General features: G+C 38.6%; 3 protein-coding genes across 9 annotated transcripts in view; all 3 read left to right on the top strand.

Annotated features, from left to right (window-relative positions):
• Window positions 1-16,633: 16,633 nt before the first annotated feature.
• rxfp2b (relaxin family peptide receptor 2b) lies at window positions 16,634-121,325 on the top strand. The gene is given in 19 exon segments (XM_036565254.1): window positions 16,634-16,915; window positions 32,049-32,192; window positions 35,436-35,513; window positions 35,794-35,899; window positions 41,743-41,814; window positions 46,109-46,180; window positions 50,973-51,044; window positions 54,629-54,700; window positions 54,990-55,064; window positions 79,362-79,433; window positions 82,147-82,218; window positions 82,317-82,388; window positions 84,957-85,005; window positions 85,007-85,029; window positions 85,574-85,645; window positions 91,050-91,279; window positions 104,287-104,697; window positions 112,869-113,087; window positions 119,829-121,325. Coding segments are annotated over 19 exon segments (2,286 nt in total). The 5' UTR covers window positions 16,634-16,803; the 3' UTR covers window positions 120,092-121,325.
• Window positions 121,326-125,835: 4,510 nt separating this feature from the next.
• Window positions 125,836-284,061, top strand: frya (furry homolog a (Drosophila)). 7 transcript variants are annotated; one of them, XM_036565238.1, is made up of 62 exons: window positions 125,836-125,949; window positions 165,468-165,658; window positions 177,695-177,748; window positions 180,892-181,031; window positions 183,207-183,297; window positions 185,649-185,728; window positions 185,859-185,939; window positions 189,207-189,375; window positions 191,408-191,500; window positions 192,879-192,977; window positions 193,683-193,784; window positions 195,814-195,917; window positions 199,806-199,914; window positions 200,713-200,799; window positions 201,345-201,516; window positions 203,076-203,208; window positions 204,074-204,181; window positions 208,016-208,271; window positions 209,498-209,680; window positions 210,880-210,963; window positions 212,678-212,937; window positions 214,649-214,838; window positions 215,264-215,388; window positions 218,459-218,516; window positions 219,578-219,669; window positions 221,541-221,713; window positions 223,385-223,545; window positions 226,974-227,084; window positions 228,622-228,776; window positions 230,299-230,398; window positions 231,669-231,840; window positions 233,417-233,676; window positions 234,976-235,122; window positions 236,409-236,622; window positions 236,706-236,796; window positions 237,750-237,832; window positions 238,988-239,138; window positions 242,113-242,216; window positions 243,074-243,259; window positions 245,418-245,619; window positions 247,826-247,947; window positions 249,167-249,354; window positions 250,764-250,858; window positions 250,938-251,551; window positions 252,524-252,621; window positions 252,709-252,879; window positions 254,045-254,185; window positions 256,426-256,614; window positions 257,985-258,155; window positions 261,188-261,262; window positions 261,353-261,523; window positions 262,677-262,685; window positions 265,560-265,763; window positions 267,400-267,543; window positions 269,469-269,632; window positions 271,053-271,308; window positions 272,061-272,210; window positions 274,582-274,680; window positions 274,766-274,849; window positions 278,503-278,613; window positions 279,347-279,552; window positions 280,685-284,061. In XM_036565238.1, the coding sequence occupies exons 2-62, from the start codon at window positions 165,539-165,541 to the stop codon at window positions 280,941-280,943; spliced, it is 9,021 nt and encodes a 3,006-aa protein (XP_036421131.1). In that variant the 5' UTR covers window positions 125,836-125,949; window positions 165,468-165,538; the 3' UTR covers window positions 280,944-284,061. The 7 variants fall into 7 exon arrangements, 6 of the variants coding, with proteins under 6 accessions (XP_036421131.1, XP_036421092.1, XP_036421101.1 ...); XM_036565199.1 differs by lacking the exon at window positions 125,836-125,949 and adding an exon at window positions 137,891-139,141; XM_036565216.1 differs by lacking the exon at window positions 125,836-125,949 and adding an exon at window positions 137,892-139,141 and having other exon boundaries at window positions 236,409-236,577.
• A 2,171-nt stretch (window positions 284,062-286,232) lies between these two features.
• brca2 (BRCA2 DNA repair associated) overlaps window positions 286,233-288,358 on the top strand; it is a 23,763-nt gene continuing 21,637 nt past the window's right edge. Inside the window, 1 exon segment of the mRNA XM_036565187.1 lies at window positions 286,233-286,746. The gene's annotated coding sequence lies outside the window, so the exon portion shown is untranslated.

The following is a 288,358-nucleotide window of genomic DNA, read 5'->3' as shown; positions in this document are numbered from 1 at the left end:
GCTTCCAGTCTATCCTACAAGATATGGTGATGGCCTATGGTGCAGGAGCTGGAACTAGGTATTTCCATCAACGTATAACCGAAAGGTGAACATTCTTGGCCTTAAGATGACTGAATCTCACCAATGACACTGTGTTCAGTTTTGTTTCTGAACCAGCTGAAGTTCCCATTATAAAAGTTTTGTAATGATGACATATAATTACATATAATTACTGCTTTGATTAAGTTTGTATAAGATGGGAAGACACCTTTCTCCTTTGTCCCTTTCTCCTCACTCTCTCTCTCTCTCTCTCTCTTTCTCTCTCTCTCTCTCTCTCTCTCTCTGTTTTTCTTTAGGCTTTTGTTTAATCCATCCTTTTTATTATAATTTTATGTTTCTGTAATTCCAAAATAAACAATTACTTAATAAATGTTATAATCTATTTTACTTTTTAAATTCAATTTGTGGTCTTCCCTTTTTAGTTTTTGGGTTATATTGCATTACAAAAATCATGAATGGATGTTTTCATACATTTCTATATTTTGATCTTAGTCATGCTGTGGTAAACAACCCGACAAAGATTAAAACAAGCACCTTGGGCTCAGGCTTTTGACTGCAGTGCTCTAAACACCCTCTCTCATCTCGTCCTATTTTTAGTAGCGGCTTTTTGGAGTGATCCTGCTTTTGTTGGAGATGTGTCAGCGGTATCTTGGGTATGAGGCCACACCCCTTTTCATGTAGAACACTGTCACTTATGTTCCATTGAAGAAAGTGGTGTATGTTCGGTGCTGAGGTGAGCATGAAACGTGGCTTGAAACATCAGTAGACCTGTTGGAGGCTGCTTACACAACTGGTATCCTTGGAGTCACTGTCAGATTTGATTTGTACTCTGTTTTCTAGAAATTCATCAGCATGCAACAAATTAAGCACGTTTCCTCCAAGAAAAGAAGAGTAAATAATGAACATCAATACATGCTGAATGCGGGGAGCATGAGTAATTGGCAACTGTCAAGCATTACAACAGCTCACTAATTGTCTTTTGTCTATTTTGTTTGTACCTTTTGTACCCAGACATAAAGCTGCAGAGTGTTGATCTGCTTCACTATTGTAAAATCCTCAAAGAAAATTGTTCTAGTTCTTTGGACCAGATGTATTTAACCATCCGCAGCACAAAATGTGCTTTGATGCGACCGCATTACTTGCTCATTTATCTAAACAGCACCTAAACAGCATGCAGCCCTGCCCGCTGACTGCATGCTAACAAGGCGGAGGCTTTAAAAGGCTCTCCAAAATAATTTATGCTCAAGACTCAGGAGAAGCTGAAAGTTCAGTTCAGTTCTATTTATTTATTTAATTTATATTTTTTTATTTATAGTGTTTCACAAATAAATTGAAATCCTAGATAGACATTTTAGGGTATATGTAATATTTCCATTAGTCTATGGCAGGGACCACTAATAAATAACTCATACTGTATACCCACACATAAATTCAAAACATTTTCATCGGAAATTGTGTAGTTTATACTCACATTTTGTAGCAGAGACGTGTAGGTTGCTAGTATTAACATAAATAAAGTTCCTAAGATTCTTTGACATACCAAGGAAAATCTTCCTAACAATTTAAATAAGAATATTGTGTTAGTAAATATTCTTTCACACGGGTCAGATTCTCATGTCTGTGTTTGCTCCACACAAAGAAACATCCACAAAAAACCAGCCTCCACGAGCTGATGAAACTTTAGTAAGTCCAGCAGAATTCTGTGGTGTCAGTGTAGAAAGGAGACACAGGAGAGACCATGATTCTGTTGTGAGTAATGTTCTTTTATTGAAACACTTCCACATACAGAACACTGAACTCCCAGGGGACGTCACCACCATACACTTCACCCCCAAGGTGACCAACAGCCCACACCAACCAAACCCGCTCCCCAACACAGAATAACACAGTAAGCACATACCTTCAACCGACAAACAACACAAATAGTCCCTTTTCTGGACGCCAGCCAGTCGCTACATAGCCCCCCATGAAATATTGACCATCTCCAGCAAACTACCAGCTCGAATTAAGACCGTGGGCAAGCTCATAGTTTCAGGCAGTACAAAAGTTGCGGGGCACTTGCTTCCCTGTGGCGAGAACACCGACTGCTCCGCTGCTCGCCTTGGGACTCCCACACTGAGGCCTTCAACAGTGCCACCTTCATCGGCCCGCCTCTCACCGTTAAGCCTTACCAGGCCATCTTAGCCATGGAGCCTTGCAGTGCGGTCATCACAGTCTTTTGCTGGGGTCTGCCTCTGTTGCAAACTGCTCTTGTAGTGCCATTCTTCACCAGTCTTCTGGTGGGTGCCATCCCATCCCTTACATCAATGTGGCGTTGGCATAGAGTAAGACACAGGGAAGCCCATGATTCCACCATGAGAAGTTCTCTTTAATAAACACTGGGGCAGAAAGGCAAATAAAAAACAATGGGGGCTTCACACTAACAGTGGCACACACATACACACACAAACACGCTAACAACCTACATCCCCGGACACAGAATAACACAACATAAACATACCACATACCTTTACCTGTCAAACCACAATATAAACACACAAAAAGTCCATTTTCTGGAGAGCACGCTGCCCATGATCCTCCTAGCACGGCCATCAGCATGGCCACGCCTGACAAGTGTCTAGAGGCCTGCACCAGCCAGTAGTGGTTCACTACAATATGTAATCAGCTGCACTTCCAACATCTTCACCCGTTTTATGTGCAATCTGCACAAATAACAGAAGCACATTCTGCCTTTATCTGTGCACAAAGCCCCTGTTAATAGGGAGCTGTGGTAACAGCCTGTAGTATTCCAGAAAGGCTTTACACAGGATATTGGAGCATTGCTGTGAGGAGTTCATTGCATTCAGCCACAATAATTACTGATGTTGGATAATTAGTCCTGGACCACAAATGCCACTCAAACACATCCCAAAAGGGGAATTTCATTATTCCACAGCCCAATGCTGGGGGGCTTTATAGCCTAAAGTTGGCATATGGCATGGTGATCTTAGGCTCATGTGCAGCTCCAGAGGGTCCCATTGTTTTGACAATGCTAACGATTATGACCACCTGCCAAAAAAGCTTTTGGTCCTCAATGGGCCACCGACCTGCCGAGGCATGGACTCTGCAAGACCTGTGAATATGCCCTGTGTTTTTTGGCACCAAGATGTAAGCAGTAGATCCTTTAAGTCCTGTAATTTGTGAGGTAGAGCCACTGTGAACCAGAGTTGTTCCAGCACATCATACAGAGGCTGGATCGGACTGAGATCTGGGGAACTTTAAGGCCAGAGCAAACTCCTGTAACACTTAATCACGCTCCTCGAATCATTCCCGAACAATGTGTGCAGTACTATACTGTTTTGTGTCTGTGCTGTTATCCGGTGTCGACCAGAGGAGGATGGGTTCCCCTTTTGCGTCTGGGTGTGCCTGGTCTGCAGCAATGTTGTGATAGGTGGCACATGTCAAATTGACATCCACATGAATGCCTGGACCCAGGATTTCCCAGCAGGACATGACTTGGCTGCCCAAGTGATGGAAAAAAAAAATAAAATGGGAATTTTCTTATTGTAGGCATTGTAGACAGGGCCTACACAGCCCCATACACAACAGGGTGTGATGCTCTGTGTGTTTTGACACATTCTTCAATGAACTCTCTTTAAAAATGTATGTGCCACAGTAGCCCTTCTGTCGATTGACCAATGTGTCTTAGACTTTCAACACCCTGTTGCCAGTTGGTGGTTTGTCCTTCCTCGGATCACTGTCAGTAGGTACTCACCAGAGCTTACCAGAGGCACTCCACAAGCCTTACCGTTTCAGCAATGCTCCGACCCAGACGTCTGGCCATAACGATTTGGCCCTTATCAAAGTCGCTCAGGTCTTCATGCCTGCCCATTTCTCCCACATCCAATGCACCCAATACGAGAACCCACTGTTCACTCACCATCTAAAATACCACAGAACTTGACAACTTGACATTATTATTATTATTATTATTATTATTATTAATTCACAAATTAGAACAGGATGTCTGGATACTTTTGGAAAGGTAATGTTCATGAAACTCTCCAGTTTTTTCAACATGGGACATTTAGGACTTTTGGTTCTGTCTTCTTTGTTTCAAAGGTATTCAACTCATTGGGCGTATCAGTATGAGCTAAATTAAAATATCTAGAGGACAAAGTTTCATGCAGTGCTCAAACACAGCTCATATTTTCTTCAATAAAATAATTCAGCCTCACAAATGCAAATTGCATTTTAAAAAAAAATGACTGCCTCTTGTAACCTAATAGTTCAAACAGTGGTGGTGATTATCACCACATGGTCTGGCTAAGCTTTATGTTGCCAAATGCTTTAGCCCGTTTTAAAAGTAATAAAACATTTGGTTATGTTTTTCTTTTGCAGACCAGGTTAGACTAGAATGTTACCTTACAAAAGTTCATAGGTTTTATTGCAGCTAAAAGCAGATCGATATCATGGGGTGTTTCAAATGAGATTTTAAGAATAAAAACATTGGAATGAAATTGATGGATTAGAGAGAGTTCAGTACCTGTCATACCAGGTAGTCTCTTCGTTTCCAATTCCACCATAAGTCAATATAAAAAAAAGGTTCTCCTCACTTCACCTGATTAATTTCTGTTTCTGCTCCTTATAATCTCCTGTAAAGCTGAACTGGCCCATACCTTTCACAGCATGGAAGTCCAAAATATATTCTGATCGTTTCCGTGAACTCTGTTTAAGGTTATATATATACGTACATACATACATACATACATCATCTATACCACTTATCCTTCTGGGTCGCGGTGGGGTGCTGGAGCCTATCCCAGCTGTCATTGGGCGGAAGGCAGGATACACCCTGGACAGGTCGCCAGTCCATCGCAGTGTTTAAGGTTACAGTGCTCATAAAAATATGGTTTATACATACAGTCTCATGCAAAAGTCTGGGCATCCCATACATTTGTTATTTGTAAGTGAAAATAAGTTAGCACAACATCTACTGGCAACTAGGGCTGTCGGATGTAATCAGAAATTAAATCGAATTTTCCTCCTATTTGTCAAATCTTACAGCAACATCAGAAAGAGAACACTCCCGCGTATTATAAACTGCACTGACATCACCTGATTGACTCGTTGAAGGCAATACTTAAGTCCACTTATAGTTGCCTTTGCATAATAACAGTAAAACAAATACGATAAACTCTTTTAAGAAAATTGTTAGCATAGTGCATAAATTTAGCTATTTAACTGGGGTACAGTTGAATCACAACTATTCATTGTGGTTTAACTGTACTCCTTAGACATTCTCATCTGTTTTTTCCTTTATTTATGCATCTGCAGTAACAAACAATCAAGCATTTGCATTACGCACATATTCATCTGCACAACATAAATAATAATGTAAAATGAAGTTTTCTCGCCACTGTTTACACTACGCTGAGGTAACTGACTTATCATCTAGGCTTCCTCACTCACCTCCCATTTACTATGTGCATGTTGAAGCGCTGTCCATCACTGGTGGGCCCTTCAAAGTTTAGCCCAAAAGTTATGCCGTGACCACCTTAGGCTATCCTAAAGTTCCTTTGAGAATGAAGCACAGGGAAGGTGGCTAGCCAGTCACAGAGCCATCCAAGGTTCAGAAGGCTGTTAAACAGCTGTTGTTAGTAACCTCCATAGAGCTTTGGAAATCAAAGTCAATGTTATGTCTCTTTAACCCACCAGGGGGTGTTCAACATAAATTATCAAGCACACTCTGCCAGATACATAAAACTCAGCGTTAACAGCACTACTTCACGGAAAATACGCTGCACTGTAAGCAAGAGCTATTCATAAAGCCACCATGGCAGTGGTTAGTGCAATAGACGGTGAGTAGTGTAAATGGGCTCATACGTATTAAAGAACCAAGCCAAGTGATGCTCTGGTTGGGTGCCAACAGTAACAAAAACAAAGAAACAAAGAAAGTCAAAATTCTCCAAAACAGATCTACGAACTTTAAGGGGAAAGGAGTTGCAAATAATAGTTAGTTGTTTGGTAAAGATGGTTTTAACTCTAAATCAGATTTCTTATTCAGAACATGTTTTTGCTCTAAATATATATATATATATATATATATATATATATATATATATATATATATATATAAATAAATCACTATCACTATTATTATTATTATTATTATTATTATTATCATCATGATCATCATCATCATCATCAGCTTCTTACCAGGGAAGATTACCCCCAGGATGGTTCAGGCATTATTTGTTGCAGACTGTATCGTGTTCTAAATCTCTACCGCCATATTAAAAATCACCGGCAATCCTTGTTTATGAGCAAATGTGTTATACATTAAATATCCCTAATTTTAATATCCCTTTTTTTCATGTGGCCCACTGAGCAGCACTGGTTTAAACCAGGAATGCTCAGCATGGGCATCAGGACTGCAAGGTGGTCATTAAAAATGTATTCTGATGTATTTTTTAGAAGGACTCATTCATAAAATCCCTGCACCACTGACATCTCACTACAAACTAAAGAGAGTGGATTCACTGAGAGCCTGAGTAAAGTAAAAGTAAGGTTGGCAGGCAGCTGCATGTAGCTGTGTAGCAGATTAATGCACTTAACTACTGTATAAATATTAGGTGATTAATAGCTTACTTGCTTCAAAGAGTCCACATGTAGAGTGTTGGCTTGTGACAAATGTCTGCCATTACAAGCAGATCATTCAGTTACCTCTCACAGTGTATTTCTGCCTTTTAGCGTTATTCAGTTTATGAAGTAAACATGTTACCTCATTCACACTGACTGAACTGTCAGATGCTTAGAAACGCTTAAAGCCAAAATAAATTGCTATTCAACAAATAAATAATTTTTTGCATTCATTTGCAAAATTATTCTTGCAAATTATTATTTAACTTAGTTACTTTTCAAATGATCTGTGCATTTCACTCAAACTTTGTGCATATGATTGTATACAGTACCTGCTGATTGTGGGAACAGCCCCATTTTTCCTGCATGTATTTTAAAGCTCCTAAAAAATAAAGGTGCCAGTCAAGGTTCTTGGAGCAATACCATAGAGGAACCACTTTTGGTTCTCTAAAAAAGCTTTCACAGGCTGGTTCTATAAAGAATCATTTTTTGTAAATGAGTGTGGAGAACCGTTTTCAGTTTTAAGCACCCCTGCATCATGCAAACGTTCCATACCAATCAAATAGTTTTTTTCCCCATAACTGTACAACTAAGTCAAGAACAATTTGGCAACTTCTCTTTGTAGCGCAGTGTAGTTTTAGCTAGAAACCACTGTTCATGCTCATACATAGCCAGGTGGACAGTGTAAAGGTCATCTTAAAAAAGGTAATGAAATACTCTTTTAATAAAAAATATATATATGGGATTCAGTACAGGCACATCACCTACCCTTGCCCAAGGCTGAAGAAAATGATTTACAAGAAAATTGAGTTTTAGATTAAGAGAGGAAGGCCGGTTATGGGAGAATGGCACACACTACGGCTTATCCTTCACACAGTACCCTCTGCAGGAATGACAACCAGAGAATCAGAGAGCATAAGTAATTGGACAAGTGTACAGATTGTAAACTAAAACTGTCTTGAATAAATGTTTAGACCCTAATTGCAAGTTCTCTGCAGATGAGATAACACAGATGAGATTCAGTTTCACGATCATCAGTAAAGTTGAGTCATCCATTGTATGAAAAGCAATTGAGTGATCCAACTCCATCAGCATCAACATCCAGCTCATCATAAATAAAGATGAGTAATTCAGTTTATCATCAGTAATAAAGGGCTAAACCTTTATTTAAGATAGGTTTAGTTTACAATTCTGTTAATTGGTCCGATTACTCCTTCCTCCCCACCACCAGCTGGTTGGGTCCCTGTCTGGTTGTCCAGGGGGTAAGTTTTGCCCCTGCCGTTTCTATCCAGCAGGATCAGTGAGAGTCTCGACGCTCCAAGACCTGGACTGAGGACGGGGCCTACGCCAAAGACTCTTTAATTTCTACTTTTTCTCGCTGATCCTGGATAGAAACGGCAGGGGCAAAACCTACCCCCTGGACAACCAGACAGGGACCCAACTGGTGGCGGTGGGGAGGAAGGAGGGGAACGTCAAACATAGGCACCTGAAAGCAGCAGAATCAGTACTCAAGTCGAGTCATTTTAAAGACAGGTGTAGGCCTGTGATTGGGTCAGAAGTAATGAATTAATTAATGACAAAGCGTTGGAGTCTTCCTGGCTGCACTTTGCTAAAGCTTCCATTTATTCCAGCAATAAAGAGGAGTGATTCAGTTCCTTTGTCAGTAAGGATGAGTGTTCAGTTCCATTATCAGTGAAAACAATTAGGATGAGTAATTCAGTTCTATTGTAAGTAAAACAAGTGATCCACTTCTGCCATCAGCAAAGATGAGATTCAGGCTCATAACATAGTGTTTGCACATGTGAGATGTTGCTTTAGATCATGAGCAGTTCCTTGTCAGATGAACAGACACTTTATGAAATAAGTAGTTGTAGTTGTTAATAAAAAAAAAAAAAAGTGTATATATTGTTCCAGATATATGGATGGAATAACACACTAATGTTTCACTGTAGAAACATTAAAGCACTAACTTCGAGCTGGAGACTGACCTTTCCCAACCACGGGTTGACTTATTATAGAGCTTAATGGCCGCAAGTAGGAATGACCTCACGTAGCACTCTTTAGCTCGGTGAGGATGTATCAGTGTGTTACTAAGAGTGCTCTTCTGTTCATGCAGAGGATGAGGTGAAGTCTTAGTCACACTTTCCTCTTCACATCGCTCTGGTACAATATTGAGCAAGACGTTAATATTGGGGTTTAATCAACATTATGTTCATATATTGCTATCATTATACAGATTTATTGCTTTCATTTTTCAGTGAGTACCTTAAGAAAGTTCATTTCAAATTTTCCATTAAAATTAACTGTGTGGTTTGATCTTAGTTGGTGTGATGTGTTTTTAAAGTCTAGACAGTTGAATGGACCTTATGTTTTTAAGGTTTTTTTTCCAACTTACTTAAATATCTAAAAATCTACTTAATAGGGAATTTCACCAATTTTTGCATGATTCAATAATGGAGACATAACAAAGTCAATTAGAGTGGATTCATGAAAAAATACTGTTGTAGAGAAAGTTACTGACTCTGATTTCTTTACGGTGGTGTTAATAGGAACTGGGTGTTGTGATATCTACAGTACAAATATAACCATTTATTTATTTTTCAAAATGACTAGTCAACCTACAAATGTCATTTGAGTTGTTATTTCTAATGATAATGATATAATAGTATTACATCTGGAACAAAATGTTTTCCTTGCCTTAAAATGCTCTGTATGTACCCCTCTGCCCCTGTATGTACCCCTCTGCCTTGAATGTATTTAAAATGTATGTTTTCAGGAAAAACCGAGTCTAAAAACTATTGTAAAGCAATATCTCACATATTAGGCTGCATATTTGTAACAGTTTTATGAATTAACTGTATGAGGGAGCTTTCAGAGGCATTAAAGCCTTCAGATGTCTGGTTCCTATCACCAACACCAAATAATTCCAAGTGAGTCCAAGTTTCTTTAGAATGGAACATCACAGCAATTTAATTACGTACAAATTCCTGGTGGAATTCCCGATTACTGTGCAAAACATTGCCAACATTTTTTTTTTTTTCCAGTGTAATCTTCACCTTCAGTTAATCTATCCATAGAACTTGGAACTCTACAAGCTTCTAAAGCTCTGCCTACATTCTTGTATTCTTTATCTGTTCTGCAGTTTTCATCATGATTAAAAACATTCTTTGCTTGTTTTTCACAGTCTGGCAACTGCTAAGCTATCCATTGTGTTCTTGCTTGTACAATGTATTAAACAGTTGATTCGGACACATTTAATGGTTTGGCCTGTTTTACCAGCATTGACACTTTGTTGATCCTTATGTTGACAGACAAAAGCAATAGACTCCAGATGCAAATGTCATGTCTAAAATCAACTCGGGACCTTGTGTTCTCTCAGTTGTGCAAGAAATACTGATGCAGTGACACACAGCTAGCCAAAAAAAATAAAAACAACTAAACATCCAGTCGCTTATGGTCCCCAAAAATGGCTGAAGTTCCTCCGCACCCAGTTGAACATATATACAGTCTTTAAGTCAGCAGTATTATTTATTTATTTATTTATTTATTTATTTATTTATTGGCTCTGTACTGCATGTCAGATTTGGTATGACCAATGACTATGACATCAAAGGCTCCAGCAGGAAGTTTGGGCCTCCTGAAAGTTTTGTGCCTTGGCCCCTGGCATCATTTTATTTACCTTAGCAGAACCTGTCACAACATTAGAACAGGCCACAGTTCTTATAACCCTGCACTTTATTTTGTTATAGCTTCATGATTCCAACTCTTAAGGCTGATTTATAGTGAGGGAAGCAAGTATTCAGACTAATACATACTAACTAATACCTCCAGTGCATATATCCACATTTGACTGTGTACTAATAAAAATGAACACACAAGTGTGTATTCATATACATCAAGATACACTGTATGGACAAAAGTATTGGGACACCTACACATTACACCGACAGGAGATTTATGACATCCGATTCTAAATCCATAGATATTAAAATAGAGTTGCTCCCCCCCCCACCTTCTTTGCAGCTGTAATATCCTGAGTTGGAAATTGACAGTCCATCAGAGTGACCCTTTTAAACTTGGGGACTTGGAGAATTTTTGCCTAGAGTAACAGGCAAACCACATAACATAACCACAATGCAGCAATAAGCTTATAACTTCTTACCACAGATGTCTCAAAGCTGTAATTCAAAAAATCAGAAGTGTCTGATTACCTCACTGTATGCTTCAGTAAATATGCACATCTTTGTATCTGCATCTTTGAAACAATAGAAAAACAGGGAAGCAGATATTGATTCTTAGAAAGAGAAAAGACAAATGTGAGACTAGTATTACTTAATGAATAAAGCGTTTTTTTTGAGGCACTTGGAATCATCCTACCCAAAATGCAGATTATCAGATTTAATTTGAGCATATTTACAGCTATATTAGAGGGATTTAGCACCATTGTAGCATTACTATTTCAGAGAAGCTCTTTGTACACATGCCTTAATAATACTGTCAGTCTAGTGGGCTACAAATGAAATTTCGCTCAGCCACCACTGGGTTTGTCATTGTTAAGAGCATCTGTTAGAGCATTCAGCTGTTTGAGTGATCAGCCACTGTCTAAACTATGAGGGCTACAAGCGAGGGAAATAAAAATGGCTTTTTGGAAACATAGTTCACATTAAGACGTATCAACAGATTGTTCATTTCTTTACAGGGTGTGATCGCTAACAGCATTTTATGATGTCTAATACATAGTGTTCTGTGTTACATTTACACAGAGTACAGTTCAGAGACAACTTAGTTATGATGGATTATTTTTTTTTCCCATTTCATGCTGAATAATTCATTACAAGACAAAGCATCCTGTTTGGATATCTCTGCAGAACTTCTCTTCAGAGCAATTCCCAGAATCAAGCACAGTTAAAGTAAACCTCCTTCAAATAAGCATAGATCATCTGGGCCAAAAATACATTAAGCAAGTGTCCAGGAGGGGCTGGAAGATTCCATGTAGTGTAAAGACAAGGATTTGTTTATACATGTAGTGCATATGGATTACATTATGGATTTCCCGGACCTAGATGAAGCCTAGTTCTGGTCTATATTGCAGAGCCAATGGTCATTCCTTTCAGTCTAGACCTAGGCTTAGTTTTGGTCTGGGAAACCTGCCCATTGCCTTTGATAACAATGCACAAGTTGAAGAAACAAACCCAAAACACATCCTGCATGAACAGGATTTACGAAGCACTGGACTAAAGCACACATTATCTCAAGAACATGATCACAAGCTTATGATGTAACTTAGATACAAGGAGAACTTAAACCAATATGCAGTAGACCAGTGTTTCTCTACCACGGTCCTGTGGGCCCACTGCCCTGCACATTTTAATGCTTTTTCTGCTTTAACACAGCCACTTTAACTCAATGATGGGCTGATCAGTTGGATTAGGTGTGTTGAGAGCAGGGAAAACACTAAAAAGTGCAGGACACTGCAGTAGACTACAGGACTGGAGTATTGGGACACCAGTAAAATGTCTGATACTGACCTTTTCTGTTTACTTCTTTGTACTTTGATTATAAGCTCTTTACAGTCCAGTTTTCCAGACCCAGATTAAGCCTAAACCTTGACTAAAAAGAACATCACCATTGGAGCTGCAGTGATTCACCACTGGGGCTGCAATTTAGGCCAAGAGGCTTAATTAGTGTCTGGGAAACTGGTTTTACGATTTTTTCCTATGTCCAAAATTTTCTCTCAAAGCTCAGATCTCCCTAAAGATGATGCTCGAAAAGGACAAATCATTGGATTCCTCTTTCTTATACGGAGCAAAGTGCTCCTGAAGTATTGTACTCGTACCTGATTTCAAGTAATTTAGTCATGTATGGCACTGTGTTTACATGTAGAAATTTCATCAGTACCTCTAAAATATGTAACCACCACATAAAACATTATCCAACACATTTTACACAGCACATTTAAAACCCCAAAGTTTTCAGCCTCTGCTGAGGTGTTTCATAATCTAGCAGTAATGACATCCCTGGCTAAACATAGAAGTGTCTGCTCTTCAGGAGTAAAAAAAAAAATGTAAGAAATGTAGACTACCTTCATCCAGGTGTTTTTTTTCTCCCTCTACTTAAACAAACCCCAATCAGTAGATGGGATGTGAATGTTTTTGAGAATATATTTTTATTAAACATTTAAAAGGCATTGCTTGCAGATATGAATGACAAATCAATTGCACAAGGCAGGAAACAACTAAATGCTCCTAGTGTGAAGATGTGAGAAACTAAGCTCCCTGGACACAAATTAGTCACTTTGTGTTTAAGCTGGTAGGAACTTCAGGCTCCTGCAGATGGCACTGCACCAGGATGATTGGGCTATTAAAACCTGTGGGGCGTGTGACGGGATTCATAGATTGAGAAAAGGTGGTACAGTGCATTGAACGTCTCTTCCAATGTGTGGAAAATGGGTCACAAAGCAGATGTTAATGATTGGCAAAAAGGAGTGATTGCATTTGGGTGTGCCAAAGGCCATAGTGTGAAGGAAGTAGGTGAATTTGCAGGCGTATTGAACTGTATGGTCAGCTTACTTACCATGAAATGGGAACTTCAAGCCAGTCCTAATGCACAATGTGGGAAACTATGCTACTAACTAGCGAAGAGCCCAAGTCAAAAACTACTGGCCAAAACCATAACACAAACAGTTGGAAACTACAAGCCAATCATGAGAAACTTCTAGCCAGTGGTAGTGCATGATGTGAAAATCTACTTATCAATCCTAACTCATTTGGCAAGATCCTAGTAGCCAATCCCAGCACACAAAGAGGGAAACTGCCAGCCCATCTTGGTTCAGGCCATGAGAAACTACGAGACAATTCTACTGTAGATGGCAGAAAACTACTAGCCAATCCTAGTCATGTGACCAATTACACCACTCCAATAATGGTACTGATGTAAAATGAAGACAGCCTATACTCCAGTATGTATTTAATTAAGTAGAAAACATATTAACAGCTTTTATAGAGCTTTACAGACTCAAACCAATAGACCTCTAAAGCCATGCTGGTCTAAGCAGATGTTCTGTTTGAGAGAAATGGCAAGAAGTTACTAAATGAGGTGGCATAAAGATACAGTGATGGAAATGTGCATGTTATCTCTGTTGAGTCATAACATTCTAGCAGGCCCAGCACTTCAGAGCACAATCGATAGTCTGGATTATCTACAGCAAATATGAATCACTGTGTTATCTAACGGGTATATAATCTGTTATCTAATCTCCTCTGAGCATGATCTAAAAGTGGCAGAACAATTTTATTAAAATATCAATAATAGACAATTCACAGTAGGCCTCTAAAGTCAGGCCGAGGTCTAAGCAGATTTTCTCTCTGTTGAAAAAAAAGTCCAAATCTGTACAGATTTTTTTTTTCTCTAAATGTTGCTGGGTTTTCAGAATTATGTGATCATTAAGGGACCAAAATAGGAACATGCAATCTAACCCTGCTGCGCATTGAGCTGTCATTATAGAACTGGAGACCCCACTGAAATACCCTCACACAAACCAGCAGGCTTTGTTAAATGTGCTAGTTAAGTTTCTCTGGCAGTTTGAGTAGCTGGTGTTGTTTTATAATACTGTTAAAGTTAAATCCACCTTATTTTTCATGTTAAATCTGTGTTTTGTGATTATGGCTGAAATATCTAATTAGGGAACAGAAGTGTCATTCATTGCTGCTTTTAGCAAAGTCCAAGAAAGTGCACTCTGAGGCATTCTGGGACAACGTGCTGTTTGTGGTTGTCGGTACAGCTGAGTGAACCTGAAATTAAAGCCAGTACAGCAATGCTACGAGCGTATAAAGCACAGAGCTTCATGTGAATGTGGCTTCATGATGACTGCTTGAAAAAGCCCAGTTGTTTCACGTAAAATCCAACAAGATGACAGACTGCCAGTTGAACATCACTGGTTGCTGTTTACACACCAACTTTAACAGGTTTACACTTTATATTCTTATTATAGCTGCCTGCATACAAGTCATGCAAAGTAGAGAATGTTACTTACATACTTACAAGTGTCCATATTTAAAGATTTTAATTGAGCTGACATTAAAAACCAATACAAAAACCAATTCAGAGCTGACATTAAAAACCAGTATGGTGAGCTTACAAGGAGTTGTAACACACAGATTTCTACATTGCTGCGTAATGTCACTGCTTTATGGTTCTTTGCCTGTATCTGACTCTCAGTGCAAACACAATTAAAACGTTTAAATGAGATGACTTTATTAGCATAAATAATTAATGCAGGCTATAAATAGGATCCTTTGACTAAAGCGGGTCTCAGGTTTCTGTTGAAAGATAAGCTACAAACATCAGCACACAAGCATTAAAGCATCCCAGCAATAAAAATCATTTATATTTATGTTTTATTCCCACGTTTATATTTTATTCTCACATTTCTGTCATGTTAGGATGGATTAAGCATGCAACATATTGTCTGTTTGCCATAAGTCACTCAAAGCACCGTGAGGCACAGGAATAAGATAGATAGTATACTGTTAATTTCACAATACTTAAGTCAAATTTTGCGCAGTAAAATGCTATATTAATCGTTTTATTGTGAAATGAACTGTTTTTAAGATATGTTCTGGAATAACACAGCAAATTACTGTGAGGTTGACGTTGAGCTGTACCATCATCATGAGGTATAAAAAGATATAAAAAGATAAGATAAAAAGATATAAAAAGATAAAATTTCAGTGTTTTTTTTTCTGATGATTTAGATTGAGGTGAAGTTTTATGCTGTTTTTTACTTCATAAATATAGATATTGTCAGAAATTCTAGTCATGTTTGTGTAAATTATAAACAAAGTTTAAATGTCTGTAAAATGTGTATTTGCATTTGCATTTTTGCTTTGTTTTGTTTTTGTTTTGGTTTTTTTTTTACCTTTTTTTCCTAACATATCTATTTGGTCTGGTTCAGTTAAAAGTCATTTTACACGTGAACTTTATATAAATTACTGGCTACTGATTTGCATCTTTTTCACGGTTGTTATGTAAAAATACAGGAAATTCCTGTGTTTTAATTACAGCTTATTTGTGCAAGTGTAAAGCAGAATACAGCTACGGCACAGTGGTCTTGAGGTGCAGGTGACTGTGGAGTCTCAGTATACAGTTGCTGTTTTATTGTTTCATAGTTGCTGTTGTTATTATTGATATACTGTGGTAAATGAGTGAGAAAGTAACCCAACTAGTAGCCATTAATGTATTGTAATTTTACAGTGAAATTTTTCCCGTATAGACTTACTGTCACACAGCATCATTGTAGTGCTCAGGACTGTTAGCTGCTTGTAGCACATATGTAGCGTTATTTATATTTTGATTTTTGATTACAGACTTACCTTGTAATTTAGTAATTGAGAGGATCCTAGGAAACGTACATAGGACACCTAAATATGTGTATATGTACATTTCCTAGAATCTGAATTACTGAATAATTAGTATATATGTATATATACATACATATATATATATATATATATATATATATATATATATATATATATATATATAAAAAATTTTTAAATGCATGTAGTCCTTTTATTTTATATATGAATATATAATATATATATATATATATATATATTATATATATATGTATATATATATATATATATATATACATACATGCTCATATCTCCAAAATGATAACTTTCCCAAGTCATTTTGGGCCGTTTCTTTTGGTCCATTCATCATGAAATTGATATACAATAAAAAAGGACTACATGCATTTTAAAATTATGTCAATAAAATATATATATATATATATATAATATATTATATATATTATATATATGCGCGCATGTATATGTGTGTATGAATAAAATTACATATGTTGAATTAGAGTTAGTACCCACCTCTGCCATTAGCCAATAGCAGCTCAGGTGGGCGTGGCTTCTCGGAATACAGGTAGGCAAAAGTGACGCTTCGCTGATGTGCCGCTTGTCGCAGCTCGCTCTTCGCTCTCGGTGTGGACTGGAAAGGATGCGTTTCGTGGGGAAATACCGAACTCGAGAGGATGGTGCAGGAACGTGACGCGCTTTAGAGAGAGGGAGAGAGGGAAGAGAGGGAGAGAGAGAGAGAGAGAGAGAGAGAAGAAACAAGGCAGTGGCGATGGTGCGCGCTGGAGCCATGAACACCAAGAACTCGGTGCCAAGCGCTGCGACGTGCTTTGGCTTGGTTCTAACAGCCACTTTTCTCCTCGTGTGGATGTGTACAGTCAAAGGTAAGACTCCGGACACTGCTACACCTGTAATGAATGGAGTTATCAATGCTGGAATAATACAGGTGAAGTGGCTGAATGATGTGGTCTCCTTGGTGAGGTAAGTCCATGGGTTTCCATTACCAGCGCTGTGGCTTGAGGACAAGTTTAATGATAAAAACAAAGTTAGTTCCAGAGGGTAAAGTACAGGCTTCAGAGTAGGGAAGCATGACAAATGACTGCACTGTGTTCAGCTGGTTGGAAGGAGATGTTGACCCTGGCGGAGGGTGGAGGTCCAGCACAGTTTGGTGACTTTCCTGCTCAGACACATTTAGTGGGTGTTTTTTGCCAGGTTTTGCCAGGTTTGGTGGTGTTTTTGAGCAGGAGAGCTACCAAACCGTGCTGGACACCAGCCTTCCTGGACCGGAGACTGGAGCTCCCTTGTTGTAGACAGTGAGTGTGAAAGTCAGTGCCTTCAGTTCTCTTTGATGCAGTTCATCTGCTGCACCTGAAGTCTGAAAATGGAAACGTTGCATGACGTGAAATGACATTTATTGTATGTCATTTAATATATAGTGCTAATGGAGTGCTATAGGATTAAATGTTCTATTTAATGATCTGTATGAGATGCTCAGAAAGTATTTAGCCTGATCCTGTCAGGATGGGTCAGTATCCATAAGCTGTTATGCTTTTACTCTACAGTGCTTGCTGAGCCCCACTCAGACCACATAGTTTGGGGCTCATCTTTTGTATTGTTCCCAGTGATAATACAAGACACCAGAAGCTCTTTGTCCATTCTCTTTGCTTCCAGACGTTCCATGCTGTGTCCCGCTGCGTTTCCCTCTTTATAAATATTGATTCTCGTCGCAGCTTGGTTACTGGTGTTTTGTTAAATGGATCAGCCTTGATTCAGAGCTGTCATATCAAGAGCTGAAAACTGATGGAAAGCGAAGTCACTCCAGCAGTGATAATTTGGCATATTAGGGCAGTCTGTGGGGTTCTCTTGGCAGGGAACTGGTTCACACCAGGGTGGTAATTATGTTCTATTTATCTGATAAATAGCATTGTTTAGTTACACGAGTGTCTCCTCTGACAGCACTGTTATTCCTGTAATGACACTACATTTAAATCTACAGTTAGAAATTGAGGTTCTGTGCAGGTACATTTTCGTTCATCACGGCACAAACAATGTTTCCTCAAAGGTACAACAGTGGTTTTAAGGTCCAATCGTGTACCTTAACCTCTTCAGCTCCTTGAGACTACCGGTGGTTCCAAAACGCACTTCGTCATATTCTTCATAACTTTCATATTTCGTAAGATACATTCAAAAGGTGGGTGTCGTATGTGAGCTGTAACTGTCTTCTTTCCAGTCAAATAGATGGGTAATGTAATTTTAAACCCTTATAATATTTGGTCATGTAAATTCAGATGGACAAACCAAAATATGCCCTGGAGAATAAGTTTTTTCCAGATAAAAAGTATGTATTTGTACCTTTTCATAATCTAATGTTTTAAAACAGAACAGTAAAATAAGAAGCCTGGAGGCGAGACGGGGTGTGTGGAGTCAGTACGACTTAGAAAATATTATTTCAATGGATTATGATACAATTATGTACCTGACTAAAGGTACTGAGATGTACCCTTGAGGGTCCCACCCCAGTGACTAGAGGAGTACTGCCCCAGTGACAGTTTAGTACCTTTATTTCTGAGAGTGTAAAAGGGTTACAGAATATAAGCAAAAAAAAAAAAACTTGTAAGGACTTGGGCTGTCATTTGCACTCATTTGTGGGGTTATAATGAAATGCCTTGTTTGTAGTGGCTCATTTTTAAATTGCATATAAATTGCAAAAGTATGTGGACAAAATACATTTCATCAGGATGTTTTGCTACTTTCAGTACTTCAGTATGGTTATTTTATCATTATCATATTGGACATCCAACAGTGCTGCATGTTCTAACCAATAAGTGTGCATATCATACAGTATAGGTCATAAACGGATCACTGATTCTACTGAATTGGTTTAGGGTTCAAATCACATTGTAGACTTTTTACTATATTCTGACTTTAGCCTAAAATCCTTTTGCTCTGAGTGATTCTAAGCCTTAATTGTGTTTATTTTATCAAAATAAATGATTGAACTTTCCATTTTATCACTACCAAACAATCACAGTTTTCAGTTTCAGTAGTGACTATTTCAGTATATTCAATTTTAGCCACACAGCTTTGAACAGCTGTACACCCAATATCATAATATTCGTCATCAAAACACAAAAACGTTTCCTTAATTTTTTAACTGCTGACCATGTGGCCATTAGGGACAGGGATGCAGTCTCACTTCCTGCTCTAAAATGCAGGGGTGTAGCTAAAGAAAGGCTCCATCTAAGGACTAAAGCTCTCTAGTGACATGAAAACATGGGACTTTTTTTAATGTAAAAATTAAACTCACGATAAATCAAAATTCACTTTAACTTCACTTTAAAAGATATCAAAAAGATTAAACACGTTTTTTCACAAGTGTAAATTTAGGGGCTAGTGTTTGGGACAGACACCTCCCAGTAGAAATGAGCTTATAAATGATGATTTTGTATGTATTTAGCTTATTATCTCAATTAATGCATTGGGTTTAAGTAAACCATAACACAATTCTTGTAAATACTTGTGTGTGGAAGATTATATTAAATCTATCCCTAACCCTAAACCTAACCCTAACCTCAAGGCAAACCATAATGTTGTAGATAATCAGCTGAGTATCACCAGAAACTTTGCTCATAATTTAAGTAGCCGTAGATCATCTACAGGGGACCATCCAAATAAAGTGTGACCTTGTTTTTTACTGTGGGTCTGCAGTTGGACGTAATTCATTAGAATATTCCATTTACATTCAATGGTTCTACACCGTGACTGTAGCCTCTCGCTTTCATTCATGCAGCTAGATGTTCACTTTACAGTAACAGCACTTACAGTTGACCAGGGCAGCTCTAACAGGGCAGAAATTTGAACCGTCTTGTAGGAAAGGTGGCAGCGCTGTTGTTGTGCTATTGTTTTTCTGGTGTTGACCAGAGGAGAATGGGTTCATGTTTTGAGTCTTGGTTACTGTCAAGGTCTCTTCCTCTTGCTCGAAGGGATTTTTTCCTTGCCCCTGGCTCGCTGACGAAGGGCTTTGACCTGGATTTCTGCAAAGCTGCTTTGTGACAACACTCCTTGTTGACAGCGCTATAAAAATAAATCAAATTGAATTGACCTGGTATTCTTTGACAGTGCCACGTTCAAAGTCACCTCAGTAAAGCTTGTTCTGTTGCTAGTGTTTATCTGTGGAGATGTGCTTGATTTTATACACCTGTTAGCAGGTGGGTTTAGTTGAAATAACCAAATTGATTGGTCTGGATTGTCCCAGGATAGTGTAAACAAATATTGTCATTGGTTAGAGAGCTCATTTGCACATTGCTGGCTTCTGCATTATCAGTATTGTGAAGGCCAATATTGCAGTACTGATGATCAAAAGGCTACAATATTACTCTTTTTTGAAAAGCTACAATATAACTCTTTTTTTTGACACTTACCAAATGGAAAGTTGCAGTACATTGCTATCTGTTTTTAATGTGTTTCGTGTTTTTATTGTAATTTTGTTGTTAATGAGGTTTAACGAACCTCTGTTTTAGAGATACAGTGTAGAAAGTGGAACAGTAACTGGGCATTAAGGTGTGCAGGAGTGTTTTCTCTGTAGAGTGCTAACTTACTTTCTCTTAGAATATCAACAAAACATCCTTTGATTGGGGTGCCTACATTTTTGCTTAGAACTGTATTTCTAATAGTAGCACGAAAACAGTGTTGCTTTGGACTTTTAGATAAGCTGAAAAGAAAACTATTTCTTATACGTGTGGGCAGTATAACGTACACACTGCAAAAAAATGGTATGTTGTCAAGTAAAAAGATCTTAAATCTAGTCAATATATCTAAAATTTCACATTTTAAGCACTTGTTATGCACTTATTATAAGATTATCTGGCTTATTGTTATCATTATGTACTTATTTTAGGTAATTTTATTAAATCTGCCAATATAGTAAGATACTTTTACTTAATAAAATTATTTAAAACAAGTAAGGAATGTCTAGAAATAAAGAAAATAATCTGCAAATTAAGCTTACAACAATCTCAACAGGATAAATATTAGATTTATTGAATATATTTAAGATAATTTTATTTGACAAGATACCAATTTTGCAGTGCACTGTAAGAAAAGTCAAAGGATCATTATTATTTTTCTTTTTACAGTGAAGTGTCATTTTTATTGTCCTAAATTATGTCTTAAATTACACTTATGTGTATGCATATGGTTGATATTGTCCATATTTGTAAAACTAAACCACTGCATGCATCATAAAAATTACAAACAACAGCAACAACAACCAACTAACTCTGTAAAGCTGATTAAACGCTGAATGTTTTATTCATATTTTGTAGTAATTGTTTGTTTTTTTCCTCTTTCCTCTTAAATAGCTTATTTTTGCAAATGTTGAGTTGAAAACACAGTTACTCCTGGATTTCCATAGCTTTCTCTAAAATTGAGTATCATAACACAGGTCATGTAGAGTAAAAAAGTTAGGTGCGCTGCAAAAAATGGTATCTTGTCAAGTGAAATGATCTGAAATCTAGTTTATGTGTGTAATATTTCCCATTTTGAGATGGTTGTGCACATATTATAGGATAATCTATCTTATTTTTAGACATTATTTACTTGTTTTAAGTGACTTTATTAAGTAAAATGATCTCACTGTACTGGCAGATCATTTTGCTGGTTTCAAGCACATTTCTTAAAATAGGCAAAATTATCTGCCAATATTGTGAGATAATTTTACTAAATAAAAAATTACTTAAAGCAAGTAAAATGTCCAGAAATAAGTTAAACAAGCCTAAATAAGGCTTACAACAATCTCAACTGGAGAAATATTTGATTTATTGACTATATTTAAGATGATTTTACTTGACAAGGTACCATTTGTTGCAGTGTATTATGATATTCTTACCATATTTTACTCTTAAAGGGCACATATCATGAAAAATAAATATAAATACATTACTTGTGATGTGCCGGGCGACCAGGGTCGTTTCTGTGTGGAGTTTGCCTGTTCTCCCCATGTCTGCGTGGGTTTCCTCCCGGCACTCCGGTTTCCTCCCGCAGTCCAAAGACATGCAGCCAGGCCAATTGGACATGCTAAATTGCCCCTAGGTGTGAGTGTGTCTGAATGAATGCCCTGCGATGGACTGGCGACCTGTCCAGGGTGTATCCTGCCTTCTGTCCAGTGACAGCTGGGATAGGCTCCAGCATCCCCCGCAACCCTGAGGGAGAAGCGGCTTAGTGTGTGTGTGTGTGTGTGTTTGTGATGTCACCAAACAAACATACACAGGTATGTTCAACATACAGCAGTTTAGGCCATTCAGACTACATTTATATGGAGTGTTTGTCTGCTTTTTGAGGCACAAAACTGGGTGGCCAATCAGAACAGAGCTCTTATTATTAAAGGCACAGTAACAAAAACAGCCTGTTTAGTTCTAAGGGATAAAAAAGGTTGGGAAATTGTCAGACAAAAATAAATTGGGACTGTATTTGGTACATAAAACTACACAAATGCCATAAGTAAACCTCAGGAGAAAAAAACAAAATACAATTGTTTTGTAGCAATGTAAATGTATGTAGGAGATGGGCCCTTTCATTAAAAAAAAAAACAAAAAACACACACACACACATTTCCGTTGATCTTTATTCCCTGCTTAGCAATTGTGGCCTCTGACGTAAAAGAAGACAGAGACATAGAGAACGGGGTGAGCTGAGGTAAGGGTGGGTTGGATGGTGAGTCAGACACTAGCTTGAAAAAAGCACTAGACATACAGTAAGGTCCATAAGTGCTTGTGTTTGACAATTTTTGTAATTTTGCCTTTGTACACCACCACAATGGATTTGATCAGAAACAACCATTGAAGTGTAGACTTTCATCTTAAATTCAAAGGCTTTAACCAAAATATTGCATTTACTGTTTAAGAGTTACAGCCATTTTTTACAGTCTTCCTATTTTCACAGGCTCAAAAGTAATTGGACAAACTAACATCATTATAAAAAATGCAAGGATTATCCTTTTCAAATCATTTGCAGTCAATGACTGCCTGATGTCTGCAACCCACGGACATCACCACATGCTGAGTTTTGCCAGGCCTTTACTACAGCCACCTTCAGTTGCTGCTTGTTTGTGGGTCTTTCTGTCTTTGATTTTGTCTTAAGAAAGTGAAAAGCGAGCCCAGTTGGGTTGGTTTGCTTTTGCGGTATGTTTCGGGTCACTGTTCATCTGCACTTTGAAGAGTCGTATCAGTTTTGCAGCATTTGACTGAATCTGAGCGGAAAGTAGAGCTCTATAGACTACAGAGTTCATCCTGCTGCTTTTCTCAGCAGTCACATCATCAATAAACACCAGATACTGTGACATATGGAATGCTTTGGATCATGAGCCCTTCCTTTCCTTCTGTCTTCTCTTCCCATCATTCTGGTACAAGTTAATATTGGTTTCATCTGTCCAGAGAATTTTGATCCAGAACTTAGTTTTATGCTTTATTTAGATGTTTTCTAGGAGAGTCTAATCTGGCCTTTCTGTTCTTGAATGTTACCAATGGTTGCATCTTGAGGTAAAACCTCTGTATTTACATTCATGAAGGCGTCTCTTAATTGTAGACTTTGACAACGATACGCCGACCTCCTCTATAATGTCCTTGACATTCTTCTGTGGTCTTCCAGGCCTTTTGGTGTTGTTGAGTTCACCAGTGCATTCCTTCTTTTTAAGAATGTATCAATTATTTTGTCCACTCCGAAAGTTTCAGCTATTACTTTGATGGGTTTGTGTTGTTTGATCAGCCTAATGATGCTCCCCGCACTTGCATCAGCACCTCTTTGTAGTATATCGTCGCTGTCCAATGAAAACCATGTATCTCCAATTTTTGCGATTTTTACTTTTCTACATCATTTGAGCTCAGCATCTGTCCTTTACATTGTGTGAAAATTTCATGATGATTGGACCAATAGAAATGCTCCAGAATTGCTTAGAATAAAACATCTTTCCATTAACATACATTGACAGTAAAGAATGTTTTTGCCCTCTCCTGTAAAGTTACTTATTTGGAGATATCTGTTTTTCTTTGGACAGCGACGATATATTGAGAGTTCTCATGAACAGCTATCAAATGCATATTCAACACTTGGAATTAACTCCAGACCTTTCATCTCCTTAATTTGACATGAAATAATGAGGGAACAGGCCACATCTGGCTATGAATATGCTTATCAATCAGCTATCTGCTTACTTTTGAGCCTGTGAAAATGGAGGGGTTAGGAAAAAATGGCTGTAATTCCTAAACTGTTAATGCAATATTTTAAAAATGTTAAAGCCCCTGAATTAAAGCTGAAAATCTGCAGTGCGTACAGAGGCAACAGCACAAAAATTGTGTCATTGCCCGAATACTTATGGACCTTCCTGTATGTAGAAATGTCGGTTGGACAACTGAACACACATGACCAGCGGATCAGGAGTTTCTGAATATGGGCTATCAGTTCAGAGCTGGAACTCTGCTCTGTGAGATGCTATGATTAACGTCTGGGGTGCTGCTGAGCTAAAGGCTTCACTGCTCTTTAGAGGTGCGAGAGAAGCAAGCGTAAAATGGTGAAAGCCGGCGCTCTGGCTGGCTGACTTTATCAGCACCCTTCACAAACGAGTGCACCCACAGTTTTTCAATTCCAAATTATCATACATTCTGCTCTCAGGACTAGTGGACAGGAAGCAATTTTCTTCTAGTAGCGGGCAGCTGAGTGGAACCTTAATATGAATGGAGAGCCTGAAGGAGAGTCTCACCGTCCACTTTAGGGTCAGTTTTTTACAGTTATTTAAATTTCTGAAAAATGGCATACTCGCTGAGGGGCAGTCAGAGCTTCAGGGAGAAGCAGAAATACTGTCCAATGACCACAGACCATACTTCAAATTATGAGGAGACTATGTGCTTTATATCTGGTGGTTTTAATATTTGTGTTTCTCTTCAGAAGTTTTACTGAATTACTGAGTGTTTGCTGATTTGAATACATTAGGAAACATTAAATGTGGTCTGTGCAAAAGCTTTTATTTTTCCAGTTTGTTAAACTCAGCAAATAAATAGAAATTGTGCACTAAAATTTGCAGAAAGTATTATATTTGTGTGTGTTCTCTGTAGATGTGTTAAATTATTTTCACGTTAAAAAAAATCAACAAAACATCATTTGACCAGGGTGCTCAAATTTTTGCGTATGACTCTATTCACCAAAAGTCATTTGTAGATGCTTTTATTTAGTTTTTCACAAATTCTGTGATTAGAATAAATTATCTAATTATCTAACAATATTAAACAATATAAAAAAATATACTGCAATAATCATTTAATGGTCATTTTTGTCCCATTATAGTCAAATGTAAAAGTTTGGATGCCTCTCTTCAAAGATTTTTTTTTTTTTTTTAATTTTTAAAATGAAAATAAGTTAACACATCTTCTTATGGCACATTTTATGTTAATATCAAACTCAGCAAATAGAAAATGGCCAGAAAATGTCATGTTTGAGTGTGTTCTCTGTAGAGGAAGTGGTAACTTATTTTAGCTTAGAAAATCAACAAAACATGCATAGTACAATCTGCCTAGAGATTTTATCTCTACTTTTGAAGTATGGTGAACTTCAGATATAGTTATACCTTTATTCTCTATGCTATACTGCTTTTTCAGTCATTTTAGAATGACATTTTTGTGCCAGGCACCCATCCCCCGGGCACCAATGACAGCCACGAGGCGCGGTGAGAGGAGGATGTCAGCCACAAGTGGCATAGGGATGGCGCCCGCGTCCTGAACACCACCTCCCAGGACACTAGACTATGCCTCACGTTCGATCCCGGTGGATGAGCCATGGAGCGGAGGCAATGACAGAGAGGCTCTCTTTTACCCTCTTGGCTCAGGTTCTCGTGCTGCCTTTATGAGAGCCAGCTGATCCAGGCTGGGCTTCGGCAGTGTGGACTCCTTCACCTTTAGGACCAGAGAGGGATCAGAGAGAAGATGAGAGGGATGAGCGGCAGCGAGATAAAGGACTGACAAGCTGATAAGCTCGGCTTGGAGAAACGGACTGAAAAGTCTAGAAGCCACGGAGAGGTGGCCGGTTTTGTTTGGTTTTGTTCGATCAGGCACAGGGCATGCTACAGTTTTATTTTTTGGCCTCCTGCTGGCCCAGTAATCATTAAAAGCTGTGAAGTTGCAAAGGAATAGCACTGTGAACACTACAGTCACAAATGAATGAGTAATTAACATCCTTATAAGTAAAGGATTACACGTTGTTTGTTCTTTTGAAGAAAAACTAAGTTATAAATAAGTTGAATTAAAACACTCATTTCATTGTGGGGGAAAGGAGAGAAAGGACCTTACAGAGCAGATTGCTAGAATCTCATTCTTTTTCGGTTTTATTATAAATCATTTTTCAGGTCATTTTGTAGTAGAAAACAACTTAAATCCAGCTCTCAGTAACATCTATTTGATGATATCCTATAGGATATTAGGCTTAGAAATGAAGTACCAAATCATTTCATACACTTGCCTGCAACCCTGTCATTTTTATTGTTATTGAAAGCAGTGATTCCAGACTTCTGAGTGGTAGTTAAAAGTCTGTGAAGAATGTTTAATGCTAAACACTCAGTGTTTCTCTTTATTAAGTCTGTCTATTATGCAGAGACATTTGATTGTTCAAAGTCATGATTGTTCATGCTTTTTTATACTCAGTGTTTTTTTATACTCATTAGTTTGAAGCCTACTGTTGAATCCCAGCTGTGGGACTAAATTGGATGTGTGTTTACAGTGGCACGCTGGCCAGCGATGTTCCGTCCCTGGCTAACAGGACGTTTTCACATAAACTTTTTTCCAGACCTGATGCTGTTCAGCATGTTTGGTCAAGTGTGAAAGTTATTTTTCAGTCCAGGCACAATCTGGAAAATCCATCGAAGGTCCACCAGAAAATGGAAAACGGTTGCATTAAATATGAATGATTTCACTTGTCAAACTTATGTTCTTTTTTGTAGACAGTGACCAAATAAGTTTTTATTTTTTATTATTTTTTATTATTTTTTTTTTTCACAATGCAAAATAAATGAACTACCGTCATGTTTTTCACATAGTAAGTAAATGCAGAGGATCTCAATTAACTGCACTTTTCTTTTATTAAGTGCTCAGAAAGTGAATGTCTCGTGACAGACTACAAACACCCCCATCTGTGACAGCTGTTCATTGCGGCTTGGAGTTGAACAATGAACTAAAACGACAGAAAGGAATAGAAAACAAGCAAACAAATCCCAACAGAGTGTTGGTACCAATGAAACTCAAAAAACAATAGAACCTGCATCGACCCATCACTGTAAAAATAGTTCAACTCAAAAAGTAAAAATACTTCATGTTGTATAGTCGCACATGCTTAAAAATGATGGTTCTTCAAGGGTTCTTTAGTAAAGAAAATGGTTCTCTATAGGACCCGAACATTCAGAGAACCCTTTGGGTCCTTTGAATTGTGAAAGGTTCTTCAGATTGATGGAGAATGTGCTGTAGATGTTTCTAGATAAAACCTTTTTGAAAAGGGTTGTGTATAGCACCAAAAAGTTCTATTGTAACAAGCCTGACATCGTAACAATATTTAGTGCTATATAGATCCTTTTTCAAAAAAGTTCTATATAGAACCATTTTCTTCACTAAAGAACCCTTAAAGAACCATGTTTTACAGGTGTGTCTTCAAAATGTATCACCCCCTGTGAAAGTAATGAACATATCCTCTACAGAGAACACACTTAAATGTGGCTTCCCTTTTTTGAATTTGACATATTGGAAAAAATGAAATACAAAATGTTCCACAACATTTTCACAGGCCACATTATGTTTTGTTTTATTTTTTAGTTTATTTTAAAAATGTTCTCTGTACAGAATATGATATTTATTTTCACTTAGAAAACCAGTATAATCTCATTTGACCAAGGGCGTGCATACTTGCATACGAGTGTATGAACGGTTCAGCTGATTTATGTTATGCATGGAGATCAAAGCAGTAAAATAAATGCTAATAAAGGACAATGAACTAGAAAATAAAATCATAAAGCAATTCTACTCAAATCTTTTTCAGCACCTTAAGTGAGGAAGACCACTGACCTGTAAGATAGTAATCAATCCCTGAGATAACAGGGGTCAGCAGTGATACCTAAGCGTTTTCCAACACTTTGAGTGAGAACGATCGCATACAGTCACGCCTTCCACTGGATGAATGGCAGCCATATGTCAACTTTGTCTGCCAACTTCTAAAAACTTTTTGCACACTGTGAAGTAACATAAGGAACTATGCAGTCAATCCATGGTTTGGAAACTCTCCTGTGTGAAAACAGACCTGCTATAATGATCCTCTCTTCCAAAACAAGGCAAGAATCAGCCCTGCATGCGGAGAACTGCAGTGTTTCCCAACCGCAGTCCTGGAGACACCCTGCCCTGCACATCTTAGTGTTTTCTCAGCTCACAACTGATCCAGCTAATAAGCTCATTTTCAACCCCCTACTGAGCTGAAGTAGGTGTGTTAAGGCAGGGAAAGCACAGTGGAGCTGCAGCACTACGGTTGGGAAACGCTAGACTAATGTACAAAACTGTGAAACTCATAGATCATCCCTTTGTTTATTTATTTCCAGTTAAAATGGCCATTTTTAGAGCAGAAGCCTCGACAACTAAATATATCAGCAACGAGTTCAGTATTTAGTGCATTTTTGTATTTTTCAGAAGAAGATTTAAAGAAATCTGCAGAGATGTTTTTCCACACCTCCAAAGTTCAGTCTTAGAAGTTTATTGAGGTCTGGACTCCGGGGTGGTCAGTCCATTGTTCTGAGAACACCAGCAGCTTCTTCTTCTTCTTCTTTTTTGTCTCCTTTCTTTTCTCAGTGAGAGCTTCTTGTCAGCTACACATCCTTTCAGACTCATAAAAACCACCTGGGTTTTTTCAGATCTGAATCAAGAGTGGAGCTTGATTTTCTGCTCTCTTTTGCAGATAAAAGCTTAAGTGCTGTTTATCTGATGGGGGCAGTTTTGGTGGTCAACCAGCTCTAGCACGATTGTTAGGAATCTCATTTTCTCTGTAGCTTATAAGATCTGTGGTATTAACCATGATACAACACAGACCTTGTAGAGTCTTTTGCTTCCCTTAAAATAGTAGGTCTGTTGCCAGTGAAGGGTCAGTTTACGAGGGTACAGAACACCTGGTGGGACTAATGTAATCCAGGACTGGCACACTTCCTCAGAGCTGAACTGTCACCTAATTTACCGATTTATGCCAGTACCTACCATTTATGATGTTACGTTTAACATCAGAGGTTATAGAACACTGTGAAGCAGACATAGAAGGTGAATGACTCAATAAATATAGTTATATTGACATGAATTGCTCATTTACTCCCAGCTTTCTAGGATGTGTGTGAAATAAAACTGTTGCTAATCTTTTTTTCCCTTACTTTTTCTTTGTGCTTGATTGATGTTCATTACACGCTAAAACTTTCTAATGTCTGCACAAAGAAAGTCTGAATATCCATCAGTATTATAGTTCTTATATTCATAGCGTCCTGATTGGATAACCCTTGAGGTGGTAAAAATGGATCACTACATTGTGATTTATTGTTCTGATGCTGGTGATTCAGCACAGGCTTAGAAAAAAAAGGTATGTAACTGTCACTGGGGTGGGACCCTCAAGGGTACATCTCAGTACCTTTAGTCAGGGAACATAACTGTACCATAGTCCATTGAAATTATATTTTCTAGGTTGTATTGACTCCACACACCCCGTCTCGTCTCCAGGCTTTTTATTTTATTGCTCTGTTTTAAAACATTCGGTTATGAAATGGTACAAATCTGTACTTTTCACCTGGAAAAACTTATTTAAGGTTCAGAATTGGATGTTAATACTACTGTTATTCCTGTGAGGGAACATTTCCATCGTTTGTACATTGATAAATGAAAAATGTACCTGAACAGAATCTTTATTTCTAACAGTGCATCTATTTTCGAATGTTGCAGTCAATTCTAATATAATCAATAATAATCTATTCACATGTAATAGTCTGTAAAGTATGCACATATTTTTGGGCTACTTTAAAAAAAATGTTTACTTATTTTTATTGTCTATATTGTAGTACTGGGTAAATAATTCCTTGTGTCATGGTTGTATATCATCAATATTTGATTATTATTTTTTTGTACCTCATTTAAGGGCAACAGCTGTTGTTTTCACTGTGTGAACACTTCATACTGAAAAGAGAAATATAAATGGTCCAGCATTGCATGAAATAAAATGGGTAACACTTTCTATGAATGTTACCTTTGTAAGCATCTATAAACACATTCATAACATGTTATAATGCATTCATAAGGCATTATAAACATGGCTATAAATATTTATAAAAATGCATTACACGTTATAGCCATGCTTATTATGCATAATGAATCGTTCACATAATACATTATAAGTACTGATGATAACAAATTATGAGCTCATAAGTTGTGTTTGTCCACTCTAAGTAAAGTGAAGTGTACTGTACTAAAGCCTCCTCCAGTGTTGAGAGTGAGGCTACAAGTTTAGGTATTTACTGAAACACTTCAACGTACAAAGTACAGCACATTACAGGCTTCCAATGTCAGATTTTAAACTAGGGCTGCCATCAGTGTTTTACCCAACATGAGAAAGTTAGTGTACACCACCGTTAGCTTGGTATTTGTCTTTATGCTCTCCAAGCTGGGACTGACTTCTTTGGCACTGACAGTATAACATGTTATCAACACTACTTATAATGCATTATATTAACAATTCATAATGTATAATAAACATGGCTATAAAGTGTAATTCATTTTTATAAATGTTTATAATCATGTTTATAATGCCATATGAATGCATTATAACATGTTATAAATGTGTTTATAGATGCTTACAAACATGACCTTCATAGAAAGTGTTACCATCCTATCTTACATTAAAAATTTTGTTAGCACTTTATTGTAACATACACATATTAGGGTTTATTAATCTGTTGTTCTTTGTTCAGCAAAACCCAAATTAATCACTAAATGCCTTATTCACTGTGTAAAAAAGTCACTAATAAGTGACTAATAAGTGACTTTTTTAAGACATTGCTATTCAGATTACTCAGCATGGATTATTTTTCTGCATTTACATCTTGATAGTGTATAATTGGCAACATTTTGTTCCTTTAAGGTTCAGCAACTTTAATTAGAGGCTAAAAGGGTTTAAAGTTTTCAAAAAGTCAGTATGTATTATAAATTCAAAAGCTATTCATGATATTTTGACAGGAAGAAATATGTTGAAATACAAGTTCACAATTCATCTGCATTTGATTGTTAAAATAGATTGAAACTAACATGGAATATTATGGGTTAACTACCAAAGTTCATGAAATTATCTTCACTTGACAATATGGGATGCAAGTTGGCTTGCTAAAATATATTTAGCACTTTTAGCTGCTAATTAGTGATGACTGAAACTCTTCTTTAGTTATTTTTTACTTTTATTAGCTTTAAAACAGCAAGAAAAAAAAGCAAAACTCCAGAAGTCACTACCCACAACCTATAAAAATAAAAGGTTGCCAAATATACACTATTAAGATGTAAGGTTGGGGGATAATTTGTAATCAATAATTTTCATAGCAGTATTTTATGTGCATTATTTTGTATATAATTACAACTATGCAAATCAGTTATTTTCACATAACGGACGTCCAGTCATATAGTAATACAGGTCATAATGAATAAAGCTTTATGCATAGTGAATAAATATACAGAAACATCTAATTTGGGCTTTATTGAACAGAAAAACAAGACCCTACCAAACCCCAAAATGTGTTCCTTGAAATAAAATGTTAACAAAGTTAGGACATGATTGCTTAAAGATTGATTAAAGTTCCCATTTTGGAGATCCAGTGACGATGTTCAGTGAACACATGGCACCATTTTCAAATGACAGCAGTGTGGACACATGTAAAATGATGCAATAGTGGACATGTCTTCATCTGAATGTTCCATTTTGTGTGTTTGTCAGCCGCAGGACTGGACAGCATGCTGTCGATGTCTGTCTGTGCGCTCGGACAGTTTCCATGTGGAAATCTGAGCATCTGTCTGCCTCAGGTACTGCACTGTAATGGCTTGGAGGACTGCCCAAACGGAGCTGATGAGGAGCACTGCGGTCAGTGCACACACACACACATCATTACACCTGCATCACATGGGTTAAACACTGGCTCTTTTTTGTGCTGTGTATGTAGCTGATTCTTAAAAAATGAAAAGAAGTAAAAAACTTTCTGCAAGTCTAAATGCAATTACTTTATATTTGGACACCATACTAACTAACTAACTAACTTAGAACTTACTAACACCCCCTTTTACAGATACCACAGCTTCCAGACTTTTTTGTAGACAGCTAGGAGTCTTTCTGTTCTTGTTTTAGGAATTTTCACCCACTCATTGTTGCTGCACACTTCTAATTTTGCAGTATTCCTGGGCCGTCTGACCTGCACAGGATATTTAATCTGCAGATGTTTAATGATGTTGAAGTGAGAGAACTGGGAGAGCCGTTCCACAACCTTCATCTTGCCGCTCTTGAACTAGTTTATGGTGGATTGTTGTTCTGTTGTAAAAGCCAGAATCTGTTCAGCTTTAGATTCTTGACTGACTGTCACATTTGCTTCCAAAATTTAGAGGAATTCTTCCATCTACCCATACCACTGGCATAATGCATGCACTGTCAGTCTTAACACTTGGCAAGGTGTGCTTTTCATCAAATGCTGCTCATTTTGTCATCCAAACATGTATTTGATGAGACCCAATTTCCAAGTTCCAATCAGTCCACAACACTTGTTTCAAAAACGCCTCTGACTTATCTTTTGTTTAACATACTTTAGATATTGACTGTAGTGATGACATCACAGGTAACATTTCCTTGTGATGACCACATCATCATTGTGTTTGTGCACAGTAGAGAGGTGCACCACCAGCTAAACCTTCCTCAGGCCATTTGCTGTCATATGGGGGTTTTACTTTGCCTTTCGCACAAGCATACGAGCAGTTCTGTCTGAGAGTTTTCTTGGCCTCACAGATATTGCCTTGACTTACACAGTTCCAATTAATTGCCATGTCTTAATGACATTTTGGAGAGTGGAAAATGCTAAATATGATATCTTCCACTGCTTTCTAGGCATCTTTATTTGCAGATCCTCAGCCAGCTGCTTGGAGGAGGCGAAAGGTTGTTGAGTGTTGGCACAAGATTTAGAGAGTCAAAGAATTTATTACACTCTAAAGTTGACAATTTCTAATGACAATTCTTGACCTGCTAACCAGTCTTAATAAGTCAATTAAGGCCTAACAAGTTAATTAGGTTCTGAGACTTTACTAAAAGGTGTCCAAACATTTGCACATGCTCCAATTATTATTTTATATTTTCTACTTTCGAAGTTAACTGGAACATAAAATGATCTCCCAAACCAATATTTAATTAGAAATGATGTACAATTAGTACACTGAAGTATTTTCCATCAAGACTTGTTGTCAGTGTGAAACTTAACCTCTATTCACAGTAGCCATAAAATGCAATTTGCCTTTGTTATAGAGGTCTCTCAGTTGAACTATGTATTTTTTTCCTCTAATATCTATAGAAAATACTTAATTGGAAATGTGTATGGTTTTCAAAACCAGAAGTGAACTGGGGTTTTGTCTGTATAGGTGAGCAAGCAAGTCAACATTTATAAGCAAGGCAACCAGTCAGATAATTCTTTATTAAGTTTTACCTAGGGCTGTTTATGCAATACATTATTATACATTATTAATGCCACTATTGTAGACTTACACATTTTCCTAGAAAAATGCATTGAGCCATTAGTAGTAGCGCAGGCTGAAGCCCACCTACTCTGGCACAGTGTGTAAATATAACTGCATTTGTAGCCCTCTCTTTCAAATACAGCTGTTTGAACAAGAGTGAGAGGCTACAATCACAGAGGAATTGGAACCATTAACTGATTAGCTGATATACGCTCACTGAGCACTTAGGAACACCTGCACACCTACTCACTTATGCAATTATCTAATCAGCCATTTGTGTGGTAGCAGGGCAGTGCATGAAATCATGCAGATTTGGGCCAGCAGCTTCAGGTAATGCTCACATCAACCATCAGGATGCGGAAAAAATGGGGGAAAAGATTTTGACGGTGGCATGATTGTACTGAGTAAAAAAAAGCCCCTAAAATGGAGGGGGTGATGAAAAAATTGGTTCTAATTCCTACTCCATTTTCCTGATTTGGAGGCAAATACCCTCATATTAAAGCTGAAAGTTTTAATTTTAATTGGACATCCAATATAACTTTGTCAATGTATGTATGGACCTAACTATACATTTAGCACTTTTATTAAATGTATATTATTTGTCATTTGCTGTCATGAACCTCTATATTGTCCGCAACCAGTAAGATTTGTACAGTAATCTATACGTTGTGGTAACCGTACTAAATGCAGCACCTCTTATCACTGATCACTCTGCCAGTGAATTGAAAATCATTCTGATATTGTTTTAATTAATATAATCACACAAAATAGTTTTTTTCTCATAAGTTGTAACTGTCTCGTGACTCTGTTCTCTCTCTATGTGTGAAATGTTATTACTCTGTGCTGAGCTGCTAGTGAGCAATAAGGGGGTGAGAACCCCACTGCTTTGAAAACACTTTTCACTCCTCTCCATCTGGAGATAAAACTGTTAGCACATATGCAACTTTATTAATATAAAAAAAATTTGACACAAAAATTCCTTTAAACAAACTTGATTGCTCTCCTATGGCGACGGAAATCTAATTCACTTCTGGTTTTGTAAATTATGCGCATTTCCATAAATCCTATTGAAAGAGAATGCAGTGGTTCAGCTGAGTGTCAAAATGAGATGGAAATTGCACTTCTTGGCTACTGTGAAAAAGGGTTCAAGGGGAAATCCACCTGTTTTCCCCACTAAATTCAGCTGAGATGTAAACAAAGTAATTCAGAGTGGTTTGATGGGAAATAGAGCTTTTAACAGGAACAGTGAGGTTACAGTGTCTACACTATGTTTCATGCACTAAGGTACTGTGAGGGAGCTTTCAGAGGCATTATACGCTTTAGATGTCTGGTTCTTATCTCCACCAATAAGACCAGTGATGACTTGTTGAATGTCTCCAGTATTGTACATTTTACATCAAATTGCACTGAATGACTTTACATCTTATGAAATCAACTGTGCAGAAGTTTTATAAAATCAGTGAAATTCCCCTTTATTAATACACATGTATTGTGTTGAAAAAGCATGCTTAGCTGTTTTTTATTCTGTGTGTGGGTGTAAGTGTGTGGTTTCCTTTGCTTGTACAGTTTGAATTCCCTGCACCTGACTGCTAATCCTCTCTTTGCCCACCCCCAGGCGATAACAGTGGTTGGGCTGACTTTTTTGACAGGACTATTAAGAGATCCTTCCCAGCAGAGCAGTCGACAGACTGCTGTAAGTACACACTAATCTGTTTTACCTAGTGGCAGCAGAGGGAGTGAAGAGCAGCATTAAACTCTTTAGGAAAATGCGAGGGATCAGTTCTGGGTCACCTAATATAGTTGGAAGCTGGAGGCATCTAAGCCTGTATAGAATATGCAATTAAATTGCTGCGTATAATATTGTGGATATGTGAAATTTAAAATTCAGTTTAATCATTCTGTCTTTCCTTCTCTCTCTCTCTCTCTCTCTCTCTCTCTCTCTCTCTCTCTCACTCTCTTTTTATCTCTCTCAGTTCTGCAGTTATACCCAGACGGCTGCCAGTGCACTGAGATGGAGCTCCAATGTGTGCGCATCGGTTTGAGTTCCATCCCACATGTGTCAGCTAATGTTACGTCCCTGTATGTACCCTTCACTGTCACTTAGTGTTAATCTGCATGTAGATGCTGAAACAGCAAGCCTGCCTCCTGACTTTTCCACTTACTGAAGTTGTGATTAGTTTAAACTGAAAGCCTTAATCAGGGATCACGGTAACTTGACAGGCTTCAAAAGCTGTGCACCCACAATGCTGACCATGTTCCCTGACAGTGCTACAATTACAAAACAGCATTTGAAACAGTGTTATTTTTTGAACATATCAGTCCTGTGAAAAAGTCAATCTTTGAATTTCCAGTCAAAATTCATTTCCAGTCATCAACAAATAAATGTAGTATCTTTTTTCCTAGTATTTAGTGTGTCCTTCCATTCTTTTCAGGAGACTTGCTTTCAGTAATTCAAAGAAATCTGCAGGGATATTTTTCCACACCTCAAAAGTTCAGCCTTAGGAATTGATTGCATTTTTGGTTGTCATGATCAAAGTAACATGTTCAGTGATGTTGAGATCTGGACTCTGTTATGGTCAGTCCGTTGTCCTAAGAGCTTCTTTGTTTGACTTGCAAATTTGATTCGCTTCTTTTTTGTCTATTTCCTTTTGTCAGTCAGGGATTCTTAACAGCTAAACATCCTTTCAGACTCATAGTGTTGAGTTGTCTTCTCACAATGGAAGGATGGACAGAAACCAGAGTATGTGAGTGGTGCGGAGTGGGGAGTGGAGCAGCATGATTTTGCCTGAAGCGTGGAGCAACTTTTCAGAAAGTCGGAGTGCCGGTGTTACTTTTCCCTTTTTCCACATTGACTACCTCTGTGTGACATGAGTGATCCAGCACCTTGACTGCTATAGCTTGAATGCTTTGGCCGTTCATACACAGCATCTTCGCAACGGAGCTGTTCAGCAAATTTATATACTGGAAATTCTCACTGATCACAACAGAGTTCTACAGATATTACAGATGTTTAGTCTAGTCTAATCCAGTTTTCTGTGTGAATGATGAAGATGGTGTTAAAAGCATATACACATGTTTACCCTTGGTAATTTTCTGGCTTGTGATTGGACCACTGTTTAAATCATAAAATGAAATGTGTGGTGTCTTATCCATGCATAAAATAAATAACACAAGATTGAATCATTTGGAGCAGACCTGGAGAGGGTTTGTCTGATGTGTGAGCGAGGAGTCAGTGAGGACCGTGAAGCAGAGTTGGAGCAGACAGATTACAGAACGCTTTGAGCGAGAAATGGAAATATCTGCCTCTCCACTCCACTCAAATATTCTGACAGTAACACCTGTGAATCGTTTCAGGCCTAAATCAGGAGTGGAGCTTGATTTTCTCCTCTGTCTCAAAAATGGAAGCTTTAAGTGCTGTTAATCTGATGGGGACAGTTTTGGTTGTCTACCAGGTCTTGAAGGTGGTTTTTAAGAGTCCTGACTGTCTCCTTGACAATGCAAATGGATTATCTTATATCTATTCTCCTCAGAACTTATTTACTTATCTTATTTACACATGAGAAAGAGATGTAAAGGCAGCTAAATTGAGTTTGGATATCTAGTTGCAGGGACGTGGGAAGGTGTTTTAACCCCTTAAATTGCTAGGGCCCACCAGCAGGCCCAAAGTTTTATTACATACTTCTATAATAGCTCAGCCAGTTTGCATTAAAGCCTCTGTAATTACTGTATAATAAGCCTTAGTATGTAATAAGCCTGGGATTTTATACAGGGGTTAAGTGGGGATGCTGAAATTTTAAACAGCCTATATGTGACTTGCCATGACCGATATATTAAACCACTGATGCACATCATCATTCTGCTGTCTCATTCTGGACAAGCTTTATGCAAATGAGTGGCGACAGATCAGATTATTGAAATGTGGTGCGGTAACCGATTATATTACTCCTGAGATTTAACAGTGAAATACACACTGAGAGGGAGATATAACGGTAGATATAAACTTAACGTCTACATGCGATGATTCTTAAAGTTTAAAAACAGTATTAGGCTGCCTTGGGACTCAGCATAGCATAGACTTTCTGTCTTTGCACCTTGATGTGTTTGAGTAACAGTTTTTGGCACACTATAATGAAAATTCACTTAAACAGTGCAGGATTTTGAAAACATAAAACTACAAACTCCAGGTAACACTTTATTGGAGTGGTCCTTTGTGGATGATTAATAAACTCTTAACAGATTATCAGTAACACATCAACAACATCAGTAGTGAAGCATCTCAATACATTCAAGTAAACTCTTATAGATGTATTGTTAATATGTTACTTCCATTAAGCAAAACCTAACCTTGCCCAACCTTACCCAAAGCCTAACCCTAACCCTGGCCCTAATCCTAACCATAACTTTAACCTTACCCAAAACCTAATCCTAACCCTAGCGATTATTATTTTTAACACTTGCAATCCTGAAATCAGGGAGTGCTGTAGCAACCTCAGCACCTCCACTTAATGCTTCAGGGTCTGGTTTTGTGATGATAGTGTCTTTTTGGAGAGGAACATCATGTCACTGATTCCTTTGGGAACAGCTTTTGTTGGGAGGACAGAAAGTGGCAGTAGGAGCACAAAAGAGAAGAGTGGACAAATTCAATACCTATGGATTTGATATGATGCTTAGTGTTGGAGGCGTTTGTGTAATTTACCATTTAAATGATGTTTTCTGCTTTTTTTTTCTGAAAAATGAACAACTAGCCGTTTCGACTGGAAACTGAATCAATGAAAAGGTGGTCCCAGGCTTTTGTGTGTAATTAAAGATTTTGTGTTCATTTTAACATACACAACACATAACTGCTAAGTCACCCTTTAACCGTGAAGGTTGGTGTGCAGACTGCTGGTCACCATAGCAACACAGACAACAATCTTGCCTAGCTAGTAGCTAACGGAAAGGCAAATTTTTAAATATTTATAGACAGACTTATATACAGACAGAATATAAATAGACAGACGTCGATGATTTGAAGACGAACTGACTCATTTGCATTTCTAGCCAGCACTCCAGCTGGTTTCCTGATACGTTTAATCTGCAACAAGGAACTATCAAACACTAAAAAGTCGTAAAAACTGAAGCCAGCTTGTGATTCACCAGATTCTTGATTGACTGTTCCCATTCCACCTTAAATGGTGCAGCAGTTACGTTCTGGCACCTCAGGCACCATTTAAGGTGGAACAGGAAAATCCGATCAAGAAGCTGGCAAATGAGAAGCGACTTCAGCCTCGTAAAAAGTCGAACATTGAGAGACATTTTATAATAAACTATTCTACTTTTGCGGAAAACTTTCCTGGCGGAGATGTGAGAAAAGCGGCTGAGCTAAAGCTTAAAGCAGAGCAAAGTAAGTCTGTGTTTTAGCACATACTGGGACATATTTACAGCCAAGATGATAAAATGGATGTAAAATGTTGTGGCTCTGACGTGGTTTGATTTTTGTGGAAAGGACAAAATGAACCTTCTTATCACTTGGGTTGCTGACCCCTGGGCTAAGGCAAGCATCATCTTGTTTCAGCTGTTGCTGGCTGAGGTGCTGTTTACACCATGTATCTGAAAGTATCCAGACACCCTTTCTAATTAGTGAATTCAGCTACTTTGAGATACACCCATTGCTGAGACAAGTGTTCAGTTGTGCAAGCAGCCTGTATAATCTCCACAGAAAAGCATTTCCAATAGAATGGGAATCTCTGGATCAGCCCCACATGAGCCTAAGGCCTAAAGATAAAGTCCTCTCAACATTGGGCTGTGGAGCAGTGGACCTGCCATCTCTGGAGTGATGGAGCTGATGAACTAACATCACTACCTGACCTTACTAATGCTCTTGTGGCTGAATGCAGTCATAAGTTACGGTGGGTTAGAGCTTCTAAAATCTACCATATGTAGTTTTGGAGATACTGGGCTGGTTTCCCAGATCATTATAAGAGTAAACCTACACAGGGAAAAGATTTTTCAGTGGTGAATGGCCTTTGGCATTGAAATGAAGTCTAAGACTGTGAGTTTGAAACTTATTGAATCTTGCATCCTTAACAGTAAATGTATCAAGGTTCTTTGGAGAGACATCATAGGAAAGCCTTAGTGATTATGTAAATCTTCCCAACCCTGGTCCAGGAGGTTCTTTGACCTGCACATTTTAGTGATTTCCCTGCTCTAACATATGCATTTCAACTCTGGGAGGGTTTGATTAGATGATGAGTTGGAACAGGGATAACACAAATGTGTAAAGGCCTTAATTAATAGGGTTAGCATAATAAGCGCTTTGGAAAAAAATATACATTTGAACAAAATTCTTAATAAATATTAATATTTTTATCATTTAAGACCACAAGTGTTTTACAGCAACATTCATTATATCCAGGACATTTTCCATATTAGTCCAAATTAGGGACCGGCAATTAGGGGGCGACAGTGTCCAATGTCCTTTTACAAAAATCTGACTTTTGGAGTAAACAGCTTTACAAATGAACACTAATGATGTCTTTGACATCAGAGATCAAAACTCCTCTATGAGTAGGTAAAGGACTTTTTTGTCAGAATGGACTGTTACCCAGTGTCTGTGGCTTTGAGCTGAACTGGCTAAAACAAAAATAATAACGCAGTTACTGCTTGTTAAATCCATTTCTTGTTCCTGTTTGTCTTGTTCCTACGATTGTTTATAAAAAAGTGCATCAGAGCTAAATTTTCAGTGCATTAAAAATCACATCTGCTGACTAATTAGTTGAGGAAAGACTTCAAAATGACTAAACATCACACTATAAATAAGAATGAAAAATGCTGTTGTCCCTCACCCGCTCATAGAGAGACTCACTGCTGGGTTTGTAAATGAATTAAAACAAGAACTGGAGTTTTAGACCATGGATCAGAGCGCAGAACACTCCTTGTTGTAAAATGGAAAGAAAAAGATCATGAAGTCTACCTATGGATTTCATGGCCATTATCAATAATTATCAATAAATTGAAAAGTGGTCCCAGTCCTAATGATTAAAGTACTAAAGTTTTATTAGTATTGGTATTATTTAGTTTTATTTTTCTTTTTTCTAAGAAGCAAAAGTCAAAAACTTTCATTTTTAAGAGTGTGGTGATGCCCTCATCACAAACTGACCTCTGCCTACGCCCTACTGTGAGAGAGCCATTAGGGCACTTCTGCAGATTGCAGGCCTTAATATTTTTAGGACTATTTATAGCATATGTCAGGGCTATAATAACATACGATGAAAAGAAGTAACTGCCCTCCTTTATCATATCTCTGACTTAGCTCAGCGGACTTTGCTAATATCCTGCCTCTCGGCTGTAATGGAGATTGATTCTGCCACTGAGTTTAATTCTAGGTCGGTGGCAGTTTAGGGAAGTTGAAGTTTTTTCTATGTAACTAAAATAAAGGAGGCACATCACCCCAGTGCCTTAAAAAGTGATGGGTCAAATGCCCAGTTATACTGACACCTGAAGTCAGAGGTAAAAAGGGTAAATAGGGAGGTGTGCTGGGGGCATGCACAATCATTGACACTCACAATTTTGTCTGACATGCAGCTCTGGAGCCTCACAAAGTAGCCCAACAATATAGAAAAGACCAACCACAAGGACTTCCTGAACATACCTCAGCTTCCTAACTGCAGAAGCTGAAAGTATGAAAAGCTGCTGTTGGTGTGAAACCTTTAAGCAGTCTGGAGCTCGTCATCATTCTTTGCTTGGTTTCTGTCTTCTGATCATTAACTGATATTCAGATTTATGCCACTCATGGTGAGAAGCATGTGAGGACAAAAAGCCACTTTGTTAGTTCTCTCCAAATGAGAAGGCCGAACCGTCCAGTAGAAAAACACTGTGATGTGCTATGAGATAAGCAAGAATGCCCTTTGTGAACGGCTCTTGCTGCTTTTATCTTCACATAGGTCTCTTAAGAGCAACAAGATTCGAGTATTACCTGAAGATGCCTTCATGAAGTACACAGAGCTTCAAAGGTTGTAAGTATCAGCAAGGTTTTAAATTTTTTTTCTTTCGCTGGACCGCCTGGGAGGCTGTTTCTCACTGACTGGCTGACTGACGAACTTTGTTGAAATGCACATGCGGGAGGAGTGTAGCTAGCCCTCAGTAGGTGGCAGTAATGTCTTCTAAGTTAGCCTGCCAACCACCATTCATCCAACAGAAGAAGGTTTGGGTGCCAGCTTCTCATGACACACAGCTTGTGTTTCTTGAAGGCGTGTCCTTGCTTAAAATATTATGCTGTAGGTTGCCGCAAGCTGACAGAAAGTTTAGCACAACCTGGGGGAAGTCTAGTGGCTCCTTGTCAGCCCTTTTTTAGACAAATGAGCATGTTAAATTGGCATTAGCTGAGAGTGAGCTGCAGGAAACGAATGGAAAAAGAACACGTAGCGTAACGTGCAGAGTTTTATGGGCATTTATCATTCTCATGTTCAAATTTGTGAACACAACGTATTTGAAAATCAGTGAGAAAACGTTCTTTATAACTTTTTATCTGCAATGGCACACAAAAAGTTATTCAAACTAAGCACCCCATTATTTGCAATTTAAGTGAACTTTTAACAAATAGTAGTTAATACTTAATTCCCTGTTTAAACGATCACTCCCCCACCCCCCCCAGCGGCCAGCTAATTGCTTTACTTCTCACTTTTTCACACTGGATTTAGCCTATGAGATGGTGAGATGCCTTTTAAATGATGTGAGATTTGCTAATTAAAATTATTTCAGATATTTTATGGGGTTTAGAAAGTAACATAGATGTAAAGTAACGAGAATTGTGAGATAACTTTTCCCTGAAATTAATAGGTAAAGTGATCCCATTACAGTTTGAGAGAAGTAGTAATTTGTGAGGGGCCAGCTTCTTGTTTTGGAGCATAACCATAGTTTTGCATTCTTGGAGCAGATTGAGTGTCTAGCTAAAAACTTTGAAAGGCTTATTGTGGATTATATATGAGCTGGTTAACTTCCCTGTGGGCTATGTTTGTATATCATTGCCCCAAGCACACAAACTGGCTTGATTGTAAAAACAAATGTGGGGTGTGGGGTTTCAGGGGTGTCATCCACTGATAACTGTATCCCCCACACTTTTAAAATTGCTGCTTCACCCTTGGCATTGTTTACCCAAATGTGCAGAGTAGAGATTGTGAGGCCTGGTGGTCCGGCAAAACTAGGCTTGCCTAGTCTTGTTTAAACTTTGGTTTCGGCTGCTTTGAATTAGATGGAGAAAATGCATTTCATCGTAATAATCCATAACCCACTCTCTGAATATGAATATGTAAATATGTGCAGTGAAGGGGATCAGCTGTTTTAAATGCCAAAATGCAAAATCTTTTTCACTTCTAATTAGAAATCTGATATTGACCATTAACTTGAAACATTCTGATGGGTAGAGCTGGCCTGCAGCTCTCTGATACCACATGAGATGCTTCCTTCCAGATTTGCTGCTTCTATGGATTAGAAAAGGTTCTATTATATGCTTGGTTATACATATTTCATTGTACTGGCCCGGGGTAGCTGAAGCATCAATGTGTGGCAAAATCTAATCTAAATCTGGGCCCAAAGTTTTATTACACACATCTATAACCTAAGAACAGCTCAGCAAGCTTGCACTGAAGTCTGGGTAGTTGAATTAAGAGTTTTGGTTTGTGATAAACCTGGGATTTTAAGTGTTTGAAAGTAGAAAAAAAGAGAAAAAAAGTCTGAACTTTAGCAAAACCTCTCAAATGCTAAAAAACAAAGGCCCTAAAATTGAACCCTGTGGGACTCCACAAGGAATGTTCATTTTTTTGATGAATGATTTCCCAGGGGAAGCAAGAGCTGTCCATTTGTTAAATCTGATTTAAACCATTAACTAGTTGCTGAGTACTACATTATTTGTATATTGTGAATTTATCAATGGTTAAAAGATAGTTCAGCCTTAAAGCCAAAAAATTGAAGTCTTTTTGAAATTGTTAATGGCTCTTGTGAAAACATAGCTTTACTTATGTGGGCAAATTGTTCTGGTGCTTGAAATGGGTTTCTCAAAGTCTTAAGTTCGAAAAATTAGTGGAATGTATAGATAAAATCGTAGGTAAACGTTCACCTCATCGCTACTTTCCAAAACCGCTGCAGCAACTTCAGCGACTGCAAATTTTATACACCAATTCACATCTGTGTCAGATGCAACTGAACGAAAAAAGAAAGGTTTACGACATGATGAGTAAGGCCTTAGTGATTTCTTGAGTGTCGATTGGTCAGTTTCAAGCAAAATAGTTACACACAGTGAGCAGCAGATGGAGTGTGTGTCAGCTTGTCTTCATTGGCTCGTAACTCTGGATGTGAGTCATGTACGATCCAGCGATAAGATGGAATCGAAAAGGCAGACGCTACGGATATATTTGAACCGTATTTCTGCGCTGTATTGTCACAGAGACATTAATAGAAACACCAAGAAACATCTAATTTGATATGCCGGCACATGTAAGAATATCTTACAGCCTCTTCTTCTAACAGTTCCCCAGTCAATCAATCAATCGATCAGTGAGCATTTGTCCTGGATGAACATCATAGCTCCCTGGTAATGGTGATGGTTAGTAGCATAGTAGCCCTCTTGTTATAAGAACAGGTTGTTGATTAGCTCCTTAGCCCATGCCAGGCCACTCTCTGCTTCTTTTTAGTGGACAGACTAGACTAATTAACATAATCTCTAGCAGTCTGATCAGCATGGAGCGATCACAAACTTGCACAGGCTTGTTTCATTTTCTAAAACAGCAGGACGCCAATGTCTAGGCAGCATTCTCATACAGTGAGCAAACGTATTGAGGGTCGAAAGCGGTGTGCCTGCAGAGGTCAGCTCATTGTATTGAACATCTTTGAGTAAACAAAAGAAACAACGGAGTAGAAAAGTCAGCAATGGATTAATTTCCTTCTCCATACATAATTAACTTCCTGGTCCTCAGAGTGCAGGGAGATTTATCATGACTATGCTAATGGAGTATTATTCATTTCCCTCCTGGCGTGTAAATCCAGCCTCTCTTTTAAAATGAGATCCTACTTCATTCCAGTGAAAATGCTATTTCTGATCCAGTGCGATACACATATCTGAACTGCACTGAATGACCTCCCGCTGACCTGCCACTAGTTAAAAAGTATAACTAAGGCAGTCAAGACAGTCAGTGCGAACTTCCTACCAATATATTCTATCTGAGTGAGTGCACACGGCCCGCTCTGAGTCATTGCAGAGACTTTTGACTGTCTAGCTGTGGGCTTGTTAAAGAAGCTCCTCAGTGTACACACATACACATATCACTGAAGTCATTCATCCAGTAATCAAGGTTAATTTATGTACATTTTAAGCTCATTAGCCCCTCTAGCCTTGACGTGCTTTACATTTTGCTGCACTTTCAGTGAGCTTATCACTCACATCCATTAGAGCAGCTGTGAAGTTGGGCGCAACTTTGTTAACCCCTGCCGATTCATCAGTTCTTAGCATCCATCAGCATCCAAGCAGCAGACAGTCTGAAGACCTTTAAAGTGGAGTTCCACTGATTTGTCAGTTTCTGCATAATGCATTTGAATTGCACTGAAGAAACACAGACAAAATGACATGTTATCTTCAGAAGTGTAAATATATGCTCTATTACTAGCTTATTACTATCTCAATTAATGCCTTGGGTTTAAATAGATCATAACATAATCCTTTTAAATATCTCAGGTCTGAATGCTTCACTGTTTTTTTTTTTTCAAGTAGTTTTACTGTTTTACAGATTGAAGTAATTCAATAGAGTGGTCCATGTATTCAAATACTGGTTTATATATAAGTTATTCAAGGCTTATAGATGTGTTATGAAATCACTATGCAGGTAGCCTTCAAATACAGAGTTACTGAAAAGACTTAGTATGTGATACTTTCTCGGCATCTGCCTTATACGTTCTATTACTTTGAAATGATGTTTATGACAATGTTATAAACCGAACACATGTCTATTACTTTGGTTTAAGGCCCCTTATGTTGCTGCAGTGTCATTTACTTCATAAACTTTTTGTCGTCTGGCATAAGCTGGTTAAAGTTTTCAAGTATTTGTTTACAAATATGTTATACAATGCTTATGTATGTCTTATGAAGTCTTTATGTAGGTAGCCTCCAAAAAGTGTTACCATTGTTTCTTAATTGAAAAACAATGGAAATCAAACATTCTTCATAAACTTTCAAAAGAAATGTCTTTAAACGTGTTGTGGTTGCATATGAACTCTTGTGTGTAGCTCATGTGTCCTGTTCTCCGTATGTTTGTGTTTCAGGTTTCTTCAGGATAACTGCATAAGCTCTGTGTCTAGCCAGGCTTTTAGTGGACTATTCAAACTGCAGAAACTGTGAGTACATTTTGAACTTCAGAACCACTTGACTGCCTTCCTGGCGCTGAAGGCTGATGCTTTTGAGTGCAGTTTCATAGAGACCTTGAGGATGAGCTGTATTCAGTAATAAAAATATAACTGGCTGTTTTATATCTATAATAAGAATCCAATAAAATGTTCTTAGAAGCTCTTTTATTGATTCTGTGAGCTGCTATTATGTAAAGCCTGATCAGCTCTCAGCTGCCAGAAAAAAGGACTAGATTTTAAATCTCAAAACAGCATATGTTTTGTGCTTCCGCTCAAAGGATTGTGTGGCATATTACTCCACAGAGGACTGCAGTGATTTGAAATTAATATCAGAATTCTTTCAAAAGCTAAGACAGACAAAAAAGAAAAGATGATGCGTCAGTAACCCTTTCTTTCACAGTCCTCAAAGTTCCAGGTTATTTAGCACGTAAGTCTGAGCTACAGTCTTCATAATACTTATAATACCAAGACAGTCAAACTAAATTACACTGAAATGACTAACAGTTCTAGCTGATGAGGTACATAGTAAAATGTCTCACAAATATTTGGAGTAACAAGGTGGTAAGTACAAACACAATGTCACATTGATCTCACAATTAAGCAGCAAGTACATCAGAAATGTCTCCATGTACTGGATAAGTCATATGTAATAGATTGACAGTGCAAAATGCAGAGATTTTCTTTTATAGCCTAGATTCAGTTTCATGAAGTATTTTATTATCTATAGGTAATAAAGAGGTACATACTGTAAAACTATTTGTACTTCATGCATGTACAAATAGTTTTGTGCACTGAGGACATGCATGTATGTCTTTTTATGTCATACTTTTTACCCAAAATAACTACACGGTAACGTGGACATTGTACATACACATACATACTCAGCTAATATTAACAACCTGTTTGCATTTCAGTATAATTTAGTTATACTGCCCTGGAACTTACTCAAGATAATTACCTGCAACTTTGGATTTTATACATCACGCTTATCTGGTTAACAGCTAGAAATTAAGGGACTGTAAAATAATCAATAAAAAAAGAAAAGCTTAAAAAACCATAAATAAATAAATAAATAAAATGACTATTACGGGAATGAAGGTGTAATACTCACTCTACCGCACTACAATATTTTATTTTTATTATTCTTTTACTGGTAGATGTAGATAAACAAATGTAGAGCAGCTCTCTGCTGCTGCCAACTTTTTTCCCATTTGTGCTGACGCAGTAAAGATGCAGCAGGTCCGCTTTTTAAAAAATTGATCAGTTTGGTGCTTTTAAGGCTTTAAATGTACATAAACTCGATTGTGCTCATGCCTTATTAAACTCAGCTCACTAAAAAGCTTCGCTCCGCATGTCAGTGACCTTTTCTCCATTTTTCTTTGTTGACTTGCTGTATTTTCTTTTTTCACACTCTCAGTTTTTATTGGCTGCTGCAGGAATCCATTCAGATTGGGCCGTTGACCAAAATACACTACTAGATTACGCTCAGATCAAAGGTCAAAAAAATCAAACATGTCTGATATACTCCCACTGGTCTGATACACGATCGGGAGACCAAAAATCTGAGTCTGTCCCCCTCATACGCGACTCGACTCTCTCTCCAACTGTCGACTCTGACTGCTCCAAAAATCCACAGACTTGAGCCGACCAGCTCAGACTCAAGCCTTGGGCACACAACATGACTTTTAAAGTCTTAACAGATTATAAAACGACTGGGAATCTCACACTATCTGACTGTTTTTTACTGATTCTTTTGGGCGACTGAAATATTAGGGATCACACACTAAATGACTGGACATCACACACTACTCGACTTTAAAGCTGCTGTTGGTCTAAACGGAGCTCACTGAACTCACGTGAACTCACGCAAACTCTCACGTTACTAGGGGACCCAAATAAACAACTGTGGAGCTGCTCCTGCTGTTTTTACTGCTGTTTGCACTGACACAGTAAAATAGCAGCAGGTCAGCTTTTTAAATTGAGGGTCATGGATTAAAGAATGTGATCAGTGTGGTATTTTTTAGAGTTTTAAATGGACATAATCTCAATTGTGCTTGTGCCTTAAACTCAGCTCACTAAAAGGCTTCGCTCCACATGTGAGTGACTTTTTTGCCATTGTTCTTTGTTTGGTTGCTGTATGTTCTTCTATCGCGCTCTCTGTTTTCATTGGCTGTTGCAGGAATCCGTTCAGATTGAGTCGTTGACCAGTTTACACTAGATTTCACTCAGAGTTGGGTCGAAAAAATCAAACATGTTTGATAAACTCTGACTGGTCTGAAACGCGAGCGGGAAGCCAAAAATCTGAGTCTGCGCGCCTCAAACACTACTCGATTCTCTCTCCAACTGACTCCGACTGACCCAAAAATCTGCAGACTAGAGTCGACGAGCTCAGACCCAGCCAGACTGAGAATTGGGGCTGAATTGCGGTAACGATTGTGTAGTGTGACCCCGGCTTAATGTAGAGATCTACAGTGTTCTCTAGAAATCACAGGTGCGCTGTGGGAGATTGTAGTGTCCTCAAATTCAGTCTGGAATTAGATTTTAATTCCAGACGTGTTCGATGTGTTCAGTAGTTCCCTAAAACTCAGAAGGTGAAGCCATAATGTAGAGGGTGTTGTTTCTACAGAACCATTACTCAGTGAAATGATACAGTTACACAGAAAACATTATTATAGACATTATTTGTGAGGTAGAACACTGCAGTGTGTGTCTGTAATGTTATCGAGTGGGTGTTGGACCTTTATTTTCTTATTATACCTCTTGTAAGCTACTGATCCACTGAGTGCTGTGGAACTCATCTCTGCTGTGATCTGGAGCTGGAGGATTTGTGCCTCTCAAACTCAAATCATGAGCAGTTCATCCCCTCAGGCCTTTCTAACTGAAGGAGGCTGTTCTCCTCTACATCTGTCAGGACCATACGCTCAAATCCACTCATCTGCTCCCGATAGATAAAAGAAAAGAGTGAGAGAGAGAGAGAGAAGTAGAGGGAGGAGAGGAAGAAAAAGAACAAAGATGAGAGACAGAGAAAGAAAGAAGGGGGAAAGAGAGGAGGCAAGAGAAAATACAGAGAAAAAAGAAGGCAAGTGAAAGGGAGAGAAACAGAGAGAGAGAGAGAGAGAGAAAGAGAGAGAGATGGAGAAAGAGGCATAAAGAGAGAAAGAAAGAAAATGAGAGGGTAGTAAGGACAAAGAAAAAGAGGGAAGGAGAGAAAGACAGAGAGAGAGGAAAAGAGAAGAAACAGAGAGAGGTGTGCGAAAGGGCAAGAGACAGATAGACAGAGAGAAAGAGAGAGATAAAGAGAGAAGGAAATAAAACAAGAGGAAAGTAGGAAAGAAAGTGAATAACAGAGATTTACGAAATTTCGGCAGAGAAAAAGCGAATGAAGTGTTTCCATCCGCTAGAGTTACACGAAGGAACTTTAGATGACGTGTTCAGTAATGTTTAGGGGCTGCATCGAAATGAGGAGGATGGAGAGATTTAACTCGATTTGCCATCTTTTATGGCCGTGTTATTTGCAGCGGCCTGCCTAATGAGGGCTGAAGTCTCCATGCCACCCCAACGACATCCACCTTGCATCTGGGAAGGCAATTTTACCAGACCGCTCTCAATACATCATCTTTTATTTGAAAAACCCTTTTCCATCACTCTTTTTCACGTTTCAGCTTCAGAAATATTTGAACTGTTCCACTTTGTCAAAGTGTAAAACTTTTTTTTTGTGTGCATTTTCAAAACACGTTAGAGAGAGAGAGAGAGAGAAAGAGAGAGAGAGAGAGAGAGAGAGAGAGAGAGAGAGAGAGAGAGAGAGAGAGAAAGAAAAGAAAAGAAAAGAAAGAAAGAAAGAAAGAAAGAAAGAAAGAAAGAAAGAAAGAAAATGAGAGGGAAGTATGGACAAATAAAGGGATGTGAAAGAAAGAGAAAGAAAGACAGAGAGAGAAAGAGAGAGAGAGGTAAAGAGAGAAAGAAAGAAAATGAGAGGGAAGTAGAGTCAAGGAAAAAGAAAGAAAGAAAGAAAATAAGAGGGAAGTAGGGACAAAGAGAAAAGATGTGAAAGAAAGAGAAAAAGAGAGAGAGAGAAAGAGAGGTAAAGAGAGAAAGAAAGAAAAATGAGAGGGAAGTAGGTGAAGGAAATAAAGAAAGAATGAAAGAAAAGAAAAGAGAGATAGACAGAGGGAGAGAGAAAGGGCAAGAGACAGACAGAGAGAGACAGAGATTAAGAGAAAAAGAAAAAACGAGAGGGAAGTAGGGACAAAGAAAGAAAGGAAAGGGGAGAAAAAAAGAAAGAGGAAAAGACAGGAAGAGAGAAAGGGCAAGAGGCAGACAGATACAGAGAGAGAGAGAGAGAGAGAGAGAGAGAGAGAGAGAAAGAATGAGAGATGCATAAATAGAAAATCTTACATTTTCAAAATTTTCATTTGAAACTCATGTCATGCCAATAAAGTACTGAATGGAAGTGGAGACAGAGAGAGACAACAGAGAGCGAGAGGGAGCAAAGAAAGAGAGAAGAGAAAAACAAAGAGAGAATAGAGAGAGGAGAGAGAGTTAGCAAAGAGAAACAGAGAGAGAGGAGCTAAAAACAAGAGAAAGAGAAAGTGATGCGGAAAAAGAGAAGAGAGAAAAAAAAGAGAAAAGCAGAAAAAAAGATTGAGAGAGAGAGCCCGAGAAATAGAGAAGGAGGAAGAGAGAGCGGAGTGAGAGAGAGATCTGCATGACTGTATCTGTATGAACAGGGTATAATAGAGTCGTGTTTGTGAAGGTTTGTACTATAGTTTGCCTTCTGTTCCAGATCTCTGAGCCAGAACTGCATCTCTGTGTTAAAACCTGGAGTCTTCGCTGACCTCCACCAACTCAACTGGCTGTGAGTAAAACCTGCTGTATATTTACATTCAGCTTCACCCACAATAGGGCCACTCAGCTCCAGCACCACCATCAGCATTTACTGAAGCTGTTCCAGTGAGCAGTGTTCATGAGGGACCTTTACAAGACCTGGGACTGACCGACAGACACCTACTCATCCCTCATCTCTTCTGAAATTAAGGGTCGTAATAGGGAATTTGTCCCCCTTTGCTGCAGTAACCACCTCTGCTCTTCTGAGAAGGCTTCACACTAGATGTTGGAACATTGCTGTGAGGATTTGAATGTATTCAGCCATAAGTGCATCAGTGAGGTCAGGTACTGATGTTAGATGGTTGGTTCTGAATCACCTCAGTTCATCCCAAAGGTATTGGATGGAGCTCCATAACTCCAGAGAGTGTAGTTCCACTGCTCCACAGTCCAGTGCTGGGGGGCTTTTTACTCTTCTAGCTAAGGTTTTGCATTAGGTGTGGTGAATCATGGGCAGCTGCACCAGAGCATCCGATTCTATTGGTCATTGCTTTAACATAGAGATTATATAAGCTGTGTCAGCAGTAGGTGCACCTTCAAGGAACTGAATTTACTAGAAGTGGGGGTCTGAATACTTTTGTACACACAGTGTATGTCTCAAGGGTCAGTAGGTAGAGTGCAGAAGATGAAGTGAAGAGTAGTTCTATTTTAAAGATGCAAAAGTCTGGGCACCCCTGGTCAATTCCCAAGTTTTGATGATTTTCTATGTGAAAGTAAGTTAGAAAGAAAATGCACATTTTAATGCATATTTACTGTTTATTTTAAGAATTTAACTTATTAGGTGAAAAAAAAACATAAAATGTGGACTGTGCCAAAGTTATGGCACATTTTATATTCTATGATTTATGTTTTTCCAATATGATACATATTTCTGTTTAATCCTTGTAGAGGACATCCACTTATTCACTGCTTTTTGCTGACGAGCAGGTTATTTCCATTAACTGGTCTTTTGGTGATGACAATTTTGTAATGACATCATTTCCCACTAAAAAAACAAGTACCACTTTAGAATAAGACTCCCCTTATTAAGTGTTTATTAATGGTTCAAAATTAGTTTGATTATTTGTTGAGTTGTAAACACTTTAAAAATCATTCATAATCTATAACACAATAATAAAAAAGGGGTAAAGTATTGAATATGAGTATGTGATGAAACAGGTTTAATGCTGACTGACAGAGAAGAAAAAAAGTAAGATCACTAAACATCAAAATCTGAGGTTTAACAGTATAAATGAATGCGGGTTCACTATTTGGCAAACAGGAGGTCACTGTTGCTCTCTTCATTTATGTGTTCTAACTGCTTATTAATGATTTTAGGGTCTTTATGACCTAATTAATAACCAGTCTTATTTTATTTTTAGTCTTATTTTAAAGTGGTGCCAAAAAACATTTTTTTGGTTTATCGATAAAAAAAAGTTTGGCATGTTTACATTTCAAATTTTGGATATGTTTTAACTTCTGTTCCTTTTGGCTTTCCTGACTTCCTCATAACCTGCTAATGAGGATTTGTTATATATTTATGTATTTATTTAAAATAATATTATTTTTTTATTATAGAGCTGGTTGAGCATTTTCCATTTAGAAAGGCTGTATGCTTTTCTGGCAAATCTGGGGGGAAATCTGTAATATGATGCTAAATGTAAGAGTAAATGTTACACTTAATGAAAAAAATGAATGAAGGATTTTGCAGCATTTAAAGTATTGATAAACAATCTTGTATGAACAAAAAGTTTTGTCGACATTCGTGGAATATTGCTGACAATTTCCTTTTCCATAGCCTACATTTAAAAACTTTTTGAAGCAAGAAAAACTTTTGGTAACACTTTCTATGAATGTCACCTTTGTAAGCATCTATAAACACATTCATGACATGTTATAATGCATTCATAAGGCATTATAAACATAGCTATAAATATTTATTAAAATGCATTATACGTTATAGCCATGTTTATTATGCATTATGAATTGTTAACATAATACATCATAAGTACTGATCATAACAAATTATAAGAGCTCATAAGTCGTATTTGTCCGCTCTAAGTAAAGTGAAGCGTACTGTACTAAAGCCTCCACCAGTGTTAAGATTGAGGCTTCAAGTTGAAGTATTTACTGAAGGATTTACTGAAACACTAAAACATACACAATAAAGCTCATTACAGGCTTCAAATGTCAGAGTTTAAACTAGTGATGCCATCAGTGTTTTACCCAATGTGGGAAAGGTAATGTACACCACCGTTAGCTTGGTATTCGTCTTTACTTTACGCTCTTTAAGCTTGGACTGACTTCTTTGGCCCTGACATTATAACATGTTATTAACACTATTTATAATGCATTACATTAGCAATTCATAATGTATAATAAACATGGCTACAAAGTGTAATTCAGTGTAATTCTTTTTTATAAATATTTATAACCATGTTTATAATGCCTTATGAATACATTATAACATGTTCTAAACATGTTTATAGATGCTTACAAATGTGACATTCATAGAAAGTGTTACCAAACTTTTTTTGTAATAAAAATGTTTTGGAACTATAACCACTAAAGATGTAAGTGTCCTGTATGGAATGAGCAGGGAGGCTGGATATAAGTGCAAGCAGACTTTAATAACCAAAACAAACTACAAAATACAAAGTAACTAACTACAAGGCCTAAACAAAGAAACACAAAGAGCAAACAAAACACAAGGTAGGGAAAGAACCACTATATCAGACAAAGTGACGTGTAGATCAGACCAAACACTGACTGAAACAAAGGGCTAGATAAAGGCTACAACAAATGGGGAACACCTGGGAGAGGGAGGAGACAGAGACTACAGAAAGGTGAGGATACTAATAGGGAAGGCGGGGGAAAGGGCGGAGTACAAGAACCAAAACAAAAACACGAGCACATGGCAGAAAACACATGGCTACAAAACAGAGCAAGTAACAGACACAGGAACAGGAACAAAGGGAAACCATGACAGTTGAAATCAAATTTAAAACAGTAAATTGAAATATATAACCGAGGGTCTCTCATTTATCGTCTTCTGTGGAAATCAGTGCTAGTGATCAAATGTTGGTATCTGAATGCGTCCAATCAGAGTAAAGTGCTATGCATGCACCCATGCATAATTATTAATAAATCAATTATACATTATGGTTAAAACGGTTGTGATTTTTTGGGTCAGGCATCATCTGAGCTGAACCCCTCTCTGTAGTACATGATTAGAGCTCTGTAAAATCAAGACTTTTTAACATATAAAATATTGAAAATCAAATTATGTTATATGTTATAAGTGTGTTTTGAATCAGCAGGTTGTCTTTTCTTTTCTAAATACTGGGAAACGTCAACGTTATTGTTTCTGCTCACCGACCGTACGAGGCAGATGGAGCAGAGAGAGAGAGATGAGGCTGAAAAAACGCTGGAATATTCCTTTAAGGAAGCCTGTAAAAGCATCTAAGCCTGCTGATTGACCAAATACTGAGAGCAAGTCATGAATGTCAAGTCAAGAATGTGCCTGTTCCTCCCCTTTTTTGACGCTTTCTGTGAATTATCTTTGTTTTTTATGCTCAGAATTCTAGACGACAATCCTCTGAAAAGCATCACTGTGAACACCTTCACCGGCCTGAAGTCTCTCTTCTTCCTGTACGTATCTGCGTTTTCTCTCTCTGTGTGTGGTACAGTGGGCACTGCAGGGTTGGTTAGGTTTTGCTTTGCAATTGTCTCTACATGCTTTTTGAAGAGAAACCATTCACTGTATTGCCCACTGCATTCTCATTTACTCTGTATCAGAGAAACATTGAGCTTTGCTTAAACTGAAGTAAACATTAGTTTGAAGTTCTCAGTTTGTTCCTAAAGTTCAGAGTGAGAAACTGGAGTAGGCTGCAGGGGATTGTGGTTAATAGTGACAGATATGGGTTGCTGGTGTTTACAGGTCCATGGTGAACACCTCACTGGAGCTGTTACCTTCATCCAGGCTCTGCACTCACATGCCCTCTCTCAACTGGCTGTAAGTGTGATGATCTCTCTCTTTTCATAATCTGTATCCATAAGCTCTTGAGGATATATACAGGCTCCCGTGGTCAACATAAATACAATGTATATGGTACTGTACTTTTTACAATCTGATGGTAATAATTGTAGGGATTTTAATCCAGTATGAATCTGCAGTGTGTGTAGTTTTTACAGTCTGACAGTAATAATTGTGGAGTGATTTTAATACATTGTGAATCTGCAGTGTGTGTAGTTTTTACAGTCTGACAGTAATAATTGTGGAGTGATTTTAATACATTGTGAATCTGCAGTGTGTGTAGTTTTACAGTCTGACGGTAATAATTGTGGAGTGATTTTAATCCAGTATGAATCTGCAGTGTGTGTAGTTTTTACAGTCTGACAGTAATAATTGTGGAGCGATTTTAATCCAGTATGAATCTGCAGTGTGTGTAGTTTTTACAGTCTGACAGTAATAATTGTGGAGTGATTTTAATCCAGTATGAATCTGCAGTGTGTGTAGTTTTTACAGTTTGACAGTAATAATTGTGGAGTGATTTTAATCCAGTATGAATCTGCAGTGTGTGTAGTTTTACAGTCTGACAGTAATAATTGTGGAGCGATTTTAATCCAGTATGAATCTGCAGTGTGTGTAGTTTTTACAGTTTGACAGTAATAATTGTGGAGTGATTTTAATCCAGTATGAATCTGCAGTGTGTGTAGTTTTACAGTCTGACAGTAATAATTGTGGAGCGATTTTAATCCAGTATGAATCTGCAGTGTGTGTCGTTTTTACAGTCTGACAGTAATACTTGTGGAGCGATTTTAATCCAGTGTGAATCTGCAGTGTGTGTAGTTTTTACAGTCTGACAGTAATAATTGTGGAGCGATTTTAATCCAGTGTGAATCTGCAGTGTGTGTAGTTTTTACAGTCTGACAGTAATAATTGTGGAGCGATTTTAATCCAGTGTGAATCTGCAGTGTGTGTAGTTTTTACAGTCTGACAGTAATAATTGTAGAGTAATTTTAATCCAGTATGAATCTGCAGTGTGTGTAGTTTTACAGTCTGACAGTAATAATCGTGGAGTGATTTTAATACATTGTGAATCCGCTGTGTTTGTAGTTTTTACAGTCTGACAGTAATAATTGTGGAGTGATTTTAATCCAGTATGAATCTGCAGTGTGTGTAGTTTTTACAGTCTGACAGTAATAATTGTAGAGTAATTTTAATCCAGTATGAATCTGCAGTGTGTGTCATTTTTACAGTCTGACGGTAATAATTGTAGAGTAATTTTAATCTAGTATGAATCTGCAGTGTGTGTAGTTTTTACAGTCTGACAGTAATAATTGTGGAGTGATTTTAATCCAGTATGAATCTGCAGTGTGTGTAGTTTTTACAGTCTGACAGTAATAATTATGGAGTGATTTTAATACATTGTGAATCCGCTGTGTTTGTAGTTTTTACAGTCTGACAGTAATAATTGTGGAGTGATTTTAATCCAGTATGAATCTGCAGCATGTGTTGTTTTTACTGTCTGAATTATTGTAATAATAGTAATAATTATGGAGTAATAAGCCTGGAGTGACTGATCCTGTGTAACCCAGAGCCGAGTAAAGTCATGTGGTCTTTATTGTCTTTGTGTGTGTGTATATATATATCCCCATATGTATATATATATATATATATATATATATATATATATATATATATATATATATATATATATATATATGCCCATTTCATATAATGTGATCAGTGTTTGATCAGTTTATGGTGGAAGGGTCTAGTTTAGTCCAGGTGGATGTTAGGGAGCATCAGTGCATTCACAGTAATTGGACCACTCAGCTCCCTCAATACACGGTAGAAAAGATCTGTTTAACTTTAAGAGTAAGTATCGTGGCTGCTTTAAGCTTCTATTGAGCTTCTAATAGTAGGTTACAGTTGTATGCAAAAGGTTAAGCACTCCTACCCAGATAACATAATTTATTGTTTTTTTAATAAAAGGAAATGAACCCACCTGCTACAAACTATTAAAAAACAGTTATACTTAATTCCTTTAAAATAAAATATAGTAGCAATGGTAGCATGTGCAAAGGTTTGGACTTCCAGTTGTAAAGATTCCTAACTAAAATAAATTACTAGGCCTAAATTGACTTGTCAGGACTGGTTAGGCAAGTCAAGAATTGTCATTAGGGTAAGAATTATCAGAGCATAATAAATTCTCAAACTCTTTAGACTATTTGCAAATGCATAATGACCATGGGCTTTTTTAAGCATCTGGCTGTGGATCTGAAAATGAAGCTAATTGATGCCTGCAAAGCAGAGGAAGGTTTTAACGCAAGGTGCTTTCACAAGGTCAGGTCACAATTTCCATTGTCTGAAATGTCAGGAGGAAAACTGCTTATGCATGAAACAACAATTCAGAGTATTCAGTCTTCTCGGAGCGAGTGGGCGGGGTTTTGGACTCTGTAGTCTTGCTGGGAGGTTTGAATGCTCGCATTGACAATGAAACCTAGAGAGGGGTGACTGGGAGGAACATCTTGCCTGATTTACACCTGAATGGTGAATTGTTATTGGACTTCTGTGCTAGTCATGGATTGTCCATAAGGAACACCGAGTTCAAACACAAGGATGTTCATAATTGTACAGCCCAATTTCCAAAAAAGTTGAGATGCTGTGCAGAATGCTCATAAAATTTGACTGCAATGATGTGCAAATTATGTAAACCATATTTTTAAAGGAAGATACTACAAAGACAACAAATCAAATGTTGAAACTGAGAAATTTGATTGTTTTTTGAAAAATATATGTATTTATTTTTTGAAAAATATATATATTTTGAATTTGATGCCAAAAACACATTCTAAAGTTGGGACGGGGGCATGTTAACCACTCTTCTTTTAACAACACTCTGTAAGTGTTTGGGAACTGAGAAGACTAATTGCTGTAGTATTGAAAGAGAAATGTTTTTTCTGCTCAACAGTTTGGTATCTCCTTTGTCGTGTTTTTCATTTCATAATGCCCCAAATGTTATCAGTGGTGTCAGGTTTGGACTGTAGGCAGGCCAGTTTTGCACCCAGACTCTTTCAATACAGAGCCATGCTGTTGTTATCCATGCAGAATGTGGTTTGACATTGTCTTGCTGAAACAATCAAGGCCTTCCCTGAAAAAGACGTCATCTGGATGGCAGCATATGTTGCCAAAACATGTATATATTGTTCAACATTAATGGTACCTTCACAGATGTGCACGTCTCCCATGCCATGTGCGCTAATGCACCCCTATACCATCATGAATACTGGCTTTTGAACTGTGCACTGATAACAAACTGAGTGGTCTTTAACCTGGAGTACACAGTGTCCATGATTTCCAACAAGAATTTCAAATTTTGAATCATCGCACTACAGGACATTTTTCCACTTCCCCAGAGTCCATTTTAAATGAGCTCAGGCCCAGAGAAGGTGGCAGCATTTCTGGAACCTGTTTATATGTGGTTTCTTCTTTGTGTTTTAGAGTTTTAACTTGCATTTGTGGATGCAGCGACAAACTGTTTTCACAGACAGTGGTTTTCAGAAGTGTATCTGAGAATCATGTTTGTTTTTAATGCAGTGCCACCTAGGGCCCAAAGATCATGACCAGCAAATACTGTTTTTAGTCCTGGTTCCTTGCATACAGAGATTTCTCCAGATTCTCTGAATCTTTTAATGATATTATGTACTGTAGATGATTTTTAGATGCTTTTTAAAAAGCAATAAAATTTCTCAGTTTCATCATTTGATATGTTGTCTTTGTACTTTTTTCAATGAAATATAGGGTTTAAATGATTGGCATGTCATTACATTTTGTTTTTAATTTACTTTTTGCACAGCGTCCCAACTTTTTTGAAAATGGGATTGTACTTTGTATCAGAATCCCTTGGGTCAAATGTCAATGATCAACTCTGTTACTGTTTCATCTAACTTAAGACTGTATGTTCTGGACACTCGAGTGAAGAGAGGTGCTGAGCTGTCAACCAATCACCATCTGGTTTTGGCTTTGCCCAAGCTGTACACAGCAAAGGCAGAGAAACTTTCACTTTTAATGAGGATTGTCAGTCAGTGGAAGAAGTACTTTGAGGAACTCTTAAAACTGAGAGACATGCCTCATGGGGGTTTCTGGGTCATCAGACTCCATTTCCCTGGTGGAAGTCACTTAGGTAGTTGGCAAGCGGTCGCGGTGGCAAGGCACCAGGAGTGGATGAGATTGAAGGAGTGGATGAGATGGAAATACTTAAGGCCTTGAACGTTGTGGAGCTGTCATGACTGAAATGCCTCTGCAATGTGGATCTTGGGAATGAGCCCTTGGACTGGCAAACTGGGGCAGTGGTCCCTATTTTAAAGAAAGGGGATCGGAGAGTGTGTTCCATTTATCGGGGTATCACACTGCTCAGCCTCCCTGGGAAAGTTTATTCCAAGGTGCTGGAAAGAAGACTCAGACTAATAGTTGAACCCCAGATTGAGGAAGAACAATGCGGATTCCATCCCAGGTCTGGAACAATGGACCAGCTTTTCATACTCACACAGATTGTTCAGGGGGAATGGGAGTTTGCCAAACCAGTCTACATGTGCTTTGTGGACTTGGGGAAGGCTTACAAATGTGTTCCCTGAGATATTCTGTGGGAGCCTGGGGTGAGAGCTCTGTCCAAATACTCGGCATTAAATCAAGCTAGTTCAGTGTGGGTGTTGGAGCCCACCAAGGTTGTGCCTTGCCTCTACTCCTGTTCGTGATATTCATGGACAGGGTGTCAAAGCATAGCCGAGTTCAAGAGGGCATTATGTGTGGAGGCCGTAAGGTGGGAGGACGACACCCCGAAGTCATCCCCGAACCTGCTGGAGGAAGTTGGCCTGGGAGCAGCTCAGGATCCCCCAGAATGAGCCGCTTCTCTGGGCTTCTCTGCTTTCCCTATTGCAACCGTGGCCCTAGCTGGAGCAAGCAATTTAAGGAGATGAGATGAAATGTCATTAAGAAATGGCAGTTTTTGTTTAGAATGTATTGAAAAGATTGAGATTGAATGTAGTATCTAATTTTCAAGGGGGTACTAAAGTCAAGGGATTAAACTTGGGACGTCAAGGCAAGATCTAGAAGAAAACTGTCAGATGGAACTGTTTGTTTGCTGACCGAAAAGCCAAAGCAAACTCCAATATGACAACAATGGACCTTCAGTAATGTTTAGCTTAGTTATCTTACACAAGCTGGGATATTTGCTCAAGCAGGTGTTACTGACTTAGTAGTGTAACTTTTAAAATGCCACAATTACTATTTGATCTCTTTCTTTTTTGAAAGTTCATCAAATATAAAGTAACTGTGTATTTGCTGAACATTTGCTGAAATATTTATTTTTTATTGTTTTCTTCGAGGTTGTGTTTACTACATTTTACTTAAAAAATCATACATAGGTAATTTATTCCAAACTTGTGCATAGAACTATAACAAAATTCACAATGTTGCTTTGTGTGAGATTATTATTAACATTCAATAAAAGAACACTAAAAATAGACATTTACTGTTATTTTTTTAGTTTTGAATCTATTTTTTACATTGTACTAGTAGTTTTCCTATTCACCTCACACTAGCGCTGTGTGTAATTTTCCAAGTATGTCACAGTATCAAAGTATTTAATGATGTTTAAGTTTCCATTAATCAAGGTGATGACTGGATGCTTCCTGAGTGCTGCTACTCTGTGCTAAAATAACAGCTCACAAACCTGACAAAGCTTGTTTTGATTACAGCGTTGTCTTCTGCTTTTCTCTAAATGACACCAAAAGGACTCTTAATATGAACCAGACAGAAAGGAAAATATTTTTTAGTCTAAATATTTTGAAATAACCATAACAAACTGAGACACCTAGCAAATGACATATATTGCAGTTAGTTTTGACATTTTTGTCATACAAACTGTTACAAAACATTTTGCGGGTGAATGTGGGTTCACTAACCCATGTGTTGTAACTGCTTATTGATGATTTTCAAGGTGTTTATGAACTGATTAATAACCATTAATGAATGAATTTTAAGTCATTCATGAGTAGTCTTATTCTAAAGTGGTACCAAAATAATATCCAGACTTCAGTGTTATATGATGGAGACATTGTTCAAAATGTCTATCTTGAGGCAAAAAGACTTGACAAAAAGACACTAAAAGATACTTTTTACCACCTCGTAATGTGATTGATGGAGATACATTCTATGCAGGCCCGGATCATCCAGTGGGTTTTATGTGTGCATGTCCAGGGGCCTGAGCCACAAGGGGGCACCCACGAGCAATTATAACAAAGTCTAAACAGCTGTTTTGACTCATAGTGGGAACTTCACTAGCGCACACCATGTCCTAACAGCACGCAACTCGAGCGAGAACAACAAAACCAAACATTTCAGTTAAAATCAGTGAGGACGTCTTCACCAGCTACAGGTGACAGACCGTGATGCAGTAAGATGACATTGTTTTTTAACAGATGTCCCAATTCTGTTTTGATGCATCAAGTCACTCTGCAATTCCACTTCAAAATGGATCAGAAGAAAGTCTTCCATGAAGTGGAGAAGGGAGGGATCTCTACAACCCTTCCAGTTAACAATTTGGAGAAAAACAGCCGGAGTTATGGAAGTTAGAGGTAAATACTATTTGTTTTGTGTTAGCTAGTTAGGTTAGCTAGTTATGTAGATAGTTAGCATAATGTTTCCAGTCAAGACATCCTGAAGACTTTGCGCCACGATGGAATACTACATTTGAATCCCAGCTTGCTGTTAGGACATGGTGTAATTTCATTTTATGACCAATCATAATCCTAAGGCTCTTCACGTCTTTCCTAGACATCAGTTTATTTTTCTCCTCCAATCACTGCATAGTTACTATTATAATATCCTTCATTGTCTCACTCAGGCTTTCAGGTTTTTTGCATTGAGCTTGCATCCCTGTGAATGTACCTTGAGTATAAAGCTTCAGGTATTCAAAAGATGTGCCTGAAGAATCTGTAAAAGTGAGGCCTGAAACTTTGACAGTGTAGAAAATGTCCTTTTCAAAGGCCTGATATAAAATGTGAATCACCCGAGTTAAAAAGTTGATTCATCCTTGTTGGTAGTGATCTGAGTCATCAGAGGTAAGATATAAATGAAAAAACCAAACGTTTCCATGCCCACTGCAGCAGTATGCTTCAGCTAGACTGCTTGACAGTTTGGGTTTTTAAGCTTGCTGCTTTTTCTGTCTTTATGTATATTTCAACTGTCCAATTGTAATTTATATCATCTTCATTGGGCTTAATGTTTTGCTTGTCAAGAACAGATGCATACTTTATAGGGAAATGTTGCACTGGTTGTTGGGTTTATGTTAACCTGTGTTCTCTTTAATGTGTAAGTAATCTTTCTACTGTTTTGTCTCAATTTGAAAAAAAAAATGCGCTCATCGTGGTCATGTGCAAACGCTGTGGTCAGTATGCAGTCATTGTGGTGCTGCATAGGCCTTTTTTAACTTGCTAGAATATCATTAAAAAAATCATGGATGACCCCAACAAGGTAGTCAGGTAGGTGACCACCAAACATGTGCCCAGGGGCCCATAACTTGATGATCCGGGCCTGATTCTACGTTGGCACGGCTAGCGAATCTCTTTAAGTATCGCTGCACCTTATTCACTTTTAAAACCGCAATGACATGCATTGAAAAAGTGACAACTTCAACTTCAAAGCCAAAACGCTCCCATTTTTTATTTGTGTGTTTATTTTTATTTTATTTTATTTCCATGGTAAAAAGCGCTGGTATATTGTAAGTCAGGCTATTTTTGTCCATAGTAACTTCAGGTCATGAATGGCACAGATGCTTATGTCTTGAGTTATGCAGAGAGCATAATTCTATTTTAAAAGTCTGATAGGCCTAATCACATTTTAAAAGGCAGAGAGAGCGAGAGAGAGCGAGAGAGAGCGAGAGAGAGAGAGAGAGAGAGAGAGAAAGAGGGTTTGCCAGTGCAGTTTTGCTAACATGTTGACTGCTCTAAGAGGAAAGAAGCAGCCTCAATCTGGTGACTTCAGGAGGACAATCTTGAGTTTCGCAGTGCTGCTCCTGCACATTTCAGTATTTTCCTGCTCTAATGCACCAGTGCAGGTCTTGTTATTAGCTGATGAGTTGAATCAGATGTTTTAGAGCAGGACAGTGATTAAACAAGGATGACAGCTGCTTTTTAAAATCTGATTAGGCCTATCTGGCTTTTCTCTGCATAACTCAAGACATAAACAGTAGTATCTGTGCTGCCCATGACCTGAAGTTACTATGGATAAAAATAACCTGACTAATTACTAATTATTATTGTTATTATTATTATTGTTATTATTATTATTATTATTGTTGTTATATAAGCCAAAACGCTGCTCAAGGAAGCAGAACTGTGGGAAGAGGGCTGGGGTCCATGCTAGGCTAAAGGCCCTAACCCTTGCTGACCTGCTATACCAGCCATTTTTCTCACAAATGTTTGCTTGCTGGACAATAAATTGGACTACATCAGGATCCAACGAACCCAGTGAGAGTTCCGAGACTGCTGTGTTTTGGTTTTTACTGAAAGGTGGCTTAGCGACTACATTCCCGATGCCTCCATTCAGCTGAACAGGCTGGTTTTGTCTCGTGCTGACAGAAGTGCAGCTCTGACGGGAAAAACACATGGAGGAGGCATGAGTGTTTACCTCAACACGGAATTGTGTAAGAACGTTGTGCTTGTCGCAAAGCACTGCTTTCTGCTGGTGGAGTTTGTGATTTCAGGTGTAGGCCGTTGTACCCCCCACGAGAATTCCCCTCCACATTCATAGCAGCGGTTTACATTCCCCCCAGCGCAGACCCCAAGGAGGCAGTCTAGGAACTGTACGAAGCCATCAGCAAACTGCAGAACAAGCACCCAGATGGACTGTTTATTGTCGCTGGAGCATTTAATAACCCAGATCTCAGGTCAGTCCTCCCATTAGCATGTGGACTTTGCAACGAGAGGGCCAAACACGCTGGACCTTGTTTACACTAACATTTCTGATGCATATTAAGCAGAGTCCCAAACCCCCCTCGGCTTCTCAGACCACATCACTATAATGCTGATACCCGCATACAGACAGCTTGTCAGACGCTCCAAACCAGTCCAGAATCAACCTGGCCAGCAGGAGCCATCTCTGCTCCTCAAGACTGCTTTGAGCAAACTGCATAGGGCATGTTTAGGGAGGCTGCCTCTGACAATGATTCTGTTAACCTGGAGGAATGTACAGCATCAGTGATTGGCTATATCTACAAGTGCATTGATGATGTTACTCTCCAGGACCATCACCACAGAAGCCGTGGATGACTGCTGAGGTGCGCACACTGTTGAAGGCCTGTGACTCAGCCTTTAGAGCAGGCAACAGAGCAGCCCTAAGAACAGAGAGGGCCAGACTGTCACAAGTTATCAGAGAGGCAAAGCACGCACACGCTCAGAGAATCCACGGACACTTCTAAAATACTAGTGACACTCAGCTCAGTTGCCTCCTTCACTGGACCTTCTGCAGTTCGCATATTGCTCCAACTGCTCTACAGATGATACCATAGCCAACACTCTTCATCTGGCCCTCACTCATCTTGAGAAAAAGGACACATGTTGGAATGCTGTTCATAAACTTCAGTTCAGTTCATTCAATACCATCATCCCTCAGCATCTTGTTGGAAAGCTGAGCCTGCTGGGCCTGAACACTTTCCTCTGCAATCGGATCCTGGACTTTCTTACTGAGAGATCTCAGTCAGTCCGGATTGGGAGCAGCATGTCTAACACCATCACACTGAGCACTGGAGCCCCCCAGGGCTGTGTGCTCAGTCCACTGCTGTTTACTTTGCTGACTCACGACTGTGCGGTGGTTCACAGTTCCAACCACATCATAAAGTTTGCTGATGACATGACTGTGGTTGGTCTCATCAGCAAGAACGATGAGTGAGCATACAGAGAGTTGGTGCGGCGTCTGACAGATTGGTGTAAAGTCAATAACCTACATCTGAATGTGGACAAAATAAAGGAGATGGTTCTTGGCTTCAGGAGAGCACAGAGTGACCACTCTCGCTCACCATCAACAACTATCCTGTGGAGATCGTTGCGAGCACCAAGTTCCTAGCAGAGAACCTCACCTGGACCCTGAACACCAGCTTCATAACCAAGAAAGCCCAGCAGCGTCTCTATTTCCTGTTGAAGTTAAGGAAAGCTCATCTCCCACCCATCATCCATACCACCTTCTACAGAGTGTCCTGAGCAGCTGCATTACTGTCTGGTTTGGGAACCGCCTTTGACTGCAAGACCCTCCAGCGAATAGTGAGGACAGCTGAAAAGATCATCGGAGTCTCTCTCCCCTCCATCACGGACATTTACACTACATGCTGCATCCGAAAAAGCTACTCTTATTGTGACGAACCCCACACACCCCTCACATGAACTGTTCTCTCTTCTGCCATTTGGAAGAAGGTACCACAGCATTCGGGCCCTCACAGCCAGACTGTGCAACAGTTTCTTTCCACTAGCCATCAGATTCCTCAACTCCTACTGACTGTATTGAAGGGCACCCACACAGATCCACACACACATTTACATAACAATATGGGACTAACTCACTCCCCACTTCTTGCAGCTCCAAATTATGGAACACTCTATTTATAGTTACTGCATTTCACTGAAATACTTCATTTGATATGACTGTAGATCTGAGTACCGTGTACTGCCTGTGCTCTGTTTTGTACTTATTGTAAGTCCTTTGTATTAATTTATTGTACTGTATTGTCTGCACTGTGTTTATTGTATTGTCTCGCACTTGTGTTCCTTTGTTGGTCCTGGAGGAATGTTGTTTCGTTTCACTGTATACTTGTATAAAGCTGAAATGACAATAAAGCCTGTCTTGACTTGAAATAATACAATCATATGCCAAAGTTTGGGCTCACCTTCTCTAAGTGAAAATAAGTCAACACACACTCTACAGACATATTGATGAAAAAAAGCAAAATGTGGCCTGTAAAAAGGTTACTCACATGTTATATTTGTGTTTTATTTTCAATACATGCTAAATTCAAAACATAATTTAATTGGGGGTTTTGAAGCTTTTGCATATGATTTTGTTCTGTAATGTTTGTATGTAATAAGTGACCCTTATTAGTCCCACAATGGAGAAATTTCACCTTCACATTTTGACCCATCCATGCAGTGAAACACCTACATTCACACTAGTGAATGCACACACACTAGGGGGCAGTCAGCACACTTGCCTGGAGCAGTGGGCAGTCCTATCCATGGTGCTCTGGGAGCAGTTGGGGGTTAGGTGCCTTGCTAAAGGGCACTTCAGTTATGTACTGTCGGCTCAGTGGATCGAACCGGTGGCCTTCCGGTCACAAGTCTGGTTCTCTAACCTCCAGCCCATGACTGACGTTTGATGGGTGCAGAGGAACGCAGTCATGGGTAAACGGGGAGAAGAGCAGACGACTCAGTACACAGCCTTGTGTGACACCGGTGTTCAGAGTGGAGGACATATGACTGCCCAATCTCACAGACTGGGGTCTGTTTGTCAGGACATCCAAGACCCAATTACACAGGGGGGTGTTGATTCTCAGATCACTGAGCTTGGTGACCAGCCTGATGGGGATGACTGTATTGAAGGCGGAGCTGAAGTCAATGAACAGCATCCGAATGTATGTGTTCCGATTTTCCAAGTGGGTGAGGGCAAAATGAAGAGCTGTGGAAATGGCATCCTCTGTCGATCTGTTTGAGCGGTACGCAAATTGGAGAGGATCCAGTGATGGTGGGAACGCTGCTTTCAGATGACTGAGAACCAGTTTCTCAAAGCACTTCATCTCAATGAGTGTGAGTGCAACAGGGCGGAAGTCATTCAGACATGCTGCAGAAGAACGCTTTGACATCGGAATGATGGTTATTGCCTTCCAGCATGTGGGAACAGCAGCCTGGGCCAGTGACAGGTTGAAAATGTCAGTGAATAGCTAACTGTCCAGCGCATGCTCTGAGGACTCTTCTGGGGATGCCATCTGGTCCAGCAGCTTTACATGCATTTACTCTGCTCAGTACTGAACACACCTCTGCTGGACAGAGTGTGGGGGGGCTGCCATTGTAAGGAAGTCCACCCTATGTGTTGTGTTCATCACTGCCCTGGTCAAAACGAGCGTAGAATCAATTAAGCTCGTCTGAGAGGGAAGCACTGCTGGCTGGGGGGATCATTGGGGGAGGTCTGTAGTCTGTAAAAGTCTGGATGCCCTTCCACATCCAGCGGGTGGTCAGAGTTGTGGAAGTGCTCTTCGACAGACAGTTTGTAGGCATGTTTGGCTTTCCTAATGCCCTTCTTTAGGACTGCCTTGGCTGAGCTGTAAGTCTCAGCATCACCAGATGTGAAAGCAGCATTGCGCACCTTCAGCAGTAGCCGAACCTCATCATTCATCCAAGGTTTCTGATCAGGAAAGATTTTCAGCCGCTTGAGAGTGGCGACACTGTCAATACTTGAGTTGATATAACTCATTACAGCTGAGGTGTATGTGGCTAAGTCCCCGTGAGAGTCTGTAGTGGATTCAGAGCAGAACATACTCCAATCAGTGTTTTGAAACTGATGCTGTAGAGAGAAGACAGACCCTTCTGGCCACACTTTAACAGTCTTCGTAGATGTTTCCTCATCTGTTTCCTCATTCTGAACATCACTAACATTTCAACTTCTCTAGCATTTTAATTTTATACATTAACCTGTGAACAAGCTGGTATTATATTATTGAAATATTATTGTTGTTATGTTTCCTGATCCATGTTAATGCACCAGAAATGAATGACTGACTTGGCTTTGGTGGACAGTTAATAAGGCCCTGTGTTCATTTACTTTTGCATTTACATTTACAGCATTTAGCAGCATTTTGAATGAAAGGATTTTTGTATTGCAAAGTTAAATGTAATTTTGGACCATTTATTTGTACCAAATGAATAATAAACTATACCATTTTGTATTGTGATGACACAACCAACTTAAGACTGAATGGCATGAAAAAGGCGAAATAAGCGATAATCTACATCAAATAAAGTTTTCCAGTTACAGCAGACAAATGCAGAGGGAGAGAGGAAGATCCCTGAACTCTCAAAGCTACCTTCCTTTTTTCAGTCAGAACAGAGTGCTGCACAGGCCCAGCAGGGTGTACATAATCATAACATTAATGTTAGCGTAGATCCAAAAAACACTACTTAGTACTTCGCACTAAATTTAATGGGATTATGTGACTTCTTACATCCTGGAAAACGTAATGTGATTACCTACTACTTCACTTCTCTGGTACACTTTAGCAAATTATCCCAATATATCAGCAGATAATTTGTTTGTTTCAAGCATAATTTTTAAAACTTGCAAAAATTATATGCCAATGTTGTGAGATAATTTCACTTAGCCCCCCTAGTTATGTTCATCTTTAAGGAACTGCAGTAATGTTCCTGGGTCAGTTTGACCTGATGCAGGTTTTGCTGCCATTTTTGATATGAATGTCTCTCTCAGAGTTGATGGCTGTGGGGCAATAATCTCAACATCTGACATTCATCATCACGATCACTATCACTATCAGGCACTTCCTCCTCTACTTCACTATCCTGATCAAGGATGTGTTCCAGAGCCTCCTGGCCTGGCTGTCATTTTTGTACTCATATTGCTCTTCTTTTCAACCTCTGAGAGAGAACAGATGCATAGAACTATAGGACTATTTAGGACATTACGTGTGTGATATAAACATGCAGGGGGGTTGCAAATATGGTAAATTAGTCATTTTCCATTCACACATTCTTTACACTAATTAAGCCTAGCAGAAAAAGGTTTCATGCTCTAAAAATTTTTAAAGAATATTTTTTTCTGTATTTTTAAACTTTGAAATGGGTCAATTTGACCCACAATATAACAGGAGGGTTAATACACCTACTTAAGTAGAAATGTTGAGTGAAATAACCCAATAATATTCCCACAACAACCTCAAAAAGAGGAATGTTGGATATAAATGATAGATTTCAGATTATTTCACTTGCTAAGATGAAATTTTTGCAGTGTAGTCAGTTTTGCCAGTCAGGAGCCCAGAGCCTTAACTATTTTAAAAACATGCATGTAGTGCCATTCCTGTCTCAAGCCTAGGGCAACACAATCACTAAATCCACCCCTAGGATGTGTTGCAAAACGCATTTTAAAAAACAGATAGTTTCAGTCCTAAAATCTGATTGGCTGAGCCACATTCGAAGCCATTGTAAAATCTACAATATGCGCACTCCTGTGCCCACCTCACAACAACTGAGTTCTGTATTACCCTTGTGCTGTTAATGGAATAATCTTTGACTCTCATGCTGCCTGCATGGACGACCGTGTGTACTGATGAAGCAAGAACACGTTTTTTTGTTTAAACTGAGGGGCTGCAGACTTATGTTCTTAACTAGAACTAGGCTGGTCAGCTAGCAAACAGGCTAAAAGATAGCAAACATGCTAAACAACTCCATCATTAATATGACAGGCTTGAATTAAAGTATGTACGATATAAAATGGCGGTATAAAAGTCTAAAAAGTGTCACTTGAATGGATTACATGCTTCAAATGTTCATGTTTCAGTCAGAAGTAGCGTCAAACCCAGGCTGAATCCCAAACGGCTCAGTATTCCCTGAATAGTGTGTTAGCCATAAATTTCTTTAGCTATATTTTGCACTGTTGGGCTGCAGGATCCAGTATTTGAATTCCTACGTAGTGCACTAGATAGGGAGCAGGAAGACATTTGAGATTCAGCCCCAGCATGAGAAGAGGGGCACTGCTGGATTGGTGCTAAATAAGACTTGCAGTGGTAATCTGGTGACCAAAAAGTGCTTATAAAGCATAGATTTTTGCATTAAACACTGCTGTGTTATCATGTGTTCATTGTTATACGGCAAACAGTGACAAACTCTGCTGCACGTCGTGCCTAAGAACATCCTTGAAATCGCACAGCCTCTTGTCAATAGATCACCTTTCAAGAATTTTCTTGTTTTTTCATGATATACACTGTTGGGAGTGAGGTTTACACACACAAGAATATGACTAAAAGCACCTTCATTAGAGAAATAAATATGTTTTCCCGTTTTGTCAGCTGTTATTCTTTTCAAAAACTTTCAAACTTGTTCTAAATGGATATAGAGTGATGAGCAATGGATATACAGTGAAACTCTTCAGCTGCTGTTATTATTTAATAATACCTTACACAGTGTGGATTGAACTGCTGTAAGATAGATGGCAGGAGTTGATTTCAGATGTTTTAATCATTATTTTTTGGGAACATTTATCAAATGATAAGTAATATACTGTAAGTATTTATTTGTAGTAATAACAAGGTAATAACTAAGTATATTACTATATTACTACAGCAAAATACTATAGTAAAGCAAATACTTTCCCAATGACAGTCATTCTGGAGGCTAGAACTTCATATAAGTGTTGTACAGCTTTCTCAGTCATTTTTAAAATCATCTCCAACTTTGTTTATCATTCTGGGCAAAACCTAAAAGTCCTTGATTTTTACTGCTTCCTACTAATTAGTTGAATCCTATAAAGTTGGAGTATTACCATCGTAATGGAATTATACATGTATCTGCAAAAAAATTGGTTTCATATTGCTGAAAACAGTGACTCCAAACTTTTGAACTGTAGTGCACATGCTCTGTCTTCGTTAGCACGAGCCGTCTCCTCACACGTGCTGCTGTAAATTGTAGGGTAATTGCAGGAGCGACATGTTTGCCACGGCACAGTTGGGAACACGCTGTGATTCACTGATAGTTTGAAATGTTTTTCAGCTGTGATAAACGTCTGTTAGATGATGTGAAAGTAGATGTTGATAGCTCATAGCTGATCAGGTTTCATTTCAATAGTAATTGTATTATCTGCCTGTATTTTATACTCAACATTGAGCAAATGACGCTGGCTCCATAGATCTCACTGGGATTAGTCCAGCACAGCAGAGAGAACATAATGTGCATAATTCTTCAGCTCCCCAGAGCTGGGCTTGTATAGTCCAAGTACATCAGGAGCGTAACAGAAAACACTCTCTGAAAAGATTTATGCTCAGCGGTGCTGTTGGAAATTTTTTACGCATGTAGTTATTTTTTTAACTTTTATCCACATATTTAAACCACAAATCCAGGCTTATTGCTTAATAGTGACATCAAATAACTGAAATAACTAAAGGTTGGAGGTAAGACCACATATTAATTAGTTAATCAATGCTTAATTGTTAATTAATTAATTAAAGCTAGTTTTGACTAGAAATTAGTTAAAAACAGCCCAATTTGGTTTACATTCATAACGCAGCACAAGGTCCCTAACATACAGAACACATGCTATGGTTTAACCTTTTCAACTCCTTGATACCACCGGTGGTTCCAGAGCGCACTTCGTCATATTCTTCATAACATTCATATTTCATAAGCTACATTCAAAAGCTGGTGTCGTATGAGAGCTGTAACTGTCTTCTTTCCAGTCAAATAGATGGGTGATGTAATTTTAAACCCTTATAATAAAAGAAGCTGAACTCACAATTTTTTTGTCTACTGAAAGTCGACCCAATTTTTCCACAAATCTGGGCTACAAACTATAAACAGATGGCGTCTCTTCAGTGATCTATCCATCCATCCATCATCTAAACCGCTTATCCTTCTGGGTCGCAGTGGGGTGCTGGAGCCTATCCCAGCTGTCATTTGGAGGAAGGCAGGATACACCCTGGACAGGTCGCCAGTCCATCGCAGGGCTCTTCAGTGATCTGCTCTTTAAAAATTATTTTTATAAAATAATACAAAGAGGGTCTAAGATTTTTGGCTTTCAGCAGTAAATTGTAAGCATATAGCAATATGTGTGTGATCATAAAACACATGTTCTGTTAATTTGAGGGGAGCTTTCACCAAACAAAATAAATAAATAAATCAAATAAAAATGTACATGTATTTCATGCAGTTACTGAATAATTTGCCTTATGATTTGGTCATGTGAATTCAGATAGACAAACCAAAATATACCCTGGAGAATAAGAGGTTAATGCACCCAGCATTGCTGGACATATGAATAATCAAACAGGCTGGGTCACTACCTGATAATATTGTTACACTTTTTAACTCTTTTGTTGGGTTGCTGCCTATTTTCTTTATATTAGTTTTCTTTTTTTTACATTATTTATTTGTTCTTATCCTTAATAAGATCAATGTAAAATCATGAATGCTCAGTAATGACCAACTGTCCTATTAAATTATTGATTTAATCAATATTTAATTTAATGATCATTAATATTTAAGCTTCTTCTTACATTTTGTCACAGGTACTCTGGCATGTTTGTGTAACTCAGTTGCTAGGCTTTGTAAATTATTACAAAAATAACATTAATCCTCCAACCTGATCTTAAAGCTTAGCCAGCCTGGTATCAGCACATCTCTGTGCGATTGGAATTTGGACTTCCTGACTGACAGACCTCAGTCTGTTAAGTTAGACAAACTCTCCTCCTCCCCCATCGCCCTGAACACCGGCGTGCCACAAGGCTATGTGCTCAGCCCTCTTCTGTACTCCCTGTTCAACCATGACTGTGTTCCTGTTTATGGCTCTAACTCCATAATCAAGTTCTCGGATGACACCAAGGTGATAGGTCTGATCAGAGGTGATGATGAGACGGCCTACAGGGACGAGGTGCAGCACCGGGCAGCCTGGTGTGAGGACAACAGCCTGGCGCAAAACACCCAGAAAACCAAGGAGATCATAGTGGACTTTAGGAGGGTTAGGAGACAGGCACACTCCCCCCATTTACATCAATGGAGCTGATGCAGAGCGTGTCTGACTTCAAGTTCCTTGGTATCAATGTCTCTGATGATCTCACCTGGTCCCTAAACTCCTCCATCATGGTCAAAAAGGCGCAACAGCGTCTTTACTTCCTACGGATCCTCAAGAAAGCTCACCTGTGTGCCGAGATACTGGTGAACTTATACCACTGTACCATTGAGAGCATACTCACAAACTGCATCTCAGTGTGGTCCTAGTATTATTCCACTATTCATATTTGCTCAGTCTATTATTGCACTGTTCATATTTGCACCAACAATACTGTACAAGTTCACTCTGCATACTTATCTTTTACATATGCTGCTCTCACTGGACATACTACCTCATTGTATGCTCTCCACTCACTCTGTATATATGTATATTTATACTTGCATATCTATATTTATTTTTTAACACTATACCATCCTTCTGCACTTTATTTGTAAATAATACTGTATTTTGCACTTCTGGTTAGATGCTAACTGCATTTCATTGGCTCTGCACCTGTACTCTGCACAATGACAATAAAGTTTAATCTAATCTAATCTAATCTGATCTAATTAATGTCTGCGTAAAGCTACACTTTGTAAGTTTTGAAGACTTGGAGACCTCTCTTTTTTTGCCATTTTTATTTTAGTGATTTAATCTCAAGATGCTTCATACAGGAAGATAAGCAGAACACCGGGAAGATAAAAGATCGGCATTTATATGACAAAATAAAATTAAAGAAATAACAGCACAACGACAAATTACAGAGTGAAAGTAAGTATATAAATAAGCGACGCAATAAAGTAGACTGAACAAAAGTGTTTTTAATCTGCATATAAAAATGTCTATCAAGCTTGCATTCCTAATATTCTTAATAGCAGTGTAGTGTAGTAGTGCAAGTTTCTCTTCAGTGCCATTTAAAAATGATGAGAACAGATGTTGGGGGAAAAAAAAACAATCAAAATAAACCACAAGAAAGCAGCATGGGTTCATAAATTTTATTAATGCAAACTTAATATCTTGTGATGTATTTGGCAAATATCATCATGTGGAATTTTTATCAGTATCACTCAGGAGTGTATCACAGTGTGTTGAAATTGGCGAGTCCAGTTAAAAGGAATTACTACGCCCCTCAAATCCAAGCTTGCTGAATTTTACGAGCTGAAAGTCACTGCAGACATTCAAATGAATTGATTCACTGATTTATTTATTTATTTAATCAGGGAAGCCTTACTGAGATCAGAGCTTCATTAAACAGCACAACAGTGAAAACGAATGAGACAGATAACGAAGAGGAAAAGGAGGAATAAATAAATGGTACACTCTTGTTAAAAAGTTTAAGCGTAATCACAATAATACAGATCAAGGGCTTGAAGTCATCCTGTTGAAATTATTTTTCTCTTGTCTTTCTTTGATTACATGACTTTTAAAAGACAAATCATCCAAGGAAAAGTAACAGTTACTCAGTAATTTGTTCCAGAATACATCATGCAATATCTGTCAACCTCTAACTAAATCATTTTGATTTCCTAAATAAACTCAAAAATCAAAAAGATCGTTCTAAATCCTGAACTGACCAACTACAGCGCTCTTTCAAATGGCTGCATAACTTGGCTGTATCCATTACACTGGCGCACAGTTACTTTTAGGCAACACACATATTTAAGCAATTTCTTATACCGTAAATCATTTATATGATACTGAACGATAAAAAATGAACTTCAGCAACTTGATCTAAATCATATTTTTGGATGGATGAAAAATAAGGGAAACAAAGGAGAAACGAGTCATCTGTTAAAGTAACCCTCCTAACCCTGTTTACATCCAATGCCTAGTTTATCTAGTTCTAAGTAAGCACAGTGCTGCATATATGCCCGTCTCTTAAAAGAGATGCTTATATATCAACGCAAAGGGGGTGCAGTTTTCCACAGATGGCTGAAGAAGGTCAGCCCACTTTCTTTAACAGCCCCAGTTCCGTGTTGCTATTCCGTCACTCATGCATGAAACACAGAGCTCTGTCAAAATAGAAAAGCTAAGGGGTCGATATGAATGCGTAATCTGCTAATCTGAGAACGGAGTGGCTGTTGCTACCTGATCTGCGTCCTCTGCCTGATTTGCATACATGCTACTATCGTGCATGTGTCCACTGCAAGATGCTGACCGACCTGTACCCTACATGCCTTTTTACAACATTGTATTAGCAGATTAGCTTGGAGTGTTTGATGCTGAAACCACTGTATAAGTGGTCTCATTCTCTTTCCTAGTTAACGCTACTTAAGTGTTTTTCAATGGGTAACGCATTTAGGTTCGAGCGCAGGGAGATGAGAGGGGTACAGACACACACCTGCTCAATTACTATCATTTTGGTTTAGCATGAGAGCGTGTCTATGGCTGAATCTCAGATGGCTCCTTACTCTCTATATCAGGGGTGGCAACACACGGTTCTAGAGCCACATGTGGCTTTTTTAACTGCCCTTGCAGCTCCACAGAAATATTAAAAAATTAAAGATTTTTAAGTAAAAATAAAATAATCCTCCTTTGCAGTAAAATAAAGCTCTGCTGATGGTTCTAACAGTTTTAACAATAAATGGCCTTAAACGTTGTAGTTACTGTATAACTGCTATTTCACCCTTTAACCCCCAAACGTTGGCGGGCAGACTGCTGGTCGCAACGCAGACAGTCTCGCTTAGCTAGTTGCTAACGAAAAGGCAAAGAGAGGGATTTAAGACAAACATCAATAATTTGTAGACAAATGGACTTTGTGCACTCCAGCTTATACATTACACGTTTAATCTGCAGAGAGAAACTGTCAAACACAAACAATTCACAAAGCTTAAGTCAGCTTGTTTGAATTCTCCCGTTCCACCTTAAATGGGTGCAGCACTTACGTTCTGTCACCTCAGGCACCATTTAAGGTGGAACAGGAAAAATCGAACAAGAAGCCGCGAATGAGAAACTGACGTCAGCTTCGTAAAAAGTTGAACGCTAAGAGACATTTTACAAAAACTGATCTACTTTTGCTGAAAAGTTTCCTGCTGGAGATGCGAGAAAAGTGGCTATAGCTGAGCTAAAGCTTAAAGCAGAGCAAAGTAAGTCAAGTTTTTGTTTTTTTAATCCTATACTGGTACATCAGCACATACTGAGATATATTTACAGCCAAGATGGTAAAATGGACATACAGTGTTGTTGCTCCTAAGATGGATTGCTTTTTGCTGAAAGGACAAAATGGCTCTTTATAACATTTAGTTTGCTGACTCTTTGCTGACTAGTGCAGTGCCTAGGTGATGAAATCAGGGATTCTACACCAAAACAGTGCATTAAAAGTCAGATAGGGTGTTGTGCAGCTTTAACTGAATATAAATGGCTTTTATTTGGATATAAAATGCTCCCTTTTTGTTTGTGGAAGCTATTTTATAATGATCTATGTAGTGCACACTACATAGGGTGTAGGAAGCCATTTGAGATAGAGCCTCTTGAGATTGTTCTGCTTAAGCTGCTGTGATTGTAGTGCAAATACAGGCTAAGAATGACTGCTCAGGTAGATAATGACACCGTAAAGCTCTGCATTTTCATGGATGACAGGTAGAATAGCTTACCAAGTGAGGGCAAAATGCACATGTAACTACTACTGAAGAATATGGCCGTTTTGTTATGGCTCAGCTACAGTCAATGCTTACATATGTGTGCTACAGATTGGGTGGTACCGGTAAAAATAATGTTCTCTACACATGCATGACAGAGGTGCACATGCACTGTGCGAATGGGGCCGAAGACACAGACACAGATCGGGTAGCGACTGTGGCTTTTCCCAAAAGTATCAGGTTTAAGTGCTGGTTCGGAGAAGCTAGTCACAAATCTAACACCGCTTGTTCCTGGTGTGAATGTGTTCATGATGTTGGAAGAGTGGGTTCTGCTTTGCCGGCTCTAATTTACCGCAGTGCCTGCAGATGAGTCAGAAATAGTTCAGGGATCATACAGCTGGGAGACCTCATAAATCAAACCTATAGTGTTGTGCTTTGTGCTTAGCATCATCTAACCACCAGTACTTTGCCTGGATCATTAATAGTGCATGTGTATGAACAGATGAGCAATGGGTTCAACATAATGAGCCTATTGTGTTTGGTGTTTTTGATCATAATGAGTTTCCCTCATTAGTTTAACTGAAACATGGCTCGCTTGTTTTTATCTCATGTTGCTTTGTTGTCTTTGTTGTTATTGTTCATATGTTTTTTATTTTTGTATCACTTTTGTCCTAAATCTCACCTTTTGCCTTTCTCAGCTTCCCGACCAATTCCCTTTGGTGCCATTGTAAAGAAGACTTTGTTCTTAAAATGAACCTGAAATCAAAATGGACCTTTACCTTGTTAGCTCTGGTCTCTGGTTGCATTAAGCACAATTCATCATATCATTTGACCCTCTATTGCACACTGTATGAAAGCAGTGTTTAGAAAATGTTCACTTTTCTTACATAAAACGGGATTTCAAGGTCCATTTGGGGTTCATTGTTTTGAGGAGACATTGTATTATATTGTATACACATTATATTACATATGTTGCCTAGAAGCAACATATGTATTTAAGCAGTTTCTTATAAAATAAATAAATTAGTACACAATATTTAAAAAAATAAATGAACCTTGCACTCCAACACACGTAAATCATATTTTTGGATGTATGAAAAATGATGAAAATGTGCTTTTATGAGAAAAATAGTCCAGTGCAGAAACGTGTTATCTGAAGGCTGCACCATGCCAGATAGAGGTTTTAGAAACACCCACCAAGAGATTAAATGATCATGCATGTACAATTTATTGGTTTATTCAAACCCCTACCTTCATTATTTCACATTTCATTATCATTAGATAAGCATCATGCCATTGTAAAGTGTGGAAAATGGTTTGTTAACCTGAGGCAACATCAAGCAATAGAGGATTAAAAGACAAAATTCTTGTTTTCCCATGATCTTACATCAAAATGTAGTGTCTTGTGCTCCGCCTCTAAAACAGCTTCTGATTTTTGATTATGTAACTACACTGTAAAACCTGATGAGTTAAGTCGACTCAAATGATTTGTGGAAACTGATTACCTCAAATGTTTTGAGTTCAATAACTCATTTACACTTAAGTAATGTGAGTAAATTGTACTAATTCCATGTGTTTTGTTGATATTAAAATTATGTTTAAGCTGTTCTAACTCAAAATAATTAAGTAATTGTAAATTAAATTCACCACTAGGCTATTGTTTTGACAAGTTCATATTGTATTGTATTACATTACAATGATCATAGACAGTTGTAACAAGGTCTTGTCCACCTTAATGTCACTACAGACCACCTCTCCAAACGCTGATAGTGCAGTCCAGAGTACAGATGTAGTCTCTGTAGCATTAAGCCACAGCAAAACCACACTCAGTGGAGATGAACTCCATAACTCAGCTCTCTCAACACTGATTTCTGATCTGTGCTGATCGGCATGCATCACAAAAGTATATATATAGCTGTCACAAGGGGAGGTAGGCTGGGGAGAACGACAACACACAGATGTTGAAGAGACACACCCAATATGTAAATAAATGGTACTAAGAGCCAATAGGAATGATGTGAATTTTACTCGAGAAGGTTGCATTGACCAAACATTTATCGAGTAAAGCTGAGAGTCTAAACTAAATTGCAATAAATGTATTCAACTCAAAGATCCTTTTTGATGGAATCTTTGAGTCTGAAATCATCAAAATAAAGTTATTAAAAAAGCATGAACGTCCAAATCATTTAAATGTAAACATTTATGCTGTCTATCACATAAAGCCACACAAAATTTTCAACAGTCTTTAAAAACAGCCCATTATTGGCCTGTTTGTATTTGCCTGTAAAGTCAAGTTTAAAAAAAAATTAGTGACTATAATACATTTAAATAAAGTGACCTTAACTTAAAATATGCTGAAAAAAAACAATCATACTTAAAATGACTGAGTTACTATCTGAACAATCCATTGTCGAGTTGAGTTCTGTAGTATTTAAGTTGTATTAACTTTAATTATTTCATTAAGATGTGTAGTGAGTTTTACAGTGTGCACATCAGCAGGTCAGAAAAATAATATTGACCGGTAATATGCTGTTTCACCTCCCCCTCCCACCCCAAATCACCCATAGAAAACTCAGCGACACCAGATACCACCTTTCACTCATATATAGACACAGGAACAGGCGTTATTGTTTCTGATTTAGGTTAACTTTTTTATTTATAATGGTTTAGAGTTTCTGTGAAGGATAGAGTTTGTTTTTTATCTTATATTATTAAGATTATTGTTAAGTAAATATCAAGATTTATTACTTTGTTAATTCTTTTCTTGTTAGTTCTTTTCTCGAGTGCCTGCTGTGTCTTTTCTGCTGTGGTGTTGTGAATTTCCTCTGTTATGGGACTAATAAAGGGTTATCTTATCTTATCTTATCTTATCTTATCTTATCTATGAATGAATAAGTTTTTTTCTCATTTTTTTAAGGGACTTTGAAGGGAACCAGCTTCAGAAGCTGAACTACTCTACCCTGCTCTCCTGTGATGAGCTCACTGTGCTGTGAGTAAAAGGCAAAACACAAAAAAAGGCAAACAGCCATATAATAGAAAACTGAAGGAGCGTGAGGGGAAGGAGGAAAGTGCAATAAGGCTTATGGTGGCCTTCAAGGAGGAGGGAAGAACCAGAGAGAAAGAGAGAGAGTATTTTCCTATGTTTCTGATGGATCTGAAACTTAATTATAGAGAAGCAAAAAAAAACAGCAATTTATAATAAGGTTTGTTATGTCATGAATCACTGAGACTGATATAAAAAATGAAAAGGGGTCACTGTTGTGGCTACATAACCTTGGACAGCAATGAGTTATGACTCCACATTGGCTTTGTTTGGACAAGAAGTTACATTTCTGACCTTAAATTAAGGAAAAATTGTGTAATTTATCTGCAACCAGTGCAGAAAACAGGTCATGGTTTTGCATCATCTCTCACTGGACAGTAGGATGCTCAGAGCAGCAATCAAGCATTTCTCATAAGTAAGCTCAAAAACAAGGCATACTGTGCCAGGAAATGCTGGACGCTGGAGGACGGAGCTGTATTCAAGTCCAGAACAATAAAAGAGAAAGTAGATCCTTATGTGTGTCATCTGTGGTGATGCTTTCGACTATTAGTTTGTAGAGATACTGATACCAAATATTTGTATATCATCCAATATTGGTTATTTTAGTCTGCTAATACAGGAAAATAAGGACAAAAATATACCAAATTTACTTTAACAATATTACAGTTCTAACTGTAATGTAATGCTTTTACATGTCAAGTATTTACATGATATTTCAGGCTATGTTTGTCATAGATGGCTGAAAATGTGTAGAGAAACTGTATAAAGTGAAAATTTGAATACTTTGTAAAATTTTTCCTTAATTGAAAGTGGAAGTTATCAAGCCAACAGTTACACTTGAGTCATAGTAATAGTTTCTATATTTAAACAGTATCTATATTTAAACTCACTCAAGTATAAAAAAATAATGAAGAAAAAAAAACGGTTTAAGAGAATAGCGGCTGATGTAGAACAGACTTTGTCACAAAAGTACATTTTCATATCTCTAACAAAGGTGGTATTAATCATAATATAGCATTGATAATTGTTGTATGTGTAAAGTGGGGATGCAGGGCATAAACTTAAATTGAGATGTTCTGTATGGCTGTTGGATATTATCATATGATGATATGAGAAGCAATACATGATTATTATAGTATTATTATAATTAAAACACATTATGACTAGAAAAAGGCCCTTATTTATCAAACATCTTAGAGCAATAATACATGTCTAGGATTAGCTTATTGCTGCTGTTGGAAGAAAACTTGTATCTCCATTTTTGTCATTTTTCAGTTTTTGGCATAATTTGAAGATGCCTGTTGTTCTTTACATTGTGTGTAAATTTCGTGACGAATGGACCAAAAGAAACAGCCCAAAAGTCCGGTTCCATTGACTTACATTAAAAGTAATGCATGTTTTTTTTCCAGGCTATTCGGACCCAGTCCACCAACCTGGCTAATGTTCTCCTAGCAGCGTTTTCTGGAGCTTGTATTTATATCATCATCTTTTACTTAATAATTCTGGGCAGCTAGTTTTTGTCCACCTGCAGGGTTGTAGCTGAAGTAATAATAATGAGACCAGCTGGATCAGAGCACAGTCAGAGTTGCTGGTCTACCAACATGGCGACGTGGTCTTCCTGAGGACGTAATCAAATACTAAGGATTGCTGTTATTTTATTCAATAATACCTTATGTAGTGTAGGTTAAAATGCTATAAGCTGGACACCATTTTTAACCATCTTTACCCTTTAAAAATGTTAGTGTTCAGGCTGCCTTAAAATTTTGAGTTGATTGAACTTGGAATTGTTAGTTAATAAAATAAGAATCTGTTTATGCCCTATCAGCTTATTATTTAAAGTTCATATAACTTTAAGGCAGCCCAGATACTGAATTTTATAAGTTAAAACCTCTTTTTTTACAGTATTGTAATATTAAAGTGATAACATAGTGTATTATTATGTTACAATAATGTAGTACTGTAGTATAGTTCATTCTATAAAGCATTCTAGATATTCATTTTAAAACTTCATTCTCAATGTTAAACAGTTTCATTGGTCATTTACGCCTTTGTTTGTCATTCTGGACACATTTAACAATTCTTTTTATTTATTTGTTTTTTCAGCTTCCTTAAAATTGCATAAAAGCTATAAGTTTATGGTGTAGTAGCATCATAACAGAATCATTTTATACATGTACCTGCAACCAAAATGGTTAGTATTCATTCCAATCCTAATGATTTGAGTTTTTTTTAAACTATTGTTAAAAGCACATACTGAAACCCTTTCATGACGGACAGATGGTTTACACACCTGGAAGATTACATTTAAGGGGGATAAATACACAAATAATTTATGCATGACTGACACAAAAACATACAAATAAATATATTCTGAAAATCTCGATGTCCCCAAACTTTTGACAGTGCATTACTTCATAGATAACAGATCCAGATTACAAACAATATAAAAAGTTCTGATAGAGCACAGTGTCTACTCTCTTTAGAGACGGTAAAAGAGTATTAGCTCCTCCATATTGCTTTTCACAACCTGAATGCTGCTACTGATCTCTGTAGATCTACATACAGTATCTCATAAGACTGCATAGTTAATAATAGCTCAAAGTAGCTTCTCGTTAAAAGATGATGATTTTACAGCCTTTCACTCTGGTTTTATTCCTAGATCACTGCGGGCTAATCGGATTAAGGTTCTTCCCGAGAACACTTTCCAAGCGCTGCGTGTGCTGGGAGAGCTGTAAGTGCTAGCACAACATCTGGCTTTCTGCAGAAATGCTCATACACGAGCCAAAGCAGGCTTCCCTTAATGATCCGTATGTGCATTGGTTTCTGCAGGGACCTCTCCAGGAATCAGATAAAGGACTTACCCGTCAACATATTCAGGGGTCTGCAGTCTCTGCAGATACTGTGAGTTTTTTATTCTTACTTCGAAAAGTTACAAGCAGTAAGAAGAACTAGACTGGGGCCATTAAGAACAAGTTATTAATTTTTCAGCCTCAGGAAAAAGGCAGAAAACATATATTTACCAGACAACTACACAAAAGCCTCTAGAACTACAAACATAACATCACATTTTTTTCAGTGTTCAGTATTTAGTGTGTTCACCACCTTTACTACAACTTCTGTTCGTTACAGGAGACTCATTTTCAGTTTTTCAAGGAAAGTTAGTTACATTTTCTGCTTCTCACAATCCACTTTTTCCCAAGTACAAATTTACTTACAGTCCATAAGACTTTATGTTAGAGATCTGCACTTCCGTGGATTCCTGCAGGACCCGCGGGACCCGACACAATATCTTGCGGCGCAGGAGTAATTTTCAGTGTTGCTGGCGGGAGCGGGTGGAAATTAGATCCCTTCAGGCGGGAGCGGGTGGGAGAACATACATACATACATCTAAACCGCTTATCCTTCTGGGTCGCGGTGGGGTGCTGGAGCCTATCCCAGCTGTCATTGGGCGGAAGGCAGGATACACCCTGGACAGGTCGCCAGTCCATCGCAGGGCAGACAGACAGACATACACAGTCACACACTCACTCACACCTAGGGGCAATTCAGCATGTCCAATCAGCCTGACTGCATGTTTTTGGACTGTGGGAGGGGGTGGGAGCACACATATAGAGAAATCCCACAAATGAATGAATAGCCTAAATAAAGTAGAACGATCACTAAAACGTGTATAAACAATATAACAGTAAACCAGTTAAAATGAATGAAGTCATTCTCGAGCAACTGATCACGTGAACAACATGCAAATTCTCACATACTGCATCTGTGTGGCGTGAGGGACGCGGAAAGTCTTGCTTTTCATTTCGGTGCCTGTGTTAGTGGTCAGCGCTTTCACACAGGCTGCGCGTGCAATGCGGCCTGCACTGAAGCGCCGCTGTGTTTAGAGAATAGACCCGGGGCCGATGAAAATAAATGACAAACAGAAGAAACTTAAAGAGGCGATTTCTATGTAATTCATGATGAAATACTAGTTAAACATTCTGTGCTGCAGACAGATTTCCCAGTTGGTTCACCAGGCTTGAAACTTTTTTCATAATCAGAAGTCAGAACACCGTAAACAAATATACTGTGTACATTTATAAATTATATTTTTGCTGAGCAGAGTTACTGAAGTGACCATTTATCCATCTGGAAACAGGAATGTCTGTGTACCTTCCTCGCTGCTCCGCAGCCCAAACGCTGTGTGTGTGAAAGGCCAGCGCGTTGCAGCTGTAGCGCTCGCACTGCTACTTCACTCACTTCAGCCACGCAGAGGCAGCATGTGTGAATCAGGCGTCAAACAGATGGCGGAGCCTTCAGTCTGACGGCCACAGCTGCCCAGCAAAACACCAAAAATAACCTCTCTGTGGTTTAATTCCTGCTCTGTGTTCACTGGGAATAAATGGCGTTTGGTGAAGTTACTTCACAGTGAGCCTGATGACCATGACTCCTGTGTTATTTCAGCAGAGAATGATGTGTTTGTGAATAGACTTTGTCAGATATTGGACTGTGCAGGCGGGAGTGGGTCAAATTGTTTTGGTTGCGGGCGGAAGCAGAGAAATGATTCCGATTTTCTGCGGGAGCGGGCGGGAGCAGGACTGAAAAAACAGTCCTGCGCAGACCTCTACTTCGTGTTTCTAGAAACTTCTTTTGATGCTCCTTATGCAAGTTCATAATCTTTTCAGAAATAAATTAAAAAAAAAACTTACTGTAGTATTCATTTTATTTATATTTATTTTATACTATTTATATTATTTATTTGTTGCCACATTATAGCATATATTTAATGACTTATTTATGTCTTTATAATAATTATTATGCATTAAGAAAACCCACCATATTCTACAGCCTGACACACAGTAAAATTGATGAGCTCAGAGGAAGAATTCAAACGCACCAGTTGTGATTTCCAGTTACACAAATGCAGAGAGCAACTAGATGTGCACTGTGTTACAAGCCATTTGTGCAAAATATAGTTATCATAAATGACCTAATTACCATGTTGTTCATTCTGAGAACCGTCCCCCCCTACACACACACACACTCACACACACACACACCCACGAATGTGATGTGTTGTTTGTGTTGAGACCTGCCCTGACTGAGATTGGTCGTAATTACTGTATGGTTTCTTCTGAGACCTCCCACCAACTGTAACTGATTCTAATCACCATATGATTCATTCTGAGAGACCCCCACCCCCGACTGTGATTAATTCTTTACTGTGACCTCCCCTTAATTACAACTAGTCCACCACATAAAGTGGGCTTCTAGCAGGCTCCTAGCTGTAGCTCCTAGTTCTTTTTAAGGGTATATACAACAGCACGTTCAGCTCTAGACTGATTTTATTTAGCTCTTTTATCATTTGAAGTATACTGCTGACTTTATTCTAAGGCTACTGCTGCTTACTCAGGGTCTAGCTTGTGGAGATTCTGGCTCTTGCACCACATTTTGTACTACACCATCCATTGTGAACCTTCTCATTTGCAGGAATCTGTCCCAGAACCCACTAAACAACATCCATCTGAGCCAGTTTGATCTCCCTCACTCAACTCCAGTCACTGTAAGTAAACTATTCCTCTCTTTTTCTAATGAGATTTAAAAATGCAGCTTGATTTCTAATCAGGAACATTCAACAGTGCTATGAATGCATACCAACCTATGTTTCTGATGTCACTGTCATCTAGTGTTCTCCATATTGTCCCAATCATAAGAAAACCTCCTATCTCCTTTCCAGTTTTTACGTGATTTGAAAATGCCAGCTACCCTTTATGCTGTGTGAACATTTAATGACGAATGGACCAATAGAAATGGTCCAAAATTGCATCAACAGATGTGAAGAACATTTCTTTTCATCTCCTGTAAATTTACCATTTTCTGAGATTCCAAGATGTTCAATACATTGTAATTAGTGCCGGAAAATAAAAATGAAATATGGTTTTGTGCCATTTCAGTCTCTGTGCTGGCAGACTGACCAATAAAGAGAAACAGCAGGCCAGGCTCTGTGCCAGTGACCAGGCTCTGTGCCAGTGAAGTCCATAGTGCACTGCAGTTCAGAGCTGCTAGCCAGGCAGTGAAAAAGACAGTCACTCTGCTCTCTTCCACAGGGGCCTGGAGGGTGTGGAAATCCCAGACATCCAAACTCGCATGTTCCAGCCTATGAAGAACCTCTCCTACATGTAGATATCTGATTCTGCTTTTTCTAATCTCGACAAGTCCTCTGTTGGTACAAAATGACACTGCCTCATTAGTACTTAGACGTCTCTTACAATATTACGCACAACTTTTTTATTTTTTTTTATAATTTGCAGTACTGCACTCTAAAAAAATGATTGTTAATTAACAACACACTTGTGTTGCCTGTTGTAACACTTTTTGTGTCGTGTTGTTGCCTGATGTAACACATTCTTTGTAGAAAATGTGTTATCTTTTACTGGGCACAGAACTTTTTAACATGTTTTGTAACACAAAGCAACACAAAATGTATTGTCTCCAGCTGAGCACACTGATGAGTCTAGTTAGAGACAGAACGTGATGATTTTTTAACACATCTGTTTTAAGAGTGTAGGCCAAAGTTTAGACACCTAAAAGTTTGAAAGACGAGTTTCCTTATTCTTACTATTTTCCTCACTTTAGAATAAACGAATAAAATAGAATAAAAGTGAAGACATCAACATCAAGAAATAACCCATAAAGAATTATGCAATGACCCAAAAAGTGTTCAACAAGTCAAATTATGTTCATTTCTTCTGATGCAGCTTTACACACTCTTCTTCTAAGCACTTTTATGAGTAACCATCTAAGATCTTTTCCCAACAGGCCTGAAGAAGCTTTACACGGGCTGGATAAAAATACAGTTTTTTACAATTAATCAAGGAAGATGCACTCAAAAGAGGCCCCGAATATTCTGTTGTAACTCCCGTTAGGATGAAGCAATCTGAAGCAAAAAATACACGACATACCTTGACGTATGTGTAATCGATTGCACTACATGCAATGCTGGAAGTGATTTCCATTTTCTGCCAGACACATTTCGATGCGGCGCTCCATGTTCCTGAACATATCAGCAAGCATTAGAGAGGTTAAACGTCGCAACGGCAGTCCGGCGCCTACCTCATTGCTCTTACGCAGGGGCATCCTGGCTTGTTCGAAGCTCAGAGATACAGAGGGGCACATTGCACATTGTTTCGTTCAGATTGCTTCGTCCTAGAGAGAGTTATTACAGAATATTCTGGGCCTCTTTTGAGTGTATCTCCCTGTATTTATACAAAGGCATCACCTTCACTATTTATACAGTGCTGTGCAAAGGTCAGAGAGCACCTGTCACCTTTTATTTAGTTATAATAATAATAATAATAATAATAATAATAATAATTGTTATTGTTTGGTCAGGGCAGTAACGGTCCAGGAGATCAGCTAAATAAGCTGGGGCCAGACCATGCAGAGTTTAGCAGGAGGACTTTAAACTGTATACAAAGCAGGACAGGTAATCAGTGGAACTGATATAGAATTGTGGTGATATTAGCTGATCTTTTAGAGTGAGAGAGGATTCCAGCAGCTGAGTTTTGTAAACACTGAAGAGGGCAGATAGTTTTGTAAGGGAGTTGCAGTAGTCTAAGCAGGGTGATATAAAAGCTTGTGTTTTCATGGAGAGCAAGGGGGTGAAGATGAGCAGCATTGCGGAGATGGAAAAAAGCTGTTTTTTTAACAAAGCCTTATGATAACGTTTGAATGAAAGGACAGAATCAAAAAGTACACTTAGGTTACAGACTGCATGTAACGTGACAGAACCAGCCAGATGCTTGTGGTAAAACCAAGAAATGAGGCTTTACTTGTAAAGGGTTTTGACAATACTCGTAGTCGGTAAACAGACGTAGGTCAAATCCAAAAAAGACAAAATACAGAAAGATGTGATCAGGCAAAAAAAAGGCAAAGTTAGACAGTCCAGAAACACAGACAAGTTCACAATGAGACAAAATAGCCCACAGAAAATGCTCTACAGTGAGATACAGTACCTCGCAAAGAATGTAGTCTAAAGCCCAGGCTTATAAACTAAACTAGGACTAGTCATATGACAAACAGAGCTGGTGTAACAGATCAGTATTCAAGTGATTGAGAGCAGTGATTGGTGGATTGCGTAGGTTCTACAGTCACGTGATCTCCCAGGGGTTCTGGGAAATGGAGTCCTTGGGTGATTTGGAGCCGGAGGGATGTATGATGCTGCAGTTGAAGGTCTTACAGTCACACCGTCCAAGTTTAACTTTAAGTCAGTGGAATTTGCAATGACAGACTTAAGGCCAATGAGTAGAACTCCAGTTTTATCAGTGTTTAGTTTTAGAAAGTTACTCTGCATCCATTGTCTGAGATCTTGAGCACAAGATGTGCAGGGGGGTGGCAGGTTAGCGTTGGTGTTGGTGAAGACGTAGATCTGAATGTCATCAGCATAACAGTGAAAACAAAGTCCATGACAGTCGATAATCTGACTGAGGGGTAAAATATAGATGATACATAGAGGGCCACGGACTAACCCCTGGGGGACGCCTTGTGTAACAGCACTGATAGCAGAGTTATGTTTACCAAAGGCAACAAAGTGATGTCTATTAGTGGTATAGAATCTGAACCAGGCAAAGGCAGTGTCAGTAATGCCAATAGCTGAAAGGCAGGAGGTGAGTATGTCATGATTAATGGTTTCAAATGCAGCACTTAGATCTAAGAGGAGCAGAATAATGATGGCACCGGAATCCGTAGACAGGAGGAGATCATTAAGAACTCGTGAAAGTGCTGTCTCAGTGCTATGCATTGTACAAAAGCCAGTTTGGAAAGGTTCAAAAAGATCATATTTTAACCTAATTTCCAGTCCAAAACTGAAAAAAAACTCCACTTTTGCTTAAGATCTGAAAGAAAACTACACACAAAATATTGCAAAAAAATTGACTTTATGTTTAGTTACTGAAAGTTTTTTTTTTAAATATATTGTCACTGTCCAAAGAAAAATAAGTAGCTCCAGAAGAGAGTAAAGAGATTTTATTTCATGCAATTTTGGAGCATTTCTGTTGGTCCATTCATCATGAAATCTACACACAATGTAAAGCGCATCTTCTGAGCTCAAATTACGCAGAAAAGTCACAAAAAATGGAGATACTTTTTTTTTATAGTGACAAAAATGAGTAATAGTTGGTTTCTCACTTTTATCCTTCAGTAATGTAAATGTCTTTAATAGAGATTATGAAAAACAATCATTCAGTCAGATGTTTCCAAACTTTTACTAGTACTGTATGTGATGACTTTGCTGCATTTACACCTGATCTGTTCATGTGGCTTCAGTATTAGGATCTACAATTCGCAAAGTATTGCATGAAACAACCAGATGTAAATGGGGTCAACAGCACTGCATTTAAGTCCAGTGTAAGCCGTACAGACACAATGGCCCTTATTCATTAAAGTTGCATACAATTACATTTTAAGTTTAACTTAAATTTCACCAACAATTTTGTCATCAGTTTAGATTTGGCGTATATGTACTCATGTGTATATGAGCATAATTTTGTAACAACTTAAAAACCTCTCTGTTAGGAATTTATTATTAATATCATCTATGATAGTGATATGATGTTAGTTATAACAATAAATGTAGAACTAGTGATGAACATTGCATGCACAAGAATTCTTGTTCCCTAATAAATTGGTAGATTTGGTAGCCTATTAAATCAAACCAGAAAGACTGCAGACTCCTGGGTGGATAACTGACATCTGAAGAACAAATCAGACTGAACCATAATGTTGGTGTTATCAGAAAAGTCTTGTTTTGTGGGCTTAATATGAAAAGTATTATAGTGTATACAGTCGTGGGCAAAATAAGTGAAAAATAAGTTGACGTCCTCTACAAAGAACATTGTTCTGTTCATTTTAATGCAAAATTTAACATAATGGGAAAAACTTGTATCCCTGTATCCTTTTGGCCATATTTAAGATATTTATCCTCCACATCCCTGTGGAGGATTTGTTCAACAAAATAGAATTTTAACTGGGGTGTTCCAACTTTTGCATAGGACTGTAAAGGATTAGGTAGCAGGAGTACTGGACAGTTGAAATTCTTCCTAAGTTATGAGTTTTATCATAATCTTTATACAAGTGTGCCCCATACAAGCACATATAGCATGCTAATGCTAGCCTGTTTAGCTGTATGTCTGAGTCAGTGAAGTCCCACGATCACCTCTCACAGTTGTAATCTGAGGTATCTTAGTCCAGTTTGTTGTCGGGAGACATAAGAATGGAAGGGACTGACGGTCTCTTGGGTTTGCAATAATGTCGGGCTTAAAAAGAGTAAAAGGTGAAACAAACAGCTCTTTAAACAGCTGCTAGCTGTTAGCTGACTGGTGAAACCAGTTGGTAATGGAAATCAGGTTTGAGAAACACATTTGTCGTCATGGCTTGGATAACTGACAAAATGCAAAGCCAACCAATAAGATCTCCTTTTCAACCCTCCAGTAAACCATTTTCCGTTTTATGTTCTTGTGCACTGATTCTGTGAAATCAGTCGTTTGAAATTACATAATTCATTTCAACATTAACATGTGATGTGTTATCACCATTTTGATTGGCTGTTTCATGAAACAAAATTGAGACGCTGTCAATTGTTGCGGCTGAGTTTCAAATGAGTTGCTTTACATTATGCAACTCAAGGGCAATTTAAAATAGGATTCTTTAAACATCTAAAGTGGCTACATATACATATTTTGGACCATTTTTATTGGTCCATTTATCATGACATTTTAACACAATGCATTTTTTTGTTTTCAAAAAAAAAACAGAAGTAATTTCTTTGTTCTTTTGATGTAAGGCTGATTTGTCTTATTCAGATTTCCCCACTCCTGGCCCTGCAGCCCCCTTGCTTTGCACATTTTAGTGTTTTCTTTTCTTTAATACACCCATTTCAACTCATGAAGGGCTTGTTAATTAGCTGATACTCAATCAGGTGTGTTGAAAGCAGGGATAACACTAAAATATGTGGAACACTGACTATCCAGGACCAGAAAAATATACTAGAACAACTGTTCTAGCACACTGTCAACATGACATTTGTAAATGCAGATTATTTTTACTTTTTTTTCACTGAGAAATAAAAAAATAAATATAGAAATGCACACGACACACAATCCTAAAGAGGTGCAAGTGCTAAAAATCTCCTGCACTTGCACTTTATAGAGAACTCTATGACCAGCAGGGTTTGTTCAGAACAACCAGAGGCTCAAGCTTTCATTTTATTGCATGATGAATGCATTACTTTCGTTGTCTCACACCAGCTTGAATTAGGCTATATTTTATGTAAATTATGTGCATATGAAGGTAAATTGGTGCATATGTCATTTGCAAGTCATATGTAAATATGGGACTAGTACGTGGGTGTTCATTTCCACATTGTTAGATGTTTATTTGTGCAATATATTGTACGACGGTTTCATTTTGGATGTCATTTCTGCTCTAATCTCCACTCGTTTCTACACAACTTTAATAAATGAGGGTCATCAAAGGCTGATTATACCAAAGGCACTTAATATTAACTGTCTTTTCAACATTTCCCAGATACTTCAAGAAGTTCCAGTACTGCTCATATGCGCCACATGTGCGGAAGTGCAAGCCCAACTCCGATGGCCTCTCTTCCTTCGAGGACCTGCTGGCGAGTGTGATCCTGCGCGTGTCCGTGTGGGTGATGGCCTTCATCACCTGCTTCGGGAACCTCTTTGTCATCGGCATGCGAACCCTCATCCGTGCCGAAAACAAGCTGCACGCCATCTGTATCAAGGTTTTGTGCTGTGAGTACCAGAGGTGCACTTTCAACATGACCAGCTGTCTTTCTTACAGTCCTTCTGGTGTGCTTTGACGGTCCTTGTCAGCTCGTAAATTGCTGGAAAATTGTAGTGTCATCATTTCAGAGCAGCATCTGTGTTCACATGGTATCAGAGATTGTGCTGGCTATTCGTGTTCATTCTCTTTTTGTAAACGTGGAAATTCCCGAGTTTCCGAGAACCATCCAAACATGCATATGATCTGTTCTTGATCCTTGTCAACTCAAAAAGTTGGAAAATTGTTATGTCACCAAAATCATAACTACGTTCTTTAAAATGTTGCCATGTCCTTTTATGTCATATTGTGCTCAATAGTGCTGCAGCAACTAATTAATTAAATCAGGAACATCATTCATAAAAAATAGTTGGCACAAATCTTATTAATTAGTTGGATTGACAACACAATACTAGTGTTTAATTCTCCAGAATGGAGTTTTTTTTTTTTCATAAAATATTGTGTACAGTGTTAAATATTCAATGCTAATAGCTAAATATATAAATAAGCATTAGTTGCAGTTATAGTTAAATACAGGTCTATAATCATTAGTAAACATGCTTCTGTTTTGCATTCCTTTCTAATTTTATACATTATATTTTATATTTAAAGTTTGTCATTACAACTTTAAAATTTTATTTTAATCCCATATATAAATGAAAAAATCCCAGATTTTCAGTGTAGTTTTAGACTATATAGAGTGCCCTCCACAAATATTGGCAAACCTGGTAATCATGAGCAAAATGAGCTGTAAGAAATATTCTTAATTACTTATTCTTTTGATTTGTAATTCAGAATATTAGCAAAAAACTTTTAACACATAATGATTGAAAGAAAAAATGAAAATCTTGAATTAAATAAATACTTTTCTTAAATCTATGTGTGCCACGGTTCTTGGCACCCCTACAAACTCTTAAGAGTAAAATCGAACTGAAGTATATTCCTATTCATATTTTATGGTTTTAAAATATGGAGTGACTAGGAACACTTAAGTGGTCAGCCATGACTTCCTGATTCACCATGGAATATATATGAGAAGAAACACAGGCCAAATTCCCTCAGTCATCCATCACTATGAGAAGGGCCAAGGAAAACAGCTATGATGTACATCAAAGACAGACCAGAGATGAGTTTGGCGTACACGCAAAGATAACCCTCGTGTGAAGTATGGGACTAGTACGTGGGCGTAGTATTGTTTTTCTTCCAAAGGCCCTGGACAGTTTATTCTGATACTTGGTATCACAGACTCCATCGAGTAACAGCAGAAATAAAATCAAAGGCTGACTGCCTCAGTCAGGAAGCCTGAACTGGGCCATAGTTTGGATCTTCCAGCAAAACAGTGATCCAAAGCATGCCTCAAAATCAACACAAAAATGGTTCACTGACCACAGAATCAAAGTTTTGCCATGGCCACCCCAGTAACCTGAACTAAACCCCATAGAAAACCTTTGGGATGAGCTGAAGAGATTCCACAGTATGAACCTCGGAATCTAAAGGATCTGGAGAACTTCTGTAGGGAGGGGTGGTCTCAGAGCCCTTGCCATCTGTTCTCCAGTCTCTAAGCATTATAGGAGAAAACTCAGAGCTGTTATATTTGCAAAGGGAGGCTGCACACAGTATTAAATGAAGGGGTGCCAATAACTGTGGCACACGCAGATTTAAGAAAAATGTTTATTTCCTGATAACATATAGTTTTTATTTTCAACGTACTTCAAATAAATTAGATTTTTGTTAATGTTTTGAATGAAAGATCAAAATGATAAGCAATACAGAATGTTTTTACTGACTGTTTTGCTCATGTTTACCAGGGGTGCCAATATTTGTGAAAGGCACTGTATGTTGTTCTTACTACCTCCTTGTTTCTACACTCATTGTCCATTTTATCAGCTCCACTTACTATATAGGTGCACTTTGTAGTTCTACAATTACAGACTGTAGTCCATCTGTTTCTCTGCATACTTTGTTAGCCCCCTTTTACCCTGTTCTTCAGTGGTCAGGACCCCCATGGACCCTCACAGAGCAGGTGGGTGGTGGATCATTCTCAGCACTGCAGTAACACTGACATGGTGGTGGTGTGTTAGTGTGTGTTGTGCTGGTCTAAGTGGATCAGACTCAGCAGTGCTGCTGGAGTTTTTGTGTGTCTAATAGAGTGGACAGTGAGTGGACAGTGTTTCAAAATTTCAACAACACTGTATTTTGAATGTGAGGCTGTGGTTTACTTTTGGATCCAGTAGGGAGGTTGTGATCAGTGGGAGTGGCAATGTTATCAGACCAATAAAGAAGACACATATTAATTTTTCATATTAATCTTTCAGCTCGATTTTCTGCTTTCTGCAGATACATTAAAATCAGGCTGACCAATCAGAGCTTCTGTCCAGTGTTCAGAGCTGAACAAATTGTCCCACCCAATAACTACCAATTGTTGCATCCTCGTTTCTTTTTAACTGTGTGTTGTGATTAGTTTTGGCTGTTAAATTTGGCAAAATATAATTTTAAAATACATTTTTAGTCGAGTATGGTTTAAATCCATAGATTATCATATTTTTCATCACGTCATTACATCCTTGCACATGATTAATGCATAGCCAGTACAGTTATATTTCATGGGCGTTCATTGTAGCAGACCGAGCTAGCTTGATATTTCGAGGGTTTGGGAATGACAAGATGTTTAAAAGTGATGTAAACTGAGCAGATAACTGAGATAAAGCTTACATAGTAAAGCTAGATGTATATTGTAATAAATAAAAGTATATTGCATTATCATTATGATACTTTATCATAATAAAGTGCTTGTAATGACACCTAAGATTCCATTGCTGTTGCTGGTGAAGATCATTGGATCATTGTCCTCTTATAGAAGCTGACCTCTTTTCAGCTTTAGTTTCCTTGACTGACTATGTCATGTTTGATTCCAGAATTTGCTGATATTTAGTAGAAATTATTTTTCCATCTACCCATGCAATGGTTCCTGTGCCACGGACTGCCACACAACTCCCAAATCATAATAGATAATTACCTAGACATAACCTCCATTCTTAACAGTTGGCAAGGTGTTCCTTTCATCAAATGTTGCTCCTTTTTTTCCAAACATACCTCCAGTGAAAACGTCTGTCTTTACTTCATAAGTCTGTATCACTTGTTTCCAAAATTCCTCTGGATTTTCTAGATGTTATTTTGCATAGTTCAGACATTGACTTTTGTGATGAGGTTGCAGGTAAGGTTTGCTTCTAATGATTGTGCCATGCACATCGTGTTTTGTGAAAGCAATGCTGCACAGTAGAACGGTGCACCATCACTCCTCGGTCAGCTGAACTTTTTTGCTGGTCCTGTGCTTTTTGGCCAGCATACAAGGAGTCTGAGAGTTTTCCTGGTCTCCCAGATCTGACCTCGACCTTCACAGTTTCCCTTAAGTGCTGTTTCTTAATGACATTTCAGACAATGGAAATTGTGAGCTGAGTACCCCTCTTGTCACTGGGGTGGTACCCTCAAGGGTACATCAGTACCTTTAGTCAGGGAGCACAATTGTACCATAATTGTACCAAATTAATAAAAAATATACTTTCTAGGTTGTACTGACTCCACACACCTCGTCTTGTCTCCAGGCTTTTATTTTACTGCTCTGTTTTAAAACATTAGATTATGAAATACATACTTTTCCACAAAGAAAGACTTATTTAAGGTACAAAATTGGATCTTAAAAGTGCTGTCGTACCTTTGAGGGATTTACACTGACAGTAAAAAATGAGCATTTGTTGAATCTGTATACATTTTCAAGGTAAAAATGTTTTTTGATGTTGAATTATCATATTTAGCATAGCTTATCATTTTATGGGTGGGTGGGGGGGGGTTTATGAGCAGTGTGAACAACCCCCCCCCAGTGTTGAACACCTACACCACTGCTGCTACTCAAGGAATGCATTTCTTTTTCCTCTTCCGTCTTTCCCCATTTTTCAAGTGTTTAAAAAACCACATCAAACTATATGTGAAGGTTCCTCTACGTTAAAAATCACATCCGTTGTTTCTTTTTCTTCTGAAAAAGTCTTTGGTTTTAATAGGCCTTAAGAAAGTTCGGTCTTGTTTTTGTGAGCTGGGAGTTGGGAGGCCCAAGAGAGAGAGCTGATCCACTCACACTGAAGTGAGACATGGCTGACAAGCTGACGAGAGTTCACTAGCCCAATTAAACTTTGTTAAGTCTTAAAGCCTTGGATTCTGCTACTTTGGGTCTGCTGTGGGAATCCTGTTCGTGCACATTCATTTCAGTTTTCTGAAGTACTTTTAGATGTATTTCGTTTATTTAAAACATTGTTAAAATGTTCGTGAAAGCATGCGTGATAAAAAAATTCACTACGTGGCACCACAGATGCTGCATACTGAACTCATTCTCATTCCACGTCCGTAAAAGAAATATAGCTTTGTCCAGGGTTCTAATGCCAGTCTTATTCAGAGCAGAACCTTTGGGGCCTTCTAGGCCTTCAGAAAAGGACTGAAGATATTGGGAGCTAAAAATTGCACTGTATGTTCAAAAGTATTCAGACACCTAGTGAATTCAGTGACCAGTCACACACACTGGTTGTATAATCTCCATAGAAAAGCATTGTTAATACAATGGGATGCTCTGGAGAGGCCATACATGAGCATAAGGTCACAATGCCAAGTGGAGCTGTGTTCTCTGGAGTGATAGATCCATCAGTTGTAGTGAGTCGCAGTGATCCATCCAACATTGATACCTGACCTCACTAATGCTCTTCTGGCTGAATGCAATCAAATCCTCACAGCATTGCTCCAACATCTAATGTAAAGCGTTCCCAGAAGAGTAGAGGCTGTTATTGCAGCAAAAATCCCCTATTAATCCCCTTGATTTCATAGGAAATAAGTTGTCTACAACGTTTTAGACATATTGTGGCGTAAGCAGAGAGTAAGACACAGGGGTGGCCGTGATCCTCTGCAAGAAGTGCTCTTTATTAAAGGAGGTCACCACTAACCACACACTTCACCCCAATGGTGACCCCCCTCCCCCACACACACAAACATCAAATACAAACACCCCAAATACAGAACATCACAAATAACATGTCATATTGCTGCTGTCAGAGCAAAACCTTGTATCTCCATTTCTGTCATTTTTCAGTTTTTGACATAATTTGAAAGTAACTGTTGCCTTTTACATTGTATGTAAATTTCATGATGAATGGCCCAAAATGACTTGGGAGAAAAGTCTGATTACATTGACTTACAATAAAAGTAAAGTATGTTTTTGCCTTTTCCTATGAAGTTCTCACTGTGGAGATACAAGGTTTTGTTCCAACAGTAGTGACAACAACATAAGCAGTCCCTTCGTTGGAGGGCGTGCCATAAGCCTTAGCGTGTGGCTTGGGGGCATGTTGCATGTTTAGCTGTCAGAAGTGTGGCACAAACACTTGGCCTAATTCTGCTTTACAATTGTGCCCACATTTTTAATGCATTATTTTTTTTCAAACACATTCTCAAAAAAAATAAGACCTTCCAAAAATGCTTCTTTGAGCAACACTGCAGAAGAACCACTCCTGTAAATGAGCTGTATAAGCACGAAGAACATTTTAAAGGATTAAAAAACCTTCACATTCTCTATCAGCCAATAGGTTCTTTGCATTATGTAGATCTATCTTATCTCTGTCTACCTGTTTCTATCTCTTTTATGCTTTCACTCTCTCTTTCGCTCTTTTTGTCTCTTTTGCTTTCCTCTCCCTTTCTGTGTTTTCTCACTCTTTCTCTTCTTCCCATCCCCCCCCCCTCTCTCTCTCTCTCTCTCTCTCTCTCTCTATATATATATATATATATATATATATATATATATTTATACCTCTCTCTATCTCTCTCTATCATTTACTCTCTCTTTTGCTCTTTGTCTCTTTTTATCTCTTCTCCCTTTCTCTGTCTCTCTCTCATCCTCTCTTCCTTCCTTTCTCATTCTTCTCTCTCTCTCTCTGGCTTCATTCTTTTTTTTATCCTTCTCTTGTCCTTACTTTCTCTCTGTTTCTCTCTCTTTGTTCTTCTTTGTTCCTCTCTCTGTCTCTGTCTCTATCTCTGTCTCTCTCTCTCTCTCTGTCTCTCCCTCTCTCTCTCTCACACTCTTTCTCTCTGTCTCTCTACCTTTCTATTTCTCTTTCTTCCTCCCTTTCTCATTCTTCTCTCTCTCTCTCTCTCTCTCTCTCTCTCTCTCTCTCTCTCTCTCGCTCTCTCCCAATATCTAGGGATGTCCTATAGTCGACATTCTCCTGGTTGACATCCAGCTGTCACAGGGTCCACGAAGCATGACAGAAAATCTATAATCTTCTCAGCATTCCAGGTCCACCACCTCTCATCCTCTATCGGGATCAATGGCCCAAATCGAATTCACCCCTCTTTTTCAAGTCTTTGGCCTCATTTCTTTCTGAAATAGGTGCCAATGCTTTTACACAGGGCGTATGAACAGTAACACTCCTGGCACTACAAACAGTTAAGAAGCGATCAAAAAAGGAAAAGGAGATGATTATTCATAAAAAAATTAAATAAAATCTGTTCCCCACACATTTTATTGTGGGAATCAGAATAAGTCAGAATAACTACATAGATAGTTATATTGAGAAGGTTTTTCCTTCAAAAGCCTGGAGAACCTTGTTTGGATACATGGCAGCTTGGGCTATCAAGCTATTCAGTTCCAGGGCTTTTAAGAGTGGCAGTTGGCTGACTCTACCAGAAGGATAAAAGAGATCAGAGATCCAAGGTATTAGTTCATGTCACTAAAAGGTCTCGCTGATCAAGCTTTCACTATGGCCATTGCAGTGCCCTGAGCTTAACTCTGCTGGCAGCCTGTAGGCGAGTTTTAGTTTAGAGTTTTAATAGGTTGGAGTTCGTTAAACTTTGCTAGCCATTTTGTAACAAAGCGTGACTTCACCAAACTGATCCAGTCGTGCCAGCGCAATGCACACTAACACGCCTCCACCCGCCAGTCTCACTGCAGTGCTGATAGTGATCCACCACCCAATAATACCTGTTCTGTCGTGGTCCTTTTGGGGTCCTGACCATTGAAGAACAGGGAGAAAGGTTGCTAGCAAAGTATCCAGATAGACTATAATCTTTATTTTTCCCCTTTCACATTTCCAGGCAGCTATTTCTGTTGTTTTTTGTGAGCAGGTAACAGCATATCCAGTTTATTTGAAATAAGTGGAGCGGTCAACTGCCGTACATGGGACTTCATCATATCTCGATCTAGCACACCTCATGGTCAACATGAATTTAGGCAAATTTGTAATGGGTTATTTATCACATTTAATGTCTGCAGCATTTGAAGTAATATATGAAATTTAGAAAATGGAAAAATACAAATATGACATTCTATATGGAAATTTCATTGAACAGATTGAACTCAATTGAAGTTCATTCACCAGGAAAGGTCACACACACAGTCATGCAGTCGTTTTGCAGTATCGCATATTAAACTGATTGATTTTCCTGTCTGAGGAGGAGGTATGAGCGAAGAGTGAGGGACGAATGCTGCTTTTCCTGATGGGCTAAAGAGAGTTAACAGTTGTCACATCACATGGTAAGGGGGGACTCATCTTCTACACACAATCTGTTATCCTCAGTTAATTATGTGCCAGCAGGTTGAGGTATCATTGAGAACCATTATTTTTTATCTTCACAAATATATTTTTTTTAATTGCAAATATGCCACGCTGTACAGTTACCTGCTGACTGTGGTACATGTTAAACCAGAAAACATAATTACTTGCCTGCTTCAAAAACTGACAGGTGTGAAAAGGTTCCATAGAACTAGAAAGTACACCTATAAACCCACCTTCAAAAAAAAAAAGAGTTTGGATGGTTCTTTTGTTTGGCTCAGATGATATTCATCACAGAAGCAAGCCAGCTTTTAATGCATTGCTGTCTGAGGGTTGAATGTTATGGGCATTGACTTGTGCTTTTTGGCCTTTTTATGCACAGAGATTTTTCCAGATTTCCTAAATCTTTTAATGATTTTGATGACATTTGGGGCGGCACGGTGGCGCAGTGGGTAGCGCTGTCGCCTCACAGCAAGAATGGCCTGGGTTCGATTCCCGGCCGGGCGGCCAGGGTCATTTCTGCGTGGAGTTTGCCTGTTCTCCCCGTGTCTGCGTGGGTTTCCTCCGGGTACTCCGGTTTCCTCCCATGGTCCAAAAACATGCAATCAGGCCAATTGGACATGCTGAATTACCCCTAGGTGTGAGTGAGTGTGTGAATGTGTCTGTCTGCCCTGTGATGGACTGGCGACCTGTCCAGGGTGTATCCTGCCTTCCGCCCAATGACAGCTGGGATAGGCTCCAGCACCCCACCGCGACCCAGAAGGATAAGTGGTTTAGATGATGGATGGATGATGACATTTGATAATATTTGATGATAAGCCGTGTTTCTCTCTGGCAAAAATGAATTGCATTTTCAAAAATCACAGTTGTCCGCGTCCTGTGTTAAACTAAAATGTACCAAAGCTAATATGTTTTATGCTGTCTGCTAATACGTTTAGCAGACAAAATAAGAATTATGCTACATATTTGTAAACTCCCCTCCTATGCAGTAAAATGATGTTGCATGAAGGTAAGTCTATTGTCAAACTTCAAAGCTGTTATAGAACAACACCAACTGCCTAAACTGCATTCGGCAAAGCTTGCTGGGTTGTGTGGGGGGAATTTTGTTAAGGTTGCCAATCATATGATGTCAATTCAGTCTACATCAGTGTTAGCTTACATGTAGCAATACTCATATCTCGTCTCTTTAACAACCTCCTAATTCAGAGGGTCCAGCAACATTACAAAGAAAAATGTCCGAATGGCAAAATGTATCAGCTTTGGAACATTTCTGTTTTTTCACAAAGTGAGATATTCAGAAGACTCATCAGACCATAAATCACGTTTGCATTGTGTATCAGTCCATATTAGATGAGCTTGACCCAGAGAAATCAGCAGCATTTCTGGACACTGTTGACATATGGCTTCACCATGAGCCAACTTTGACAAACCATTCCATTAGACCATGTTTGTTGCCCATCCACAAATGTAAGTTAAGACTGTACTATGCATAGTGGAAGCCATATGTCAAGTGTCTAGAAATGCTGCCTACTTCTCTGGGCTCAAGCTCATTTAAAATGGACTGATACTCAGTGGAAACCTGTGTGGTGGTCTGACAAGTAAAACTTTCAGATTGTTTATGGAAATAACGTATGTCTTTATAAAAAAAAAAAACAGCTTAGACCTGCTTAAAGTTCAAAATACGGGCATGATACTGACTTCAGACGTCTGTTGGACAATGAGTGTTGTTATGAGGTAGGTGTAGCTAATGAAGTTGCCTGTAAGTCTGATTGACAGTTATAATTCTAGTAATTTCCGTTCTGTACATTAGCTGTCTTTCCATGTTGTGAATGGCCTGAGGAGACCAATGCGTCATAGTTTATCAGTCACCTAATTGTAGCGCATTCAGTTTGTCCTACCGTGCCCAAGGACAAAGCATGTCTCCAGCAGGCAAAATGATCTAAAAATTACGAGATGTAATTTCACTGCTTGATGTTTATAGTTTACCCACAGAGGAAGGATTATCAACAACAATAAGAGATTGATGACATGCAGCTCTATGTATTGCTGTCATGGGTGCTTCCTTGGCAGCACACAGCCAACCCTCAGCAGTCTTTTATTGTACACGCACCCATTACAAGCTTCACTGTTAAACAGGACAAACCACTGCTGGGTTCATTCTATTATCTTGTTTCTGTCCTTTGTAACCTTTAGGAGTCTAGAGAAACTAGAGAATATGCTGTATTTCCATTTTGAAAAGAATAACAATGGAATAACAGAAAACACATTTTTTGTATGTCTAATTAAAGTGATATTAATCATAATATAGCATTGATATTTAGTGTATGTGTAAAGCCCACTCCTAATCATGAAAACAGAAAATTCCTGGAAGTGGCCTGTAGTGCATTTTAGAACGAAAGTCTTCAATTATATATATATATATATATATATATATATATATATTACTTATATCATGTATGTAAATAACTTTGGAATTAAAATAATTAAATACATAATTATGTAGTTACATACTAATTTATATTTACCTTCAGTTTAGTTTCTGCATTGCCAAATTCAAATATGCACTTCTAACTTTTGTTTTAATGTCAAGCAATGAAAAAAAAAAAGATTCTGCAAAACAAGACACAAAACTTTTCATAATATTTAAACAGTAGCATATCCGCTGTTCAACTTACAAACAAATGTGGTGTCTATTGAAAGTTTAGGATCTGCACTTTCACCAGAATTTCTCCACTTGTCTTGGGCACACTTGAGGTATGTGTGAGAGATGCTTAAAGGAACATAGTGGCCTAAAACTAGCATATAAAGTGCTCATATCATGGAAAACTAGACTTCAATGTTGTATGTAAAGAGCTTCAAAATGTGGCACTCACTCTTCACACACAGGCCATATATGATAAAAAAAACAAAGCTGCCAAAAACAAGCTGTTTTGAATGTATAGTTTTTGTGATGTCCCAAAAACAACACATTTACTTATTACACTATAGGATTATAAGCCTACAGCTTCGCCCATTCAAGTTATAAGGACTCAGCCTGGACAGCTTTTTGAATAAGGCGCAAAAACAAACAAGAGAGCTCAATCAGTCCTGTTTTAAAAGAACTGCACTGGCTACCTGTATCTGCCAGGATAAATTTTAAAGTTCTGCAACTAGTTTTTAAGGCTCTAAATGACCATAAAGCACCGCTTACATTACAGAATGTAACCGTTTATGTTCCAGCACGTGATCTTAGATCTGCAGATACTCACCTTCTGCAAATACCTTCTGTAACTAGAGAGAAACATGGAGAGGCTCGTTCAGTTATTCTGCTTCTAAACTGTGGAACTCAATTCATCTTTTATTAGACAGTCAAGCTCAGAGTTCACTTCTAAAAAAGAGTTAAAAACAAATCTCTTTAACTTAACATTTAAAGAAAACTCTACACCTCTGTCACAGTTTCCCCTGTGCCCCTCTGAGTGTGCTTGTTTCTTCCCCTGTGTTGTAACCATGTGCTTTTTAGCCATGTGCTTTTTAGCCATGTGCTTTTGTTTTTGTTTTGGTTACTTTGCTCCACCCCTTTCCCCGCCTTCCATATTAGTATTCCCGCCTGTTTGAAGTTCCTGTCTCCTCCCTCTCCCAGGTGATCCCTTTTGTTACTAGCTATATTTAGCCCTTTGTTTCACTCGTTTACACTTGTTTGTCTAGACTACATTATGTTCTTACATGTAGTGGTTATATGTCTGCCCTGTGTTTGGTTTGCTCTATGTGTTTCTTGGTTAGAACCATTGTAGTTTGTTGTTTATTATCATTCTCATTGTTTGTTTTTGTTTATTAAAGTTTGATTGTACTTACATCCAGGCTTATAACTCTCCAGGCATGACAATATCCTGGTATTTATCTTTTTTATTTTGATCTGTATCATTGTCTTATATGATTTTAAATCAATACTCATAACTTCTATTACTGTAAGCTTTATCACCTATTTGTAAAGCACTCTGGCATGAAAAGTCCTATAAATAAAGATTATTATTGTTATTGTTGTTGTAATTAATGCACAACAGCCAATCAGAACAGAGGTTCTGACCAGAGGAGGAGGGGTTCCCCTTTTTTGGGTCTTGGTTCCTCTCAAAGTTTCTTCCTCTTGCTCTTAGGGAGTTTTTCTTGCTACTGTCGCATTTGGCCTGCTCATGGGGGCTCGGACCTGGATTTTTTTTCTGTAAAGCTGCTTTGTGACAGCACCTGTTGTAAAAAGCACTACATAAATAAATTAACATGGTCATTTACATATATCAGTCTTAAAGGCACAGTAACAAAAACAACCTGTTTAATTCTAAGGGATGAAGGGAGGTTAAAAGTGGCCATGTGAACATAAATTCTTGTATTTGTCATGATGTATTCTGCAGTATTAGCACTGTATTTCTTCACCTGATTAGTTGAACAGAATAGACTATTTTGTCCGTCGGTGTTCTTTACAATAACCAGCCTGCATCCTCTTTATTATGAAAATTGCCACTCAAGAAGAGACTAATAAACACAGACCTCATATCTGGTGCCCTAGCAGTAATGTTAGCTGTCTGGTTTCCTCCACCAGTTGCCAGCTAGCAAGCTAAAAACAACCTTTTCAAACAGCTAGGAAAAACTGGGAAATCCCATTCTTGAGATTATTGTGGCACCACTACAGTAGGCTAGAAGGCATGTTAACAACAGCACTATATAACTATATTTTTATTTTCTGTAATGTTAGTCAAGTAAAAAAATACTAAAATGTGCTATACATGCGCTGCTGGCTTCGGGTTGGATTTTGTGGGAGTTTGTCGGACTACTTCATACATCTTTATGCATTAACGTCACACACACGGGCTCAGAGAAAATGCAAAGAAAGTTTTCACTGAGTTTTCTTTGACTACTCTTTTAATGGGCTTGCTATCATCAGATCGAGGCCTTGTCCCAGTAGGCCATTCCTGGTAAAACTCCCCCGGAGGGCAGCCTGGGAGCATCCTGATCAGATGCCCGAGCCACCTTAACTGGCTCCTCTCAGTGTGGAGGAGTAGTGGCTCTACTTTGAGCTCCTCTCGGATGATTGAGCTCCTCATCCTATCAAGTAGAGTGTAGCGCACCACCCTGTGAAGAAAGCCCATTTCCGCTGCTTGTATCTGTGATCTCATTCCTTCAGTCATTACCCAAAGCTCATGACCATAGGTGAGGGTTGGGATGTAGACTGACTGGGAAACAGAGAGCTTTGCCTTATGGCTCAGCTCCCTCTTCACCACTACAGTCCGGTACAGCGATCGCATTACTGAAGTTTGCTTCCTTAGTTTTGCACTGGATCTTTGGTCTTAGGGGACAGTTGTGTATATGTGTTGTTTTTGAGCCATTCCTTTAATCCTCTTGCACTCATTCCATGCTGCTCCCCCTTTTAGGTGCGGACTGTCTGATGGGGGTTTACCTGTTCTTCGTTGGAGTCTTCGACGTGAAATTTCGCGGAGAATACAACAAGAACGCCCACGTGTGGATGGAAAGCACGGAGTGCCGCACCATCGGCTTTCTTGCCATGCTGTCCTCTGAAGTGTCCGTCATGCTGCTCACCTACCTGACCTTAGAGAAGTTCCTGGTCATCGTGTTCCCCCTGAGTCACCTGCGGCCAGGCAGGAGTCAGACTTTCGCTGTGCTGGCTGTGATTTGGCTGCTGGGCCTGTCCATCGCCGCCGTGCCGCTGCTCAGCGAGGAGCTTTTTGGAAACTATTACGGCCGCAACGGGGTCTGCTTCCCCCTGCACTCAGACCGCATAGAGAAACCCACCGCCAAAGGGTACTCCACAGGCATATTTCTGGGTGAGTGTTGATAGTAGGGTGAGCATTTAGATAGTTATATGTAGTTAAACCCTGTCCCTCAAAAGTTTGGGGACACCCTGATATTAATACAAGCATGTTTTTTCCTTTACAAATACCATAATAAACACTAACCAGGTTTATTTTAGGGAACACCATATTACACATATATATAATGGTTGTTATGATGTCAGCACTAATCAGGGACCTGTCTCACAAAGCATATTCAACTTAGAAAGGGTTGCTGGCTAAGTTTCACAAACATAGAAAACACAAAATTTCAAGGCAACATGATTTCTGAGTTGCTTTTGTTGTCGTTCTTACTAAGGTTCATTTGCTTAACCAACCTTTTTTAAAAGGGGGAACCCAGCCTACAAACCTAGCCTGTGTTTGATTCCCCTCAAACACTTCAAGCTGTACCAATAAGCATCCCCATATGAGGCTCCTAACGCCATAAATTTACCTGTGTAATGTGATTAGACTGGAAGCCAGATAATAAGGTCTGCCAAATGTTGTAAATGTAGACTGAGTTCCTTTAAAAAAAATATTGGCAGCCTAACATTAGATGAACGAACAAATCAAACGAGCCTTAGTAAGGATGACCATAAAAGCAGCTCTTGAGAAAAATAAAACTTTAATGGTTCATGTTGCTTTGATATTTTAAGCTCTTTCAGCAGTTTCTTTGATCAGTGCTGGTTTTGGTACTGAAGAAGCCATGATTAATCCTTAAGCGTGTGTACATGAATGCTGACAAACATATATATGGTACTGTTTCAGCACTTATTGGAGTAATAATTGCTTTGTATTTGTGCTATCTATGTAGTATGATTTGTTTCCTGCTTTTGAAATGTGGTATTTCATGTGACTGACGCCTCAAAAGGACCAGAGGGGTGCACCTCCATCAGAAGGCCGTCCCGGTGCTGGGACCAAAGGCCTTTAACTCCAGGCCTCCAACATAATACTATTAAAAAAGAAATCTCTTAATACTGGCTGAACACTTATACTAATAACTGATTTAGGTCTAAGTTCTCAAAAGATGTCAAAAAGAAAAAAGACTTCAGACGCTGCGTTTGTGGAAAGAGGGAAAAAGGCATCTTCTGTATTCCAGCATCGGGTTGTACAGGGTCCCGAGCGACCCAACTGCGCAAATACAGTGTTCAGTTAATGCCTTATATACCCTCATCTGGGGTGTTATGATGTCACCTCAAACTTGATGTTCCATTAATCCCTATTCAAAAACTTCCCCATTTCTTGGCCTCTCTTAAGTTCAACCCGTACAACGCCTCTTTTTTTAAAAGCTGGTTTCAGCCAGTTTGTACCAGTTTGTCTCATCCTACAAGGCTCTACTGAACCATATATCATATAGACTCATATGAGTTCACCGACAGTGCAACTGCAAATAAGGTCATCTAAGTTCATCTGCTTTCGGAAAGCCCCCAAACGGGCAGACTATGGTCTAATGCCTCCTATATTGCCTCTTAGTGAGGCATTAATATTCCCTTTTAGTCAATGCTTAACTATTTGATTATTGATTACATGTCTAACCTATTTACTTATTGATTAAGGGTGTATTTATTCAAAATTTCCCATCACCTGATTGTTCAGAAGATCAAAAAAGCTGTTTATGATCCAATTAAAAGCCCAAATGTAACTGGCCCTAAGCCTAACTAAGAAGAACACATCTTTGAAGAAACAAAACAGGAAACATAACACATATTAGAAGGTAAAAACACAGCAACATAACAGGATTTGACTACACAACAGCAGAATGAGATTAAAGGTAAATATACCCAAATCCTGATCTACCCAAAGTATTAGTAAATAGCTGTTTTATGTTAAAAAAGCATTTGTAGGTACAGCACTGTGCGAAAGTCAGGGACACTTTCTTTAGTTAGTTTCCAGGCAAAACAGCCCTTAAGACCTTTTTCCTAAAAAAGTTGGGATGCTGTGCAAAATGTAAATAAAAAAAGCAATCATATCAAATCATTTAAACCCTAATTGTAATTGAGAATAGTACAAAGACAACACATCAAATGTTGAAACTGAGAAATTTCATTGTTTTAGAAAACTACATGCTTATTTTTAATGTGATGCCAGCAACATGTTTCAAAAAAGTTGGGACGGGAGCATGTTTACCACTGTGTTTCATCACCTCTTCTTTTAACATCACTCTGTAAGCGTTTAGGAACTAAGAAAACCAACTGCTGTAGTTTTGAAAGTGAAATGTTTTCCCATTGATTTAGGATTTTAGCTGCTCAACAGTTCGGGGTCTCTTTTGTCATATTTTTCTTTTTATAATGTGGCAAATGTTTTTTGCAGGCAGACCAGTTTAACATGCATGAGTCTTTTACTGTTGTAATACATGCAGAATGTGGTTTGGCATCGTCTGGCTGAAATAATTAAGGCCTTCCCTGAAAAAGACGTCATCTGGATGGCAGAACATGTTACCAAAACAAAATATTGTTCAGCATTAATGATACCTTCAAAGATGTGCAAGTCATCCATGCCATGCGCACTAATGCACCCCTATACCATCACAGATGCTGGCTTTTGAACTGTATGCTGATAACAAGCTGTGAGTGGTCTTTAGCCTGGAGGACACAGTGTCCATGATTTCCAAAAGGAATTTCAAATTTTGACTCATTGGACCACAGAACTCTTTTCCACTTTGCCTCAGTCCATCTTAAATGAGCTCAGACCCAGAGAAGGTGGCAACGTTTCTGGATTCTGTTTATATATGATTTATTCTTTGCGGTTTAGCTTGCATTTGTGGATGTAGTGAACTGGGTTCACAGACAGTGGTTTTCAGCAGTGTTCCTGAGCCCATGCAGTGATTTCCTTTACAGTATCACGTCTGTTTATGATGCAGTGCTGCCTGAGGGACTGAAGATCATGGCCAGCCAGTATTGGTTTTCAGCCTTGTCCCTTACATACAGAGATTTATCCAGATTCTCTTAATCTTTTAATGGTATTATGTACCGTAGATGATTAAATCCCCGAGTTCGTTGTTATTTTACCTTAAAACATTATTCTTAATTTGTTGCACTATATGCCTGTGCAGTCTTTCACAGAGTGGTGAACCCCTCCTCATCTTTACTTCTGAAAGACATTACTCAATCATGTTATTGACCTGTTGCCAATTAAACCATCAGGTGTTTTTTTAGCATTACACAACTTTACCAGCCTTTTGTTGCCCCATCCCAACTTTTTTGGAATGTGTTGCTTGCATCAAATTCAAAATGGGCATACATTTTTCAAAAAAAAAAAAATCTCAATTTTAACATTTGATATGTGTCTTTGTACGATTATAAATTAAATACAGGGTTTAAATGATCTGCACATCATTGCATTCTGTTTTTATTTACATTTTGCACAACGTCCCAACTCTTTTGGAAATGGGTTGTACATAAGGAAGGGGAAAGGCAAAGGAAAATAAAGGTTAAAAATACAGAAAAGCGGGAGTTCAAAAAATGATTAAACGATATAACAACTATATAAGACCTGGTAGACCACTAAAACGTCCCCATCAGATAAACAGCACTTCTTCTTTGAGAGAGAGGAGAAAATCAAGCTCCACTCTTGATTCAGAGGGGTCAGAATGTTCAATAGCTGTTAGTGCGAAAAGAAAATAGACTCAGCTGAACAGAAGTTAAAAGAAGAAAATTGGCAAATCAAACTAAGAAGCTTTGGTTGCTCTCAGAACAATGGACTCACCACCCCAGAGTCCAGACCTCCACATCGCTGAATATGTTTGAATTGTGAGAAGCAGAAAATGCAACCAACTCTAGACTGAACTTTGGAGGTGTGGAAACAAAAAAAAACAAAAAAAAACAAAAAAAAAAACAAAAAATCAAACAAACAAAAAAAAAAAAATATATATATGTTTATATTATTATATTATATTATTATATTTTATATATATATACATATATATATATATATATATATATATATATATATATATGGGGTTGTATGTGTATATATATATATATGTATATATATATATATATATATATATATATATACAACCCCATATCCAAAAATAGTTACAAATCGTGCAAATGTATAAGAATAGGATTCAATGATATGCAAATCATGTAAACCGCATTTTTAAAGGAAAACAAAACAAAGAAAATATATCAAATGTTGAAACTGAGAAATTTGATTGTTTTTGGAAAAATATATGCCCATCTTGAACAACACGTTGCCAACAACATGTTTCAAAAAACATGTTTACCACTGTGTTTCATCACCTCTTTCTCTTTACAACACTCTGTACGTGTTTGGGAACTGAGGAGACCAATTACTGACCTGTTGTCAATTAACCACAAGGTGTTTTTTTAGCATTACACAACTTTACCAGCCTTTTGTTGTCCCAACGTTTTTGAAAGTGTTGTTGGCGTCAAATTCAAAATAATCTATTTTTCAAAAAACAATAAAGTTTTCCGTTTCAACATTTGATATGTTGTCTTTTTATTATTTTCAATTAAATATAGGGTTTAAATGATCTGCACATCATTGCAATTTGTTTTTATTTACATTCTGCACAGCTTCAATTGCTACTTGGTCAAGGTGACTCCAGGCTATGAAGAGGGCTTGATTTCACCACAAAGAGATATGACTGCTTCTTTAGTGCGTGCGAGGTGAAGACTCTCTGTGATGACACTAATGAGTCCATGCCTAGGCAGAGCATGCTGTGTGCATTACTCAAAGTCTCTCCGTCTCTCTGTTGATGTCATTTGTTCACTCCTGCTACTCATTCTTGGCACCTACCAACCTGAAGTAATGGAAATCATTTTTTCCAGCACATTAAATTTAATGGCAGTAATACACATGGAAAAAAAACACCCTGTCCCAATACGGAGGACACGCTCCTCTGAAATTCAGCTGTGTGTTATGTATTTTTGGATACAGATTGGAAAATGAACTAAACTGCTTAGGGACAGTTTTGTCACCAGAAATTAAGCTTGATCCTAAACAAAGAGATTTTTCAGTGAAGCATTTCAATTGTGATGTAATTCAGTCCATCTTTTCACATTGTTTTATGTGTGTCTTAAATTGTTGGCTATTTTTAAATTTTAATTGATTTCAAGTGGGACAGAATGTGTGGAGCTCATCTTAACTCCTCAGCACTTCAGTACTGAAAATGCTTTTCAGCTGCTGAAGGTGTTTCTAATCTAGAGCTGGGCAGTATGTTATTGATATCATGAAACTATCATGGTACCCGTTTCAATACAGTTGTATGTTTGGTTTGTAAGTTTTGGCACCACTGAGCCAATGACTTTTCTAAGTGAAAACAAGTGAACATGTCTTCTACAGTGAACACACTTCTGCACACTTTAATACACAATTACTGTTTATTAGCTCCATTTAAAAGATTGTGGGGAAAAATGATACAACAATAAAATAATAAAACATAAAATGTGGCCTATATATATATATATATACATATATTTTTAATATATTTTAAATATGTTTATGCCATGTGTAAGTTTGTTTTAAGTAGAGAATATGTTCACTGTTTTGCACTCAGCAACACATTTAATTTGACTAAAGAGGTTCAAACATTTGCATCATGTGGATTGTCAATATTTCTAGAAAACATCTGCATTGACCCAGACTTAGACCAATTATAGAGATGACAATCAGTGTACAGTAACTACATAAACTGCATAGTAACAAGTGGCTATTAAGTGATTATCACTTCTTCTTATTTTACTTTACGTTTACCAATTGTTGGATTTTTCCTTCTGTTTCTTCTTAAATATTTTAATTTATTTTTGACTTGAAAATATATATCGCTGTTGTTGGAAGAAAACTTTGTATCTCCATTTTTGACATTTTTCCATTTCTGACATAGTTTGAAAATACCTGTTACCATTTACAATGTGTGTAAATTTCATGAAGAGTGGACCAAAAGAAATGACCCAAAATGACTTGGAAAATAGTCTGGTTCCACTGATTTACATTAAAAGTAAGGTAGGTTTTTTCTTTTCCTCTAAAGTTAACACTTTGGAGATATAAGGTTTTCTTCCGTCAACAGCGATAGATTCTTTCAATGTGGCACTGCTCTCTGCTGCTTTTCTGGTGGATTTTGTCCAGTCTGACTTGTTTCCAAACTCCTCAATGCCTCAGTTATCCAACAAGCTACTCAAATAACATTTTATGTGCCTTCAAATGAGGTTTCTGAAGGAACCATTACAATCTACAAGTCCCTGTAGAAACCTCTAACTTCCTCACTGAGAACCATGCTTCAGTTCTAGGCTCCTCAATGAACGTTGTCCTTTGAAGGACCCTTTAAGCACCTTTAGGGGTTATTTTAGGGACCATGAAGAGTGTGCATGTGTGCGTTGCTTTATTTGATCTTGAAGTTTTCTTCTAGTCTATAGGTTTCCTGTGACCTTGTGAACATCAGGCCTCGTTCACCAATATCTTCCTAAGTTTTTCTTAAAGTTTTCTTGAGAAAGGTCCCAAGAAAAAGACTACGTCAGATTCATGACGTGTTCCTAAACCGCAGAACTGTTCACACCTTTCTGCTCTTGAGTGTGTGTAGATTCTGTTCTCACGAACAAATCCCAAATAAGAAAACACTGGGGAATGTCAGAATCTTCGTGAAAGAAGATTTTACGGAGAAATTTCTTCTTCAGAACGGTTGGTGAATAAAGCCCAATGATCTTGGCATTTCATAAAACCTATATCACTGTTTTTGGAAGTAATGTAGTTTGCAGTTAATCGTGTATAAGTTTAAAACTTAATTTAAAATTAAAAAGTAATAAAATAAAACCCAGTCAAATTTAATGTTTTGTTGAAAATAAGGGAACAAATTTAAATATGTAATTTTTATAGAACATAAAACATAAAATGTGCAATTTTATGCAAAAAAAAAAAAAACTTTTGCACAGGCCTCATTTTATATTTTATTTCTTTTCTTCTGCATCAAAATGTTTAACTTTTTTCAGAAAATCAGCAAAATAGGTAACAAACTTTTGCATATGGCTGTACTTTGGGTCCAACTACACAATAGCAAACTAGAAATCCTTCTCCTCATCCCACCCCTTCACACACACACACACACATATTACATACATACATATATACATACTTACATAAATGTTGGGACACTAATCCAAATGCAATGCAAACCTCATCTTCACACCAGAGCTCTCCAACATGACTCACTACTCACTGAAACCACCATCCATCACACCTGACTCAAAATGTCGTCAACATTCTGAAAGATATTTCTCTAGAAAACTTCAGTATTCATTCATGCATCTTCTAAGCTTCTTATCCTCCTGATTTGTGGTGAATGCTGGAGCCTATCCCAGCATTCATTGGAAAGAAGGCAGGAAAAACACTGGACAGGCCTAGGGGCAATTTAGTATCTCCAATTCACCTGAAGTCTTTGGACAGTGGGTGAAAACCAGAGGACCTGGAGGAAATCCACGCAGACATGGGGAGAACATGCAAACTCCACACAGAAAGGACTCTGGTGACCCTGCTGAGGAATCGAAACCAGGCCATTCTTGTTGAATCTAGTTGAATTAATCAGTCAAAAAAATATTATCCCTTGGTAACAAAATGTCTGTGAGAAGGAGTTCAGATACATTCAAATTCCAAAATCAACTGTGAAAAGTATACTGAAGTGGTGGAGAGACACAGGATATGTTCAAAACATCTCTCTGACCATTCAGAAGAGAACGCCCAGCAAGCCTGACCAGGCACCAGCTGTGCAAACTCATGCGCTCCATGACCTTAAGCTGTCATCCAAAAGAAGGAAACACAATGCTAAACCTAAATAGAGTACTAAACGCTACCAAAATGAAGGAAACAGACACTAACGATTGTCCTGCTAATGTTGGAGCATTTTTACCTGTTTTACTTTTACCACTTTTACCTGTTAATTATGGGAATCGGCTTGAGTTTCAATTAGTTGTAACTGGTCATTATTGCAGGTTTGTTATTACTTTTCTGATGGATACAAACGAATAAATGATAACTTTAACTTAGACTACTTTTGAGGTAGGTAGGTAGGTAGGTAGGTAGGTAGATTTAAGTTGGATAAAACTAGTTAATGTACTTGTTACCACATGAAGTTTGTTTTTTTAGGTAGATCTGACGAGCCACTTTTTACAGTATGTCCACTCTCACTCTGGCTGTTGTTCTGTGTGCAGGACTCAATCTGGTGGCCTTCCTCATCATCGTCATCTCCTACTCCAGCATGTTCTACTCCATCTATAAAACAGGCATCAACGCCACAGAGCTGCGCAGCCGGCTGCACAAAGACGTGGCTGTGGCCAACCGCTTCTTCTTCATCGTGTTCTCTGACGCCCTCTGCTGGATCCCCATATTCCTGGTCAAAATTCTCTCCCTGCTGGAGGTGGAGATCCCCGGTAAGAAAGTGTGGAACCAATACTTCAGAACCAATATTCTGCCTGTCAAAAGTTTTCAAAATGTTTTAATAGATAAGTATGTTTTAATTGTTTTGTAATACCTTACATTAAACAGAAAGCTGTGTAGATATCGACTTTCTACTTTGCAAAAGCTGCAAAACTGAAGGAGCAACTGATGAAAGTTCCACCAAAGGCCACACATTTTACCCCCATGTTGTTACAGCAACCTAACTAATTGTTTTTGCCAAATATTTTAAAAAATATTTGATTGTGATCACAAAGCAGAGATCTGTAAATCCACTTTGACCTGTATTTAAACAAAACATTACAAAGATATTTCATGTTTTACCTGATCAACTTTATTGCTGTTTGTAAATATTCACTCGTTCTGAAATCCATGCCTGAAATACGTTCCAAAAAGGCTGAGCCAGGGCGTTAAAAAACACCTTGAACAGGTGATGTCAATCACGCTTGGATATAAAAGGAGCCTCCAGGAGCATGGATGGGTTGAAAAATGCAGCAGCTAATAATCCAACAGTTTTAGATTGTTCCTTAACAAGTGATTGCAAGGATTGTGGGTGTTCGATCCTCTACAGTGCATAATGTCATCAAAAGAGGGAATCTAGAGAAATCTCTGTTTGTAAAGGGAAAGACTGAAAATCACAACTGAATGCTTCTGACCTTTAATCTCTCATATGGCACTGCATTAAAAAGCAGCATGCTTCTGTGATGGATGTCACCACAAAGGCTCAGAAATACATTGACAAACACTGTTCATCATCTATACATGCAAGTTAAGACAGTGAAAGCCATACATAAACAATGTCCAGAAACGCTGCAGACTTCTTTGGAGCTGATCTGAAATGGACTGATGCACAGTGGAATCATGTATTTTAATCTTTTGAGCCTAGGCTCAGAATTGTTTTAACAAACCGTTGTAAATAAACATTGGGCGCCATTCACCAACCATTCGTAAGAAGAAATTTCGGTAACACTTTCCATGAATGTCACCTTTGTAAGCATCTATAAACACATTCATAACATGTTATAATGCATTCATGAGGCATTATAAACATGGCTATAAATATTTATAAAAATGCATTATACATTATAGCCATGCTTATTATGCATTATGAATTGTTAACATAATACATTATAAGTACTGATCATAACAAATTATAAGCGCTCATAAGTTGTGTTTGTCCGCTCTAAGTAAAGTGAAGCGTACTGTACTAAAGCCTCCTCCAGTGTTAAGAGTGAGGCTTCAAGTTGAAGTATTTACTAAAGGATTTACTGAAACACTAAAACATGCACAATAAACCACATTACAGGCTTCAAATGTCAGAGTTTAAACTAGTGCTGCCATCAGTGTTTTACCCAATGTGGGAAAGTTAGTGTACACCACCGTTAGCTTGGTATTTGTCTTTACGCTTTCCAAGCTTGGACTGACTTCTTTGGCACTGACAGTATAACATGTTATCAACACTACTTATAATGCATTATATTAACAATTCCTAATGTATAATAAACATGGCTATAAAGTGTAATTCATTTTTATAAATGTTTATAATCATGTTTATAATGTCATATGAATGCATTATAACATGGTATAAATGTGTTTATAGATGCTTACAAACGTGACATTCATAGAAAGTGTTACCGAAATTTCTTCTTAAAACCCACTTATGTGGTTTCCATAAAGATTCTGACATTCACCAATGTTTTCTTATTTGGGATTTTTTTCTCAATTAAGAAAAGAACTCCACTCACTCACAAGCACAAAGGTGTGAACAGTTCTGTGGTTTAAGAACAAATTTAAGAAAAAACTTAGGAATATATTGGTGAATGAGGCCCAGTGTTCACAAGCTTTTCATGGTTCTTAAAATAACCACTAAAGTTACTTAAAGGGTCCTTCAAAAAACTGGGTTCAGTGAGGAGCCTAGAACTGAAGCATGGTTCTCAGTGAGGAAGTTCCTACTTGTACTTGTAGATGGTATGGGTTCCTTCAGAAACCTCATTATATATAAACGTTTTTAGACATGTAAGAAGTTATTTGAGTACCTTATTCGATAACTGGGGTATTGAGGGGTTTACAGACAAGTCAGACTGGACAAAATCCACCAGAAAAACAGTAGAGAGCAGTGCCACATTAAAAAATATATATTTTCAAGTCAAAACTTCAAAATATTTAAGAAGAAACAGAAGGGAAAATCCAACAATTGGTAAACGTAAAAAGTAAAATAAGAAGAAGTGATGATCACTTAGTAGTCACGTTACTATGCAGTTTGCACTAAATCTCTCCTTTTTAGGATCCATGCAAACATTTAATTTCCTAGAAAAACAAATGCAAAAGTTTGAACCTCTTTAGTCAAATTAAATATTTTGTTGATTTTCTAAGTGGAAAAAGTGAACACATCTTTCACTTTTTGATCACTTTTTAATGTTTTATTATTTATTCCCACAACGTGTTAAATTGAAGTAATGAACAGAAAATTGTGTATTAAAATGTGCAGAGGTGTGTTCACTGTAGAGGATGTGTTCACTTATTTTCACTTAGAAAATCAAGACAACCTTTCAAATTGTTTAAGAAAATAATAGATGATGTGTTCTTTGGGCCAAAGAAGCAACAAAGCATCCAGATTGTTACCAGCATAAAGTTCAAAAGCTGCAAGTTTACATCTGTGAGGACACCATTAACACTGAAAGTAATAGAAATGTTTCTGAGCTATATATCGCTGTTGTCGGAAGAAAACCTCATATCTCCAAAATGGTAATTTTACAGGAGAAGGAAAAAACATACTTTACTTTTAATGGAAGTCAATGGAACCAGAAGTTTTTCCAAGTCATTTTGGGCCGTTTCTTTTGGTACATTCATCAAGAAATTTACAAACAATGTAAAGGCTACCAGATATTTTCAAATTATGCCAAAACTGAAAAACATCAAAAATAGATATGAGGTTTTCTTCCGACAACAGCGATATGTTGCCTTTTAGACATCATCATTTTCAGGGAAGTCTGTGTTTATTTCAACGTGACAGAGCCAAGCCACATTCTGCATGTGCTACAACAGCATGGCTGCATAACCAGAGAGTACAGGTGCTAGAATGACCTGCCTGCAGTCCAGAACTGTCTACCGTGGAAATTGTGTGACACATTACGAAGCATAAAACAAGACAACAATGGCCTCAAATGGTTGCCCCTCTTAGGATTTGTATCTGAACATAGGAAAGGAAAAACCTTCTGCTTTCAAAATCATATCGGTTTGTGTCTTCACTCCTCAAGCAGTTACTAAGTGTTATTAAAAGGAAAGGTGCTCCCAACCTTTGTGCAACAGGTCTCAAATTCGGAATGAGTGTATAGTTGCATGTACTAATCACTGCTTTCTGTTTTTATTAGCATTTTGCTTACTTTCACATCTTTTTTGGAAGTGAGATTTGTAAAATAATACTGGTGTGAACTCTGTGACTCATACACACAACTCAGTTATCTAAAACACTTACGATGATAAAGAATACATTTATGCAGATAGTGATGCTATGGGAAAATAACAAGATGGTCAAAAGCATGTTCTACTTCAAGCTGGTTAACTGTGTAAAATATCCATGGAACATTTTAGCTTGCACCCTCTTACTTTAAGTAACTTAAATTAATAACAGATACATGTTTTTGCCCAGTCCCATTTCACCCCTTGCCCCTACCACTTAGCCCTCCGTTTTGTGCGTTCACGTTTAGGGGTAGGGTGTCCTGTTTTTTGTTGAGATAGAGGGGTAGGGCAAATTGTAACAGGGGGTTTTCTTAGACTCACTCCAAATGGAGTGTTATGAGAAAAAAAGAAAAACTAGCAAGATGGCTGCACAAATGACCAAAGAAACTCACAAATGAGAGAATTTTCTCTGTAAAAAATTACGATAACCATTGAATTATCTTAGTTTAATGTTATTTCAGTGTATTATGGTCCTTTTCTTCACAACAAGCATAAAAAATTGTTAATAGGATGCTGATGTCTCAGTGGCTACCTAGCTAAATTCCCTGTTCCACTGTAAATGGTCCAGCAGTGCTGACGCTTGAAGCGCCAGAATGTAACTGCCGGTTAGGTTGAACGGGAAGATTGTAACGAGAAGCTGGCGAAAAAGTTGAGTTCAGCTTCATTTCACTGAAGAATTAGGGGTGGACGAAAAATAAATAATTGCTATATCTTTGAAGGCATATGATTCCCTAAATTAACTAAAGACCAGCAGTGAGGTTACTGAACTTTACCCCCCTCTGCTATCACTGCAGACTGGCAGGGTCACCTACAGAGCAGCACTAGTAGCTGTTAATGAAATAATGTTCTTCTTTATTTGAGGGTCCCATTTTGTAGAGGAAGATTTCAACTACTACCCCTAGTAACTCAGTTCCAAGGGGCAAACTGACACTCAAAAACAAGGGGTAGGGGTGAACATAAGAAATGGGACTGGGGCTTGGTTTAACAAAACTGATGCAGATATTTTTTGCAGGTATCTGAGAAGCAACAGTGAAAATGATTTGAAAATGTTCCAAAGAAGACAAGATTTCCTTAAACGTTTACAGGCCGTGTTTAGGCAGTGTTTTATGGTCTCTTGGGTCTTTATTGAATCCTGCTATAAATGCAATTTAGATGGAATTAAATTAGTCTGTGTATTATGGATTCTTAGAAAAACTAGACAATTAGCTCTGCTTCATGCTGTACAACGCCAACACCGTATTCAGAGATTTGATTTAGATGGACAGGAGCAACCTTCTGTTATCTATTCATCTAATATAATGAAATGATCCTTATCAGTTTGTCAGTGCAGGGTGTATCTAATCAATGAGAGGCAGTGGAGACGTTACTTTGACCCTCAATGTTTAAGGACAATGTTCCACAGATCTTGGCCTCAGTATTTTGGAGAAGGAACACTGTGAACATCTTTGCCAGGAGGCTTCACTAAAGGGAAGAAACCCTAAAGGCTAATACATCCATTTAAAAGTCTGGAATCATCATTATCAATAATATAACATCAGTGTGGTTGAAGTGATTCTAATATATTGCAAGTTCTTTGAAAGTTTGTGAACTTTGTGATTTGTGAAGAACTAGTTAATAATGGAGAAAGACGTGTTTTCTAGAGAAGTTATAATAAAATTAACATAGAATATTGAAAGGTGTGATCTCAATACAGATAACTTAAGAATTTCTATAAAATGTTACAAATAAGTCATTACAGTATTTTAGTTATCATCTAATAACTACTTGTTGTTGATTGTGCAAAACTGGTTTGATGGGAAATTAGTGAAACTTGTCAGATCGAGTCAGATCTCTTTTCAGTGGTGGTGATAGGAACTACAGGTCACAGTGTCTACAAATATAGCCATTGTATTTACTTTCCAAAATGACCATGTTGATATATTAAAATAATAGTACTGAAAAAATATTTAAAAATATATGTTTTCTTTGGGGATTATTTTATGTGGAAGTCCGGAAAGGCCATGAGGTAGTTATAATTTTCTGAGATAACAAATGAACTGTCTTGTGATCTCAAAACAACAAAAGTTGATATCTTAAAGAGTTCATTTTCTTGTGATCTCAAGATCACAAAGCTGTGTTCTTAATATAACAAAGTTGTTATCTTGAGATAACGAGTTGAATATCTTGTGATCTCGAGATAACAGAGTTGTTATCTTGAGATCACAAGGTAGTTAACTCGTTAACTCAAGATAACAAAGGTTGTTATCTTAAGATAACGAGCTAAGCATCTTGTGATCTCAAGCAGTTTTCTTGAGATAACAAGTTAACTATCATGTGATCTCAAGATAACTTTGTTATCTTTCAGAGTTGTTATCTTAAGATAACAAGCTAAGCATCTTGTGGTCTCAGGATAACAAAGTTGTTATCTTGAGATAACGAGTTGAATATCTTGTGATCTCAAGATAACAAGAGTTGTTATCTTAAGATAACAAGCTAAGCATCTTGTGATCTCAAGATAACTTTGTTATCTTTCAGAGTTGTTATCTTAAGATAACAAGCTAAGCATCTTGTGGTCTCAGGATAACAAAGTTGTTATCTTGAGATAACGAGTTGAGTGTCCTGTGATCTCAAGATAACAAAGTTGTTCATTTGAGATCACAAGATATTTAACTTGTTATCTCAAGAAAACAACCCAGAAAGTTATAGCAACAGCTCATGGCCTCTCTGGACTTCCGTAATTTTGCCTTTTAACAAGAATGTATCTTAGAAAATACGTTTTAGACCAAAATCTCAATTACTTTCATAAAGCAATGTCTCAGGCGTCAGGCAGCGTTTTCATAACCATTTCTTGTAATCATTTTCTGTGAGGGAGCTTTTAAAGGCATTAAACTCCTCAGATGTCTGGTTCCTATCACTACCACTGTGAGGAATTTTGGCTCAGTAAGTTTGTTCTAGAATGGAACATTTCACATCCGAATGACTTGTTCACACATGACTGAATTATGCAGACATTTTGAAACATAAGTGGAATTTATTCCCTGTATGTTGAGGTGTATACAGCAAGAAAGGAGATGCTTTCAGACAAACAGTTTTTGGATGCTGCTGCATGAGCACTTTATAGTGAGTTTGTAGATCCAGAAAGCTTTGTGGAACATGTCATTTGGAATTTTCATTTGTACTAACAAAACCACTGACGTGAATCCTTCTCTCCTCATTTCCTTCTCTTTTCTGGTTTTGAGTTTGAGATTTCTCTTTTTTTTTCTCCGTTTCCCACTAAGGAACCATCACATCATGGGTGGTGATCTTCATCCTGCCCATCAACAGTGCCTTAAACCCCATCCTGTACACGCTGACCACCAGCTTCTTCCGAGAGCAGGTGGAAGTGCTTCTGTGCCAATGGCAGAGACACACGTCCCTCAAAAAGGAACGCAAGAGCTTGACCACTTCGGTCATGGATATGGACCACTCGCGGCGTCAGTACTGCCCACAAGGCTTCCTGCCACGGACATCCATTTTAAACATAGATGGCAGTTTCAGATGAACCTTAGGAGGAGAGTGTTCCGCAAAGACCTCATGTGACCTTACAAACTGATCATTTTGGAAAGGAGGCTTGGTCCCACCGATGTTGCTGGGTGACAAGCTGACGCTGTTCTTCATCACAAGGAAAGAGTTGGTGGAACTTCTGTTGAACTGGAGATGAAGAGGCGGTCCTTCCAGTGATCTACAACCTTAACAGGCATGATATTCATGAACTGAAAGACATTTCATATTCTGAAATACATTTTCAGGTAGAGCTTCAGAAACCATGGCGTTTTTTTTCCAAACAGTGAAGCAGAAATGTCTAAAATGGAATAAACTCTGTGGAAGATGTGCTGCTAAGCTGTTTTGCTGCTAAATATCTCAGGTGAGTTTAGCAAAAGCATTGTAGTTCTGAAATAATTGTACAATGCTGCTTTTATTTAAACTCTAAGACTAAGGAAACTCTAAGACTAAGGAAAAATAAACCCATTTTAAAAACTTTGTGGCACGATTATTGGCACCCTGAGCAATCTGAGACCCCTCCTCAACACAGAATCCCAATATTCTCCAAAGTTCTAGACCTTTTCTTTTGAACCCTCCTCTTTGGCTTTCCCCACAGGTTTACAATGGGGTTTTGGTCAGGGAACTAAAACGAGAAGCTTGATTCTGTGGTCATTTTTGTGGATTTGGATGTATGTTTTGGATCATTGTCCTGCTGGAAGATTCAACCATGACACAGGTTTAGCTTTTTAGCAGAGGCAGACAAATTCCCTTCATTGCTTTCCATGATGCCATATATCCTACCAAGATTCTCAGAGCCTTTGAAGGAAACCCCCAAGTCATCACAGGCCCTCAACTATACTTAATGGTGTGCATGATAGTATTTTCTATATTTAATCCATGTTTATATGCCAAGCCCACCTTGAGTGTTTGTTGCCAGAAAGCTCTTATTTGACCTTAGTACCCAGTTGTAGTCAAAGTTTCAGTAGCATCTTCTGGAATATTTGCAAATACTTAATGGCATGGAGATGACATCTAATTGTAGTTTTGGAGGCTTACTGACCTCAAAATACTGCCATCTTCTATAATCATTGAAGATTTTTTGGTCACTCTAACTCTAAGGTAAAATGTGTCTTCTTCCAGGCAGGTTCACTACAGCTCTGGTTGTTTTAAACTTCTTCATTATCACTCTAACAGTGTTTGAAGGGAATTTGGCCTCTGTGTCACCTCATATATATACCCCAGTGTAATAGGAAGTCATGGATGACCACTTAAGAGTTTCTGAACACTCAAGTTGACTTAAAAATAGTGTATTATAATTAGGAATATGTTGTATTTACGTTTTGTTTAGAAGAATTTCTTGGGTTGCCAATAATTGTGGCACATGGATTTTGTTAAAAAGTACTATTGATAAGGGTTTTTGTTTCCTTAGGCCAAATTTTACTTCAATTAAAAGTTGGACTTCTCTATTATTTCAATGTGAGTTTAAGCTAATTAACCACAAAGACACCTCATAAGCTTTTGTTGTTCATCTTTACCAAGGGTGCCAATAATTATGGAGCTGACTGGAGGTTGCATATTTGTTACATTCAAGCTTGGTTCTCAGTGGTTCTTAAATGGACCAGTTAGACCTGCAATTTTTTCACTGCAACTGTTCTATGAAATTGTGAACAAAATATTAAATATTTTGCAAAATATAAATAGTTTTTTTTTGTATATACTCAGATTTCTTTGTATGAATCTGAGGAGTTTAAATTCTGGTAACTTTTTGTCTGACCTCCTGTGAGCGATTTGGAGACTTTAGTTTCTGTTCTGAAATTCCTTATAGTGACACTGAGGATGTAATGCTTTTGGGAAATTCACCCAAAGTTTAGTTCAACTCTAAGATGTATTAAAATGATTTATTTTTCTTTATACTTACATCAGCCATCGAGAGCAACTGTTATTGTAATACTCATGAAATTAGCTACAAACTTGAAATTAGCCTCTGAATAGTATTAGATGCCAAATTTTTCTGCCCAAAAAGTAGAGGATTCATTGTTGACAGATCAGATATATTCATTCTTTTAGTTTTAAATATGGTTCTTTGTGCCAAAACATCTGGCTGTAAATTATAGGGAAGCAGTATGTCCCAAATTCCATCCTTGTAGTGTTTCTGTACCTCTTCTAAAATGCACAACTTTGACTGTAACTGTAACATTGGGCCTCATTCACCAATTGTTCTTCAGTTTTAAATTTCTTCTTAAAACCCAGTTATGCAGTTTTCACGAAGATGCTGACATTCACCAGTGTTTTCTTATTTGGGATTTGTTCTTAGGTAAGAACAGAATCTACACACACTCAAGAGCACAAAAGTGCATATAATTCAGCAGTTTAAGAACACACCATGAATCTAATGTTTTTCCTAGAAACTTTCTCAAGAACAAATTTAAGAAAACTTAGGAAAATATTGGTGAATGAGGCCCAATGTGTCTGAATGTCACAGTGTTGCATTTTTTATTTTGTGTGCTATAATAAATGTAAACTATGTCAACTGTAAACTGTTTAAACTTATTAGTCCATATCCAGTGAACTCAGACTCCAATTAATCAAATTAATCAAATTAACCCCTTAAAATCCCAGGCTTTTACACACTAAGGCTTATTTTTCAGTAACCACTGGACTTCAGTGCCAACCGGCTGAGCTATTCTTAGGATATAGAAGTGTAATTAAACTTTGGGCCCAGCACCAGGCCCTGGCCATTTAAGGGATTTGAGGGGAAATCATTCATTGATTTTTCAAACATTCTACATAATTTAGTCTTTGAGATGTAAACAAAGCCATTCAGAGTGGTCTGATGTGAAATAGTTCATTGTAGAGAAAACTTACTGATTCATTTCTGTACAGTGGTGGAACCAGGATTTGCAATGTCTACAATACAAATATAATCATTTTATTTACTATCCAAAAGGACCAGTGAACCTACATGTGTCTTCTGAGTTTAGGTATTTAATGTTGATGATAGTAAAAAAGTGGGAAATCTTAAAAGATGAATTGTCTTTGGGTACTTTTTTGCCTTAGAACACCCTGCATGTAATTGACCACCATGAATTTCTTTTTAAAAATATGTTTTGAACCGAAAGCTAATCGCAAAACTATCATAAACAGTGTCACAGGCTTCAGGCAGTGTACTTGTAACAATTTCATGTATAACATCTTTCTGTGAGGAAGCTTTTAGAGGTAATAAACTCTTTGGATGTCTGGTTCCTATCACCACCACTATGAACACATTTCTCTAGAACAGAACATTTTAACGTTAAACCACTCTGAATGACATTGTTTACATGTTAATGACTGAATTATGTGGAAATTAAACAAAAACTGGTGAAATTCCTGCAGGTCAGGCTGATATTGCTTTATTCTAGGGGGAGGGGCTTAGTTGGGAGTGTTAATGGGGGAGGAGCTTATTTGTTGCATGTCTTGCAAGGATGAAGAGTTTGGTTGAGTGTTGCTGGGGGTATACATGATGCTTAAGCTTATAAGCTTATATGTGATGTGTATTAATGGAGGAGGGGCTTAAATGTGTTGAGTCTTGCAAGGAGGAGGAGTTTGGTTGAGTGGTAGAGCATAAATCTGGAGATCAGAGCTGTTCTAGACAGCTTGCATCCTTACACAACATCACAAGACAAATTTGTAAGAACAGTGTGGCTTACAGTCAAGCAATGTTGCCAGTGCTAAAACAGCTGCCCACATGAAGAAGCCGGTAGAGGAGAATCAGGTGCAGTTTAGCTAGAACCTCTTAGCCAGGTAGGTTCATTTAGGTAGCATTAGTTTTCCAAACTGCTTTGCCAAGTTAAAATTGGTCATGCAATTAAACTGACATCATGTGTCTGAAGAACAACTGAGGAAGTAGCACAAGTAAAAGGAGCTGTCCAGCCTAAAACTACAGTATGCAGTGATTTTCTAAGTGAAAATAAGTTAACACATTCTCCACAGAGAAATATGAGATTCTTCTGCAAATTTAAGTGCACAAGTTTAACATATTGGAAAAAAAAAATAAAACATAAAATCTAAAATGTGCCACAACTTTTGCGCAGGTCATGTTCTGTGCCTTTTTCAAAAATTCAGTAAATAAACAGTAATTGTGCATGAAAATGTGCAGAAATTTGCTGTCTGAAGAGAATGTGTTCTTTTTTATTGTTACTTACTTTCTCATAGAAAATCAACAAAACATTGATTTTCAGCATGCATTACCCAGATACTTATTATAATCATTATTATTATTTTTGCTCTTTTCTCTGTTTTTTGCAATCAAGAGTTGAGAAAATTATTATGCAGAATAGTCTGGAACTCTGAGAAAGTCCTGCCTTCATCAGACTTTGAGCTCAGGCAGCCTGATAGCATCTGTAACAGTTGTGCTAACAGGATAAAAATTCAGCAGCACAAAGGAAACTTCACAAGCACACAGAGGAGTACATTTACTGACAGATATGTTTATCAATATTTTCAATATATTTGTATATCCTACATACTTTTGATACATTTTAGATTTTTATCTCAAATTGAAATTGTCAATACAATGAGAACATTTCTCAAAATAATGACTTAGCATCTGAAATTAATGAGATATATCTCAAAAAAATGACTTAGGACCTCAAATTCATGAATAAGCATCTCATATTAATGAGATAGTATGTCAAAACAATGACTTAGTATCGCAAATCAATGAGATACTATCTCAAAATGAGTGTCAAAAATTAATGACAGTATCTTAAAAATTACTTAGTATCTCAAAATAATGACTTAGAATCTCAAATTCATGAATATGCATCTCATATTGATATAGTATTTCAAAACAATGAGATACTATCTCAAAATAATGTCTTAGCATCCGAAATTAATTATATATCTCAAAATAATTACTTAGAATCTCAAATTAATGAATAGGCATCTCATATTGATGAGATTGTATTTCAAAACAATGAGATACTATCTCAAAATAATGACAGTGTCTAAAATGAATGCGATAGTATCTTAAAAATTACTTGGTATCTCAAATAATGACTTAGAATCTCAAATTCATGAATATGCATCTCAAATCAATGAGATACTATCTCAAAATAATGACTTAGCATCTCAAATTAATGAGCAGTATCTCAAAATAATTGCTTAGCGTCTCAAGATAATGACTTCAAATCTCAAATGAATGAATAAGCATTTCAAATCAATGAGATACTAAGTCATTATTTTGAGATACTATCTTAAATCAATGAGATACTATCTCAAAATAATGACTTGGCATCTCAAATTAATGAGATATATCTCAAAATAGTTACTTAGAATCTCAAATGAATGACTAAGCATCTCATATTAATGGGATAGGGTCTCAAAACAATGACTTAGTATCTCAAAATAATGACTTAGTATCTCAAATCAATGAGATAATATCTTAAAAATGATTTAGTATCTCAAATAATGACTTACAATCTCAAATCAATGAGATACTATCTCAAAGGAACGGCTTAGCATCTCAAATTAACGACTAAGCATCTTAAATGAATGAGACAGCATTTCAAAATAATGACAAATTAATAATAATTATATCTCAAAATAATGACTTGGTATCACAAAATAGTGGCATAGCAATTCACTTAATAGTTTTTAAGGGGCAAGAAGTGGCAGAATCCACAAAAACAATATAAATACATTTCAGAGGAAGAGCAGCGAAGTTGTTGGTGAGCGTTGCTAGGGGGAGGAGTTTAGCTGAGAGCGTTACTAAGGGGCGGGGCGTAGTCGCGTCGGTGGACGGCAGTTGTGAAGCTGAGTCTGTAACGGCTCCGGTTTACACTTTAACGGACAGACACTGGCTGAGAGGATGAGACAGTCCGGAGTGTCTGCACGGTAAGTGAATTCATTCATAGAGTCGTTTGCTTACTTGAAGTGGAGAGATACGTAGAGTCAGCGTGTCGCGTTTGAATGTTACCACAGTTCGGTATGAAATATTAATCACAGTCAGCGGTCTGTGGGTTTCATTACAGCGGCAGCTGCTCTGTGTGAGGCAGCTCGGCCGTGGGCTGCTGTGTGGGAGGCTGCAGCTTCAACAAGTGCAGCGAGTCCTCAGCTCAGAGCTCAGGTTCAGGATAAAACCGGCTCTCTGTGACTCTGTGCTGCGACTGATAACTCGTTTTGACGTGAATGTGTTGTTGGTGTTGCGTCTGTTATTAAAAGAAGACTATTTTAAGGCGAATTGTTCCTCTTGTATGGTTACAGCAGCAAACATGGCAAAGTCAGGCTTTAAAAGCCATTACTAAACCACTGTGGTTCTGTGACTGAGTTAATATTTCACTGTTTTTCCTGCTTGCCAGTAAAGTGCTTAGGCCACAAGTAAGACAACTGCTTCCTGGAGCAGTTCACACAGGACATATTCAGCATTGACAGGTGTTAGAACGAAAAGTGTGGTTCACCTCACAGTTTGAGGGGAATTTAACCAGAATTTTCCAAATGTCTGCATAATTACATGGTGAAGATGTGAGCAGAGTCATTCAGAGTGGTTTGATGTGAAATGATCATCTATAGAAGCTTAAAGAGTCAGGATTGTTCACAGTGGTGGTGATAGGAACCAGACGTCTGAAACGTTTCATGTCTCTGAAAGCTCCCTCACAGAAAGCTGTTATAGGAAATAGTTATGAATATGATGACTGAGGCCTGATTAGTTTTAGGACATATTTTTCTCATTTATTCATGGTGGAGGGGTACATGCACTGTGTTCTCAGGCAAAATAGTACCCTAAACTTTTTTTTTCATATTTACCTTTATTTTACCATCATTTACATTACATATATGAACCCAGAAGACGGGTTTAGGTACACTGGACATTTTGGACAGTAAATAAAATGGCTATATTTGTGTTGTAGACAGTGAACCCTTTCACATCAAACCACTCTGGTGACTTTGTTTACATCTCAATGACTTAATAATGCAGAAGTTTTGGAATGTTTCACTTTAAGAAGTTCAGTAGCTCGTGAAGTCAAATGAATGCTTGTTATGCTTATTGTGAACTGTAGGAACAAACTTGCTGAATGTTGACATGTTCAAAGTTCAGTCCACTCTGGCTTCACTGAGCTGGATCTTTCACTTCTGAACAACTTCCATTAAGAAACTGTAGAAATATTTAAACCACAAAACTGAAAGTCATTGTTGATCCTTACAAGTTTAAAACCAATATAGGCTACTTAGTTATGAATGTGAAGTATGTGCTGTAGTGTACATTGTGTTGTATAGATACTGACTTTTAAAAAAGATGGACTTTCATGTTTTGCTTATTCTAATGGCTTGTTTTTTTGGTATAGCACCTTGAGCTGCATTGCTATTAATATTATTATAAACATATTATACACTAGCCAAGTAACGAGGTTGGGAGTCTTAAGACATTGTACCTTAATAGCATGTTTAAAGGATAATTCCACAGAATCTTCCAAATTTCTGCATAATTCCATTCTTATAATGTAAACAAAGGCATTCAGAGTGTTTTGGTGTGAAACAGTTTAATGTAGAGAAACGTAAGGACTCTGATTTCTTTACAGTGGTGGTGGCAGAACCCAGGGGTTGTGATGTGTACACTACAAATATAGCCAATCTATTTACTTTCAAAGAAGAGCAGTGAACCTACATGTCCTCTGAGACGTTATATGTAATGCTGATATTGGTGAAGTAGTAGTTAATCCAAAAATATACATTCTTTTCAGTACTATTTTGCCTTAGAACACCCTCTCCACCGTTAGCTAATGGATCAACAAAGTGTGTTTTAGGCCAAAGCCTTTTCAAAACTATTATAAAACAATTTCTCAGGTGTCAGACAGCATATTCAAAATCGTTTCATGTAATAACTTTTTGTGAGTGAGCTTTAAGAGACATTAAACACTTCAGAAGTCTGGTTCCCATCACCTTCACTGTGAACGATTTAATTATGAGAAATTTTGAAAATCTGATGGAATTCCCCTCGAAGTGCTGAGCTGATATGGAGCTCATTAGCTGCCACTGTAGAGCTAATTAGGACGTACATCCTGCTTATTACATGACAAATATGATCCACCAGCATTGCTTTGATCGAAATAAAGGCTCTGCTTGTTTCTCAGGCAACCAGAGAGCTGTGTTTAGTGCCTTTTGCTATAAATACGTGTGTAGGCTGATGGCGCCTTTATGATCTGTTTGCATTTACATAATCGTGTTCCACCTCCTCTCCTCTCTTTTATAGCACGCTTTCGTATTTATCCCACTGCATAAGTTTCCAATGGCTGTCCGTGGGACGTGCGAACTGATGCCTCTATTATTAAACGGGCGGCCTATTCACGCACAGGTCAATAACGGTGTGACACGCACAAGTGGCAGTGCCACAATAGCCGGGCACGCTCTGGTTCACGGGACTACAGCCTCTAGTGTGGCCCTAGTCACTTGACACCCATGCGAGGGGTTGTAGTGGCTCTATTGTTTGACCCCAGGCCAACTGCTTATTTCCTTTTCCTGTCTCAAAAAGGGACGGACAATGAGCGCTTGTTATCCGTATCAATGGCTGATGCGATGAAGAACATGATCACCTGGCTGTAACTGGATGCGCAGTGTCCGTGGCTAGCATCAGGACAGGCCTAGCACCTGCTTCCCTGCATGCTTATTGGCTGATAGGGCTTGTTCTCCTCTCTGAGCGGTTATTCAGTGGGTGTCCGGCACATTTGGCTCCTCCTGTATGTGTTGACAGGCAGGCGGTGTCTGGGACAGGTGCAGGATGAGGACTGAAAGCCCCCATTATCAGCCAGTTGGAAAGCGCTAGCACTATGATGGAGAGCAGTCTGAATGCTGAGAACATTGCAGCGCAGGCCGTATTAATACTGCTTTCAGCATCACTGCTTTAACTTCAGTCATTTGTCTGCGTTTGACTACAGATTAAGCTCAAAATTCATGTACAGTTAAATTGATAAGTTGTAAACAAAGTCATTTGGAGTGGTTTAATGTGAAGTGCTTGGTTCTTCATAGGTAGGAATGGTTCACAGTGGTTGTGAAGGGAACCAGACTTCTGAAGAGTTTAGTGCCTCTGAAAGCTGCTTCACAAAACGTTCAAACATGAAATGGCTACATGTCTATTGTTTTAAGATAGTTTTGAGATAAGATGTTCAGGAAAATCCCTGAATTTTATTTTATTTTTTTTTAGCAATATTGCGATTGTGATTTCAATGCAATTTAAAAGTTATATATATTTAAGCTTTTTTAAGCAAGATCAGCATATCAGTGTTTAGGACATAAAGTTTGAGCCTGGAATGTAGTGTCCCCAAATGCCAATTTTTAATCTAAAAATATTATGCTCAGAAACATATTTTTAAAAATATCTTCATGGTGGAGAGTTCATGCAAGGTCTTGTAAGGGAAAATGGTCTCCAAAGAAGACATATCTTTTCAGATGTATCACTATTTTACTATTATCAACATCACATATCCAGACTCAAAAAATGAGTTCACTGGTGGTTTTGAAGAGTGAATAAAATGGCTATATTTGTGTTGTAGACATTTTGACCCCTGGTTCCTATGTGTTAAGTAATTGTACGTTTTTCTACAACCGTTTGACATCAAACCACTCTGAATGACTTAGTTTACATCTCAGGGACTGAATTTTGCAGAAATTTTGAAGAATCTATAAAATTTCGCTTTAAAGAAATAATTCTTTAAATAGTTCTTCACACAAATGTAGGTTAGTTGATCAGCGAAGTCATGTTTGGTGTCGTAGTGTGGTTCCTGGAACTATATGACATACGGTTATTTACAAACATAGACACGGTACAGTCAGAATTCAGACTTCAAGACAGCTAGCACTGTTTTCTGTAGATAGCGGTGTGTCATACAGTATCAGAAACCCCATCAGCAGGCCTATTTGAGATTATTTACTAACTTAGCAAAGATTCAGGCAAGTGTGTGATGATTTAAGCATGCAGTTAGCATGACGCTAACTGATGGAGCATAAACGTCCATTACTTTTTTAGCTACATTAGCCTCGTAGCTCCAGGGCAAAACTAAAGGAGCAGACTTCAGACACCAAACATGTTTTGGCTGATCAAGTACATTTGGGGTAAGAGGAAAATGCTGTGTTTTATTTTTAACCATCACTTAGTGTTTTTTTGGACTCTGTTCTGTGAAACTGGGTCACAAAACACATCAGCACACCCCGCACTCCACACACCCCGCCTCGTCTCCAGGCTTTTTATTTTATTGTTCTGTTTTAAAACATTCAGTTATGAAAAGGTACAAATACGAACTTTTCACCTGGAAAAACTTATTTAAGGTACATAATTGGACCTTAAAACCACTGTTGTACCTTTGAGGGAACATTTACATTGTTAGTACATTGATGAACGAAAAATGTACCTTCACAGAACCTTCATTTCTAACAGTGTAGAAAAACTTATCGACTCAGATTTCAATACAGTGGTGGTGATGGGAACCAGGGATCACAATGTCTACGACACAAATATAACCATTTTATTTACTATTCAGAATAGCCAGGAAATTTACACGTCTTCTCATTTTTTTATATGTGATGTCGATAAAATAGGGGTAAATCTGAAAAAAAAAAGTTTTTTTTTGGTTGGGTGGGCCCTGCATGTACCCCTCTGCCATGAACGGATTTAAAAAATGTTCTAGACCAAAATATTCTCTCAAATCTATCATAAAACAGTGTATCAGGCATCGGGCAGCGTATTCACAACCACTTCATGTAATAACTTTCTGCGAGGCAGCTTTTAAAGGCATTAAACTCTCTAGACGTCTGGTTATTCTATGAACAATTCTCAGTAAGTTTCTATAATTTCTATAATTCCTGTTTAAGTAACTACATATATGTGCTGATGAAATACCATCTGCATACGTCATTGAGGTACAGTTTATGCAAAGTGGATCGTTCACAGACTGCAGGATGATAAACTGTGTCAGTCGTCTGGAGCATGAAGGCCGTTCTCCTTCTTCAGAAGTTAGAGATGAAGGCTCTGCCTCGATGCAATTAACTTTAGATGAGTTTATACTAATAATAGATGTTTATTAATTATTCACCAGGTCTCGCTCTGCCACTGCAAACCCAAAGGCTCCTCACCATGGCAACAGCTTGTTGAATCCCCTCGGCCGCTGGAGGTGTTGGTTTCCTCGGCCAGGCCGCTGTCCGGTCATTTCTGAGCTGTGGTTGGTTCATATAGAGCGTGCTGCATATGCTTTACAGAGTCTAAGAGTTTGAAAATGGCTGGTGAAACTGGCCATTTTTTCAGTATGTTTGAATGTAGTTGTGTAATGTATGCATATTTATATCCATAGCTCATAATGCTGTATCACAGTATTTTGAAGATAGGGATTTTTCTCACATGTCATTGCTGCATTACCAGCTATGTTTTGTGCATGGCAATGCGACTGTCCTGTCACTGATTGGCCCAGTCACACTGCCTCATCCCAGACTGTAGAGGGCGCTCTTGTATCATGATTGTTTTTCCCTGAAGGCCTGAGTGAATCCCAAAAGCTGAGCATTGCGTAGTGTGAAGCCTACATGATACATTGACCCCTTAAACTTATTTGTGTCTCCACGTTTTGACTCAGTTCCACTGTCTGACTCAGTCTTTGAGATGTAAACAGTCATTCAGTGTGGTTTGATGTGAAATAGTAAATAGTAGAGAAACTCACAGACTCAGATTTCTTTACAGTGGTGGCGACAGGAACCAAAGGTTGCGATATCTTCAATGCAAATATAGGTATTTTATTTAGTATCCACAATGATCAGCGAACCCAAGGTTTTTTATAGGTCAATGAACTTGATAGGTCAGTAAACTAGTCTTAACTCTGAAAAAAATACATTTTCCTGGGGGACTATTTTATCTTGCTGCATGTACCTCTTCCTTAAAATGTATTTTTAAAGTATGTTTTAAGCCAAAATGTCATAAAACAATGTCCTTACTCACAAGGTAATGATTTTGTGTTTTAGCTTTATGTGAGGGAGCTTTTAGGGGCATTAAATGTGACGTTTGTTTAGTTCCTATCACCACTGTGAACAGTCCTGACTTGGTACGTTTCTCTAGAATGATGCATTTCACATCAAACCACTGTAAATGACTTTGTTTACATTTTAGCAATTTAATTATGTAGGGAATCAGTGGAATTCTCCTTTATATAAAGCAGCACCCACTCACCTGAGAACTTATTCTCTTGAGTTTTAATTATTTTTTTTCCAGGCCAAATCTAGCACGTCTAATTAATCAGGATCCTCAGAAGGTCTTCATTAGCTGGACTGAACATACTGGAATTGGGTTGAAACTGAGCTCTGCATTAACATGCATAAAGAATAAAGGAACAGAGGAGGCTAACAGACTTTTCTCAGCTAGCCAGATAACTTTTTATAACATTACATTTATGCATTTTACTGCATATGTAGCCCTATAGAAGATATAAATATTACATTTCTCCATAATCCTAATCCATGTAGATTTATTTCTGTATCAGCACTGGCAGATATGCACATGGCAAATAATGTCTTATATTGTCATCAGTCCATATTTTGCATCTCCAGTGTCTTTTCCCTTTTGACTACAGTTATCCAGTTTACTGAGAAATCTTGCTTCTTCAAATAGTCTGTCGAGGTTTCAGCTGCAGTGGAATCCCAACTTCTGGACCTTCTGGACCATGAAACATAATTTCGCCTGGGGGAGCATCAGCGATTAAACTCAGTAATTAAACTCCAGGAGGACTGATTGTGACCACTGCTGTACGTTAATACTCATTGTGACTGAGGTGTTTTAAGTAGGCAGAGTGGTCAGAAGGAGACCGAACTGTAACGGATGTTGTGGACAGTAGCAGTGGACTTGTTTGTATTGGTCATTCCCTGTTGCATCTCCAAACATTCATCAGTGCTTTGGCTGTTTCATTAATACACAGACTAAGCTTCCTGATTAGCAGAGACTACAGTATCTGAGCTGAGGTGAGACACAGAAGATCGGAGTCAAGATGTCTGCAGTCTTTTTGGTCTTATGTTGCTATAAATAACAAGAAAAAGTCAGTTTAAATTCAGAGAGGTTTTATATGCTGTAGAAGTAAACTACAGACTACTGTCACGGTAGGTTGTGCTTTTTGCATTTGGGTAGAAGATCTACAGATGCTTTAGTTGTTAACAAAATAGTTTAGGATTAGGTTTTGGGTAGAAGTGAATGTCAGGTTTAGGTTTAGGGTTGGAATCTGTTACATTTAATTTGGAGTTCAGTGCATTTCAGAGATATTTAGCTGAATGTTAGCTGAAGACAATAAAAATTAAAGTGTTACTAATTTGACCTAGAGCTGTAAAAACACCACCACCACCAATAATAATGATAATAATACATTCATCATCTAAACCGCTTATCCTTCTGGGTCGCGGTGGGGTGGTGGAGCCTATCCCAGCTGTCATTGGGCGAAAGGCAGGATACACCCTGGACAGGTCGCCAGTCTATCACAGGGCAGGCAGACAGACAGACACATTCACTCACACCTAGGGGCAATTTAGCAAGTCCAATTAGCTTAACTGCATGTTTTTGGACTGTGGGAGGAAACCTACACAGACACAGGGAGAACATGCAAACTCCACACAGAAAGGACCCTGGTCGCCCGGCCAGGAATCAAACCCAGGCCATTCTCGCTGTGAGGCAAGAGCGCTACCCACTGCGCCACCGTGCGGCCCATGATAATAATAATGATAATAATAATAATAATGTTTACGTAATGCTTTAAAGATCCTATATAAAGTAACATGAATACAACTACAAAAATATAAAAGTGTAATACAGGAATAGAAATTAAACAAACAAACAAGCAAAATAGAAACATAAACATAATAAACTAAACTAATTTGTAGAGAAATAACATATGTAGGTTTCTCTCTCTCTCTCTCTCTCTCTCTCTCTCTCTCTATCTCTCTCTCTCTATCTATCTATACTAGATATAGTGTGTGTCTTTGTGTTTTCATGTTTCCATTGCTACATATTCATACTCATACTTCATACTCGACCTAGACCTAACAATTGTTATGACAATAACAAAAATAGCAATGTTTTGTTTAGATAATGCCTTTTATGGTCACTTCACAAAGAAACACAGAAACACAACTGTATAAAAAGTGTTAAATAGGAATCGAAAAAAAGAAGAAAAAAAAAGGAAATGAACCTTGGACGTGGACCTGAACTGACCATCTGGGTGTGTATGTGTCTTGTGCTGTTGATGGAAATTAAACCAGCCTTTTATTCTCTTTCATTATAAAACAGCCATTTATCAAAGTCAACAGAGGAGGTCAGAGAGAAAATGCTGTATATCCACAGCTTAATGTTTGTGGTGCTGATGACATCTGACCTCCAGCTACATTTCACACAGTAACTAGACTATTATTATTGGACTGGAATAATTTTTATTAGCTATTAAGAATTTGCAAGATTGTGGTCACACTTTTATTTTTACTTTGCTTCACTCTTCTGGATACGGAGATGTGTGTGTGTTCTCTGAAGTTGTTTACATTCATGTATTTGGTTCTGTTGGTATTTTTCTCCCAGGCATGCTGAGTGTGCAGTTTGGCAAAGCTGACCTATATTAGGTTTGCATACACACACACAAACACACACACACCCTGTGGAGGTGACTACACTGGTTTATAAAACAATCAGAAAGATGTGCGACCAGTCTTTCTCGTTCAGTGATGTACCAAACGCTTAGCCGAACTGTGGAGGAATGACACTCTGAGTGAATACCGATTCCTCATTAGAGCTCAGTCAGCTTGTCAACATGAAATCATTGCATGCATAACATGCACTTTCCTTCCCTACCATGACATATTTCCAATGGGGCACTCAGAAAGGCCTAATTATTTCTTTTCAGTTTATAGTCATCCTGTTGTTGTATAAACTCTGCATTGTAGCGCAAGCCTTATTATTGCATTGTGTTGAAATTCTTAGGACACACAACAAAAAAATTATCCAATCAAGTTTTTTTTTCTCAGTGGTATCTCGGTAGATACAACCAAGTGAGCTCGCCCATTGGTTAGGACTTTAGGAGCTGAACTGAAGGCCTTACATGTTAGAAAACTACCACCATAATTAGAACAGTGACGAAAAACTCAACCAACCATGTTCTGATTTACAATAGGTGGGAAAATTTTCAAGAAATAATAAAAGTCACTTCTGGAAGTCGTATATACGTCACTGACTGTGAATATAAGCCGTAGTCTAACCAGGTTTCAGTGGACTCTTTACTGAAAGAATCACTGTAAAAACGCTACATACAAAGTTGAATGAATGTTAATGTCTGTTATAATCTTTAAATAAAATGTAAAATGCGTTTTACAAACTTTCAATGCACGTAAAATCTAAATGTTCATGTGAATCGCTTTTAAGTAAAGAAAATTGTTCTGAATAGAAACATGAACACTCAAAGAACCCTTTGCATGATTAAAGGGTTCTTTGCATCGTGAAACGGTTCTTCAGAATGATTAAGAATGTGTTGTATGTGGTTCTATATACAACCTTGTTGAAAAGGATTCTATATAGCACCAAAAAGGTTCTGCTATTGTTACATATAAATGAATAAATGCCATTTGGTGAGGTTACCTCACAGTGAGCTGATGACCATGACGTCAGCAGAGAATAATGTATTTGTGAATAGACTGTGTCAGATACAGGATGTCAGGTCACCTTGATGGAACTGTGCGGGTGGGGGCGGGATTGAGAAAACTCTCCCGTGCAGATCTCTAGTGGGCAAGGTGAATTTATATTATTGGTTAATATTATTTTGTCCACGGTGATGTAAAACAAACATCAGAAGATATTTTAGAGGTGGAGCAAAAGTCATTACGTTTTTGTGGAAGATTATGGAAAAGAAAACTAAAGGTAAAAATTCAGTTTTGATTTCAGGTTGACTTTAATATGTGTTTGTAAAGATCTGTGACAGTAATTTCAGAAAAGGCCTACTGCTCCTCTTCTGTTACTTCACTGAAAGAAGTTATAGTGATTCAATTTAAGTGGACATTGTATATGCTTATTTTAGAATAACAGTACCCTCTGTGTTCAGACCCTCTTGTTGCTGTGTTCAGACCCTCTTAATTGTACAGCACAGTTGATTGACTCAGTTATGATGGAAAATAACCAGATACTAAAAATAGAAGCGCTCAGGTGTGAACAGCCATTAGAAAGTGGTTTTCCTGGCATACAGTGCGTCTTTTCTCCAGCAGCCTGGAGAGCTTTCTAAAACAGAAAACGCCTTTAAGTACACACACAGTGCGCTTGTATTGCTCATGTGGGTCAGCTGTGGAAAAACTCTTTCATTGAGGTGTGGGCCACTTTTGTCTCGTTTGGAAACGCAGATGGAAAGTGGCAGAAAGCGTTTACAGGAATGCCTCTGTCTTTATTTATGAGTGTACACAATTATGCAGTAACCTCCAGGACCTAAAGAAGATCTGTTTTCAGTGCATGTGCGTGTATGTGAGTCAGTATGAACTCCTGTTGTGATCCTGCCTCTAAACAGCAAATACGGGCCAGTTATGAGCTGTTATTGTGGAAGTAGCAGCAGAGCCTGTAGGGCTTCCTGCTGAGTTTGGGGAAGATGCTTACCTTGACAGTCTTTCCAAAACAGAAAGAGTGAAAGATTAGATGAGCCTAACAGACCTGCAGGATTTTTCAGTTAGATTCAAAAATGCTTTTACAACATTTTTCTTATGTTTTATCCAGTTATGACTCTTGTGTGGGTTTATGTACTGAAAACAGTCATAGTTCATGTTTTATCTCTTAGAATTAAACAGGATGTTTTTGTTACTGTGCCTTTAAGACTGATATATGTAAATTACCTCTGTTCTCATTGGCTGTACTGTATTGTGCCTCATTCTACAAGCAGTCCGGGCTGAAACACTCCTTATAACTTCAGTGTGAATGGCCAGAGCTGGACTGCTGTAGGCTGAGTAAGCAGATGGATGTAAATGTGTTGGTTTTTGTGAAATCACAAAAACAGTGATATCACTGTGTCCAACAGGAGACAGGAAGGTGAGAAACCATGTTTACAGGAGGTTACTGGAAGTAAAACATTGTTGATGTGGTTTTACATAGGAAGGTAAATTTTAGTCTCATCTCATCTGGTCGCTCTAGGGACGTATTTCAGTGAGAAGTGTAAATAGAATGAATCAGGTCAAATCTTGAAAACTGCTTACAATACAGAAAGAAAATGCGATCTGATTTCCCATTCAGGCTGACATTAAGATTAATAACTATATAATAAGCCTGTGGTTCAAAGGAATAAAACCAGAGTGGCAGAATTGAGCTAACCAATCATAAAAGTAAAGCTTATTTTATTGCTTGTGTTGTGAAACTGGTTGACTCAATAGCTCTGTTAAGTTATGTGAAGCATCTGGATTTTCATGCTACAGACTAGGCAGGATAATAGGCTATTACCAAGTGTTCACAGTACTGTGCAAAGGTCAGAGACTACCATTCATTTATTTAATTTCCAGTCAAAACAGCCGTTCAGAACAAGTTATTGATTTTTTAGGAGATATTTCGAAGGAGATTAAATATGAGCTAATCCACTTGCATAAAGAATGAGAAAGTCAATGGAAAATAAGTGGAAAAACGAGAGTTTCCATAATTGATATTCAAAAAAGAAAAAAAAAATCAAACAGAATGGAAAATAAGGAAAAGAAGAAAATTTGCTAATTAAACAAAGAACCTGCTGGTGTTCTCAGAACAATGGGCCTCATTCATCCATATCTTCCTATTTTTTTATTAAATGTGTTCTTGAGAAAGGTCCTAAGATAAAGTCTACATCAGATTCATGACGTGTTCTTAAACCACAGAATTGTTCTCTCCTTTGTGCTCTTGAGTGTGTGGATTCTGTTCTTCCCCAAGAATGAATCTCCAATAAGAAAACATTGGTGAATATCAGGTTCTTTGTAAAAACTGCGGAAGTGGGCTTTGAGAAAAATTTTCTTCTTAAGAACGTTTGATGAATGAGAATGGTTGGTGAATGGTAGGCCTATTGTACTGGCCACCCCAAAGTCCAGACCTCAACATCATTTAATGGGTTGGGAAGTATTAGTATTGTGAAAGGCAAAAAATGCAGCCAACTTCTATGACTGAACTTTGGAGATGATATTATATTTAGTTGTTGAGGCTTTTGTGAAATGTAAATATATCTTTTCTGCTTAACCTAATGCTGAAAAATGAATAGCGTGTACTAAATGGCTTATTTGACAGGAAGCTAAATAAATGAATTGTGGTCTCTGACGTGAACCGTACTGTATGTAGGTAGATCTGGATATTAAACAATGATATACTAGTTGACGTTCTTGGCTCAAGTTAAACATCTAAATGTCCTGCCTGTAGTGCTGTGTGTTGGAGACGGCATGCTCAGTTCAGCCGTGTGGAATTCAGCTGACTTGAGGAAATGGCTTGTTTGTGATAGCTGCGAGTTAGAGGGAGTTTCTGAAAGTTATATACACTCCGCCTGACCACACTTCCTCCCTGTGAACAGAACACAACCCCTCTCTCTCTCTCTCTCTCTCTCTGCTAAAAGGGGGACGGCCCAGTTATTCTCCACCTGCCCATTTCTATGAGGAGCACTGTAACTGGCTAAACTGCCCTGACAAGTGCAGGGAGGGTTAAAACACACCAGCCTGTATCTTTTCATAGCGCTCATATATAAACACACACACACACACACACACACACAAAACATGCACACCCTCATGAGCGACCGCACGGGATAAAGACACAACTCTCTCTCCAAGGAGAAGTGAAAGAAAGAGCGTGAAAACAGAAAAAGAGAGAGAGAAAGAGGGAGAAGAAATAAAGCAGGAGGGCTGGAACCGACCCCAATGCTCCCAAAGAGCAAGCGCTGAAGGACAGTGTTGGCACAGCGCCAGCCGGACATGCCGGACCCGGAGCAGCTGGACTCCTCCGCAGAGCAGGATGGGGTCATTCTGGATCGAATGGCCAGCCTGCCTGCAGACCTGCTGCTGACCAGCGACTTACGCGGGAAGTTTAAGAAGATGCGCTCTAAGAAGAGGCCCACCATTCTGGCATGTAGGTGCTGATCAGACCCAGCTGGGTTAAACACTTCACACCGCGCTCTGTCTGTCAGTTAATAAACGAGAGGCTTGGAGGAGCAACTACAGATATAAAGGCTTTACAGAGTAGTTCAAACTGATAAGTTACAGCTGCTACACTCGGAAAATAAAGGTCCCTAAATGGCTCCTAGACTGGACGTATGGTTTCTAGAGCCCATAGAACCTTTACATTATGTGGAGTTTCTTAAACCTTTAAAAGTTTCTTTCAGATTTACAGAAATGGTTCTTTTAAGGCATTTAAAGACTTATCCATTTGAAGAATTAAGGTGTTGTCTTAATGGGCAAAATAATATCATAATCATCAGTATCAGCAGATAAAAATGGATCAGCATTCGACATTGTTGATGTTAATGGCTTTTTTTTGTGTTCTGGAAGTGCGTAATGGTCAGGTGTTGCTGGGTTACTGTGCTAAAATACCTGCTTTTTCTTCATTTTACTCTATTTCTAACCCCGGACAAATAAATGTTAGATTTCTCCAGAATGTTGATCCAGGTAGATCTAGTCTCAATTTCTGCGTTTTATAAATATTTATATCGCTGCAGTCGGAAGAAAACCTTTTATCTCCAAACCGACAACTTTACAAGAGAAGGAAAAAACATACTTTACTTTTAATGTAAGTCAATAGAACCGGATTTCTTTCCAAGTAATTTTGGGGCATTTCTTTTGGTCCATTCATCATAAAAATTATACGCAATATAAAGGGCAACATGCATTGCAAACTATGCCCAAAACTGAAAAATAACAAAAATGGAGATACAAGGTTTTGTTCTGACATCAGAGGTTTGTTGGCATCCGCAGACACAGTACTGTGAAAAAGTGAGAGATCACTCTTCATTTATTTATATTCCAATCAAAACTATTAAATAATAATTATTCGTTTTTCTGCGTCAGATAAAAAAGCAGAAATCATTTAACAGAAAGTTACACAGAAGCCTCAACAGCTAAATATAAAATCTGAATGTTCAGTAGTTAGTGTGTGCACTCTCTTCCTTTATTATGGCTTCTAATGTTCAGTCTTAGAAGTTGTTGTATTTTCTGCTTCTCACGACCGAAGAAATCGCGAACACAATCAGTGATATTGAGGTCTAGACTCTGGGGTGGTCAGTCAGTTGTTTTGAGAACACCAGAAGCTTCATTTTGATGGGTCTGTTTCCTTTTCTCAGTAAGAGCTTCTTGATAGCTTCACATCCTTTCAGACCGAGTTGCACTACGCAGACTCACAGCGCTGAGTCATCTTCTCACAGTGGAAGGATGGACAGAAACACTTGTGGATTTTTTCAGATCTGAAGTAAGAGTGGAGCTTGATTTTCTCCTCTCTCTCAGAGATGAAAGCTTTAAGTGCTGCTTATCTGATGAGGACATTTTGGTGGTCTAGAAAGTCTTGCATGGTTGTTAGGAGGCCCATTTTCTAAGTATCTTTTAATCACTTTCTTAACTTTAGTTTTAGAAACTCCTGTTTTTTTTAACTTATTTTCCTTTGACTTCCTTGTATGAGTGGATTATCTTTATCTGATCTCCTCAGAAGCTCCTCAAAAATGAATAACTTGTTGGCTGTTTTGATTGGAAATGAAATAAATGAAGGTCCAAAGTATGCCTTGTCCTTAACACGTAGGTGTTGTGTGTTGTTTTTAACTCGTATGTTTCACGATTGAGCTCTTACACAAAGTTGCCTGTTGGTTGCTCTTGAAATCGCTTTGCCAGGGTAGTCGTAACCAACAAACTGCAGCTACTACTCTCGAGCAAGTGTGAAATGCCTCACCTCCCAGGCAAGTTTATAATGGTTACCTCAAAAATTTCACGTCTCGTTACTAAAACACTACGTTTGCACCTTGTTCACTACCGTTTAACCCACACATCTTTGGCAGGGAAACAGAGCAGAACTAGCTGCTACATTTCCTTCATAGAGTTGAGCTGAATCAGGCTGGAGCTGAAGGTGAGTGTGGCTTCTTTTAGATTCTGACCAGTTCATTTGTAGCACTTCATTTAGTTGTTGATGTTCAGATGAGTATGTGCTGGTATCTGGAGCACTGCTGTTCATTTAGCCATGCCTGTGTTAAGACAGGAAGCGCTTCAGTAGTTCTACAGGACTAACAAGAAGCAGCTTGGATCATCTGATTTATTTCACTGAAGAGAACCCTTTTTAGCACCTTTATTTTTAAGATTGTGTGTTAGAACCTTTAATTGTTTTTGGAAGTTAACTAAGCTTCTTCACACTCACGTATCTGATTCATGTAAATAGTTCTTTCAAGAATTATCGATTGCAAGTTTTTACAGAACCAAAAGTGTTTTTTTTAGCACCCTTATTTTTAAGAGTGAGCTGTTTTTAAACTTTACAAAGGTTCTTCACACTCACACGTCATTTACAAAAGTGTTCTTTAATGGAACTTCCATTGACACTTCTTAAAGGAACCAAAAGTAGTTCTTCTATGCCATCACTCGAAATAACCCTTTTAGCACCTTTTATTTTAAGAGTGTTTTGTAGAACCTTTATATTATGCAGAGGTTCTTTAAAGTTTATGAAGGTTCTTCACACTCACACATACAAAATTGGTTCTTTTGAGAACGATCCATTGACAGTTCTTTAAGGAACCAAAAGTAGTTCGTCTATGCCATTACTCGAAGGAACCTATGTAGCGCCTTTTAATTTAAGAGTGTTTCATAGAACCTTTCTATTATGTAGAGGTTCTTTAAAGTTTATGAAGGTTCTTCACTCACACACATCTCATTACGAAATGTTTTCTTTGAGAATGATTCATTGACAGTTCATTCAGGAACCAAAAGTAGTTCTTTTATGCCGTAGTTGCAGAGAACACTTTTTAGAACCTTTTTTTTTTTTAAAGGTTTGATTTAGAACTTCACAAGGGTTCTTTACACTCATACCTCATTTACAGAAATGGTTCTTTTGAAGAAATATAGGGAACCAAAGGTAGTTATTTTATGGGATCACTCCAAAGAACCCTTTCAGCACCTTTTTTTAAAAGTGTGAGCAGCAATGAAAAATTGATGATGCAGAATTACTGGAATAAGATAAGGAAATGTTTTGACTGGTGACATTTAGAGGAAGAGCTTGAAAGAAAAGTGAGTTTGTTTTGGAAAAACCTGGAAAACAGAACTGAAGTGAAAGTAAAGACAGAGATAGAGGAGGAGGGAGGGACGGAGGGAGGCGATGGGAGGAGAGAAGGGCGCTGAGGGAGTGGAGTTGGTTCTGGTATACCACAGCGGCGTCTGCGTCGCTCGGACATGCTTGACATTCCTGCCCTTCACTAGAGCTAGAAAATGCTTTTAATAAGCGCTTAATGTGACTTCAGAGCAGTTGACCCCCACTGCTGCTCATGGCTTAATCACAGAACATGCTTACATCCCACTTTAACTGTTTCTGCACTAATCAAAGGCCCCGTCACTGAGGACCTGCGGGAGGAAGTCTGTTCTTTACAGGTTCACAGCTGTCGGATCAAAACCTTCTATCTCCAACAAGCAAACTTTTTATTTAAAATACTGTCGTAAGATTTTTTGCCTAAAAGTAGTTTTACACTGTCCATTCATCATGACACTCTTCATGGAAAACCATGAAAAATGCTGAAAATGGAGAAGGTTTTGTTCCTACGCCGACAATGTGTAAACATTTAGTGTCAGGGTGTAACCATTGAGACTGAAACCCCAGTACAAATGTCCATGGTCTGGTGTCATGGTTCTGGAAGATGGAACCGCGATACCCTCTCTCCCTCACAACCCGAACCTGCTGCCACATCTGCTGCCACATCTGCTGGTGCAGCCTGTTGAGCTCTCTTTAGGTTACTAATTTAACAAGACTCATTTTTCATTTCACTGTAAATCATGTAAATCACAAAATTATTATTCTATTTATAGCTATGTCACCGTTCATTCCTGTTCAGAGAGAACCAGCAACCTGTTCAGGGTTGCCAGATTGGGCAGGATGTGCTTTTGTTTTTTGTTAAAAAGGTGCTTTGATTTTTAAATATTTCATGTAGTTTCAGGTGTTCCAAATTTTGGAAAGGATTTTTGTTGTTCTTGCATATACTACATACATTAAGACACATCATGGAAAAAAAAAGTTGTAGCTGCTAACTTGGTGCTCTAACACGCTTAGAGGGCAGCGCTGAGGACTGTTTGTTTATTTGTTAGCTATATAGCTAATATAGCAAATCGCTGTTGTCGGAAGACAACCTCATACTGTGTGGGGGTGTATGTGGGTGTGTGTGTGGGTGTGTATGTGCATCCAATTCCACAGCACTACCAATGTAAGCTAATTAGTAAACATAGATAGAAAGTAAGATGGCTAATAAGCCAGTTTGTCCACTGTTGGCTTGTACTTCAATAGATTCACATAATGAACAAGAAAAGATAATTAAATTGTTAACTGCAATAAATTATAAGACAAATTGTAGGTTATTATGTGAATGTTGATTGATATTTTTGCAAAAAAAATATCAAAAATCATGATTTTCAATACAGTATAAGCTAGTATTCTATCTGTAGTGTTAGTGTTTCTCCACCTGAGAGGGAGGAAGGTAGAGATGGCATGATACCACTTTTTTTCTAAAAGTAGTCCATCATGCTGAAACTAGTGTGAGTGAGTGCTATTTCAGGATAAGATCAGGTTCATTTTTTTTTTTTTCATTTCATTTTTTTCCCCTCTGATATACGATCCAGCATTTTCTGCTGATATCGGCCTGAAAATGATACCTATTATAGGATCGGTGCCACCTCTTAAGACAAAAGTGAAATAGCACTACCCACAGCATTCAAACAGAGCAGGCGTCCCAAAAAAGTCCCAAAAAATACACCCCTCATGGGTAACATTATGACCACCTCCTTGTTTCTATGCTCATTGTCCATTTTGTCAGATCCACTTACTATATAGGTGCACTTTGTAGTTCTACAGTTACAGACTGTAGTCCATTTGTTTCTCTGAGTGGATCAGACACAGCAGTGCTGCAGGAGTTTTTAAACACCCAAATAGTACCTGCTCTGTGAGGGTCCATGGGGGTCCTGACCACTGAAGAACAGGATAAAAGGGGGCTAACAAAGTATGCAGAGAAACAGATGGACTACAGTCTGTAATTGTAGAACTACAAAGTGCACCTATATAGTAAGTGGAGCTGATAAAATGGACAATGAGCGTAGAAACAAGGAGATGGTGATAATGCTATGCCTGATCGGTGTGTGAATAGTCCCAAAGAGTTATTATATGTATTCTAAATCTATGTTTTAATAAAATGGACATAACATCCATTAGAGAATATTGTACTGTGGCATTAGCGCTATATTAGAGTTTCTATAGTTATTTAAAGGCAGTTGGGAGGTACTTTGTGCTGCATTTTACTTTAGAAGCCTGCAGTTCTATAAAGATAAAGAACATGTAGCACTGACTCTTCACTGTTTTGCGTGATTTGAGGCATATTTGACCCATCATCACCCTCTTAAGCTGCAGCTGGTTAATGGTTTGGTTGAAAGGCGAGGAGATAATTCAGCCAGGGAATTATGTAATCATCTGGCCCAAAGAGAGCCGTTAGAGGTTAATCTGATTAGATTAACAGTGCTGGGCAGTTCTGAGGTTGCAAATTGAGAACGTGCTGTCATTTAACGGAGATATGCTGTATGTTCTATTGTAGCGTTTATTCATTCTTTGTGTTAGACCCACAAATCTAGCTCCACCTTTTTCTGCATCCAAAGTTTTAGATTTTGGCTTTCATTCTTTTTTATAAATGAATACATACATATTGGCACTGTTATTTAAACATACCACATATTGGCATCAGCCTACGATTCCCAGATCAGTGCATCTCTACTGTAAAAGCAAATTAGAGCCAAGAACCCTTGAAAAAGATGGTTTCTCAGATGGTTTTGTTTTTTTAAGCACTGTTTCTTGACATTCAGGTTGATTTTGATTAATGTTGAAGCGCAACATTGTAAAAAATGAACTTGAACCTGAAAACATTACTTCATGCACTAACAAGCAACTGATGAGCCTTTTTTAGTGTATGTATGTTATGTATATATGTTTATGTATTTATGTTAGTGTATATTGGGAAATGTGTAATTGCACGTGCGGAACATTTTGTATTGTGGGTTGTGCTCCGGACCCCTTCCCCAAGTGGATGAATCTGATAATTGCGAACCCCTTGAAAGAGTATTAAAAAAACTAAGTCAGCGCTTGATGAACGACATGTCTTCTGAGAATTTAAGTGGATGAACTACTGTTGTCTTTGTATTTTCATCAGTATAACGTTGATTTTGCAGTCAAGCCTTCGAACCAGACCCTCTTTCTGAGCCTCTGCGTGTGATGTTAATATGTAAAGACGTATGAAATGGTCTGAAAACTTCCTGAAATCCAACCTGACGCCTCTGACAGGCTTTACAAGTCAACTCGCCGAAGCACATGCTTACCATATTTTATTGGGTCCTTTTTTTCTCAGTCAGTAATGCTACATCTTTCAAATTTAACAGAATAATTTTCATAGTACAGCTTTAAGAAATGCTCCTCAGTCCTGTTTGGCCCCAGAGAGGCAACAGGCTCTGAATGTTGTCCATCTTATTTATTTCCTTTGAATAATTATGATTTGTATTAGAATTATTTAAGGTGACAAAAAGGTGAGTTTAATAGTTTTGAGGTTAATGGGTTTGGGTATTGGGTTTGTTTAAAGTTAGGTTGGGTTTAGAGTTGGGTAATTGGGTTGGGTTTAAGGTTAGGTTTCAGGTTGAGCTTAAGTTTAGGTTTAGGTATTGGGTTGGGTTTAAGGCTACGTTTAGGACTGAGTTTAAGGTTTGTTCAGGTTTAGGGTTTAGGTATTGGGTTGAGTTTTTAGGGTTAGGTTTAGATATTGGGTTGTGTTTAAGGCTGGGTTTAGGGTTGAGTTTAAGGTCTGTTCAGGTTAAGGGTTTGGTTTTTGGGTTGCGTTTAAGGTTAGGTTTAGATTTTGGGTTGGGTTTAAGGCTAGGTTTAGGGTTGAGTTTAAGGTATGTTCAGGTTTAGGGTTTAGATATTAGGTTGAGTTTTGTAGGGTTAGGTTTAGATATTGGGTTCGGTTTAAGGTTGGGTTTAGAGTTGAGTTTAAGGTTTGTTCATGTTAAGGGTTTGGTTATTGGGTTGAGTTTAAGGTTAGGTTTAGATATTGGGTTTGGTTTAAGGTTAGGTTTAGGGTTGAGTTTAAGGTCTGTTCAGGTTAAGGGTTTGGTTATTGGGTTGTGTTCAAGGTTAGGTTTAGATATTGGGTTTGGGTTTAAGATTATGTTTAGGGTTGAGTTTAAGGTTTGTTCATGTTAAGTGTTTGGGTGTTGGGTTGAGTTTTTTAGGGTTAGGTTTAGATATTGGTTGGGTTTAAGGTTAGGTTTAGGGTTGAGTTTAAGGTTTGTTCATGTTAAGTGTTTGGGTATTGGGTTGAGTTTTTTAGGGTTAGGTTTGGTTATTGGGTTGAGTTTAAGGTTAGGTTTAGATATTGGGTTGGGTATAATGCTGGGTTTTTAGGGTTCAGCCTCTGACAGCCTTTACAGGTCAACTCGCCGAAGCACATGCTTACCACATTTTATTGGGTTCCTTTTTTTCTCAGTCAGTAATGCTACATCTTTCAAATTTAACAGAATAATTTTATAGTACAGCTTTAAGAAATGCTCCTCAGTCCTGTTTGGCCCCAGAGAGGCAACAGGCTCTGAATGTTGTCCATCTTATTTATTTCCTTTGAATAATTATGATTTGTATTAGAATTATTCAAGGTGCCAAAAAGGGTTCTCTGTGTGATGCTTTGCGTTCCTTAAAGAACCTTTCAATAGATAGTTCTACATGGTCCATTTTTGTGTGTAAGTGTGAAGAACCTTTCAAAAGAATAAAGAACCCCCGCATATTGCAGATGTTCTAGGAAGAACCCTTACATGACGGGAAGAATCTGGCATTCCTCAAAAACCCTTTGTAGCACTTTTTATTCAATATTACTTTTCATGTTAGGTCTTGAAAAAACCCACGTTCTCTTTGAAACACCAGTAGTAACAGAGTATAAAGGAGATTCCGGTGTAGCTGGACTCTAATGCTTTAACCTCGATAAGCATTTCCTCCATTTATTAGAAGCCCAGTAGGATTTCCGTTCACCTGAGAACAATAGAGACACACTCTCTCTTTTCACTGCGGCGCAAATGGCCTGCTCTGCTGGCCGATAAACACCAGCGAGTGCATTATGTAACGAAGGTCAAGTAGTTGACAGTGTGTGGATAGAGAGGGGACTGAGGAGATTACTGCAGCAGCGTCCAGCTCGTGCATGTGTAGAAGGAGGGATTGGAGATGACCCAAACATGGCAGAGACTCAACCCACTGGTTCAGAAATCCCTATCAGCCTCATTATTATGTTCCTCTGAGGGTAAAGAAGATGGACACAGAGCTATCAGAAGTCTGTCCATATAGATGGGTCTTATGAAAGTCAGTGGAAAAGAGTATAAAAACAGTCATTTACTCAGAGTTAGCAGTCACACTTTGTTTGCCCTACAGATGATTTAAAAACACTCAAATTCCTAACAGACTACTTGGTGAAGCTCAGTTGATTATAAACAGTGTTTTGGTGGGGTTTAGGTTTTGGTTTTGGTCTGAGGTTTGGGACAGCATTAAAGTAGAAGTTGTGCTTAGAGTTATGATAAGAAACACCGTTTCAGTGTTCACCGTTTCAGTTACAGTGAATGTTAGATTTAGGATTAGGGTTAAGGTTAGGCTTAGAATTAGGACCAGAGTTAGGGTTACTTTTAATGTAACGTTAAGGTTTTGGCTTGAGTTTAAGGTTATGTCGCATTTAGTGTTTAGGTTATCGTTTGGGTTTAAGATTAGGTTGGGTTTAGGGTTTGTACTGGGTTTAAGTTGAGTTGAGTTGAGTTGAGTTTAGACTTTGTTGAGTTTAGACTTTGATTAGGTTAGGGTTTGGGTATTTGGTTGAGTTAGGTAAGGTTCTGACTGAAGTTTAAGGTTAGGTTAGTTTTTTTAGGGTTTGGGTATTTGGTTGAGTTTAAGGTTAGGTAAGGTTCTGACTGAAGTTTAAGGTTAAGTTAGGTTTTTTAGGGTTTGGGTTTTGTGTTGAGATTAAGGTTAGGTTTAGGTATTGGTTTGAGTTTCAGGTTGAGTTTAGGGTTAAGTTTAAGGTTTGATCATGTTTAGGATTTGGATATTGGGTTGGGTTTAAGGATAGGTTTAGAGTTGAGTTTATGCTTTGATTAGGTTAGGGTTTGGGTATTTGGTTGAGTTTAAGGTTAGGTAAGGTTCCGAGTGAAGTTTAAGGTTAGTTTAGGTTTTTTAGGGTTTGGGTTTTGTGTTGGGTTTAAAGTTAGGGCCCACACAAATGCAAGTTAAGATTAGGGGAAAATTAAGTTGAATTTAATGGATATTAAGTTTATTCATTTATTTTTAACAAAGACAGTACACAACAATCAACATTGTTATTTCATTATGTAAATACGTCATACTTTTATTTTCATTAATTGCACCTGGACAAGTTTAATTTTTTTAAAAAAAGAACTTTGGTTAAATGTAATTTAGGTAGAGCATCTACAGAGTTTTACAGAGTTAACATGCTAATGTTAAAGAATTCGGTCATAGTCTGAACATCAGGAATGCACTGGAAGACTATTTGCACTTGGTCTGTATCCCTTTTGTGCTTGTGGAAGACACCACAGTGCTTGTGCAGTGGTTTTGAAGATGCCGATGTAAGAATACTCTCACTTTTTAAGCAAAAATCACTGATTGGACTGAAATCTGGGCAGCATTGATTGATTATTTCTCTTGGGATTTGAATCACAGAACCGACTCCTACCTCCTATTTTTTTGGACACTCAGCACAAGGTTGTGAGCAGAAGTGCTGTTGCTGATGTTCTTAGGGGAGGACGTATCTGTCTCTAGTTCCTGTTTGACTGGCATTTTAATTGAGTTGGGAAATACCTCCACTTGAGTTTGCAGCTTTTTTTATTACACATGACATCAGCCAATGAGGGAAAGCTTTCTTTTCATCATTAGCATGTTCGTTTTCTAAGATATTGAATTTTGCCATGGCGACGGCAGCACAGGTATGCTGTATCCATGGCAACCCAGCATGTGGTGAATGTTTGGGATTCTTGAGGACAGACAATCAGCTGATTGCTCTCAGAAGCATCAGGAATGAGGCTCATATTGTTGGCTGCACGCAAAACAAAAGTTTATGAAAGTTCATTGCTGAAGTTGCTCCAGTTGCTGAGTTTGATTCAGTTTGGTTTTATAATAATACATTCAAATTATTGAAATGATAATAATTGTGTTTTAGTATGTAGTGCATTATAAGCTTTTCCAGATCAGAGAGGCTTATGGAAGGTTTCTGCTCTTCTAAATCAAACCTGTGATTATTAAACTGTGCTTAATTTTTTCCCCTCTTGCCTCCATCCTTTGTTTCTTTGTTTTTTTGTCTATTTTTTTTTTTTCAAATATGGATTCACCACAGCTGTCAGACAACTCAAACATAGTCCTTTATTTGAAGAACAAACAGAAAACAAAGCTAAAGCAGAAATAAAATAATAATAATAATAATAATAAAAAACAGGAGACAGTCCAGGTCATAACCAGTTATAAGGTGTAGCAAGCCAATATGCACAGTCCAAAATTCATAAAACCAGAAAAATGATCCAAAGAATGAAAAAAACAAGATTGGAAATGGCTTGAAAATGTCCAAGTTTCAGTTTTCCAATTATCATCACAAACGTCAAGTGAGACAATGTCTGCATGTTCCAATCAGTGAGTATATATATATATGTGTGTGTGTGTGTGTATGTTATATATAGTCAGTGGTTCAACTCCTGTGCGATTGTTCATACAGCTTGTGAATTCTTGTTGTAGTGGAGGCTCTTGAGGGGAACTGGAGCTCCACTTTGCTTTTGTTAGTTTGCTGCTCATTGATTTATTCATGTCTCCTGAGAGCACTCTCTTGCATAGTTAGCTAACTTAGTGATATTTCCTCATCACTGCTGTGTTTTGCTTGTAAATGAATCTCTTTGATTGTCTTGATGTACTTTGATACACAATGTTCACCACTGTTGGAAAGAACTTTTATTGAGAGAGCCATCAATAATATCAAGGGGTCAAATATTGAGGAGGCTATTATCGAGGAGTCAAAGCAGCAGCATGTGAGCAGTTGGGTTTTAGCTTGGACTACTACTTTGAGACACAGGTATTGACCGCTGATATGTGCTTTAGCAGAACGCTAAACTCTGTGTCCTGGAAGGAACCCAGTTTGACACCTGTCCCTTAAACTCAATGAGTTAACATGTGGCTCTGCAACTTTGTATCTCATAGCCTACATTAGTTTAATAGTAGTTACTGAAATAATTGATTAGTGCTGATTGAATAACAAGTCTTAAGATGAATAACTCAATATTAAGACTAGGGTTGAAGCCATTTGTATATAACTCAACATTATCAACTTGGAATCTTAATTCCAAGCCAAAGATATTCAACTTACAGCCACACCTGAATGTCACTAAAGCATGAATGGAGTTCGGTTCCTCTGGCTATAGATGTCTGACCAGTCGGTCTGGTCAGCCTCAGTGAGCGTCCCTCTCTTCAGAGATGCGAGCAAACAGAGGTTATAATTAACCACGCTGGGATAAGAGGATTTCTCCTCCCCGCTTTAACCCGCCTGCCTCTCAGCCAGCGCTGGAAAGCAACCTGCTTCAAAAAGAGAGAGAGAGAGAGAGAGAGAGAGAGAGAGAGAGAGAGAGAGGAGGAGGAGGAGGGGCAGCGCATGTTCTTGGCAGCAGTCGTATTGTTTCTCATCACTGTCGGACAGCAGCAGCGGCAGCAGCACTCTCCACCTGCCTGCAGCAGGCAGGAGGGGGAAACAAACACCGGACAAAAACAACACTGACCACTGACAGCTGGGACTAACAGACCCTCGGCCTGCAGCCATGGCCAGCCAGCAGGACTCAGGCTTCTTCGAGATCAGCATCAAGTCTCTGCTGAAATCCTGGAGCGGCAGTGAGTAACAATACTGTCTGTACAGCACCTGAACTTTAGGTGTATGGAGAGATGGATAGATAGAAACTTTATAAGTCTGGTAGGAAATTGCGAGATTATAGCACTTATAGCAATAAAGAGAACTGTGTAGATCACAGACATGCATATATTAGCAGAAACTCTAAAATTTATACACTTTCATTCAAAAGTTTGGAACTTGTGTACTTTGTATTAGCCAAACTGGTCATGCATAATTAGGCTACAACATTTTGGTAAATGCAGTGTGAGGGCACTTACCTTGTTATTTACATTATAAGTTGCAACACAGCTCAACCAAATTCCATATTAATATCCAAAATAAATTTGCCAGTGGCTTGATTGGAGCAAAAATCTTCCGATCCCAATTGTGTCCGATTCTGATTGCGCATCTCTTCTTTCAAATCTTTTGTAGGAAGATATAAAGAATGAAAAAAATATAAGATGTTGTCCAGAATGATCCAGCTGTAGATGTTTCTAAACTGCATCTGGACAAGTTATGATAAAATGAATGTCCTGGATGCCTCTTTGAAAAGTGGTGATCAAATCTTGAGCCAGATAACTCAGCAAAATAATGATACTTAATCATTAATACTTAATAAAACATTTTAAAATTCCTAGCTTATTGTATTTAGACTGTGAGAGTATTGAATAAGTTTAACGTAATATGAATATCACAACTGATTCCAGTGAAACTTATTAATTAGTATTGTATTTTTAAAAATATGTGTTTGAATGTGAATAATGATAATAGTCATTAATGAGATGAGATTAAATGTACCATTGTACACATTCCAGATATGATTAATGAGCAAAATAGTACTTTATTTTACTATAGAGGAGTGTGTTAACCAATAAGGTGTAGATAGTTTGAAAGAAGAAGGTTTTTTTTCTTTGGGGGTGGGGGGTCTCGTGCTCTTTTGACCCTCGGCTCCTCTGCGTTTCGTATCTCCTCTGTTTCTGAAGGGACAGGGCTAGATTTTTAAATAGCTCCTGTTCCATTCAGGGACTCGGCTAATAGGATTAGGGACGGTCCGGCTTTATTACCGTGCGTTCTGAGCCTCTTCCGTGTGGGACATGTTCATGTCATGCTTTTTTTATGAGCAGTTCTGTAATGAACATATGTGGGAGTTTTATATAGAAAAAAAAAGGATTAGAGGGGAAAAAGCTTTTAATGCTTTCTGCAGAAGAATGTTGCGTAATAGTAGCAGAGCTTTATCATGTTTACATCCAGTCAGGCATGTCGGTTTAGTCTCACTGACTTACTTTCACTTATAAAAAAAGTGATGCATTGTGTTTACTTCTGCGCATTATTTCCATCTGAATAGAATAAATTACATCAACCGTTTTGTCTTCCAGTACTGCTGGGAATAAAGTGCTTTTTGAGTTGAGTTTTGTCGATTTTCTAAGAGAAAATACTCCACATTGAACAAATCGAAACTTTAAAAATGTAAACGTTTTCTGCAACTTACCACATAAAAGGTGCCATAACTTTTTCATAGGCTGCATTTTATGTTTTTTTTTTTTGTTATTTCCAATATGTTACACTCAGCAAATACACAGTAACTGTGCATTAAAATGTGCAGGACGTATTTGCATTTATAAGATCAACAAAACGTCATTTCACCGGGGTGCCAAAACTTTTGCACACGGCTGTGTTGTATTCGTGTGGATATGATGTGCACGTTCAAAGTCATTTTAATGCGCGGCTCCTCATTGTTCTCGGAGAGATCCCTGCTGTGCATCTGTTAGAGTGTTTTTTCTCCTTCGCATATCTTCGTGATTGATGTTCTGAGCTCCGCTGCAGCGGACGGAGCCGCGGCTGACATGTTTTGTGGATATTGCTTTGTAATTCTCCGGCGTTCTGGGGACACAGAGTGCTCCAGACGGCAGCGTGCATCAGCCTGCTCACCAGCCTATCTCTCCACCAATCGGCTGCGAGGGATGGTCAGGCTTCAGCCAGTCAGGATTCAGCAGGCAGTGTGGAACTTGTTGAGCGCTCTGTGCAGCTGTGTGACGATGACCCAGAAACAGAACAAGTTCCTCTGTTTTGCATGGCTGTGCTGGTGCAGAGCTGTCTTACTCTCTGGAAAACTGAAAAAAGGCTGGTGTTTGGGTGCGGCTGGTGAAAACGGCCTTTTAATTGTTTTTCCAGAAGTAGATTTATTCTCTTCTGTAGGGCATCACTGCAAACTGCAGTTGTAGAAACAGTTGCCCAGGCAATCGGCTACCCGCATAATTTGGTGAAAAATCTAATATACACAGTTTTCTCTTTAACTCGGATGTATCTGATCAGCCAAAACATGGTTGGGTTCTGAAATTTGCTTTTTCAGACGGAAAGCTACGAGGCTAATCTAGGAAAAACTAAGCAGACCCTCCAGAAATTTGCAATCATCCCATCCAAGCAGCCGTGATTTTGTTGGTTCCATTTTTTTGTCATTTTGTCTGCTCTGATTGCCTCTAGATTAAGATTAAGTGACCCTTATTGGTCCCACAACGGGGAAATTTCACCTCCACATTTGACCCATCTGTGCAGTGAAACACCACATACACACTAGTGAACACGCACACTAGGGGCAGTGAGCACACTTGCCCGGAGCGGTGGGCAGCCCTAGGTGTATCAAGGGGTTAGGTGTCTTGCTCAAGGGCACTTCAGTCATGTACTGTCGGCTCAGGGGATTGAGTCGGCGACCTTCCGGTCACAGGTCTTGTTCCCTACCTTCCTGCTCTGTGTGCTGTGACTGAGCTTTTTACAGTAATACAGATGATGGCCTGAAAAAAGTTGGTGAACTTCACAGCATAAAAAAAGTTTAAATGTTTTTCAATTATTCAGGACTTTTTATTTGAAGCACTTAGTGGCTTTTAAGCAAGATATCCTTGCATGTTGGCTGCCCAACACACATAGTTTCCTGCCTTATTTCCTGTCTTCCCCTTACATGTCACATCAAAACACCAGTGTGTTGTTGGATATTTTGTGTGTCAATCAAATGTCCCTTCCTTGTCAAAGTAGGCACTTCTTGACCACGTCAAGGCCGAAGTCTCGCTTACGAGCGTGAAGCCGTAGATAACATTGACCAACAAACATTTCAGCCAAAGACAGGGCCAAGAGGTACACTTAATTTCCTATTTGTTTTGATAGAAACTAACTAGGCCTCTGCAAAGTTTGAGAAATGACGCTGCAAATCGAGCATTTTAGTCTGCAACCATTATAAAAAATGGACCACAAAATTCGAAGTAACAGAACCTTATCACCATCAATCAACTGCATGCCTGAATCATCACTCACTTGCCAAAGTCTCTGTTGAGTGTTGTGGTTTCTGATCTATAAACACGGACAAAAGTACAGACTAAATTCAAGATAGCAAGTCGATTTGATATTATTTAACAACTAGACATGGTTTGAGGCAAGCATGTGATGATTTAGTCAGTTAGTTATACAATTAGTGTGGTATAAGTTAAGGGAGGGCAATAGGCTGATATTTTATTGTAATCATGATACATTGTGACAATATCGTGGATATCGTCAGTACTTAAAGAACACTGACTAACTGCGTGTGTCATTACAAAGTGAACAGAATCAGTTCACTTCAATTAGATTTAGCGCAGTACAGTTTGTAAATGAAATAAAATATCATTTTATATGGCCATACAGGATCTATTTTGTCTGTTCCAACATATTAAATTTTAGAGAAACTGAATATCGTAATGCATACTGTGTATCAAGAAAATGTCTTGATATGATGTAATATTTTTGCCATATCACCCACCCCTAGTACAACCCCTTTTCCAAAAACGCTGTGCAAAATGTAAAAAAAAACAAAATGCAATGATGTGCACATTATTTAAACCATATATTTCAATGGAATTAGTACAAAGACAACATATCAAATGCTGAAACTGAGAAATGTTATTGTTTTTCGAAAAATAAATGCCCGTCTGATCTGATCTTTTGCACACAAAGCTGGCCACAACTATGTGGATTCTGTCGGTTGCATTCTGATTGGCTATCCACACATCCATTTATACACAATTCCGTTCAGCGATTTTTATTTAGACGGGAAGCAACTTTTTTTTTTCCTACTGGATTCTAGTCAGTAATACCAAGTAGCTAATTTGTGGCGATGGGAATACTGTGTGTATTATTATTATTATTTTTTGCTAAATTAACATTTTAAAAGAGTGCTGTATCTGTTGTCTCAGATGATCTTCCTTTTCTCTGAATCATTCAGGCCGCTAAAACTTTTTTCAATATTTTTCAGTCTGATGCTTTAATCCCTCCATTACAGACTGAGCTGTAATCTCTCTCTCTCTCTCTCTCTCTCTCTCTCTCTTTCAAACAAATGGGTGAAAAGTCCTCCTGACCAAAATCAAATGGGCTTGTCTCTGCGTCAGGACTGGCACTGGGACGGAATCATGAGGGGGGCATCTGAAAACCAGGGAGGGACGCTGGGGGTGGGGTGGTGTGTACACCAATGCAGCAGAAAAAAACAGCTAAGGAAAATACAGGGGGGAGAAATCTACAGTAGATCTGCCTAATGGAGCTGTACATTCAGGAGAGAATCAACAAGAGAGCCACACTTACAGCAAATCACCATTCTCATTGTGACAATCTGCCTAATTTATCTTCCCACAACATGCAGCACATCCTGATATTGCAGCCAATACCAAGTGATGCATGCAAACCTTCCTGTGTTAGTTGTAGTGGCCTTTTATACCGGGCGCATCAGAAGTTTAGTTTCACATTGATTCTTTTTGCCACTCATCATGACCGAAACATGTACACAATAGTACATTTAAGCCAGGCATACACTCGATTTTAGAAATCTTCTTTGGTGACAGCTCACACTGTACGTTTAAATCGCCCATTGTATAGCCAAAGCCTGCGATGTATGTGCTCGCACTGTACGAAAACACTCAGTCCGACTGACATGGCGCGACATGGGTGCTCACACTGCACGTGAAACGCAGCCCCTACAGTCAGCTCTGTTTACAATAAAGCTGTTTCATCCAAAACAACACGCTGCACCTCTGATGTCCTGATCTAAACACTGGCTGAATCTCAGATGGCTCCCTGCTCCCAACACAGTCCACCACATATTAAAATAGTTGCTCCTGCACCCATATAGTGCATCACATGTCTAATAAAGAGCCTTCTGAGATTCAGCCATGTGTGCACAGTTCCATACTGGACAAACAGTGCACTATTTTGGTGTAGAGGCCAGATTCAGCCATTGACAGACGGCTACACCAGCTTTGCTAGCTAACTTGTGCCACACTGTGCACTGAAGCTGAAGAGCAGGTGGTCTACCGACAGCTCTACAAAGACAAAACAGTTGACCGTATTTATTTATACCTCTCAATTCAACTTAGTCAAACGAAGCGAGGTCGGTATACACGGACGCAAATGTGGACTTTTTGCCTCTGTGCAGGAGCGGTGGTTTTTCTGACATGTCAAAAATCCATCCGATCGTCCGACTGCTCAATTGGAGCTCATTTGAGCACTTAATTGGGCATCGTTTCCCGTCTCACACTGCACGGTAAATGACAGCCGATGAAGCTAAAATTCGGCCTGATCATGAAATTCACTCGGCTCCGACCAAATTCGGCTTAAAAACTGGCTAAAATCGATCGCACAGTGTATGCCTGGCTTTAGAGGGGCATGATGCTGGATGGTGGGGCATTGCCCCACTAAATGACACCCTGATGCTGGGCCTGCTCAGAAGTGTGTTTTTAACACAAGCTCAGTGGTTTAGTGTTGTCAGTGCCTGAAGGCCTAAGGCAGGACAATGGCCTTATTTTTTCCTGACAAAACTCAGGACCTTTCATCTTTCTGGTTTCAGCAACTCCTCAACTCTTCATCAGCACCTTATTCTATTACTGGGCTCATAATGGAAGCTTGTGAATGAAAAAGAGACTCATGTTTGTGTGTGAGAGATCTCTCTGTCTTGCTGTGTGAAGGACATCTGCCGTGTGCTAACAGAGATGGTGACTGTTCTCTAGAATCTCAGGTTTTTGTGTAAAGGTCTCGCAGCTAGTCTTCACTACCTCCTCACACACAGTGCTCGGGACTGTGATCATGTCTGCTGGCCTCATGTTGAAATGTGCAGTTACACTGTACAGTCCTGATTTGTGCATCATTAGTTTTTTGGTGATTGATAAACTTAATAAGAAAGAAAGTAGGGAGTAAGTAAGTGTATAAGAATAATGTTATGTTAATTAATAATCAATTAAATGTGGAAATATCTTCTATTTTATATCTGCATAATGAAATCTTTAAGATGTAAATAAAATGTTTGATGTGAAATGTAAGGTTATGGAGAAAGTTGTTCACATTGGTAGAGATAGGATCCAGACATCTCAAGTGTTTAACAGTAGTTATTACATAAAATGGTTATGAATATGCTGCCTGATGAATAAACCATTGTTTAAAGACAAAAGTTTGTTTTAAGATATGCTTTTGGCCCAAACGTTTGTTTTTTAATACATTCATGGTGTAGAGCTACAAGCAGGGTGTTGTAAAACTTTGGATTTTTTGTCAGATTCATTGCTATTTTACCACGATGAACAAAAATCATTGAAAATATGCTACCTGATGACTTGGATATTGTTTTGCAAGGTTTTTTCCCATATTTATTCATGGTGGAGAGCTACATGCAGGGTATTTTAAGGAAAAAAATCTCCAAAGAAAACTTACGTTTTTCAGATTTAGCACTATTTTATCATTGTTGATATTCCATATTAACTCAGAAGACTTTTGTTAACAGGTCATTTTTTTGGTTAATGAATAAAATGGCTACATTTGTGCTGTAGACATTGTGACTCCTGGTTCCTATCACCACCACTGTAAAGAAGTGAGAGTTGGTCAGTTTCTCTATAATGAACCGTTTCACATCAAACCACTCTGAACGGCTTTGTTTACAGCTCAAGTAATTAATTATGCAGAAATTTTGAAAAATCTGCATTAACCAGTGCACCAGGAGGTCCAGCCCTCCATTCCTTATCTATAACTTATTAATAACAGTCATTTTGGCATTGTCTTCTATATATGTAATGAATAAGATTTCTACATGGAGGATGAGATCTGGGGATTCTCCTCCAAGGTCAAAATTTTTCAGTCTGTTTTTCTGTGTATTGCCTCAAATATGGTGAATGCACTTTTGCAGTTTGACATAATATACACCCCATAACTCACCTCAGGAGCGATGTATGCCGAGCCTTGTCTGTGTGCTAGTAGGCTTCGACTTTAGACTCCCCATTGATTCATAATGATAGATCTTCTGAAAAGCCAGAGCTAACAGCAGAGTTAACAGCTGCAGATGCTCCGCCCACATGTAAACAGAGCGTCTGATATCTTTTGATAGCTAAGAAAACCACAGCTGTTGACATTTTGTCACTTACCATATGAACTCACTTCCGTGCAGCAGGTTTTATCAGTCTGACGTGATACAAACTTTTGCAAAGTCTTTTGGAGCGGTAAAGTCACTGGATTCAAAAATGTTTGTGAAGTTTGAGGCATCATATCTTCAAAAGATATTCAAGAGCTTTTTTTTGAAGCATTTAGCAGCTTTTAAGTGAGAGATCATCGTGTGTTTGCCAGTGCATACTGATTTGTTGGTAACACTATTTTGAGTGGTCCTTTGTAGATGATTAATAAACTCTTTACAGAGTATCAGTAACACATCAACAACATATCAGTGATGTAGCAGTAGTGCAGCATGTATTATTGATTTGTTACATTAGGTAGACTTAATATGTAACTTCCATTAAGCATAACCTAACCCTAATTCTGGCCCTAATCCTAAACATAACCTTAACCAAAACTCAGTCCAGTTAGGCTCCAGTTACAGAATAGTGTCCATAACAACTTATCGAGGATGTTGAGATGCTCTGTATTAAACCTGTTACATGTTCAGATCCTCTCAGGTTAAACATCTACAGATGTGAACTTAGTCACTCCAAACAAAGTGAAAAACAACTGAATTTAGCAGATTCTAAACAAATTTTATTTACAGTTAATTAAAAGTCTCTTGATAATATACTGAATGTATTCACTGCTGCTGCATCATTGATATGTTGCTGACATGTTACTGAGTTTATTGAGTGTATATTTCATTTTAAACGGACCACTCAAAATAAAGTGTGACCAATTTGTCAGCATAGAGCACTAAATCAACAATCTGTGATTGATTTGCATGTCAGTCGAACGGCCCTTTCCTGTCAAAGTTGGTGGTTCTTGGCCACATTAAACAACAAAACACACCAGACTCTGTAACAGTAGGAAAAAGTCTGACTTGTGAGACTCAGTTAAGTAACATCCCGCACTATTTACTGCGCAGGAGGATTTTGCAAAGAATGTTTTTCCCATGCTTGTTCTTTGGTCCCTGAAGCAGGAAGTTGGGTATAACACAACATGCTCTGTTTGATTTTGCTCTGTGCTCCTCTGGGAGCAGCTCCTTTCTGAGCGCCTCTCTGCTGAGCGCTGATGTAATGCTCTGTCTGAGCCAGCCTCTTGTTTGCAGAGTCACATGTAGCGTCTCAAGCCGGTTTAGTAATGCACACCCACATACAAGGACTGTGGATAGTGCTGCTGCTAACCAGCCTGGTTGCTTAAATCAGCAGCATGCATGAGAAATATATTTCACATACAGTTGTATGCAGAGTTTGGGTGTGCCTGGTCAAATGACACGTTTTGTTAATATTCTAAGTGAAAATAAGTTAATATCATCTACAGAGGACACACTTTTGCACATTTTAATGCACATTATACTTTTAATTTGCATAATCTAACAAATTGGGGAGGAATATAAAATGTGGCTTGAGCAAAATGTATGGTACATTGTATATTCAATGTTTTATATATTACATCAACACAATTTTGTCTTTTGGTTTACTTATGGTTACACTTTTTTAAGGATTTTTTTTGTTCAGTACAGTTCAAATTAGCCTTTTTCAAGTGCTTTATGCACTCTGCATTCATTATGGCCCATATTAGTACATACCAGAGGTTTGTTAAGTGGAAATCGCGGAATGTGGAATTTACTTCCACCACCGTTCTCACTGCAGGTTTGTTATGAATAGTTTTATCTGAGTTTTTTCCTCATTTGCCAAGAAGAAAAAAGGTAATTGCTTCTTACCGTAGATGTTTCTTACCATAGATGTTAGCTGTAATTGATGGCTTTTCAACAAAAGTACTAATGCTATTCATTTGTAGTATCTGAATCCCTATCAATTTCATTTTTAAGCATAAATTTATACTTATAAATACATAATTTTTAGTTTTTATTCAGAATCACAAGACATGTTAATTTGACATGGACATATGCACTGGAAGTATATTAAATAACAAAAACTCAATACTTCTCCTCACTGTATGTTACGTTGTTGTTGGACACTGTACTGCTCTCATCAGCAAGAATGAAATTGTGTAATGCTGTTGCTCTGCAGACTCTCAGGGGCTGAATAGTTTATCTTGTGTGTGAGTTATAGGGAGGTGTTTACACTGCTGGTGGGAGGCGGTGGGCTGGGTTGATCTGTCAGTATAGCGTGTACCCAGTGTTAAATATAGCCACGCTGCTATGCCACTGCAGCATGTCACTCCTCCACACTTGCCCGGGCCTCCAGCTAAAAATTCCAACCTGACCTTCACTCCTGGAAGCCACGACGCGATCACACTTGTACAGAGAGTCTGTCAGCGGAGCCAAGCACTCAAAGTGGATCTCTGATTATTCCTGAATAACCGGTGGATTCATGCGGAGCTGAACTGGGAGTTTAGAGCTATGGAAGTTGCACCTCGGGGCAGAGGAACTGGTGCCCACTGTAGGAATGGTTGATAAAGAACGTGTGAAAAGCAGTAAAGCAGCATGGACACCGTACACCGCTGCCCCACCATGGACGGCACGGCCGTGTGCTGGAGCAAGGCGAGTGTGGTCAGCTTTATCAAAGGCCTGGGTATGTGATGAGAGAGAGATTTACGCTGTAGGATCAATGCTTTGACTCCAGAAGTTTCCTTTTGAGAATTGATCCTTACATGAATATCAATAGCTGTACAGCTCTTTCTGTAACCATATATTCAATAATAATTCCTCCAAAATGGTAAGGAGAGGCAAAAAAACCTTTTGTTAATATAAAGAGATTTTATTCCAGGACAGATGGTGCATTTAAAGTACGTAAAAAAATGTTGTTGATACGTTTCTATGTGCTTATTTATGGATATACTTCTACATGAAGTCATTTTAATACAATGGTTTTAATAAAGCTGAACACTTCAGGGATGCAGCAATATGGGAATTCCAATAATGTAAGATGTAGGAATTCCAATAATGTAAGATGTAGGAATTGTGACTAAATCCACCTGCATTAGCCTTACAGAGAAATGTAACTTTTGCAGATAAAATGCTGATATTATAGTGCAGTAGCCCAAATATTGATCAAATCTGAACATCTGTCTGTTGATAATGTTTTTTTAGCAATTATGTGCTGAGACCAATATTACAATATCATCATACATCCCTAGAATATTTATGTTTTTCTGAAAACTATGAAAAACTATATTTGCACTGAATAAAAGTGGAGTACAGCAAAGTCACAGGAATATTATAGGACTGATATTAGATTATTTTAACCATTTATCCCCCCGTTAATATTTTTGAAACAACTGTTATCTATAGAGAAGCGCAATGTTACAGTAACAGGTCAAGGCTTAGGTTGAGGAAAGGCTTAGAAAGACTCTGTATATTAAATTTAAATATATTTAATTGTTTGATTAACCACTTTTTGCTGTGGAAATCATAACGATTCCCTCTTCCAATGTTCATAAGAAGGCTTAAGTATCTGTACTCATGGTGCTATTGGTATTCAAGCCTTCATATAACTCAGTATTGTACTGAAAAGGAAAGCAGTAGTGCTGTCCATCCCTACTTTGTAGCTGAGAAATGGCCCAATGTCTGACACAGAGGGCTGAGTGGCTGGCTTTTGTTTTCACTGAGTAGCACGTGGGCTAATCTGTTGTTTCAGTTACATTAAAAGAGGCACAACAGCAGCGTCAGTACTGCACTGCATTCTTAATTTGATCCCTCTAATGAACACAGTTACTGTATTATTGCAGATGATGCCTTTTTGTTATTGAAAGTATGACGTGGGTGAGAGACAGAGAGAGAGAGAGAGAGAGAGAGAGAGAGAGAGAGATATTCTGATCTATGCCTGCAGACTTGTTCATACTAGGGCCTGACTGATATGAAAGTTTTATGGCCGATACCAATATCAGTTTTAAATTCTGATAAACTATGATAGCAGCAGATATGAAGCTAGTATGAACAAGTCTGCAGGCATAGATCAGAATCTCTCTCTCTCTCTCTCTCTCTTTCTCTCTCTCTCTCTGTCTCTCTCTGTCTCTCACCCACGTCATGCTTTTAATAACAATAAGGCATCATCTAACCTTTTAGACAGAAACTCACCTAAACAGCAGAATATGGCAGTCTTAATAATATAAATGTTGTAGCACCTCAGTCAGGGCTATCAGTGACCCCTTGCATTTTTGGTTTCTGTAAATTACCTAATTTTCTAAATACAAGTATATTCTGTACAGAAAACACATAACATATAGCATATTTCTTCAAATCTTATCGACCAAATTTCTATGTATTTGCTAAATGTAACATATTGGGGAACAAAAAGCAACAAAAAATAACAAAAAATAAACTTTCCAAATGTTTACACACGTGACACTTCATGTTTCTTTATTTTTTTCCAAAATGTCAAATTTAGTGCATATTAAATTTAGCACAGTGTTCCCGTGTTGGATATGTTGACTCATTTTCACTTAAAGAAAATCAGCAGCACATCATTTAATCAGGGGAGCCTTTTGCATAAGTGAATTATTGTCAGTGAATTATCGGCGGTATTTTTGCTGATTGTCGGTATCGGCTGATGTTCTACATTGATATATCAGTTGAGCTCTGTTTCATACGCCTGAAGTACAGTAGCTCCAGTGTGCGTAAGAGGGAGTGGACATTTTGCAGGAACATGAAAACAACTTGATTTTCAGCCAAAGATTACATACTGTTTTAATGCTTTGCTGTAATGCAGTCTAATGTGTGCCCTCGTTCTTGGGAGGTCGAGATTACTTTCTGAGTCGAGTGAATTTCTTTTCTCTGTTAGAGCTCTGAAGCGTCTATGTGAGTCTAGTTACTGCTCTGAAAATATTACTTTGAATGGATAAAATACATTCATTAACATCTTTAGATGATCATGAAGTCATGACTGTCTCCTCCTTACAAACTTGGCTGACGCTGCTGTCACTGATGCAGTGATTGTGATGCTATTTGTGCCATAGAATCATATATAAACAGAATGATTACGCATTGCTTGTATTGTGCACTAGGGTTTTGTGCTATTTTGTACTAGTGCTCGGAGAGTGGAGCACACTTTGGTGTTGACAATGTAAGAAAAGTACAAAATTAATATTTTATACAAGCAAACTACACATCACTACTACAAATGAAAGCATAAACATTGTTTCCAAACATTGTTTTCTGTTTGTTAACGTTACAGTCAAAAGTGGCATAAGTGTGGATGTTACAACTTATCCCACAGTTGCACCAGAAGAGCTTTCCAACCCAAACAAATGAGCATATATAACCATAAGGTATGATTAGTGGAAAGATAATGTGTCAAACATGGCAAATTTATTTTTGACCACAAAGTAGAACAGCAAATATCTGCACAATATAATTAAGTATATTCTTTAAATTACATCTATAGTACATTTTTGAATAATCTGTTTAAAAAACTTCCAAAAGCAGACAAAAAACAGACAGTGTTGAAATTATATTGGCAATATGGAGTTCTCTCATTGTTTACTGTGTATTAAACTTACCCTGCTGTGTGGAGGCAGTAATTTAGCCTGCCTAGCTCTCACTCTGAGTTGTTTATGCTTCTAAAGGTGCTATATTACAGGATGATCACAATAATATGCACGACTGACTTAAAAAAAAATGAAAAATGTTACTTATTTGGTACAAAAAATCAGTCTTCGGGGTGAATCTTGAGAAATATGCCTGAAATATGACGCTGGAAACGATGACTAAAAGTGTGTTATTTTTGAACCTGTTTAACTACATAAAATATCTATGTTACATTTTACCCAACATTAGTTTATGTCTATTAGTTCTATTGTCAATGAACATTACTAATTCTGGATTCAATGTGAAATTATGTCATGTGGCCAAAAGTATGTGGACCCCCTTCCTAATGATTGAGTTTAGATGTTTCAGCCCACCCGTTGCTACAGTCAAATAGTCATAGACAAGCTCCTTAGACAAACACTGGCAGTAGAATGGCTCCTACTGAAAAGCTCAGTGACTTTGTGGCACTGTCATAGGATGGCCATAGGTCAGTTTGTGAAATATCTGCCCTACTAGATCTGCCCCGGTCAACTGTAAGTGGCGTAATTGTGAAATGGAAGCGTCTGGGAGCAACAACATCTTAGCAACAAAGCAGTAGACCACGCAAACTTACAGAGTGGGGTGAGTGAGTGGGCTGAGTACTTATCTGTTGTTCCATCACTTGGTTCCAGACTGTCTCTGGAAATAACACAAGCACAAAAATGTGCATTGTGTGTTGGGAGCATCATGAAATGGGCCTCTATGAAAACTCCACATTAATGCACATGGGTATGGAAGGGCCTACAAACTCATATAAGTGTGATGGTCAGGTGTCCACATACTTTTGATCTTATAATGTATGAGGAATAAAGTTTTTCAGTGCACCACTGGAGCAGTTATTAAAGCTCTTTCTTTCTCTTTCTCTTTCTTTCTCTCTCCACTTCATGAGGGGATGGGCTCTTTTTGCCTTACAGAGTAATGATGTCATGTGTCAGTGGCAGAATGGGAACAGTTGGGGCGTTTCACTTCCGTTTGTCTGCGCTGAGATAAGAGTGTCTGATGGACTGAGGCCTTAGCAAGAGAGACAAAGAGAGAGTGAGAGAGAAAACCTTTCTATGAACTTCGGAGATGACATACTGTCTAAAATTGTGGGCTGAGCAACAGACTAAATTTTTTTGCCCTAAGTAGCACATGATTCATTAAGTCATTTCAGAAACTTAAAAACGGAACAACAGCAGTGTTAGTCCTGCAGCGTGTTTTTCATTTCATATCTCAAGTGAACACTGAGAATTTTCTCAGTTTCACCCCACCCAGTTGCCAAAATCCCCTCATTTCCCTGCTAGAAGGCCAAACCCAAGTGCTTTAACCAGTTTGTGCTTGTTTTTTTGTGTTTTTCGCAGCCTCTCCTGGATACAGTAAGCCTCCAGTGGCCCCAGTGTGCTGTGCCCAGGGTGAGAAAGGACCCCCGGCCATGATGCCCATCAGCGTTGACCCTGAGAGCCGGCCGGGCGAGTATGTCCTCAAAAGCCTCTTCGCCAACTTCACCACCCACTCGGAGCGAAAGATACGGATAGTCATGGCCGAGCCACTGGTGAGTAAAATTTGGAGTGACTCTGCTAAAGCAATAAAACACTGAGGCTGTGCGTTACAGTGATTTTACATGATTACAATGCGTTTCTAAGCACGACACATGGCAGATCTCAATAAACAGTTTGTCCACCAACCAGTGTATCCTGTTAGGAGTAGGATATAGTTGCCAAGCAACATGGTGATTAAAAATTATTCCATGAACGCCACAATGGACCCCTTTTTGTACTTTGTGTCATGCCCATATTTGGAACGCTTGGGGCTAAGCTGGCACCCTATGATTAACAAAAATGTTAAAAACTGATAGTTTCTCTTCCAAAAGTCCCATGGATCCTCTGAACTACAAGGAGTCTGAATTCAGGAGTGGAAGTACCAGTACTACATGTGACTAACATCGCTGCGCATTAAACTGACATCAGAGGACTGGCTACCTCAACAAAATACTCCAAGAAGGCCAGCAAGCTTTGTTAAAGGGCCAGTATCATGGAGAACTGAGTTTCCCTCACTTTTTAGGAAAAAAAAAAAAGTAATATTTAAGCATTGTTAAAATTTCAAAATGTACCAATCACTCCCCAGTCCATACAGTCCATATAAGCTAACTATACTGCAAATACAGCCTGTTTTGAATTCATTGTTTCTATATATCCTATAAGCCTATTCAGAGTACAGCAGCTTAGCTCCACCCGTTTGTGTTGAAGCTATAAGGAGTGTTTCAGGCCAGACTGCTTTTTGAATGAGGCACAATACAGGGAAGCCAAGTACTTTATGTATATCAGTCTTTAAGACACAGTAACAAAAACAACTATTTAGTTGTGAGGGATGAAGAGAAGTTGGAAATGTTTTAAATGGACCTTAAGGGAAAGAATAAAATGCTAGAAAAATGTAGGATGTGGGTCCTTAAAATGTGGTAGTTAAGTTGCCTAGGCAGTAGTAGGCTACAATTCGAATAGCTGTTCTTGTTATATAATAGTGTTTAATAGTGTATAATAGACTTTTCATGTGACATCATTTCAATACACAGGACTGTTAGCAATGGTAATAATAATACTGCTCTTTCAACTGTTAAATGACCTCATAATCAAGAGGGTCCAGTGGCGTTGAGGGAAAAATGTACACAGGACAAAACATATCAGGTTTGGATTGTTTTTGTTTCCCACTGGGTGCAACAGCAGCAATTTTAGAAAATGAAGATTCATTTTTCCCATAGAGAAAAGCAGCTTAGACCTGGAGTTCCTTACATGGGCATGATGCTGCCTACAACACAACACGACTTCAGAGGTTTATTGATGTGTATGGTAATATATCTCAATAACAGCTTGGAACAGAACTCCGCCAATCAGATTTTATAACTAGCACTGCTATATTTTCATAACTGTTCATTTAATCTTCTAGGGCAGTATTTCCTAGCCTTGGTTCTGGAGGTCCACTGTTCTGCCCAATTTAGTGTTTGCCTTGTTCCCAACACATTAGCTTGTTATTAACCCCTCACTGATCTGAAGTGGGTGTGTTAAAGCAGGTAAAGCACTAAAATGTGCAGGAAAGTAGGCCTTTCAGGCCTCAACCCTGGTCCCCCTGCCCTGCACATTTCTGCTCTAACCAGACATGCGTAGAGTAGCCTAAACCTCTTTTCAAGTAAAATTGTTATTATTTCAATCAAATAATACAGTAAACGTAAAAGTAGCCTAGAAAAAAATAACTTGACTAAAGTTTAATGGTCAAGATACTCTTCAAGTATCTGAGGACCTCCCAAATTCCCTTAGTCCAAGGGTCGGCAACCCACATGTTAAGAACAGCTATTTTGTCCTTTCAACAAAAATCAAACCACCTTGGGAGCCACAACATTTTGTGTCCATTTTATTGAAGTAACGTTTTACCAACTTGGCTGAAAATATGTCTTAATATGTGGTAGATAATGTACTGGTATAGACTAAAAAATATAATATAAAAGAAACAACAACTTATTGTGCTCTGCTTTAGGCTTTAGCTCAGCTGTAGCCAGTTTTCTCGCATCTCCGGCAGGAAACTTTTCCTTAAAAGCAGATGCGTTTCTTGTAAAATGCCTCTCAACGTTTCATTTTTTACGAGGCTGAAGTCGCTTCTCATTCCCCGGCTTCTTGTTCTAATTTTCCTGTTACACCCTAAATGATTGTAACTGCTGTAAAATTCGAATGAGAAACCGACTTCATCTGACTTCTCGTTGCAGATTAAACATATCAGGAAACCAGCTGGAGTGATTGTAAAAGCAAATAAGTTGGTTAGTCTCCAAATTATCAGTGTCGGTCTTAAAAAATTTTCTTTGTCTTTTTGTTAGCTACTAGCTAGGCAAGATTCTTGTCTGCGTTGCTATGGTGACCAGTAGTCTGCGTGCCAATCTTCAGGGTTAAAGGGTGAAATTAGCAGTTATACATTAACTCCAGCTTTTAAGACCTTTTATTGTTAAAACTGTGTTAGAATGATCAGCAGAGTTTTATTTTACTGTAAAGGAGGATTATTTTATTTTTACCTACAAATCTAATTCTGCTGTGGAGCCGCAACAGGGCAGTAAAAGAGCCGCATGTTGCCGACCCCTGCCTTAGTACATCTCAGTACGTGTTTCAGCATAGGAACTGAAATTTGCTCTATTTTACTCTTTTTGGATTCTTTTTGTCTTAAAAAAAACAAAGCTCCAAGATGAGAAGAGTGAGCAGCAGTGAAGCAGTTCAGGAGCTGAACCAACACAACAGAGTGAAATTAAACCCAAAAGGAGAGTTAGTTGAATGGCTAAAGTGGCTAAAGTGGAACTGAGGTAGAAAACAAAAGTAAATAATTTTCCTTGTGAGTAAACTTGAGTAAACTAAGTTTTAGTTAAGTGTTTTTTATGAATACTGCTTATCAATGGTTCTCCATTGTACATTTTAAGTCCTGTTGACATTTTTGATAAGTTCTCTCAGCCTCCTTCCTTCCCCCTGTGAGTCAGTGGTGTCTGAGGGTCAGCTTATCAACAAATTTTGTCTACTGCTGAATCACAAATGAATCATCACACATGCTGAGGTTCTGCAGTTGTACAACCAGTATTCCTCCGACAAAGCTAGAGTGAACATTTATCTCAGGAACATTGCCCAGTAGCGTTCATTTGCTAGAGAGAAGCCTGGTGTCGGTCGTACGTTGCTTATTTACAGTGTGGAGAAAGCTTTTCACAGAAAAGGGGATGTTTACTAGTGGTTAGAATTCAAGCTTTGGATTGTTGAAATAGAAACTGGATGATACCATGTTCCGGTTTCTCAACCTCCTATTTGAAGTCATCTGCTCAAACTGTTGGTTCCTCCGGAAGTGGGAAGCAAAATAGGAAATAAGGTCATCTGAGCATTTCCTCCATGCAGACAGGAATAGAAATTAACAAGAAGGTTTTGAGGAACTTGTACGTTCTAACGTAATGGTTTGTAAGGAGGCTGTGAATAACGACAAGGCAAAGTGAAAAGTTAACCCTCAGGAGTCCGAGGACATTTTCTCAATTTTTTGCATATCTTCTTAAATTCGCCTTTAAAGGCTCTTGCATAAAACATGATACTCATATGTTTCATATCAAAATGCTCCGTTATCTTCATCGCTACTTTCCAAAACCACTGCAGCAACTTCAGCAGCTGTAAACTCTTTTCATGACATTTTACACGCGTGTCTATGATGTGGGCTGAATAAAGAATAAAGGGTTTCTGATGTGATGGTCAGTCCTTAGGGATTTCCCGAGTGTCCATTGGTCAGTTTCACACAAAATGTAGACAGACACACGTCCACCAATTGCACATGGTAAGAGGTGGATGACATGTATCTCAGCCCCTCTTCATAGCCTCATAACTTCGGATACGAGTCATGTACGATCTCATGATAAGATGGAATGGAAAAGGCGACTCTACAGATTAAAGATATGTTTGAACTGTATTTCTGCACTGCATTATAGCAAAGATAGAGAAACATAAATAGAAACATTAAATCTGATGCACTGGTGAGTTTGTGGGCCCCATAGAGTTAACAGAACTAAACAGCCTGGTGTAGCTGGTGAACTAGGCTACCAAATTCATCTCAGACCACCTTAAATCTGTTTTGAATGCATCTTGGGTGCATTTACACCTGCATTTTTATGTGGATTATCTCTGGTCTGCGAGAGGCAGATGCTGTGTATATTAGCTTGTCTTCGTAGCCTCATAACTCCGGATATGAGTGACGTACGATCTCGCAACAAGATGGAATAAAAAAGGCGACTCTACAGATTCAGAAAATGTTTGAACTGTATTTCTGTGCTATATTATCAGAAAGATAGAGAAACATATGTAAAAACATTGAGTTTCATGTGCGGGTGAGTTTAAGGACCCCAGAGGGTTAAGATATTGTTTATTCATAGTGACCAAAAGGTCTTCACAAACATTTTGTTCTGCCCTATCAGTGTAGTAATGCTGTTTTTGAGCTGCTCTAGCCACTTTTTTGCCCTGCACTAGACAGACCCAAGCCGCACTCACTTCAGTCCACCACGGTGGCCCACCAGTGCAGCAGCTCAAATGACTTTCCGCTGCTTATGTGACCGCTGGCCTCAGTGAGGTATGGGGCACGGACCTGTCAGGAATGTCAGATAAAGCCAAGGCACAAAAACAGATGTCTGACAGAATCAAGTTGAGGTGAGAGGAGGTCAGGGAATTGGCTTGGACACAGCAGCTGTTCCGGCTGTATGGAGCGGCAGCGTGGTGGGGTTAGCAGCGCTGGGCACTGCCGAAGGATAAAGTCGCACAAACATGAAAGGAGTTCATCTTTCACTTCTGGATGGGCAGAACTGTACGGCCATTACAGTAGTAATAGTTTCCTTTCAAGGTGAGGTTTTTTATACACCTTATAGGGAGACACTGGACGTTAAAGGGCCTATATTATGGAAAACTGCACATGTTGCTCTCTTTTTTAACAGTAAGGTATGTAAATTGGTCAGTTTCAGAATGTCATTCACTCCTGACTCCTTATGTTCCATATATGGAAATTACACTGACTGTTTTTGTGATGTCACAAAACATGCCTACAGACGTTTGGCCCTGCCTTCTAATGTTGAAGCTTAAGTCTGGACTGCTTTGTGGAAGAAGTACAAAACAGGGCAGCCAATTAGAACAGAGATCTGTTACATCTATCTGTCTTAAAGGGGAATTCCACCCATTTTTCAAAATTTCTGTGTCGACATGTATGTAAACAGTCATTCAGAGAAAGACAAACTTACCAGTTCCTCTTACTCTGAATTTCTATCACCATCACTGTGGATTCTTCAAAATGAAACCAGATGTATGAACAGTTTTATGCCCCTAAAAGCTTCTCTAGAGAACTTTAGTACATGAATTGGTTGTATTTTAAAAGCTATTTATGGTGGAGGTGTACATACCAGGTGTTTTAAGGTAAAAAAGTGCCCGAACAAAACATATTTTTCCAGATTTACTATTTTATCAACATTACATATTAAAATTCAAAACTCACATGTAACTTCACTGGTGGTTTTGGATAGTAAATAAAATGGCTATATTTGTGTTGTAATCATTGTGACCCCTGGTTCCTATCATCACCACTGTAAAGAGATCAGAGACAGAAAGTTTCTCTATAAACCAGAGGTCACTAATAGGCGGACCGCGGTTCAAGTCCGGACCTAGACGCTGTCCTATGCGGACCTGAACCAATAACCAATAAACTATGGAGAATTATTTCATTTTGACAGGGTGGTCCTATTTTAATCGCCGTAACTTTTCTAGCCTTTATGGTACCGCTTTAGCGGCCTGGGAGACTCACAGACCAATCGCATGCATTGTAAATATCACATGTGACGCTACTCAGCCAATCAGATATGTGCATTATGATGAGCACTAAGACTAGAGTGAAGGAGGCACACGCAGAGGAGAGATGAGGCGAGAACCAAGCAGTTAGGAAAGAGAGTGAGCCAGATTATTTTACATGGCGTGCTCTAGAAAGAGAAAACTGACAATAAATGTTGTTAAAATATTACTGAATTGTACTTTATTTGATTTGAATATTCAGTTGTTGACTACATAAGATGTTGATATACCTCTTAGGCTACTTCAGTAAACAGTATATGGCACTGAATCATGATGCAAATTAGACATTATGATGTTCCGGACCTTTGCTTGAGGAAATTTTCTCTAACTGGACCTTATTGAATTTTAATTAAATACCCCGCTATAAACCATTTCACATCAAACCACTCTGAATGACTTTGTTTACATCTCACTGACAAAATTATGCAGATTAGAAAAATAGGTGTAGATCCCCTTTAAGGGCACAGTAACAAAAACAGCCTGTTCATTTCTGTTCAAACTAGAAGAGTCCAACAGATAAACGGTCAAATTCTCATGTCTTCAGTCTTGTCAGTTAATATTGTTTAACATCCTGTGTTGTTTTAAAGGGGAATTCCACCAACTTCTGAAAATTTCTGCATAATTAAATTGTTGAGATGTATGCAAATTCAGACTGGTTTGATGTGAAGTGGCTCATTGTAGAGAAGCTGACTCTGATTTCTCTACAGTGGTGGTGATAGGAACCAGGGGTATTAATGTCTACAACACAAATATAACCATTTTATTTGAACCTACAAGTGTTTTTATATGTAATGTTGACAATGGTAAAATAGGGGTAAATCTGAATAATTTAAATTTCTTGTTTGCCTTAAACAGATTTCATGTTTGCCTTTTTTAGATTAAAAAATGTTTTAGGCTAAAACTTTATTTATAAATTGACATTGAACAATGTCTCAGGTATCAGACAGTGTATTCATAACCATTTCATATAACAACTCTCTGTTTTAGTGTCATTAGATACCTCAGACGTCTGGTTCCTACCAGTAACATTGTGAACAATACAGTGTTTCTTGGTAAGATTCTCTAGAACAGGGTGTTTCACATCAAACCACACTGAATGACTTTGTTTACATCTTAATGATTTAGTTTAGAATAAGTAAAATTTCCCTTTTAAGTAGCTTTTTAAAAATATGAAGGCATAGACTCTTTTGTGAGGTGCCTGAATGTGTATTAGCCATAGTATCATCGCCATCCCACAGGCAAATCTGTAGCATACGTGTGCTGTGAAAGTATGTTAGCAGGGAGGTGCTAATCTCAGGCAAGCTAATGCTAGCTAGCACAGTAAGAAAGTGTCTTTATATAGAACATTTGTGGCCCCTACAAGCCTTTCACACACAGAATGACTTCATCATGGCCCAATCCCTGTTTCTGCTCTACTCACAGTCAAGCTGCTGACCCTCTTCCTGCAACTAGCACTGATCATTCATATATTCAAGGGGCAGCTTCTCTTTCAGAAGTTGCCCAAAGGCATTTTGAAGTGATTAGTGATGACAGCTACAAAGATGTGGATCATGAAAACAGCATGAGATGTGGTGTAGGATTAGACCTGGAGGTCATGACCCTGATTTTCTTGATCACAGCATTCCAGATCTCCAAGTCTCAGTGACAGCATTCCAGACTTCACCTGCAAACATGCTGAGAAAGTTCAAAACGTTTGAGGCACAGAGGAGGTAGAGTTACTGACTGTGTCTCTTTAGGTTACAACGTCTTCCATAAACAGTAGAGATGAACTGAGAAACTTGTAGAACCAAGCAGTCAAAAGGTAATTATATATATATTATATATATATATGTGTATATATATATATATATATATATATTAGGGGTGGGAATCTTTAGGCACCTCACGATTCGATTACGATTCAGAGGGCTGCGATGCGATTATAAAACAATTATCGATGCATCTCGATGCATCTTTTTTCTCTATACAGGATTTCTATCTTCCTACTGTCTGAGGACTTGGTAGTTTTAAAGCAAAGTATTTGTAATGATCCATAATGTAAATGCATTACGGATCATTACAAATACTTTAATTATCTAAAATATCTTTTATTAATAAATCAAATGGAAGTGATGTGGCAAGTGAACTAGAAGGCTCTCATTCAGAGACGCTGCTGCCACTCATCTGCGATAAAATGCGCTGTTACCCTGAAATAAGATCCAGTGGTAATGGGTGTCCACGCAGCGCGTTACAGCCATCCTTCCCGTTTTCTTTAGTGATTTTATAACTTCGGTTTTCGTCTCGTTGTAGAGACAGAGAGAGAGTGTGTGTGTGTGTGTGTGTGTGTGTGTGTGGGGGGTGTATTTTCGAGACTGGACGCTGAATCTCAGCTCCAAAGTGTGCAGCATAGCGCGAAAGCCCTGGTTCTCAACGACTGAGAACAGACAGCAGACAGCAGGTCACAGAGCACCGAGGTCTGGCCTCGCCAGCAGCGAACGAAAAAACAGATTAAGACGAACATTTGGAGGACTTATTCGCATTTATAAGCAGCGCGGTTGGTTAAATCTGCAATGAGAGACTGTCTTTCTCTAAAAAGTTGCGAAAATGAACTCTTTCAGTCAAACCACCTCCGAAGGTGGTTTGACTTGAAAAGGCAAAATGGCTCTTCTTATCATTTGTGTTGTGACTCCTGACCTAACCTGGCTTTTAATGCAGAGGGAGCCGGTCGGATTTCTCGCTCCTCCAGTAGTGTTTTTGTTATGTGCCGCCACAGACCGTCCGGGCGCTGCACTTACCCACTTCCAGTTCCGCCTTTTGTGTTCAGTGAACATTACGGTATAAATTAAATATTTAGAAAATTGATTTTTGAGTTTTTCCCGCACCCCTAATATATATATATATATATATACATATATATATATATATATATATATATATATATATATATATATATATATATATATATATATGATACATATATTATAGATGGGTCATTCTACAGAAACATCCACTTTTCTATCTGTCCATAGGTGTCACTGGTGTTACCACTCCTCATTGGTGTAACACATAAGAAAGATAACATATTTAATGAAAAATACATTTTACTACATGGCTGCTACAGAGTATCAAACCACATGTTGTCAATCATGGAATATCCACTAAAATATGTAATTTAATCCATTTGTATTCAATTTTTTCACAATTACCTAAGAATAAAGTAGGTCATACCAGTGACATCAACTAAAAGCTTCATATGACATCATGAGAAAATGAGAAATGAGAACATTTCTGATAACTGAAAAGACTCAGTGGACTCACCATGTGCTTTTCTTCACAGATCCTCAGAAAATAGGTAAAAGGAAGTCAGATGATGTCATCAGTGTGATTTTTTCTTTCAAAATAAGAGATTTTTTATTATGCAGTAACACCAGTGACATTCCTGGAGACCACATCTTTCATTATGTAGTTTATAATATTTATTTGACATTTGTTTTCTTTATGTCATTTAGTTTATATATTCCATAGTCATGTATAGATTATTGTAGTTAAAATTGCAGAAAAAGATGTTTTTTTATTTGTAAAAATTTGTTTTATTGTAACCCTAACATGTTTTTTCAAGTGTAATATATCTGTAAACGCTAGGGACACAAAAATAGACGTTTCTGTAGAATGGCCCATATATATTCTGAGAAAACTTCAGAAAGTCATTCATTCAATTCAGTTGATTCAAAAGATGTAGTGTTGGCTTTCAGTGAGGGAACTTTTAGAGGCATTAAACTCTTCAGACGCCGGGTTCCTATCACCAGGACTGTAACGAAATCAAAGTCGGCAAGTTTCTCTACAATGAACCAATTCACATCAAACCACTCTGGAAGATTTTGTTTACTTCTTAAGTCAAGTCAAGTCAATTCAAAGTTTATTTATAAAGCGCTTTTTACAACAGGTGTTGTCACAAAGCAGCTTTACAGAAAAATCCGGGTCCGAGCCCCCATGTGCGTCGCTAGTGGCGACAGTGGCAAAGAGAAACTCCCTAAGAGCAAGAGGAAGAAACCTTGAGAGGAACCAAGACTCAAAAGGGGAACCCATCCTCCTCTGGTCGACACTGAATAGCAAAGGGGCTCATGTCGCACATTTTTTATTTTTATTTGATGCTCATAATATTTTTGTGGTTTTATGTACCAAACATGGTCATAATTCAGTAATTCACAGGTTTTTTTTGCCTGACTTGAAACACAAAACATGAATGAGTGGAGCTAAACTGCTGTAGGCTGAATAGGCAGATATATGCAAATGACTTGGCTGACATCACAGAAAGAATGAATTCAGAATGGGCTGTTTTGGACATCTTTGGACTGGGTAGTGAACAGTACACTTTGAAGCTTGAACAGTGTTTACATGTTGCTTCAAACTGATTTATTTAAAATAATGAGGAAATTTGGTTTTCCATGATATGGGCCCATGATATTATGCAGAAATTAAAAAAAAATCTGTGGAATCTGCCTTTAAAATGCAGCAGTCCTTCTTATAGTTTTTATTGATGTGAAGGTTTATAATATTTACGATGGGTGATACTGTGGTCTTATTTCCTTTTGTGATTTTTATAAAAGGTCAACAGAAGAATAGCTACATTAGCCTCATACAGAAGGGCATTTCAGGAAAGGATGTTGCTCTTTCTTTAAATGCGACCTGAATCAATTTTGCTCTCAAACGACTTTCAGCTGAAATATTTATGAGCCAAAAACTAAAAGGCTCCTTTAGTGCGCTGAATGAGCGAGAATTGAATTTAACAGGCCGTGCGCACGTCCTGTCTGGCTTGTCCCGCAGACGCATTTAGCGTTGTTGACTCGTCTCTGCACTTAGACAGTCCTGCCCAAAGTCAAAGCAGACAACATGGTTTGATTGTAGTCTGGAAACACCAAGAGGTTGACCTTAGTTGTTGTGTCAGATGGTAAAACGCGGTGAAAAAGAAGCTAACGTTGACTCAGACAGAGGCAAAAAAGTGTAATGCTCAAGATGTCTTGTTAAAGGAATAGTTCAGTGAAATGTTCCCATCTACACAACTATCCCAAATATAGTCAGTCAGCCAAGACGTGTCTGAAGTTTGCTTTCTTTATAGCCTCTAATGGAGCTGCAAGGCTTATAGCTAACAAGTAATGGAAGCTTATACCCCATCAAAAAGCATCTTACAAACTACGTGCTTAAATCATTGTGTATATGCATCAAGTGTTGTTTAATAACATTAAATAGACTTGCTTATGCGGTAATGCCAGGAGAACATTACCTGCCTGACTACATTGTGCCAAAAGTTTGGTGGAGGAGGAATAATGCTATGGGGTTGTTTTTCAGGGGTTGGCCTAGACTCCTTAGTTCCAGTAAAGGGAAATCTTAATGCTTCAGTAGACCAAGACATTTTGGACAATTCTATGCTTCCAACGTTGTGGGGAACAGTTTGGGGAAGAACCTTTTCTGTTCCAGTAGTATGACTGAGCCCCAGTGCACAGAGCAAGGTCCATAAAGGCCTGGCTGGGTGAGTTTGGTGTGGAAGAACTTAACTGGCCCTCACAGAGCCCTGACCTCAACCCCATCGAACATCTTTGGGCTTAACTAGAACATTCTCTTCTGAATGAATGGACAAAAGTTCCCACAGACACACTCTAAAATCTTGGAGAAAGCTTCCCAGAAGAGTGGCACCAACTTCATATTAATGCCTATGGATTTAGAATGGTATGTCATAAAAGCCCCTGTAGGTGTAATGTGTACATGTCCCAACACTTTTGTCCATATAGTATAAGTACAGGTATGGTCCATTGCGTCAGAGACGCGTTGTGAATCACTCAAACCGCCTTCAGAGGTGGTCAACATCGCATATGACCAGATAACAATTATATTTTGAACGCTAGAGTATCCCAGTGTGTCACTGACAGCAAGAAGGATCAGCTGCATCATCACAGCAGGGATGAAAACAGGTGTATAGCTTAGCTCCTTATCTCCTCTCCTGTTTGTTTAGCAGTTATTTTAGCCGTCCACCGAATCCATAACTTGTAAACGAACAAGCACTCCTGGTACGTTTTGTTGTATGTAGTATACATTATTTGGCTTAAGCTTTAAGGAAAGGAACTGTTTGCTGAGCTAGAAAGGAAAATGTTTTAAGACTGAATGTTCACTACATTATTATAAACCTCAGTGTTTAAAACCACATAAAACACTCAAACCTGCTTTGTGCTGTTTTACAGGAGAAGCCATTAACAAAGTCACTGCAGAGAGGAGAGGATCCGCAGTTTGACCAAGTAAGTGTGTGACTGAGCCAGCTGTCTACCACCTCTCTCTCTCTCTCTCTCTCTCTCTCTCTCTCTCTCTCTCTCGCTCTATGTGTCTATCTATCTCTTGGCCTGTCTCTCTCTCTCACACATTTTCCTAGAAATCTCTAAATGTCAGTGCAGACGGGAACCGTTCAGACTGACCTGCTGAGCCAAAGATTAATCAGCCTTTGTGCATTATTGAAATGCGTATAGATCTGTCTGGCCTACTTGCAGACACATTAACAATGGGAGTGATGTGGAAAGCCAAATGATACAGAAAGCCACCTGTATATTACAGTGTACATTTAGAACATCCTCAGGCTGTAGTGTCAGGTTTCCTACATCAGGCAGTTTGTGATCAGTATTATTTGTTTCCTAGAGAACAGTCCTCTCAGACTTTAGCTTCTTTATTCATCATGAGATCATCCTGATTATTTAAGTGTTTAGGCTGAACATATGCTGGTCAAACAGAGATCATTATAACATTCTATGGCAAAACATATCTTGAAATGTACTGAAGAGGAATATTGTGTGAGTACAGGGGATGGACGTACAGGCTTATTGAGGCTCACAGTGCAGTGTTTGTGTGGTCACTGGTCTTTCAGCTGCAGCTCACAGAGAGAGGATTCTTCTCTCAGAGTTTAGTACTGAATGAAGGGATCAGTCTGTTTTCGGTAAACCATAAACCTTCTCTTCTCTTCTCTTCTCTTCTCTTCTCTTCTCTTCTCTTCTCTTCTCTTCTCTTCTCTTCTCTTCTCTGCTCTGCTCTGCTCTTCTCTTCTCCTCTTCTCTTCTCTTCTTTTCTCTCCTCTTCTCTTGTCTTCTCTCCTTCTCTCCTCTTCTCTTCTCTTCTCTCCCCGTCTCTTCTCTTCTCTCATTTTCTCTCCTCTTCTCTTCTCTTCTTCTCTTCTCTTCTCTCCTCTTCTCTTCTCTTCTCTTCTCTCTCTTCTCTTCTCTTCTCTTCTCTCCTCTTCTCTTCTCTTCTCTCCTCGTCTCTCCTCTTCTCTTCTCTTGTCTTCTTCTCTTCTCTCCTCTTCTCTTCTCTTCTCTTCTCTTCTCTCCTCTTCTCTTCTCTTCTCTTCTCTTCTCTATAAGGGCATTTAAAGGTTAATTATTGCACAATTTTAGAAATAGTGTTATAGACATGTATCACATATCCAAAATTGATGTGAGTTCTGCTGTGTTAGCCATACCCATTGCTAGAACACAACCATACAGCCTCTATAGACAAACATTGACAGTAGAATGGGTCATACTGAGGAGTCATGGACTATCATAGGAATGCCCCACCAGTAATTAATTGTAAGTGCTTTTATTGGGAAGTAGAAACATCCAGGAGCAACATCTTTAAGTACTGTTATTGGGAAGTGGAAACATATAGAAGCAACAACAGTTCATCTGCAAAGTGGTTGGCCTCACAAGCTCACTAAGTGCTGAAGCAGCTCTCATTATTGAGTCCCAAACTGTATCTGGAAGTAGCATCAGCAAAAAAAAGAAGGTCATCAGGTGTTTCATGGATTGTGCTTCCATGGCTGAGCAGCAGCAGCACACAAGCCTAAGATCACCATGTGCAATGCCAAGGGCCGTCTGGAGTGGTGTAAAGCACGCCACCATTGGACTAGAGTGATGAATCATGCTTCGTTTTCTAGCGGTCTGATAGATGACTCTGGTTTGGCGAATGCAGGAGAATGCTCCCTTATTGCAATGCCAACTGTAAAGGTTGGTGGAAGAGGAATAATGGGCTGGGGCTGTTTTTATGGGTGGGCCGGCCAACATAATGGATATATAACTTTCAAACCCACTATGTCTCACTGTCATAACGCTGCAACACCCTTCACTATAAACCTTGCATCCACTCACTACAGGTACAGCAAATGCTCAATGAAGACAACATAACTGAGTTAAATTCAGACAGCTGAGATGAACAAAGATGAGGAAAAACAGCACAGCAAACTTAAAAACCTAAATCTAACCATTGTGGGCTAGTGTATACAGCCATAGCGGGCATGAAAAATGTATATGGACCATTTGTGTCTTATCTTTGATGATTTGAATGCATTGAAATAGATGTGTGCTTTAATATTTTGACACAGTATGTTCTAATTTTTGTAGTAAAAGAGCATTTTAAGTACCAAGTACTGACGACAACATTTTTCAAATTTGTTTTTGGCTTTTGGAAATAGGAAGAAAAGTATATACTCAACTCTATTGGGATGGCGTCTCATTTTTACAGGTACCCCAGATACATCTTTTCACTACAATTGGATCTTCAAATTCAAACACTGGCGTACTGATAAGGATTAGTTACAGTGGTTTGTAAGTGGTGATTGGAGGGCTGCGAAAATAAGGCAGAGCTTGGCATTGGTCTGATGGACCATACATACTTCACACATTCAGGAAAGAGGTGGCGAGTGTAATTATTTGATTGGCCATAATACAATGACAGCACTGACGGACAACAAGCGAAATTTCATTATCTTAAGAAGTGCAGTTTAGTAAGAGCTCTTTCCCCTTTTTAAGTGGGCCTGAGATCAGTCTGGGTAGGCCCATGCCTTCCCTGGCCTACGTGTGGTTATGCCCCTGCTTTGGGCCCCTTAGTTCAAGTGAAGGGAAAGCTAAATCTACAGCATACTTCCAACTTTGTGTAACAGTTTGGGAGAGCTCCTGTTTCAGCATTATAATGCCCCAGTGAACAAGCAAGCTTCATAACAAAATGGTTTGCAGAGTTTGGTATGGAAGAACTTGACTGACCTACACAGAGCACTGACCTCAAACCAGTCCAACGCCTTTGGGATGAACTGGAATGCCACTGCAAGCCAAATATGATCGTCCACATCAGCACCCGACCTCACTAATGCTCTTGTGGCCAACTGAAAGCGAATCCCTGCTGCCACGATCCAAAATTTAAGCCTTCTTAGAAGAGTGGAAGCTGTTATAGCAGAGAAAGGGGTGGGGGTCAAACCCTGTGTTGTTGCCAATGGTTTTGGAATGAGATGTCCAGCAACCACATATGGATGTGATGTTGGGTGTCCACATACTTTTGTCATGTCAAGTAGTTAATTTCAGGAATTTCCCAAACAAACAGGAATAAGTGAACTGTACTGTTGAACATGTATGTTTTTGTTTTGCAGTTGATCAGCACTATGAGTTCTCTGGCGGAGTACTGTCTGCCCTCTATCCTCCGCACACTGTTTGACTGGTACAAGAGGCAGAACGGAGAGGAGGACGAGTCCCACGAGTACAGACCACGCTCTAACACAAAGTCCAAAAAGTCAGTCTCTCTCTCTCTCTCTCTCTCTCTCTCTCTCTCTCTCTCTCTCTCTCTCTCTCTTTCTCTTGAAGATTTGTTGTCTTTTAGCAGTTCAAACGTTTGGATTCACTCGTCATATTAATAATTGTATAATAAATTTGTACAGTGTAGACTAGAATACTATTAGCTACACACTAGAAGACATTTTAAGATGTTTTATTCAATATTTAAAGTCTTTTGGTAACATCTAGAAGTTATTAATGATAAATCATTTGTAGTATTTATTTGTGTCGAAATTTGATCACCACTTTTCATATACAAGGTGTGCTGGAGGTTAATTTCACTCTACCTTCATTCTCAATGTTATATAGCTTTCTCGGTCATTATGGGCTCTTTTTATAGCTCTGTTCATTATTCTGGAAACATCTAACGTTTCATAAGTTTTTCCAGCTTTATACTAATTTGTTTAAACCTATTAAGTTGTATCAGCACTGTATATAATCATTGTAAACATTTATCTGCAAGAAATCTTGTTTTATATGAATGGAAACAGTGATTCCAAGACATGTTCAAAGTAAAGTGAAAGTTTAGCAGAAGCCCCCAGTGTATTTTGTCAGCTGAGACATGTTTGGTGTCGAATTTTGCTTCCTTAGTTTTACACTGGAGCTGTGAGGCTAATGTAGCTAATAAGTAATAGAAGATTGTATCCCACCAATTAGCGGTGTGCAAACTGGAGGCCTAAACCATCCAACACTTTCATCAAAATGTGTTGAGTTGTTTAGTAATGTCTGATAGACTTGCTTCTGAATGAAAAATCCTGGCAAAAACCAGAACTGAAATTGAAGATGCACTTGGCAGAAACCCAAAACCTTTTTCTGTTTCATTATTGCATTTGAAGAAAATCTACAAGGTAAAAAAGAAAATGAATTTTGTTAAATATTTTACATAGTGAATATTAAAATCATATCAAATAAATTGATGTGACAATAAACAAAAAATCGTTCACATAAAATAAACATACTAAAATTATTGCAGTGTGTAGGCTAAAAATATGGCACGGAATTCAACAGAAAATGTTTGATCATCCACGGCAATGAATTGCATTATTGTTACGTTGTTTGTTTTTTTAAATCATTTTAACGGTCGCAGGAACTCTGCTTTCTGCTTCTGTTGTTTTGCTGCATTCTGCATATTGAGCAGGATGTTATGTTTTCGAGTGGTTTCACACCTGGGGAAGATATTGAGTGTTGTATCCCCTCCTGATGCTCGACATGAACAGTGATCTTTATTAAACACTCGTCTGATGTTCCTTGTAGAAACTGAAAAATAGTTACACACAACTGACATTTTCACTTTTGATCTGCTGCTGCTCCAGCTGTTGGAACGCATCTGCTCTGACTGGCATGGGAGAGTGAAGGAACAAACTGTGTTTTTTATCATTGTTTTCTCATTTCCATTACTGTTAAAATGATAAATAAAGTCTGAGATTTTGAGATTCTTTGTTGTAGTCCTATCTATTTTGTTTTTGTTTTTTTTTTCCGACCAGTTATTTTAACCTTTCTTTCTCTTTCTCCAACACTGACATTTTTCAGTGGCCGAAAATTCTTTACTGGCGTGTGTCATTTTTGACACTGTATGAGATATTGTTATCATAAAATGGATGAAATTTAGGCTTCAAATCGGCTGCTACTGCTACATTAGACTCATAACTCCAGTGCAAAAAGTAAAGAAATTTTGGCACCAAACATGTCATGGCTGATTGCATTTGAGGTAAAGGGAAAATTGACATGTTTTTCACTGTGCTATTGCTTGAACCTCGGTAACCACTGAGGTCTATTAACTTGTGCCCAGAAATAGACTGTTATGATGCTGAATTCCATTTGGGAGTGTATTTGGGTGGCTGTATTTTCTCTTCAGTGGACTGTATGACAGTCCTTCTAACAAAAACTATCACTGGCAGAACAGCAATGCAGTCGCACCATTACATATTTCGCCTCCTTGCTCCGCTGGACGAATTGACTCAACAGTGCCAAAATAGCCCAGTGACATCAGGCGTGCAGCCCAGGACTGAGTCACTGAGCTCAGGCTCTGAGAGCGAAGCCGTGTTTCATCACTGCTAAATAATATTTTAATCTGTGATTGAGGATGAAAGTGAGGGTGAACATAGCTCACGTAATCTCTTCATCTCTCTCTCAGTGATGAACAGCAGAGGGATTATTTACTGGAGAGGAGAGATCTGGCCATCGACTTCATCTTCTCACTCGTACTCATAGAAGTTCTCAAACAGGTACTGTAATATATGGACATTTTAGCTGTGGTTCTCTGTTCCCTCATTAACATTGTGCTATAAAGGGGGGGAACAGCTTAGTTTGCTAAAATGTCATAAAAACACATAATTCACTCAATGAATTTGAACATGTTCATCATCAGCCTGTGTCAATATTCACCTGTCACAAATCAATATTAGTCTCTTGAGCAAGGAAGTTGGCTTGTTATTCATAGATGTAGACATGGTCGTAATGTTTAGAAAGGGCAGTTGGGGCGAGGTCCAGGGAAAACATGACTAAGCTACACATTTAATTTTTGGTCCCTGATTGCAGTGTACAGTTCCCATTTATAGTTTGTGCTGAATATTGAACAGCAGAAAATGTGTTAGGGTCTTTGTTTTTAACTGTACAGAGCTGCTGTTTCTTTTACAGTCAGCTTGACAGCCCTGTTAACATTAGCTAATGTTCTACTGTCCGTTGCTTCATAACTAAGACTTGCAATGTAATTTGGATGATATTCAGCTGAAAATCGTTCCATTTTACAGTTCATGCACTAAAGCTGGCTTTACAAAGTGAAACTTTCCTGCAACTAGTTGCTTGTTGGAAGTTGCCTGCAACATAATTTTCTTTTCCTTGACAGTAACAAGAAACAATTTAGAAATAGTTGCATGCAACACATTCAATTTCTCCATCAGATAGCCAAATTAGCAGCTTCCCTCTTCCCACTTGATGCCTCTCTCATTCTGCTCTAGAAGCACTAGAAGTTCATCGGCGGCCGCAGCTTTGTCTCCCCTGCTGTAGTAAATTTCATCATTTTTCAATTCCAGATGAATTGAGCTCTGGGTAAAATTAGGGGGCATCATGAGAATATACAGCAGGCTAAAGAAGAGTAAACAGGGACACAAGCAGCCTTTTAAACAGCTATTAGCATTAGTTGGCTAGTTAACACAGCTGGTTACAGGGATGTTAGCTTCTTGAAACTCACGTTTGTTGTTCAGGAAACTCACAAAATGAAAAACTAGTCAGACGAGGGGATCTCCTTTTAAACGACCCCATAAACAGTTTTTTATTTACTAGTCTATTGACCTGTTGAAAGTATGCCGTTTGATGTCATCATGCATTATTGGTGTTTTGATTGGACGAAACTTGCAACTGTTGCAGCTGAGTTTCAAATGGATTGCAGGATACTTTACATTATAAAACTCAACTGAAATTTAGTTTTATGTAAGTTTCAAGCAACTAAAGATGCTTAAAAGAAAAATGCCTGACGTAAACGATAGGGATCCGTTTCTGGTCACAGACACTGATTTTGCATATTGTTTTAACACTATCAAGCTAACATACACAAATGTCCGCCAGTTTGTACTACTGACTACTGACGGTTGGATTTCACTGTGCCATGATTCGCTGGTCAGACAATTATCAGTTATACAGATCTTTCACAGATTAGATCACAGCCGTAACATCAATATCAAAGGCATATTGTAATTGTCTATGAATTGTTTCTCATTTATAGCTCATGTGAACAGGTAGAATGTCTGTTAGAAGTGCAGATAAACTAAACTTTCATAAATATCACATTTGTGTCTGTAAGTAGAAGAGGAGATATTCTGTTATGATTTGAATTTGATGTCACATGTCAAAATGTTAAAAACATGGAAAAAAGTCGAAGGTGTAGACTCAAACCTGTTAATGCAGAATGTAAATGTAGTATATTCTGCAATAAACTATGTAATTACACAATTATATTTTTAATAGCATAGTAAATGACAATAATAACTCTGAGAATGTGTTTGTGGATCCACAATTCAGTTCCACACTCATATTTACTGAAGATGCATATTAGTTTAAGAGACGTTACTGAGTGATTACTGAATAATACATCTATGGAAATTACTGAATAGTAGATTCTTTAATCATTAACTGTTGCCACCTTGCTGTTGTTTAAAATGTCCTTGGGTTTTATACAAAGAGCAGCAAAAAAACTGAAATAAAATACAGAAAAAATAATGTAAATACGGTATGTGAATGTTCTCATGGATGTGCACCAGAGTATGTCATTCACAATGTAATATGCATGCAATACACAGGGTCATTTTTATATGACTTTAGATACATTATCTAGTGATATGGATTTGCTCACATACAATGTTTTAATTTAAGGCTAAACTGCAAATTACAAGCAGTTATTTGCTTTCAGTTTGTAGGTTTTTGCTCAATAGCTAGAAAGTTTTGCCTAATAGCTTTTTTCAGGAAGCTCACTGAGATGATGCTTGATTATAGCACAGTATAAAAGTAAATCTCTATCCCTCTCTCTCTCTCTCTCTCTCTCTCTCTCTCTCTCTCTCTCTCTCTCTCTCTGCTTGACCAGATGCCTCTCCACCCAGTCCTCGACACTTTGGTCCAGGAAGTCATTAACTTGGCTTTTAAGCACTTTAAATACAAAGAAGGGTAAAAATCATATATTTTTTTTTAAATAGATATAATATTTTATATTAGATACAGTTTCCTTTATTCCTCTTGCCCCTGTCTGCATTTCTATTCACTGTCTATTGTCTGTGTTTTGTTGTTGTTCTTCTAGGTACCACGGTCCCAACACTGCAAACATGCACATTGTGGCAGATCTCTATGCAGAAGTCATAGGAGTCTTAGCGCAGGCAAAGTAAGTATATCTTCATCTTTAACACAGAAATCCAGATTTTGAAACATTTCTGCGTAATTAAATGGTTAAATTGTGAACAAAGTCATTCAGATTGGTTTGATATGAAATGCTCTGTTCTTGAAACACTTACAGAGTCAGAATTGTGCACAGTGGTGGTGATAGGAACCAGACGTCTGAAATTTTCGATGACTGTTAAAGCTCCGTCACAGAAAGCTGTTACATGAAATGGTTGTGAATACACTGCTTGATGTCTGAGACATTGTTTTAGCATATTTTTAGAAAGTTATGGCCTAAAGCATATTTTTGAAATTAATTTATGGTGGAGATGTACATACAGGGTTTTGTAGGACAAAATAGTGCCCAAAGGAAATGTTGTTTTTTTTTCTATTTTTTCTGATTCACCTCTATTTTACCATCATCAAAATGACTTATAAAACTCAGAAGATGTTCAGGTTCACAATGGCTATATTTGTGTTGTAGACATCGTGGCCCCTGTTTCTTATCAATCACCACCAATGTAAAGAAATCCAAGCTGATAATATTACCTACAAATTTCACATCAAATCACTCTTTGTTTACATCTCACCAATTAAATTATGCAGAAATACTTTACAGAAATTGCAAAATCTGTTGAATTCCCCTTTAAATTCAATTTCAATTTTCTCTAATCCTAAACACTCCTTCTAACCCTAATCTTATCCTCAACCCAAAACTCATTGAAAATCTTTAATCCTAACCCTAAAACTCTTCATAATCAATTACATTAACAATCAGAGCATTTGTAGACAAGTTAGTAAGGACCATAAAACAGAATGGGACACTAATTTTCCTCCTCACAATAAAACAATGTCCTGTCCAACACTACAGTCCACTTCACAAGCTCTACATAAACACCCATACGTGCAGGTCATCACCTCTAGATAGTTGGATTATTTATATGGACTTAATGAACAGAAGGAACTTTTCTACAAAGGCTTTGCTGCTAAAAGCAGCTTTTCTAGCTAATGTGTCCAGCTGAGTAGTCAGTGAGTCTCTTATTTGGGGTTAAGCCCCCTCTCCTCCATACTAGGACTGGAAATTGGCCTCTGTTTGTTTTAGTTTCTGAATCTTAGCAGCAGGGCATGAACTCTTGACGTAGAGGTCCGGATGGTTAGCATTTAGCTTACGCACACTTCATTCCACTACACAGTCTGCGGCTCTCCAAAACGTCTGTTGCCCTGCAGTTGCCATAGAACTCTCTCTCTGTGTATGTCTGCTTTATTTCCTATGGGTTTTGGACACCTTGGGAAGCCGCCTGTTCGCTGTCAGGTTTGGCAGGTTCTGTAAGTGTCAAAAGGCCTCATCCTGCTGAACTGTGAACCTGCAGGGAATGGATATAGTACGATACCAAGAAGCAGTACCATAAGTAGTATTATTGTTATTTTTATTCTATCTATCTATCTATACACACACACACACACACACACACACACACACATATATATATATATATATATATATATATATATATATATATATATATATATATATATATATATTTATTTATTGACAACATCACAGCAACGACAACAGCATGGAGTCTTCTCTTATAATATCTATGGCGAGAATGGAGATCCCAGAGCAAGCGATCTAAGATCCCTCCTCAATACAGAATCTCTCCAGATCCTTCAGTATCCTCTCTTTAGGATGCTCCTCTTCAGCTCAGCCCACAGGACTTTAGTTGGGCTGGGGGGCAGCCATGTCAAAAGCTTGATTCTGTGGTCATTGAACCATTTTAGTGTAGATTTGGATGCATATTTTGGATCATTTTGGATTAAGGTGGATGACACAGTTTTAGCTTTTTACAAATTCTTAAATTTCATGATGCCAAGGTTCCCAGGACATCTGGAGAAAAAACAGACCTAAATCATCACAGATCCTCCACCATGCTTAACAGTGGTGATGAAGTTCTTTTCTACATAACCGTCCTTCTTTTTACACGAAACCTATGTTGACTGTTAGTTACCAAAAGGCTCTAATTTTAATATTAAGTAAAATAATATCTTTATTTATAGAGTACTTTTCGTACTGGTGGCAGCTTAAAGTGCTTTACAGACAGGTGATGTTTTACAGTAGTAGACAAGACAATGACAGATCAGGCTAAAAAGATATTTTTTGTCTCATCTGACCATAGAACCCAATTCCAGTTCCAATAGTGTCCAAATGAAAAGAGGTGAAAGAAAATGCTTTCTTCTGGCAGGCCTTCCAAATAGTTTGTTGGCATGGAGGTCGTGTCTAATTGTAGTGGTGACCCCTAAATGCTGCATCCAAGATTCTGTAAATCTCCAAACACGATCCTTGGAAAGATTTATGCCTTCCTAACTGTCCTCTGTGGGTATAAACATGCATCCTCTTCAAGGCAAGTTCACTACAGCTCTGGTTGTTTTAAATTTCTTAATTTTTGACCTAACAGTGGATATGGACATTTTCAGACATGTTAGCCGTTGGCTGATTTATGAAGCTCAACACTGTTTTGTCTCAGTTCATTTGTGTGTTCTCTAATTTTGCTCATGTTTGATGAGTGACTAAGGGTGACTAATTTGGCCTCTGTGTCACCACATATTTATAGTAAAACAGGAAATCATAGATGACTGCATATGTTTGATAAACCACGTACATTTGTTTTTAGGAGTGCCAATAATTCTGACATAGGTCAACGATATTTAGTTTTTGATAAAGGTTTTTGTTTCCTTGAATGAATTTGTCTCATATTTCCTGTAAGGTTGAGCTAATTAACCATAAAGATGTTTTTTTTTTGTTTGTTTGTTTTTTTACTTTTTTTTTACTCTATACTAAGAGTGTCAATAATTAGTTGGGTGCTGGCTTGTGTAAAAGTTTACCTTCCACATAAGATCAATCAGAATTTAATGTTATTCTCAATCAGAATTGAATTTTATTTATTTAATGCAATTTTTTCCCCAAATCAATCCTTAGAATCTTACTTATGAGTGTATAAGGAGTTGTTAAGCCTCTCTATGGATGCGGATATGGAGAAACACATTTATCCTCCTGTGTACACTGTAAAAAAGTTCAGTTTACTCTGTTATATGGACATAAATGATTGCCTTGAGTAATGTGCCTTGCTGTGACTAATTTGTACAAATAATTTCAAGACAGACAAGTGAACTTGATTAACTCAATCATTCAAATCTCTCATCATATCGTTCTGGTATAGAGGGCAATCACTGAAGACATGAAACTGATTCTCTCGCTTTGTTACGCCTTCAGGTTCCCTGCAGTGAAGAAGAAGTTTCTGAGTGAGCTGAAGGAGCTCCGTCAGAAGGAGCAGAACCCATACGTGGTCCAGAGCACCATCAGCCTCATCATGGGCCTCAAGTTCTTCAGGGTGAAGATGTACCCTGTTGAAGATTTCGAGGCTTCGTTTCAGTTCATGCAGGTATGGAGTGACAGAGGTGTGACCGGGTTGGATCTTAACCAACAGGATGCTGTTCAGGTTTCCTGGTTTGAGTTTCCTGGTTGTGCAACATTTAACATGTATGGAAGAACAGTACTTTTATTGTTTCAGCTGGATGTAATGAGAATGACATCATGGTTGGGAAAATATATATGTATATATATATATATATATATATATATATATATCTGTGGCAACTTCACAGAAGAAAGAACAAACTCTTGTTAAAGACAAGGCACCAGCTAATATGAAAGTGTCAAACACAGCATAGCAAAACTTCTGATTTTGAATACTAAACAAATCAGTTTACAATTGTTTGTTTGGCCTGCAGAATTTGTTATGTACGTCATACAGCTTCAGCAGGCTGCATGCTGGCTTTTCATCTCAAAATAATAAAGACAATAACATATGAGGTGTCAGTAATGTTTTCCTTTAATAAATTACACGTATGTAGTGATCAATTATATATATCACTTCAGATCATCCTATTTTACTGTATAAATAGAGGTAAACAGATACCATTTTACTAAAGTCACTAGGGCTCTTATTTTGAAATGCATGGGAGGAGAAGCTGTTCATAACAGTAGCCGAAAAACTCATACAAATCTGACAGAAAATATATCACAAGTGTGACAAACTTTAACAAACTGTAAATACAGACATAAGATGCCATCAAAAAAAGATCTTCTTATCTTATAAATTAACTTCTTTTTTACTGTGCTTTAGGCTGATTCTGACAGGAGTAAACTTGAGGGGATTTCAAGCCATATTTGATAGCTCATGCATGTCATTTACAATTCACAGTTAGCTGACTTGAACAGGATAAAAGAGGTTATTTGATCAAATCTGAACCTAATACCTGTCGTATTGAAGCAAACGTTAGTGCTAAAAACGTATCTTCCAGGTATAAATGTGAACCGGTCATGGTAGTAGAATTTTTAACCAGGTTTCATGCCTGAAGAGGATAAAGGGAATAAAGTGAATATATGATGATCTCAGCTGTTTTGAGACATTTGGACCTGTATATTTCATTAAAAATTTAAATATAGTCTTTCAGCAAACCTCTTCACCACATACACACACACTTTGTCTAAGCCATTTATCCTTCCAGGTCACTGGGGTGCTGGAGCCTATCCCTGCGGTCATTGGGTGGAAGGCAGGCCGCCAGTCCATCACAGGGCAACCTCTTAACCAGCGGTCAAATCAAATGAAAATGTAGCTTAGGTTGTCAGCTTCACAAGGCATGTTTCAGATTTAACAGTGGTGATTGGTCAGCAAAAATATACCAGTTTATATCAATTATTATTGCTAAGCACTACTGGCCAGGTCATTGTGTATTGTTCTTTGGTCCAGCTTTGTCCATCTCATGCTCAGATCTAAAGGGCTGTTTTTTCTTCAGATTCTCGAGCCATTTTTGAATTTTGTTGGGGTGACATTAGAATCTAATAATACACAATAAATTGTCAGTTCCTCTTTAGATTCTGTCATCTTTGAATCTGTTGAAGATGACAAATCATCGACATTAATAGCCCTATAAGTATGTAAATACATATTTAATTACATAATTACTCATTTTCATTTGATTTACATTCTGTATTGACTTCTTGGCTGAATTAGGGGACAAAATACAAAATACAAAATACTCTTTGACGATGGGCAAAAGTCTGACTAAATTGGACTGGCCAGTATCAAATATGACATTTTTAAATATGTCAGACATTTAGTGGGTACTTTTCTATTTGCGTTTTGGTTTATTAATTAAAAAGATTGGAATATTGAATGAGCAGTCTTTTTAGACAGTTCAGTGACAAAAGTGGGTGGCCTAGGCCTACTGCGGCTGCTCGTATGGCCACAACTGCTTTTAGTAGTTTATATCATGTGTAAAGCTGTGGGCTTCATGTTCTTATTGAGCTCATGCAGTGATGCAGTATGCAGTGCATACTCCTCTGTATAGATTCCAGCATGTTTGTGTGGACGCTCGCTGTGCATTTCACACCCATGTTCTCTGTTACAGGAGTGCGCGCAGTATTTCTTGGAAGTGAAAGACAAAGACATCAAGCATGCACTGGCCGGCCTCTTCGTGGAGATTTTAGTGCCCGTAGCAGCGGTGAGGACGTGAAGGGTTTGATGGTGCCCAACAAATTCTGACCTGTCCTGCTAATTGGTCACTAGGAGATGTTCAGTGTTTGTTTGATTTATATTCATTAGAACACAGCTGAGGAAATGATGTGCACATAACAGAGCATATGTGTACATTCACTGACTGGCCACTTTAGAAACCCCTCCTTTGCAAACGTCTCTCACAGTCTTGTTTGTCTCTTGCATATATATGATTGTTTGAGGCCGACATCTAGTCTGTAAACAGACTCCTTCAATAATACAGACAGAGACAGACTTTATTGTTTTACTGAATGAGTCATGGTCCTACTGTTTTGGTGCTAATATAACACTGGAAATTGCATAGAGGTACTAGTGCTAAATTAGCGTTATCACAGTGTTTGTAACTGGTACAAGGGCTACTTATAAGAGTAAAATTCTGGCCTACATATAGCCTTACTAAGCTAAGATAGTGTGCTCCTGAAGAGACACTATCTTGCAACTTTTTAGTGTTTTCCCTGCTCCCAACACCCCTGGTCCAACTAATCAGCTCTCGTTAACACTGAGAAAGATGCCAAAGTCTTTTAGTTAAACAGACAACATGAAGAGTTAGTCGGCTGATACTAAGCATGACAAAATTATGTTGAGTTTTATGCGGTCATCCAGTGCCTGATGGCCTTGACAGTAAGAGATAACAAACTGGTCTAATAGCCCACCTTTATCTTAGTTAATTAACTAAGGTAGTAAAAGATGGTTTAGTCGTCAGCAGGCATGTTTGGTGGGTCCCATAACCAAATTACATGACAAGTGGGTCAAATTCTGCTCATATATTGCTTGTTGTACAAAACACATGTAGGCTAGTGTGAATGTTGCCCATTACATGTTCTCGAACAGCCTAAAATGAAAACTGTTTGCTGACAAAAACATATTTCTTGGTTATGTCATGGCTGCTAACAACATTTTTTACTGTTTTCTCTTAGCTGGCTTAAAGTCCAGAGTATCTAAAGTGTCTCAGCAGTTTGAGAGGCACTCAAGCTTTAATCTTCTTCAGTTTTAAACACCAGTGAAGCGGCTCAGTGCACTAGATTGTGCGGTTACGTTATGAATTCAGGCCATGCGAGTTTACAATTTACCCAGGGGGAGGTGTTTGAATGTTAAATACAATGAGAACTTAGAAAAGAAGACAGTCACCATGTGTGAGGGCACTCATCTTATTAGGAAATTCACATTTTATTCAAGGAAATAAAATGGGACCCCCCAATTTCTCTTATGGGGGTCTCTTTACTCTTATAGGAAGTCCAGTACCCTAATGTTAAACACAGTGCTGCAGTTAGCTTTAGCCCTGTGGCAAGCTAAAACTAGCTTCATTCTCTCTGTTTTGCTGGCAGGCTGTGAAGAACGAGGTAAATGTCCCTTGTCTGAGGAACTTTGTGGAAAGCTTATATGATACAACGCTGGACCTGTCGACTCGAAAGAAACACTCTCTGGTCAGACACTTGCTTTATAACCCTTTATAACCCCCACTATTGCCATTTTAAACATTTTCAATGTGTGAAGTTCATTTTTTTTTAAAGTGCATTGAAGTAACGGTAACGCTTTATTACATAGGGAGCTCATAACACATGCATAACTGCCTTATAAATCCCATTACTTGGGAATGATGCTTCATAACAGTGTTATAAATGTCTGTCATTGTAGTTTAAGGCCCCTTATGTCAATACAGCATCATTCCCTTCCTAAAACATCTCCTGTGTCATCTTGTGGCTGATGTCATTCATCGTAAATACTCAACTCTGGCTTTATAAAAATGTTATTCAATGCTTATGCATGTGTTATGAAGTCCATATGTATGTAGCCTTCAAATAAATCAATTTACTCCATTCAAATGTCTGCATATGCTAATAAATAAAACATACGGGCACAATTAGTTTTCAGGAGTGAACTGAAAGAGAAGCGTTTGTTGATTATACTTCATGTAGAGATCACATGCACTTTTAAATCAAGTGAATTCAGTTCATCACTTTTATCAGTGTAGCTGCCAAATAATTCACTTCCAGTCTTTTCTTGTATTCAGAATCAGTGAAGGGTTTTCAGGATTAACAGACTTTCTCCCTTTCAAGTCCGGTTTAGAAGCTTGGCAGGCAAAACGCAGCAGTGTTGGAGCACTGATCTCTGAGTGTTTGTGTGCTCAGGCTCTGTACCCGCTGGTGACGTGTTTGCTGTGTGTCAGCCAGAAGCAGCTCTTCCTCAACAGATGGCACGTCTTCCTCAGTAACTGCCTCTCCAACCTGAAGGTACAGTGATGGTGCACTTACACTGTTTTAGCCTTTAAATCATCACAGGCGGTTCACTGAGTATGTTCACTTAGGTTCAATGTCAACATGAGTCAGAAATCAAAACATATTTAACTTTCCTGCCATGACCTTCAGTTCTGAGAAAAAGCCACGTAAACTCATTTATGGATTTTTCTCCCGAATTGGTTCAAAGTCAGAGTTCAGAACACATTTCGGATCTTTCGGATCACATTTTACCTGATCTTGGACTTTAGACTAAAATCATTTTGCTTTGAGTGAGCCTAAATCTTAATTATGTTTATTTTATTATGATAAATTAATGAACATTCCATTTTGTCCATTCCAAAACAATCACAGCACTACTGAGACTTTACCAAACGTTTCGGTAGTGACAATTTTAGCTAATTTTGAGCAGAACTCAAAAACACTATCATAGTGACAATTCCTAATGTTCCACACTGATTTTCAGACTTTGGGACACATTTACTTTAAAACAATGGGATCTAACTGCTCACCGTGTGGCCATGAGGGACAGGGATGCAGTCTCACTTCCTGCTCTAAAATGCAGGGTTGTGGCTAAAATAAGGCTCCGCCTATAGACTAACCTCTGTTTCGGTAGTGACATGAAAACATAGGACATCATTTTTTTAACATTTTTTTTTTTTTATTTAACTCATGATAAATTAAAATATTTCAACTTCACTTTAAAAGAAATGAAAAAGATGTTAAAAAATATTTATAAAAGTATGCTATAAACAATGAGTTTGAATATATTTAGCTTATTTATCTCTATGAATGCCTTGAGTTTAAATAGATCATAACATAATCCTTGTAAATATCTAAGGTCTGAATACTTCATCATTTTTTTAATCTTTTTTTTTTTTACTGTGTCACTGTAGTTTAACGTTAGAATGAACAGTCCTGGTCAAATTGCATTTTTTTGTTAATATGTTAAAATCAGCAAATAAACAGTAATTGTGTATTAAAATGTGCAGAAGTTTGTTCTCTGTAGAAAATGTATTCACTTGTTTTTGCTTAGAAAATTAACAAAACACCCAAACTTTTGCATACGACTGAATAAATAAACAGTTTATTGTGATTTGATGAGTGTGAGCATCTTAGCAATTATTATGTTATTAGTTTATTGTATTAGATGATATGTTAAGCTATTTGTCTGGGCAGGAAGCGTTTGTTAAAAAAAGACAACACAAAACTAATATAGAAATATTTACTAATAAGAAAATAAACAATCAATTGTGACTGTTCTGTGTATTTTTGTGTTAATTTAACCATTTTCAAAGCTCTCCTGGAGTAAGTTCAGTGTTTACAGCTACCATCCAGTACCTATTTTATCTAATCAGCACCTCATTAAATTAAATCAGGCACTGCAATTGAACAGATCCATACGGTGGCTGCAGTAAACCGAGGAGTCAGGAACCAAAACAGTGTTGTTCTAGTGTTCTTGTGTTCTTCTAGTCTTCTAACCTGCATATTTGCACAGTTCTATAATTCTGATGATGAGTTATCTGGGAGGGTTTATAGGTTAGCGGGGTGTTTTCTCTAGATGATTGGTGGGGGTGGCGTGCGGGGGAGGTAAAACATGATATTATTGGCTAATATTACTTTCCCAGTCCACTGCTGCTCAATGACATAATCGAAAATCAGATGTTTTAGGGATGGGGAAAAAGGAATATTTTGATGGAATATTGTGGGAAAACATTTTGTCTTTTGTTAATATGACTACAGACATGAACTAACATGGTTGATTTCATGATTTCAGGTTGACTTTAATAGATTAGACTAAGTTTAACATTCATATTGTCGCCATTGGAAACCCTAAAAAACATGGAAAAATAAAAAGCAAGATTTTTCAAGCAATTTTGAACCATTTCTGTTGGTCCATTCATCATGAAATTTTAATACAAGGCGAAGGGTAGCAGGAGCTTTTAAATTATGCCATAAAGTAAAAACCGACAGAAAAGGAGATGCTGTTTCATGACAGTATATCAATATCATATCTGCATTGCAGAGTAAGGACCCGAAAATGGCCCGAGTAGCGCTGGAGTCTCTGTACCGCCTGCTGTGGGTCTACATGATCCGCATCAAGTGTGAAAGCAACACTGCGACACAGGGGTGAGTATGTTCTTGCATGCTGTGGTCTTATTGTAGTCTCCTCTGCCACGTACTGCAGTTTTAAAACCATGAGGAAAAGTCTCAGTCCCCCAGAGAGCAGGGCAGGGGCCGACCCACAGGAAGCGGCTTTTACGTCAGCGGGGCAGCCCCATGAATGCCATCTTTCTTGGTGGACTTTGGGCGGGCTTGAGCAGTGAAATACAAGAGTACCACCCAGAGCCTTCACCGTGTTACACTGAAGAAGAAAAAACTAATCAGGGAGCTGTTTGAGCTTCTTAACCAGCTACTTAGAAACTTAAAATATACTGAATTACAAGTCTGTATGTCTTCACTCTGCTGGATTTGATTGAATGGAAAGTTTAGAAGAGACAGAGGGAAATAAAAGAGAGAGAAATATGACTGTGAGAGATAGGAATAGGACAAAGAGATAGAGAAAGACAAAGAAAAAGAAATGAGGGAGAGATAGGAGCGAGTAGGAGCCTGTTTACACCTTGCATTGTGTTTTCTGGATCATATCTGGATAAACTTTGGCCCAATCCCATTTCACCCCCTGCCCCTACCACTTAGCCCGTACCACTCTATTTTGTGCGTTCAGGCCTAGGGGGTAGGGTGTCCCAATTTTTGTTGAGATAGAGGGGTCGGCGAAGTGTTAGGGCTACATGGCCCTCCAGACGGGGGTTTTTCAGAGACATACACCAAACAGAGTGTTATGAGTAAAAAGAGAAAAACTGGCAAGATGGCTGCGCGAGCGACCAAAGAAACCCACAAATGTGAGAATTTTCTCTGTTAAAATTACAGTAACCATTGTGTTGTATTAGTTTAATGTCATTTCAATGTATTATGATCTTTTTCTTCATAACAAAAATGAAAAATCTCTAATAGTATGCTAATGTCTCGATAGCTAGCTAACAGCTAACCTTCTCGTTCAGCCAACCTTCCCATTCCACCATAAATGGTGCAGCATTTACATTCTGGCATGGCAGGGCACAGAACTGCTGCACTATTTAAGGTGGAACGGGAAAATTCGAACAAGGAGCTGGCGAATAGCTGACTTCAGCTTCATATCACTGAAAAATTAGGGATGGGTGATAATAAATAATTGTTGAAGCCCCTCTTTAAAGGCAAATGACCGCCTAAATGTAACTAAAGCCCAGCAGTGAGGTTGCTGAACTTTACCCTCCTCTGCTATCACTGCAGACTGGCAGGGTGGCCTACAGAGCAGCGCTAGTAGCCTGTTAATGAAATAATGTTCTTTTTTTATTTGCAACCTAGTTCCAAGGGGAAAGATGACACTCCAAAACAAGGGCTAGGGGTAAAAAATACGAACTGGGATTGGACCTTTGACTGGATTCCATTGACACTTTTTACTAAAATACATCGCTAGTGTGGCCATATGAGATCTGATTATACTTTTCCCAGGTAAAAAGCATGTCAGCACATATGTCCTTTTCGTTTTACCTCTGTTTACTCTTTTCCTCATTACAATACAAGTCGACAAGCTTGGCTTGGACCAAGCCAACGGCCCAGAGCGCACAAAGGCTCTTGGTTTGGGGCTGACTCCAGCCTCGCATGTCCTCCATCTTCACTATCTTGTTTATACTCTCACCTGCTAGTCAGCACCCTGCAGACACATTTCCACTCATGCAGCTGTATCCAGATAATGAAAACACATTTTGTTTACCTTTGTGTCAAAGGGGACCTATTATGCTTTTCCAGTTTTTCCCTTTCCTTTTGTGTGTTATAGATTTTTGTGCATGTAACTGGTCTGCAAAGTTACAAAGATCAATGTTCACTCCAGGGGAGTAACTCTCTCCCACAGAACCCACTTTCTCACCTTTCCTTTGTTACAAGATTACGCAATCTCATAACACAATCCTTATTGCCCACCTACTGGCAAGCTTGGCATGCCCTCAATACACAATGCACAGCAGCTACTGGAGGCTGGAAACAGTTTGTTCTGACTTTCAGGATCAGAATTAGGCTCAAACTGATACAGCAGAACCACTCTGGTGATTGACCATTCAGAGCAGAGTGGGCGAGCTGACCAATCAGAGCTCACTGGGCTCATCGGAAGGTGGGGCTTAAAGACACAGGAGCTCTAAACATTGAAGCATATAAATCTATTCTAGCAGACCCTAAAAATAAAATTTTGAACACTGAAAATGAGCATAATAGGTCCTCTCTAAATGTGGTCAAGACAAACCTCTGACCACCTCAGAATGTGGTTTCAGCTAAAGAGAGAGAGAGAGAGAGAGAGAGAGAGAGAGAGAGAAAGAGAGAGAGAGAAATAAGAAAGGGAGAGACATAAGAAAGAGAAATGAGAAAGAAAGAGAGAGAGTGAGAGAGAAATAAGAAAGACAGAGGTGGGGGAGATGTGGGAGGAAGGGTCCTCTGGAAATTGCAGGCTTGGCCAACTTAGCCACAAACACAGCCTTATTTGGCAGCGGGATTGGATGCAAACAATGAATGGTGTTTTTTTTGGAAGGACACAACAGGCCAAAGGTCAGGAAACAGCATTAACTTTGTGAAAACAAACTTTTTTTTGTTCAAAAGATAATGGAGGGTAATATGTTGTAATAATTACATTAATATAATTATTTTAATAAGTGGGATATAAGTAGGATATAAAAGTCTGTAGCTACAGTGAACAATTACTTGATTTTTATTTAAGTCCTGCACTGAAATACTCTGAGTTTACTTGACTTCTGAAATCTAAACATGTATACGTAAAAAATATACACATCACATGAATAAAACATATCACATCAGTTCAAAAAGTAGGTTATTGAATTGAAAAGAAAGTAAGTAAATTGAAGGAATTTGTGTTGATTTAATATATTTTTGTGTAAAATTATGTACACATAAGAATGAAGTATGTAATTCGGTGTGCTGATCTCACAGAGTTTAATCTGTTCAGATTCAGTTGATTCAAACATTCAGATGCTCCTGATGGACTGAACTGAATCAGAAGTGTTAAATTAAGAGTTTAATAAAGCAATAAGCCACAAGAGGCAGTGCTTTACAGTGAACCCCCTGGCCTGTTAGCTATCTGATCTCTAATTGTTGAGAAAATAAGTTTAAAAAAAAAGGTTCTTATGTACACACTGAAAAAAGATGGTTCTTCAATGGTTCTTTAGTAAAGACAGTTGTTCTATATAGAACACTCAGACAACTCTTTGCCTGATCAAAGAGTTCTTTACATCAGGAAAAGGTTCTTAAGAATGTGCTGTAGATGGTTCTATATAAAACCGTTTTTAAAAGGGTTCTATACAGCACCAAAAAGGGTTCTTCTGTTGTTACATCAAGCTTTTATATAAAAGGCATCGTTAAAGAACCGTATACAGTAGCTTCTCTGACACAGCAAAGAACATTTTAAGCATCTTAAGCTAAACCTGATGTTAAGCTAAACCTGACTGAATAGTGCTAAAGGAGATGGTTCTCGGCCACGTTGAGTGACGACGCCCTCCAAGATAGTCAAAAGTCTGGCTTGTGAGACTGAGCAGAGACTGATGTGGGCCTAGTTTACATCACTGCATGACCGAGTTTATTTTGTTTTCCAATGTAGCAGGTCATAAAGTTAGCAGGTCGAGCAGTTGCTATGATAGCTTAAGTGCTGTTCGTCCCTCACATAGACACTGTACACTTCATAAGCCCAAACAGAGGTGTCAGAAAGGGGTCAGGCCAAGCATTAATTAACCTTAAAATAAACCTCTCCTGAAATTAAAGTCGAGAGAGCTGAAATAGGACAAGCTGATAATGTAATGAAGTGCCGTTTATAGCACGTTTATCTGTGTCAGTGTGCTTTGACCTGTTGGAGCTAGATTAAATTCCTTCGGCGCATTATTGATTAGTCTCATGAAATAATTTGTTTTTCCTTTCAATCCTCAGCCGCCTGAACAACATCGTCACCACCCTGTTCCCCAAGGGGTCCCGCAGCGTGGTGCCTAGAGACATGCCTCTTAATATCTTTGTCAAAATCATTCAGTTTATTGCACAGGTGAGCAAAGACGTTTTCTGAAAGCCGGGAATATAAACCTTGTTTGTGCTTCCATGTTCTTAGGCCTCTTACTTGTTCTAAAGTAAAATCTGCACTTTTTGGGGGAAAAACTACATTTTTTAGATGTGAGGAACAGCCAGATTTACCTACAATGTCAAAATGTTCATGCTTTCATGACCCAGTGGGCTGTTGGTCCCCACAAAATGCTAACTACACCCATAAAAATACATATACACATTACCCCCACAGATTAGATCGTATATGCAAATAATATGCCACATCGCTCTATAATTAATTTACAAGCCCATGTTCTACTTTTTCTTGCTTTTTTCCCCCCCAGAGGTCCATTTAGAAAGTTTTTCTGGTTTTCAGTACCAAAAATGGCCATCTTTTATTTTTACATGGCCTCTCTTTATCTCTTAGAATTAAACAGGCTATTTTTGTTACTGTGCCTTTAAGACTGATATATGTAAATGAGTTCTGTTCTGATTGGCTGCACTGCATTGTCGCTTCATTCAAAAAGCTGTTCAGGCTGAAACACTCCTTACAACCTCAGCATGAATGGGTGGGGCTTAACGTCTGTGCTATGTGTGAATGTGTAGGTTTCACATCACAAAAACAGTCAGTGCAAAATTCAGCTTAGTTTCCTTTGTATGACCTGGAGAGTGAATGTCACGTTAGGTTTTCCATGATATGTCCTTATTTAACAATAATCATGGCAAAGTGCGAATTTTGATGTCACAGTGCTGTCAATCATCCTCTACTGCCCTTTTCTCTGTGTTCCCTTCACCAAAACAGGAAAGACTTGATTTTGCCATGAAAGAAGTCATTTTCGACCTGCTGTGTGTTGGAAAACCTGCAAAAGCCTTTAGTCTTAATCCAGAGGTACGTGAATTATAATGTTATAGCATGAATAAGCGCTTGTATTTCACCGGTTACTGTTTTTTGCTCTGTACTCTACAGATATGGTAGCTACTGCAGTCCACGGGCATGTGCAAAAGTTTGGCCGCCCCAGGTCGAATGACATGTTTTTTTGAAAATAGGTACACATCCTCTACAGAGAACACACTTCAGCACAGTTTAACCCACATTTACTGTTTATTTGCTGAATTTAACATATTGAGGAAAAAATTAAATGGCCTGTACAAATTTATGGCAAATTTATGTCTATTTTATGGTCAGTTTTTTCCAACATGTTAAATTTAGCAAAAAAAGAGAAATTGTGCCCTAAAATTATCAGAAATAATGCCATAATTAGGTGCGTTCTCTGTAGAGGATGTGTTAAATAATTTTCGCTTAGAAAATCAACAAAGCATGAAATTTGGCTAAGGGTGTTCAGAATTGTATTGTATTGCATTTTGCGTCGTAAATTGATTCATTCAGCTGATGGAATGTTTATTTGATGTGTAATGTTTTTATTTGTGCATTAGAGGATGAATATCGGTCTCCGAGCATTCCTGGTTATAGCTGATAAGCTGCAGCAGAAGGACGGAGAGCCGCCCATGCCGAACACTGGAGCCACTCTGCCCTCAGGAAACACGCTGCGTGTCAAAAAAACCTACCTGAGCAAAACCCTCACTGAGGAAGAGGCCAAAGTTATAGGTGAAAACATCAAAGCACGAGGCAGATTTAGTTTACTGTTTATTCATTGTTGATGCATAACTGTTCTTGTTTAAGGATAACAACAGCCACAATGACAAAACAAGTAATATGCTAATTAACCTTTCTAAACAAGTCATAATTAAGTTAAAATTCAAAAATGCCTAAATAGAATCTTCAGTAGAAGATTCTGAGGTAGCCTATCAATTCTGAGGAAGTAAATCTGTAAGGACAGTTTGATATATTGAAATTTATGGCCACCATTAGCCAATCAGCTTTCAGCAGGCTTTTGAAAGGCTTAATATTGACCCATTATTATGAAACTTGAATGGTATCTCTATGTATGTACTTTCTAACAACCAGTGAAGTTTCAAAAGATTTGGCCACTGGGGGCGCTATTCGTGAAAATCGAGTATTTATTACACATGACGTACAATCGTTAACTGTTTGAGAACAACCCTTTTCGAACTAGTCTCTGGGTTTTGATCCTAATGCTTCGAAATCAACCTAGAAATACTCTGTGGCCTCTCTAGATAAATAATCATCAAAAATGATTGACTTTTTTATTCAGCATGATCTCACTCTGTCAATTAATCTTTCTGCTCATCAGTCATTGGTCCAATCATTGGTCCAACCATTAGGGGGTGCTTTAGCGCTCAAAAACACTAAAAATCATTAAAAATGCTGCTACAATCTTATTATGAAGTTTACAGACAAACGTTTGGTGGTAACTCAGTTCACTGACCTGAATAACTTTGTGATTACTTGTTATGTCAGGAATTGGACCGCTTGTCTGGTATTTTGTCTAATCACAATAACAGCAGAGCCATTTTTGGTGTTATACTGAAACATTTTTAAAAGGTTCTTCAAAGAACCGTATACAGTAGTTTCTCTGACACAGCAAAGAACCTTTAAATCATGTAAAGAAACATTTAAACATTCAAATGGTCATTTCATTTGTCATGATTCTTCCTTTATATATTGTTTTTTAATGAATACCTGTTGTTTATGTTTAAGGAACCATTAAAAAAATGTATGTGTAGAGCAACCAAAAGGTTCTGCTATTGATACAAGTCACAGAGCCTTTTTTTTCACTATATAAAATGCTTTTTGCTAAGAGTGTACTAAAAAGGCATTCTTTGATTCCTAACAATAGTGGAACAAAAGTGGAAGCATTTTTTAAAAACTTCTTCCAATAACGATGTACAGTTTTTCCATCAGAGAAGAACCATTTAACCAAAAAACAAACAAACAAAAAAGGTTTGAGGATTCAACTGGTTCTTTGAGTTGTCATGGTTGTGTATATATATATATATATATATATATATATCCCTTGAAGAGCCCTATAGGTTTTTATACATGTGGCAGTTTTAGAGTAAAGAATTACACAGTAAAATCACACATAAATGAAAGGATAACTAAGGAAAATGAAATATATGTGTTTAGCAAGTTTGAAACAACCCAGACAGGCAGGCAGGAAATAAAATAATCAAGCTTGTCTTTGGATGTTTATTTTTCATGCCTCATTTGTCTGTATTGTCTGTGTGTGTTTTATTGTGTAGGAATGTCCCTCTATTATTCCCAAGTACGGAAAGCCATTGACAACATCCTGAGACATTTGGATAAAGAAGTGGGTCGCTGTATGATGCTCACCAACGTCCAGATGCTCAATAAAGAACCAGAGGACATGATAACGTGAGTTTTACACAGAACGCGTACAACAGCAGCACATGTGCCTGACTTACCTCACCTGCTCCAGCCCAGAGGACTGTACTATAATAGTCTCAACCCGCAGACGCCTTGAGTTATTACTCTCGTTTTGTTAATAGTTAATTACATAAATAATTAATATATATAATAATAATGATAAATAAATAATAATATAATAATGAATTATATTTACATTTGGTTTACATTCAGTTGGCAGGTTTGAGTCTGTGCTTTTATTCATTTCTGCATGTTTCCTTGTCAAACAATGACAAAAATAAGGCAAAAACTTTTGTTATGGCCGGTGATACCTGAGACTTTTCAGGGTTAACAGCCAACCGAGAAATATTGATAGGGCTACACGTTTTATTTATTTATATTCTGGTAGTTAAACGCACTAAAAATACATACCTTGCAGTTTTACTGTTTAAATTGGGCATAGGCAGATAGGAATAGTTACAACGGATTACCATGAATAATGCACGTGTCCCCAAAAAAAGTTGCTAAGAAGTGTTTCTTGCCATGGAAGAAATATTTTCGGTCGCCTAAAGGCCCTTTGCCAGTGGCCCTTTAATAAGCAGTTGAATTGAAGCCACTCAATTGAAAGTGCTTTTTGGGTTCTTTTGGGTTTTTTCTAAAGCATTGCTCCAGAGAACCACCTGTACTCTTAAAAGTTGCACTCTTAAAAATAAGTTGCACTCTTAAAAATAAGGGTGAACGTGCTCAGGCCCCACATTGTTTCTGTCTGGACCAGCCGCAGAATGCTTCCACATAACTCAGTCTGTTGTGTAATGTTGAAATAGTGTTGCCAAATTTTTGCTCAGCTGTTTTTGACCCCTGTGTTCTCTGGCAGCGGTGAGAGGAAGCCGAAGATTGACCTGTTTAGGACGTGTGTGGCTGCCATCCCACGCATTCTGCCTGATGGCATGAGCAAGCTGGAGCTCATTGACCTGCTGGCACGGTGAGTGTGTGTGTGTGTGTGTGTGTGTGTGTGTGTGTGTATGTGAGTCTTTGTTTTCCTATTTTGTCAGGTCAGACATGTCAGACTTTGTCAGGAAACCAGAGAAAAACAGAGCTAATCTAAAATGTCAGGACAAACAAAAGGCGCTTGGTAAGGGGCTTTTTACCAAAGGTCCATGTTTCATTTTCTTAAAACCGAAAGAGCAAAAATATTTCTTTTTCACTACAGGGGTAAATGGTGGGATTAGGTGTAGGATGAGGCTTAGAAAAAATTCTAACTATCAAATTATTACATATATGTACTTACATATATTTAATAGTTACAACACAGGTTAAATATTGTTTCTTACATGTACATAATATACATGGGGCATATTATTATTATTATTAATATTATTGTTATTATTATTATTATTATTATTATTAGTGTGGTAATGCACAATTACTTTGCAAAACAACATATAGAAAACACAGAGACATTTGGAAGCAAGTGCTTGGACTGATAAAGTAAAAATGGAACCTTTTGACCACAATCACCACCAAAAGTTAAGTTAGGGGTAAAAAGGGGCAGCATTTGATGAATAGAACACTGTGTCAACTGTTAAGCATGTCGTTGTATTATACTTTGGGGTTGTGTAGTAGCCAGTGGCTGAGGCTGAAATGAGGCTGGGTTCTACAGCAGTACAATAATTCAAAATGTATCTCAAAGATCCAGTGTGAACTACTTCAAATGACACAAGCTGAAGCTTTTGGAACGGCCCTTAAAGTCCCCTGACTTGAGCATTGTTGAACATCTGTGGGTTGATCTTAAACATGTAGAAGAACTAGAAGTGTTTAGCAAGGAAGAGTAGTAAAAAATCCTAAAACAAGAATAGAAACGACCCCTAACTGGGCTACAAAAAGCATTTACAAGCTGTGATGTCTGCTAAAGGGGGAGTTACTAATTACTGACTTATTAGGGTGTCAAAACTGTTTTTTTAAGCTAATCAGATCTGAAATAACTGTGCATAAACAATTAGACTTACATATGTTACATACATATGTTTCAAAGTCCTGGCAGCCTCATGGATAGTGTTTCTCAGGAATGCCCTGTCTTGTGTTCGGGTCATGAGGCTTCTGAATGGCTGGTTCATGATTCCTCTGATTGTCTTCTTTCATTTGGTTGCTGGTCGTCCTCTTTTACCTTCAACTGTTCCAGGCTTTATGGTCTTTTGCAATGAACTGGTTCTTCTCAGAATATGCCCAAAAATAGTTTCAGTTTGATTATGCGTGTTTGTATATGCTGGCATATGTGTGTGTGTGTGTGTGTGTGTGTGTGTGAGAGAGAGGGAGAGATAAAGAGGAAAGCTCAAAACCTCCCTCAGCCGCTGGTCAGGTTTCTCAGAGGCTATTCGGTAACATGAGCTCTTCCTGGCCTGCAGATGAATTGGTAAGCTCAGTGCAATCTGAGCAGAGAACTGGTCTAATTGGACCTAATTCCTCATGTTTAAGCCATTAGGTCAGCCAGGCTCAACTGACTGGAGCTGATCTCTCTCTTAAGCTTCACTGCTGCATGTGCCGTAATGGGAGATCTTGGAAAAGCCCATTATTTATAAGTGCTGAAACTTAAAGTACTGTTTAATGTCCATGAAGTTTCTTTAAAAGGGGGGTTTAGAAGGCTGGGCATACTGTTCCAGCTCATGGCTGTGAGTTTTCAGAGAATATTACTCAAAACTTAATCATTCTGCTGAAAGATTTTCCTCTTGTGTTCATTCATAATTCACTAATGCGCATGATGAAATACAGCCAACAGCAGCCCTTCTGTTCGTTCTCTTCAAATGCAGTTTGATAGCACTGTTAAATGATTGATCATTCTAGTTTCCTTTAACTTTCAAAATGAGGGTTGGTTCAGATCTGCAGAGCTACACTGCCTGTCAGCTAGGTTTTCAAAATGTTTTAATAAAAGAGCTTGTTTTCTTTGTAACTTAGAGTAACTTAACACATGTAACAGAAGGTTGGATGCATAAACTCTAAAACTAAAGCAACAACCAACAAACACCCTACCTTGGGAACAATGCCAAAGGCAACACATCGTATCTCCTTGTTGTGATGTCAGCACTCATCGGCAACCTTTCAGGTGGTTGAACCTTTGGCCCAAAAGAATTTCAATAAGTGCTTTCAATAAAAGTTTGGAAAAGATTTTTTTTTAGTTATTATTTAGGTCAAACCTGCATTTCATACCAAGGAAGATACCTTAATGAACATAATGAATGTGTTGAAGATAAATACCCAAAGAATTAGCGCATGGCTGTTGTATGCAGTTGTTTTTTTCTACATAATTGAAAAGCACCAATGAAAATCAAATATTAAAATTCTTTCACAAAGCAGGCCAGGTGTACGTAAACCTTTGACTGGCTGTGTACAGTACTGTGCAAAAGTTAGAGACCACTTGTCATTTATTTGATTTCCAATCAACAGTGCATGTTATTCCATTTTCAGCATAAAGAAAAAAGCAGAAAACACATATTTAACCTCAATGACCGAATATAATATCATTCTTTAACATTTAGTGTTCATCTTTTGCTTTTATTACAGCTTACATTCTGTGAAACTCACAATCACTACGAAAAAGTCATGATTGGAGAAAAAAGGAGCAGCATTTGATGGAAAGAACACCGTGCCAACTGTAAAGCATACCATTGTATTATACTTTGGGGTTGTGTAGTAGCCAGTAGCTGAGGCTGAAATGAGGCTGCGTTCTACAGCAGGACAGTAATTCAAAATGTATCTCAAAATCCACTATGAATTACTACAAGTGACACAAGCTGAAGCTTTTGGAACAGCCCTTAGATTCCCCTGACTTGAGCATCGTTGAACATCTGTGGGTCAGTCTTAAACATGGTAAAAAAAAATAGTTTTAGCAAGGAAGAGTGGTGAAAATTTCTAAAACAAGAATAGAAAGACTTCTAGCTGGCTGCAAAAAGCCTTTGCCTGCTTTGATGTCTGTTAAAGGAAGAGTGAAGTACTAACTTAGTAGGGTGTCCAGACTTTTGCACATGCCATTATTACTATTTCTTCCATTTTTTTTAAAACTAATCAGATCTAAAGTAACTGTGCGTAAACGTTTGCACTTACATATATTGCATACATGTTTTTATTACTTTCAAGAGACTCACTTTTAGTTTCTCAAAGAAATCTGCAGGTATATTTTTCCACTCCTCCAAAGTTCAGTCTTAGAGGTTGGTTGCATTTCCTGCATCTCATGATCCAAATGATCCCAAACACATTCAGTGATGCTGAGATCTGGACTCTGGGGTGGTCAGTCCATTGTTCTGAGAACACCAGCAGCTTCTTTGCTTTATTTGCAGATGTTTATCTAAAAAATTAATCAGCTACACATCCTTTCAGAGTCATAGCGCTGAGTTGTCTTCTCATAGTGGAAAGATGGACAGAAACACCTGTGAATTCTTTCAGATCTGAAGCAAGAGCTTAATTTTCTCCTCTCTCACACAGTTTTGGTGATCTACCAGGTCTTGTATGACTGTTAGGAGTCGTCCATCTCTTGAAAAATGAATCATTTTTTTTCTAGTTTTTACTGGAAATTAAATAAACGAAGGGTTGTCTCTGATTTTTACACAGTTCTGTACGTTTAACACATTGGACAAAACAAAATCCCTTTTTTCACTGCTATATATCAAGTATCTCTGATTTTCTAGGCAACATTTAACAAATAGCGCAAGTGAATCTGGCCTGGAGTGGACAGTGTTTATTATGTGTAGCTAAAATATATCAATATTTTCACCTTATTTGACCAGTATTTAATCATTTAACTTAACTTTGTGTACTCTGTTCACAGGCTGACCATCCACATGGATGATGAGCTGCGCTTGATAGCCCAGAATTCCCTTCAGAGTCTGCTGGTGGACTTCTCAGACTGGAGAGAGGAGGTTCTGCTGGGCTTTAGCAGCTTCCTGCTGCGCGAGGTTCAGGACACACACCAGGCCCTGCTGGACTCCTCCATCAAACTGCTCCTGCAGCTCCTCACACAGTGGAAACTGGCCCTGCTCGCGTCCAGCAAGAGCCTGGACACGGCTAAGATCTGCTCTGCTGAGGTACCGTATGGAGAGAGATATATTTATCCATGTCACCATATGGACACCCATATTTATCCACATCACCATTGTTACAGTGCAGAGTGTGAAGAGTGTTGAGCAGTATGATGTTTGAAGAGTGATAAGATGTACAGAATATTTTTGCGCCTTTATTGGCTTTGAAATTGAGATTTTAGGTGGGCAGATGATGGACAAGTGCTTAGTGAAATGTAGCTGAGGGCAGTTAATAGGCTTATTACATACTAAGGCTTATTATTCAGTAACTACAGGGGCTTCAGTGCAAACTGTCTGAGCTATCATTAGGTTACTGAAGTGTGTAATAAAACTTAGTAGTTAGGTAGTAGGTAGGTAACACCCTTCATTTATTTAATTTCCAGTTATTTAATTTCCAGTTAAAACAGTTATTTAATTTCCAGTTAAAACAGCCATTAGGTAAAAGGGTTTCATTTTACAGTGTCAGAGAAAAGACAGAAAATATGTATTTAACAGATTATTTCAGTGTTTAGTGTGTCCACTCTTTGCCTTCATTACAGCCTCTGTTCTTTTCAGTAGGTTTGGTTTCAGTTTTTTAAACGAAATCTGCAGGAATATTTTTCCACACCTCCAAAGTTCAGTCTTAGAAGTTGGTTGCATTTTCTGTGTATGATCCAAGTAATCCCAAACACAATCAGTGGACTTTTTCAGATGTTCTTCTTCTTTTTTCCATTTTTGTAACAGCTACACATCCTTTCAGACTCATAGTGTTGAGTTGTCTTCTCACAGTGGAAGGATGGACAGAAACACCTGTAGATTTTTTCAGATCTGAATCAAGACTGGAGCTTGATTTTCTCCCCTCTCTCAAAGATGAAAGCTTTAAGTGCTGTGTATCTGACAGGGACAGTTTTGGTGGTCTACCAAGGCTTACTCGATGTTAGGTGGCCCATTTTCTCTGTATCTTTTAATCATTTTTTTAAATTCCAGTTTGGAAATTTAAAATATATATTTTCCTTTGAATGTCATTTGACTTTCCTAGTTTATATCTAATGTCCTCAGAAGTATCTTCTAAAAAATATTAACATATTTAATGGCTGGAAATGGTTTTGGAAATTAAACAAATAAAGGGTGGTCTCTGACTTCAGCACATGTTGTAGGTACTTGCATACACATGGGACATGCGAATGACCACATATACTGTAGCTAAAAAAAAACAATACAGTCTTTTTATATGAAAACAATGTGTGTGTTAGTTATTGCAGGGGGGCTCCAGCTCCAGGCTTGTTCCAGAGCGTGCTCCTCACTCTGCAGTGCTACATGCTCTGGAGGGTTTGGCTCTGGTACTGCTGTGCTCTTGCCACACGGCCACACGCAAACTGGCTGTGGCCATCCTCCGAGAGGTCCGCCTCATCCTCCTGACCACCGGACACAGTGAGGTCAGAAATGCCTCTCACACACTGCAGCTTATGTCTTTTCTAGTTTGTGGGCAGTAATTGCCAGTTTAACAGGCCTTAAAGGAATAGCTTGGTCAAGCAAGCAAATGTGGCTAAAAGTGCATAGGAGTTAGTAGCCATCACTTAGCATCATTTAATTTGCTAAGCCAGTTGGCGGCTGTTTGTTTTCATTCATTTTTAGGAACATTAGCAGATTTGACTAAACCATTCCTTAAAGGTCAGCCATGCATTAGCAGTTGACATTGTTTTGCAGAACCTTAACCAGCAATGGCTTGAATGAAGTCATTAGGTATTATTATTAAATGAAATAAATTAGATTTATTATGATGTCTTTTTGTTTAGCCTGATAGGCTTTGTGCTTTTATTTGTGCCACTGGTTCGTGATAATTTGCTATACCTAAATGGTGGTTCTAGACATGGTAAATATAAGCTGTGGGCTTATTATTCAGTTGTTAAAGGGGGATTCCAAAGATTTTACTGTATGTCTCAATCATTGAGATATAAACAAAATCATTTCAGAGAGCTTTAACGGGAAATGATTCATTCAAACTTAATAACTCAGATTTATTACAGGGGTTACAATGTCTGCTATGTAAATATAGGCATTTTATTTACTATCCAAAATTACCAGTGAACCTACACATGTCTTAAAAGAAATGCTAATAATGGAAAAGTAGTAGAAAATTCCAATAATAGAGGTTTTCTAAATAAAAAATATATATTAAAAATAATAAATATATAATAAAAATAATATTGTGTTGTGCTTTGGGCCAAAACTTCAGGCATCAGGCAATGTATTGATGTTATATGTTTGTGTGAGGGAGCTTCTAGAGGCATTAAACACACTAGATGTCTGGTTCCTATTACAACCACAGTGAGCAATCTGACTCTACATGTTTCTTAGAATAGATCATTTCACATCAGACCACTCTTTGACTTGACATGACTTTATTAACATCTTAACCATAAAATTCTTCAGAAATTTAGGAGAATTGGTGGAATTCCCCTTGAAAGCATCTGAGTTGTTATTCAGTAATATTTTGGAACTAATATGTAAGTCATGTAAGAGAAGAAATGAAGTGTGCATATGGGGCATTAGGGATTAAGGGCTTGTCCAGTGTAAACACGGTACTGCTAGTTTATGAAAGCTGGCCTGTGGTGGGTGTTTGTATACTGTGCAGGAGGATGAGCGGCCCATGCTGGACGTGCTGGATCAGGTGAGCCCGGTGGTCCTGGAGAGTTTCGCCCATGTGGTGAGGGACTCGGTGAGTAGCTCTTTATGTTTTAGCATGTTAGCTGGCTCTCCTGAGTGCTGTGCTGAGGGAGGCTGAGCCACGACTGAACAGAAGCAGCTTCTGTACAGCCACAAAGTCTCCTCTGTTTGCTGTCTATATGAATTTGTATTTGGCTGGATGTTTAATATGCGGGCTGTGTGCTTCCACTGTTCCCTTTCCACAGCAGCACTGATGGTGATCCTTTACTCATGGAGAGTTATCGGTTTTTTGTATTTTGATGACTCAGCTTTTCAAATCAGAGATTTTGGACTTTTATTTTAGGATTATTTACAATAAATTTGTGTAATATTTACATATTTCAGCACAGCACCTCTGCCAGGTGATGCAATCTAAGATGTTGCAGATTAATTTATTGAGGGTTTTCATGCAGTCTGACAAATGTATCATTGCACTTTTTTAAATGTCCAGAACTTCATCAATATATCCTTTTTATGTTCCAGCTCAAACAATATATACAGCAATCTAACCCATTAGAAGCCTGAAGTTATGTGATATTGTTTTTTTAAATGTATTTACATAATTCCATAATTAATTACACAGTTATTACACAATGTAATACGGTTATGCTTAGTTAACGTTCTGTATTGTCTCATTCATACCTGCAAACACTGAAATATCGCAAAAAACGATGTTTTTTTTCTTCCTGTAGAACTGCTGTCTGTGCACAACAATATCTTTCTTTGAATTTACACCATAATGAACTATTTTGGAGGAGAGCTTTTTAACATGACATATATAGAACATTTTTAATGAATCTATGAATAAAAAGTTTGAAATTGTATTGAATCTATACGAGGGAGGATACAGACTTGTATGATGAACCAGACATTGGTTACTTCAGTAGGCGTAGTTTTAGCAGTGTTAAACTAACCCCACTGTGTGGAGGCTGTACTTCAGTCTTGCTAGATCTCACTTTGAGTTACTTATATTCTATACTTTTACTTATGGTGTACTTATTCAATTATTCTAAAGCATATATATATACTTATATATATTTGCTTTGGAATAGTGCTACATTACAGCCACAGAGAGAGTGATTAAAATAATATAGTTGTTTATAATTTTATTTTCAAACAGCTCTTTATTACAATATTACAGAACTGAAAACCCAAAACAACCCCCTTTCCCTCTTCTATCAGGATGATTCTCAAGAAAAATCTGTTACATAGCCATAAATGTTTAAAATAAAGTTCTACCTGTTTTGGAGTTGAAATATTCCGTTTTTTTCCTCAACAATATTGACGGAATATATATAGATGGGAAGGTGTAAGATTTACAGAACCTGGAGTAAACTGGATTTTCATAGGTGAACAAGCAATTCAGCATTTATAAAAGTGTTTTTATTAGTTTTTATTTATGTGTTTGATTGTTTGATATGAAGAAAGCTGCAGTTGTGTCTTTTTTATCTCAGCACAGCTGTCTTTGTCATTCCCTCATTGCTTGCTAGCAGCTCAACACAGTCACAACATTTCACAGCGAAAGTGACACAGAGATTTTTTTTTCTGTTAGTTTCAATGAGCTACGAGTGAGAAATAATTACTGTCTACATGCTTTTGTTTTCAATTGTAATAACTGTGCCTTCTGACGTTTAATGACAGTGTAAATATTTTATGCTTATCCTTTAAGTTTAGCTGTTACTTTAGACATGTTGCAATTCTCTGACTGATAAGTTTCCTCCCCTCAGATGTCGGTGCCAGTGGGCCAGCAGGCTGACCTGCAGTGGCTGGTGGAGTGGGGCGGGGGGCTCCTCAGCAGTCACTATGACGTCCTCAGCCCATCGAGGGTGTGGGTGGTGGCTCAGTCGGTGCGGGACCCCTGGGCCCTGTGCCTCTTCAGCCTGCTGAGACAGGAGCACTTGCCCAAACACTGCCCCACAGCCCTGAGCTACGCCTGGCCCTACGCCTTTACCCGCCTGCAGCTGCTCATGCCTCTGATAGAGCCTAGGTGAGCAATTAACGTCAGCCTGAGCTAGAATTCATTTATACTATGTACACTTTTGTACTATGCCTGTACTACATTTACTATGTAATAGAGCATGACTGATATATCTGATGAGTTCAGCCGATGTTGCTGGCATTGGCAGAACTCCTGCTGATAAAACACCATTTATATGAAATAATATGAAACATAATTTGAATAACTTGAATAATGGACAGGCCTCATATCATGGAAACGTACTATTCACTCCACAGTCCATTCAATGCAAATAGGAAATCTAAACTGTAACAACAGCTTTGAATTAGCTGTTTTGGTGGTGTCACGAAAACCAGTGCATTTACATATATCCACCTTTTCAGCCTACATAAGTTTAGCCCCACCCATTCACAATGAAGTTGGAAGGAGTGAATGCTTTTTGAATAAGGCACAATACAGGGTGGCCAATCAGATCAGACGTTATTTACATCAGTCTTAAAGGCAAGTGAGTCCAAATGCTCATTTAAAAATGAATGATAGCTGTTTTTAGTACATAAACCCACACAAACAAGAAGTGGACTTTAGAGGAAAAAATTAAGTAGAAGAAAAATGTATAATATAGACCCTCTAAATTTACTCTTGTGTAAGAATTCATGTTATTTAACTGTCTTATATGAAGTTTTAACTCGGTGGGTAATGTTCGGTTTAACTAAAACTATTGGATTTTCCTTTATTTTTTACCATATCAAAGCCCCAGGGAATCTAAATCAATGTTTTCATTCTAATTAGGTCAATGTTGCTCTTATAGGCACATAAAATAATATGTAAAACATGCTATGAATAATTGTCCAATATATCAATTAAATGACCAATGTATTTTGCCAAAAATTTCTCTCTTTTTAATACAAACTGGAAAGTCCTAAGCTTGAGTAAAGCTGATTTGAATGCTAGGCCACGTCCAGGCAGTCATCTTATAGATCTGGTCAGCAGTTTTTTAAGTAAGTCATATTTCTATCTTTTTTTTTTTAAACTTTGTTGAATGTTTATTATAACACTCAGTCTTAGTAGCATTCAAACATTTTTACTCTGTTTTCCCTGGAAAATGATGTTGGACAGATGTTATTGGTTATCAGAGGTTTTAGCTCTTTAAAATCAGTATAACTGATATTGGTCATAGCAGTCGTGTCTTAATTGAAATGGTATTAATGTAGGTATTACTCAGTGCTACTTTTTTCTTTTTGGAATTATCTGAATGGTAGGCAGTATAGCTTATATACTCACAAAGTTTAGAATTCTTAAACTTTCCTAAAAACACTTACACATAATAGAATTAGTATTCAGACTGCTGTATTTTCGTCCATTTATGTGGTTATTAATGTGAGTTAGTGGACTCCTGCTATCCAAGTAGTGGGAGAGACACAGTACGGACATCTGCTAGGATTGCCCTCACTCCCCAGAGGCTCTTTAAGACCTTCTACTATTAACAACGTTGTTAATGCCTACTAGCAAGTTTTCACATCTATTTTTGCTACTACAGTTGGCACTTGCTTTTTGTCTTAGAGGGGGCCTTACTGCATGGCTCTCTCAGTCTAAATCACATGGGCTTAAGTTTTCTCACATCAACACATGTTATCTTCTTCTACCCAGTTTGGTATCTCTCTTGTGCTGAATACAAGGTCAAATGAAAGCTGTTTTTATGAATGCAGTGCTGATCATAAATTTGTTTTTAATATCCCGTTAGCAACCCTGCTAATGCTAAGAAGACGAGTGCAGCAGGCTCAGGTGACAGCTTCGTCTCTCTGTGGAGGAACTACCTAATCCTGTGCTTCGGTGTGGCCAAGCCGAGCATTATGAGTCCTGGCCACCTCCGAGCCTCCACGCCTGAGATTATGACCCCGACCAGTGACAGCAGCAGCGGCTACGACAACAAAGTGAGTGCCTGCAGTCAGTTATGAAACAGGTTATAAACAAACCATTGCGTTACAGCCTGTAACACTACATGTCATCCACGAGCAGACCTGGTCCTGTAGTCACTGTTATGTTTAATAAAGGTAATGTTTTTGAAAGTACACATTTAAAAAATTAACAAAATTCAGACAAAATTCAGACTTCTACTATTGTTTTCAGCTATGTGATGTTCTTTTGTTCATTTTTATGGTTAACAGTATGTCATACGTTGTCAGAAACTACATAAGCCACAGGTCTGTTTTAGATAGAACTCAATGAGAAACAGGCCAGTCTTGATGTATAACGTATAATGATTTGACTTTCCGTAGTTACCTCTAATGTCTGTAATCCCTCTCATTAAATGTTCAAGCATTCCTTCACTATATTGACTGGATGTGTTGTGGATCAGGTTGTTGGGACTCCGTCAGTAGCGTGGCTCCTGAAGCAGCTGGTTCCTCTGATGCGCTCTGAAAGCATTGAGATCACCGAGGCACTGGTGCTGGGCTTCGGCCGCACAAACTCTCTGGTGTTCAGGTACTGCTCACCTGTTTCATAACCAGACAGCTCATTTCCCACCGTCTCAGCTACTTTTATATACTTTAATATGCTCTTGTCTTATTTGTCGTTACTCTCATAACATGGTAGTTTCATAGTAGTTCGTAAAGTTGTTTAAAGTGGTTTAACCCCTTAAAATCACAGGCTTGTTGCATACTAAGGCTTATCATTCAGTGACTTCAGTGTCAGCTGGTTGGTTAGGTTACAGAAATGTGCAATAAAACTTTGGGTGTTCCGGCGGGCCCTGGCTGTGTAAGGAGTCAATGCAAAAGGGTTTTAATGTGCAAAATTCAAAATTCATTGTAGTCAGTTTTTTTTTATAGCTTGGCTTTTCAGCAGCTGTTACACTGCAGACATGCGATTAGAATTGATAGCACTGTTTTGACATACCATCTGTTCTAAACATACCTGTTGCATCTCAAATAATTTACATACCTGCCATGGTTTTGAACCCTGTACCTCTCCAAATTCCAGAAAGCTCTGTGGAGGCTAAATACCAAGAGTGCTTGACGCAGGCTCATTTAAAAGCGCACTCAAAGACATGTTTCAGTACACAGTTGCAAACAGTGTTGGGTATTTACTCAAAAAAGTAATCCATTACACATTACTAATTATTTCTCTCTAATTAATTCACTCTGTGGATTACTATACTCATTACATCCTGGAAGAAATCTCACTATTCATTACTTTACACTAAATCACTCTCTATTCTCTTCTGAGCTGCTAGGTTGCTTACTGAATTTGCAGTAGTGAAACTTCTCAAGCTTAGGCATGACTTCATTAAGACAAACACTTAATGTGCCCTTATGATAATTCAAAGTAGCTCATGAAAATATACTTTTGGATACATCCACTTTCGTCCTCCTCGGTCAGTGGACACCTGGCGCTCACACTACACTGGTTGTATCCCCAAACCAAGTTGTGTAGGCAACTGGCACAGGTAGTCGTGCATGCACAAAATATGTAAAAAGCGCAAGCACCAATAATATATAGACAGAATGTTTTAAATGCACTGTGCATACTTTATATTATATGCTCAGAAACATAATAGTAACCAAAAACACTTTACTTTGCTACATAACTGATATAAACATGTGATGGGAGATGCTGTCATGAGTCGTCTTGACAGATGTTGTTCAGTAATATAACATTGTCATGTTAGCTTGATGTCATGACAGCTTATATTACATGCTCATTGCTCTCTAGTTAGCCCCCTTGGCATCTAAAATTATGACACCTGTTATGCCAGGTACCAGTAATGATAGCAAGACACAGGCTGTGTTTACATGCAAAAATTTTTGCCAGTCCGGTTGAATACATTCCGATTATAGATCAAGACTGAGGTGTTTATATGTTCACTCTACTCAACAATCTGATGGAAAATCTCAGTTTATATGCTCACTATAAGTAATCCAATCCAAAATTATGCGCATGTGTAGAGAACCACTTAGTGTAGACGTTACCATGACAACGAGCATCTTGTGAGTCCAGTCAGAGTGAGACGAGCAGCAGTGAGCAGTGCTTCTGTTTTTAATTACTTTAAAATGATGTCAGACTCAGGAAGACGTCCTTCACATGTACTTATTAAAGAAGGCCGAGAGGAAGATGTCGTGTTCTGAGACACATAAGCTGGACGTCCGTCCCACCGCCGTCTTTTAAAGATCAGAGCATAAACTTCGTCTCCTCTGCAGACCAGTTTCTGCTCCGCCGTGTTGAACGTTACAAGCGCGAATGCATGTGCACAGAACATTCTTAAACTTTCCAATTGGGAATGTAATCAGATACAGGTGTTTACATGGTTATTATTCTTCTATTTAATGGTTTATTAACAGGATTACCCACCTCGTTCAATTGGATAGAAACTGTATTCTGAATGGCTTCAATCGGACTAGTCTATTCCAATTGAGGTGTTTACACGTACGTATGTATCCCTATCGAGCTATTAGTCGGATTATTAACGGTTTATTGGGCTGCATGTAAACGTGGCTACTGTTATTACTGGACATGATCTGGCATGACAACTCATGACAGCATATGACATCTACCATGACATGTTTATGTCAATGTTATGTAGCAAGATATTAAATCAACATTCTTATTAAGTCAGTAACTGTAATGTGTTTATAAGAACTGTAGACTAATACTTATACTGCTTTATTACAGTAAAAAATGAATTCGCATTGTAATGTCTTACTTTTGTTTTTTTATTTTTATTGCCACTTTTTTATTTTTAATAATTTTTGATTATATTATTGCTACTTGTTTCATATTTTTTTCTGTTATATTACCATTGTCTTTTATTTGTCTTTCAAGCATTTGAAGCTGCATTATGTGTATGAAACGTGCTGTAAAATAAAGCTTATTATTATTATTATTATTATTATTATCTCCACCACTGATTGCAAGTCATCATTTGACATACCTCCTCTTATAAACATACCTGTGGCATCTCAAATAATTTACATTCCTGTCATGATTTTGAACACTGTACCTTTCCACGTTACAAGAAGCTCTGTGGAGGCTACATACCAACAGTGCTTGACGCAGACACACTTTAAAGCGCACTTAAAGACATGTTCTGTGACTGTGTTCAGTTTAAAAGCTGTGAGTGTGATGAAATACACCTTTTTAGTGGGCACAGCTTTTCCTCATTTGCATTGTTATCCAGAGATCAGCTGAAAATGGCATTTACAGCACAGAGTCCAGTTGTGTATAATAGTGTTATTAAATGTACTCTGATCTGTCTCTTTGTACGGATTGAAACCAGACATAAAGACCTGGTTATTTTCAGACTCGCAGTGAACCCTGCACTGCTTTCACCTTGGCCCGCTTCCATGGCTTATTCTGTTCTCGGTCAATTTAATTGTAGATCGAATATCCCTTACTCTGAATAAACATACAGGACAGACCCAACGTCTCATTACAGATTTCATTTCCCGGACTCATTAAAGTATTAACGGCAGTACAAATGTTTGCGGATAAACCCGACTAGGCTGTATTGATTCTTCAGCTGGATTGATTCAATCATTTGAATGTGTTTTTTGGGCAGAGAGCTGATAGAAGAACTGCATCCTTTGATGAAGGAAGCTTTGGAAAGAAGGCCAGAGGTCAGTATTTAAGATTTAACAATCACTGTGTGTCATTGATTAAATGCATAATATCCATATAAACACTGTGAAAAGCATGTTTCTTATTATTACAATAAGAGAATACTTATTGTGCTGTTTCAGTGAGCAGAATAAAGAATCGCAGAGAGCAAAAGATGCCCTAATATCTCTTATATTTCATGGCTTCGATATTACTATGTAACTTTTATACGACCAAACCTTTGCTGAAAGTAATGGCAGCTTGATACATCAGAATGGACACATTCAGTAACACTGTTTCTGACTGTGAAAAAGCAAAATGAGTTGGATTGAATGGAAGTTCCACCCTTTACAAGGTCTTAGTGGTTGAGATGTAAAGTCATTCAGAGTGATTTGATGTGAAATAGTTCATTGTATAGAAACCTCCTGACTCAGTTTCTTTACAGTGGTAGTGATAGGAACCAGGGGTCATGATGTCTTCAGTGCAAATGTAGCCATTTTATTTACTATCCGGTGAATCTACATGTATCTTCTGAGTTTTTGTATGTAATGTTGGTGCAGATAAAATAGTGGTAAATCTGGAAAAATTATTTTTCTTTGGGAAATATTTTGTCTTACAGCCCCCTACATGTGCACCTCCACCAAGAGCAGATTTTGGAAATACCCTTTAAGCCAAAAGTATAAAACAAAACTTTTATAAAACAATGTCTCGGGCATTCGGCAGCATATTCATAACCATTTCATGTAATAATCTGTGAGAGAGCTTTTAGAGGCAGACATCTGGTTCCTATCACCACCACTGTGAACAATTCTACATCAGTGAGCTTCTCTAGAACAGAAATTGGGTAAAATTGGTGGTTTCACCTCAAACCACTCTGAATGACTGTGTTCACATCATCAGAAATTGGGTAAAATTGGTAGAATCCCTCTTTAAAGTACGATGAAGCTTTTCACATGGTTATATTGTGCTGTTCTAAGACCTTTGTAAACCTGTATATTTAAATTACTAGCTGAGACTGAACTTGTTTCATGGACAAATGGGTCTTTATTCTTTGTGTAACTGATGGGTGTCTGTGTTTCAGAATAAGAAGCGCAGGGAGAGGAGAGATCTACTGAGGCTGCAGCTGCTCCGGATCTTTGAGCTGCTGGCCGACTCTGGTGTCATCAGCGACAGGTAAGAGGAAAGCTCACACATGCATATTTGTTTGTTTTCTTGCATTTTCAGGATGAAAATGTCCTGACTTTATAGAAAAAAACAGAGAAAAAAGCAACTAAATGGTCCTGACTACTTTTTTTACATGTGCATGCCAACATGTATTTGTGTGTGCGGTGGTGAAGCGTCTGGATACGCAGGGTATGCACTTTCATAAAAGTACTTTCCGACGCTCTTTACTCACTGGAAGGCAGGGCGCACATTGCTGTTTATCATCTGAAAGTGCCCTAAGGGGCCTGTCACTCACCTCTGCTTCTTTTTTATCAGTGTACAACAGTATGTTGAAAAAGTGTGCAAAAGTTTGAACAGACCCCATCAAACCACATGCTTTGTTAACTTTCTAAGTAAAAATTAGTTGATATGTCCTCTACAGGGAACAGAAAACATTTTTAAGTGCATGTTCTGTTTATTACTTGTATGTACAACTGCACAATTACCTCTGCTTCTTATCAGTGATAACTGACCAATTTAAATCCACATCTCATTTTCTTAGCCCTCCAATCAATACTTACAAGACAACAGCCGTGCGCTTTGGCAGTGCGCTTGCCACCAATAACAAAAACAAACAGTTAAAAAAATCTGTTTGGTAAACTGAATTGTAGCTAGTTTGAATGTTGAGTTATCCACTTAACATACAAGTGTCATAGGATGCCACCTCTGCCACAAGTCAGTTGGTGATATTTCTACCCTGCTAGATCTGCCATGGTCAACTGTTAGTGCTATTACTGTGAAATGGAAATGACTAGAAGCAACAACAGCCACAAAGTCCACAGAGTTCTGAAGCATGTAGCACATAAAAATCCTCGCTTACCCTCTTTTGCATCACTCACTACAGAGCTACAAACTGCCCTGGGAGCAACAAAAACTGTGCATCAGTAGCTTCATGAAATGGGTTTCTAAGGTCAAGCAGCTGCAAACAAACCTAAGATCTCTATGTGCAATGCCAAGTGTCGGCTGGAGTGGTGTAAAACACGCTGAAACTGGACTCTAGAGCAGGGAAAACATGTTCTGTGGAGTGATGAAGCATGCTGCCAGGAGAATGCTAACCAGCTGAATGCATAATGTCAACAGTAATGTTTGGTAGAGGAGGGATAATGCTCTGGGGCTGTTTTTCAGGGTTTGGGCCCCTTAGTTCCAGTGAAGGGTGATGTTAAAGCATACAGAAACATCTGAGACAATTATATGCTTCCAATTTTGTGGCAACAGTTTGGAAAAGACCCTTTCCTGTTCCAGCATGATGAGCCCGTGTGTATAATTGAGCTCCATAAAGACATGTTTTGATGAGTTTGGTGTGAAGGAACTCCGGTGGTCTGCACAGAGCCCTGACCTCAACCTCACTGAACACCTTTGGGATGAACTGGAACGTTGATTGTGAGCCAGTCCTTCTCGTCCCAACATCAGTGCCTGACCTCACAAAAGCTCCTTTGATTGAATGGGCAAAAATTCCTCAGACACATTCCAAAATCTTGTGGAAAGCTTCACAGAAGCTGTTAAAGCCACAAAGAGGGTAGGGGTTATTAATGCCCATGGTTTTGGAACAGGATGTCCAACAGGCTCAGGTGTGATGTTCAGGTGTCCACATACTTACACATATAGTGTATTTTAGTAAATTTCGCTCCAGGAGGAATTTTTTTGGTATTGCACTGTGTCCTCCTGGGCTTGCCTTTCAATATGTTTCAGATTAAGGGTGTCCCGGTCCAAATCTTTGCTGATGGGCCCAGACTTGCCGTGTCTCTGGTGACTGAGGACCTGCACAGTTTCTGATTTTAACAAATTACTATACATAAAATCTGACATATATATCTCTGTCTTTTTCTCTCTCTTTCTTTTAGCACTAATGGAGCACTGGAACGGGATACTCTTGCTTTAGGCGCTCTCTTTCTGGAGTACGTAGATCTGACCAGGATGCTTCTGGAAGCTGAGAATGATAAAGACGTGGAGATTCTCAAAGACATCCGAGCCCACTTCAGCGCCATGGTGGCCAACCTCATACAATGTGTGCCTGGTAAGAAGAACCTTTTAAACTGCACATAAACAAAAGCCTTTACTCCACATGTTCACAGGGCTGTGTGCAGCAGAGAGGGGCTCAAGTTAGCATCTTTAGTTTTACACTGGAGCTGTAAAGCTAACAAGTAATGGAAGCTTAAACCCCATCAATTAGCATCAAACTGCATGACTGAAGCTGTCACACATCACTTATGTTATGTTGTTAATAGCAGTGTCAAAGTTAACGCATTAACGCGATGAATTATCAATGCCACTATTTTTTAAAATTAAAAATAAAATTTGAGGGCTCCCGAGTGGTGCAACCATCTAAGCGTTGGCCCTATCATCAGGAGATCGCGAGTTTCATTCCTGATGTTACAGCCACGGGAGTCCAAGAGAGCACAATTGGCCTCACTCACTCTGGGTGGGTAGGATGGCTCCCCCATCACTCAGCACGATGCTAGCCAGCGCAGGCCTCTGTTAGCTGATGTAGCAGATCTGGCAGTTGGCGCTTTCCTCCGAGCACGATCAGCTGTCCAATGACATTGCATTAGTGGCAGTTCGAAAAGATGCGGTGGCGCTTCACAGAACTCGGAGGAAGCCTGTGCTAGCTTTCGCCCTCCTAGCGCTGGTGGCATCATGTGACTGGGGGGGTCCTAACTAGTCGGTGGAAATTTCGGAGAAAATTCGGGAAAAATCCAATAAATAAATAAATAACATTTGAGCAAATAATACAAATGCAATATAGTTGCATTAACTACATGAAAGAATCTGATTCATTACAATCATTTTAACTGTTTGTTAGCTGTAGTTGCTAGTCTATTTCTGCATTTACATAACAGCAAAGCAAGACAGTTTCTGTTTAGCCTCTCATTCATTTCTGTGGAGACAGATGGAGTTTTTAAAGATTTTTTTCACTAGTTCACATTTTAAAATTAACATTGGACCAGAACTAGTCTAGAACAGCTAAACCGACTCACATTATAGCAGCCAATAGTCAGCAAAGGAAACATTATGCTTTGTTGTAAAGTAATCGCTGCCTAAAATAGACTTGCTTATGTGGTTTCTAGCACCGTATTACATACTGTTATCTATAATAAGTGACAAACAAACAAAATCACCTTATTATATACCTTTTCCATTCCAGATTTTTGCTCAGATTGAATGTCCTGAGCTTGGTCAAGAGTCGATATTTTGCTTTAGAGTGTCTCATTTCCACAGTTTGGGAATAAGACTCCATTGCTAGGCAACAGGCCATGATCTCTGCCTGCCGCTGTCTGCTGTCTGACGTAGGACTCAATTTGAACCCGGCAGACACCATTCCTAAAATAGCAGGGGATTATGAGAGCAACATCAGGGGTAAAAGATGGGTCACGCTGTGCCAAAAGATAACCAGACACTCCAGGCTACCTCGTGAAGCGACAAAAAGAAAAGCAGACATTCAGACTTGTCTGATACACTGATTAGTGAAGGCTAAAAAGAGTGAATATTAAAGCCGTGATTCAGCAGCTTTATTATGGGTTGAATTCCCAGACAGGGATTCCGCCTGGTCCTTTCCATTGGAGAATCACCATTCAAAACGCTGTGTAGTCCAGGACTAGGCTTGGACCGGCCCTAACTGCTTCAGAACTTACAGACTGCTGATTCACTTTATTAACCTTTTTTTCTTATTCTTCCTTCAATCTTTCAGTGCACCATCGCCGATTCCTCTTCCCCCAGCAGAGCTTGCGCCATCACCTCTTCATCCTCTTCAGCCAATGGGCCGGCCCCTTCAGCATCATGTTCACGCCCCTGGATCGATATAGCGACAGGAATCATCAGATTACGAGATACCAGTACTGCGCCCTGAAGGTGAACTACTCCCACTGAACCTACTCACTGCTTTAGCTGTGTTTATCATTAAAGAACCTGCAATTGTTTGATATGCATAAAACAGATACACTGATCAGGCATAACATTATGACCACCTCCTTGTTTCTACGCTCACTGTCCATTTTATCAGCTCCACTTACTATATAGGTGCACTTTGTAGTTCTACACTTACAGACTGTAGTCCATCTGTTTCTCTGCATACTTTGTTAGCCCCCTATTACCCTGTTCTTCAGTGGTCAGGACCCCCATGGACCCTCACAGAGCAGGTACTATTTGGGTGGTGGATCATTCTCAGCACTGCAGTAACACTGACATGGTGGTGGTGTGTTTGTGTGTGTTGCGCTGGTCTGAGTGGATCAGACACAGCAGTGCTGCTGTTGTTTTTAAACACTGTGTCCACTCACTGTCCACTCTATTAGACACTCCTACCTTGTCAGACCACCTTGTAGATGTACAGTCAGAGACGATAGCTCATCTGCTGCTGCACAGTTTGTGTTGGTCATCCTCTAGTCCTTCATCAGTGGTCACAGGACGCTGCCCACAGGACGCTGTTGGCTGGATATTTTTGGTTGGTGGACTATTCTCAGTCCAGCAGTGACACTGAGGTGTTTAAAAACATGTCTGATCCACTCAGACCAGCGCAGCACACACTAACACACCACCACTACATCAGTGTTACTGCAGTGCTGAGAATGACCCGCCACCAAAATAGTACCTGCTCTGTGAGGGTCCATGGGGGTCCTGACCACTGAAGAACAGGGTAAAAGGGGGCTAACAAAGTATGCAGAGAAACTGATGGACTAAAGTCTGTAATTGTAGAACTACAAAGTGCACCTATATAGTAAGTGGAGCTGATAAGATGGACAATGAGTGTAGAAACAAGGAGGTGGTGAGACTTTTGGTAAAGCATTTCTTGTCTAAATGTCTTTAAAGCATTAAGAAACCATTGGAAACATTCTCAAGTTCACGGTGCTGTTATTTCTGGCCAGCGGCTAATTTTAAACATGCCAGTTACGTTGCTAATCCTGGCTGCGGATATTAACTCTGCTATCTTTATCCTCCTGAGTCCGCATATAGAACTAAAAGTGGAGTAAGAGCGTGCTGTAGACCTTTATAACTCCAGACCTGCAGCTGAGGGTTCGTGAGGTGACATTGGTGGAAGTCCAGCCTCGATGACGTGTGTTTGTCTTGCTTTTGTACTCGAGGGAGCCCCTGTTGATGATGTCAGTGGTGCTGAGTGATGACATGTAAACAGTGTCTGGTGCGTGTCTGCACCGGAGGCGAGAGATGTGGCGAGGTGCTATTCAGCGCTGCGCCTCTTTTCAGCTGTGTGTACTTGTATGCCCTTTGCTTCCTGAGGTAGCCTTTAGCTCTATTCAGTAACTGTGAGAGGGTCTGTAAGCTGATCTTGTGCAGCTCTGTGTGAAGTATGTAATTTCAGAGCCTTTGCACGGTTAAAAACATAAAACAGAACATGATATGAGTGTAATGGAGTGTATTCTCACTGCTTCGTTTCTTCTGCCGTTTGGTCACGAGGGGCTGAAGTTCATCAAAGCACAGCAAAAATGTCCCCTCTTAACTTCTTTAGAAAGAGTTTCCAAAATTGGACTAACAACCATGCAAGACCACCAAAACTGCCCCCATCAGATGATCAGTACTTAAAGCTTTTATCCTTGAGAGAGAGCAGAAAATCAAGCTCCTGTCTTGATTCAGATCTGAATAAATCCACAGCTGTTTATGTCTATCCATCCACTGTGAGAGGACAACTCAGGGCTATGGGTCTGAAAGGATGTGTAGCTGACAAGAAGCCCTCACTGAGAAAAGAAATAGACAAAAAAATAATAAATTTTGCAGATCAAACAGAGAATCTGCTAGTGTCCGCAGAACAATAAACTGGCCACCTCCGAGTCCATCATTGAACGTATTTGGGACTATGTGGATCATGAGAATCAGAAAAAGCAACCAACGTCTAAGACCAACGTCTAAGACTGAACTTTGGAGGTGTGGAAAAATATCTCTGCACAATTTCAATTTCTTTGACAACTGAAAGCGAGCCTCCTGAAAAGCATGGAAACTGTAATAAAGGCAAAGAATGACCATGTTGAATACTGGAAATTCTGATCCTGGAAAATGGATAACTTATACTTAGCATCCATTTTGACTAGAAATCAAATAAATGAAGGTGGTCTCATGACGGAAAAAGACCTCTGCATCCTGTGGTCTAATTTAAGGTTGCACAATATGGACAAAATACTAGTATTGTGATTATATTACATTACATATTGTGATATCACTTGCAATATGATTGGTGAAACAATAAAGATGTGTGGAGACTTACCTGCATTAATTTAACCAAACAAATTGACTTTTGTTGGATTTCATGAACACCTTAACTCACAAAAACACAGAAAAAGGCCCAATCCCATTTCACCCCTTGCCCCTACCACTTAGCCCTTAGCCCTCCGTTTTGCACGTTCACGTCTAGGGGGAGGGTGTCCCGATTTTTGTTGAGATAGAGGGGTTGGGTGAAGTGTTAGGGCTACATGGCCCTCCAAATGGAGAATTTTCAGAGGCACATTCCAAACGGCTTGTTATGAGAAAAAAGAAAAACCGACAAGATGGCTGGGCCAGCGACCAAAGAAACCCACAAATGCGAGTCTTTTCTCCGTTAACAGATTAAGATAACCATCGTTTTATCTTAGTTTGATGTTGTGTCAATGTATTATGGTCCTTTGCTTCATAACAAGCATAAAAATTGCTAGCACTATGCTAACGTCTCGGTAGCTAGCTAGCTAAATTTCCCGTGCCACCTTAAATAGTCCAGCAGTTCTGACGCCTGAAGCGGCAGAACGTTACTGCTGCTCCGTTTAAGGTGGAACGGGAAAATTCGACAGAGAAGCTGGCAAAAAAATCACTTAGAATTAGGGGTGGGTGGTAGTGAATCATTTTCACACCCCCCCCCCTCTTTAAAGACATATGATGCCCTAAATGTAACTAAAGCCCAGCAGTGAGGACTTTACCCTATTCTGCTGTCACTGCAGACTGGCAGGGTCACCTACAGAGCAGCACTAGTAGCTGTTAATGAAGTGATGTTCTTTTTTATTTGAGGGTCCCATTTTGTAGGGGAGGATTTCCACACCTACCTGTTGTGACTCAGTTCTGAGGGGCAAGGTGACACTTGAAAACAAGGGGTAGGGGTAAAAATTAGAAATGGGATCGGGCCAAAGACGTGTGTCTGTGATTTACTCACATGCTCACAGCACACAGTAAAAAGGGCCTGAGGGCTCATCTGTGGATTGCAGCCTTATGTGATATCAGTGTTATGAAGGCCAATATCACAAAAGAGTAACATAATGATCGCTCAGTGGAGGAGATACTAAACATGTCTTTCTCTCTGTTCCTCTTAGGCCATGTCCACTGTGCTTTGTTGTGGCCCTGTGTTTGACAACGTGGGCCTCTCTCCAGACGGATACCTCTACAAGTGGCTGGATAACATCCTGGCCTGCCAGGATCTGCGGGTACACAGCCAATTATTCATCACACTGAAACGAAAAAATAAATAAATAATTCAAAAACACCCTCCACAGGTTCACCTGTGCCTGTATGTCTTGCACTAAATCAGCTCAATTTTGCCCTCTTTAGAAATCCTTCTTTATGTCATTTCTTCCAGCAAATTCCAATGAAATTTAATTGCGTTCACTATGAGTTAAAGTGATAGTTTGGTGAAAAATCAGATCTACATGTTTCCCCCTTATTGTATTCAATCAGCCAGGATTTCTTTGGTGTCCTAAATTTCTTTCTTGAGCTACTAGTAGCTAACAAGTAATGGAAGATTATACCGCAGCAATTAGCAATGAATAGCATAACAGGTCTAAATCATCACACACTTGCCTCAAACAGTGTTGTATGGTTACGTAAGCTCAAATAGACTTGTTTACGTGGTGTTTGACAACCATATGACATAGTGTTATCAATAAAATGGACAAAAGTGTATTGCACAGCTAAACATAGTAGCATCCATCCTGAAGCTTGAATTTTTACTGTTCTTTTGTCGATTTTTGTAGATAAAAGTGTCAGAAACCACATAAAGCAGGTACATTTGAGATTACTTCATAGCTCAGTATGATTTTAGACTATTATGTGTATATATATAAAGAGTATTATGATAGTTGGTCATGATAAGCTTCTGTTTCTAGTTCGCTACATTAGCCTGATGGCTGCAATGTAAAACTAAAGAGGCTAACTTTGGACATGAATATGTCTTGGAAAAATTTTTCCATTGAACTATCGCTTTAAGGTGGTTGTCACATTTCTGTTCATATAGCACTTGAATTGTTAAATAAAAGACTGTGTTTACATTATTCTGCTTTCATGGAATCCCAAACTTAGTGCAAGGCAGATAAGGCCCAGATAAGCCTGAGAGAGAGATTGGGCCGTGGTGATGTCATCACAGCAAGATGTGTACCTTGCTTGGCAAAAAGTCTTTGGTATTCATGTTCATCTTTTTTAATTGGCCTGAAAAAACAATGAATATATTTGAGTTAAGCAAACACTGTGTATATAATCATGTGTGGTGACTGATTTCAGATCAATATATTTACAGTGTCAAATATCAGGGTAATACTTTACTGTAGGGTACAGTTCATAAGGCCACATGACACCCACATAAGCTTGTCATGACAACTGACATAACCTTACATAAATGCTTATTCCAGTAGGCTTCATATGTCATAAAGGCTACTTTAGCTAACTTTGATCAAAATTGGCATATGTAACATTTATAGTGAATGACACCTTTTGGAATAAGCATTTATAAACATTTCTGTGGGTCTATGTCAGCTGTCATGACAAGCTTATGTAGGTGTCACGTAGCCTTATGAACAGCACCGTACAGTAAAGTGTTACCAATATCGGTTATTTATTTCAGGCATAATATTTAGTCTGTAAAACCTTTCAGAGGGTGCACACCTTCTCCAGCCTGCAAACAGACTCTCAGATAAAGAGCTGCTTAGTTATCAATGGTTTAAACAGTGCTGGTTGGGTGTGTCTATGCAGGTGCATCAGCTGGGCTGTGAAGTTGTGGTTCTGCTGCTGGAATTGAACCCGGATCAGGCCAATCTGTTCAACTGGGCTGTCGACCGCTGCTACACTGGCTCCTACCAGCTGGCGTCGGGCTGCTTCAAAGCTATTGCCACAGTCTGCGGAAGCAGGTGGGCAGGAAATGAAACGTTTTTGGAGCTAAAGGGGCCATACTGTATATACCCATACCCATTTTTTGCCAAGTCCCTCGCACTAGTTAAGTCTCCCCATCACACGAGGCTATCAAGCAGAGAGGGTGAAAGTGAGCCTGTGCTTCCTCTAAAACACGTGAAATGCCACTGCATCTTTTGGGCAGGTCAACAGCGCTTGATATGTAAGCATTGTTAATATTTGAGAATGTATCAGTCATTCCCCCATCCATGTATGGAAACTAATCTACAAATATAGACAGTTTAGAAGTTATAACTGCATACAGTTTTCTGTGGAAATATATGATTTCCTTTACTTATTCAACCTATAGAAATTTAACCCCATACATGTTGAAGTTATGCAGAGTGTTGTTACTGCAGACAGTGTAGCAGAGTTCAACGTTATGTTGGGTGTCAGCAAACGGATCATTTCAGCTTTCCAAAGGATCAAGACATCTGAAAGGAGCTGCTACAGTTTCCTTTTTTCCAAGTTGACTGAGAACTTTAGTTTGAACATAACGATTTCTTCCATGCATTTCAGCTTGGACTGCTTTTTTTGGACAAGGCACAATGCAGGGCGATGAGAAACAGAGGTCATTTACATATATGAACCTTAAAGGCTTAGAATCAAGTTTGCTTAATCCCAGCAAATTCCAGGTGTATTACATCCTAGGGCTTATAATTCATTCTTATAAATAGACTACAGTGCAAACTGGCTGAGTAATTCTTGTAATAAACTTTTGAACTTCTAAGTTAATTTAAGGGGTTAATACATAGAGATTAACCTTGTTTAGTATGTATGCGTAAGGTTATATAAAAATTATGGTCATATAAAAAATATGGCTAATGAATAACAAATCATGGCTGTTTTTGGCACATAAGTGGAAAATGTTCTAATATACTGTGCCAGCTTGTTTCCACAAAGGTAAGCACAAGGTTGCTGTGAAATAGTACAGTTTGTGTGGCTTTGAACATGACATTTAATAGTAAGATGGTTTGCAAAAGCTGCTGAGCTTTTCTGGTATCTGGCCCATTTTATAGATTAAGGAAAACTGTGTCTGCACTGAGTTGCAGTAATTAGAAGTGTAATTATGAAAATGATACAATCCTATGCTTTTCTGCTTTTCTCAATGCTCTGAAAATCGTCATGCCTGTTAATTAGTTGCATAGCGAACGTTTTGAGACTGTACTGAATTAGCTTTTTCACACTTCAAAGAGTATTTCCCAGCCAAATTCCCCACCGTGAATACCCTCTCTACTCTGCAGGGACTTGGCTCTGTCTACCAGCGCTTGTTCTGATGCTAATTTGTTTACAAGCTCAGTGCCAGGGGAAGTAGTGCGTTTGGTGAGAACCGGAGGCCTAATTGTGTTTACAGGCTGGTTTTAATGAACTAAAACTGAACAAGCCTCTGTGCCTTAGATTTGACTTGAATAGAAAAGGGAAGACTTTAAAGACCTGTGAGCGCCTCCTGTTTTAGATGAATTATTCTCGTTCTCCATGCAGGAATTACCCTTGTGACATTGTGACGTTATTGAACCTCATCCTCTTCAAAGCGTCAGATACCAACAGGGAGATCTATGAGATTTCTATGCAGCTAATGCAGGTGAGTGAGAAAAGCACATTGCTCTATATATATATAGCCTAAACCTTGCAACCCTTTCACTGTGGCCCATAGCTCTATTACTCAGCAGAACACTACCAAGAGGTGTTCAGTAGGATTGAGGTCAAGTCTCTCTGCGGACCACTGGAGGTCCTCCACGCTAAACTCATCAGACCAAAGCATTAACATCACCCTTCACTGGAGCTAAGGGGCCCAAACCTTGAGAAACAGCCCCAGACCATTATCCCTCCTCCACCAAACTTTACTGTTGGCACTATGCATTCCAATAGGTAATGTTCCCTTGGCATCCCCAAAACCCAGATTCAATTGTCAGACTGGCAGATATTGAAGTGTGATTGTTTCAGAGAACACGTTTCCACTGCTGAAGGGGGGTCCACATGCTGTGCTGTATTTGAGTGTCTGCATCCCAATTTCCCATGTGGATAATTGTTAATACATTCTAATGTAATGTAATATATTATGTATCATACTGTCTCATGTCAAACTTTGCACATACATATATATATATTCACACATTCTCTACCCTTTCTATGCCTTTAATCTAATATGCCCACATTTTATTGTGATTATTACACTTATTTATTATACATCATAGTTACTTCATATCTGTTAATTGCCTAGACTCTTTTATTTAATATGTTTATTTTAAAGCGAACAGTGCATCCTAAAACTAGCATTTAATGTTATTTGTTGTGTTATGCTGTGTTCTGTTGTGCTGCATTGTATTCCTGAGCCTCAGTAGTTTGTATCCTTTCTTGTGTTTTTGTCCTTCAGTGTACTTTCACTACAGTACCCAGCATGCATTATGTGAACAACCATTGGGAATCCCCCATATCAATAAATAAGAGGCAGACCTGATATTCAGTCTTTCTAGCAGTAATGTTAGCTATTTGGCTTCCATCTGCATTAGACAGTCTCTGTTCAAAAATTCAAAAGTTTCTCCCACCTTCCAGAAACATCATCAGAAGGCAGTTTTCCTAGTCTTTAAACCAGAAAATCTCACTCTTAGGACTGTAATGACTGTTGTGGCACCACTGTAGGAAGGGAATAGGCATGCTTACAGCAGCAGTGGTTATGTTTTTCATTTAGGCCGGAGCGTCCATTTAACATGTGCACTCACAAAGGTAAATGCCTCTTACGTGTAACGTCCCCAATAAAATGAAACTGATTCTAATTCTAATCAACCAGAAACAGCAATTGTGATTGGAAGTATTTATTAAATACGTATTTATGTATTGTTTTTCTTACCTAGATTTTGGAGACTAAGCTGTGTGTATATTCTAAGAGGATACTAGAGGAGAGGAGTAGCAGTTTGCTATACGGCACCCATGGACCTTTGCCACCCCTCTACACCCTCTCTCTGCCACAGCTCTCTGCCCAGCTCGCCCGGATGTACCCAGAACTCACCCTGCCCCTGTTCTCAGGTTAGAGTCTGGGTGTGTATGTGGTGACTGATAAAAGCAATTGTTCAGTACAAAAAAATCAAATATAGTGGATCAGCAGGGCTACTGTTTTTAGCTGTCTGAAAATGTAACATTTTTATAAATAACAGTCATATAGTGTCAGAAACCACATAAACAAGTTTACTGGAGATCATTTAAAGGGAAAATGTTCAATATTTCTGCATAATTCAGTCAAATTCATTAAGAGTGTTTTGATGTAAAGTGGATGACTGTAGAGAAACTTACTGACTCTGTGGTGATGATAAGAAGCAGGGATCATGATGTCTACAATGCAAATATAGCCATTTTATTTACCCACAATAAGCAGTGAACCTAAATGTGTCTTCTCAGTTTCTATATATAATGTTGATGATGGTAAAATAGTAAAATAATAAGTAAATCTGATGTAGTTCATTTTCCTAGGGTAATATTTTGTCTTACAGCACTCTGCATGTACCTAACCTTCCGTAAGAAAGATATACATTTGAGAATATTTAATATAATAGCTTTCACTTAGGTAGATTTCAGAGCACATGTGTCAGGGTCCAGTCCTTGCAGGCCACAGCACTGCAGACCTCAGCACACTGCATCATTAAACATACTTTATTCAGCACATCGGCTAATTAGCAAGACTTTAATGAACTGAATTCAGAGTGTTAGACGAGGGTAAATGCTAATCTCTACAACACCTTGGCCGGGAAGGTCCCCAGTTTGACATGGCAGGCATTAAAAGCTTTGGACGTCTGGTTCCCATTACCACCACTGTGAACAGTTCTGACTCTGTAAGTTTCTCTAGAACAACGCATTTTACATCAAACCATGCTGTATGAGTTTGTTTACATCTTATTAACTGAATTATGCAGAAATTTTGAAAAACTGTCTTTGAGGCAAGTGTGTGATGATTTTGCACGATGCTATCTGATAGGTGTGTGAGAAGTGTGCATTAGCCTATTTATTAGCTACATTAGATTGATTAACTGTATTAGGGTCAGGGGCAAATTGGGTGAATTTGATATTTGGTCAAACTATCGCTTTAACTTTATATACATGATATAGAATGACACATACTGCTAATATAGCAATAACATAATGTTATTGATATTCTCAGAATTTGGCAGTTCAAAATCCTGAAAATGACCAAAATCTCTTTATCACAGACAACAAAAACTCATATCTAAACACGTTAGGGCGCGCCTCGTTAAATGACATGTTTTGCTGATTTTCTAAGTGAAAATAAGTGAACGCATGCTGTACAGAGAACAGACATCTGCACATTTTAATGCATAATCACTGTTTATTTGCTGAATTTATAATATTGGAAAAATAAAACATCAAATGTGGCCTGAGAAAAAGTTATAACACACTTTATATTTTATGTGTAATTTTTTTAATATGTTTAATATGAAATTGTGTCCTAAAAATACCATATTTAAATGCGTTCTCTGTAGAAGATGTACTAATTTATTTTCAATAAAACATATGATTCGACCAGGGGTGTTCAAACTTTAACATACGACTGTAATTATTGTCCTCTTTTCTTCACTTTTCTCCTCTCCAGAGGTCAGTCAGAGGTTTCCCACCACTCACCTGAATGGCAGGCAGGTGATGCTGACCTACCTGCTGCCGTGGCTCAGGAACATTGAGCTGGTGGATGGAGGTCTGCTGCCGGCCACCTCCAGCCCCTCCCACCGAGTGGAGGAGAGGAAGAGGCGGGGCTCCAGCATGGCCCCACCCTCCTCTCACCTCCCAGGCTTGGGCTGGGGCTCCCCGCAGGCCACCGCCCTCGTCCTCAACAACCTCATGTACATGACTGCCAAGGTGAGCACATAACCGAGTTTAGTCTGAGTTCATAGCATTACTTTCATACTGTGTAACTGTAGGCTTATCCTGTTTTCACAAATGTAAATACAAACACACGTTATAAGTGATCGTTGTCTCTCTGGGTTTGCAGTAATTTAACAGATTGAAGACCAATCATGATTGTTCAAGGAAAACTTTTTTTTTTTTTGTGAAGTGTGATTATTTATAGCTTCATTATTTTGAGTTATTGTCACATTGTTTTCCACAAATCATTTTTTGTTTTGTTTTTGTTTCACACACCAGATATATAAATCAAAACCCCTTTACCTTTATCACAACATAGCTTCTTATGAAAGAAAAAATAGCTGCACAGGCTTTATCTACATAATTAAATCATTAAGGTGTAAACAAAATCATTCAGAGTGTTTTGATGTAAAATGCTTCATTCTAGAGAAACTTACAGAGTCAGAGTTGTTCACAGTGGTGGTGATGGGAACCAGACGTCTGGAGAGTTGAATGCCTCTAAAAGCTCCCTCACAGTTATTACATGACATGGTAATGAATTGCTACCTGATGCCTAAGCTGTTCCACGATTGGCTGACACTTTATTTTGAGTGGCCCTTTTTAGGTCAAACAAACACTCGGCTCTCAGTAACATGTCAAAAACATATGAGGGTTAGGATTAGGTTTGAGTTGAGGTGAGGATTAGGATTAGGATTAGGGCCATAGTTAGGGTTAGGATTAGGGCCAGGTTTAGGGTTAGGTGTTGAGTAAGGTTGGGTAAGGTTAGGTTTTGTGTAATGGAAGTAACATATTAACAACACATCTACTTAATGTAAGTAATGTATCAACAGAACATCTACAAGATATTTACTTACAGTGTATTCAGATGCTTCACTACTGCTACTTCACTGATATGTTGTTGATGTGTTATTGATACTCTGTTAAGAGTTTATTAACCATCTACACAGAATCACTCCAAATAAAGTGTTACCCACAATTGTTTTGCAAGGTTTTTCCCCCAAAATATGTTTGTAATGGCATTGAGGTACATGCAGGTCATTGTAAGGCAATATTTCCCATAGAAAAGCTATTTTTTCTGATTTATCACTGTTTTACCATTGTGAGAGATATATATATATATAAAACTCAGAAGATGCATGAAGGTTCACTGGTCATTTTTGAAAGAAATCCAAGTTAGTATATTCCTCTGGGGTTAATGCTTTCAGATCAAACCACTCTGTTTGAATTTGTTTACATCACAAAGATTTAATTATAGCTGGTATTCCACTGTAAACGTGTGTGTCTGTGCGTCAGTATGGAGATGATGTGCCGGGTGCCGAGATGGAGAACGCGTGGACGGCTCTGGTGTGTAACGAGAAGTGGAGCAGTAACCTGCGCACGGCCCTGCAGTTCCTCATCAGCCTGTGCGGGGTCAGCAGTGACACCCCCCTCCTGCCGCACGTGAGTGGGTTGTTTTTCAAGGCTGGTATTGTTGGGAGAGTGAATGATGTCATTCGGAGGTGTTAAATGCGCTGCTGTAGGGCAGGGGGGAGAAACCGCAGCACTGAGGAGCTCAGGCAACATTACTTATCACTCAACTATGAGTTTAAAGCAGAGCGCTCCTGTTCCTGCAGAGCCCCTTCAGGAGAACTGCTTTTACTCCCGCTGAGTTCTCAGTGTGGTTTTAACAGCGAGAATCGAAACACAACACACAGAAAAATACACTGAAAAACTCCACATTATAAATCAGTCCTTATCTATTCTCTCTCTCTCTCTCTTCTTTCTTTCCCTCTCTTACTTTCTATCTTTCTTCTTTCTTTCTTTCTTTCTCTCCCTCTCTTACTTTCTATCTTTCTTCTTTCTTTCTTTCTTTCTTTCTTTCTTTCTTTCTCTCCCTCTCTTACTTTCTATCTTTCTTCTTTCTTTCTTTCTTTCTTTCTTTCTTTCTTTCTTTCTTTCTTTCTCTCCCTCTCTTACTTTCTATCTTCTTTCTTTCTTTCTTTCTTTCTTTTTCTTTCTTTCTTTCTTTCTCTCCCGCTCTCTTACTCTCACTTTCTTCTTTCTTTCTCTCCCTCTCTCTTACTCTCCCTCTCTCCTCTTTCTTTCTTTCTCTCCCTCTCTCTTACTATTTTTCTCTTCCTCTTCTCTCTCTCTCACTGTCTTCTCTCTTTTCTTCCTTTTTTCTCATTCTCTCTTCCCTTTCCCATTTTTGTTCTGTCTTTTTTCTTTCTCTGTCTTTCTGTCTTCCTCTTCTTTCTCTGTCTCTTGCCTCTTTCTCTTCTCTCTCTCTTTCTTTTTCTCACTCTGTCTTACTCTTTCTTGCTTCCTGTTCTCTCTCTCACTCTCTCTTCTTTCTCTCCATCTTGTTCTCTCTCTTTTCTTCCTTTCTTTCTCATTCTGTCTTTCTTTTTTTTCGTTCTTTTGTCTTTCTTTCTTTCTCTCCATCTTTCTGTCTTCCTCTTCTCTCTTTCTCTCAAATGCTTTCTCCTTCACTTTCTTCCTGTCTTCCCTGTGTTTTTGTCCCTTGTTTTTTCGCTCCTTTTTCTGTTTTTCATTCTTCTTTTTCTCTTGCCCTGCCTCCCCCTTTATCCCTTACTCTCCTTTCTCACTCACTTTGTCTCTTCATCTCTTCTTCACTATCTCCTCTTTATCTGTCTGTCACTCTCTCTCTCACACACACACACACACACTTTTTCTTTCCTCTCTCTCTTCCTTCCTCTCACCTGTTTGTTTTTTTCTCTCTGTAGATGAAGAAGGTGGTGATCTATCTGTGTAGGAGCAGCACCACTCAGACGATGGCGGAGCTGCTGTTTGAGCTGCAGCAGACTGACCCAGTTAATCCTGTAGTTCTGCACTGTGATAATCCGCCGTTCTACCATTTCTCTGCCACCAGCAAGATCTCCACTGTGACCTCCGGTACAGAAAACCTGTCTGCACATCTATACAGAACGCAGGCTGAATGTAGAGTTGCATTCTGTAACACACTGTGTAACGTACTGTGTAATTGACTTAGTAATTGATTAGTCCACTCTCTCTTTCTGCAGGTACAACATCCAGCAGCAACACAGTTGTTGCTGGCCAAGAAAATATCCCAGACACTGATGACACGAAAGTAGCCAAGGAGAATGAGGACAGGTACAGTAGAATGCCCTGTTGCTATAGTAACCCAGGTGGTTGTTAAGGTGCAGTTTGGCCATTGTTATGGTATCTCAGGATTGCTAAGGTGTTGCTAGACTGTTGCTATGCCATCCCAGGTGGTTGCTAAGGTATTGCTGGGCTGTTGCTATGCCATCCCAGTTGGTTGCTAAGGTGTTGCTAGGCCAGGGGTCAGCAACATGTGGCTCCGGAGCAGAATTAGATATTTAGGTAAAAATAATCTCATCTAACTCGTAGCTAACGAAAAGACAAAGAGAAATATTTGAGACGAACAATGATAATTTGGAGACGAATGGAGTGGATTTGCATTTATAACCACTCCAACTGGTTTCCTGATACATTTAATCTGCAACAAGAAACTGTCAAACACTAAAAGGTTGCGAAGTCAGCTTGTCGTTCGCCAGCTTCTTGTTTGAATTGTTATATTCTGATGCCTCAGGCAGCATTTAAGGTGGAACGGGACAATTCGAACAAGAAGCTGGCGATTGAGAAGCGACTTCAGCCTTGTACAAAGTTCAACATTGAGAGACATTTTGCAAGAAACTATTCTACTTTTGAGGAGAAGTTTCCTGCTGGAGATGCGAGAAAAATGGCTATAACTGAGCTAAAACTTAAAGCATAACAAAATAAGTCTGTGTTTTCATTTATATTTTAAGCCTATACTAGTACACTAGCAGTTAACAGTTTTGTAGCTTTCAGATCCAGTGTAGTAGAATCATTTATACATTTTTCTTAAAAAAAAAGTTTGTATATTATTAACAACACTAATTTCAAACTTCAGAATGTTGATATCAATCATGTAGGCAACAATCAAAGTAATGCCACTTTACCCAGAGTAATCTGAGAATGTTTAAAGGTGCCACTTAAATCATTTTAATCATTTGTTGTGGCTGCAAATTCCTGACAACATGCTCTGTATGTGTCTCCTGCAGGCTGAGCAGTATAATGAGGGCCCATAACCGACTGGAATCTCGCTACAGCAACAGCTCCGGAGGCTCTTACGATGAGGAAAAAAGTGCGTTCCTAACCAGTTCTGTCCTTCAGGGCAATTATAGCTAACAGTTATGCTGCTCTGTGCTGAGAGATTGACAAAATGTGTCAGCCTCAAGGCCCGAGAAGGTCAAAGGAAACCAGAGCTTCAGTGCATGAATTTCTCTGGATCCTCTTAAGTTTATTCTGCTTTTAACAAAGCGTTAATGGAATGCAAGACAGAGTCTGAAAACTTGCTGTCTAATGTTCATTGAGCTCAACATTTTTCTTCCAAGTACCTAACTTTGGTCCCATTTTAAATAAGGCTGTTATAAAGGGCTTATGAATAGTTTAAAATTATAAAATTAGTTTATTAATGGTTATTAATTAGGTCACTAACACCTTTAAAATATTGATAAACAGTTATAACACAATAATAAAAGGGTAAGAGTGACCTGTTATATCACATGAATACGGATATCTGATGAAGCTGACAGGTTTAATGACTGATTGAGAAAACAAAATAAGATGAGTAGCCATGAAGATCTAGAGTTTAACAGTATAAGTGAAGCTGGGCTCACTATTTGGCAAGCAACAGGTCACTGTTGCTCTTTACTGTTGTTTTTTATTATTAATGTGTTATAACTGCTTGTTAATGATTAAGGTGTTTATGGTCTAATAAATAAACACATTAATAATAAACTATTTGTAAACCATTTATAAACTCTTTATAAAGGTAGTCTTATTCTAAAATGGTACCTACATTTATTTTTAAGTAAAAAAGTCTTTTACAGTGTTTATTCTGAAAAATTATGCTATCCATCATTTTAAAAGAAGAGATAAATGGTGCAGCTGTGCGTGCAGAACATTTTCACCTAAAAACTACCTCAAATAACACAGCTTTGGATTAGAAGTGACTGGAATGTTCTTTTGCTTTAAGACGTAACACTTATTAAACTCTCTAACTAATCCTGATGTCTGTGGAGCTCAATTTACTGGACATGCTTGATGGCTTCTTGTCAAAACTCAAGCCATCAAGAAGAAAGGCATGACTGTAAAATGCAGCACTGACCAAATTTTCGGTTCCATTTGTTTCCATATCTGCCAAGCATGTTTATAACTGATGGATTGTAGTCATCCATCAAGAAGCTTGGCATGACTATTAAATATGATCTTTACGAAATGCTTCCTAAATGTGCAGGTGAGCCCCTCCCGCTGTATGCTGGTTGGCTGCTGAACATTCTGGAGACCAATCAGCCGCTCCCTTTGCCCATGCCTGTTAATGGAGGCTGCTGGGCACCTCTGGTGGACTATCTGCCCGAAACAGTCACTCCAAGAGGACCACTGCACAGGTCAGTTCACTCTGTTCTAATGCAGTATGTATCTGATAAAAACATTCCCAGAAGTTAATTTCACACACTGATCATCTTCTGCAGCTGACCTAAGATGTTTTGCTCATTTTAGACATGAAAAGCATGTGTTTTAAATCAGTGTCTTTTAGTGTCAGATTCTTGGAAATCTGATAATCTTCAGAAGATTGGAAAACATTTTTGGAAACAAATTCAAACCGGTTTTAACCGCATCGATCCAACGCAAGCCAAGTCCTAAATCATGTAATGGTAAAATATGAAACACGTCATTCTCTCTTTATCAGAGAGATAAACATTTTGGAATGTGAAACCTTTTAAAGCTACCGTCACGCTTTCAGTGATGCAGTTGATGAAGCGTGTTTTAAAGCTTAGCTGAGCTACTAAGAATTTTTTTAAATCTCTGTGTATGAGACATGCAGCCGACTCACTTCAAGAACAGGCTGGTTTATGATGTATATATTAAAATGTATATTTATTTGGTTTTTTAATGTATATCTTATGATGTATATTCATTTATAAAATAGATAGCACCTGTCCTAAAATCTGATTGACTGAGCTGTGATCAAAGCTGTTGTAAAATCACACCTGATATGAGCACACTGAGGGTGGCTTTAGATGGTGAAACTGTCATGCAACTAGCATGTCGTGAGTTGCTTACAACATCATTTCCATGCATCTTCAAAAACTTCAAAAGTTGCATCTACAGGGTCTAATTTACGTGTTTACCCCTTGTTATGTTTAGATTGCTATAGCGCTGCTGTGGGAACAAAACCTCTTATTTCTATTTTTGTCATTTTTCAGTTTGTGACTTTTTTTGGCCCAGGAAAGTGACAAAATGAAAATCAACCAACCTTGAGTCAGTCGGGGTTTTTAGGCAGTCGAAAAGGAGAGGGCTTTTCTTTTCAACTGCCTAAAAAAATCTTCCTTTGTTTTTTTCTTCTCCACTGATCCAGTGAAATCAGTGATTTGAAAGTATGTCGTTTGACCTGATCACATGACATGCTATCAGCCTTTTGATTGGCTGTTTCAAGAAATTTGTTTCATGAAATTGCAGCTCTTGCAACTGTTGCAAATGAGATTCAAATGAGTTGCAGAACGCTTTAAACTATGCAACTCAAGTGCGGTTTAGTTTCATGTATGTTTCAAGCATGAGAGTTTCTCTATTTGAAGTCAGTCTTAGATTCACAACCCTTGGGTTCTTTATTGCTTGTATGGAGTGATGGATGGGACCAGGCATCAGCTGGTATAAAGTACTTACTGAATGATTCACTTTAACTTCATGTAAGTATGTGAACACAGACACCACACGCGGTTCTGTGTGTCGCTGCGTTCTGAAACGTATCACGATGCGATTCATACTGCTACACAACTGTGAGCTGCATTCTGTAGTGACAGCAAGGCTGACCAAACTGTCTTGTATCACCGGTATACTTTCTTCCGGTTAACTGTCACAGCAGACGAGCATTTGGACAAGTCTCTCGAAAAAAACTGTTTGCTCACATAAACGTATACATATGTTACATAATCACCTCTTCATGCTGATAGAACTGGTAAAGCACCTAACACTCGTCCACCGTTCACATGTTTAGTAGTTGCGGATGTTGGAGTGACAGTAGCTCTCATTCTTGTTTGTCTTCTGTTGCCCCCTTGAGTACTGAGTGTTATTACCACCGCAGTAACGTAAGGATGCAGGGTGAGTTTGTACAGAAGGGGTGTGTGTTTGCAGTGTGCTGGCAAGAATATGTTATCTGAATGTCGTACAGGCTTCAAATGTCTGTGTTTTGTTAGATCTACCATAAGTAGGATTAAATGCAGTGTTGGGAGAAAAATGTGCAGTGCTGTTAACTTGATAGTAATACAACACCAGAAATCACATAGAGGCACTAGCAGCAATTAGCATTAATGCTGCTGTGATGATGTGATTATAAAACTCATAAGATGACTTTAAATGCTAAACACTTATATTACACATGTTCATGATAATGTGACAAAAATGCAAAAAGTTCATGACATGACTGTAGTTCTTGGCCTCATTAAGTGGTCCATTATTGACAAAGAAAGCCTACCCTAATTGAACTACATTTCTTGGTAGAAGAATTATCTATGAACCTGTTTATTGGTTTTGTCATTTAACATTGTCATATTTGCGTATTTTATCATATTGTGTGTTTGTGCAAAAAAGCTATGCATTATAATAGTTTTACCACAGATAAGGGGTGTTGTTGGGTACAGCGCAAAGTGGTTAAGTACAACCTTATACCAATCCATATAATGAAAAAAAGACATTTCTAGAAATATTTTAGATGCTTAGCATGCTCCATTTCGTTTTTAGGTTAACAGTGAAACATTATTATTGTGCAAAATACCAAAAACAGAACTGAGCAATATGTACCCTCTGCATAAGCCCACAGCAGCTTCCCTGGGCCCAGCAAAAATAGGCGTAAATGTTTCACGTCTGAAATGTTCTGTTCTGTTTTTCTGCACTTACTTGTGGAATACCAGTATAAAGGTGATGTCAAGTCAAAGAATTTCAACTGGTATACCAGTTCATCCCACTACTAATTGTAGTTCCAAAATCTGATTGGCTGAGCTACATTGGAAGCCATTGTGAAATACTCGTTTGGTTTTGATCTGACATGTTATTGTGCTGTTCATGGAGTAACCTTTGACTGTTATTTTGTTTGGCAACCACAACCTACTGTTCACAAATTATATTGCTTGTTGGAAGAATTCTTCGTGTGTGAATATTACTAGTAAAAATGTGATTATTTGAAATTGGCATAGTTCATTATATTGTATTTTGTTACAGCTGCCTGTTATTTTAAATGGTAAAAGATATACGTCATAGTAACGTCACTGTAATGCATAACCTCTCATGGCTTATTGCCTTAATGTTTGAGTTTGTAATTGAAATGCTCAGTAAAAGGTCAGTATGTGTGCTGTGTTTGTTGTACAGGTGTAATATAGCAGTGATCTTTATGACGGAGCTGGTGATTGACCACAGTGTGAGAGAGGACTGGGCCTTACATCTGCCCCTGCTGCTTCACGCTCTGTTTCTGGGTGAGTTTTCTCTCTCACTGTCTCGGGTTGAAGCTTTGATATGATTCACAGCCTGATGGTTTAGATTCTGTCTGACGAGCAGATAAAACACATCAGACTGCAGAATCTGTCCATCACTGAGGTCTTTGCTCTGTAATTGAGCATGCAGGATGGCACGATCTTATCATCTTTCTGAAATATGTGGAGCGTTTAGATCTCCTTGGATACGAGCAAAACGATTTACTGACAAAAATACCGTCTCTTTCTCTCTGTATGTCTCTCTTTCACTCTCTTTGTTTCTCTCATCCTTTCTGTCATTCTGTTTTTCTTTCTTTCTTTCTTTCTCCTTTTTACTGTCTCTCTTTCACTCTCTTTGTTTCTGTCATCCTTTCTGTCATTCTGTTTATCTTTCTTTCTTTCTTTCTTTCTTTCTTTCTTTTTTCTTTCTATGTCTCTCACACATATATGCATCTATACACCTATGAACTCTCTCTCTCTTCCTTTCTTTCTCTCATTCTGTCTTTCTCTCTGTTTCTCTCTCTTTCACTCCCTCTTTCCCTTTTTCTCTGTCGCTCTCTCCCTCTCTCTCACTTTATCTCTATCATTCTCTCTCTCTCTTTCACTCCCTTTTTCTCTCTCTTTCTCCTTGTCTTTCTCACAAAATCATTCTCTTTCTCTCTTTCTCTCTCACTCTCTCTTGCTCTCACTTTTTCTCATATTCACTGACTCTCTTTCCTTCTCTATCTCTCTCTCTCTCTCTCACTTTCTGTCTTTCTCTCTCTCTCTTAAAAAAAACACACTCTCTCAATCTCTCTTGCTCTCTTTCTCTCTCTCATATTCACTGAAAATCTCTCTCTCTCTCTCTGTTGTGTTGTTAGGTATGGATCACTGTAGGCCGGAGGTGTTTGAGCACTGTAAGCGTCTACTCCTGCACCTGCTGCTGTCTCTCTCCTGCAGCCGCAGTTTCCCTCTCCTCGCCTCCGTCCTGCTGCAGAGCCACGACGCCACCAGCACCAAAAGCCTCACCATCCGGCCCAGCTACCAGCCCGACTTCTTCTACACAGGTACGGCCAGAGCCCTCATGTGCTATAACTTTTGCACAGGCCTCATTTTATGTTTTAGATTTCACTGATATGATAAATTCAACAAATAAACAGTAATTATGCATTAAAGTGTGCTGATGTGTGTTCTCTGTAGAGGATGTGTTCCCTTATTTTCACTCCGAAAATCAACAAAACATGTCATCTGATCAGGGGCGCCCAAACTTTTGCATACGGCTGTATGCCTCTTATTATTTTGATTTTAAATCTAATGAAAAGTTATTCTTCTTTTGAAATTTTGTTTTTCTGATTTTTAAAAGAACAGGAATTTAGTCGTTACAGAAAGTAAGCCTGTTAATGTATAAATGTAATTTATTACTGTGTTATTATTTTAATTATTTAAGTATTTTGAATAATCATATGTTGTAAACTGAATGTTTCACAGAACAACAGTAATAAGGGCTAAATACTACATACTTGTACTCTTTGCAATTTCACATGCGCTAATTTTAGAAGGACTTCTTGTCATCGACTCGGATGTAACACATAGCTTTGCTGCGAACTTTCGAAATCCTCTGAGGGGGGAGTGGAGGGGGAGTAGTGGGAATGGCCTTATCTGCAATGAAAACATACGGAAGCCAAGCCAAAAACATCATACGTACAGAGAGGGTCTGATTAGAACGTTCCTCTGAGCTCTTTTTATCTTCTTCCCCTTTAAAGGGGCACCTACAGACTTGGCTAGCGCACACAAGACGAGGTCCTGTATTTGTCATTCCGCTGAACATGTCTGGACCGAGCCACACTGACACTGATAATACATTATTCACCGTCCAAGACCCGGCCCCCCGTCATAACACTCCTGCTGAGATTAATGCTCATGTCATAATTCTGGTTTGGCTGTGTTGAGCTGGCATGGTGCCAGAGCTCTTCACCTCTGGTTTAGTCTCATTCAAGTAGTAGAGAATGTAAACATAACTGCCTCAATCAGAGTCACTCTGTTATCATCTACAGAGAAGAATTTTGTAAAATCAGCCCCCAACATATAACACAGCCTGTCAAAAGTTTAGGGATGGCTCACTTTTCAAAAAGGTTCTAACACAAACAGGCATACTTTCTTTGTTATTGCAATATGCAATAATTCCACATAATAAAGACTAAGCCCTATTCAAGCTGGATTAGTTTTACAGAAAAGGTCTGCTAATGTAATATGTGCATGATTTGACTGGCCTTTATACGGGTTAAAGGATCTGTGGAATTTCACCAAATTGCCCCAAATAGCCCGGATCGACACTTCATCACGTAGATGTTTACGCCAGCATTATGCGACAGGCACCACACTTCTAAACAATAACTAAAAAAGTTTGACACTGGACAAGGGACACTACATCTCCTTTCAGTGAGGGGAGATGCTCATTATCAATGGCACTTCAAAATGATGGTGCATAATCAAAACATACGGGAGGGTATATACAGCAAGGGTATATACAGCAAATAGCTGTGGATTTCAGTCTGGGATGTGAACTTCAGGATTAACAAAGTACAATTTATATGTATTTGTTCAGTTTGTTATACTGGAAAACCATAAGATGACATATAAAACGTGCCATAACGTAAGCTTTATGTTTTATTTTTTCCTCTGTATGTTAAATTATGCAAATGAATGCTAATTATGCATTAAATTGTGCAGAAGTGTGTTCTTATTTTGTACTTATTTGCAATAGGAATATCAACAAAATGTAATTTGACCCTAAACCTTTGCCTGCAACTGTACAAGCACACACCCGCATTGTGGCTTATTGGACCACCAGCATAAACACATTCACACACGCTTTACCCACTGCCAGTAAGACGTATTCTGAAATGTGTCTGATAGGAGTTGACTTGTTTGTTACTGTTGTGGCTATTGGAGCAGGCCTAGTAGTAGATCTCGCTGATTTTGGCTACTCCTCTTTGCCTGCTGAGGCTTAAAACAGCCACATTAACATAAGAATGCACTGTGAATATGTACAGCTGGACTGTGCGCTTGTCTTCATGTGCGTTTGTGTACTTGCAGTATGTTTCTGGCCTAACAGTTACAAAACTAACTCACTCTTAATTCAGCCTGTCCTCCTGTCTCAGCCCGTTTCTCACTGCACAGCCACCACAAAGTCTTGATGCCTCTCCTGCCTGTGTCCATGTCCAGGTGGCGTTGATTTCCTGAGGGATGGTCAGGCCTCCCCGGTGCCGGATTCTGGCCTGAGCTCATCCTCCACATCCTCCAGCCTGAGTCTGGGGGGCAGTAACAGTAACCTGCCGCACCTGTCCCACGAGGAGTCCGACCCTCTGGAGAGCAGCACTGAGGCAGAGGAGAAAAGCAGCAAACTTGTAGAGTTTCTCACTACCAGGTAATCACACGAACACTCAGTCCAGCTGGACGCTGCAAAAATACTTTTTCACCATCCTAGTTAGTTACTAACTCCATTTCTGTTGGGTTTATACTTTTTACACCATTTGAAAACACCATTTGCCCTTCACTTTGTGTGAAATTTTTGTTTTAATTGTACAAATGCAATATACATTAACAGATTAAAAATGCTTAACTTTTTTTCTTCTTTTATATATATATATATATTTTCGTCAATGTAGTCATATCCAATTCCATCCACTAGTTAGGACGCCCCCAATCACACCATACTCCCAACGCTAGGAGGGTGAAGGCTAGCACAGGCTTCCTCCGAGACCTGTGAAGCGTCACCGCATCTTTTCGAACTGCCTGGCTAGCATCGCGCTGAGTGATAGGAGGGGAGAGGCGGGACCATCTTGCCCACCCAGAGAGAGCGAGGCCAAATGTGCTCTCTTGGACCCCCGGCCAAGGATGGCTGTAGCATCACCAGGGTTCGAACTCGCAATCTCCTGATGATAGGGCCAACGCAGATGGTTGCGCCACTTGGGAGCCCCCACCAATACAATAATATTAACCAATAATATCATGCTTCAGCATCCCTTCCCACCCATACTTCAACTGCTCACCTAGCTCAGCTCAGACACCCTCTCTGATACCGATTCACATTGACTTTATTGAGGAATTCCACCATTTTTCCACTTAAACTTCTGCATAATTAGTCATTGCAAAAAGTGAAACATTTTTTCAGAGTGGTAAATATAAATAATTACTACCCAGAATAACCAGTGCACCTACACGTCTCTTGAGTTATAATATGTAATGCTAAAAATGGTAAAATAGTGGTAAATCTGACAAAATATGTGTTCTATTGATACCATTCTGCCCTATAACACCCTGCATGTAGTTTAGTTAACACCCTGCATGTAATTTAGTTGTAATAAATACATTTCAGGACAAATTTTTATCAAAGCTATCATAAAACGATGTCTCAGGCAACTGGAAGCATATTAATTTCATGTAATAACTTTATATGAGGGAGCTTTTAGAGACATTAAACTCATCATCATAATCACACGATACTCCCAACGCTAGGAGGGTGAAGGCTAGCACAGGCTTCCTCCGAGACCTGTGAAGCGTCACCGCATCTTTTCGAACTGCCTGGCTATAATAAAACGATGTCTCAGGCAACTGGAAGCATATTCATTTCATGTAATAACTTTGTATGAGGGAGCTTTTAGAGGCATTAAACTCTTCAGGTGGTTGGCTCCCACCACCACCACTGTGAACAATTCTGACTTGGTCTCAGAGGATGACCTTGTATTTTATCTTATGCAGAAATTTTGAAAAAAAAGTTCCACATATACACATATGCAAAAGTTTGCACTCCCCTGTTCACACTTTTCATGTTTTGTTGATTTTTGAAGTGAAAATAACACATTTTCAACAAGAAACAAACTTAAATATAGCATTTTCTGCAAATTCAGTGAACAATTTGTTATTTATTTGCATTACATATTGGAAAATAAAATAAATTTAAAATGTGCCATAACATTTGCACCTTTTATTTTTTTCCAATATGTTAAATTTAATCAGTAAACAGTAGTTGTGCATTAAAATGTGCAAAGGGTGTTATTATTTATTTTCACATAGAACATCAACACATGGAAATTGACTTGGGGTGCCCAAACTTTTACATATGACTACATACACACCCCCACCCCCCACTCGCAATAAAAGAACAATAAATGATAAACTGTTTTTGTTGTGGTAGAGATACAAACTATACTGAGTTAAGAAACTTTATTAATGCTTGGCTCTTCTGCCACCTAGTGGCAATGTGGTGTTATTACAACTGTCCTCTACAACTGGGCAAACAAAGCACGTGTGGTGGTTTCAGATGTAAGTGTTACCTATCAAAAGTTGGACAACGAAGCACATAAAACCATGAGTGCTAATACCAGTCATTTTATATCACCTTCCTGATTGTATCGCTTTCCATTCATGTGACATTCTGCCTACAGATGTTTTTATGAACACTCACTCACTGATCATCTAAGCCGCTTATCCTCCTGGGTCACGGGGGTGCTGGAGCCTATCCCATAAAAGCTTAACGATGGATGAAGCTCTATTCTGATTTGTTGACTTTCATTGATTTGCTCTGGCTATGAATATTTATTGTCTGTGTGGTTTGTTCTTTTGGTCTTTAGGCCATTTGGTCCTTTGTGGTGCCATGAAGACATCACGCCTAAACATCAGCACTCCAAAAGCACTGAGCAGCTCACTAACTTCCTTCGCCATGTGGTGTCTGTCTTGAAAGAGTCCAAATCAGGCAAGTTTATACCATTTAAACCTGGAAACCTTTTGCATACAACTCTCTGGTCTGTCCAAAGTTTGTTTCCTCTTTAATAGTAAATATATACATATATATATATATATATATATATATATATATATACATATATATATATATATATATATATATATACAGACCTATTGCAAACAATAAAGAAGACATGCTTGTTAGTGTTGCACTGATTTTTATGGCCAGTACCGATTTCTTAACGGCCACATCAGTCAATGGCCTTTTTTTAATCAATGCACACCAGCACATTTCCAGTACTTTCTGTTAGCCAAGAAATAAATCACATTATCTGTTTTTAATGAGCCCAACTTTCGTTTTAAATTCTTAAATGAAAAATCAGTCAAAAAACCATGAATCAAATAACATGACACTTCAAAAGTAAGAGATGTCTGACTGTCTAATACAATGAGTCACATCATAATTACAGTCATATGCAAAAGTTTGGGCACTGGTCAAATGACATGTTTTACTGCTGCTCTAAGTAAAAATAAGTTAATGTATCCTTTAAAGTGAACACACCTCTGCACATTGTAAAGCACAATTATTGTTTATTTGCTGAATTTAACATATTGGAAAAAATGAAACATAAAATGTGGCCTGTGCAGAAGTTATGACGCTTCATATTTCATGTTCTATTTTTTCCAATATGTTAAACTCAGCAAATAAGTAGGAACTGTGCAGAAAAATTACACTGAAGTGTATTTTCTGTAAAGGATAGGTTCACCTATGTTCACTCAGAGAATCAACAAAACATGAAAGCTATGTTCAAACTTTTGCTTACGAATGTATGTCATGATATTCTGGTACAGACGCAGCGGCACCATTCACATACACTGTGGGTGCACTCACCTGACTCACATTATTTACATTGTAAAATTGCAATACAGATCAGCTGAAATCTAAATGATAAACTGGATGGTTGCTTATAGCATATTTGAAGCAAAACTATACCAATTCCAACCTTGGCAGATTCCAATTGTGCATCCGTATTTGTCATTTATTAAGGCTATTTTTAATTGCTTGGTGTGGCTAGACTTCTGATGAATGCAGTATATTGTTGAAGGCATAATGATAATAATAAGAATATTAATAATAATAATAATAATAAATAAAAAAGAAATAATAATAATGACTATTATTTTTTTATTAGGCGTGTATGTTTATGTGTATGTGTTTGTGTGTACAGACGTACGTCTGGAGCAGCAGCTGAGTGACGTGGCTCTGCAGACGGCTCTGTGCAGCTCCTCCAGGCACTACGCTGGCCGATCGTTCCAGGTATTCCGGGCGCTGAGGCAGCCTCTGTCTGCGCTGGCCGTGTCAGATCTGCTCTCGCGTCTGGTGGAGGTGGTGGGGGAGCACGGAGAGGAAGTACAGGTGAGGTTCACTGTCTCTGTGGGCGAGACAGCGGGCGAGGCTCATCTCTCTTGCCATATAAATCTTCTGGAACTCGCTCACCATTAGCTGAGGAGCAAATTTGCACAGACCAGGCTTTGATAATTGTAGGGTCATAGTGCAGTGGTTCCCAGGGCCCCCCCAGACACAGACAGTCCACATTTTTGCTCCAACCCAACTTGCAACATACATTGATAAAAGAAAAAAGTTGACCATCTAGAAGGGCCCTTAGGACTGGCTCGAGAATCATCATGAGGAGCGGGCTGGGCTGCTTTGTGTGCGGGCCGCTCAGAGAGTGAGAAACAGAGTCATAGTGCTAGATATGTAGCACTATGTTGACACGTTTGTGGCCCTCTGCATTTAAGTATGTGACCAATTTTCAATTATGCAAATGCCACCCCTAGGGGTGTTGTGGTTAGGGGTCAAAGTGAGGGGATGTCACTGTGCTGGTCTAGATAAAAGTCCAGGGTTTAATTTAATTCCCAGCCTAGCCCTGCCATAGTGTACTAAACATTAAACATTAAAGTGTATAGTGCTCTACACAGGGGTTTTCAAAGACCCCCTGAAGCTTATGCTCACAACGCAAGAGGGCCAAATAGTGGCTGTGTGAATAAAATTGCTGTCCTTAATTGATGTTAAGGATGTTTTCTCCTCCTACAAAGTTATCATTTCAAAGTTTTTTTTTCTGTGTACACTAAATATAAGCGTAACGGGTCAGACAGTCAGATGATTAAACTCATTGTTAAAAGAGGTACCTGTTTGTCCACAATCCACAATCAAAGTCAAAAAACAGGCAAAGGCCAGATCCAAAATGAGTCCAGGCAACTGAAATCCAAAAAGGGAACAAGCGAAAAGCAAAGTCAATAAACACAAACAAAGGGTCAGATACACAAGGAATAACACATAATAGCTTATAAGCTAACTGGATATAGTCACATGATCAAATACACAGGTGAAAAACATCACTAGTCTGGTGAAGCTGATCTCTGATAGGTGGAACTGTGTGATCACCCAGGGGGTTCTGGGAATTGGAGTCTTGAGAGTCAAGGCTGGAGGGATACGTGACAATAAGCATAAGTTTTAATGTAACAAAATTTAAGTATGTTAAATATCATCATAGTTGGGATAAAACAATGTTTTTTTTTTCTTCTTTTTGTAGAATTTGAAAATGCCAGTCGCCTTTTACTTTGCGTTAAAATTTCATAATGAACAGATCAATAGAAATATTCAAACATTACTTGGAGGAAAGTCTTATTCACACCCTGTGAACATTTTTCTTCTCCTGTAAAGTTACCGTTTTGGAGATATGAGATTTTGTCTCGTAGGCAACAGTATGTCTATTTTGGTATGTTTAATGTGGCTGGTGGACTCAAAATGTGTGTCCTCCTCAGGGTTATGTGATGGAGCTGCTTCTGACCCTTGAATCAGTGGTTGACAACCTTGCAGAGTGCCTCAAGAACAATGATTTAATGGCTCTTCTCACAAGGCAAGTCACTCACAAAAAATAAACTACACTCGCAAGAAAGAAATCGTTTTCCCGAGCTAAAAGTTTTGTATCTTTCCAGGGCTCCTTCTCCAGACCTGCTGAACAATGGTAAGCTCTTGTTCAACCGGAAGAGCACCAGCCAGCTTGACTTGGTCCCTGGCACAGGGACTGCATCTGAAAGAATCCGCCACCAGCGGAGCTACTCTGTACCCAAGCGCTTCGGTGAGGCCGAGCGTTCCTCTGAGGTTCCTCGCAGTGCCACGCTGGACCGCATCAATGCCTGCACCCACCAGCACCAGGGCAACCTGTCCAGGCTCCGCTCACACTCCTCCACCTCTTCCAGGGACAACGTGGTCTCCACCAATCCAGCCAACGCTAACCACCCCCGCAACCTGCTGGCCACCATCTTCTGGGCGGCCGTGTCCCTTATGGAGTCAGACTTTGAATTTGAGTACCAGATGTCACTGCGCTTGCTGGGGAAGCTGTTCACCCATGTCTCTCTAGACAAGCAGGAGAACAAGGAGAAGCTGGAGAAGATCCAGAGCCAGCTAAGGTGGAGTGGATTTTCCGGGCTCCATCAGCTCCTGCTGAAGGGCTTCACCTCGGCCGGCACCACAGAGCTCACACTGCAACTTTTCTCTCAGCTCACACCCGTCTCCCGCCTGCCTGTGGTGGACACCTCGCAGGCCATAGGTGAGGTGATATGATTGGCATCCTATAGACCAGAGGGGTCCATTCCCTCTCCTTCCCCTGACAGTTTGATGGTTTACCTGTTCAAACACATCCACTAAACTTAGTAATTAACAAATTGGATGAGTCAGGTGTGTTTGAACAATGACACTGTGGCATGCGCCCGCCCCCCGGGCCCCTACGATGACGGCCGCCTACGGGGCGGGAGCATGCCACAGACACCAAACTAGATTTAGGCCCACACCACACCATACAACATCTATGTGTTGTGGATGGTTCTATATAGGACCTTTTTGAAAAGAGTTCTATTTTGCACCAGAAACAGGTTCTTCTGTTTACAGGCTTGATAGAACCCTTTTCAAAAGGATGCTGTGTAGAACCATATACAACACATTCTCCATCAATCTGAAGAACGCTTTCATGATGCGAAGGACCCTTTCATCATGCAAATAGTTCTTTGAGTGTCCATGGCTACTAAAGAACTCTTAAACAACCATTTTTTCTAAGAGTGTAGTTGAACTGAGGAACCTCAGTCGGAACAGGTGGAAGATGCATTTTATAGCTACTGTGAAAAAGAGGCATAATCATGCCTGGGCGGCACGGTGGCGCAGTGGGTAGCGCTGTCGCCTCACCGCAAGAAGGGCCTGGGTTCGATTCCCGGCCGGGCGACCGGGGTCCTTTCTGTGTGGAGTTTGCATGTTCTCCCCGTGTCTGCGTGGGTTTCCTCCGGGTACTCCGGTTTCCTCCCACAGTCCAAAGACCAAGCCAATTGGAAATGCTGAATTGCCCCTAGGTGTGAATGTGTGTGTGATTGTATATGTATGTATGTCTGTCTGTCTGCCCTGTGATATCCTGCCTTTGGCCCAATGACAGCTGGGATAGGCTCCAGCACCCCACTGCCACCCAGAAGGAAAAGCGGTTTAGATGATGTATGTATGTATGTATAATCATGCCTGTCCTGTTGCTCTCTTGCAGGTTTCCCGCTGAATGTGCTCTGCCTCCTCCCTCACCTGGTGCAGCACTTTGACTGTCCAACGCAGTTCTGTAAGGACGTGGCTGAGAGGATCGCTCAGGTCTGCTGAACTAAACTCACATCTTACTTAACATCTGTTCCACATGTAGAATTTTTCACCCTAATCATCACCCGATTTGATTTTCAGGTCTGCATTGATGAAAAGAACGCCAAGCTGTCCAACCTAGCGCACGTGATGACTCTGTACAAAACCCACTCGTACACCCGCGACTGCTTCTCCTGGGTCAACGTGGTGTGTCGCTACCTGCATGAAGCCTTCAGTGAAAACACCGTCAGCATGGTCACCTACATGGCAGAGGTGAGTCAAAATATGCAAAATATGTGGTTCATTCCTTTTATATTGTTGTGTCAACATTAATATTTCTTTCTTAATATTAATATTTCAATAGCTGAGGCTTAAAAAAGTGGAAATTGCAATGACGTACTATGTTTATTTATTTACTAATGTACAGTTCTTTTCAAAAAACCACAGACCATTTATTCAAATATTACATACAAGTTTTTTTATCATCAGGAAAAAATCTGAAAACATATACTTAACAAAAATTACACAGAAGCCTCAACAACTAAATATATTTTTTTCAGTATTAGTGTGCTATCTTTATTACAACTCCTTTTCAGACATCTGGCTTTCAGTTTTTCAGAGATATTTTTCTTCACCTCTAAAGTTCAGTCTTAGTAGTTGGTTTTTCTTTCTGCTTGTCACAATCCAAGCTATCCCAAACACATTCGGTGATGCAGAGGTCTGGACTCTGGGGTGAGAACACCAGCAGCTTCTTTGTTTGATTTGCAAATTTTCCTTCTCAATAAGGGCTTCTTAACAGCTACACATCCTTTCAGACTCATAGCGCTGAGTTGTCTTCTCACAGTGGAAGGATGGACAGAAACACCTGTGGATTTTCTCCTCTCTCTCAAAGACGAAAGCTTTAAGTGCTGTTTATTGGTTGGGGACGGCTGTTAGGAGTCTGATTTTTTCTGTATCTTTTAGTCATTTATTTGATGTCCTATTTTAACTTGCACTCTTTTTGGGGTATTTTTTCCATCTTTCTCCCCAATTTGGTCTTGTCCAGTTCTGTCCACTAGTTATATCTCCCCCATTTCCACATGCACCAGCACTAGGAAGGTGAAAGCTAGCACAAGCTTCCTCTGAGTCATGTCAAGCCAGCCACCACATCTTTTCAAACTGCTGCTAATGCAGGAGAGAAGAGTTAACTCCTTAAACTGCAAGGGTCTGAATTTGGGCCCATATTTCCATTCCTCACTCTTACAGCTACGTAACCTAGTAGTTTCATGACAGTGAACAATTTATGGGAGTTACTGAATAATAAATCTTAAAATTAATGACTGAATAATAAGTCAATGATTTAAGGGTTTAAGCATTAAAGCTAGTCTGTACTTGTAGTCTTTATAATGACCTTCATTACTAGTCCACTCTGTGATGTGATTGTAATGTATTGTGGCAGTTGTTGGAGAAGGGGCTTCCCAGCATGCAGCAGAGTCTCCTGCAGATCATCCACAGTCTGCTTACTCACATGGACCTGAGCGGCATCCAGGCCAAGCCCTTCAACATGGAGGTGCTCAAGACCATCGAGAAGTTTGTACAGGTGATACAGTCGCTCTCTCTCTCTCTCTCTCTCTCCTCTCTCTCTCTCTCTGTCCCTCTTTCTCTCCCTCTCTCTCTCCCTCTCTCTCTCTCTCTCTCTCTCCCTCTCTCTCCCTCGCTCTCTCTCTTTCAGGGTTTAGAGTTTGTTCTTTATTAACATGTTCAATCTTATAAGACCAGATTGTTGCTTCTCAGTACTTTGAGTAAGACAGGTGCTGTTTCTTTCTTGTGGAACTAGAGATATTAAACTAAATAATAAGCCTCAATTTGTGAACAAATACATAAGTTTAACCTATTACAATTTACTAGAGATCAAAATTGGTTATTTTGATGCTTAAATGAGTTTGCTAGCAACCCATGATCTCACCCCCACCATTTTTAGATGATAGGCAATTTATTATATACTTTATTGTTTTGTTATTTGTGTAACTGGCCTGAATAATTCAAATACTTGTTTGTTATGTTGGTGTTCGTTACTCTGTTTAGTGTTCAGAAGCTTCGCCTTTTTAGAAGCCACAAAAATTGCAGCCTATAGTACAGCAACTTTTATCATCAAAGGCCTTGAAAAAGAACAGTTATTGTTGTTATATGGAAAATATAAAAAGGCAGCTTGTTTTAGTTTAAGATCATAAGATTTTAGTAAAGTATTATTTTAATTATAATTTGAAACACTATAGATTATTGTGTGTGTGATTTGACTGAATCTCTGGGAGTTTGGGAGTTTGAATGCACATATGTGGGTGCTCAGTAGGAAACGCCATGTTTCGACAGTTCTACAGATCTCTTCCAAATATTTAGATTTAGATGAAATGTTGTATAATGTCCCAAAGTATGTAGGTTATGAACAGTTCATTTAAGTGTTTTTTTTTTTAAACCCATTAGGCTGGCTTTACACATTGACACTTTCATGCACCTAGTTGTATGCTGTGAGTTGCCTGCAATATAATTTCCATGCAACTTGACAGTCAAACAAAGCAATTCAATAACAAAGTTGCATGCAACCCATTTGGATTACTATTAGTAGTTAATGTTAAGCATATTGTCACTGTCCAATGAAAAACAAGTATCTCCAAAAACGCTCTTACCTTTGAATGTAAGTCAATGCAAAGATATTTTGTTCCAAGTGATTTTAGAGCATTTCTATTGGTCACACAATGTAAAGGACAGCTGGTGTGTTGAAACGATATAGAAAACTAAAAATCCACAAAAATGGAGATACATGATTTTCACTGATCAGCGACGATATGAAACAGAATATTTAAGTAGCCAGTACAGTTATAGCTGAAACAGCTGTTAGCATGAGCTAGCTGGGTAATGCAGCTGCTTGCAGAAACAAACTTATGTTTGATGTCATGGCTCAAAATTAAAAACCAGGCTTGCGTCAGTTGCAGGGGGCTCTGCAGTTTCTTGTAATTTATAATTTAAAGTATGTTGTTTGATGTGATCATGTGATGCGTTATTGCTATTTTGATTGCCTTTTTCCTGAAACTTGTTTCAAAATTGAGCTGTCAGCAACAGTGAATGGCAGGGTGCTTTAAATTTAGTTTCGTGTAAGTTGCAAGCAACTAAAATTGCATTAAAGTTTCACAGTGTAAAGCCACAAATACATGTTACCAAATGTCTTTCTGCAGAGTGTTTCTGCTTCTTTGTTGGTGAATTTACAGTTTTATAGCTCATCAGGCTCCGCTGTGAATACTACGTCTGTTAGGGTAACTGGTTCTTTCCTAAAGCTGTCGTTATCTCGCCCTAAAGCTGTCGTTATCTCAGCCTAAACTCCTCTCTATCTCACAAGAACAGCAGCGTTACTGTGGAGTCCCAGTAGTCTGGAGCGCTTGGGTAATCTCTTCCTATCTCTCAGCCCTTTCCTCAGGGAGAGAAAACAGGCGCTTACGTCTGGGGAGTAAATCCAGAGGCACACCCAGCAGCAGTCTATAAACAGTCTCTGCTTTTGGCTACTCTCCACATAGCTGAGGCCTTCGCTGTGGACTCACAGGCTGCTTTCCAGCAGGATTCATTAGTTTAGGACTTCAAGAGGAAATCTGGACCACTGAGAGAAGAAGCTACTGCTCCTTAGTGTGTGTTGACTGGCTGAGCATGTCTTGTCCTGTTGGTTCTGTCCTGAGAGGAGTGAGATGATCTGAGTGGGCTTGTATACGTGAGGGTGGGTGGAGAACGTCTGCTCGTGTTCTCGTGCCTGCACGTGTTCTCTGTGTGATTGTTTTGTGTTTGTGTGCATTCCAGACGGTACACTGGAAGGAAGCTCTGAACATTTTGAAGCTTGTGGTGTCCCGCTCGGCCAGCCTGGTCCTGCCCTCGTCCCCTCCCAGCAGCAGCAGTGCTGTGTCCCATGTGGAGATCAGCCGAGTGTGGGACACAGCGTCCAAATCACTTCCCGGCAAAACACTGGACTTCCACTTTGACATCTCAGAAGTAAGAGCTAACACCACTCTCTCTTTCTCTCTCTCTCTCTGTCTCTCTCTTTCTCTCTGTCTCTCTCTCTTTCTCTTTTTCTATCTCTCTCTCTTCCTCTCTCTCGCTCTCACTCTCTCTTTCTCTCCCTCTCTCTCTCTCTCTTTCTCTTTCTCTCTCTCTCTGTCTCTCTCTCTCTTTGTCTCTCTCTTTCTCTCTGTCTCTCTCTCTTTCTCTTTTTTCTCTCTTTCTTTCTTTCTGTCTCTCTCTCTTCCTCTCTCTCTCTCTCACTTTCTCTTTCTCTCCCTCTCTCTCCCCCCTTTTCCTCTCTTTCCCTTTCTTCCTCTCTCTTACTCTCTCTTTCTTTCTCTCTCCATTTCCACCTCTCTTTCCCGTTCTTCCTCTTTCTCTCTCTCTTTCTCTCTCTCTGTCTCTCTCTCCCCCTTCCCTCTCTCTTTCCATTTCTTCCTCTCTCTCTTTCTCTCTTCTCTATCTCTCTCTCTTTCTTTCTCTCTCTCTCTCACTCTCAGTTTCTTCCTCTCTGCTGATCTCTCTCTCCTCCTCCTCCTCTGCTCTGACTCTCTCTGAGAGGATTTGTAAGTCTGTGTGAAGTTGACTCTGAGCAGGGCACGCTGCCAGCTAACCACCCAACGCTGGCATGCCTGCTGTATGTGCCCATGTTTTCCAAGGCGGGGTCTTCTACTGCTTTCTGCTTTCTGCCCTGTTTGTCTGTCTCTTCTTTATGTGGAAGTGTACTTTCTCTGTTTCAACCTCAGGCTGACAGAGAGGAAGCTCTTGACATTAGCATTGCTTCGTCTACTGAAGGTTTGTGGGAAAGCTAGCTTGGCTGGTGTGTGGGAACCAAACTAAAGGGATCTATTTGTGTTGCCACATGAATTCCAGGAAATGATGTCAGTCTGGCTGCGGTGCCATGCATCCGAAGTAAGTGAGAGTTTTGAGGAAGACAGCAAACGGCTCCTTCAGGGGCTTTAAACACAGCGTGTAACAGAATAGTCAGCCTTTTGGAGAAGTGTTCGAGGAGCGAAAGAGAAAGAGAGAGAGAGAGCGAGGGAGAAATGCATAGTTGAGTGCAGGTGGATCCAGTGGAAACCCTGAGAATTCCCCTTCCAGCTTGTTTTGTCTTGGCGTCCAGCTTCTTCCTCGTCCTGTGGCCAAGCTGCTGGGCACACAGAGTTGTGGAACTGGATGGGAATGAACTCCACTCGTCCAGCAGGTGCTGCTTTATTGATGTTGCTCTGGGCTCTGGCCATTGGAGCTTGACAGAAGAGAGATAGGAGAAGGGTTGTCTGACTTGACACTGGGATACAGGATCATATTTGTAGGTCATGCTTTTGACTGACTGTTTCTCTGTGTTTGTTTATGTGTTTCAGACACCTGTGATTGGCCGGCGGTATGACGAGCTGCACGGTTCCCCAGGCCGGGATGGTAAGGTGAGGGGTGTGGCTGCGGTGACCCGCAGCACCTCCTCCACCTCCTCCGGCTCCAACAACAATAACCACGCCCTTGTCCCTGTCAGCTGGAAACGCCCTCAGTCCTCTCAGGTGGGTAATACACAGGGGTTAAAGTGAAAAATCTGATTTATACAAAACTCCCTCATGTTAAATGTAGAGGAGAGTGAGGCACAACCTAGCTATTTTTTATTTTTTTGCTAAATTATTTCAAAAGTATTTTAAGAGGATGAATAATGTTTATATAAAATCAACATAAACATCTTTACAAATTAATACATAAGCTTTGTTTCCAGCACCTCCCATTTATGAACAATACAGCCGAAAGTGGCAAACATTACAACTTACCCCATTGGTGGGGTTAACTGTAGCAGCAGTTGCTAGAAAGGCCTGTAAATCAGTGCACAGCACAGTTTATTCAATACACTTTATGTTGTTTAAACTAGACAAGCTTTGGAATAAATACAAACATATTTATCAGCATAAATATGTCAAGATGCTATGTCAAATGTGGCAAATGTATTTTTATAGAAGAGCAAATATCAGTACAAATAAATTGAAATATATATTGTTTTCGGGGCAGTTGGGGGCTGGAGGTTAGGGAACCAGCCTTGTGACCGGAAGGTCATCGGTTCGATTCCCTAAGCTGACAGGACATGACTGAAGTGCCCTTGAGCAAGGCACCTAACCCCCAACTGCTCCCCAAGTGCTGTGGATTGGGCTACCCACCACTCTGGGCAAGTGTGCTCACTGCCCCCTAGTGTGTGTGCGTTCACTAGTGTGTATGTGGTGTTTCGCTGCACAGATGGGTTAAATGCGGAGGTGAATTTCCCTGGTGTGGGATTAATAAAGGGTAACTTAACATCTGTAGTATGTCAATAGTGTGTTTTTTGCAAAATCTGTGCATAAAAACATCAAAAAATAGAATTTATTTTATTCATTTCTTTCATTATTTATTTTGGGAGGCTTAGTTGTAACACTGTGCTAAACTAACTCCACCATGTGGAGGCTGTGATTTAGCCTGGCTCGGTTTCACTGTGAGCATCAAAACAGTGCAGTATTGCAGCTGCCAAGAAGGTGATTTAAAGCAATAAAGGTGTGAATTCTGTGACTTACATGCAACACAGAAATCAAAAACACTTACAATGAAAAAAAGTTACTTTTGCAGTACAAAAACAGTCTTTAGGGTGAATCTTGAGAAATATCTGTCCACTTTCTGTCAAAATTCACAGATGACTTTGCTACACAAATGGAAGATCACTAAAAGCATGTTGTACTGGTACTACAGTACTGCAACAGTAGTAGCCACCATGTTGAATCTAGGGATGTTCACTGGTACTCAAGTTCTCGCTTAACCATTTAAGATGCCAGGATTTGAATACTAAAATGACTGTTTGGGTATTTTTTATAATGGGGAAGATGGAGGAAATACCCAGACCTGCAGTTCTGCTATTTTATGTTTTAACAGGCTTGTAAATGTGACAGTTTTGCTGTAAACTCTTAAAAATAAAGGTGCCAAAAAGGGTTTGCATGATATCCCAGAAGAAGAACTTTTGGTTCTCCAACGAACATTTAGTAGATGGTTCTTTAGACAACTGTTTTTAAATGAGATGTGAGAATGTGAAGAACAAACTCAACATTCAAAGAATCTTCAAATAATGTGAACATTTTAGGAAGAATTTTTAAATTGGCCTTTAACCTTTAGGTTAAGGGTCTTTAAAAGTTCTTCACACTCACAAATCTCTTTTTCAAACTTTCAAACACCAAGACATGGTTCTTTAGCAAACCAAAAGTGGTTCTTCTATGTGGCCCCTTTATTTTTATTATATAGCACTCTAGCTTAAGCTACTCTAGCTGCTCTAGCTGATGTTGGGTAGATCCAGAAACGGTGAAAATGTCTTACAAACTTACAGACTCAAAAGAAAAGGCCTCATGTAGATGATGATGAGTCCTCATCAGAATCCAGATGTACACGTTGGTTCTTCAAGGGTTCTTTAGTAAAGAAAATGTTTCTATATAAAACCATGAACGCTCAAAGAACCCTTTACATGATTAATGATTAATGATGTTCTTTGCATTGTAAAGCTTTCTTCAGATTGATGGAGAATGTGTTGTAGATGGTTCTATGTACAACCTTTTTCGAAAAGGGTTCTATATAGCACCAAAAAGTGCTCTTCTATCGCTACGATATATCAAGCTTGTACAAATAGAAGAACCCTTTTTGGTGCTATATAGAACCTTTTTGAAAATAGAATAATCTACAGTACATTCTCCATCAATCTAAAGAAAGCCTTCACAATGCAAAGAACCCTTCAATCATACAAAGGGTTTTTTAAGTATTCATGGTTCTATACAGAACCTTTTTCTTTACTGAAGAACATCTGTGTACCAGTTAGCTCTAGTGTTAGATCATTAGCTCATGTGAAGAAGCACCCAACACAGAAATCTACTGATTCCCCTTGATTGTTTTTAAATAATAAAAAAATCTAATTTTGCTGTCATCTAAAAACTAAACCTACAGCCATACTTTATTTTTTTACTTTCATTTTTTGTTGTTGCTATTTTCTTCCCTGCAGTTCAGCTGATATCCGTTTATTAACTCTATACTCGAATATACGCTCTCCACTCACTCTGTACATATGTATACTATATTTATACCTGTATATCCATATTGTTTTGCCACTATACCGTCCTTCTGCACTTTGTACATAAATAATACTGTATTTTTGCACTTCTGGTTAGGTGCTAACTGCATTTCATCGGCTCTGTACCTGTACTCTGGACAATGACAATAAAGTTGAATCTAATCTAATATCAAAATTAGTTGGAATGTACATCCCCAGTTTTTATCTGGAAATTCATCTTTACTTCTGTCCACGTTAGAAACCACACAAGCACGTCTGTTTGAGATTACTTAACTCATCACATTTGAATCATTACTTGTTACAGTTGCCTGGTAGTGCAAAACTAAAGAAGAAAACTTTTGACACCAAATATTTGCTTAAACTAAGGGCAGAAGATTAGATTTTTCCCATACTGTTGATTTCATTGTGCAGAAGAGAATGAAAGCTAAAGTCATCATCTACCCATTCATCTTCACTCTCATTCTCCATCTTGTTCTGTAGAAGAGAACGCGAGAGAAGCTGGTGAACGTGTTGACCCTGTGTGGACAAGAAGTGGGGCTGACAAAGAACCCTTCGGTCAGTCAAACTCCTTACTGTTCCAAAAAGACAGGTAAAGTAGAACATCCTGGCATCAGTGTCATATTGAAACCCTTCTCGGCTCTCCAGGTGATCTTCTCGTCCTGTGGGGAGCTGGATCTGATTGATCACCAGCCCAGTCTGGTCTCCTCAGAGGACAGCACTCGGGACCCGGACAACATGGATGACACAGCGTCTGAACAGCAGTTCCGGGTCTTCAGGGATTTTGACTTCTTAGACGTGGAGCTGGAAGATGGAGAGGTGAGAGGCCTTCAGCTACGAACAAATAAGAAAAATGCATTTCTGCAAGCTTTTTCAGTCTAATGCATTTCTTTTGTTTAGTAAAACTCATGTTTAAGGATCTGTTTGATTGGTAGGACTTTTTTAGTGTTTCTCAGAGAATACTCTCTATGTAGAACCCAGAACACACACAAAGCTCAGCTCTTACACAAATCTTAGTGCTGTTTGTCCCAAACCAGTCCAGATTTACAGAATACAGATTCAAATAAACCAATAGGCCTCTCAAGGTAGGCCATGATAGTGATTTTGAACAACACACAACTTTAAATGTGGCTCAGCGAATCAGATTTTACACCCAGAACTACGTTAAATGTGAACTAGCAGGGCTTCCCAAGGACTGAGTTGGCAAACAATGATTTTGTTTGCCAACAGTATCGTGTAAAAGTCAGTATTTGCAGTATTGTGTAAATATGCAGTATTGTGTAAAAGTCAGAGACCACACTTCATTTCTTTAATTTATTTCCAGTCAAAAGCACAAGATATTTATTTTTCAGTCATGCAGAAAACATATATTTAGCAGAGAATGTCACAGACGCCTTAACAACTAACTATAATATCACAGTTTTTAGAATTGAGTCCACTCTTTGCCTCTTTTACAGCTTCCATTCTTTAAAGTAGACTTGCTTTCAGTTTTCCAAGAAATCCACAGGGATTTTTTCCCACATCTTCAGTTCAGTCTTAAAAGTTTTCTGCTTTTCATGATCCAAGTAATCCACAAATAAAACACATTCACTGACGCTGAGGTCTGGACTCTGGGGTCGGTCAGTCCATTGTTTATTGATTTCCATTTCTCAGAAATGACTATATCTATTATATATTATATCTGTTATTCATTATTATATATCTGTTATTCATTTTTTTGAACTCCAGTTTTGGAAACTCCTGTTTTTACTTATTTTCTTTGGACTTCCCCTTCCTCATGCCTCATGCTTCTGTACTGAGTCTCCTACATAGCTTGTACTTAATGGGTATTTTGACTGAAAATTAAATAAATGAATGGTAATCTCTGAATCTCTGACAGAAACGCATTATGAAAGAAGCTACTGCTAGTGTCTCTTGTGTTGACCGTTGTATAATATGGTTTCCTCTCTCTCTGTATGTCTGTGCTGTGAAGGAGCTACAGGTAAGTTCCTCCATGCTGGTGTGCGGTGCCGTATTCAGTAGTAGAGCTAGTCTTAAGTAGATAAGTACATATTACCTACAGTGTTGTCTGCAGTGTTGTGCATTGTTGTGCATGGTTTTCACCCTTTGCACATAGTTTGTTATGGATTTTGGAACACGTTTTAACTAAATGGAGTTCCTGCAGGCCAAATACAGCTTACAGACGTGTATTTCACCCTAGACCCAAGAGAGAATTCAGAAAAGGTTGAACCGATATATATATAGATATAGGGGAATTCCACTGAGTATGTCATATACATTGAATTTCCTACATTATGATCTACATTACAATGAAATTTCTACATAATTCAGTTTTCAAGATGTGAACAAAGTCATTCAGAGTGGTTTGATTTGAAATGAGTAACTGGGGAGAAACTTACTAAGTCAAAATTCTTTACAGTGGTGGTGATATGTACCATTTTATTTACTGTGCAAAACCACCAGTGAAATTTTCTTTGTGTAATGTTTTACCGTACAGCACCTTGAAGATTTATTTAACAAAACCTTGTAACAAAGACGAACATAAAACAATGTATCTGGCATCACGTAGTATATTTATAACAATTTTGCGTAATTTTGCTTTCCTGCCATCACTGATTTGAACATTTCTGACTCAAGCTTCTCTAGAACAGCATTTCACATCGAACCACTGTGAATGACTTCATTGTATATTAACGAATGAACTTGATGTAAATCAGTGGAATTCCCCTTTAAGTAAGCCAAATGAATGGGGGTGAGAAGAGCTCAGCGTTAAATGGTAGCAAATGGTCGACCTTGCACTTGACCCCAGCTTCCTCTCATGTGTTTGTCTGTCTCTGACTTTGGGGAAGTGATGTGAGATATGCAAAGAGCCCATTTCCTGTGTATGAATACCGTTGGCCAAAGTGATTCCTAATCTTAATTTCAGTGATTTACCAACATAATGACAAACGTGAGCTCAGCAGTCTCCTAATCAGCTAATAAAACAAGGCCTCTGTCAATGTCTTATAGCTGTTTACTCTTGGTGTTTAATATTAGAAGGTGGACTGTAGCAAGACAAACTTTACAGAGTTCACTCCCTTATAATGAGTCTTCTCATCGTCTCATCCTCCCTCTCTGTGCAGTCTTGTGAAATCAGCAGAGATAAATCAGAGGAGATTAGGTGTTTTGCTGACGTACTTTTGAGGAGCTGATGAAACTGCTCTTTGCCGGTACCAGGAGCATCCCTTTCTCCCTGTTGCATCAGAGGCTGTTATTAGAGGAACGCCTTTGAATTGGGTTGATGTAGGCAAACAGCCATCCATAATTAGGCTTGAACTCTTGAGTTCAACAGCAACGAGACTATAGGGCTGACCAGAGTGTGCCCCGCGGGCCAAAGACTGCCTGTGAGAACGTTTGATTTGGACCGCCAGACAGTCACCCTGACCGTACCACCTCATTCGATGAGTGAACAAACACTTTTTATTCATTAGAGGTGGGAGATATGGCAAAAATACAGGGTGATTCAGAAAGATTCATCCGATTTCAAAATGATTAATTTCACTTGTAAACCGTTACAGAACAATGCAGTAAATTGTAAATGGTTTAAGTGAGCATAAAGTTTATTATGTAATTTTAAATGTGCTCAATAAGAACCTCCTCCAGCCGTACGGACAACATCAACGCAATAGTCAAATTCATCCCACACTCGATTGAGCATGTCAGGTGTTGCTGTACTAACGGCTCTTTCAGTGTGATTTCGGAGATCATCCAGTGTTGTGGAACCAACGACGAATGCTGTTGGAGGTTCACTGCCGATAAAAATCACGTGGCTCAGTTATGACAGATTCACTCTTATTGAAGTGGAGAACACAAAATGCTTTCTGCTCAGGCGTCTCATCTCCTCTCAGACTGAAGAGAGCCATCTTCCAGTGACAGTCAGAAACTCTATGACCCCCCTCTTTCAAATGGAATGTGATTGGTTCCTAGACGCCTCACGGTTGTAAAAATATGGCGCTTTGAAATCGGATGAATCTTTTTGAATCACCCTGTATAACATCGTGGTACTTCAGTACATTTCCATGAAACCCATTATGCATTGATATTTAGTTTTTTCTGAGTTTTGAGAAGATAAAAAAAGAACCAGTAGTGCCACATTTAAAAATACTATCAAAAACTATGAATACAGTGATTTTTTTTCAGTGTTCGCATTGAATAAATCACATACTGTACTGCACTAAATTCATTTTATAACATTACCCATCTTTTTGTTTTTAAAATTTTATAAGTTATAGACTGTAGTCCATCTGTTTCTCTGCATACTTCGTTATCCCCCGTTTACCCTGTTCTTTAGTGGTCAGGATCCCCACAGAACCACCACAGAGCAGGTACTATTTGGGTGGTAGATCATTCTAAGCACTGTGGCAGACACTGATGTGGTGGTGTGCTAGTGTGTTAGTGTCTTTTTTAAAGCTCCAACAAGATATTTACGTTCCTAGCTAACGTTAACTGTCTGCCTTCCATCTGCGTTCACCAGCTAAAGACAAAAAGAAAGTCAAAACAGCTCACCCTCAAAAAATCCACTCAAAAGCAGTTTTTTAAGGTCCCACCACCTTCAACCTGAGAAATCTCATCATAGAGACTACTGAGGCACCACTATAGGATGTGCACATTTACAACAGACGTAGCTATAGTTAAGTTCTTCATTTTGACCAGAGTGTACCTTTAACATAGCCATATGAGAACCAATGAGAGTCAACTCTCAGTCAGCCTCAGCCTGAAAAGCATGACCCAGCCTGCTTTCTGTGTGTTGCCACAGATGTGCACTCGTATATGTGGATGCATGAATTTAATCCCGATTCCCGACTGTTTGTGTCAGGGTGAGACGGTGGACAGTTTTAACTGGGGAGCACGGAGACGCTCCATGGACAGCCTGGACCGAATGGAGCCACAGCCTCTGGAAGAGGACAGTCGGCTGTCCGGCAGTTCGCCCAGCCTGGGACCCATCGCTCGAGATGACTCGGACGAGTCTTCGGAAGAAGACTCGCTCACTGTCAGCCACATCCTGTCCACCTCACAGCTAGTGAGTCAACATCTGCTTCAGAGAGAATGAGATAACTTCTATAGAGTTCATCACTGAAGGATGTTAAGCCTTTTATTTAAACCTGTTATTAATCTAAAAGGGAAATTCCACATAATTCAGGAGTTGAGTTGTAAACAGAGTCAGTCACAGTTTGTTGGGTTTGATTTAAAGTGGTTCATTGTCGAAAAACTTATACACTTTTTCTTTACAGTGGTGGTGATAGGAACCAGGGGTCACAAACACTACAACACAAATATAGCCATTTTATTGACCACCTAAAGTGACCAGTTAACCGACACGTCTTCTTAGTTTGCATGTAAAATGTTAGTCATGGTGAAATAAAATAAACGGTAAAAATAAGTTTTCTTTGGGGACTATTTTGCCTCACAACACCCTGCATGTACCCCTCCACCTTGCTTGAATTTTAAAAATACTTCAGGCCAAAAAATGTAAAGCAAAATATTCATAAAACAATGTCTTAAACATAATGCTGAGCATTTAACTTTCTGTGAGGGAGCTTTTAGAGGAATTTAATGCGTCAGACATCTGGTTCCTATCACCACCACTGTGAAAAATTCTGACTTGGTAAATATCTCTTTGACATTTTATGTCAATTTTATTGAAACAATGATTTACAATCTTGACTGTAAATATGTCTCAGTATGTGCTAACGTCCTAGTATAGGCTAAAACATATAGTATAAACAAAAATGCTCACTTTGCTCTTTTTTAAGCTTTACTCAGCTATGGTTGATTTTCTCGCATCTCCGACAGGAAACTTTTCTGCAAAAGTAGAATAGTTTCTTGTAAAATGTCTCTCAGGGTTCAATGACGAGGCTTAAGTCAGCTTCTCATTCGCCGGTTTCTTGTCACAATTTTCCCGTTCCACCTTAAATGGTGCCTGACGTGCCAGAATGTAACTGCTGCACCATTTAAGGTGGAATGGGAAAATTCAAACTTCAAATTTCTTATTGCAGATTAAATATATCAGGAAACCAGCTGGAGTGCTGATAAAAGCAAATAGGTCTGTCCATTCATCTCTAAATTATTGATAATTATCTTAAATCTTTCTTTTCTTTGCCCTTTCGTTAGCTACTGGCTAAACGACATTGTTGTGTGCGTTTCTGTGTGACCAGCAGGCTGCACACCAACCTTCAGGGTGAAATAGTGGTAAATTAGCAACTTTTAAGACGATTTCTAAATTAACAGCAATCTTTAAGACCATGTATTGTTCATATTGTGTTAGGGCTGTGTGTTAAAACATTCAGCAGAGCTTTATTTTACTGCAAAGGATGATTATTTTATTTTTGCTAAAAAATCTAATTCTGCTGTGGAGCCACAAGAGGGCAGTAAAAGAGCTGCATGTTGCCGACCGCTGTCCTAACCGTTTAATTATGCAGAAATTCTGAAAAGCCAGTGGAAGTCACCTTTGAGGCTTTATCCATCCACCCCATTCATTAAGGATCCCTTAAACTGGTTCTGGTTTGGCCTTTTTATGCCAATTTTAATGACGTGAAGGCTAATCTTAAATTCACATAAGTTTTCTGTACTGAATTGTAGCATCTCTGTCTCCTTTCTGACTTTAAGTCCCGTCATTAGGATGTTTGTAAAAAAGACTCCTCTGTATTTCTTTCCAGAATGTCAGCATGTCCCCCACCGAGCAGGTGAACCACATGGACTCTCTGTCCGCCTCCCTAGATGCCACTTCAGCTGAGCCCCTCTCTCTGCCCACCCCAGTGCCCAGCCTCAGCGCCAGCCTGCCCGAGGATTCAACCCCGCGGGTGAATAAGGGCTTCAGAATGGCTGACTTGTGGGGGCCCACGCACTCCTACTCCTACCGCACCTCCATTCTTGAGTTTTTCGCTAACACTGCTAAATAGGAATGCTTCTTTTTTCTCTTTCTGCTTTAGGCTTTGATGAGGGGTGAGGTTTAGCATCTTATGGCTAGATAATATACTGTACATGTTGTTTTTCAATTACTGTTTCCGTTTTAAAGAACATGGGAGTTCTGCACTTACCCACAGCTGCATGAAGATGCGCTAACTTTAGCATTAGCTCTCTGGCTTCTATTTTCTAACTCTTCCTCTTCCCTGCATTAACCATCTTTGAGGCCTGCCACTGCTTTGCCTTCAGGGCTCCTTGGGTTTGGTTTGGCAACAGGAAGAGGCTCTAACCCAGCCACTGCGGCAATGTGTATGGCTTCTCGCTGGGTGGCAAGCTAACATCCTCAGCATGGTGGGGCTACAGAGTACGAGAGCGTACACATTGCCTGTGGCCCACATACATTAGACCAGACCGATTGGGTCTTGGTTTTCCCAACATGTCAGTGGTTTCCAAACATTTCTAAATTTTCTATCATTTGGGCCCTAAAATATGCTAAAGAAAAAAAACAAACTCGACAAGGAGTCTCTTAGTATTTAAAGGTTAGTGTACTTATTGTTTATCCTCTATACTTCACAATGTTCATAATTAGTTCACTTAAGAATTTTGTTTGCAAAATAAATATGCCGCTGTGTTATTGATTGTTTAAGGAGCCCATGTCCTGCATTTGTCTTGTATTTTATTTTGTTCCCTGAGATCCACTTATGACATTTATGTAGTTTTATATACCAAAACCAGTCATAATTCATTTGTACGTAACCATTTTCCAACCTCTCCTTATCCCTTAGAATTTAATAGGCTGTTTTTTGAGTGTTCCTGTAAGACACGGTCATGTGTAAAAGTTTGAACTGGTCAAAAAGCATTTTGTTGATTTTGTAAGTGAAAATAACTTAACACGTCCTCTTTGTTTAACAAACATAAATATGCCATTTATCTGCTAATTGTATTGCAAAATGTTCTATTTATTTGCTGAGTTTAACATAAAAAACATTAAAAAACATACAACATAAAATATAGAAGGTGCCATAACTTTTTCACAAGCCACATTTTATGTTTTCTTCCACCAGTACTCTAAATTCAGCAAATAAACAGTGATTGTGCATTAAAATGTACAGTACTGTGCTCTCTGTAAAGGATGTGTACCTTATTTTCACTTAGAAAATCAAAAAAACAATTTGACCAGGGGCGCCCAGACTTTTGCATACGACTGCATATGTGAAAGAGCTCTGTTCTGATTGGCTTCCCTGTATTATCCCTCTTTGAATAAGCAGTCTGGGCTGAAACACACTTTATAACTTCAGCACGAGTGGGCGGGGCTGAACTGTTGCAGGCTGAATATATGAATATTTGTTTTTTGTGACATCACAAAAACAATGAATTCAAATGGGCTATTTTTGCACATGTGGACTGAATGCATGTTTTGTAACTTCAATAATGTTTACATTACATATTACACATATTTATGTAAAAAACAAGTGAGGGAAATTCAGTTTTTCCATGATATGGGCCCTTTAAGCGCAGTAGTTTCTGGGATATTACAGACTTTGATTGAGGCGAGGTGATTGTGGTGATAGATGACATAAAAAGAGAAGCAGCCACATAATGTCATGCATAATCAGTTGCATGATTTCATAGTCATGACTGCAGTCTGTTTTGGTTCTCATGTCAATGTTTTGTTCCTTCAGTTATAAATAGCTAAGGCATAGCTTTTACAGTGACCGTAGTTCCCCACAGCTGTTCAGTTTCCAGTGTAAGACCAGTGTGTGGTGCATTTCCACTGCTTCTGCTTACTCACACTGCCTTTTATCTTCCCTTCCATCATTAGACTGAACTATCAGCAGAAGATGAGGGCGCAAGCATTCATGAGGATGAAATCTCTCTCTGCATTAATGAGCTTCCCTCAGCTTTCAGCCACTCTGACAGCATAACGCTGGACATTCCTGGGGACGTCAAGGGAGATGTGGAGTCAGAGTCCAGCTGTTTACCCAGGTATGGTCATCAAGCAGCTTTGCCTGATAAATATATTAATATAAAGCAGAGAGACTTGCATTGCAGGGATATGTCTCACCTAGAAGTACTTGCAAGGTTCAAGCTACAGTACCAGTCAACAGTTTGGCCACACCTGATTGAGTGCCTGTTTTTTTACATTTTTGGAGTCAGAAGAAAAAACACACTACAATACGATGTGTATGCGCCGCTGTGAGTCACCCTGTAAAGCCTGATATAATCATTTAAAAGTCAGAGGCGCCGGGGTGGGAATTTTTCAGACGTCATACATGTTTATGTGTTAGCATCACACGCACAGGCTCAAAAAGAACGTCTGGCTTGATGTTTAGGTCTCAAATGCAGAATCAACATTATACTGATGAAGATAGAAGATAGAGAATAGTAGATAATAATTTGCATCCTCAAAGGAAACGTCCTACACCAAGTTTGATGGGTTGAGATGTGTTTGAATTTCCTTTCAACACACTCGTAATCACCAGATTCATCCTCTCGGGGAAGGGGTCTGAAGCACAACCCACGTTATAAAATGTTCTTCTGCATGCAAGTTGCATGCAATTACACATTTCTACCAGGTCAAATCCAAATCCCCAAATCTTACATAATGTAGCTTTAATGTCTCTAAAACCACATTCCCAACCGTTTATACTCTAAAATGTGTCATAGCATCACTGGTGTTGAAAAAAAATCTGAATTTGACAGTATGCCAAAGTCAAACAATATGTCAACCTCCTGTTGACTCCCTTGCTCTGTGTTGTGGAGCAAATTAAGCAAGTAAATATTTGAGTTGTGATTTTTTTGCAACGTTCACCACTTTTTTAGCATAGTTCATATAATCTTCTTTCTCCATTATAATCAATAGACCCAACTCTGATTTTGCAGACCCCCGGTCCTGCACATTTCATCACTCCCAAACACTAGATCCATCTCATAAGGTATTTATCAAAACCTTTATGAGCTGGATCAGGTATTTTGTATCAGGGAATTCACAAAAGTGCCAGAAAAAGGTTCAGAAAAGGCTTTAAGCAGGACTCTCTATTCTTTTTATAGCATATAAATTCATAGTTTAATTTAATGTTATGTACTCTATATTATTAGTTAAAAAGCTGCATCAAGGGAGGCTTATTTTTTAAACAAATCTAAAATAGAAGATTTGATCACTGCATGTTATTTCACAGTTTTGCTGTCTTCACTGTTATTCTAAAATGTGTAAAGTTGTGAAAATAAAGAAAACCCTTTATAAGTAAATGTATCCAAATTTTGACTGATACTGAATTTAAAGTATAAACGTTTTCTTTCGTTTTAGAAAAGAAGTCAAAAGTGTTAGAAATCGGTGCAACTGGACACTTTAAATCTATCATAAACGTCTGTATCTCTGCACCTTTGTCTTTCTGTGTGAATCCAGTCTCCACTCCTGCAGTGGCTTTGGGGAGCAGCCCAGTCTCATGTTAGCTGAGGAGGAAAAAGACGATCTCCTGCTGGAGTCTCGTTCTTCCTCTCCTCCTCCGTCCCCATTCTTCTCTGCCATCCTGGCTGCCTTCCAGCCGGTAGTGTGTGACGATGCTGAGGAGGCCTGGCGCACTCACCTGAACCAGCTGGTGGCTGACACGGATGGCTCCTGCGCTGTCTACACCTTCCATGTCTTCTCTTCACTGTTCCAGGTATGTGGCAGCGTTGGCCGAGGTTTAGCTGTTGGGAATGTGCTGAGCCTAAACATGGTACCAACTTTATGGTACCATTCACAAGTTGAAAATCACTGATTTCATTAAGAAAATAAAAAATATATACATATATATTAGTGAATTCAGTAATACACCATTTATTTGCAGATTTGCTAGTACTCCACAACTTTGTAGGTTTCACACAATTTGTTGTAAGCGATAAAAAATAGTTCATAATGGTGAATAGAGCTGAAGATGATTTCATCATAACTGAAAAAGCTGTATAACATAAAGAATCAACAATTCCTCATAGATAATGTGACAAATTACTATATGTAGATAATTACAGTATATTAACTATCACTTAACTTTTTGTTGTCAAACAATTCAATATTGAGTAACACATTCTAACAATACTGGTCTGTGGTTTGTAATATTTCACTGTTATTGTAATAAAATAGCAACAATTACTAATATGACAAGTGATCCCAAGTTTTTTAATTAATGTAGAATCCTGAAAAACAAATCCAGGTCCGTTTCACTAAAGATAGTGGGGCTGGGGGGTTTTCATCAAGGTCCCAGCAAGAGACATTCCACCACTAATCTATTGACCATCATTAACCTATTTAGCTGTGCTCCATCTCACAAAGCTGACAGGCCTGGAGGCGCTGGCCTCTCAGGAGTCGTGCTGCGTCTTTAATAAGGTTTCATTAGTACTGACAGTATGATGTGTCTCCTTTTTTGCCTTTTAGAGTATCCAGACCAAGTTCTGTGCCTTGACCTGCGATGCTGCTAGTTATCTTGGAGAAGGCCTCCGCGGAATAGGAGCCAAATTTATAAGGTCGTCGCAGATGTTGACGGCGCACTCAAAGTGCCCCACTCTGTTCATAGATGCTGATACAGTGAGTAATGTGTGAATAAAGTATCTATGTTACAGTCCCTAATTAACAATTGAACACACTTTGCCTTCTGTTGAAATGTCAAGAGTAATACTGGAAGTACCTGAAAATGTTTTGTTAACATAGAACACTAATTTTCGAAATAATTATTTTGTAATAGTCAGCTTCATGATCATAAAAGTGTCTTCTTTGGTATGCAGAGCAGGTTTGTCTAAAAATGTATTTGCTGACTGGAGCACGTCCTGTGCTACCCCGGGCACAAGGAGGACGCTTGAGGCAGGATTCAGTGTTACAGCAGCCATTTAAGTTTTATTTACACACCAAATACACAAAAACAAAACCAAACTAAAACCAATGCTATGCTGCCCACTTCTCAGTGGTTCCAGAACTCAGACTTTTCAGTCTTTTTCAAAACCAAGCTTCTCAGCTCTTCAGTCCTCTTTTGTTGTTGTTGTTGCTGCTGCTGCTGCTCCTCGCTCCTTGCCCTCATGCCTCTCATGGCCGGCACCGTCATCGTCTCCTCCTCCAGCCGTCACTCGCGTCCCTCAGCGGAGCTCAGGCTTTGCTCTCCGTCCACCACCCACTCATGGCTCTCTCCCCGCCGTCCACACTGGGGTTCGTCACCACTCTGTGTTTAGGCCCCGCCTTCCGGCAGGCTCTCGCGGCCACCATTGAGGGCCCGGGGTTCGGCCCACGCCACACTGACATAATGACACAGCAAGGAGATAAGCTGGATAAATGCATGATATTGTGCCTCTCAGAATGAACCTAGTTAGTCTTTAATATTAACATTTTAACATTTTAATATTAACATTTTATTAATTTAACATAATTCAGTGGTTGAGATGTAAAGGAGTAATTTCAGAGTAGTCTGATGTGAAATGGTTCATTGTAGTGAAACTCACTGACTCAGCGCAAACATTTTATTTACCATCCAAAATGATCAGTGAACTTTGAGATCTTTTGAGATCTTATATGTAATGTTGATAATAATAGGAATAGTGGTAAATCTGAAAAGATATGCTTTTACATGGCTACTGTTTTGGCTTACATGTACCTCTGCATGTACCTCTCCATTATAAATGGCTTTTAAAAAAGAACAAATCTCAGAACTATTATAAAAATGTCTTATGTGCACATTTGTAACCACTTCATATACTTTCTGTGAGGTAGCTTGTAGCTTTAGAAGAATTAAGGCAGAGGAGATCTGGTTCCCATCACCACTGAGCTCTGATTTGGCAAGATTTTCTACAACAGAGCATCTCACATCAAACCATTCTGAATAACTCTGTTTGCATTTTAAAGGAAATTATATCATGGAAAAACTGAGTGTTATTGAACTTTATTGAAGTTTCAAGTCTTACCATTTACTCCCCAGTCCATACATTATATACAGGAAAACTTAGGGCATTTTGAGTTCATTGTTTTTCTGATGTCACAAAAAACAACATATTGACATATATCCCCCTGTTCAGCTTACAGCAGTTTAGCCCTGCCTATTCACACTGAAGTTATAGAGAATGTTTAAACCCGAACTGCTTTTTTGAATGAGGCACAATACAGGGCAGCCAATCAGAGCAGAGCTCATTTTGTCACACCTGGCCCCTCCTCGCCAGCAGAGGTCACTATCGCCTGAACACTAGTTCAGATCACGCACCTGAGCTTAATCAGAAGCCATTTTGTGTTTTCACTTACATCTTGTGAAGCCTTGTTTGGGTGTTTTTCTTGTAATTCTGAGCCGTGTTTGCTTTTGCAGACTTTTGGGTTGTTTGGACTCTGTATATTGGTATCTTGACTACGATTTCTGTCTAGTGTTTTTTGGAACTGTCTGCTCTTGGTATGTTTTGATATGGTTGGCCTTCTCTGGCTCTTTTGTTCGACTCTCCTGATCTTACTCTCATTAAACTCCTGCCTGGTCTGAAGCTCTACATGACACGTGTACATATATCAGTCTTAAGGGCACAGTAACAAAAACAGCCTGTTCAATTCTAAGGGCTAAAGAAAGTTTGGAAAATGGTCATGCATAAATGAATTATGACTGTTTTTGGTACATAAAACATACACAAAACACTATAAGTGGAGCTCAAAGAAAACAGTTTAATTAGGCATTTTGAAAATGTTTGCATTTCCCCTTTAAGTTATCACAAGCCAGCAAAGAAAACATGCCTATTAATACTAGATGTGATCAAAACTTCCACAGGCATTGTAAGCATATACCCAAATAAATAATAACTGCTAGTGATTGCTTATGAATGCAGCCATTTACTTGGGCATGCGCACGTTTGCTTTTATGATTGACGTTTTAAATTTAATTTAAGTGTAAAAAAAGAAACAGAAACCATTATCAGGCTAAAACTGTTTCTGTGTGTCCTAGATTGTCTCCTACGGACTGCTAGAAAAAATGAAGTTCAGTGTTTTGGAGCTGCAGGAGTATCTGGATACCTACAACAACAGAAAAGAGGCAGCCATCTCAGTAAGTGTGATTTCTCTTTCTAAAGTCCTGCTTCTAATGAATATTCTTTTAATTCTGACCACCTCATGGCTTTGTGTTCTTTCAGTGGCTACGGAACTGCAAGGCTACCTTCACCAAAGGCTCTGGGGATGGGGTGATCACATACCAGCCTGCTGAGACTGAAGAAAAGGTAGAGAATCCACTTCTTCATAATCCAAAGACTAACAAATCAGAATGTAGTCACCATGTCAGAAACATACTTTGTAAAGTGGATCATAGAGGGCTTGCCTGCAGCCCACCGCTTGCCTCATTACTCACTCAACAGTCCAATTCAATGAGTGTGTTTACATGCACTTAATAATCTGATAACTGCAAAAAATCAGATTTTGTCAGTAATCCAATTAACGCATTTATACTCACTTGAGTAATCAGATAATGGGGAAACTCTTGGTCTACATGAGTCAGGCAGTAATCAGATTTCTGCTTTGTAACCAGCCAGTAAACTCACAGAAGAAGACGTGACATAAATGTAATGTTAAATGTCAAATTTCATGCCGCAGCTTTTTTTACAACATCGCACCACTTTACCTGAAAATATGAACATACATAATCTAGAAGATACACAATATTTAAATCTTTCCTTTTGTCAAGCATGTATTTGGTTTCAGCATCACTCCAAAAGTGTTTTGCTGCGTCTCGCGGCAACGCTGCTGGCTTATTTCCAGTACTGCGATCGGTTTTCGCACATGCACAGACTGAGAGAAATCTGAAAGAAATCAGAGTAAGAGTACACATGCACTGAGAAATCTGATTACTGAGCTAAAATCCTGGTCTCTTTTTCAAAATATATTAATCAGATTTCTAGACCTTACTCTGATCTAAGAAATCGGAGTATGCTGTTTACATGACCATTTGAATAATCAGATAACTGCAGTAATTTGATCATGATTGGATTATTGAGTGCATGCAAACACACTCAGTGCTGTATGTTGGAACTGAGTACTAATTATTACTGTTGTGCTACTGAATAATGTTGTAAACTATGTATTATAGCAGGCAGTATCTTAGGGCCACTGTGTAGCTGCACATACTGTTGTATATAAATTTTGAAGAGAGCACACACCTCTGCACATTTTAATGCATATTTGCTAAATTTAACCTATTAAACTGTGCAAAGGTTTTGGCACATTTTATATTTAATTTTCTTCCAATGTCAAATATGTATGTTCTCTTGAAGGGTGTGTTAACTTATTTTCACTTAGAAAATCAACAAAACATGTACTTTGACTAGGGTGTTCTAATGTTGGTTTAAAACTGTATGTAATGCATGTTAGTGAGTCACTGTTAACACTGTATACATTAGGCTGGCAGTTAAATGATTTGACCTGAGGTTGTTTCAGAGTCCATTTCAATCTATCTCTTACATTTTCTGCCTGTCGATTACTCTGCAGTCGCTCTGTGAGTGAAACACCTGTCTCAATCTCTATCCATCTCTCAAGCCTGTTTCCAGAGCAGCCTTGGGGTTGCGCTGCATCACGCTAACCCCTGATTCCTTTGTTCAGCGCAATTTTCTTTAACCTCTGCTGGGCAGAAGAGCGCTAAAAGTGACTTAACATAGAAATTCACAAACATTGCAGTTTAGCATACGAACCTACCAGGGGTGGGGAGACTGAAAATACCCACTTAAGTACGAGTTCTACCCTAATGTTCAATATAATTTAAAGTTGGCTTAACATCTCTGTCCTTTTAAAGGATGAAATTGTTAATGGTTAACGTTAATCAAGCGGTGCCCAATCCTGGTTCTAGAGATCTACTACCCTGCACAGTTTAGCTCCAGCCCTAATCAAATACACCTGATCCATGTAATGAAGGCCTTCAGGGGCATCTGAATATTAGAGCCACGTGTGTTAGATCTGAACTGTCTAGAGTGAGTCTCCAGGACCAGGACTGGGTACCACTGTGTTAATCTATCTGGCTAGCTGCCTAAACATTTTCAGCTGGCTAATATTAGCTAGCATAGAGAAAATTTAAAAAGAAAATGTGAGCATAATGATAATACATTATGTAAACATCTATGACCTGACTGAGCCCTAAAGATTAGCCAAATTTGTCTCAAAACGGAAGTGCTGGTAAACGTAACCAAACATCAAGTTTAATAGGCAAAATATACAAAAGTATTTAACTCACTCAGTTGGTTATTACTTACAAAATTCAAGTTGCATTTAATTTTCTTGACTCCTTTTTTATGGATATTATAAAATAAAATTTCTACATTAATAAATTGCAAAATAGTACACTTACAGGGAAAAATGCACTCAAGTACTAATAAGTTATAGTTGTAGGTCTAATTTGTTACTTTCCACCTCTTGATCCTAGATACTGTACTGCAAACAGAATAGGTTGCCGAGGGCCATCGTACCTTTGTTCAATCAATCTTTGAATCACTCGCTCCCCCCTTTAGACGAAGGAGATGGGGGTTAAAATAATCTCTAATTCCCTTTCTTCATTTACAGAAGGATGTATGTGTACAAACGTTAAGCTCTCCCACCAGAGTCCCTTTAAGAGCTGCTTCTGTGCTTGGCTTGAAATAAGAGAGCTGCAGAACTTCTGTTCATTTTGCTGCCAGTCAGCTCTTTCTCTGGCCTTGCATGCATCAAACAAACAAAGCCTTTGCTTATTTTTGGCCCAGTCGACTGGGCTGCATGCTTTCTCGCTGATGTTCCAAACTTTCTTTCTTCTTACTTCTCACCTTTTGTCTTGTGAAACGCCTGCTTTGTAGCAAATGGAATCTCTTGCAGTAAGTTATATATAAGCTTTCTATGTCTTATTTCAGTCCAATTTTAGCCCACATTTCATTTCAGAGTACACCCTGTAGACTATATCATTGTTTTTGCATTCTTGGGTCATTTTACTGAATTGGTTCAAAATGAGAGTTAAAAGACTTTTAACTGACTTAAATTTCTTTTTGTTTGAGAGATACTGTACCTTAATTATGTTTATTTTATTAAAACACATGATTGAACATTTCATTTTGTCACTAACAAAACAATCATAACACCACTGAAACTCTGTCTAATGTTTTGGTCGTGACAATTGTAGCTAACTTTGAGCTTAAGTCAAAAATGCTAGATGACTAGCGAACATAGCTTTAAACAGCTGCACACATATAAAATCAGAATATATGTTAAAAACATGAAAATTGCAGAGAATGTGTGTTTGTTCCACGCTGAGTTTTAGACTCTGGGGCACATTTACTTCAAAACAATGGGAACTAATTGCTCACCATGTGGCCCTGCTCTAAAAGGCAGGGGTGTGTCTACAATAAGGCTCCACATACAGACTAAAACTCATGTTTCGGTAGTAACATGAAAACATTGGACAGCATTTTGGAGTAAAGTATTTTCATTTCAAATTTAATATTTTAGAATATTTGTAATATTTAGCTTTGTGTAAATTTATAATATTTGTAATATTTAGCTTATTACTATCTCTATTAATGCCTTTGGTTCAAATAGATCATACCGCAATCTGTGTAAATATCTTTTTTTTTTTTTAATATTTTGTATTTTACTGTGGGACTGCAGTTTGAACTAATTCAGTAGAATGGTCCTATTTGAAATAGTGTTTTATTTTGTTAAGTTTCCTTTTTGTAGTTATTTCCCTCAGGAAAGCAATGGAATAGCTTTTGTAGACTTCCTCTTTGAAAAAAAGAAAAAAATAGATTCCTGTTTCCATTTATTTTGCCTCAAGTCTTGACTGTTGAATGCTGACAGATTCTTTGATGTAGTAAGTGAATGAAATGTACACTGAGAATTTTGTTTTGTTCTGCCTTTTTTCCTCCAGCAACTGGAGCTGTGTCAACGACTCTACAAACTCCACTTTCAACTGCTTCTGCTTTATCAGTCTTACTGTAAACTGATCGGTCAGGTGCACGCTATCAGCGCCGTCCCAGAGGTATGCTGTTTCTCTAATGAATATGCGTGTTTTGTGTAGTTTTCTAGAGTATAAGTCTTTCACACTGATCTGAAAACCTGCACTCCATACCTTTACATGCCTTTTACCCAACATGGTTTGTTGCTGGTTAATCATTATCATGATAAGGCTGCAATATGCAAATCTAACCAGTGACAATGTTTCTTGTCTCTATGCTGTGAGCGTCTCAGTTCCGTATGCATGCTGCTGTGGTTGTTCTGATGATGGTATTCATGTAATGTTTTCCAACAAAAGTCAGTTATTTTGGACTAAATAATTTAAGTCAATAATTAATCATGTCACATTATTGACTCACATAAACATTTCACTGTTGTCGGAACAAAACCTCGTATCTCCAAAATGGTAACTTTACAGGAGAAGGAAAAAACATACTTTACTTTTATTGTGAGTTAATGGAACCAGACGTCCATGTCATTTTTGGTCATTTTGTTTAGTCCATTTATCCTGAAATTTACACACAATGTAAAGGGTACCAAATTATGTCAAAAACTGTAAAACGTCAAAAATGGAGATACAAGGTTTTCTTCCGACAATGGCGATATATTGCTAGGTGTATCACAATTGCAATATGTAATAATTTAATTGCATTACAAGTCATTTGTCCACATCTTGCAGCCCTAGTTCAAGTATGGAAGGCTGATCCTTGTGGCTTCGTAAATCAAAATTTCTTCACATCATATTTTTCCCTCTCTAGCTCGTGAACATGTCAAAGGAGCTTAATGATCTGAAGAGTAACCTGCGGGCGGCGGCAGCTTCAGTGGCAGGAGAGCAGGCAGCCCAGGGCAGTGAGCAGTCCTCCGCGCCCTGCTTCAGCTCCTCAGAGGCGGCGGTGCAGGCCATACTGGAGAGTCTGAGGAACAACGAGTTCTCCACAGCCATCCGCTACATTCAGGAGTGCAGGTGAATCTCTCACACGTTCACTCCCCATCCCCAGGCCATATAGTCTATTTATGAAAACTGAGCTGTTTTGAATTTGTAGTTTTTGTGATGCCACAAAAGCATATTTTTGCTGCCAGAACAAAATATTTCATCTGCAAAATGGTAACTTTACAGAAAAACATTCTTAACTTGTAATGGAAGTTAATGGAACAAGATTTTTTCTAAATCATTTTGGACCATTTCTGTTGTTCATTCATTATGAGTTAGAGTTACGCAAAAAAAGACATACAAGGTTTTTGCTTGACAGCATCGATATGTCCTCTTATTCAGCCTATATCAGTGTAGCTAATTCATTCTAAAGTTATAAGGGACATTTCAGCCCAGACTGCTTTTTGAACAAGGCGCTTCTGGTCACATTTAATGTTTTAATAACAAGTAAACACATCCTCTACAGAGAACACACTTCTGCACAATTACAGTTGCAAAATTATTGTTTATTTGCTGAATTTAACATATTGGAATAACCTAGGATAACATAGCAACAGCCTAGCAACATCCTAACAACCCCCTGGATTCCATAACAACAGCCTAGCAACATCCTAACAACCCCCTGGATTCCATAACAACAGCTTAGCAAGACCTTAGCAACCACCTAGGATAACATAGCAACAGCCTAGCAACATCTTAACAACCTCCTGGATTCCATAACAACAGCTTACCAACACCTTAGCAACCACCTGGGATACCATAGAAATGGCCCAGAAACACCCTAGGGATCTCATAGCAACGGCTTAGCAAGACCTTAGCAACCACCTAGGATAACATAGCAATAGCCTAGCCACACCTCAGTCACCTTGGGTTTCATAGCAACTTCTCTTGCTCTTCTAGTTAAGTTCGTTCCCTGTAAATGACTGGAGGTGTTCACTAACAGTCTCAATGGAACAGAACCAAAACAGCTTGTTTAATTAAGGAAAAATTGTCTGAATTAGTTTTATTTTTTAAAGACAGGATTAATTACAAAGTAATCTACGTACCCTTTTAGTGTAAAATTAGCAGTTTGTTTTAAAGTGAGTCACAATAGCCTGCTGAATCGAATAATAATGATGAGGATTAAAAGAGTCACTCACTGCATCAGTCCCTTCATCCTTTTCAGGAGGATGTGGCCAAGCGACATTTTCGGCAGCAGCTCGGAGAACGAGACCCAGACTCTGCTGAACATCTATTTCCGGCACCAGACGCTGGGGCAGACGGGCACGTTTGCTCTAGTGGGCTCCAGGCAGGACCTGTCCGAGGCCTGCGCGCGGCTGACGGAGCTCAACTGCGAGATCCGGGACATGATCCGCCGGGCTCAGGGCTACCGGGCCATCACCGCCTACCTACCGGACTCCAGCGTGGCTGGCATCAGCCTCTGAACCATGGACTGCTGCGCTTTGCTGACCGCTGCTGACTGCTGCTAGTCCTGGCCCAGCCTGGCCCGGCCCGGCCCAGGGCTTTCTTCCCTCCAATCCGGAGATTTTTAAAATGTATTTAGCGGATTCTCTAATCTCAAAGCAGATGTGTTGAAAACAACACGTAGCGTGTTATTTTTAATACATCCATGTGTCCAACTAATTTTTTGAGTTACTTTTGACACAAACAATGCATTTTTAATGCAAAGATGTGTTCTAATTACTGGGTCTGTTTCAGAGATTTGCTGTGGTCTTTTGGCCTGATACAAAAGCAAAAAGTGTTCGTCATTTTTGAGAGCGCAGCACTTAGAGTCTTGCTCAGTCTAGGTTACGTTCAGATTGCAGGTAAAAGTGGCCTGAATTCTATTTACTGCCCAAATCTGATTTTGTTATTTGGTTGTTCACGTTATCTTTTTAACCTCTTATTCTCCAGGGTATATTTTGGTTTGTCCATCTGAATTCACATGACCAAATCGTAAGGCAAATTATTCAGTAACTGCATGAAATAAATGTACATTTTTATTTTATTTATTTATTTATTTTTTAAAGTTCCCCTCAAATTAACAGAACATGTGTTTTATGATCATAAACATATTGCTATATGCTTACAATTTACTGTTGAAAGCCAAAAATCTTAGACGCTCTTTGTATTATTTTATAAAAATAATTTTTACAGAGCAGATCACCGAAGAGACGCCATCTGTTTATAGTTTGTAGCTCAGATTTGTGGAAAAATGGGTCGACTTTCAGTAGACAAAAAAAAATCAGCTTCTTTTACTATAAGGGTTTAAAATTACATCACCCATCTATTTGACTGGAAAGAAGACAGTTACAGCCCTCATATGACCCCCACTTTTGGAATGTAGCTTATGAAATATGAAAGTTATGAAGAATATGACAAAGTGCATTTTGAGATGAATAGTATCTGACATCAGTCTGAACAGATTACGCTCCTGAACTGACTTGCATGTGTGAAAGAACACTGATCCTCCCGGGACACTCATCTGAGATTAACAGATTTTCCTTTCAGACAACACTGAACTTTAACATGTGCTTATTTATTTATGACACTCCTGCCTTTCTCTTTTATCTTTTAAAGAGAAACATGTAAAGCGTAACCATAGTAACAGGAGTTTAGATGATGTTGCACACAAAATTATGATTAAGATAGAGTTAGATTGATGTAAATATCACATGAATTCAAACAGAAGTCAATATCAGATATTGATCAGATTTCAGTATGGCATATGAAAGGCTACGTTCACATTACCAGGCTGAATGTGACACAGATCTGATGTTTTCAAATCAGATCCGAGCCACTTTCATATGTGGTCCTAGATCGAATACTTATCTGATTTGTGGCCGTGGAATCTTAATGAAAATGCTCCGATCGGAATTCATGTGTTTTGTTAAGTGAGTCACTTACCTACACAAATGTGAACAATTGAGTTAGAAAGGTCCGAGCAAAAAAAACAGAACTGAGCAATGAGGCTTGTAATGTGAACGTAGCCAAAGTGGCCCAAATCTGAATTGAGTGTCAGATTGAGTGTTTTTTGCTGTTTACATGCACTCAATAATCCGATCATAATTGGATTTCTGCAGTTATCTGATTATTTAAAGTGTCATGTAAATAGCATATTCAAAATTTCTTAGATAAAAAATCTGATAAAAATAGCTGGATTTTAGCTCAGTAATCGGATTTCTCAGTGCATGTACACTCTTACTCTGATTTCTTTCGGATTTCGTGAGACGGCAGCAAAACACTTTTGCAGCGACGCTGAAACCAAATACATGCTTTACGAAATAAAGGATTTAAATATTTTTCATCTTCTAGATGATGTATGTTCATATTTTCAGGTAAAGTCGTGCGATGTTAAAAAAAAACAACGTCTGAAGTTTTTCATTAAGTTTATGTCACGTCTTATTCCGTTAGTTTGTTGGCTGGTTGCAAAGCAGAAATCTGATTACTGCCTGATTCACGTGGACCTGGAGTTTTCCTGTTATCTGATTACTCAAGGGCATGTAAACACGTTGATCAGATTACTGACAAAATTACTGATTTTCTGCAGTTATCGGATTATTAAGTGCATGTAAACACACTCACTGTCACACAAAAACAAATCACATATGAAGAAAAAAGGGCATGGAGAAGATCGGATATGGGCCACTTTTACCTGCATTGTGAACGTAGCTTTATTGGTGAAAAAGATATTTGTCTTTTGTTGCACTAATATCAGCACACATGACATAGCAGGGCAATTCCTTCTGCCGTCGAGCACCCACTGGACAAACACCAAAGCTTCGTGACGCCCACGTCCACGTCTACCATTGTAAACTTTTAGGGAAAACGTGCAATGCTTCACATAACGTGAAAAGACTCTTTACTGTATCTTCAAAAGAATGTTTTTAAGCTGTAGTGCTTTGGGCTACTTGAATATACTGTAGCAGGTGGAACGATGCCGAATATTTCTTTTAACTGTCACGACTCAAATGAAGCTGACTTTTATGTTGCTGTGGGGCAAAAAAGAAAAAATGATCAGAGCACCTCAATCCATTGACTTCCACACACACACATGCTGCAGTGCTACTGTCTGAAAGACCCGGATGCCAAGGAAAGCCATCCGATACTTAATGAAGATGTAATTGTACTAACTGTTTGCTTCCTACTGTCCACTGGTTGCTTATAGGAGATTTATTTATATTCTCAAGAAATCAACATGCTTTGGATCGTATAGTTTTATAGAATGAAGATATGTTCCTTTGAAATGGCCAAGCATGCAAATCTATGTACTATAAGAGGAGATAGAAATATTTATGAATATAAAGAAACTATTTTAACTGAAGGTTGCATTTGTACAAAGTACTAAGAGTGGAGCCGATGCTTGTTACGTTGTGTTTTTTATTGTTCTGTTTTGCTGTTCGACTCTGCAGGCCTGTGCATGGCACAGACATGCAACGCTTTTTTGAGAGATGACAAAGTCTTTATCTTGTAAATAATGTTTCTGAGTTGTGCTTTGAGTTGTTCTTGAAACTTCTGTTACACAATAAATCGTTGAATACTGGTGAAACCATCCTGCATTAATGATCTGTGTTGACATTCAGAGATTTAGTCCTGCTTTAATGAGATACAGTGGCCCCAGAAAGTATTAGGATCCAAAGAAATTAAGTACTTTATTGGTACTGTACTTTAGTGGGCCTAACTATGCCCAATCTGGGAGCAGCACCGCCTGGGGCAGTGGGGGGGTTAAGTGCCTTGCCCTAGGGCCCAACCAGGTATACCTAGTCAGTCGTGGGATTTGAACCTACAACCTTCCGGTTGATGGCTCACGCCAGCCAAATTTTGAAAGAATATTTTGCCTGAAAGAAAACTGTTGGGGCGGCACGGTGGCGCAGTGGGATAGCGCTGTCGCCTCACAGTAAGAACGGCCTGGGTTCGATTCCCGGCCGGGCGGCCAGGGTCATTTCTGTGTGGAGTTTGCATGTTCTCCCCGTGTCTGCGTGGGTTTCCTCCGGGTACTCCGGTTTCCTCCCACAGTCCAAAGACATGCCGTCAGGCCATTTGGACATGCTGAATTGCCCCTAGGTGTGAGTGAGTGTGTGAATGTGTATGTCTGTCTGTCTGCCCTGCGATGGACTGGCGACCTGTCCAGGGTGTATCCTGCCTTCCGCCCAATGACAGCTGGGATAGGCTCCAGCACCCCACTGCGACCCAGAAGGATAAGTGGTTTAGATGATGGATGGATGGATGGATGGAAAACTGTTGAAAATAAATGCCATTTGGTTTGACATTTTGTTTCCCAGCAGAGTGAACTAAAAGTATGGTGAAAATGCCCAAATACTTCTTGGGGTCACTATCTCATGGTAAAAGCAGTGCCCATGTTTTTGGCTAGAAAAATTCTTTGGGTGGCCTTTGCACACAACCATCCATAGTAAGTGTGGGTACTCTATAGGCCTAGATGTTTTTAGGCCCAAACCTAGATTTAAAAAAATTCCAATGGTAATTCTCCACTGACACTGAAGTTTGGCCCAAGATTAGGCTTAATACATATCTAGGAAAGCGGCACTCTATGTTCTGGGGGAAATTAGCCTCATTTAGTAGCATAAACTTGAATTTAGTTACTCAGTTCTGAGTTCAGCATCTGGTGATTATGCACAGTTATCTTATAGTGTTTGGAAATATGCACTTGTTCTCAAAAGATATTACACAGACAATTGTGCAGAGAGAAGTCTACTGCAGCTTGTTTTGTTGCTTATAATTTAGTCAAATGCATTAATATTTATTATTTTTAGAACTAATAATAATAATAATAATAATAATAATAATAATATTATTATTATTATTATTATTGTTGTTGTTGTTGTTGTTGTTGTTGTTGTTATTTCTGGGTATGTAAATCTATTATGGGATCCAGGTGGCCCTAATAATCAAAAGACTTTGTATCAGAGAATAAATAAGGGGATAAATAAGGACCCCAATGAGAAAAAACCCTGTGTTATGTGACTCTCTAAACCTGTTTGAGTCGCCCCCTGCTGCCAAAAACCGGTATATATTACGTATACACTGTACAGTCAGCAGTCTTGAGGCTCTTATTATACTTCCTGTTAGACTTCACCACTTTTCATAATGTGTCTATAAGCGTCCCTTAATTATATAACAGTAATATTAAATTACAATTTTACAGTAAGATACATTATATATGTTTAAAATGGTCTTACAATATTTTCTATTTTAAGAAGTATCAGAGTCAAGCTTTATTGGCCAGGTATGCTTGCACATACAGGGAATTTGGTTTTAGTTACAGGAGCTCACAGTGCACAGTATCAGACATTTACATGTAGAGAATAAAATAAAATAAAATAAAATAAAATAAAACTACCTACCATCACTCACTCATACACGCCCCCCCCTCACACACACAGTCATACATGTAAACCTTTGAGTGCGCAAAGTATGAGTCTAAAGTTAAAGTAACAAAGTGTATTCAGATATAATAAACAAATGATAATACCGCAGTAATAACACTGAAGAATATTCAGATGTAATATAACAGCAGTCTAATATGATTAATGTAGTGGTGTGTATGTAGTAAATACAGAAACACGGACCTGTCGCTTTAAAACTGCTCCCCGAGCAGAGCGCACTGATTCGTGTGGCTTCCTTGTAAGCCCCGCCCTCCTCCAGATTCACGGATCTGATTGGCTCTCACCTCTGCTCTCAGTTTATTGGCGGGACTTTCAGCAGCGGGAGGAACGGAGCTTTTCGTTTTCACGGCGTGTGGTGAGGAGGAGGAGGTGACTTCAGAGAGACGTACGGTACAGAAAAAGAGATTAAAGTACGTTACAGACCGCATAACAACATGTCAGGAGACCGTACACCCGTGTCGTCATGTCGGTTGACGGTAAATTGCCTTTGTATCTGTTCGGTGCTGCGTTTTTATTGATCTCGTTCAACGGACGAACGGCTAACGTGGCTAACTAGCTAAGCTGAGCTACTCAGCTCTCCGTTTCTCCTGTCAGGATGTCGTTTAATTCACCTCTCCTCGCCGGACTTCAGCACATTTCCATGTAGTTCGCCGATAAATGCTGTTTTAGTTCTCCCTTGTAGTCTCTGTGTGGTGAAAACAGACGTTTGGTCAGCTGTTAAAGCAGAAAGCCGTCCTTCCGCAGTGTTAGCTGTGCGGTTGACATTGAGTTGTTGTGTTTTCTTCGTCGTGCGGCCTGAGAGGAGGAGGGGAAGAGGAGAGGAGGGGAAGATGTAGCTGAAGAGGTAAAAGAAATGACAGAAATAAGCGCTGCTGAATGCTGTTGGCTTATTTCAAAACTTACTTTTTCTCCCCCACATCTGAAAAATATAAAAGCCTCTTTCTGCCACTGAAAAACTGTAAGGCCATTTAATAAATCATAGTTGGGTGATTCTACAGAAACGTCCATTTTTGTGTCCCTAGCGTTTACAGATATATTACACTCGAAAAACATGTTAGGGTTACAATAAAACAAGGCGTTTTAACAATTACACCTTCTTGAGCATCAGTTTAGCAATATTGGTTTTAAAATCAATCATACAGAATTCCAGTCGCCACAGAGGAGCTCGTCCTCACAGTGATGTGTAAAGGTGAGGCCATATTTTGAGGTAAAAGACATGTTTTTCTGCAGTTTTAACTGCAGTAATTTATACATGACTATGAAATGTTTGATTTAAATGACATAAAGAAAACAAATGATAAATATTATAAAATATATAATGAAAGTTATTGTCCCTAGGAGTGTCACTGGTGTTACTGCATAACAAAAAATCTCTTATTTTGAAATAAAAATCACACTGATGACATTATTTAACTTCCTTTTACCTTTTTTCTGAAGATCTATGAAGAAGAGCACTTGGTGAGTTCACTGTGTCTTTTCAGTTATCAGAGATTTTCTCATTTAGTTCATGAATTCATATGAAGCTTTTAGCTGAAGTCACTGGTGTGACCTACTTTATTCTGAGGTAATTGTGAAAACATAAAATACAAATGGATTAAATTACATATTTTAGTGGATATTTCATGATTGACAACATGTGGTTTGATGCTCTGTAGCATTTTTGTAAAATGCATTTTTCATTAAAAATGTAACTGGTGTTACCTTTTCTATGTGTAACACCAGTGACTTCTATGGACAGATAAAAAAGTGGACGTTTCTGTAGACTGACCCAGTTCTGAGTTAGTATATCATAGTGATGACTTACTGTGTCATAATTATCACTTAGTATCTCATCATTTTGACTTAGTAAGTTGTGGTTATGACACAGTAAGTCATTATTATCATATACTAACTCAAAAGTAAGTAAGTGGACGTTTCTGTAGAGTGACCCAGTTACGAGTTAGTATATCATAATAATCTCTCGGTGTCATAATTATGATCTCATCATTTTGACTTAGTATGTTGTAATTATGACTTAGTATCTCATAGTAATGACTGTCATAATTATCCTAATTATGACGCACTATTTCATTATTATGACTTTCTCATAATTGAGAATTTCCCTGTCATTATGAGATAGTAAACAATTATTATGAGATATTAAGTCATAATTATGAGAAACTTTCTCCTTGCTATGAGAGAGAATCTCATTATTATGAGGAGATCATAATTGAGATAGTAACACATACTTATGAACACCTTTCTCATTGTTATGATTTGCTGAATGGTTATATATTTCCTCCCAGAGGCAGAAACAGACTTCTATAGTAAACCCTCTACAGTTCTGGCACTTCTGGGATGGGAGAAGTATGAGAAATGTAGTCTGAAGGAATAGCCTGCTATTTATTGCAGTTTCTATAAAGGACCCTATCCCAGCGCTCTTTGGGCGGAGGGCAGGAAACACCCTGAGCAGGTCG

The sequence above is a fragment of the Colossoma macropomum genome, unplaced genomic scaffold, assembly GCF_904425465.1.
Source record: "Colossoma macropomum unplaced genomic scaffold, Colossoma_macropomum, whole genome shotgun sequence".
NCBI lineage: Eukaryota > Metazoa > Chordata > Actinopteri > Characiformes > Serrasalmidae > Colossoma > Colossoma macropomum.
This window is presented reverse-complemented; position numbering and strand designations above follow the sequence as displayed.

What these genes read in the sequence shown, in the direction of transcription:
- frya (XM_036565199.1), top strand. Translation starts at nt 138,988, where the DNA reads ATGCCGGACCCGGAGCAGCTGGACTCCTCCGCAGAGCAGGATGGGGTC. An exon ending in CTAAGATCTGCTCTGCTGAG is followed by an intron (nt 208,272 to 209,497) that starts GTACCGTATGGA and finishes TGTGTGTGTTAG; the next exon opens with TTATTGCAGGGGGGCTCCAG. An exon ending in CTGCTGAGACTGAAGAAAAG is followed by an intron (nt 274,850 to 278,502) that starts GTAGAGAATCCA and finishes TTTTTCCTCCAG; the next exon opens with CAACTGGAGCTGTGTCAACG.